The 280238-nt window shown below is 43.4% G+C and overlaps 1 protein-coding gene and 3 pseudogenes across 7 annotated transcripts; 1 reads left to right on the top strand and 3 right to left on the bottom strand.

The window, feature by feature from the left end:
- Window positions 1-31086: 31086 nt before the first annotated feature.
- LOC102904264 (small ribosomal subunit protein eS25 pseudogene) lies at window positions 31087-31520 on the bottom strand (annotated as a pseudogene).
- An 11197-nt stretch (window positions 31521-42717) lies between these two features.
- On the bottom strand, window positions 42718-45477 carry LOC121827489 (ribosomal protein eL22-like 1 pseudogene; annotated as a pseudogene).
- Window positions 45478-47859: 2382 nt separating this feature from the next.
- On the top strand, window positions 47860-48165 carry LOC121827584 (signal peptidase complex subunit 1 pseudogene; annotated as a pseudogene).
- Window positions 48166-83543: 35378 nt separating this feature from the next.
- Window positions 83544-263035, bottom strand: Znf462 (zinc finger protein 462). 7 transcript variants are annotated; one of them, XM_076564229.1, is made up of 13 exons: window positions 262890-263035; window positions 163368-163620; window positions 157278-162898; window positions 156342-156506; window positions 154087-154190; window positions 150925-151043; window positions 147275-147466; window positions 118700-118967; window positions 117148-117284; window positions 107942-108165; window positions 94224-94356; window positions 87774-87897; window positions 83544-86416 (listed from the first exon to the last, which is right to left on the bottom strand). In XM_076564229.1, exons 2-13 carry the CDS (start codon window positions 163585-163587, stop codon window positions 86209-86211), a joined length of 7515 nt encoding a protein of 2504 aa, XP_076420344.1. In that variant the 5' UTR covers window positions 163588-163620; window positions 262890-263035; the 3' UTR covers window positions 83544-86208. The 7 variants fall into 7 exon arrangements, with proteins under 7 accessions (XP_076420344.1, XP_076420343.1, XP_006985328.1 ...); XM_076564228.1 differs by lacking the exon at window positions 262890-263035 and adding an exon at window positions 224266-224353; XM_006985266.3 differs by lacking the exon at window positions 262890-263035 and adding an exon at window positions 221240-223499.
- Window positions 263036-280238: the final 17203 nt, after the last annotated feature.

The raw sequence follows: 280238 nt of genomic DNA, 5'->3' as shown, positions 1-280238 counted from the left end.
ATGATGTGAAATACTTGGCAAGACTGGAAGCTCAGAAAACCAAGGGTTATCTCCATAGCGAAAACCGTGTGGAAGGTCATGGAGAATGGAGCATAACCTCAGCGAGACTGTTTCCCTTGCAGATCTGTACCCATGGGTCTTCCTGACCCTGCCTGTTCAACACTGAGTATTTGTTCTTCTCACACCCTTGCCTCATTTGATGCTCATAGTTCTTGTGTTCTATGGAATTTTGGCTTTGACTTTGGGTTGGATGAATCTGCCTGTGGTTTTTTGGCTTTCCTTTTTGAGACTCTCATAACAAAGTCCAGCCCCGTTTTAGTGGCCATCTTGGCAGCTAGATCAGCACCTAAATTATTACCATGAACTGGCTGCTGTTGGACCACATGCTGGAAAAGGGGATCATGCAGGAGCCATCAGAGAAGCAGGTGTCTTCTGCGGGGCTCAGGCGTCTGACTATTCCTATGATTTATACCTGTGGCATGCTTAGAACATGGAAAGTCCTAAGGTAGATTAAGACAGCCCCAGTAGTCAGGGACAGATTCTAGTGGACACAGATTAAGGGGGAGAGTCATTTCGTGTGACTAATACAAGTTAGCTATTTTAAATCAAGAGGCATAAAGGGAGTCAGCATAAAATTATTAAAAGTGAATATAGATGAACTGTTTATTAGAATATAGAGTAGATACAGAATAAATATTGAGTTAAAAAATTCAAGTTATGGTAAGTGGAGATAATTTGAAGGTTATAGAGATGGTTATAAAAATGGCATGCAGTGTCCTATCAAGGACAAAGATGTTTTCGCCAAAGAAGAGGCAGAAAGTATGAGAGCCAGAGGATGGGGAAGAGTGCCATGAAATGCTGTCCTCTGGACATGAAGTAGCTGCTGAACTTATGAACTCACAGCTGCTGTGGATGCCTTCACAAGACCTGTACAAGACCAAGCCAATCAAAATCCTGTTCTAGGTAGGGTGGATGATCACCAACCCCCACCCTTCCTGAGAATCTACTGGAGATTGATGGTTGCTGGGGGAGGGGGAATCATTCTTTTGGGGGTCTGTGGTCCACTGAGTGATCCAACATATGTGCACAAAGGAGCAGCACTAACTGGACTTAGTGGTCCATTGAGAAAAAAAAAGACATGTGATTGGGGGACACCTGTTGGGGATAGGATGTTAGATGGAGAAAATGGGAAGTAGGTAGTTATAACTATGAACACAAGAAATTCTTATTTTTACTAGAATATAGTCAAACTAGGCCCTGGCCAATAGTCACTGTCAAGTATCTGCCAAATGTCTACATTTAAATCAAATAATCTCCATCTTAACTACTATGGGTTATAGAGCATTTGTCCTATTTATTCAACTGTACTGTTATAACACCGAAACAGCCACAGACAACCCATAAGTGAACAAGCACAGTTTGGCTCTGATAAAACTTTATTATTTATGGACATTGAAATTTGAATTTTATATAATTCACATGTGTCATAATTCTTCTGAGGGTTTTTTGGTTTTTGTTTTGTATTTTTGTTGTTGTTGTTTTGTTTTTTGTTTTTGTTTTTCCAAGACAAGGTAGAGCCCTAGCTATCCTGGAACTCACTCTGTAGACCAGGCTGGCCTCTAACTCAGAGATCTGCTTGCCTCTGCTCCCTGATTCCTAGGATTAAAGGTATGCACCAACATCCAGCTTCTTCTGAGGTTTTTAATCCTTTAAAAATGTAAACGTGGGCACTGGAGAGATGGCTCAGTGGTTAAAAGCACTGAGTGCTCTAACAGAGGACCCAGGTTCAATTCCCTGTACCCCATGGCAACTCAACTATCTGCAACTCCACTTCCAGGGGACCTGGTACCTTCACACAGACATAAATGCAAGCAAAACACCAATGCACAGAAAAATAAGTATTTTTAAAGATGTGAACATGGGGGCCGGAGAGATGGCTTGGCTGTTAAGAGCACTTGATGGACCTGAGGACCCAGGTGTGATCCCCAGCACCCACATTGCAGCTCACAAACTGAATATAATGCCAAGTCTTGGGGATCTGGTGCACTCTTCTGGCCTCTGTAGGTGCCAATCATGGATGTAATACACATACTATATACAGTACATACAGACAAATGACTCCACACATAAAAAATGAATACATTTTAAAAACGTAGCCGGGCGGTGGTGGCGCACGCCTTTAATCCCAGCACTCGGGAGGCAGAGCCAGGCGGATCTCTGTGAGTTCGAGGCCAGCCTGGGCTACCAAGTGAGTTCCAGGAAAGGCACAAAGCTACACAGAGAAACCCTGTCTCGAAAAACCAAAAAAAAAAAAAAAAAAAAAAAAAAAAAAAAAAAAAAAACGTACAAGTGACTGGGTGTGTTTGTCACACCCCTTTAATCCCAGCATGTGGGAGGCAGAGATAGGCATCTTTGAGTCTGTGGAAAGCATTGTCTACATAGCAAGTTTGGGCTAGTCGAGGCTACTTAGTTAGCAAGAGCCTGTTCCCCCGCCCCCTCCCCCCCCCCAAAAAAAAAACAGAAGTAAAAGCAGGAGCTGGAGAGAGGGTTCTGATTTAAGAGCACATATTACTCTTTCAGACAAACTGAATTTGTTTCCCAGCACTTAGGTTGGGTGGCTCACAACGGCCTTTAACTCCAGGTCCAGAGGATCTAGTGCCCTCTTCTGGTCTCCATGGGTTGCTACACTCACTCATGCACATGCTCACCTAATACATACATATACACTTAATTTAAAATGAAATGAAATAAAATAGAAATGCAAAAGCCTCTCTGACTTTCAGACCATGTAAGAGCAGAGGTGATTGGATTTGGTCAGCCCTTGGTCATCAGCATTAAAGAAGAGAAAGAGGACATTCAGTTAAGTGGGCCCTTTGGAAGAACTGTTGGCAGTGGTAAAATTTCTCTTAGCCCCTTCTCACTGAAATTAGAATAGAGCTTCAAAGCTAGGTTTCATTGCTGTCCTTTGCTTTCTAGTTTCTTCCGACATCAGTCTCTTCTGGATCATGTGGGTTTGTGCAATATGAGTAAGCCAAAGTGACCAATAAGAAGGATGGGTTAAATGGTCATTTGTTCACTCATATAATATGAGCAAGAACAACTTCCTGTCCCCAATGATCCTACAAGTTTACTGTATGAACATCCCTGGGAAGTGATTATAACATGCTTGCTATTAGAATATAAAGAAGCATGGCTCAGAAGAAGCATGGGTATAAGGAGTGTGTGTGTGTTTCACTCTAAGTGTTCTTTTAAGTTATGAATTCAATTCTGTTTAGAATAACAAGGACAAAATGTCACAATGTCCCTAAGTGTAGCTGAGTGTCACTAAGTGTCTCTAAATTACATGCTTGAGGTAAAAACATAGACTAGATAGTGAGTCAGTTCCTTGGCTTTCTCATTTGGGTCTATGGGGCCAAAAGAAGCAACTGCAGTTCAGAGGAGGGAAAGGCACCTGCGTCCAGCACAGTAGTCTCAAGCAAGAGGCAGGAGTTGAGTCTTCATAGCCAAAGCAGGAGTCTGCAAGCCTGCTTGAGCTGTAGCCAGAAGCCTTTGTTGCTCAAAGCTTGTAGTTTTTAATAACCATGCCTAGCAAGAGTGTGTTGGGTGTCTCTTGGTAGTTTCTTTTTGCCAGTGTCTGGGGGTCTTTACCACCACAACAGAAGGCTCGGAACAAGGAACTGGCCAGTGCAACAGCCTTGCTGGACAATGCATTGTTTGTTGTTCTTGAGAAGTAGTCTTGATAAGTCATCCAGGTTAGCCTAGCACTCCCATCCCTCCTTACTAACTCCAAAATACTGGGATAATTACTCTATGATCTTGATTCAGTGGCCCCATTTCCGGATTTCAATTCACTTCTAAGGAGAAGGAGAGCACGGGGCAGTCTCAGGTGCAATGGTAAATACACGTTGTAAGCAGATAAAAGGCGGTGCTGGGATTGGCGCCTGTCAAGCCATGAAGACTGGTTACTCAATGTCCAGGAATTTGAGAGCCAGTTTGAAACATTTTGGTTGCTTTAAATCAGCCCTGGTGGGAGTGATTAACAAAGCTGATGAATGCTGTGGATCACGTTCCCACTTCCGTTCAGTGCCACCAATCCTGAGAACTAGTAATCACACCATCAGCACTGTAGCACTTTGTGTATGACACTTCAATGTGGGTCTACATTCCTGACAGGCACTGCTAATCATTCCCAGGAGTCTTGTCCAGTCCAGCTGAATACAAGTACACACTCACGCCCACACTTGTACACACAAATAACTAGGTTAAGTATTTATTTGTTAAAATGAAACTTGGAATAAGTGTTGAGGCTGTAGCTTAGTCAGTAGAGTACTTTGTCTAGAACACACAAAACCTTGGATCAAATCCTAAGCACTACATAAACTAGGGGCAGTGGCAAATGCCTGAAATCTCAGCACCTGGAAGCAGAGGTGGGAGGATTGTAAGTTCAAGGTTCATCAGCTACATAATGAGTTCTAAGCCAGCTCAGGCTAATTAGACCCAGTCCTTTTTTTTTTTTTTTTTTTTTTTTTTTTTTTTTTTTTTTTTTTTTTGGTTTTTTTCGAGACAGGGTTTCTCTGTGTAGCTTTGCGCCTTTCCTGGAGCTCACTTGGTAGCCCAGGCTGGCCTCGAACTCACAGAGATCCGCCTGCCTCTGCCTCCCAAGTGCTGGGATTAAAGGCGTGCGCCACTACGCCCGGCTAGACCCAGTCTTAAAACAACAGAAGATGTGCTCTCAGAGACGTTCTAGTGTTAAATATCTCCATCTGTGATAGACATGAGAGCTCAAGGTAAGATACATCTCAGTGTGCTGAGCACTCTGCAATAGGTAAGGGCTGCGAACAGGATTTGTAGCACTACACTCATTTAAATGCACTTTCAGATGGGGCTAGTAATGCTTCCCATGAGGGTTTGTCACAAACATCCCCAAGGGACTCCAGTCAAGTCACCTTTGCTTAGGCAATACTTGCATCAGTCAAATGAGGGAATTGAGTCGCATTCTGGGACAAGCAATGTAAAAGTTTTCTTAATTGCACCAGATCAGCTTATGACACCAGTCTATTATGGAGACTCTATCACTAGGACCAGCCAATGTTTTGAGTTCTGTTTTGCAAAAGAAAATGGGGGAATGAAGGTGGTTTGTGGCAGTTGTGGAACTGTGTGAGTATGTTTAATGCCCGTGAGCTTGAACCTGGAAGTGGCCAAGCTGCTAAGTTTTATATTAAATATATTTTACTACAATTGCATATAATAATTTTTTCATGGTAAGTTAGTTTTCCTAAGGAACTACCAGTTCTTTTTCAAGGGCTTTGAAGTTTCTAGGGTCTCTCTGTTAGAGAGTGGAGAGGAGCTGTCTGCTGAGGCACTCATCTGCTGGACAAGAGGGCTGCAGAGCTGTCGTGAGCTGGGAAGATGTGCTGAAACACCCTGCTTCAGCACTGGGGAATGTGACCTTATTTAAAAGCAGCGTGCTTGCAGTCATGACCGGATAAAATGAGGCCATACTAGGTGAGGGTAGCCTTACAATGTAAGTGGTGTCCTTACAGAAGAGATGCAGAGAAAGGAGACAAGTGGAAATGACACCAGGTTTTCCTTTCATTTCCAGTTGTTGTGATAAAATACTTGACCAAAGCAATCTTGGGGGAAATGGGTTTATTTCAGTTCATAGTTCTGGATTACAGACATCATAGTGTAGAAATCAAGTGTTTGGGAGAGCTGGTCACCTCACATCAATAATTAGAAAGAAAGGACAATGAATACATGCATGATTGTACTCACTTGTCTTATCTACTCTTATACAGTTTAGGATCTCCTATCTAGGGAATGTTGCCACCCAGAGTGGGTGGGTTTTCCCACCTCAGTTAATGTGATCAAGTTAATCCCCTAATCTAGGTTATCCCCCAATGAGACTCTTCCCAGGTAATTCTAGATTGTGTCAACTTGACAATTAAGACTAACCATCATATACACAAGTCAACAAACTTGAGAGGCTTCAGGAAACCACCAGAAGCAACAAAAAGGCGGAGCATGCAGCCGAGGATGGCTATGAGGGCAGCCCAATACAAAATCATAAGCTCACTTAAAACAATATGAGATTTCGTTTGTAACTCAAGTTTCTTAAGCATGAACTTTGTAGACAACAATGATAGCATCATGCCATAATGTCAAAACTTTGGACTGCCTGCCTTTGAGGGAGCATATTACCACCTGAACTGAGCTCCTAAAATGTGAGGGGATAAATTTCTGTTGTTTCAGATCACCTAGTTTGTGGTAGTCTGTCATACTAGCCCAAGAAATTAACATTGGTGCCTGTGAGGAGGGGGATTCCCTTCTGTTGCTTCCTAGGATGCAAATGTATTTGTTTAGCTAAAGGGATAGGCATTCCTACCACACAGAGTCCCCATGAAGATGTATTTATGCATGTGTATGCATTTGTGTGTACACAGAGGGATGTTGCCCTTGTGGCCCACAGTCATTCTATGTTGAGTGGCAGGAGTAGAATTAAAGGCTACCTATATGACAACAAGCAGTGGAGAACCTGTTTCAGCTTCAAGTGGACATCCTACATTGGAGTGGTTTGCTCCTTTAATAGAAAGGAGCCATTTGCAACAGCAGGCTTGAATGTAGATGGATGAGACTTGGTTCCATGCTTTAGTTTTGGAAAGGTAATAAGATACCAATAATTAAATCAATTAGCAGACAGAACAATTCTATGCCATCAAAGAGGTAGAAAATACCCCAAGAGTATGTGTGATGATAACTCTCTGAGAGGCTCTCCAGGAAAGAAGAGCTCTTCAGTGAATCTCTAAGAACACAGAGGGGCAGAAACGGTCATTCGGTCATGAGGGGGAGTGAATCAAGTGCATGTGGCGGATGTGTATCAAGGCTCAGAAGAGTCAATGAACTCATTCTGAGGGCAGGAGGCATTGGGGTCCTGCTAAAGCCTCGGGTTTATGACCAGACTCAGGAAGAAGGCAGCCCTCTGCAAGCTAAGAACAGAGGCCTGAGAAGCAACCAACCTGGCAAAGACTGCAATCTTGGGCTTCCAGCCTAGAACCAGAGAGACATAAGTTTCTTTTGTGTAACTCCTCTCCTCTGTGGCATTTTGTTATGGCAACTCTAGCATATTAATATGCTTGAGATATGATTGTAATACAATTAACATGATATGATTCAAGGGGGAAAATCTCAGGTGTTAGGTAGGTCTTAAAGGTATTGAAGCAGGAAGAGCATCAGAGCTGGGCATTAGGTAAAGATCACAGTGGCTGGGCTCAGTATGAATTGTGAGCGCTGAGAGCAAAAGGCAGAGTCCTAGGAAAGCAGCTCTCTTTTCTAGGGTAGCAGCTTGCTGTGTGCCATTTTGTTCTTGGGAGATTTACCTTTTCACATGGAATTTAGAGTGCACACAAAAGCTCCTAGAGCAATCATAGCCCTTAGAAATGGAATTGGAGTTGGATGTGGCAGTGCCTCCTGTAATCCCAGCGCTTTGAAGAGAGAAGCAGAAGGCTTGGGGTATGTGCTCACTTTCAGCCCCATAGCAAGTTTGAGGCCAGCCTGGGCTCCTTAGACCCCATCTCCATAACAACAACAAAAATGGAGTTGAAAACAAAAAGGAAACCCTTGCTATCTGCTTTCTTTTGCTTTTATTTTCTGCAGGAGTTATCAGGAACTGGCAGGGAAGTGGCATGTCATAGTTAACAAAATGTCACAACATTGGTTCCGAGGCATTTTGTCATCAGCCCTTGATTTCTAGCTACTGTACAGAATTGCCATAAGTTAATTAAGATACACTGGGTACACACCACCTACAAAATCCACTGAAGACCTCAGTCTCAAGGTTCCAAAGAACTTAAGATCCTCAGTAATAATAAATTTCTTTTTCTTTCTTTCTTCCTTTCTTCCTTCCTTCCTTCCTTCCTTCCTTCCTTCCTTCCTTTCTTTCTTTCTTTCTTTCTTTCTTTTTTTTGGTTTTTTGAGACAGGGTTTCTCTGTGTAGCTTTGTGCCTTTCCTGGGACTCACTTGGTGGCCCAGGCTGGCCTCAAACTCACAGAGATCCGCCTGCCTCTGCCTCCTGAGTGGTGGGATTAAAGGCATGCGCTGCCGCCGCCGCCGCCGCCGCCGCCGCCGCCACCACCACCACCACCACCACCCAGCTGATAAATTTCTATTTTGCACTAGACTCCATTGACCAAAAATGACTTGTAAAATTTCCAATCAGTCAAAATAAAAAGAAAAGTAGCCCAATTGATTCCCATGGGGAAATACATAATCTAATGACACATTGCCTGTGACAATAAATCTGAGTGTTATTTTAAGAATTGTTTTCTATACATATTGTAGAAATTGCAGCAAAGAAGCAGTGTTCTGACTTAATATTAAACTAGGTCAAAGATGCTATGAATGATCACAATGACCACACAAGGAAGATCCTGTGTGTGCACTTTTCTGGCCAAGGACTGCTTGTGACTAGTCTGGATAAAGGCTTTAATCACCCACCTGGACTTGCAGAGGGGTGAACTGTCTTGCCTGCAGTCAATGTTGAATGCTAACACCGCTCATCCATTGGGAACCTGAGCAGCCAGTGCTTTCCCACAGTTTGGTTTGTTTGTGTTTCCTTTTTCTTTTTTTCTTTAAGATTTATTTGTTTATTATGTATACAGTGTTCTGCCTACATGTGTCACTGCAGTCTAGAAGACTGTCCAGGTCTCACTATAGGTGGTTGAGAGCCACCATGTGGTTACTGGGAATTGAACTCAGGACCTCTGGAAGAGCAGCTGGTGCTCTTAACCACTGAGCCATCTCTCCAGACCTTGTCTGTGTTTTCTACTTATACTCTATAACAGATCTTAGTCCTGAGCTACACAGGAAGGAATGGGGCTTCAGTTTAGTTGGGTTCACCTTCTAAAACTACTGTGCCACTCACATTTCAAGCCCGTAGACTGGAGTCCCTGTCATGGCTGGCTTAGTTACATGAGAATTTAACTACCTATCAGCCCTTCCTTGCCCTCTCTCTGACCAGCTCTCAGCCCCAGAGAATGAACTGATTACAACAGCATTTGTGAACAATGTGGTCGTCACTAAAAACAGCATGAGAAACACAGAGCAAAAGGATCGCCCCGTTGTTCATTCTCAGCTTGAGTGGCAAGTTCCAACTTCGTTCTCAGCCTCTGTCCCATTACCCAACCACAAGGTATCCTTTTCTATCCTCTGCACCAATAGGAAGGTCACTCTTCCCCTTTCTCACAGTCCAGTCTCTTCTAGCTGCTACTTGCAGAACACCTGCTTCAGCTTAGTAAGCAAGAAGCTGGACCAGCACCTTAGAAAGTCCACAAGGATCTCCTTTTGCACTTGAACATGTCTTTTGAGCTCGTTCACCGCGTTTCCCTACAAATTATAGAAATGTTCGATGGCAAATAATTCCTATTCCCTGATCATTGTAGGGGTGATTTACGAGCAAAACAGATGCTGCCCAAGATACACTGTAGACAAAAGCATGTGAATGTGCTCAAGCAGGAAGGAGAGTCAGCAAAGTCTTTGGCTGGGCTTCTGTGTGCGCCTCCGTGTCACGGTTGGCTGTTTAATTAAGACCATCTGGCTCATTCAGCAGTAGCTAACACAAGGAAATGCTTTAAAGGACTGGGTTTCTGATATTAAATATGACTTTTGAAACCCAAATAGTTTCTTATTATTAAGCCTCAGATCAAAGGACAGTGTAATTAGTATTTGGAACAGAACTGTAAATAGAAAAAAGCATTCATCAATGAGTATGTTATCCCTCCTTTAGATCAGCTTACACATCATGGATATGTACAAGATGATGGAAAAATAGAATGTATTTGTGTAGGGGGGGCAGAAATAATGTCACAACATTTTCTGGGGCTTTACTTGGTGTGAATGTAATATACAGTATACATTTATGTGTATGAGTAGACTTTTTTCATAACAGTATGTTATATTTTTCTATCTTTCTTACTGTTAATTATTTTGAATATTGTGGCTTCAATCATTTTTCCTAAAAATGTTCTCACCATTAGACATTCAGGGGGAAAAAAGGCCTCACAGATCTCTTGGTAAATTAATACCACTATATGACAACTTAAATCCTCTAATAATTCTTTGGATAATTCCTAAATTACTCGAGGAACTGTATCCTTGGCAATAAATCTTAAGAACAAAATGAACATGGTTTTGTGGGAAGGCCTAGCTGAAGAAAATAGGCATCTAAAATGAGGCAGAAAAATGGCAAGAGCTTTTAGACGACCATTAGCTGTCCTCATGGAGAAATAGATTAAAACGTCTGAAAGAAATAGAAATGTTAAATGCTCTAATTTTGCATCAAGGATGTAATTTCTTTTTTTGTTGTTGTTGTTTTGTTTTATTTTACATTCAACCAGTTGGAACCTGCAAAATAATACAGCACAGATTTCTTTTTATTGGTCCTATAATACTTCCCCCTGAACAATTATGTGTATGATTCAGGGGACTGTCACAGCCAAACTGATGTCTTCCCTTGGGATCAGGAGGAACAATTGCCCTTCCCCATGGGGTAGCTCTAAAAGCTGAGACTAAAAGCACAGCCCATTGATGGATGGCAGGAGCTCTATGGAGTGTGCCTCCCTTTGTGACTGGGCCAGGGAAGCTGCAGATATGGGCCAAAATACTTCCTTGCAAATGGCCAGCCCATACATGGGGCCTGCTGCAAAGCTCTCTAACCGAAGACGAGACATGATGTCACAGCTTTTTAGCCGTTTGTGTGAAATTGCCCAAGGGTTTTATTTTTACTGTGTTAATGGTCCCCAGTTTGTTTCAGTACGCCACGTTTTCATGTCATTAAATGAACAAAGCAAACCAAGAAACACAGGTGTACCTTCAGACCAATAATGTGTGGAAAAGAAATCTTTCACTGATTTAACTGTCCCCCAAATATGCACTTTGCCCTCTCCTCTGAATCACCCGTTCACCTCCCAATCTTCTCATGCTCATAGGCCTGAAAGGCTCATAGGCCTGAAAAGTTGTGGGAAATTAATCTATTTTGTCAGCAACAAGGGTCAAGCTTGAGTCCCTGGGGGAAGTGCCTGAAATGTCCTCGTGGGCTACTAAGTCTGTGCCTGGCATCTTCTCTGTGAAACAGGACCAGGTGAGCTCTTGGGGTACTTATGACGATTGAATGATAGAAGATGACATTCAGTCCTGGGAATGACATAAAAGTTAGAAATCTGAGGCTCAGGAGCCAGCAGCCTGGGTTCAGCACACACTTGGGTACTATCTGCCACAAAGTCCTTCATACCTTACTTTTTGTATAAAGTAAGGAGTTGGGAGAGACAGGCTGGACGTGAACTTTCTTTGTAGCCAAATATGTTGAGCTCCCAATGTTTCTGCCTCTACTTCCTGAGTGCTGGGAATACAGACGTTTGCTACTATATCTGGTATATGCAGTGTAAGGAAGCTCAGGGCTTTATGTACTCCAGGCAAGTGCTCTACCCATGAGGCCACACCCCTAGCCCTCTATGCCTTACTTCTCTCATATTCAGACTCAGAGCAGCACATAGTTTAGGCTCATTGCTGGGAGGCTCAAATGACTTCATACATGTGAGGTGCTTGGATATTGCCTGTGCAGAGTCATCCCTTGACCAATACTTGTCAATGTTAAACAGAACTAACTCCTGAATTGCTAGCTATTATGTTAGTAGAGTATCACTCCTTCTACCCCTCTAGAGGGAATGTGTCCAGTACAAAAATTTAGTTTCTTTCACAAGCAGAGAGAGCCTGTGATGTTCTGTTATGAGTTGATGTGTTTGGGGAGAGGGCTAGCTGGGAGGTTCACCCAGGTAATGGCTAGATAGATTTATGTCTCACAAGGTCTTGGAGCACAGGGTTGATGTGGCTGACACTCACCCAGGGGAAGGCAGCATCGCAAAACTAAGTGAAACCTCTCTCAAAATGGGCCAGTTTGTCCCAGCCAGCCTGTAGGTCTGCTCTCAGGGCCTTCTCCAGGAGAGCTTGCAGCTGTAAGTCTCACCCATGCTGTGATCCCAGGTTGTGACCTAAGGGACACATGGAGGGGAAGTGGTGCTGTGCCGAGTGTGGGGGCCGCACAATGAACACCATTCACAGGAAAGACACTTGGACCCTTGTAGGAAGGAAGCAAGTGGCCCTGGAAGTCACCGTGATGAAGTGAAATAGTTGATTATCATGCAATCCGACTAGGGGAACTGCCCCAGGAGAACAGCCTACCACAGATGCGTCTGCCGAGCAGAAGCTGAGGGCGATCCTGCAGAAGGATCGAACACACAGGACAGCTGTCTCATCCAGGGAACCCGAGGGCCCATGCAAAGCTCCACTTGTGGTGTTTCGTGGGACTTTGGCATTCCCATTTGTTTATGGCTTTCCCAGTGAGCTACTTTCAGAATTTGCTGTCAACTGGGAGAGTGCCACTGGGAAATCGACATGCTAAAAACACTCTTCTCCTGTCATCTGGGTGATGCTGAGTGGCACACTGGGTACAGTGATTAGTTAAGACCTGTGTAGTCAGTAGAAGCTTGCCCTGCTTCAGCAAATAGCTCCTGTGGTCATGTAAGTAACCTGAAGAATACAGAACAACAAAGGCGTGGAAGGAGAATGGATGGAGCTTGGTGGGGGAAAAGAAGGGGTTCAGAAGGAGTGGGCTGGTGATCAGAGAGAGTAATGAGAGAAAAATTACCAAAACACAGTGTGTGTGTGTGTGTGTGTGTGTGTGTGTGTGTGTGAGAGAGAGAGAGAGAGAGAGAGAGAGAGAGGTAAAAATGGAAAATAATAATAATAAACACAGTTGAAAATGCATTGAATGCATCTACTCTACCAAACAGCATCATAGCTTAACAATGCAGAACACTGTAGAGGAAGGGTTGTTTGGGTTCATTGCCTGATCACGTGTCCGACGGAACTGAGGTTCAGCCACCCAGCTCAGCATAAAGAGAGGATTGTGTCATATAACCTTAGCTCAGGAAACCATCAAAATCCAAAGTGTGGCTTCTACTGACTATATCATTTTTACACAACTGCAAATTTGCAAGATTTGGGCTGGAGAAATGGCTCAGTGACTAAGAACACTTGCTGCTCTTCCAGAGGACCTGGGTCCAGTTCCCAGCACCTACATGGTGACTCACAGCCATCTGTAACTCTAGTTCCAAGGGATCTGATGCCCCCTTCTGACTTCCACAAGCATTAGGCACTCATGTGGTACATATACATGCATGCAGGCAAACACCCATACACATAAGCTAAAAATAAATAAATCTGTTCTTTAATTGCAAAATTGCAAGTGAAGCCAAGGCTGTAGTATGAAGGAGATAGGGACTTAGTGTAATCTTGGCCAGGCTTAACTCTCCCAGCTCACATGCCTGCTTTACTAGATCTCCAAAGCTGAGGCAGTGGTGACAGAGAGCCTGGGGTGACTGGTAGTCCTTGCAGCCACCTCTTAAACTGTACCTCATCTTAAAGAGAGGACCTCAAAATAGGTCACTAAGTGCTTAATCCAGAAATTCTCCTTTACAGATGTCATGTAATACATCTGCCTACCCCAGAACCCTTTATTTCTGAACACTAAACATGACAGTTAGCCATTATGTTCTCTTAGCAGATAAAAAGAAGGCTTCTTTCTACAGTAGAGAATAACTAGTTCTCTACAGGTCAGCAGAGTGGCAGGCATGGATGATAATGTGCTGTATTTACAGCATTATGTAGAGTCCACTCTATTTATATTCTCAACCGCAATTCTCCACTCAGGGCACCCATCACAAATTTGACATTCAAGGTTAAAAATGTGAGGGTCTGGTCTAGAAGACCCTTACAGACCTAGCTACCTGTTGGAATATCTCATCTGACACAGTTGGCCGTTGACAGGAATGGGGTAGATTATTCTGGGACAACTGTAGATAGTTCTGTTATGGGAGTACAGAGCCAAAGCCCTTGCTCTGAGAATCCAGACACACTTGGCTTTGGTCATGAGTCTCAGTGCACCAATTAAAGAGATGATCAAGAGTTGCCAGCTGCAGCTCAATAATAGAGCATTTGGGTGACATACATGAGGTCTCCGGTTCAATATCTAGTACCACAAACCAAAGAAAAGAAAACAAAGAGATGGTTATTGGGAAAAGAAGATTTAAGTGGCATGGCCACCTTGAGAAGAGATTCAGTGACTCCAAGTCCATCTCTCCAGGACTGACCTGAACTTAAAGCTTTGATAGAAGAATTGGGCTGGGTAAAGAGGCATGTATAATTAAACAGTCTTATCAAGGTGTGGTCAGGTTCATCATTATCTCAGGTCTGGTTCTGCAAGGGTGCCTCAAAGAGATCTTAATTGCTAGAGGGGACAATACAATTAGCTGGGCTCTAAGGTTCAGCCTCAAGATTGTTGGTAATTTCCCTCATTTACGTGTGTGTGTGTGTGTGTGTGTGTGTGTGTGTGTGTGTGTGTGTGTGTATGGGAGGGATCATTGTGGCTTATAGATGGTTTGAGCAGTCATGTAATTAGTCTTCCTGTTCCTGGAACTCAAGGTGATTGGTTGAAGATTTCAGACTGTGACTGGATACTGAGCTTTTGAGAGAGGCAGAGCTATCACAATGAGCACTGGACGTTTAAGTGACTAATTCCATCTCCTTGTCACAAGGTGGAAATGGACTGGATCTTCCCCCAGCTCTAGAAACCATTTCCTCCTTCAGAAATTGTTTAAGAATGTAGAGCCAGCATGAGAGTGGTGAATTATGACATCTACCATCTGAGCCAACAGTCAGGTTCACTGTGGCTTTCCTGCAAAGCAGAGGAAAGTTCAGTGGGCAGAAAGGTGGGCGTGGCCACACAGAGGTGAGAGCAAGTCATTCCTGAGAGGTCCCCACTGAGTCAAAACAAGCCTTGAAAGCAGGTCCCCATTTAACCCGTGCAGACATTTGGAAAAGCCTGTCATTATTTCTATGATTCAGCTAGTCATATGCCTCCATTCATTCCAGAAAGCCTCCTTCTGATTCAGTTGCCTATTTTATTCCCAGACATTACCATCTTAGTTTGGGCCGATCTCTCAGGGAGGAGATATCCTGCTTTCATTGTTAGGGGTGATTCCATCAGCCTTTGCCCTCTTTGTTTTGCTATCTGTAGAGTGCTGGAACACTGACCTGGCCGAGCTTCCTTCCTCTTTCAGCCAGGCTTGGATTAGCTCCAGAGTGATTTGAGACCTGCTTTGGAAGTAAGTATGGGAGATGGGCTGATGTGGAAGTAAAGGTAAGGTAGATAAGGACAGCCACTGGGAGACCCAGGTAGAACAGGATCTGCAGATCCACAGCAGGTGTTCTTCAGGGCATCTGCGCCACTGCTTCCATGTGACCCTTGCATTGTCCTCAGAAGTGATAAGGAAAGCTGTCTCCTAGGAGTGTCCTGCTAAATCCAAGGGCCCTGGTTACTGCAGAAAGACAGGAGACATTATAGAGTCCTTAGCTCTGTCTCTCTCCAGCAATTCTGTGCTTGGGAAAGACATAGGTTTGGAATGGATTTGGGGGGTGGTAACTGCCTGGATGTTGCTTTGCTGGCTCAGATGACTCAACTGTCCATGCTGGGTGACAGCTAATTGTGCCTTTATAGAACATGAGTAAGATCCTGTTGCTTCTGTTTCGCCCTTTGGTGGCTCACCAGGAATTACAGAGCTAGATCTGGAGCTTCACTCATCATTTTTGCTGTCCCTTTCCAGTGGGCCATGACTGTTCATCTTTTGTGGCAAAGGCTTGCAAACTCCAGGCTACTACCCACATTTGGCCCTCCAAAAACCACAGCTAAGAATGAATGGCTCTGATGTCTGTAGGTAGTTTCATGCTAGGTGATTAAACAAGGTACCAACATGGCTGTCTTTGATTTCACCTCTTAACTTAAAAGCCTAAAATATTTTCTATCTGGTCCTTTCCTGAGAAAGTTTCCTCTCCCCTTTATGATACCATGACACCCTTTGCTGTTAGTTTTTGTATCCTAGTTTTATCACGCACAGTGGCTTTGCACAAACTGTCTCCCCTCCTTAAAGCTATCTCATGCTCCCCCCAGAGTCTCATGTATTCCAGGCTGGTGTTGAACTCCCTGTGTAGCCAAGGAGGAGCTTGAATTCTTGGGCCTCCTTAGTACTGAGATTCCAGGTCTGTGCCATTATGCCCAGTTTATTTTTATGTGTATGTGGTTCTGGGAATGGAATCCAGGGCACTATGCTAGACAAGCATTCTACCAAATAAGCTACAGCCCAGGTCTGGATTGCCTCTGTTCTGTAGTCCCCCAGCTTTACTGTGTCAGATGCCTGGGATACAAATGGAGTGAGTCACTGTTTCCCTAAGACTACAGTTCAGCAGGAAAGACACAATTACAACTCTGAGTGGAGAAGCATGGTTAGGGATCATTTGGGTTAAACACAGGGTGCCCTGGGGCCATTGCTATCAGAATGAGGTATCAGCAAGGGTTTTCTGAAAACAATGGTGTTGAACTGAATTTTTAAGAGCAGGAGTTTGCAAGGCCAGAGGGGGACTCCATTAAAGGTATTGCATGAAAAGAGAAATATGTGAAGCCAGGGTTGTCAAGAACTTTGTATCAAGAGAAAGCCATGGAAGGTCTCAGAAGGACCTTTAACAGAGATAGCCCAAGGCTCATTTGCTCTATTGAAGGGTGGTATGAATACAATGTAAAGAATGAGGTAAAACTTGGGGCTGGGAGACTACATAAAGGGGCTTTACTCACCCAGTAAAAAAAACCTTGACATGTAAGTTCTGAGATTTGAGAGCATTTAGTGAATCCTTGGTGTGATGCAGATAAGGGACAGATAAGTCTTGTTTTTATAGTTGCCAAGCTCTAGGCATTAAGTAAATTGATGATGGAGCCACTGGCTATGTAGGGGATGCCTCAGAAAGCCAGGTGGTGTTGTGTAGGAAGACTGTGTTTGGGGACTGCCTGTCATTCAAATGAGAATGCCTTTAGAGTCACTGCTGAGATAAGACTATGTCCTGCCCAATTAATTAATGTCCTGCTAAATTACTCCATCATATGCCCAAGTGCGATTGTTTAGAGTGTGCCTTGCCTTGAGAGACATTATTTTTAACAAGAGGCTTTTGATTTTATTTTGAGGATGGAGGAAAACTGAACCTGGTTGGACATGTGAACAACATCATCTGTCTGGAACCACAAAGACACAGATAACTTTGGATAACTCTTTCCCAAAAGTAGAACTGGTGCTACCCTGTAAATTTATCAGAGTAAATTTTGGTTCATTAAAACCTTATCAGCATGGAAACTTATCAGACACACCAGACCGATGAGAAGGTGCAAGAAGACTTCTAATACAGCCATGGTAATGGCCCCAGTGACTTGTCATCTGACCATGGGAGTGTGCTTCCAGGGACCAACGGGGAGAGAACTCCAAATTGTCCCAGGGGCTCCAGCATGGCTCAATTCCCATTGTTGACTCTGCCTCCTAGAATTGCTGCCCATTCATCCACCCACTTATTCATCTGGGAATGCCACCCCTCAGTCCATCCTCTGCTCATGTCGACCTGGTCTTGTCCTTCTCTTCTCCAGCTTCCACCATACCTCACTTCTGCAGCTCAACTTGGACACTGGAGCTCGGTTCTAAGGCAGCAGCTGCATTTCCAGCAACCCTCCAGCCTAGTTTGTGACTTCACCCTCACAGACGCTGCATCCTCGTCAGCTTCTGCCTCTCAGGCCCCCTGGTAACCACTCTGTAACTTACCTATATATAGAGATAGAGATATGGAAATAGATAGAGATATAGATACAGATAGAGATAGCCAATGAGAGAGGAGGATTTATAATGTGATGTGCAATGTATGATCTGAGAGTTAATGTTGGTAATTAAAATAGAAACTTGTATTTACCTTGACCAGCACTATCAAGGGAAGGGAAGGGTTCTGCTACACAAATTTCTGCCAGTGAAACCATTGTACCTTGTGAGTTAATTGTCACTCAGTGAAGTCTGGCAGGGTGGAAAACTAGAACGTGTTTGCCTCTGCTATGTTTCTGACCCATCACAGTGACAGTCACTTTCTGCAAGAGGCCCTCAGCCTGGGCTGAGATCCTTCTCAGGTGGCTCATTGATTTGTCTGATTGGAACACTGGCCAAGTAGCATTTAAATAATCTGTTATTTTCTGTTTTCTCCTTCAGTTAGATGAGGTAAACTCGTTCAAAGTTGATGTTGTGTCTACCAAACAGCCACACTATCAGAGTCCAGCAGTGTCCAGTACTAAATCAGGCATGGCTGAGCTGACCTGAAATGGGGGTGTGCTGAGGTTGGCTGAGCAACAGCCTTGTTCCCCCAAAAGACCTATGTTAGAATCCTGCTGCTAACTACCTGAGTAAGCTTTGTCCATTCACTTCTTAGGAAGAAAATCTACCTTTCCCCCCTATTTTCAGGATCACTCTAGGAAGAAATGGAGACAGCTGATATGAATAAGGGGACAAGGAGGTGCATTGGAAGTCAGAAGGCCTGGATCCTTCCTGGCTGTGTCACTGGTGCTGAAACTTTGAGTGGACTGTTCCTACCATTGTGATGTTAACATCTCCTCTTTGTAAAGGGGAGGGTTTGAATTAGATCACCGTCTTCTTTGTCGAGCGTTCTGTTATGATTTATGAGACCAGACAATAGATGTGGCATGTCGTGCAAATGATAGATTCAGAAACAAATGTTACGGGGACTCATGTTTCAGCATCCAAGAGAAGCTTCAGCTGTAAATGATATATGCATAAACTATACCCTGGTTGGAGTGTGACAAGTCTCCTGGCTCCCCTTCAGAACTGAGGTGCTTCTCCCCTCCTCAGCTGGGGGGAGTACTGTCTGCTTACTGCTTAACTACAGAAATATGCTGGGCTGAAGAGAATGGCTCTCTCCAGTAGCCTGTCTCGGGGGACAGCCCTTGTCCAGTCACTAGATGCTGTGAGAGTGAGAGCCAAGACCTCTCATTTCCTTTCTGAAAATCTTTAAAGAACTTCCCTAGCCCAGAGCTCCCCCAGAATCCACTGGAACTGCACCCAACTTCTACCTCCCCTTCACCTCTACTTAGCCCTGCCCTCTTCATTTCTCACTTTTTAAAAAAATTTCAAGTGCGTAGGTGTTTTGTCTACATGTACATCTGCATACTGTGTGTGTGTAATGCCCACAGAGACCAGAAGGGGGAGTTAAATCTCCTGGAGAAAGAGTTACAGATGGTTGTGAGTTGTGAGTCAGTCCTGGGTCCTCTGGAAGAGCAAGCAGGCTCTCCAGCCCCTCTTTCCACTACTTTGGGTGTTTCCAAGCCCGCCTCCACCCAAATTAGAGTGTCCCCAGGGAATCTGACCTCTTATCCACTGCCTTTTTGGATAGGGAACTCTGTCAGTAGGGCAAGGTAGAAGTCAGCCAAGCCTTCCGTGGCCCTTAATAATGACTGAAATGCAGGTTGAGGTCTTCTGTGCTAGAGTGCTAAAGATGACTTCTTCATGTCTTCTCTCAGACACAAAATCTGTCTATCTACACACACACACACACACACACACACACCCCACATGAAAGTAGAAAGGGATTTTCTAGGGGCAAAGGGTGCCAGTGAGGCATGGTGACAGAGATAAGAGAGGCTAACAAGGATGGACAAAGGGAGAACAAGATAAACTAGTACATCTGTATGAAAATATCATAATGAAACCCATTACTTCGTATACTAACTAAAAAGATTAATAAGAGATACTGTAGACCAAACCAACAAAGACTGATTGCTGCTTAAAAAAAAAAGTAACAAAGATGGCTTTACCTATACATCCCATTGCACTTCAAAATGGCAAACATGGTTTCTTCTATTCTACTATCCTGAACCACAGGAAGTAGGAAACTGGGACTGGGTTGGCCAGCCCCTTCCACATGACACTAGAAAAACTCCCCCAGGAGTCCTGGGGAGATGGCTCAGTGGGTAAGAGCACTTACTCAGAAGCATGTGGACTTGAATTCAAATTCCCAGCCTCCATGTAAAAAGCCAGCATGGATGCATTCACACCTGAACCCCCAATGCTGCTGGGGCAGACAGAAGATCACTGGGGCTTGCTGGCTGCCAGCCTAGCTCTGGGTTCTGCAAGAGACCCTGTCTCAAAGGATTAAGGCAGAGAAGATAGATCAGGGCACCTGACATCCTCCTCTGGACTCTGTGAGCACACCCACACTTACATATGTACATACCCCTACCCCTCACATGAAAACCCCCTCCACATGACACCATGAAAAGCCTCTCCAAATGGCACTATACAGCCCCTCTCCAAATGATACTATAAAAACAGCAACAAAAACCCTAGAAAACTCCATCTCACTTAATAAATCATAACTATGTTCTGCATCCAGAAACCAGGGAACCGCAACCAGTTGCCCGGGCTTCACCATTTGAGGAGACACTTCAGCCACAGGTTTTACATCCAACATCCTCTCTGCAGGATGAAGAAGTTACAGCCCTGTTCTGTCGCCCAAGTTCAGTCACCACAAAGAGGCCGTGGGAGATAGCGGAAAGGAGAGAGACAAATGATTAGTTATCATCCCGTGAATAGCTAGATAAATATTGACTAAGAGTGCCCAGGAAAAGCGGCGTTCGGAGCTGCCTGCAAAAATTAGCTTCCCTCCTCCCTGCCTCCCGCTCCCGCTCAGCAGCTTTGCAGTGAGAATCTGGCTGCTTTATTTCTCGCGGTGGGAGCTGCCATTTTAATGACTCAGCGCAGCACGGCTTCAGCGGGCGGTCCTGCCTCAGGTGGCAGATCAGGCCTGGGAGAATTGAGGTCTCATTTAAACGAAGCCAGAAATTTCCCAACTTGTTTTAAAATGAAATAGATTTGTAAAAATAACAATAATAATTATTTGACAGTCCTATTATGGCTCCCAGATCGAAATTTAACCTTTAAAGTAGAATCCATCGTTTCCTTTTTCCAGGGAAATGCGCTTTCTTGGCTCCTGGGTCAGGCATTTCCCACCTGAGCTAAAAAGTTTCCTGGCTCAAATAAGTCTCCTGAAGTGAGTAAACAGTCCCAGAGGAGCCCAGTTCTTCACGAGGTGAGCCTGGTTGCAATGTTTGATGTTGTTCACAATTAGCTATTTTCAGTTTTACATGTAATTTTCTTCATACTTCTAGCCTTTAAAGACGTGTCTAGGCCTACAATCCTGTGTGTGTATATATAATATCAAAGTAGAGGTGTCTAGGGGACAAAGGGGACTCAGGTGAGGGGAAGAGGAACATATGCATGTCTGGAAACAAATGGAAACAAAATTTAAGAATGTGTATCGAACCCTGGAGAATGGTTATTTCTCCAGGCAACATGTCGTTTTTCAAATAGATAAGCTTACAGGCAACAGAATGCACCAGTCATCACCCAGTTCACCAGCTTTCTCAGTCCAAGGTACCTGGTTCTCTATCTGTCACATGCAGATCCGCTGTGGCCCAGGTGTAAGATGGCAGGCCTGTGCTGGGGTATTAGGGTTAAGTGAGATGCTGCTTATGCTCAGGTCTTCTGATTTGCCTCCTCCACCAGCATCCTGACTGAAGACCCTGGGGCCTCTGGTCCCACTGCATCTTCCAACTCTAGTGTTTGGAACCCACTTCCCTCCGTGTGTGGTGAAACTATGATCTTAGGTGGCATCGAGGCCAGGGTGAAGAAGTATTAGGTCCTGAGGGTGGAGCCCTTAGGGATGGGATTTGGGCCGTTAGAGGAAGAAGCCAGAGAACTGTGCTCTACAACTCAAAAGACAGTTCCCACAGACTCGCCAACACGGGCATTCTGGTCTTGGATTTCTCAGCCACGGTGACTGGAAGGCATGCGTTTCTGTGGCTTGTTCTGGTGTCTGAACTTTAGGGTGCACTGAACCAGTACTCTGTGGGGCTGTGATGTGCTCAACCTCTGACACCTTCTACCTCAGGACCCTCCTACCTCTCCAGCCATCTGCTCAGAGTCTCCTCCAACTGTGTCCCCCCCCCCCCCCCCCCCCCCCCCCCCCCCCCCCCCCGCCTACACTTTTTCAAACTCTAGCATATCTCTAACCAACCTTATGGCACTTCCCTTCCATCTTGGAGGAATGTTTTTTTGTGCCTTGTTCACAGACTTCGCCTCCCACGTGTCTGTCAACTTCCTCAAAGACTTGGTATCTGCAAGGATGAGCTCACCAAGCAGTTCCCTTATTTATTCTTAAGCTTGTCCCACCAGCTGGTCTCTTTGATTGCCAGGTCTACCCAGGACCCTAAGCATGTGGCGTTTCCTGGTTGGCCTCTCAGCCCTCAGGCCTGTTCCTATGTGCCAACTTGTGAGGTTCCCTCAAGCAGCCTCTCTGGAGGTCAGCTGACATTTGACCATCCTCACCTTGCCTTCCATGATTTTCCACGAATGTGACAGAGATGTCAAGTGCTGTTGCCGCCTTTCTGATTTGCCACCATGTGCTGTGATAGCTGGATTCTCACTCAGTGTGTCCTGACTGTGACCTTCACACCCACGTCATGGTGACCTGACTAAATATTCATCAAGCTCACCGGTACCTGTTCCGTCTTCTCCAGTAGTGTGGTATTTCCTACAGTAAGTGCAATCGTATGAGTGGGCATACTAGTTTTCTTCTATTGCCGTGATAAGACATTATGACCATGACAACTTATAAAAGTACGTGTTTCATTGGGCTTCGGGTTCCAGAGGGTTAGAGTCCAGGATGGCAGAGCAAAGGCATGAACAGCTGGGAGCTCATATCTTGATCCAGATGTTGGATGGAGAGAGAGCTGATCCAAAATGGTGCGAGTCCTTTGAAACCTTAAAACCTGCTACCAATGACATCTAAAACACCTATCAACTGGGGGCCATTTTCACTCAAACCACCAGAGTGGGGGTGAAGCTTGTCCCACCTCTAACTCCTCCTGCTCTGCTCCTCTCACTTCAGATGGAGATGGCACAGCCTGCCACCTGTAATCATTGGCTGGAACAGGAGTCTCTGTCTCCCTCTCCCCTTTATCTACTCCCAATTTGTGAAGAACACCCACACTGGGTATGAATGAAAAAATGACCTTTTAAAGTGATCACTCTGAAATCTCTGAGCTTCTTTAAAAAATAAATCTTAAAATGTTTTTTTTTTTTTTCACTCTGGAGAAGTTCATACAGGTAGCCAAGGAAATATGATCTTATCTATCCCTTTTCCATTTCCTTCCTCCAACTTTCCCTGTATCTGCCCATTAGGTTCCACTCCCAACTCCATGTCTTTTTCCTTTAAATAACCCAATAAGTTTAATTGGTGCTGCTCACAAGTTCATGGGTGTGAGGCCACCCACGGGAACATGGGAAGCCCACCAGTGGGAGCACCCTCAAAAAACAATGATTCTCCCTCCCCAGCAATAACAACAGGAGTGGGTCCTAGAGAGCGCCTCCCCTGTCTATGCCAGAATTTTGACTGGCTTGACTTTGTATGGGTACCACAGGTGCTGTGAGGCCATGGGTGTGACAGCCCTGTGCCATCTGGAGGACAGCATTTTACAACACTCCTTTCTGTCCATTCTGTCTGCCCCCTCTTTTACAGTCTTCCCTGAGCCTTGGCAGGGAGGAGAAGATGCCTACTTAGGGATAACCACTGTGGCTCTTGTTTTCAACATTTTGACCAGTTCTGCATCTCTTCATTACTGTTGCCCACTATGAAAAGAAGTTTCTCAGAGCCTGTTTGTTACAGCAATTATTTTCATCCTAACAAATTCAAACGCATGAGGAGAGAAACTTACAGTGGATTTGTCTTAGGTAGGTTTTCTATCACTGTGAAGAGACATGATGACCCTGGCAACTCTTATAAAGAAAAAACATTTAACTAGGGTGGCTTACATTATCAGAAGTTTAGTCCATTATCATCGTAGTACAACATGGTGGTGTATAGGCAGACATGGTGCTGGAGAAGAAGCTGAGGGTCCTACATCGTGACCTTCAGGCAACAGGGAATGGTCTGGAACACTGGGTGTAACTTGAGCATAGGAGATCTCAACGTCCACCCCCACAGTGACACACTCCCTCCAACAAGGCCACACTTCATAATAGTACCACTCCCTATGAGCTTATGGAGGTCAATCACATTCAAACTACCTCAAATCAAAACCAGAATCCCCAGGGACCAAAAAGGGGGTGTACTCATAGTGAAGTGGGGCATAATCTTTAGAAGGGACAGAGAATTAAAGAACAATATGTTTTGTGTATGAATAATTTTCTTTGTTTCTCTCTCTCTCTCTCTCTCTCTCTCTCTCTCTCTCTCTCTCTCTCTCTCCAAGGAATTGTCATATAGCCCTGGTTGGCCAAGAACTTGTGGCAACCCTCTTGCCTCAGCCCACTGTGTGCTGAGATTACAGACATTTACCCCATGCTCAGCTCTGTGTGAATAACATTTAATGATTCTGCTCATGGAACTGGGAACCTGCCTCTATGTATGCCAGGTAGAAAGGAAGCAGTGATTCAGAGGAAAGGAAGAACAAAGCAGGGTGCAGAAAATCTAGCCCAACCCCACCCTGTCAAGAGACAGTGCATGTGCCGTGGAATCCTTCTGCACATGGTGACTATGTGTTACTGTCCTTGGCTAATAAAAAGCTGACAGGCTGGTAGCCAGGCAGGAAGTACGGCGGGGGGAGGGGGGGGACGACAGCTATATACAGAGGACTCTGGGAAGAAGAACAGCAGAGTCACAAGAGTTGCCAGGACATGCAGAGGGCGGGAGACATGCTGGAGGACAGGTAAAGCCACGAGCCGTGTGGCAGGACATAGATTAATAGAAATGAGTTAATTTCAGTTGTGAGAGTTAGTTAATAAGACTCCTGAGCTATCAGCCAAGCATTTGTAATTAATATAAGCTTCAGTGTGTGTTGCACAAATCCTAATTGGTCTTAATAAAAACCCGGAGCCGGATATCAGGGTGAAAGTTGAAAGATCAGAGAAGCAGAGCAAGCTGCCTCTTAACTCACCAACTCCTCAGCCTGCAAGAGCCTGAAAAGACCTGAGTTCCTGTCTCCTCCCGCCTTATATTCCTTTCCCTGCCCAGCCATATCACTTCTTGCCTCCACCTTCCTAGTGCTGGGATGAAGGGTGTGTGATCCCAAGTGCTGGAGTTCAAGGTGTGTGCCACCACTAGTGTGTTTATTTGGGAGCTGCTGGTAGGACAGAAACTTCTGCCTATGAAGATGTTTTTATGGGTGTAATCACAGGGAACCGTTAGCATCAGCAAGCAGCAGGCTGGGAATTTGAAATTGGAGACCTTCCCCCTCTATCACGGCTAGCAACCTACATCAGGTAGGGAGGTGGGACATCAGATGGGTTCAAGAGAACACCAGAAGAGGCTCCAGAGTCCTGGCCTTCTCTTTGAGGAGAGAGGCTCAGCACATGACTCAGATGGGCAGGAGAGCATCATCAGGTAGTGGGGTGTGGGATGTGGAGACGGGAAGTAGGAGTAGTACTTTAATCCCAGTACTCAGAGGCAAAGGCAGGCAGATCTCTATGAGTTCAAGGCCATCCTGGTCTACATAGTGATTTCTTCCAGGATGGCCAGAGTTATATAGTGAGACCCTGTCTCAAAGAAAAATAAAACCAAATAAACAAATAGTTACTTATTTTGTGTCTTTACTAGGCTTGAGTTTCTTAAAGATATTATGGTCTTCCATGTCTTTGTCCCAGTTCCTAGCACTGTACCTGCTTTGTGATAGTCACTCTGGAAATGTTTATAGAATGAATATTCGGGGGGGAAAATGAGTATACAATGTTGAAGCTTCCAAGACTTTTCTGTTGTTATTTTTCAAGTTGGAGAGGCATGAAAGTTGTTAGAGTTCCCTTCCAGTAGTGATATTGGGAAGATGGGTCCCTATAAGAGAAGGAATTATTTTTTCCACTAGGAAAATGCAGAAGCCATTGAAATTAGAGTATACACCTGAACTCATAGCAGCCTGAAGAGCTCAACTTCAAATGGGCTTCTTCCCTGAGTAGTTAGAATAGACACATAATCTCTGAATTATATTTGTCTGTGCAGCAAAAATCGATGGAGCATAACCAATGCGTCAGGCTCTGCTCTGGGGACACAGTAGCCAACATAGTCATGGTCCACAAGTGGTTTGTAATGTCTATCCTTGGAGCACCACTTCTGCTGACAGAAATACTCTTTGTTTTTCCTTAGGAAAAATACCTACATTGTATAGGTACACTGTCTATTTCCTAAATAGTGCACACGTACACTGTGTGTTAGATGGGAAGGATTTCCACTTCTTGACTTTAAATTTGGGCTCATGGCAAGGTGTGACCATCCACTCACTGTATTGCATCTTCTCTGTCCATGGTGACTGCTGGAGGGTTGATCATATGGCCGAAAGTGGAGAGATGAATGTTAGTCACAGGAATTTTTCTGGAAATAGTGTGTGTGTGGGGGGGGGAGGGGTGATTGAAGCTTTATTGCCGAGGGAGCTTCCCATTAGACAATGAAACCAATACAAAGGAAGGAAGAGCCAAACTTTGAAGAGAGGAAGAGTATGTGGATGGCAAATTTTAGGTCTAGAAACATCCATAGTGAAGACAGCAGAAAGCCTGGATTTCCCATCTAGGCAAGCCAATACATTCCCTTCTCTCTGCAGCATTTTCAAAGCAGACTTCTTTCATTTTCAATTAAGTCCTAAATAATAATAACTTTTGTAGCATGAATCTTAAGGAGTCTTATTAATAAAAACAAACCCGGAGCTGGGTATTGAGGTGAATACTGGAAGATCAGAGAAGCAGAACAAGCCATAGCTTCCTCGCCTCGACAGTTCCTCAGCTGATCCTGTTTCCTCAGATTGGAAGCCTCTGACTCCTCATTCAGAATGAATCTCAGCTGAACTGCTGCTAAAAGCCTAAAAGCTTAACCAGGCCAAAAGCTTCTAGTTTCTGGTCTTCACGCCTTATATACCTTTCTGCCCTCACTTCCTGGGATTAAAGGCTCTTGTTACATGCCTAGCTGTTTCCAGTATGGCCTTGAACTCACAGAAATCCAGATGGATCTCTGCCTCCAAGTGATAGGACTAAAGGCATGTGTGCCACTGTTTTCTGGCCTCTATGTCTATCTAGTGGCTGTTCTGTTCTTTGACCCCAGATAAGTTTATTAGGGTGCACGATATTTTGGGGAACACAATACCACTACAAACTTTATCTTATGGGAATAGGGTTTTGTCCATAACATCTGCAAATGTGTAGCACAGGGGCTACACAGAACAAAGATTTCCACTTCTTACTGGCTGGATAGTCAGAAAACACTCACGTCTAAGATGACAGATGTTGCATACAGTATTTTCAGGCTCAAGCCGTGTCCTGAAGAAGGAGGACAGTGATGTTAGAGAAGACCGTTCATTTCTTATGGCCATTGGTGATGTGCTGTGAGACTGAAGTGAGCTGCATGGGAATAAAAAAGATTTTCTCTCAGAAAAGCCCATCCTGTATTAGCCAACAGTCCAGGTCACCAAGAAGAGCCACATGAGCTGTAAAAGCCCAATTCTCCACACCAAGTTACACTTACCATAAATGATGTTTAAAGAAAACTAGAAACACAGGAGGAAAGCTTGGAACCTAGAAGCAGATTCCCCATCACCTTCCAAACCCTCCCTCTTCTACTGCATCAAAAGCTGTTCTCAGGGTGCAGGGGAAATAGCTTTTCATCTTACCTCTTTGCCCTACTATATGGTGAACATGCAAAACAGAATACAGAAGACCTGTTGCCAAGGGAAAGAAGACTTCAGACAACCATGCAGATCCAAGGTCCTGCTGTCATGACTTTGGGTTTGATTCAACATCTTATCAACCAAGATCTCATTAATGTTCAAGAAAACCATGATTGTGTCTTGGTTAGGTTTTACTGTCAACTTGATACATTCTAGAACCACCTGGGAAGAAGGAGCCTTGACTGAATTGTATTGATTAAGTTAGCCTGTGGTCAAGTGTATGAGAAATTATCTTGATTATTGACTAACTGGGGGACGGGCATTAGCCCACTGTGGGCAGCACCACCCCTAGGGAGGTGGGCCTGAGCTGGATAAGAAGATTACCAAGAGCACTCTAGAGAGGGAGCTAGTAAGAAGTGTTCCTCCAGGGTTTCTGCCCCAGGTTCCTGCCCTGCTTTTTCTCAGTGATAGACTATGACCTGGAAGTGAAAACTGAAACAAACCATTTCCTCCCCAGATTGTTTTGGCCAAAATGTTTTATCATAGCAACAAAAAGCAAACCAGAACAATCTGCAGTGGTCAGCCACTGGGACCATCCCAGGCTGGTGAACTCGAAGGGAAACTGAGAAGCTCTGAGAAGGGAAAGTTTCTCATTGTGTCTCTTAATATTGACCACAGCATCCAGAAATGAGAGTTCCCACTGAAGAACAGACCCAGAGGAAGCCAGGCTGGCCACAGAGGACGTCAGAGCTGAGGTGTCCTTGTTGTCCCCATCGTCTGTGCTGTGTTCCTGGTGGTGTGTGCTCTACACTAGTCATTGAAATGCTTGTCTCCATCATCTGTGCTGTGTTCCCGGTGGTGTGTGCTCTACACTAGTCATTGAAATGCTTGTCTCCATCATCTGTGCTGTGTTCCTTCTGGTGTGTGCTCTACACTAGTCATTGAAATGCTTTGCTTTCCTGTCTTCCTTTTCCAAGAGGGAACTTTTACTGCATTTATTTTTTTCTTTCTCTATGGTTGTGTAGATATGTGTAAGGGAAGAAGTGGGAGAAGGTTATTTAACCATGAATTTCTAGATCCAAGGACTGGAACTATCTATATCAAACCTGAAATTTAATAACAGAAAACCTGTCCTTGGAGACAACAGAAGTAGAAGAAACTGAGGCAACACAGGAATTAAAAGCTGTGGCTCTGGAGTCATATTGCTGATTCTACTGTCTACTTAGCAGTTGAGTGACTTTGGGCAATTTATACCTCTTCTCTGTTCCTCGGTTTCTATATACATACATGCACACATATGTGTATCTATTAGGAGTGGGGATAAAAGTAGCAGCCGGGCAGTGGTGGCGCACGCCTTTAATCCCAGCACTCGGGAGGCAGAGCCAGGCGGATCTCTGTGAGTTCGAGGCCAGCCTGGGCTACCAAGTGAGTTCCAGGAAAGGCGCAAAGCTACACAGAGAAACCCTGTCTCGAAAAACCAAAAAAAAAAAAAAAAAAAAAAAAATAGCAATACCTAACTTATCATATAGGATTATGCAATCTTATAGAATTGCATAAATTGATACAAGTAAACAATTATCATGACTGGCATAAATTAAGTTTTAACAAAGGCCATTCATTTCATGATTCTCCCCTCTGGAATATATATGAATGTGTGCTTAGTGTTAGATGTTTTTACTACATTTGGTGGGAGTTCTATGTATTTATGCTGGACCATGGAAAAGATGGAACTATGTTCTTTTTCTGGTAACAGAATACTTCTTTTTTTTTCTTTACAGAATTATTACTTCTCATGTATGTGGGTTGAATAGGGATGACCCTACCATCACCTTTGGGGTCCTCCAGCATGGGGCTGGTGACATATTGCACAGACTTGTAATATTAAGTGTGATAGTGTAATAAGGTACCAACAATGCTGAACACATTATAATGGATCCAAAGTCTCAGGACTCCCCATTGCTGCTGCTTCTGTCACTGAACCTGGAATTCAACAATGGTAAGAGAACCAAGAGTCAGGGATATATTGTCCCACATCATATACTCCTTGACCCCTGCCTGACCTTTTATTTCCCAGGACAGCTGGCCCCGGTAAATGTTCTAAAGCACACTTTAAATTCTGGTGTGGGGAGCGGGTAAAGACTGAGAGTTAAGTGGGTCGCTCTGAAGCTAACATAGTCTAATTGCCCACATTCCGGTCTTTTCATTATTTCTACCATGTTCTCCTTCTTTCCTCTGGGCCTTTGTTCAATCTGTGCCACCGCCCACAAGCCCCTCCCTCCTCTTCTTCCTCTATTCAGGGCTTAATTAATTTGAAGCTGCAAAACCAGCTCTTCCCTCTCTCCTCTTCGACCTTCTTCACCCCACTTTATCATTTCAAATGTACAAATTGTTCTTCCCTCATATCTCTATAATCAGAATTAGCTGACTATAACCCATTTGGGAAAATCCCGCCTTTCCAACATGCTTTTGTAAACAAATAAAGTTTTATTGGAATGCAGCCATGCCTGCATGAGAGTGGCTGTGTTCAGGCTTTAGGAGCAGAGTTGAGTAATCACAGCAGTGATCTCATGGTCTACATTGCCTAAATGTTTACTACCTGGTCCTGCACAGAGGATGTTTGCCAGCTCCTACTGAAGAATGTTGGCACTGCTTAGGACATCGCTCAAAATACAGAGGCTTGGGTCACCTCAGGCCCTAGAATCAGGCTCGGTGGTTTAACAGTCTCAGGTGGCTTCCTGTGCTTCTCTGATTTTTTGCTTAGGGCAAGCAAGGAACCCTGAGTCAGTGCCCAGTGTGGGGTGTAAGTGAGGAAGTTCTCTGACAGGAGCTGACTGAAAGTGATGAGGAAAGCCATTGCCTCCATAGTGTTTCTCAGAGTGTGGTCCCCAGACCCCACTGCATCTACATCTCAAAGGCCCACCATATTAGTGACCTTTGCAAAGCTGTTACCAAACACCTAACCCAAACTCCTTAGGGAAGAAAGCATTGGTTTTGGCTCATGGTTTCAGAGGGTCCAATCCGTAGTTACTTAGTCCCCTGTTCTGGAACAGGACTCCATGGCAGCAGGAGCCTGTGGCAGAGGGCAACCGTCCATATCACAAAACCAGGAAGCAGAAGCAAGCTCAGAAGCAGTGGAAGAAAATACGTCCTTTAGGACCTGCTTCCTCTAGGGAGGCCCCATCTCCAAGCTGTCACAATGGCTAGGGACCAAGTGTCCAAACAAGGAATCTGTGGGGCACATTTCAGATTCAAACCATAGAAAGCAACTGCTAGAAACGTTGTCATGTGCTCAGCCATTGGCGCTTTAATGAGCCCTTCAGGTGACTCAAACGCAGGTGGGATACAGGCGTCCCACACTCAAAGGTTCTTTACTTTGTTTTAGGATAAGGGCCTAGTTATCAGCATGTAGACATTTTTTTTTTTGATTTAATAAAGTTTTATGTTTCCAAATGTACAGCTGATTGAACCTGTTCAAGCATCTTCGACAGCAGCTGGGGCGTCTCCACCTTTTGTGTTTCTGGTGTAAATTGCTTGGGCTCTGTGCTTTGAAACCAGCTTGATAAGTCCTTTACTAAGTAGCTCCTGAAGGGCTGCCCTGGCCAAAGAACCACAAATCTTCAGTCTCTCGGAGACCACAGCTGGAGTGATGAGCTTGTAGTTGGGAACCTCCTTACAGAGTTTGTCGTATGTAGCTTTGTCAAACAGGACCAGATTGTTGAGCTTGTCCCAAACTTTGCATTTGGACCACTTCTTCTTTTTGGCCTTGCCACCAGGCTTATTTACTGGGTCTTTGTCTTTTTTGGCCGACTTTCCGGCATCTTTCTTCTTGTCATTCTTGGGCGGCATGATGAAGCTCGGAGAGTGGCGACAACCACTGCAGCCTCCCTAAGATGTCAGAAAAAAAAAAAGCAGCATGTAGACATTTTAATCCTCCATTTCTAGCCAGGATCTGTTTTCAATCCTCTAAATTCAATGAGTGCTCACTGAGTGCACAATAGACCTAGGCACAGAGCTAGGTCTACTGCCACGGCTCCCTTGATAGTTACACAAATAAGACAAGGTCTCTGCTTCTGAAATGACCACCAGCTGATAGAGTAGCCATAGTGTGAATCAATGAACTCCAGGCAGGCTAATATCTGGTGTGATGGTAGTAGCCTGGAGCCCAAAGGAAGGTGGTAGAGTCATTGAGGAGCACAGGTAGAATGCCAGAAGGAAGAACTAGTTGAGCTAAGTCTTTGTTTTTGTGTGCATGTGTTTTTTTGTATGTGTACAAATGTGAGCAGGTGTGTGTATGCACGTGCTTGCAGAGACCAGAGGTTGGTGCCAGGTGTGTTCTTCAATCACTCTTTACATTGTTTTAACTTTTGCACGTTTAGAGATTTATTTTGTTTTATGTAAATGAGTGTTTTGCCTGCATGCGTGTCTGTTTACCGCATGCATCCCTAGTGCCTGCCGAGGTCCGATGCGAGCGTTAGAGGACCGGCTCCTCTGGAACTGGAGTTATGGACAGTTGTGAGTGCCGTGTGGGTGCTGGGACTCGAACCTGGGACAAAACAAGTGCTCTTAACCACTGAGCCATTTCTCCAGCTCCCACACTGTTTTTTGAGACAGAGTCTCTCATTGGCTTGGAACTCACGGATTTGGCTAGACTGGTTGACCATCAAGGCCAGGGGTCCTCCTTGCGGTGCCTTCCTAGCACTGGGCTACACTCATGACACTACACCCAGCTGCTACATGGGTGCTGGTGACTGAACTTGGGTCCTTCTGCTTATACAAGCAAACTCTTTACCAAGAGCCATCTCCCTGATCTTTTTTTTTTTTTTTTTTTTTTAAAATAAAACCTTTGGTCGTATCTCTAGGTGGCCAGGAATTCACTATGTAGACCAGGCTGTGTTTGAGCTTGTTGCAATGTTCCTGCCTCCCAAGGCCTGGGATTACAGCTGTGTGCCACCCCTACTGAGTGAGCTGAGTCTTGAAGATAAGGAAAATGTTCTGGGGAGGGGGGCATTTCAGGCAGAGAAATTAGCATGCACAAAGGTACTGGGTCAAAGGGCAGACCCAAATGAAACTACTTCATTGGGAAATTCCAAGATGCTTCATGTAGATGAAGTATCAGAATTGAAATGATGAGTGTGGAATCTGAAACTGGGCAGGTAGCCCCTGGAGATGCCTAGCTCACAGGAAAGGCCTCAAAATGTGTACCTGATGTTTAGTGCACCGAGTCTTTGTGATAAGATGGCTCAGTATCTAGACTTGTCTTCAAACCTAGCAGCCAGATGCAAACACCACTCTGGCCAAAGGAAGAGAAGAACTACTTGGCAGAAATTCATGGAAGCACGGAGCTTCCAAGGTCTGTGAAGGGAAGACAAGACTGCATCAACCTGACCATAGAAACGCCACACCCACAGTACACAGACAACTCGATGTCCCCCATCCCCCTCAAAGTAAGCGGCACTACCCACCCCACCTTGCCGAGAGGCTTCTGCCTCTGTGCTCCTCACAGCCGGACGACGTTGGCAGAGCCGCTCTGTCTTGCCGCCGGGAGCCGGCACACAGCTGCCGAGTTTCTTCCCCCCCTCACGTTAAGCTGGAACATTCTGCACTTTTTTTCTCCAACTCTTTCAAAGCAAGTCATTTTCCTCCTTTGGAAGGACGCCCATTGTTCCTGTGACATTAAAGATAGGTCTTCAGTGTTTTCTTTTAAGGCAGCAATTGGTGGAGTTAAGCTGTATTATGGGGACTAGTCAGGAGGATACAACATTATACAAAGAAATGACGTGAGACAAAAATTGCTCTCTTCAGCCTTCCCAACCTCTCCCGCATGCAGATTTCAAGGCAGTGTGCTGCCGTGGCGGGACTGGGCTAGGGGAGGAATTGGAAGGGAGGGGTGGTGTGGGGGGGCCTCTTCGAAGCACCCTTCCAGGCGCTGGGGAAGCTGCGTGGTTCTGGAATTGGTGATGGACGGTGTGTCAAAGGGAGGGAAGCCTGGGTGGCAGGAGACGAGAGAGGAATGGCTTTCTTGCTTTGTTTTTCTTAGGAATTTCTTAGGAAGAGTTACTCCTCACTGGGAATTGTGGGGTGATGTCTGGCTAAAGAACTCAAGGCCTCTCCTTTCCCAGGGAGATCCACACATTCATTTCCCAGAGACTTTTCCTGACAATGGCATGGTTCAATGTTACTATTGAAATGGGGCCCTATCTAAATTCTGACTCTAGACATTGCTTATGGAAGACATCATTTCTTCTCTCATTCATTAGTTCAATTTGGCTATGGCCTCTGGTCCCCACTCTTACTAAGTGAGTGAGCTCGGGAAAATCATTTAAATTACTTCATGCCTCCATTTCCTCTTCTGCAAAATGGGAATATGTGTTGGATGCAGGAATGTGTGACCTTTTGATGTTGGACATGATGCTGTCATCTACATAGTCCATGTTTGAGAGTCACACAAATGAGTTATAACATAAATTACAAAAATATCTCGGAATGGCTCAATGGGTCACGAGCTTGCCTGATGAGTTTGATCCCTGGAACCTATGTGAACGTAGAAGGAGGGAACTGACTCCACAAAGTTGTTTTTTGGTCTCTCCATAGAAATTGTGGCATGTGTATGCCCCCCCCATCATGCACACACATACATACACAATGATAGTAAATAAAATGTTTAAGTCTCACAACTACTAAATATTCGTGTGTGTGTGTGTGTGTGTGTGTGTGTGTGTGTGTGTGTGTGTTGGTACATACACATTAGTGCTTTGTCAGCAGAGGTCAAAAGAAGGAGTCCTCTTTCCTAGAGCTGGAGTTACAGGGTCCTTCAGAAAACCACCAAGCAATCTTAACCATTGCGCCATCTCTCCAGCCCCGAATCTCATAATATTTTAAGGAAATTTACAGATTTGTTTTGGGCTGCATTCGTAGCTTACAGGTATCATGTCACCGCTTGGTACGTGCTAAAGTAGAGTTTCCTTACACGGCTCTTGCATGTGTTAAATAATACAATGCTTACACTAACTGTGGTTCTCGGCAGCTTACACTCTTTCTAAACGTTGGTGTATGCTGCTGATTTCACCGTCGGCAGTCTATGGACATTCACTAAACACCGCTGCTACTCTTCTGGCCTCTGAAGAGAGGATGAGGAACGGAACAGGAATCTCCCAGTGATCTGTGGAGGAGCTGAGCAGGCTGTGACAGATTGCTGTTGGGAATGAAAGCTGGAAAGGGATGAGCACTGGCTACCAAGCAGATGAAGGAGGAACAGCCAGGCAAAGCCAGTGAGCAGAGGCGAGGCGATTCCTCTGCTGACTTGGTGGATGAACCCTGCACAATAAGATGGTGTTGAGTCCCCAAGTCAGCCAGGGGACTTTTTTTTTTTTTTTTTGAGACAGGGTTTCTCTATGTAGCTTTGCGCCTTTCCTGGAACTCACTTGGTAGCCCAGGCTGGCCTCGAACTCACAGAGATCCACCTGCCTCTGCCTCCCAAGTGCTGGGATTAAAGGCGTGCGCCACCACCGCCCGGCATGGGGGACTTTTTTTTGCCAGAGGAATGAACCTGTGCCAAGATATCGAAAGCATGAGGCCAGGGGCAGGGGGTGTGGGGAGGGCTATGCAGTGGGGAGATGTAGAGGGTGGGGCTGGAAGTTCCAGCTAGCCCTTGGGGTGTGTTTCAGAGGTAGATGAACGGCTATGCAAGGTGAACTTTTGTAGAGTTAGCTTCCCAAGGAAATGCTGATTTGTTGGTTTGCTTGTTTTGAAATGATGCCATATAGTCCAGGCTGGCCTCTAATCCACTATTTGAACCAATGATGAGCTTGAAGGTCTGATGCCCTTCTCTCCCCATCTTGAGGGCTGCAATGGTTGGCATGCGCCCCTCCCAGCATGCCAAGTTTATTTGTTTATGTAGTACCCAGGGTTTTGTGCAAGCTGGATAAGTATGCTACAAACTCAGCTGCATATCCAGCCCTTGTTTTTGGTTGTTTGAAAACTCATCTCGGGCTGTGTTTCAGTCTTCCAGGCTGGCTTTGAACTTGGAGTGATCCTCCTGCCTCAGCTTCTTGGGTACTAGGTTTTAAAGGGAGTCCTTAGACATTTTCCTGACTCTAGGGGCTATCTCCGTTAGAAAACTTTCCTCTCCCATAGGAAGGCTATGATAAACAAATCAAGGAGTTGACTGACAGGCAGGTGGTGGGGGATATCCAAAGGGACCAATGGCACAGGCTGTGTCCCTTCTCAGTCCTTTAACTATGGCCTTTGCGGGTCTAAGTCAGCTAACTCCTCTGTCTCCCTCGTTTTCACCAGACCCTGATTGGTTCCTGCAGAACTTTGCAGATGAAGGCCCTCGGCCCTGCTTGACGAATGAACGACTAACAGATTTCTTCATCTCTCTGTGGCTTTCTTCACTCATTTCCCAGAAGGAGTTGTGAGTTGCTTTCTCATCTCCCAGGTGTCATTTTTGCCTTGGGAGACCAGCTTCAGTTTCTGCAGTTTACGATGATAGAAAACACGAAGGAGGGAGGAAGAAGAAAAGGAGGAAGCTGTCTTCTCCTCTCCATGCTCACCTGGTCCGATTCTTGACTGCCCAGAGCAGAGGCTGTGTTCTACTCTGCCCAGCCAAGATGGCCCTCTCTCTACCAAACAGGAGGAAAGCTGGGTCCATGCCTAGGCCTCGAGGTCTCTCCCTTTAGTTTCATTCAGTTCTTTTGACCTCTTGGCTTTTAATATGCAGATTCAAAAGAAGAGCCTCAGGAACAAAAATCTCTCCAGTACCATGTAGATTATTCTGGAATTAGGCCACTGCTGTCAGTTTTATTTGGTGATTCCAGTTGGGTCTCCAAACTATACCTGTAATTTGGTGCACTCCGTGTATCTCAGGCTGTCAGAGAAATGCTGTAATTATTTTTCTAGGTGACAAAAAATTTTAAGGAATAGCTAAATAAATGGAGCTAAATTTAGAGTTCTGCCTCTGTACAATGGAATGTGGCAAGAGGCAGGGAAGAGATCTGTGGCTGGAAGAGAGAGAGTCTCACTTGTATCCAAAAGGTGGCAGCAGAAATTACCTCAATTAACTGAACAAGAGGCCAGGCCTCCTCTGCCAGCTCGCCAGGAACCCTGGCACACACCTTTTCCCTTTTCTGCCAGAATTCCAGGCCACTCTCCCCAAGCTGTCCCCAGCTCCATCTGCTGCTCCCGTCTGAGACTGATCCCCAGGCCCTCATCACCTCTTGCCTCCTCCTCCTCCAGCTCAGCATTCCAGAAGGAGCAGGGTCAGGAGTTCACAAAGCAAAGAAAGCTCAGCCCAGAGCCACCTACCAGGGAGCTCAGAGGGAAGAGGCCAGGGCCCGTGTCAGGCCCCCACCCACTCCAGGGACAACGGGGAAGGCTTTCCGCAAACTCACCGTCAGATCTCTGGTGAACATAAGATCCAATGCCTACAAGCTCTTCATCCAAGTTTTGTTTTTCATTTCATTTCATTTATTATTATAAGGCCTCATTGTGTAGCCCACACTACCCTGAACTCACCAAGTAGTCCAGGGTGACCTCATATTTACAATCCTCCTGCCTCAGCCTTCTATGTGCTGAGACTATGGGTGTATGCCTTTTTTTTCCCCCTAGCCTTTTTTTTTTTAAATGTATTTAGTTAGTTTTGATTTTCCTTGGCTTTTCGTTTCATTTCATTTTTTCTGTTTGTTTGTTTGCTTTGAGATGGTGTCTCACTGTGTAACCCTGTCTAACATAGTCTCTCCATGTAGTACTGTCTGACTCACGCTCCTGGCAACCTTCCTGAGTGCCGGGATCATGGACATGCGCCACCGTGCCCAGCTTCATCCTAGCTTTTGAATGCTGAGAGTGCTCTGTGCTGGATGTCTGTAAGTGGCGTGGGTAACGTAGTGCTCACCGGGGGCTCTAACTTTCTAGGTTTTGGTTTCACTGCCGTGAGCAGGAGACAAGCCCTGGCTGAATTCTGCTAACCTCCTCATGGAGATAAACATGATAAATGGCCGACAAATCTGCCTGGTTGGATGGGGAGGCATGGAGGAAGATCGGGCACGGTAAAGTACCCGAGTGACAGAAGAGGCTGTCCCAGCTTCCAGGAGGGCAGCCAGGGCCAGTCTGGCTGAGGAAAACATCGGAGTCAGCACCTGAAGGAGCCGAGCCAACAGCCCTGGCCTGTGGAGTAGGGTTGGACTGAGGCAGGAGGATACGTGAGTGAAAAGCCCCGGAAATGGGAAATGCTAAGCGGGCTCTCATAGACACAGGGTGAATCCTGGAGGAGTGTCACAAGAAGGGAGACACGTTTAAAAAAATAATTACCGTTTTAATTTCACTGTGGTTGTTTAGACTGGGGATAAGCAAGCTCTATGTGTTTATATTATAGTCACGAGCTAGGCGTAGTTTTTATGTTTTTAAGTGGTTAGGGGGAAAAAAATCAAAGAAGTCTATTTTGTGACATGTGAAAACTAAATGAAATTCAAATTTCCCAAGTGCTAAATAAAGTTTTATTGGAACAAAGCCATGCTCATTCATTTATATCATTTCTGTGGCTCCTTTTGTGCTATCATGGAGGAGCTGAATAGTCAGGATAGAGACCATATGGCTGTGAAGACTAAACTATTTACATTTTGGCATTCGACAGAAAATACTTATTAATTCCTGGTTTTTGCACTATAAGGAGGGTGACTATGCCTTAGTTTTGAGGTCAGGAATCCCTTTGGATGAGTGGGATGTTCCCCATTTCTAGGGGAGAGGCAGAAGTACCAACCCCCTTCAGAGACTTAGGAGATGTAATGAAATAAAGACTTGGTGACACATAGTGAGTGTTGGGTATTTGCAGCTCCCATAACGATTACATCTAGGAAAGTATGAAGGTAGGTGGAAGAATGCAACAGACTGGGGGATGCTGGTGTCCCCTGGGAAGTCATATGCTGTGGTGGTATCGGAGCCTTTAGGACCTAATTAGATGTAGATAAGGGTGGAGGTCTTAGAGTATGTGACCTTAAAAAAAAAAGACACTGAAGTGTACCCCTCTCCCCCAATCAAATGAGGATGAAAGAATTGACAGCCAGGCAGTCATCTGCAAACTAGGAAGTCAGTCCTCACCAGAACCCCACTGACATCTTCATCCTGGACCTTCATCTTCCGGCACTGTGAGAATCGGGTGTCCGTTGTTTAAATCCCTAAGCTATGCTAAGCTGTTACTGCACTCTGAGCTGACTAATACAAGAAAAGAACAATTGTCTTTTCCCGGGAAGTCAGAGAAGTGGTCACTTTTAGAGGAGAAATCAACATTTCCCAGGTGAAAAGACAGAACTCAATGCTCCCGCCCAGCACTGGTGGTGTGAGTGGGCATGTGGTGATTCAGAACGGAAGGGGGTTCTTGTCAGAGTAGGGATGGAGGCTGGAGAGGAAGGAAGCATTCAGTACCACTGAGACTGGAAATGCATGTAGTGAAAGGCCAGGTACCTAGGTCTCAAAGTGACCTCATGCGTTGAGTCTTGCCCATTTGATCTTTGAAGTGTTCCATTTTCTATCCCCCAAAGTCATTTCAGAGGGTGAAAAGCCAGCAAATGAGGACACCTGCTATTCTTTCGTGGTCACAGGCTAGCTAGCTAGTTCCCAAGCCCCTTCTCCATGGCCGGCAACCTGCTGATCGTGGAGACAGTGGAGAAGAGGAAAGATGTGGCCGGTGATAGCAGGCTGTGAAGAGTGTTATGCAAAAGAAGGAAATGTCTTTTCAAAGAAGAACACAAGGCCCGAGAAGACAGTACACTCTGACCTAATAAAGGCTCAGTGGCTTTATGCTGCAGACATTGGAAAGGTTTTGAAGGGCTCTAAATATGACAGCAATGTTCTCAGACTTGCCTTTAAAAGGATGCCTCTGCCTCCTGCGGTTTGGAGGGAGCTGGATTAGAAGAGGCCGCCACAGTGGTTCATGGAGGACGCAGTAGTAGCTTAGACCAAAAAAGTGATTTTGGAAATGAAGAATTGGACTGAGTGAGAAACAGAGTAGAAAGATGAAGGTATGGGAGTCAGGAGCCAGATCCCAGTGTGGAGTTTGAAGATGGTAGAGGTAACAGGCAGATTAATTTGTGACATTGTATGGATCCTGAGGCTGTTTACTGCCATGGGCAAGAAGAGAGGGCACAGGTTAGGGAGAGGACCAGTGGGTACACAGAACAGGATGAGGGATGCTGAGCTAGGGGTAGTTTTGAGGGATCCAACTAAGTAGCCTAAAGTTCCAACTGGAGCTAGAAGTCAGGGAGTCATTAGTAAGTGGGTGGCAGCATCAAGACAGATCGTTTTGCCCACATGCTGGCCATGTTCATGGGATGAAAGTATGTGTCCTACTCAGGGTTTCTATTGCTGTGATGAAACACCATGACCAAAAAGCAAGTTGGGGAGGAAAGGGTTTATTTGACTTATACTTCTGCATTGTAGCCTGTCACTGAAGAAGTCGGGACAGGAACTCAAATAGTGCAGGAAACTGGAGGCAGGAGCTGATGGAGGCCAGGAGGGAGCTGCTTACTGGCTTGCTCCTCATGGCTTGCTCAGACTGTCTTCTCATAGAACCAGGACCACTAGCCCAGGGAAGGCACCATCCACATTAATTAAGGAAATACCTTATAGGCAGGTCTTTTGCAGGGGAGTGTTTTGAGACAGAGTTTTTCTGTGTAACAGCTTTAGCTGTGCTGGAACTCAATTTGTAGTACAGGCTGGCTCAAACTCATAGAGATCTGCCTGCCTCTGCTTCCTGAGTGCTGGGATTAAAGGAGTGCACCACAACTTTAAGATCTTACGGAAGTATTTTCTCAATTAAGGTCCCCTCCTTTCAGACAACTCTAGTCTGTGTGTCAAGCTGACATAAGACTAGCCAGCACAGTGTGCATAGTATTCTCCCTTTAAAGCACACACACACACACACACACACACACACACACACACACACACACACACACACACACACACACACACGAGCACACAAGTGCTTTAACCCCCTATGACTGGCATGCGTCCTTCCCTGATTGTGCAGTTTTATAGGAAGTTGCCAACACAACGAACCATCTGAAGCCTCTAATGAAGCAATTATAGCATGTGGAAGAAATGATCAATCAACTGTAAACGCCACAGTGAGAACTGTGCAGAGATAGAGGGTGGATAACGGGCTTACTGCAGTTAAGTCAATGCAACTTGATTCCTTAGTGGAAGCTGCCTGCCCCTTCCACCAGCATGCACAAAGACAAAAAATGCCTCTTGCAGACTACCACTGCCCACCCACCAATCAGCTCTGGTCTCAGAAGCATCATTCTTCAATCATGAGGGAAATGTTCACATTGGGGAAGTTATTCATGAAGACCTTTTGACCGCAGTGGGGTCTGCCCAGGTAATAGAATTCAGTACTCCTTTCCTTTGGTTCTTGAGACTGAACAGCTCTGCTCACGAGATGTTCAGCCTCCGGCAGTGATGACTGCGTTAAGACTTCCGTTGTGCTGTGGCAGCCCTATGCATGTCGTGCCTGTAACTCTCACAACAAGCTTGCCCAAGCGGGTATTGTTTAGGTTCAACATATAATAAGGGAAGGGAGACACAATCTAAGTCATCTGGTGGGTACCAAAGAACGCTGATGTGGCACAGCTGCTTCAAGCCGGATCTGTCTGACATCGCAGTCATCCAAGTGCATCTACCAATGTGCCACCTTTGTCTGAACTCCCCGAGTCCCTCTACATCAGCCTTGATCTTTCTGTATTCTCTTTCTTTATATTCTCTTCATCTTTGGGCTCTCAGAAGATCCTCACTGATGCCACCATTCACTGTCCCGGGCTCACACTCTGAACTTAAATTTTTTTTCTTTTAAATGTTATTTAAATAACATTTTTTTTTTATTTTTTTTTTGGTTTTTCGAGACAGGGTTTCTCTGTGTAGCTTTGTGCCTTTCCTGGGACTCACTTGGTAGCCCAGGCTGGCCTCGAACTCACAGAGATCCGCCTGGCTCTGCCTCCCGAGTGCTGGGATTAAAGGCGTGCGCCACCACCGCCCGGCTATTTAAATAACATTTTTGTTTGTTTGCTTGTTTGTTTTTCGAGACAGGGTTTCTCTGTATAGCTTTGCACCTTTCCTGGAACTCACTCTGTAGCCCAGGCTGGCCTCGAACTCACAAAAATCTACCTGCCTCTGCCTCCCGAGTGCTGGGATTAAAGGTGTGCGCCACCACCGCCCGGCTTAAATTTTTCATTTATTTTACATATGGACTGCAGTTTCCCCTCTCTCCTCTCCTACCCCTCACTCTCCACCCCTACCTCCACTCCCGCCACTTCCCATCTACCCTCTCCCCATCCACTAATCCTCCATCTCTGGAGTAACTTATACCAGACCTTGAAGAGAATGGCACTTGAGAGTGACTGTACTGTCTTCTTTAGTCTCCCCTCTGCGGTACTCCTTCCTGTTTCTCTAGCCTATGCCAGGGTGACACCCTGACAGCCACCTCTCTTCCCTCGAAGCGTTTTCACTTCTTTAAAAGCTCCTGAGGGCTCCAGTTTCCTGACCACACTCAGAGCAGGGTTGTTTTGAAACCACTTGGATCTGATCACCAGACACCAGCATGGTGCTACACAGAGAAGTTAGTAACGGATGCCTAATATTATTTTATTGCTATTAATGAAGGTAGAAACTGCTGCTCACTGATTTGATTCCCTTCGGGGCAGTGTGAGGCATGAGGGTCTCACAGCCATTAGCATCCCAGTGTTCATACCTATGTACAATGCTTCCCTGTTCTCCACCTGAAACCAGAAGACTTGGGCTGTGTACAGGTTCCTCATGGAGCCTTCACTTGTCTTGTTGGGAAAAGTGTTTTCCCAATCACTTAAAAACAGGAAATCTCATATTTAAGAAAAATAATTAGATGTATTACTTAGCCCCCTTTTTAAGACACAGTCATAGGAAGTACAGGGGCAATTTATTTTTGAAGAGTTTTCATTTGCTGACAAACTGAAGTCCGTCTCTGGACTTCTTTCTCAAGCATACTCCAGTTTATTAAAAAGTGAAGACTGACTAGGCCTTAAGATTCTGACCCATCTTTATATTGACTCATCTGGAAATAACAAAGTTCCTGAGTCTCTTTGTCTGATGCAACCATACAAAGCCAATCATAGAGATTCTTCTTCTTAAGGGATTTCTTGGTAAGATATTTCACATGCCTTTTAGAGCACTGTTTCTCAGAAATGCCTGATTGCATTCTTCAAGTGTTCAATATGAACGGCATTCTTGACTTCCAGTAACTTAGCTTTCTCCAGTAGAAATGACTTAAACTTTCCAAAATCAAAATTCCCTCTCCTCTCAGATGAGTGAAGTCCAAATGAAGCCTCTAGGTTGTTCTCTCAGGCTTAACTTTCTGCATCAGCACCTTGACCCAGTGCCTATGGAAAGATCTAAGGATAGGGTAAGAAGAAAAATGTTTTGTGCACATTTCCCACTCTCCATGCTGGTGCCTTCTCCAGTCCGAACTTACGAAGGTCTCATGAATGCTGCCATCTCTGTGAGTTCTATACATGCACATCACCCCTGTTGTGTCTGGAGAACACTGTCTCCCTGCAGTTGTCTGCCATGTCTGGCTCTTACACTCTTTCTGTCCCCTCTTCCACATAGATCACAGTTCTGGGAGGAGTGGGAGAAGGGAAAGATTTTTTTTTTTTTTTTACCAAAATACATTGTATGAATTTTTTTTTTGGGGGGGGGCGGTTGTTTTGAGACAGGGTTTCTCTGTGTAGCTTTGGTGCCTGTCCTGGATCTCACTCTGTAGACCAGGCTGGCCTCGAACTCACAGAGATCCTCCTGGCTCTGCCTCCCCAGTGCTGGGATTAAAGGCGTGCATCACCACTGCCCGGCATATGAAAATTTATATTCCAGAAATGGACACAAAAGTAGGCTGGGTCCCAGGTATGAAGAGCTTTGGAATATCTGCTTTGATAAAAGGAAGAAGTTGGTAGTGCTTTGAAACATGAGCATTCGGATATCCTTTGCTTGCTTGTTCATTTCTGACAGGGTCTCTGATAGATCAGCCTGGTCTCAAACAAAACTGGTCTTGAACTCTTGACCCTCCTGTTTCCCCCTCCCAGGTTCTAGGAGAACAGCAGAAGTAAGGCTGTGAGGGAGGAGGAGTGGAGAGGGTGAACAAGAAAGAGTAACTGGGAGAGAGAAACTTACATACTTTCTCTCTTATGCAGAATCTAGCTATAAAACACCCGTGTGTGTGTGTGTGTGTGTGTGTGTGTGTGTGTGTGTGTGTGTGTGTGTGTGTGTGTGTTTAAAATATGAAAGCAGAAGAGAGACAATCTGGGTGGCCAAAAGGGGACCAGTGAACAGTGGGTAGAGAGGAGGAGCAGGATAGAATACTGGGTGTAGTGACTATGAGCAATGTATAATAATACCTATGCATAAAATTGTCAGAATGAAACCTATTATTTTGTGCTAAAATTAATTTTTAAAAAGAAAATATTTTAAAAGAGTTTATAATTCTCAAAGCACTGAAAGTTCTAGAAATCATGTAGCTTATAATTCCATATGGGAATTCTCTCTCTCCCCTGTCCCTTCCTCCTCCCATAAGCATGAATATGTACACACAGTATGCTCATGCATTTCTATACGTACACACATTTCTTGTGTGCTGAGTTTGCTGTCCCCTCCTGGTTCCATTATCCCCTCCTCCAAAACACAGGAAATGCCTGCTTCTCAAGTCCTTTATGACGGGCCTCTGGAGTCAAGATTGGGGTCCATTTCTTGGCTTCAGTGGGGACACCAATCCCCTTTCTCTTAGCACCCTAACACATGCTTTCACAGAGAGATGCCCTTTGATCTTTTTTTGGCCATGTCCTGTCTTTTGCATCTGTCACTGAGGACAGTAAGATGGTGTGAGCCAGCTGGTAAATCCTGACCATGAGACTTCCTTGGAGAACACCGTGATGGGGCTGGGGAATCCCCACCCCACCCCACCCCCGACAATGGGACAAAGCACAGATTTTGTCACCTTTTAACAATCCTGAGGATTTTTATTTCTCCCTCTCCTGCAGGCCCAGAAACTTCTGAACCTCTCTTCTGCTGTTTGCCACATTTTATTGTATTTTGTTTCACAGGCCTCACTTCTTGTTACTTCTCCACCCAAGACAGTGGATTTCCAGGTTTCAGAAATAATGTCACATCTCCTTTTGTGTCCCTTGTGCCTGGCATAAAGACCCAGTCATTGTGGATGGAATAAACAAATGAAAGGGAATATATAAAAGAACCCAGAATGGAGTACTTCATTTCTTCAAACATCAAATAGTAGAGTGCACTGACTTAAAACCTTTTAGGATAAGCTCCAAGATGTTTAATTCTCATCCTTTCCCGAATTCTCTCTAATGAAAGTAACCAACCACATGAGAATGAGAGATCTGCCACAGCACCAGGCACTTGGTTTCAAACTAGAAGCCCTAGGCAGGTTCTCTGGAATGCAATTAGTCAGGTGGCGTGTAGACAAGTTAATCCTAACGGCTCATCTTGATGCCTGCACTGTCCCTAGATTCAGACAAAGGTGTTCTTCCCTTTAATCCTCTGTGGCAGGACAGATGGTACTTACAACCCAACTCAGCATCTGGGAGATGTTTTCCATGCCAAAAATTAAGATGCATGTCCTCCTCTGTGGCCCTCACTTGCAGCTGTGGGACTTGGGCAGTCTTGCCAGGAGCTTGTTCATCGGATGGCCCTCTTGTTCATCAAGGCTGTTACTACAGAGGTAGAAAGCGTGCAAAAGCAGGAAGTAGAGCTGCAGCTGAGCTGGAAACATCCTGGTGTGCTGATGGGATTCCCTCCTGTCTATGAAGGTTTGAGGTTTTTATTTGGAGACACAGCCATGTATACTAGGCTGTCCTCAACTTGAAATGTAGCTTAGGTTGGCCTTGAACTCAAGATTCCCCCTCCTGACTGCTCAATGCTGAGATCATAGGCATGCAGCACTGTGCCTATTCTTCTTAGTTTTTTATCTAGCTGGCAATTGCTGTGAACCTACTGTGTGCCAATAGATGCTGGAGGAGAACTAGATGATCAGCCTCTGCCCTTGAACAACTCACAGTCTGAGAGTAAGCAAGCAATTCAAATTTGCCATGGAAGCGCCCGAAGGAGGGATACTCAGACCCTGATGAGTGCAGAGAGGAGATGGCTCACTAGTTTAGAAGGAGGCCAAAGTAAAACTCAGTTTTAGAGAGGCCACAGAGTGACCCTCTAGATTAGTATAAAATAGTAACCTTAGCAGGGCTCAGAACTATGAAGTCAGATCCAGGGCTTATTTGAACGGATTGTGTTTGGGTGGGGCTTTTAGCTACAAGCAGAAGTTATTAACAACAACAAAATGAAACAAAATGCCTTGGAGCACTGGGTTTAGGACGATTTTAGCCAAGAACTCCACTGCTAGCATGGGTCCAGCCGTTACCCCAGAAGGGTAAAATGTAGCCCTCCATTGACACTGACCATAAGCCTTGTGCTGCTGGCTGGACTACAGTCCTGAATACTTCTGAAACCCAGCAGAGGTCTGCAGATGCAGCTTAGCTAAGTGCTTGCCTACTGTGTACAATACCCTGGGCTTGATCCACAGCACCACATCAAACTGAGTGCGGTGCCTGTAATCCCAGTACTGAGAGGTAGGGGCAGAAGGATTAGAAGTCGAAGGTCAACACTCAACTAACTAATGGGTTCAAGGCAAGTTTGAGCTACATAAGACCCTCTTTCTCCAGATCAACAAGGAATGTTTTTTTAGAAACAAAAACAAGTCAAATGGAGTTTCCCAGATCATCAGAAGGAAGATTCTTAGATTCTCACTCATCTTGCCTCTTGTCTTAACATCTGTTGGAGTCTGGAGTTTGTGCAATGATGAACTAAATCTCCATCAGATCCTTAAATGCTGGAAGAGAAAGTCCCTAGCATCCTCAGTTGTGTTTCTGGTCCTTGGGTCCAACTTCACAAATGTGGTGTCTCAGGAGTGAGAAGATGGAAAAGCCAGAGAACCTTTACCTCCTCCTGCATTATGACTCAGAAGAGCTGATTTCCCTAACAAAGCCACAATTCACTCTCCTTGCTCAGTTTCTCTTTGTTGGAACTCTCCTGAACCCAGCACAAACACTCAAAACCACTTACCACCCACCCCTGCATTGTGCAGCCTGACTTCAGCTTTATTCTCACCATCATTTGAGAAACAACTTAATTATTGACCAAACTCACTCACTGAGGTTTGTGGTTCAACCTTTTGCCTCAGATAACAGGCCAGCCTAGCTCTAGGGATTGGTCACACTGGTCCAGAGATTCTCACTCCTGACCACTGGTTGGGAAAGAGAGCCCTTACCCATCTGTGTGGTGAAAAATGGCTTCCTCCACTGATGCGGGGCAGATGCTGGCTATATTCTGAAAAGGGGCTGTGTAGAGAGCAACTTCCTGTATTGGGTCTGTGGTGCTTTTAGGTCAGTGGTTTTCAAGGTGAGGTCCCCTGAGCAGTACCTGAGGGCTCACCCTGAAGATAGTGAAACAGATATCCTGGGAGGAGAGCACACCCAACTGTTTTAACAAGTCTTCTGTGGAATTTGGAGGCTGGTAAAAAGCTTAGGAGTAAGGTTGGCCCAGGCTACATGTTGGGGAATATTATTTTAAGGTGTGTTAGTTATGCTGCATTTGTTTAACTCTGTGAAGCTGTGTTACTTTGCCTGTCTAAAACACCTAATGGTCTAATAAAGAGCTGAATGGCCAAGAGCAAGGCAGGAGAAAAGATAGGTGGGGCTGGCAGGCAGAGAGAATTAATAGGAGATACTGAGAGGAGAAAAAGAAAGAGCAAGAGATAAAGGAGTGAGGAAAGAAGGGGCCAGCACCCAGCTACATAACCAGCAACAGAATAAGAAAGAAAGGTATACAAAAATAGAGAAAGGTTAAAGTCCAGAGGCAAAAGACAGACAGGTTAATTTAAAGTTAAGTAAAGCTGGCAAGAAACAAGCCAAGTGAAGGCTGGACATTTATAATTAAGAAATAAGCCTCTGTGTATGATTTATTTGGGAGCTGGGTGGCAGGCTCCCAAAGAAACAAAGAGTAAGAAAAAACCAACAACAGCTATGTTTGGTGTGACACCCCATAAGCCATACTCCTTAAGAATCGGCTACCCCCATTTTACTGTCGATCTTCTCTGCCAATTATGCTGGAACATCTGAGTTCCTGCCCACTCAGATGGAATACAAGGGGCAGAAGATAACTGAACAGATGTTTTGGGAAATTATTATTTTTTTTTTGGCAATAATTGGGTTTACATACAGGTACATGGCTAACAGTTTGGGTGGATGTCTACAGAGTTATAGCTGCCTTTGCTTTCTCGTATTTGCTGACACTTTCTCTGTGGCCTATATATCAACATCCCCTGAAGTGGTCACCTGTTCAAGACTCAGGCACAGAAGGCAAGAAATCAGGGACAGAAAAAATGAAGAGACATGCTAAAAATAATTGATCGGTGCGTTCACAATTCAGCACTTGCTTTTGTTTCCTGTAAGATGAACTGGATTGCTTTCATAACCAAAACATGAGCTTAAACCATCGATGTACTGACGACGCAGCTGCGTAGAGATCTAGCTGTCCTTGTTTCGTTTCTAATCCAGTCGTATCTTAACTTATAACTGTTTTATACCATCTCTTCATAATCTTGTTATGGAGAACAGGAGTATAAGTATGCAATGCTTCTTTCGGGTATACATGATGAATAAACACCCCATAACTGCTAGTGTTTCTTTTTTCTTTGTAATATAGTTTTACAATAGGTTCTCACTGTGTATACTAGGTTGCCTCCAAGCTCAAATTCCTCCTTCTTCAGCCTCCCAAACTGCTGGGATTACAGGAATAAGCTATCACACCCAGTTTGATAGTCCAATTTGTAACAATCAGATTTTCACAATTCAGTATGGATCACTGAACTGTTTTAATTGTGGGTTTTGGTGGTGGTGGTGGTAGTGGTAGTTTTTGTTCATTTGTTTGTTTTGTTTTGTTTTTTTGAGATAAGGTCTGTTTACATAGCCCCGGCTGTCCTAGAACTTGCTGTGTAGACCGGGCTGGCCTTGAACTCATAGAGTTTCACCTGCCTTTGACTCTGGAGTACTGGTATTAAAGGCATGCCCTTCACACCTAGCCCAAATAGTTTTAATTAAAACTCATTATGAAAAAAAAAAAAAAAGCTTAGGATCTAGAAAAAGGAGTTATTTTTGACATAGTACCAAGTTTTTCATCCTTCATGGATTCAACCACCTTCCAGTGTTCACTGATTATAGATAGGAGCTGGGGGAAACTTTATTTAAAACAATGAGCTTACCTAAATCATTTTAACCAACTCTCCTTTTCAAAAAACACATCCCAAAGAAAGCTATGCCAATTGGACACACCAACAACCTCTACACCAATTCACATCTATTGTCACACTCTACCCATACTGCAGCCTTGAAAGGAAAGTCATTGCCACAATAAAACAGACTCTGGAGAGTTAATTTATCTGCCCAGGCCCACATAACTAGGAGCTCATGACTAAGCTCCAACAGGACAATGGCACAAGTGGGCAGAATCTAGCAAGAAATCTCCTGTGACTTATCCATAATCATTATATCTCAAAGATTATTATTTCTCATAGGATATCTGCTTCAACTAATCATATCTCTTGCTAAGGATGTGTCTTTTTGACTTGGTGAAATTTTTAAGGATTGTTCTTTCTTGAGTAGTCTTTTTATTAATAAATATAACTTCATATAAATCTTCTATTATCCTTGATGGCTTTGTAATGAATATGACCCAAAATGGGTGTACAAGCTTGGTAGCCCATCCTAGGTGCAGAAGGTAGAAAGTTTGTATCGAGAAGCTGCCCGACCGCCCTTGTCAAGTTCAAACACAAATGAAGCCATTGACCTTCACCAGTTTTTATGAAATAAGTGGCTATTTTTCAGCTGCTGCTAAGCCTTCTCTTTACATTTGTCATATTGCTTCTGATCCCACATACATTTTGTTCCTATTAAATCACTCCCTACTTTTTTCTACCTTCCTGACTTAGCTTGATAGCATGGCTATTTTGTCCCTCAATCCCCAAGACCCACACATATATAAACTCTACTCTTGCCCTGGGTAAATCCACTATTCTCTTTCCTTCTCTTCAGCTGCTGAACCACATTACCCCCAAATTAAAGTGCACAGCAGTGCTATGGACTAGCTTTATCTCAAATCCATGCCTTCACCAGTGCAGGCCCCTGACCCTCCCTATCAAGGTGTTCACACCATACTAATTCTTTCCGTGACTCCTCTCTGTGCTCCAAAACTTACACACACACACACACACACACACACACACACACACACACACACACACACACACACACACCAACCACTGCTCTCAGGTCCTACTCATCTCATGTCACTTATGTTCCATGTCACATTGAAAAGAATGACCTCCAGTCATTTCTCCACCCCTGCTGTTGGTATCCTGAGTGCTTGTCCAGCTTGCCTTTCTTCCTCCCACAGAGCAAGAGAGGGTCTTTTCTTTATGCCATGGATAGTCTTTCTAGATCAGCTTAAGACTTTCCTTAAGTGTGTTCAAGGCTTTGTCTCCTCCTCAAAGTTTTGTCTTCTTAATTCTTGCTCAGTTAAACTCCTTCCTGTTTTATCAACAGCCTCTGTGTCCTTGCGATTTCCTTTGTTGTGCCGGTGTCCCGAGGCACACCCCCCCCCAAGCAAGACCACCACAGAGCCAGGACAAGCCTTTGTGTCATATGATTGGGTGAGGGTGTGTAACCTTTGAATTTACTGGTTGGGGTTTACAGTATCATTTTTTGGGCAGGCCTGGACAAGTCCCAGGCTTTGTCCTTGAGCTGCCATGGAGACTGGCTGGCCTCGCACGTTCACATTGACCCATGCACATAGCTCTAAGTTGGTGAGGGTTCCCAGACAGTAACAATTGACTGAACCTTAAACAGTCAGAGTACGTGCAGAAAGGGAGCTACTGCAAGGACTATGTCATAGCCCTTCCAGAAACTGCTTGCTCAAGACTCAGGAAACTGAAATTGAGGCCTGATCTCTGAGAGAAGGCTGAGCAGCCTGTTATGATGTCTGCTTGGTCCTTTCACCTTAACCTCAAAGTAGAAACATGATCAAGTTCCTCATGTATAAACCTTTCTTGTTGGGAGGGGACCACAGTGGTTGAGTACCTGCCTAGCATGCACAGGGCCCTGGGTTCACTCCCCAGCAACACAAAAACAACAAGAAAAACAAAGTCCCTTCCTCTTCCATTGTCTGCTCCACCTCTAAGGAATCATCCATGGCCACAGATTCCACTTCTTCTTTTCACTTGAACACAGCTTTCTGGTTCTTTCTTCCATCACTCCTCTGTAACCATTGACTTTCTACAGGCAAAACCATTGGCTTATCCAGAACCTTCCTAATTTACTTCTTTGCCACATCGGATCTTTTGGAATCTCTTCTTTTCAACTCTCTCCTTTGATATTCCTCATACTGGTCTCTCTCAACTCTTATATCTTCCTGTCAAAGCTGGTGTCTTCCATGGCACCCTTTCTATGTGTTGTTCTTACACTAACTTTTTCGGACAGAACTTCACCACACCCAGATGGTGATGTGGAAGGGAGGCTTTGCTACCAGAGAGTACAACAGAGGGTCCACTCAACAGAAAAGCCCTAGATAGTCTTCATTAGCTTAAAAGAGCTGCTACTTTCTCGTATCTATTTCTCAACTCTACATCCAAAAACCTGAAAAAGCAAGTTTATCTCTTTTAATGTGAACTTGCATAAATTGAGTTTAAAATGATACTTTTAAAAATAATAATTTATTATTTGTAATATGTAGATATTAAAAAGTTATGTGTTTTATCTTGGGTAAATCATTGAGAGTGGGATGTCTGGGCCATTGATTAAGTTTGTATTTAGCTTTATAAAAAACTGTTAACTGTTTTCCAAGTGATGGAGTCATTTACATTTTCACCATCAGGATACGAGAATTCTGATTCCATATCTGTCTTAGTTAGGGTCACTAATGCTATGATGGAACACCATGACCAAAAGCAAAATGGGGAAGAAAGGGTTTATTTTGCTTATACTTCCACAGCAATGTTCACCATCAAAGGAAGTCAGGACAGAAACTCAAGCAGGGCAAGAACCTGGAGGCAGGAACCTGGAAGCAGGAGCTGATGCTGAGGCCATGGAGGGGTGCCTCTTACTGGCTTGCTCCCCGTGGCTTGCCCAGTTTGCCTTCTTATAGAACCCAGAATCACCATTTCAGGGATAGCATCACACACAATGGGCTGAGCCCTCCCCATCCATCACTAATTAAGAAAATACCCTACAGCCAGATCTTAGGGAGCATTTTCTCAGTTGAAGTTCGAAACCTTTCAGATAACTAGCTTGAGTCCAGTTGGCATAAAACTAGCCAGGACAACTGACCCCTCATCACACAAACACATCCCTGTTAAGCCCATCCCTTTCCTTTATTGCTCATCTCCAAGCACACAGTCACATCAACATCACAATATAAAACATTCTACAAACTTAAAAGTCCCAAAGTCTTTACAAATTCCAACGCTAAAATCCAGTCTCTATTAAAATCTAAAATCTCTTTAAAAAATTCAGTCTCTTAATCTCCCTCCTGTAACCAGGCAAGACTTCCAGTGGAGGGACTGGGACGCCACCCCAGCCACATAACCTTTGACCTACAGTTTGTCCTGCCTGCAAGATGTGCTGGGGTAAGGGTGGTGCAGAGATTTTGAGAGTGACCAACCAATGACTGGTCCAGCCTGAGACCCATACCATGAGAGGAAGCTCATCCCTGACACTGCCTGGAGGACCAGAACCCAGAGGTGGGATAGCCCAGAGATCTAGAATAGAACCAAACATGATAGGCAAAAAAAAAAAAAAAAAAAAAGAAAGAAAGAAAAACAAAAACAAAAACAAAAGCAAAACCTCAATGAAATGACTCCTAATGATATTCTGCTATACTCATAGATTAGTGTCTAGCCCACTGGTCATTGGAGAGGCTTCACCCAGCAGCTGATGGAAACCGATGCAGAGAACCACAGTCAAACATAAGGCATTCAGGAAATCCTGCAAGAGAGGGGGAGGAAGAATTGTAGGAGCCAGAGGGGGTCAAGGACATCACAAGCAAACTCACAGAATCAACTAACCTGGGCTCATAGGGGCTCACAGAGACTGAACTGACAGCCAGGGAGCCTGCATGGGGCTGACCTAAGCCCTCTGCATATGTGTTACAGTTGTGTAGCTTGGTCTCCTTGTGGGACTCCTAACAGTGGGAGCAGGAGCTGTCTCTGACTCTGTTGCCTGCTTTTGTGATCCTTTCCTTTTACTGGGTTGCCTTGTCCAGGCTTAATACAAGAGGAGGTGCCTAGTTTCACTGTAACTTGATAAAACATGGCTGGTTGATTACCATGGGAGGCCTGCCTTTTTCTGAGGAGAAATGGAGGAGGAGTGGATGGAGGGAGGGGTGGTTGGGGAGGTGGGGGTGGAGCTGGGAGGAGAAGAGGGAGGGGAAACTTTGGTCTGGATTTAAAAACAAACAAACAAATAAAAATTCAGTCTCTTAACTGTGGGTTCTATAAAAATAAATTAATTAATTAATAAGTAGGTAAAATACATTCTTACTTCAAGAGGGAAGAATCAGAGCACAGTTACAATCAAATCAAAGCAAAATCAAACTCCAAAAATGTAAATAAGTCAATGTCAGAGGTCTGGGAGTCACTCAACATCTAGGCTCCTCCAATTGCCTTGGGTCACTTCTCCAGCTCCGTCCTCTGCAACACACACAGCATGTCTTCTAGGATCCAGCTGACTCCATTCCACTGATGCTGCTGTTCTGTTCTCAGTGGTCGACTCCTGGTACTGGCATCTCTAAAATGCTGGGGTCTTCTGTTGCAACTGGGCCGTGCTTTCACCAATAGCCTTTTCTAGGCTTTCTTCATGGTGCCAATCCTCACTTTCTCTGTATGAGTTCTCCAATCCTGGGTCTTCAACTGCCATTGAGGCTGTACCTTTGCCAATGGCCTTTCCCGGCTTTTTATAGTGCCGAGCCTCAGCTGTTCTCCATGACCTTGTGCCTTTAAAACCAGTACCACCTGGGTAACGCATTACCAAGTCCATCTGCCAGTGTAAGGTACAACCTTGGCCTCCTCTGGAACACAGCTTCTGTTTGCTGACTCTCAGGAAACACTTCCGGAAGATTTCACTTCAATGATGCTGGTTTCTTCTTAATCACTGCTAATTTCTCAGGTCCAGCTGACCAGCATCAAGTATTCCAGTAAAGCAAAGGTTTCACTTTAGCAGTTCTGATATCTTGTTAATCATAGCTGGTTCTTCAGCACCAGCTAACCAGAACTACCGATTCTTCACGCAAAAACCCCAGTAGAGTCTTCGCTTCCTTCTGAAACGTCACAAGTCAGGCCCCCATTGTCTGCACTGCTCTCAACATTCTTACCTTCCAAGCTCCTACAGAAGAGCTTACTGAGCTCTCAATACTCAATGAATCTTCTAGCCCAAAGTTTCAAAGTCCTTCCACAATCCTTCCCAAAACATGGTCAGGTCTGTCACAGCAATACCCCACTCCTGGTACCAGCTTGTCTTAGTTAGAGTAACTATTACTGTGATGAAACAGCATGACCAAAAGCAACATGGGCTTTCTTATGCCAAGTTGACATGAAACTAGCCAAGACAATATCCACTGGGTCATATCAGTTGTATGAATTTTAATTATTTTAGTGAATGTGAAATATTATGTTATTAGGAATTTAAATTTCTGTGATGATTAGAGTTATTGAATATATCATTTTTGTATTTGTTAGTTATATTTGTCTATCTCCTTACTATCCCTAATCTTAAAATAACTGGAAAAAAATCCATTGGCCAAGGATTGGTGTGTCCATTCTATGAACAACAGTCAGCCATGGGAAGGAACAATGACCAGGTTACAGAGCAGCAAATAACGTCCACAGACAGTAGGGTGAGGGAATGAAGCCAGATGTAAAACAGCATAGACTGAATATATTCGTTTCCATGGAGTTCAAGGATAGTCAAAACTAACTCATGGAGTAAGAAATCCAGCAAACGTTGCTCTGAGGGTGACTGGATTGTTAAGGAAGGAGCACAAAAGAACCTTTTCTGGGCCTCATGTGACAGGTTAGTTGGTAAAGCAGTTGCCTTACAAGTGTGAGAACTTGAGTTTGATCCTCCAGAACCCGTGTTCAAAAACAACCAAAAGGCTGGGGCTTATGTTGCAAAATTGTAATTCCAGTTGTAGGGCAACAGAGGCAGGCAGAGGTTCACTGGCTACCCAGCCTAGCCTGCTTAGTGACTTCCAGCTTAGATGAAACATTATCTCAAAAAAAAAGTAAGGAAAAACAATTAAAAAAAAAAAAAGCCCAAAGTGTTTTTCATCTGAGGAACAATAGCTGAGGTTTGTCCTCTGGCTTAACACACATCTATACCTCTATAAACCTACATGTACATGAACACACACACACACACACACACACACACACACACACACACACACACAAATCTTCTGGTTTATGAAGATCTTTAATACTTTTATTATAGCTTTTTATTATATTATATTATATAAAAAGGCACACTCCTTTTTATCAGAATCCATCTAAATTAAGATCTAAGAATGTTCTATAAGTTGTACCTTTTAACATACAACAATAAAATTATTTTAGAGTTTTTCTTTTCTTTTTTTTTTCTAACTAGTGTCTCTGCCTCTGTAGTCAGCATTACATGGCAAGGCAGGAACTGGGGGCTCATGGAAAGGTTGGGAGCTTGTTAAGTGAGCCTGCAATTAGCACAGAGGGCATAAGGTGACATGCATGTTTAATGGAGTATACTGAGCTAGCTGTGGTGAATTCATCTCTTAATTGGGAGGGCCTGCCCTGAAGGCTTGAAGTCTGTAAGCTACAACCTCTTTTTGTCATCTAAAGTATCATAGACCATTTTAAACAAAATCTACTAGCTTAAAAGGGAAAATGTTGCTTTGTGTCTCACAAGTCTACAAAGTTGGTGGTCTTAGCTGTACAATTCTCTTCCTGGTCTTGCTAGAGACAACCCTGGAGGCTCCATAGAGTTGTTTTGTCAGAGAGGGCTGAGGGCATGTGAATGCTGGGATGGCCGGGTCCTTCTTTTCCCTATCAGGGCTTCTCTTTGCACATGCCTTCCCACGATGACTCTCCAGAAGTGCGCCCAGATTCCTAACATGGAGGCCAGGGCTCCTCAGAATTAGAAGCCACTAAGTCTAAGTTTTGTGCCGAGAATGGCTTGCTGTTACTTCTTGTACAGTCTCATACTGAAAGAATAGCTCAGCACCAGTCTAGACTAGAGGGAAATGTCCTGGGTTCATTTCTGTTGCTGTGATAAAATACCCTGACAGAAAACAACAGGGGTTATTTCAGCTTTCAATTCGAGGTTACAGTTCACCATTACGGGAAGTCGAAGCAGAAAATTCAAACTGGTCACATCACATCCACAGTCAGTAGCAGAGAGAAATGAAAGCATGCATGCTGCTTGCTCGCTGGTGCTCAGTTCAGTCCCTCTACCTTTGTAAAGTCAGGACTCCAGGCCTAGGGAATGGTACCACCCATTAATGGGCTGGTCTTCCCACACCAGCTAACTTAGTTAAGATAATCCCCCACAAAGATGCCACAAGCCAATCTAACATAGACAATCTCTCCCTGCATTTCTCTTCCCAGGTGATTGTAGGTTGTGTCTTGTTGGCAATTAAAGCTAACCATCACAGGATGTTTGGTTGATTAAAAGCCAGCACTATAACAGAGTACTAGGTATTTTGTACACATTGATGTTTACAACAGGGAAGAAGTTTCTTCCCATCTGTTTCTCAGACTCTTTTCTTGATATTGCTGGATATTATTTTATTTCTATCTCCACTATCTAGCTGAATAATGTATTCACTGATATATAACAAAACCCTATCTCCCCCTCCTTACCCCAGTATTTGTGATTTAACCGAAACCATCCCATATGCTAAGCAAGTGGTCAACTCATGAAATATATCCCATTCCTCTTTCCAAGTTTTCCTTTGCATTTGCAGTGTGTGTGTGTGTGTCGGGGGGGGAGCGCCTCACTAAGTTTCTGGTGTCCACCTCACACTGTTGCCCAGGCAGACCTTGACCTTGAAATCTTCCTGCCTCAGCTTTCAGACTGGTGAGATTTACAGGCCGATTTACTTTTCAGAGTGCTAATCTCTCTCTCATTCAGATGAATTTGCATATTTCTCCCAGGAGAATATTAATTTCCAAGTTCTTGATGTAACATCTTTTAGCTTTCAGGTGTTGGCAATTAAGATTTTCAGCTGGGTGGTGGCACACGCTTTTAATCCCAGCATTCTGGAGGCAGAGGCAGGTGGATCTCTGTGAGTTCGAGGCCAGCCTGGGCTACAGAGTGAGTTCCAGGAAAAGGCACAAAGCTACACAGAGAAACCCTGTATCGAAAAACCAACAACAACTATAACAAAAAACAAACAACAACAACAGAAATAAAGATTTTGGAGTTTTCCCCCTTGCTGTATCCTTGCCTTCCATGAATGGGTTTCAAAACCAGGACAGATGTAAATTCCAGTTGTTCTCATTGGTGCTTTGACAATTACAGATATCTGCAAGAAAGCTATGGTAAGACTGACTTATAGAGCTGGGGGTGGAGTCCAGAGGTAGAACATTTGCCTAGTACCTGGGAAGCCCAGTGCATCTCAGGGCCATATAAATACAGTGTGGTAGCAAATGCTTCCGATCCCTGCACTAGTAGGGTGGAGTCAGAAGGGTAAGAAGTTCAAGATCACTCTTTGCTGTAGCAAGTTTGAGGCCATCTGGGGCTACATGAGATCATGCTTTTAAAGAAAAAAAAGACTTTGAGATAATACAAGCTTTTTCTTCGGTCCTCTCACAGCGACCTCCACCTTCATGCACTGTAAGAATCCTCCACTTATTGCAGGCAGCCCTCAGTGTTCCAAGCTCATTGTCTCAGGAAGGAAGGCCACAGACAGACACAGGAGAACAAAGGCATCCATTCTCATCCTTGAGTCTCAAAGGCACTTTTTCAAGGGCCAGCGAAGGAATACAGGTTGTTATAAAAAGTTTCTTTCAAAAGCTTTGCTTTTTTTTGTATGTGTCCAAAGATTAGGAGACACTGAGTAATGCTATAGGAAAGCCAATGTTTACTCTCGTTTCAAGGACTAGGCTGGGGGAGGGGCTAAGGGAAATCAAGAGAGTTGTAGTAAGTATTTCTGAGTAGGGGTCCAGAACACCATTCAGATTTTCAGGTGGTATTGCAGGCTGGGGTCTCTATGAGTCCATTCTGAAATGATGTTGGGGTGAAAATGCTGACTAGCAGTTAATGCTCCAGAAGGGAAGCAGAAGCAAGCAGACCTGGGCAGGGGGAGAGGCCAAACTGTGACTGGAGCCTAAGTGTTGGGAGAAGAGTAAGCATGACTCATCAGAATTGTTCTGTCTTGAACAGAATGACTGGATCCCCATAACCTCACCTCACTCATCCTTGGACATAAGTTGCCCTACGGAGGGCATTAAGAGGTTTTCTATAATGCAATAATAGGTTCCTCTGCCAACACAGTAAGCCAGATCAAGCCGAGTTGAAAAAATAAAAGAACGGGTTTATTTGAGCAAAGCAGCTCCTGAGTGAGTCCTCCAGCCCCAGAGACTGGGGCCAGAAAGTCACATGGATGAACTAAAGCAGGGAGCTTACTATTCCCTGTAGACAAGGGGTGATGGTGTGTCCTCCACAAGCTGGGTTTGTGCCCAAGTATGGTCAAAAACTGATCACCTTAAGCAGGGTCTTGGGCTGCTGGCAACTTCAGGGGAGGAGCTGCTGCAGCCGTCAAGAATGCGGAACTGGGCTTTTTGGAGCCTTTTCTTTGTTGGAGATTCTCTGAGGGGGTGGGGTTTGGAGAGAGAGGAATAGGGCTTTCCGGATCAAGCAGGAGTGAGCTAGAGGTTCCAGGGGAAACAGACATGGCCTTGGGAATTGCCATTTTCTGCATCTGGAAAGACTGACAGCTGCGGACCATCTGCTGTTTGTCCTCTTCTCTGCAGCTGGACAACATCTGCGTGCATAAGGACGAAGTTGAACAGTGTGCCTCCAGCTCTGCCTCTCTACTTCTCCTCTCACTGTGCAGGGAGAGGTAGCACTCCTCAGTCTGGAAGATAACAGAACACTTAGCCAGATATTGGGAGCCTGAAGCAAGGGCCTGTGCTGAACTTCTTAAGGGTAGTGAAGGGGAAGCACCCAGTGCTGAAGTAGAGAGGGATAGGGGCAAGGTACACAAAAGGCCCGAACTAGGAGACCATCATAGGAGAGTCTGCAAGTTTCCTGTGATGCCAAGAGGGACCAGGAATAGTAGCCAGAGAATAGAACAAGGGCTATGTCTTAGGGTTTCTAGTGCCATGAAGAGACAACATGACCATGGGAACTCTTATGAAGGAAAACATTTAATTGGGTGGCTCCCTTACAGTTTCAGAGGTTCAGTCCATTATCACCATGGTGGGGAGCATGGAGGCATGCAGGCAGACATGGTGCTGGAGAAAGAGCTGACAGTTCTGCATCTTTTAGGCAACAGGAAGTTGACTGAGACACTGGGCAGTATCCTGAGCATAGGAAACCTCAAATCCCACCCCTACAGTGACACACTTCCTCCAACAATGTCATATCCTCTTTAACAAAGCCACACCTCCATAGGCTATTTGGAGTAATTGGTCCCTGGGTTTGATGGTAGGGCAGAGGCCATGTTAGCTTATAAAAGAGGGACTAATAAAAAAGAAGACTTCCAGGAGCCAAGTTCTTAGGTTCCAACTAGAAGAGATGATGGTGTAGAAACAGGTCCGCTTTTTTGGTTCAAGGCTAAGTTAATCAGGTTATGCTGAGGCACACTGCCTCTATCAGTTGAAAACTAGTCTTCCTGAGCAAAGGAAAGGGACTGGAAAACCCAAACCGACTGGGTTTAATCTTAAAATGACAGAGAAAACTCTAAGTAACTGATTCATCAAGAATTTCATAGATTTGGGCTAGTGAGATGGTTCAGCAGGTAAACATGATTTCCAAGCAAACCTAATGTGCTGGGTTTGGTCTCTGGATCCTACAATGAAAGGAGAAATCAACCCCTAACAGATGTCAAGCTTTCACATGTACACTGTGACACACACACACACACACACACACACACACACACACACACACACACCATTAAAAGTAAAAAAGTATGCTAGAATCATGAATATTTGAGTTTTCAATCATTAAGCAACATAGAGGCTCTGGATGAATACTAAGTGAAGTTATGAGAAAAGTATTTTGAAAGTGATGTTTTTATTCATTTGCACCATAGATTGAAAATTCATGCTAGAATATAAATATGAAATGATCAAAGGCGTAATTGTGACTTCAGTTGGTAAGAGGAAAAGCTGTGAACCAACCAAAGCACCCAAGCTTGCTCTAGGCCATGCATGCAGCTTCTGAGAATGCTGTCTTCAACGACCCACTCCAGACAGGACAGGTCCAGCAAATGGACACAGGTACCTGCATGACCAGGAACCCAGGGTTGTTTATTTACACTTTTTTTTACAATTGTGCTTTCATGTGTCAGGCCTGAAAACATTGACAAGCTACTACTCTGGCTGCAAAAAGTAGAGAGAGTGAAAAGCAGGGGGCAGAAATGGTCTTAAAAAATCTTGGACAAGAAATACTGGCCTCTTGCACTTTGGGAGACGGCAATGGAAATGGACACCTTCCATGTAAACCTTACAATCTGTACACCTTCACAATAGTCCAGATCCACCTGGAATGATATGGGGAAGGCTAGCAAAGACTTGGCACTGGATAAAATATGCATGAGAAATAAGGAAGGGGATGACCTCTAAATTGTGTTTTAAGCAGCAGGGCAGATGATGGTAGCATTTATTCATATGGGAAAGCTTGCTGAGGGCTAGTGAGGAAAGGAGAGAAAGCAAGTAGTGTGTGTGTGTGTGTGTGTGTGTGTGTGTATGTGTTGAACGTTTGATAGTATTACACAATCTCCGTGCTCTGGCTTTGTCTCTTTGACATCCAGGCTGGAGTCTGCTGGTGAGGACATGGCAGGAGAAACTTGTTTGAGAATCATGAGCATAAGCTTAGCATTCAGAGCCAAGGACTAGGTAAGATCAGTTGTGGAGTTACTTTATATAGCTGTAAGCGAGTCCAGTGGAGGGCGGATTAGGTTATCGCAGGTGGTTGTTCCTTTCTTTACTGCCTATATTTTCCAAGGTGTTCACAGTGTAGTGTGAGTATATTACTTTTATAATCAGAAAACAAATAAAACCTTAATAAATCTGCTGGTACTCAGAAACGCATCTCAGCAACTTTCCTGCTCCTTTTCTCAGGAAAAAAAAAAGAGCCATTTCACCTGGAATGAGCCTTAAAAATATTAATGCCCTTATTTAATTGAGCATCTTTGAGGCCCTGCTTGCATGCAAATCAGCAGACCCTTCTCTTCTGCAGTGCAAATGAGCCACTCACAACCTAACTCGAGTCTTGCTGCTGATTGAACCTGTGCCTAATTAGGTGCTGCTGCTTGAGTTCTGGAGTGTGTAATAACGCTGTTTATTTGTCAGGATTGACAGCGATGACTAAGTTCTTCCTCCCCCTCCCCGCTCAAGGGAAGAAGGAGAGGAAGTGACTCTGCCTGCCATGCCACCAGCCCGGCCGGGGTGGGGTGACACAATTGTCCCTATTTAGTAAAAAGTATGACAGGAGCCCACACATCTCAGGGATATTTTCTCAGAAACCCTAGAGAAAGAGTTTCTGTAACTTACCTGGGATGACTTTCAGGCAGTGCTAAAGAGCTTCCTGGCATGGACATGTCTTCATTCAACCAGAATTCACTGGGTCCCTTTGATGTTCCTGAGCCTACACTGGGCAGAGACACAGGTTAATATGACCTTGGATGTATTCTCAAGGAATGCGCAGTCTAGCAAATCATTTTGGATTCAGTTTGTTAAGCAGTGGGATAAGAAAAGTGGGAGGGGGTATTATACAAACACAGAACCATGGAAGGGAGTTTGGTTCAAGATCAAGGCTCCCTGGAATAGCTAACAATGGCTATTGAACTGCTAGGCACAGATCTGCATGTGGATAAACTTATTTCTTCCAACAACCCATGGAGTAGGTACTATTATTCTTGGTTTATGGGAGGAAAACCCAGGTTCAAAACCGTTACATGTGAGATATTTAAAGGCAATGAAGGGCTCAGGCTGTAGTCCAGCTGGCAGAATGCTTTCTTAGCAAGTATTCCCAGCACCTCATAAACTATGGATGGTGTTAAACATCCATAATCCCAGCTCTTAGGAGGTAGAGACAGGAAGATCAGAGGTTCAAGGCCACCCTCAACTACACAGAGAGTTTGAAGCCAGCCTGAGTCAGAGACCTTGTCTCAAAAAAAAATAAAATAAAATAAAATAAAATAAAATAAAATAAAAATAAAAATAAAAGCAAAAGGGAATTAGCTAGGATTGGGGTGGAGGAAGTGTTCCAAGCAGTTAGAACAAGATGTGGAAGGCAGAGAAAATGGATAGAGGTGAAGAGTAGTAGCTGGGGGAACACAGGCCATGGGTGTTGGCATTGAGTGGCAATTTGTTTCAGTGGGAATCTGGGGAGAGGACCTAGGGAGTGATGTTGGCGAGGGTCTTGAGATGTTGTGAGTCAGAGAACGGTGCCATGTAGGCTGTTGTGTGTGGTCTGGTTGACTGGAGGAGACAGAGAGGCAGTGATCAGAGAGGCTTTGATACACGGAGTAAAGCCACAGCATGGAGTGAGTGTGGATACAGGCTGACGGACGTGAGGAGGATCTTGTGAACAGGTGGACCTATTAGAGGTGAGAGGCTAGTGTGAGGGAGGAATCAGTCAAGGCTGAAATCTCTCCTTGGTAACTGGATTAATGGTGGTGTTTCCCTGGGACTTCTAGTCCCTGGGGAGGAGTCAGCCTGGTACGGGCAGATGGTACATGGGGTTTGTTTTTTTCAGTGTCTTGAGACTAAGTCTCTAGGGAACAAGGGAAAACAATGGCCAAGCAAACCGACAGAAAGAGAAGAATATCACAAACAGAGGAACCAACCAAGCAGTCAACCAAACAGCAAGCACCTCTTATCCTGCCCCTCCCCCACCAACAGTCTGGAGCCTCAGCATGATTTATTGAAAACGTAAGGGGGCGGAGACCTTGAAGATGTTCTTATGAAAACAGGATGAGTAAATAGAAACTAATCGAATAGCACCAGCCCACCATGTAATAAATGAACAACATTTTGTGTCTCTCTTTATCTTAGGAAAAAAAAAAAGGAGTGGAGAGATGGCTCAGTGGTCAGGAGTGCTTGCTGTTCTTGCCAAGGACCAGGGTTTGATTCCCAGCATCTGGATCAGGTAGCTCACAAACACCTATAACCCCAGCTCTAGAGGACCCAACCCCTTTTCTGGCCTCTGCAGCTACTTACCCACTCACACACTCATGCACCTTTGCCCATGTGGACACACACACACACACACACACACACACACACACACACACACACGTAAAGTAAATCTATAAAAAATAAACAAAACCCCTAAAGCATGCATTCCAGAGATCTTCCACACATTTATTGCTGATGTGGCCTCATCCACCCCTTTGCTCTATGGAAGGGTTTGTACTGGTTACAGCTCTCATGGGTGTGGCCAAGTAGCTAGCAAAAGCAACTTAAGAAGGGAAGGATTTGATGTGGTTCAGAGTGTGAAGCTGTGATCCATCGCAGTGTGGAAGGCACAGCGGCAATATGAGGCAGACAGTCACATCACACCTGGTTCAGAAGCAGAGAAATGGGTTCTGACACTCAGGTTGCCTTCTTCTATTTATTCAGTCTGCGATCTCAGCCCATGGAGCAATGCCACCCACGTTTAGGGTGGATCTTCCTGACTCCATTCTTCTAATCTCGAAACTCTTTGTAGTCATGCAAGGTTTGTCTCCTCAAGATTCTAGAACCTTTCAAGTTGATCATTACTACTAACCATTGCAGACTGTAATTCTCCACACCCATGTGCTCATTTTCTAAGGACCAGGGGAAGATTTCCGAAGCCCATTCTTTGAGGAAGGATAGGTAGTGCTTTACCTATGACTACCCTATTTTACAGAACAGAAAGAATGAGCCACAGCATCAGATGTCTTCACAGCTCCATTTCAAGTCAACAGTGGAGCTGGTGTCCAAAGAAGACTCAGAAAAATCCCAAGGGCCCCTATTTTCATCACAACTCGGAGAAACAGGGTGGATACAGGTTAGGGACCACTACAAGGGCACGAAACACAAACCCTGGGCCCTTAACATCCTTAGAGATGCTTTCTACTGTCCTATCCTTATGTTTTTTCAATGACTTTATCAAAATAAAATAAAAACAGGTTAGATCATAAGATAAGAATGTTTACACAGGACAGTATGACCTTGTGACTAAACCAAGCTAAGGCTAGTGGAGCTGGAGATGGCCACACAAATGAGCTCTCACAACAGAATGCTCACCCAGCATGCAGGAAGCACAGCACAAAACCTCCTGTGGTGGGACACTCCTGTGAGGAGAACAGAGCAAGAAGAGTAGTTCAGGGTCATCCTCAGCTGTATAGCAAGTTCAAGGTCAGCCAGAGCTACACGAGACTGTCTCAACAAGCAGCAACAACCAGAACTAAGTCCAAATCTTCTTCCATAAGATGTCCATGGTAAGGCTCTGGGATCAGCTCAGATATCAGACAGGCCATAACTCTTGATCTTTGCTGATTTAAAAGCCTGAAACTTTTGGAATCACACAGCTGGGCAATACATTAGTAGTTTCCCATGGGCTTGGCTAAAGATGAGACCTCTGCTGTGTGGGTTTTGACAACAGTTGCCTAGTTACTTAGTAGAAACTTAAAAGGTGCTTCTGCTGAGAACATGGGCTCTTCTTCGGGACCTGTGGGAGAGCAATGGATGCCTGGAATAGAGGAAAGGGCTTGTTGTCTCTATCTTCACATTCTATCTGTCTCCCTTTGCTGCCTTAATCTTTGCATCAGATTCCACTTGATTTTTCATGAAGGCAAATTGATTCCTTTTTAAAAAATGTTTTGTCCAGGCTACAGAGATGGCTCTCTGGGTAAAGATGCTTGCTACCATGCCTGATGGCCTGTTTGATACCTGGAACCCACATGGAAGAAAGAGATGATTTCTACATGTTGTCCTCTGGAGGAAGTGGCTTATCTATCTATCTATCTATCTATCTATCTATCTATCTATCTATCTATCTATCTATCTATGGATTTAGACAAGGTCTTACTATGCAGACCAGGCTGGCCTGCTTCTGCCTCCTGAATGCTGGATTAAAGGCATGTGCTATCACTGCCTGGCTTTCACGTTGTCATCTACCTCTCTGCTAATACCATAGCACACACGCACACACAAACATACATAAATAAATACAAGACAAAGTTTGCCCAAGACTATGACAGAGGATTAACTTAGCCTGTGACCTGTACGCGCCGATACCTTTTCTCTGCCGACCTTTGTGCTTTTTCAGAAGCTGTACCACCAGAGGCCTCTCAGCTTTCTCACAGTGTGCAAAGCAAGTCAGAGGGCAGAGGCAGCCCTGTAAGATGTGGAGACGTCTGTGTAAGATGGGGAGACGTCTGTGTAAGATGTGGAGACGTCTGTGTAAGATGTGGAGACGTCTGTGTAAGATGGGGAGACGTCTGTGTAAGATTCGGAGGCATCTGTGCAAGATGTGGAGGCATCTGTGTAAGATGTGGAGACATCTGTGTAGAATACAGAGGCATCTGTGTAAAATACAGAAACATCTGTGTAAGATGCAAAGACATCTGTGTAAAATACAGAGACATCTGTGTAAGATGCAGAGTCATCTGTGTAGAATACAGAAACATCTGTGTAAAATACAGAGACACCTGTGTCAGATGCTGAAACATCTGTGTAAGCCATCAGGAGGAACTCAGCAGTGTGTAGACTGCTCAGTGGATCTACGACTTTCATAAGGAAGAAAAGCTTCTTCCTAATCCATGGCCAACAGAAATGTACCAAACTTCAGTCTGCCCTGAAAGTAACAAGTGTGTCCACTCCCTTCGGAGAATAGCTTATGGTCCTTCTCTAGATTAACTTGGGGTGAAACCTCCCCACAAGCCTGTTCCTGTACGTTCTTTACATTTGATTTAGTCTCATTTCTATTATCTCCATGCCACACAACTCCATGTGAAATATTAAGGTAAGACAGACCTTGGAAAAGACATGAGGTTCCTTCATTTTCTTTCTACACAGTCACTTCAGATTCTTAAAAAGAATGAAGTGTTAGGGCTTGGTTTAGTTCATAAGACAAGAGCAACAGACCTATTAAGCAACATCCTATACAGCCAGGAAATGTTCTAGAAGAGATTCAGTGTTGTAAAAAAAAGCTCTAGAAATGTTTTTGCTGGGCAGGACAGGTTTGACTCTGAGCAACAGTAACTGAGAGAAGGTGAAGATGGGAAATGGCCTTATTCTGCTGAAATGGAGGACACGTGTGGTCATCTGAAAGCAAATGGCCCCTATAGGGAGTGGCACTATTAGGAGGTGTGGCCTTGTTGAAGTAGGTGTGGCCTTGCCGGAGGAAGTGTGCCACTGTGGGGGCGGGCTTTGAGGTTTCCTTTGCCCAAGCTTCACTCAATGTGACATATAGTTTACTTCTGTTGCCTGAAAGTTGTAGGACCCTCAGCTCCTCCTCCAGCACCATGTCTGCCTGCACACCACCATGTGCCACCATGATAACAATGGACTAAACCTCTATATTGTAGGCGAGTCACTGTTCTCCTTTACAAGAGTTGCCATGGTCCTGGTGTTTCTTCACAGCAGTAAAAACCTAAACTAAGACAAAAAGCTACTGAAGTGGAGGACATCCTAATGCATAGGAAGGCACTCTGCATCCCTCACTTATCTACTTCCAACATCACAAGAATTCCCAGGCATGTCAAGCAGTGCTCTCAATTTATAATATTCCTTCACCAAATGATGATTAAGCACCTCTATAAGGCTAACTCTAATTGCCTAATTAGCAGCTAGTATTGCCCTTTTTCTTAATTTTTTTTTATTACTTTCTTATTTATTTTGTGTGTACAGTGTGTTTATGTGCATGATTTTGAGTGTGCCACTGACAGAGGACAACCTGGAGCAGTTGGTTCTGTCTCTCTACCAGGTGAGCCCAGGAGATTAAACTCAGATTATTGGGCTTGGTGACAAGTGCTTTTCCTCTCTGAGCCATCTGTCTCATGGGCCAGCTCCTTCTTAACTGAACCTAGTTTTTGCCCCCTATGCCATTTCTATTCCAGACAGAAATCCCAACTCACAGGAGACAAGCAGATGATGGTCAGGAGTGCTAGGCACTGTACCTATAGACTGATCTAAACTGGCAGAAGCAGATTTCAGGGAAGGTACAATAGAGTCTTCTTGGCAGATAGGCATTTTCTCTCTTTTAATGTGAACAGCAAAGTAACTAGGGATTCTGCTAAGACATCAAGGGAAATCAGCTTTAGGGTGCAGGTGACATTACTAGTGACCAGAGAAAAAGATCAGCAGGATCCAAGCTATGGATGACTTCATGAATCACTGACCTTTTTATATAGCGTCATAGACTCTATTACTCAAAAAATTACATTTAGATTGTAGCACCAGAAACCGGACAGCAGCCTCCTCCCCTGCTCCCTCGCCAACCATCCCCTGTGGCACCAGTGACTACCAGAACCTCCCCCTCCCCACACACACACAGATTGGGAAAAGGTAAGCCCTGATCTCCCCACTGGATAGCCTAATTCTCTAGCCCCTAAGCCCCGGAGGCAGATTCCTCTCCCCCAGCCATTGCAGCCCCAGAGATGGGATCTTCCTCCTGCTCCCTCACCAACCATCCCCTGGAGGCATCAGCGACCACCAGAGCCATATGACCCCCCTGCACTGATTGGAAAATGAGGGACCCAGAGCTCCATCTATACAAATTAAAGGAAGAAATTGGTAGATGGCAGTGCAAGAATACATTCAGCAACATAAAAAGCTATACAGTACCACCAGAACCTAGTGATCCTACAACAGCAAGACCTGAACATTTCAACCTAGATGATCCAGAAGAAAACGACCTTAAAAACTTTATGAAGATGCTAGGGTCTCCAAAAGAGGAAATGAAAAACTCTCTTAAAAAATGGAGGGGGGGGGTAGAAAAGAAATAAAGGAAAAGACAAAGAAAATTGGAGGAAATCAATAATTCCTTTAAAGAAAGTCAAGAAACTCAAGAAAAAAAACAATTGATCAGGTGAAGGAAACAATTCAAGACTTGAAAGTTGAAATAGAGACAATAAAGAAAACACAAACTGAGGGAATTTAGAAAAAGGAAAATCTGAGTAAACGAACAGAAACTATAGAGGCAAGCATAACCAACAGAATACAAGAAATGGAAGAAAGAATTGAGGATGAGATAGAGGAAATAGATTCACCAGTCAAAGAAAATGATAAATCCAGTTAATTTTTTAAAGCAAAACATCCAGGAAATCTGGGATACCATGAAAAGTTCAAACCTAAGAATAATAGGATAGAAGAAGGAGAAGAATTTCAGCTCAAAGGCACAGAAAATATTTTCAACAAAACCATTGAATAAAACTTATCCAACCTAAAGAAAGGCATGCCTATGAAGATACAAGAAGCATGCAGAACACCAAATAAACAGGACCACACAAAAAAAGTTCCTTTGCCACATAATAGTCAAAACACTAAACCTACAGAATAAATAAAGAATATTAAGAGCAGCAAAGAAAAAAGGTCAAGTAACATATAAAGGCAGACCTATCAGAATTACGCCAACTTCTCAATGGCAACTCTGAAAGCCAGAAGGTCAGATAGACCTTCTGCAGATACTAACAGACCACAGATGCCAGGCCCGACTACTATACCCAGCAAAGCTTTCAATCCCCATAGATGGATAAAACAAGATATTGCATGACAAAACCAGATTTAAACATTACATATCCACAAATCCAGCCCTACAGAAAGTACTAGATGGAAAAACTCCAACCCAAGGAAGTTAACTGCAACCACCAAAACACAGGCAATAAATAACTTCACACCAGCAAACCCCAAAGAAGAAACACACACACACACACACGCACACGCACACGCACACGCACACGCACATGCACACGCACACGCACACGCACACACACACACACACACACACACACAACCAACAATAACAACAAAACCAAAAATAACAAGAATTAGCAGTCACTGGTCATCAATATCTCTTAATATCAATGGACTCATTTCACCTATAAAAAGACACAGACTAGCTGGGTGGTGGTAGCACACACCTTTAATCCCAGCACTTGGGAGGCAGAGACAGGTGGATCTCTGTGAGTTTGAGGCAGGCTTAGTCTACAGAGCAAGTTCCAAGACAGACTCCAAAGCTACAGAGAAACCCTGTGTTAAAAAAAAAAAAAGACACAGACTAACAGAATGGATAGGAAAACAGGGTCCATCCTTCTGCTTCATACAAGAAACACACAAAGACAGACATTACCTCAGAGTAAAGGGTTGGGAAATGATTTTCCAATCAAATGGACTTAAGAAACAAGCTGGTGTAGCTATCCTAATATCTAACAAAATAGACTTTAAACTAAAATTAATAAAAAGACATGGAGAAGGACATCTCATATTCATCATAGGAAAAATCCATCAAGATGAAATCTCAGTTTTGGACATTTATGCTCCAAATACAAGAGCAACAACATTTGTAAAAGAAAAAATTACTAAAGCTTAAATCACACATCAAACCCCACATATTAATAGTGGGAGACTTCGACACCCAACTCTTACCACTGGACAGATCTGCCAAACAGAAAAATAAGGCAACTAACAAATGTTATGACTCAAATGGACCTAACAGACATCTATAGAACATTTCACCCAAACACAAAAGGATATGCATTCTTCTCAACACCTCATGGACCCTTCTCCAAAATTGACCACATACTCGGTAACAAAACAAATCTCAACAGATATAAAAAAATTGGAATGACCTCATATATTTATTGGACCACTATGGCTTAAAGCTAGAATTCAACACAAAATGTCAAAAGCTTACGAAGTCATGGAAACTGAACAATGCTCAACTGAATCATCACTGGGTCAAGGAAGAAATACAGAAAGAAATCAAAGACTTCCTATTCACTGAAAATGAATGCACAACATACCCAAACTTATGGGACACTATGAAAGCAGTGCTAAGAGGAAAGTTCATAGCTGTAGGTGCCTACATAAAGAAAGTGGAGAAATCTCACACTAGCGACTTAACAGCACACCTGAAAGCTCTAGAACAAAAAGAAGCAAACTCACCTAGGAGGAATAGACTCCAGGAAATAATCAAATTGAGGGCTGAAATCAATAAAATAGAAATAAAGAGAATTATACAAAGAATCAATGAAACAAAGAGTTGGTTCTTTGAGACAGTCAACAAGATAGACAAACCCTTATCCAAACTAAACTAACCAAAAAACAGAGAGAGAATATCCAAATTAACAAAATCAGAAATGAAAATGGTGGTATCATAACAGACTTCATAGAATCATACTTCAAACACCTGTACTCCACAAAATTGGAAAATGTGAAAGAAATAGACAATTTTCTGGCTAAGTACCACACAACAACATTTAATCAAGATCAGATAAGCAATTTAAATAGACCTAAAACTCCTAAGGAAATAGAAGCAGTCATCAAAAGTCTCCCAACCAAAAAAAAGAAAAAAAAAAAAGTCCAGGGCTAGATGGTTTCAGTGCAGAATTCTACCAGAATTTCAAAGACGAGCTAATACCAATACTCCTGAAATTGTTCTGAACAATAGAAACAGAAGAAACACTGCCAATTTTTTTTACAAGGCTACAATTACCCTTATACCCAAACCACACAAACATGTAACAAAGGAGAATTACAGACCAATCTATCACATGAACATTGATGAAAAACATACTCAATAAAATACTAGCAAACCAAATCCAAGAACACATAAAAAAATAATCCACCATGATCAAGTAGATTTCATCCCAGAGATGTAGGAATGGCTCAACATATGAAAATCTATAAATGTAATCCATCATATAAACAAACTAAAAGAAAAAAAATCACATGATCACCTCATTAGATGCTGAAAAAGCCTTTGACAAAATTCAACACCCCTTCATAATAAAGGCAATATACAATAAGCCAACAGCCAACATCAAACTAAATGATGAGAAACTCAAAGTGAAACTACTAAAATCAGGAACATGACAAGGATGTCCGCTCTCTCCATACCTATTCAATATAGTACTTGAAGTTCTAGCTGGAGCAATAAGACAACAAAAGGAGATCAAGGAGATACAAATTGGAAAGGAAGAGGTCAAACTTTCACTATTTTCAGATGATATGATAGTATACATAAGTGACCCCAAAAATTCTGCCAGGGAACATCTATAGCTGATAAACACTTTCAGTAATGTGGCAGGATACAAGATTAACTAAAAAAAAAAAAAATCAGTAGCCCTCCTATATACAAATGATGAACAGGTTGAGGAAGAAATTAGAGAAACATCACCCTTTACCATAGCCACAAATAACATAAAATATTTTGGGGGTAACTCTAACCAAACAAGTGAAAGACCTGTATGATAAGAACTTTAAGTCTTTGAAGAAAGAAATTGAAGAAGATATTAGAAAATGGAAAGATCTTCTATGCTCATGGATAGGTAGGATTAACATAGTAAAAATGGCAATCTTACCAAAAGCAATCTACAAATGCAGTACAATCTCCATCAGAATCCCAAAGAAATTCTATATGGACCTTGAAAGAACAATACTCAACTTCATATGGAAAAACAAAACTCCTGGGACAGCCAAAACAATCCTATACAATAAAGGAACTTCTGGAGGCGTCACCATCCTTGACTTCAAGCTCCATTATAGAGCTATAGCAATAAAAATAGCTTGGTACTGGCATAAAAACCAACATGTGGGCCAATGGAATTGAATTGAAGACCCTGACATTAATCCACACACCTACAAATACCTGATTTTTGACATAGAAACCCAAATTATACAATGGAAAAACGAAAGCATCTTCAACAAATGATGGTAGTATAACTAGAAGTCTGCATGCAGAAGAATGCAAATAGATCCATATCTAGCGCCAAGCATAAAACTCAAATCCAAATGGATCAAAGACCTCAACATAAATCCAGTTACACTGAGCCTCATAGAAAAGAAAGTGGGAAGTAGCCTTGAACGCATTGGCACAGGAGACCTCTTCCTAAATATAACACCAGTAACACAGTCACTGAGAGCAACAATCAATAAATGGGACCTCCTGAAACTGAGAGGCTTCTGTAAGGTGAAGGACACTGTTAATAAGACAAAATGGCAGCCTACTGAATGGGAAAAGATCTTTACCAACCCCACATCTGACAGAGGGCTGATCTCAAAAATATATAAAGAACTCAAGAAACTAGACATCAAAATACCAAAAAATCTAATTTAAAAAATGGAGTGCAGATCTAAATAGAGAATTCTCCACAGAAGAATCTCAAATGGCCAAAAGACATTTAAGGAAGTGTTCAGCATCCTTAGCAATCAGGGAAATGCAAATCAAAATGACTCTGAGATACCATCTACACCTGCCAAAATGGCTAAGATCAAAAACACTGATGACAGCTTATATTGGAGAGGATGTGGAGAAAGGGGAACACTCCTCCACTGCTGGTTGGAATGCAATTCTGTACAGCTACTCTGGAAATCACTGTATCTCAAAAAATTGTGAGTCAACCTATCTCAAGATCCAGCAATACTACTCTTGGGCATATACCCCAAAATGCTCAAACACACCACAAGGACATAGCCTCAACTATGTTCATAGCAGCATTATTTGTAATAGCCAAAACCTGGAAACAACCTGGATGCCCCTCAACCAAAGAATGGATTAAAAAAAAATGTGGTGCATGTACACAGTGGTAAAAAACAATGTCATCATGAAATTTATAGGCAAATGGATGGAACTAGAAAATATCATCCTGAGTGAGGTAACCCAGACCCCGAAAGACAAACACAACATGTACTCACTCATAAGTTAATATTAGACAAAAAGCAAAAGATAACTAGGCTACAATCCACAACCCCAGAGAAGCTAGGTAAAGAGGAGGACACTAAGAGAGATATGCATGGATTGCCCCAGGAAGGGGAGAGGGTTAAGATCTCCTGAGAAAACTGGGAGAGGGGAATAGAGGGGAGAGGATGGGAGGTGGGGACATGAGGTTTCAAGATGGCCAAGTTGGGAGAGGGATGGAGAAGGAGAGCAATGAAAGAGATATCTTAACACAGTGAACCATTAAGGGGTTAGGGGGAATCTGGAACTAGGGAAATCCCTAGGAACTCACAAGGATGTCCCCAGCTAAGTCTCATAGCAATGGTGGACAGGGTGCTTGAACTAGCCTTCCTCTGTACTCAGATTGGTGTCTACCCTAGTTGTCATCATAGAACCTACATCCAGTGACTGATGGAAGCAGATACAGAGACCCAAAGCCAAGCACTTGGCCAAGATCCTGGAGTTCAGTTGAAGAGAGGGAGGAGGGGTTATAGGAGCAAGGAGGGTCAGAATCATGATGGCAAAAACCACAGAGATAGGTGATCCAAGGTATTGGGAGCTCATGGACTCAGGACTGACAGCTGGGGAGCCTGCATGAGACCGAACTAGGCTCTCTGAATGTGGGTGACAGTTGTGTGGCTTGATGTGTTTGTGGGTCCCCTGGCAATGAGACCAGTCCTCATCCCAGGTACATGAACTGGCTTTTTAGAGCCCATTCCCTATGGTGCAGTGCCTTACTCAGCCGTGATGCAGGAGGGAAGGGGTCTGGTCCTGCCCCAACTTGGTCTTCCAGCCTGTGTTGACTACCCAAGGTAGGCCTTATCCACTATGAGGAGGGGGTAGGGGTGGGATGGGGGAGAGGTGTGGGGGAGTGGGAGAAGGGGAGAGAGGGGGAACGGGTTGGTATGTAAAATGAAAAAGTTTTAAATAAAAAAGATACAAAAATTACATTTATGTATTTATTATCATTGGGGGGCACACAGCATGTTGTGCTTATGAAAGTCAGAGGACAACTTGGGGGAGTCTGTTCTCTTTTTTTTGCTATGTGTATCCAGGAATATCAGGCTTCACAAGTTCCCATTCCTTGAAATTATGCATTGCCTCATTCTTTAAGCCACACTGAGTTGGGATTCTCTATACTGCAGGGCATAGCATCTTAGACACATTGGTGAGTCCCTTTGCCAGGCACAGTGACAGGCTTGGGACATGTCAGTGAGACACAGTCTTTGCTTCTGGTTGGGTAGGAGAGGCACACTGGTTAGCAGAACATAGAGTTCCAAGAAATCAGGCCAAGGATTTCAGTAAGCCCTGAAGGTTATGGGGGCATCAGGGAGGGAGGGAGGCCTCATCCAGTCACAGGGTGGAAGCACACTTCCTGGAGGAGACGGTACATAAGCTTAACCCTGAATGATCAATGGTGATTTGCTGGAGACGAATTTGCTTGAGCCTGAGAAAGACAGGCTCATATTTAAATTTCAGAATGATTCTTCTTGTAGACTGTGGCATAGAGAATGTCTTACTCTCAAATGCTCATACATATTGGTACCCTGAGGAATTAGGGTCAGATACCTATAATCAATCCCAGCACTTGAGAGGCTCAGACAGCAGGATTGTATGTTCAAGGTTAGCCTAATCCATAGTCAATGTCTAGACAACCTGAGATATAGAGCTAGATTCTGTCTCAAAAATAATAACAATGGGGGGGGGTGGCAGAGAGAGAGACAGAAAGACAGCTAGAGACAGGGAGACAAAGTTCTCCACGGATAGAGAAACAAGTGCTACCAGTCATCAAGGAACAAATCACGAAGGCGATGGGGTGGAAGATCAATTGAATCAACTGAGCATACTTTGGGAAAGGTGTTATGGCAAAGGTGCTGTGGGAATGGTACTATGCTAAATGCCTCACATTTAATTTGTTATATAACATGCACACTTGTCCCTCAATATCTGTTGGGAATTGGTTCTAAGACATCCCATGGATGCTCCAGTGTCCCATACAAACAGGCCTTGTCTATTTGCCACCCACGCATACATCTCTGTCCAGACATAAGTCCTCTGTCTGTCAGTTGCTTGCAATCCCCAAATGCTAAGTGACTAGCTTGACCGTGTTATTAAGGGCCTAGTGACAAGCACAAAGTGTCTGTGCATGTTCAGCACAGATGCACATTTCTGTTAAGTGAATGTTTTTCCTCCCTGTGGTTGGTTGAATGTATAGCTGCAGAAGCTACATGGAAAGAAAGCTGACTGTATACGACTCTGTACTGCTGTGCCAATAATACAGATGGAGCAATTGGGATAAGGAGAAGATCAAGTTAATTGCCCAAAGGCATAGAGTAAGTGGAATAGTAAGGATCTGAGTATTATTCACAGTTCACAGTCGTGACATGGTTTCAAAATTCAGCCATCTTAAGTTCCTGCTTACATTCCTTTTCTCCTATCCCGTGGTGTCCAAACACCTGGATTATCATCCAAAGGCCCATCTGAGTTGGAGAGCTGGCTTAGTGATTTAGAACATGTACTGCTTTGAAAGAGGACCTGAGTTAATTTCCCAGCCCTGACTTCTGGTGGCTTACAACTGCCTCCAGCTCCAGGGTATCTGTCACCCTCTTCTGGCCTCCTCTGGAAATGCACCCATGTGCATAAACCCCACACAGACACAAACATGTTAAAAAGAAAAAAGTAAAACCTCTAAAAGACTCCTCAGAGTAGAGCCCCTTCCTTCCCTGGGCCAGTGACTGCAGCCTGGAACCCAGTCACCACCCTAGGGAAAGTTTTTGTTTTTTTCTGATACTTGTGCCTTGATTGCCTCTATACTAATTGCTTTTCTCATTGCTGTGGCAAAATACCTGGCTGTGTTCTCAACAGTCCAAGAGCTCAGCCCATAGAACAGTGCTGCCCACTTTTCAAGGTGGGTTTCCTTACCTCAACTAACCAAATCAGGAAAACCCCTCACAGACACACCCAGAGGTTTGTTCTATATGATTCTAGATCAAGTTGACAATCTGTATTAATTACCACAACCCCTGTCCTTCTTCGGTCCCCAGCAGTACTCTCCTTTCTAAAACACCCAGCAGCCTCTAGGCTGATGCTAGACCTGAAAAGGACAGACAAGAGGCAGGGCCACCAACAGCCCGAGGAATGGGGGCCATGAATGAGCTTGGGCCTGTAACTGTAGTCTGTTCACACAGCCTCCTGGAGTGGGCCCTTTCAGCTCCAGGGAAAGGTCAGAACTTCAATCTGATGTTTTCACACATATTAAATGGATTTCAGAAGTACTGTTGCTGCCTGGCTCCTGTCTTTAAACAATGTGGTTAAGCTGCTGTTGCTGTGAGAGGCTGCATTCCTTCTGCATTGTGATGTGGTTTTTGGAAGTCATGCATGCAGTCAGCTAAACCAAACTTAGCTGTTTTGTTAATGAGAGCAAGCTCAAGAGAGAAATGATGAATAGAGAGTTAGCTTTCCAAGTCTAATTCAAAAAACCAAATAATTAATTAAGTTGGAGGGGAAAGGAAGTGTCCCTTCAGACTCCTGGGATGACTCCGTCCTTTCTTCATTCAGTGGGTGGGTGGGGGGGTAGTGGTGGTGTGTAGAAGGATGGGGTGCAAGGGTAGTTCCCCCATCCCCTCCGACTAACAAAAATACCTTCTGAGTGCTGTTCATGTTCACATTAAGCATGCTGACACAGTCCATTTTGTGTCTACACCCCTGTGGCAGCTAATTCTGGCTCCTGCCACCCTTCACTTCCAGTCAGTCATCACTGAAGGCCTTACTCTGTCCAAGCTCTGTCCATCTCTGAGAAGAAAAGGATTGGTTAAGGAGCCCGTAAGCAGGCGTGCTGGAGTTCAGTGTTCTGGTGTTTTCTTAGGGAGAGCCTGGAATTGCAGACAAAGACATTTTTCATCTACCGAGCTGCATATTTTTACTTAGATATTTAAAAAAGCAATATCAAGCTCGGAGAGTAAATGTAACATTGATGCCAAATCAGATGAGAACTAACACTTGGTATCAACAGGAATATATTTGAATTTAAAAAGGCTAGCTGCATCTGACAGCAATGTGTCTCTGCTTCTGAAAGTCTGGGTTGAGTGGGGGGAGGGGAGAGCAGAGCGTTCCATCATCCGTCCATCCATCCTTTTCTCCCCGAGACGTTATTGAGTTCTGATACGGGGCCAGGTTCTGTGGATGGCAGCTGAGAGACAGACACAAATGAGACAAGAGACGTGGTGGAACCGTAGTGGGAAAAGTACTTGGGCTGCTTGTAAACCCTGTGTGAGCTGTGACTCGTCAGCAGCTACTGAACCCTTCACTGAGGACCCTAACCTACGAAAACACGCTAATAATAGCAGTCACCTCAGATGTTAAGCTCAGGTTGGGCTGGATAGTGATCTGCCCATCCTAAAGATACATTCATCTGGGATCCACATGATTCATTTGGAAAAGGAGTGCTTTCGGGGTGTTGGGAGGGATCTTGGGATGATGTCATTCCCGATTGGGATGGGTTCTGAATCCAATAACTTGTGTTTTTAGAAGAGAAAAAGAAGCTCTGGTAATGTAACACTTGCCTTAGCATGCCCACTGCCCTGGGTTCCCATTTCTAAGATCATAATAGCAGGAGAGAGAGAGAGAGAGAGAGAGAGAGAGAGAGAGAGAGAGAGAGAGAGAGAGAGAGGAGAGAGAGAATGAACATAGAAGGAGTGATGTGAAGAAAGAAGCAGAGGCTAGAGTCATACATCCATCAATTAAAAAACACATCTCTGCCACCAGAAGCTAAGAGGGGCACGGAGCAGAGTCTCCCCAAAAGTCTACAAGAGAACACCTGGACTTTGGATTTCTGGCCTTCCCAACAATAAGAATATTTATACGTGTGTCAACATTGCTATTGCTTTTACCCACCAAGCTTGTGGTCATCTGTGACAGCGTTGCTGAGAAAAATGCATACAAGGTCTATGAATGACAGAATTCTTGAAGCTTGGAGATCTACTCCTGGAACATGACCAGTCTTCGTGGAGTGTTTATTAAAACAGGGAAGAGGTGAACGTGAGGGCGAGGCTCTATGCCCTGGGACGTGTAAGGAGATAGGGAAGGCTTCGTATCTGAAGTGACATTTAGACTAAGTGTTAAAGAGCAGGTGATTCCAGGAGAAGAAAGGAGTTGGCACCAAAGCCACGTGCAGTGTGAGCTGCCTGACATTTTCAGAGAGTGATGACTACAATTCTTAGAGGTATCATATGAACTCCGATTGAATGGTGCTCTCTACATACTCTAAGCATATGAGACTATGACATATATATCTTGTGCCTGTCTTTTGTGCACCTGAGGTCAGTAGACAAGGAGTAGGGTGGCAAAGAGGTTCTGTGTGTTTCCCTACAAGTAGGCCCTGTCATATCTCTTGGTGAGCTCTGACCTTTGGTCAGAGTGACCACTAGGTTGAAGTCTCTGTTCCAAAGGGCTGCAAGAACCCACCAACTCAGCCTCAACCAACACAGAGAATGGAGTCTTCCATTTTAACTCAGCTTTGGGATCTTTTTACTCGTAGGGCTCAGGTAACTAAGTGAAAGTGAACTTGCCTTGGCTTCAGCTAGATATCACTTTGCAGCAGTTAGAACGGCTTCTGTCTAGAAATATCAAACCATACTAAATGCCAATAGCTTAAATACACATCCTTTGACTCCCCAGCACCACCCCCAGCATACCCACAATACATTTGTGGACCAGCCTCCTTCCATTTACTGACCCATTGAGCACCACTGAGTGGAAACAAATCACTCATGCTCATGTGGTCTCATGATTGCTGCTGCCATCTATACCAGGAGAAATTCCAGAAAGAAGGAAAAAAGTAAACAAGTAAAAAGGAGTAGGAGTAAATAAAATAATCTGGAGAAAGAGATGGAACCCATAGCCAGAGAGGAAAATATTCTTAGAAAATTTCAAGAGTCCCTTCTCTTACATTTTTCTGGTCAGAATTGTGATTGCCGTGGGCTGTCCTTCTGTACACTAAATGTATGTTGCTCTCATTGGTTGATAATAAAAGCTGCTTTGGCCTATAGCCAGGCAGAATAAGGCTGGGTGGAAAATCCAAATGAAGATACAGGGAGAAGGAGGGCAGAGTCAGGACAGACACCCCAAGACACCCAATAAACAGGATGCTGGAGGACCAGTAAGCCACAGATCATGTGGCAATAAATAGATTAATAGGAATGGATAAATTTAAATGTAAGAGCTACTTAATAACAAGCCTGAGCCATTGGCCAAACATTTATAATTAATATAAGCCTCTGTGTGATCATTTGGGAAGTGGCTGCTGGGTATTGGGGAGTTGCTGGCGGGACAGAAACTTCTGCTTACATGTGATGCTTGTTACACATATCTGCAAAAGAAGCTGAAGAAGCCAGGAGTGGTGGTGCACACATTTAATCCCAGCACTTGAGACACAGAGACAGTGAGAGCTCCGTGGATTCAAGGCCAGCCTGGTCTACAAAACAAGTTTCCGACCAGTCACGGGCTATGAAAACAAAACAAAGCAAGACCAAGAAAGAGAGAAAAGCTGAAAAATATGTTTTCAAAAGCTGGGCATGTCAGGCATGGTTGCTAAACACCTTGAATTCCAGCTCTTAGGAGGCAAAGGAAGCCAGATCTTTGAGTTCAAGGCTAGCCTAGTCTACATAGTGAGTTCCAGGCCAGTTGAAGCAACATATTAAACCTCTGTCTCAAACAAACAAACAACAACAGGAAAGTGGAGCACTTAGCCACTCCATGCTGAATGGAAAATGATGAGGCATAGGTACTTTAGATTAATTTGACAAACATACTTTTTCTTAAACTTAAACCTGTCAATACCTTGGTTAAACTTCCTTACCGGGTTTACAGTTTCTATCAGCATCTCTACTTCTTCATATTAAAAATTCCCAGCATGATATTCAAAGCTTTGATGAGTTAATTCCATGGCCAACTGGCTTTGGGACTCCTTGAGTGGGTCACCCAACACTACTTGTCACTCAGAATAACAGAAAGAATTTTGTCCCTTTGTCTGCCTTCAATGTCCCCTCTGATCCCTCCTCCCCTTCTTCCTAGTATGTATCCCACACCCATCATTTAAATCCTTATCAGGGGTTCAACCTCTTTCCAAAGTTCTTCACCCCTGATCCCTGAGGTTTTCCTCTGTATTTATCTTTTCAAATATTTTATTTATCTGTTTATTATTGTGGGGGCACATGTTGGGTGTCAGAGGGCAACTTGTGGTGTGAGTTCAATCCTTCTATCTTTTATGTGGGTTCCAGGATCAAACTCAGGTCATCCGGCTTGGATGACAAGTATGTACCTGCTGAGTCATGTCACTGACTCCCTTCTTCCTCCTTTCTGAATCATTCTGTTATGCATTGCTTTGCAGGCTTTGGTAACAGGGTTTTCAGTTTGCTCCTGAACACTATAGAATGGGCAAGAATTCTTCCCTTTCTGATGAAGTAGACTTGTGTTGAAGACTCAACTTCTTAGAGACAGATGAATTTGACAGTCTAGCCTTTTTGTTATGAATAAATTCTCTGGGTTGAACTATGTAGAAAATTTAAAAGATCAATAAAAGCAAGCAAAATGCTTGTTAAATCCTACATGTTCATCTTAGAAATAAAGCTAGGAAGCTGGGGGTGGGGTGGGATTTGGAGGTGTATGGCTCACGCCTTTAATGCCAGCACTTGGGAAGCAGAGGCAGGCAAATCTCAGTGAGTTTCAAGGCCAGCCTGGTCTACAAAGCAAGTTTCAGGACAGCCAGGACTGTTGCACAGAGAAACCCTGTCTCAAAAAAACCAAACCAATAATAATAATAATAATAATAATAATAATAATAATAATAATAATATAGCAAGGTACATGGGTTTAAGTGCGGGTGACCTGAGTTTAAATCCAGTCCTGACAAGTAATCTCTGCTTTGTATATGCATGGCCTGTACTTCAGTTCCTGCCCTGACTTCCTCCATGATGGACTGTGGTGTGAAAGTGTAAGTAAAACTAGCCCTTTCTTCCCCAACTTGTTTATGGTTGCGATCTTTTGTCGCAGCCATGGAAACTCTAATCAAGACAACTCTAACTTTCAAATTGGGCAGGCGAGGAAGCTGCTGACAAAATGGTAAGCGCATCATGATGTGAAATGTAAAAACTAGTAAGCTTGAATGTGCAATAACTCCTAGGAACTACAGATCATGCTTACCCATTCCTATCATCTAGTATGCTAGGCGGTCCGAAAAGTTTCAAATTTTGATGACTGTGCAGAAACACGAAAATTATTTACACCATGAAGTGAAAAGAATTTTTATAAAACTATTCATCATATTTGTTTATTTGTTGATTTATTTTTATTTATTTATTTATTTTGAGACTGGCTTTCTCTGTGTAGCCCTGGGTGTCTTGGAACTCACTCTGTAGACCAGGCTGGCCTTGAACTCAGAGATCTGCCTGCTTCTGCCTCCCTAGTGGTGGGATTAAAGGTGTGAGCTGCCACCACCGGCTGTTCATCATATTTGAACCGTGGAAGGAGAGACGGACCATCAAAGGGCTAGAAAACATTCCAGGATATGAGTGTGGGAGGGACGGAAGTGACTTTAGTATCCCCTCCCAGCTGACATTTCTTTAAGAACTATAAAATTGATTCATTTATTTATTTATCTATTTATTTATTTATTTTGAGACAAAGTATCATTATATATCCCTGACCAGGCTAGAACTCAACAGATCTACCTGTCTGTGCTTCCTGAGTGCTGGGGATTAAACATCCACATCACCACACCTAGCTAAAAAGAAATTCTTAAGGTTTTACTAATGCTTAAAGCCCAATTTTTTCCCCCCAGCTCATGTGTACAAGGCAGGAGGTGCTTAATTTTGTTAACTTTATTCCAAAGAGTGATGATCTAACAGTGGGCAAAATGAGCAAATGGGGGGTGGAGGCAAGACATATCGTACAGCACCTTTTGCTTAAGCGCAGGACTGAAGGCTCACACCCAAGGCACTCCCTAAGGTGGAAAGAAGAAAACATATTCACTCTCAAGATCAGTATGTAAAGGGCTAGCTACATCAACACAGAGGCCCAAAGCTTCCTAAGATGAAATGCAGGCTCTGGCAGAACCCAGCACCTTTGATGGAAGCTCCCTTTCCAAATTTCACATATCCACCCACCTCATTTGTAAGCTGTCGAAAGACCTGAGCCACATCCAGCACCAACTCCCTGCTCAGAAATGTTGTGCTGGCACTTGACTGATGGGACCAGTATCTATGTTTGTGAAGAAGACAAGGTGTCCGTGTATTCTGTTGTTTTGTTTTTCACTGTGGTAGAAGCTCATAGCTCACATTCTTTCTGGACTCAGTGGTAGCCTGGACCAGATGCTTTCCAGCCCCTATGTGGATAGTTGGAGCTGTGACCAGGTCTAGCCCATGACGTGTGTGCTATCACCTGGGCTCAGTGCTGTTAAGCTCTCATATCGACCCTTGTTTTATGTGCCGTGCTAAAGCATCATCATGTCATCATGTGAAAAAAGCTAGGGCTACAAGAGTGAAGACCACTCCACAGACCTGAAGCCAGAGGGGTCAGACTTGGCCTTGTGGCCCCAACCACAGCCAAGGAATCTGCATATCCCATCCCCTCTATCTAAAACAGCAGAAGCATAGGTTAGACATAAACTCAGTTAAAGATCCTGTTCATAATTATTGATGGAAGCCACTGGAGAACAGCAGCTTTGCATCAAGGAGGCCAATTGAATGAGAAACTTAATGAGACGTCCTACAAAATCCCGAGGACTCCTGAGAACTTTTAAAAAATATTCTTATTGATTGATCCTTGTTTTGTATTGTCTACCGAGCAAGCTCAGACCCAGGCACCTGGTGGAGTAGTCTATAGTTTCACAAAATGTATTTTTGTCAACTCACAGCTACCATCCCTTGGCATCCTTACCTGGTTTCATTTCCATCACACATACAGCCTTGTGACGTCTGATTATCTCATTTCCTAACTCTCCATTGGTGAAGGGCATATAAAGGATTAAGGAAGGGTGAAGCAACCAGGGTGTTAGTGTGACTAATTCCTCCTTTGGCTTACAACAGGGTAACTCAGAAAACATTAAGAGAATGGCGATAATGTGTGCCTGATACACAGTAAGGTAACGCGTGGCAGCGTGGCACAGGGTTTGAAGAGGTAAGGGTGACAATCAGGACATTCCAGGGGCTGTGACTATCATGGGCTCAGAGTTCCTGGATGATGTTTCAGGATTGACATTTGTTCCCGAAGCTTCACTTTGAGCCACAATTTTTTTTTGCAGGGGGTTGGGCACAGGGGTAGGGGTGGGATTATTGTAGTAATCCTGCATCAGCCTCACAAATGCTGAGATTTCAGGTGTGAGCGACCACAACCAATTGATTCTCATTTTGGGTGGAAAACATTCCCCCCAATAAAATTTTCATTGGTGTTGCACATCCTGATGCAGGGATGCTGATATTTGAAAACTGCAGCTCACAGCTCACCCTGCTCATCTCTGTTTTTCTCATCTGTGTAGATTCAGTACGTAGATTGAAAAGTGGTTTTGTCATTCACTGCCAGCCTCCCTGTCTATAATCACACCCATAAATGACTTACAACAGATGCACATAGACACATGTGAAAAAAATTCTTTATTAATTTCTCACATTTCATTACAAAATGTATGTTGCAAACAACTTGAATAACCTACTTGTGGTTTTTATTTTTATTTTTTTTTTATTATTTTTTTGTGTTTAAACCCTTGGCTTCAAGGAGTCAGGATCCCTCTGTCTTTCATCAAGTTTCAGGAAACACTGATTATTGGAGTCAATAGGTTATCATTTTGCTATTTATTTTCTTCTCTCAAGCTCTGAAAAAAAATGTCCTCTGTATAAATTAAACAACAAAAAAATGTTGTAAATTCTATGTCATTACAGTCAACAGAAACAGAATGCATCCAAAATGTGCGGCCACAAAATATCAGGTATATGTTCAAAAAAGAAAAAAAATTGACATTCTAGCCTTGTTAAAAGGATAATGGTCCCATATTTTTATTAACAGGTTAGGAAAACAAAATCCAACAGATGACAATATTTACATGTTATTTGAAAAATAAAGTAGTGATAAAAGCATGTCACAATTATATTCTTTTTGTCTTTTTCTTTTTTCCTTTTGTTGTTTTGTTTTTGTTGTTGTTGTTTTTTTGGTAACCATCATAAACATCCAATCCAGGTATGAAACTGTTCAGAACATTTGAAATGAGGCCAATCAAAAGCAAATAAGGACACAAAAGAATCTTTGTCTAGATATTTCACACTTTCCCCTTTTTTCTGCTTTCATATGATGGCCCCCCCATTCCTACAAAAAAATTAAATTAGCATCCTACAAATAAAAATTCTTAATAGCAAAAAATAAAAAATAAAAATAAAAACAAAACAAAACCAAGAACATGCTTTTCAAGTAAGTACTTCACAAATTCGACATCTTTCCATGGATTTTATTTGAAGCTGTGTGGGACACTGTCATCTCAGTAATCCCTCTTCCCTTCTGGCCCGCCCTCCCAACCCATCAACCCTTCCAAGTTAAAAAAAAAAAAACCAACAAAAAACCACCAACAACAAAACAAAACAAAAGAGACATGATAACCAAAGGACTTACATTCATCCACACACATTCATCGCACATGTGTACATATGCACACGTACACACACACACACACACACACACACTTCTAAAACTTAAGCTTCAGGAAAACTCTTCTCTACTTTTTGGAACGAAAACCCCTTGTTCACAATCAGAACATACTATAAATGTAGACTTACGTTTAGTCTAAGCTGCTCTCGCAAAAAAAAAAAAAAAAAAGAAAAGAAAAGAAAAGACAAAATGCTAATGCGGGGAAACAGAACAGCTAGATGGAAAGAAAAAACCACTTCTCCAGGCTCCCTGTAGGATATGCTACCTCTTGCCCACGCTCACGAAAGGGATGAGAAAGCCTCATCATACACAAGGCCAACAAAATACAGAGTTCACATCACACATGAAAGCCAGTCCAATCGAACAGAAACTGTTGGTGTGAGATGGATGACGTGTTCGCTTGAGAAGAAAGGAAAGGGTGAGAGGACCTCTTTGTCTGGCCCACACGCTGCATAGCTGTGCCGGGAGTTTGGTTCTTTCGTTAAATTAAAAACAACAACAAAAAGGGCAGCTAACCTCTTCGTTATTTCCATGTCTAAAATTATAAAAATTCCTATACACACACACACACACACACACACACACACACACCCTTTTACTCTCCCTTGATCTGAAATGAAAACAACAAACACACAAAGAAGAACGTATATGGAAAAGGACCAACTGAATTTTGTGCTGTGTTTGGAACACTCCAATCGAGAGAAAATAAACATGTGGCCAACAAAACCCCACAATCACCTTAAAATTAGTTCACATGAACCTACCAAATTCTAAATTATAGCTGAACACTAATAAACAGCTTACCTGGAGTACAGGGTGACAATTCACACACAGTTATCTAGTAATTAAAGTCTGTTTCTTTTTTTTTTGTTTTGTTTTTTACTAAAATAATTAAAAAAATCACAGTATTTTAAGAAATAAAACCCACGTGGGGATTTTAAGCACAATTTGTGTTCCTTCTTTAAAACTCTTTTTTTCCCCCTCCATTCACCATCCTGTCCAGCAGCTCTCTCTACATTTAACCACAAGGGCGACAGGTAGTACAGACAAATGCAGAGATATCCCTTGGTTAAGTCTGAGGTACTAGGAAACAGGTGACTGTTTTATGCAAAGCAGTTTTTTTTTCTGTTCTGTTATTATTATTATTTTTTCTCCCAAAGCGGCTGCAGTTAGGTCTTGAAAAAGCTTAAGGTATTAAAACTAGAAAAACGCACTGAAAGTCGTGCGCCCAAAAAGTTGTTCCCCTAGGAGAAGTCTTCTACTGTCCCCGAGCTTCGGTTTCCACACACTGTCCGAGAGGGTCGCGGAGGAGAGCGCCATGCCCGTGGAAGGTACTTCCCAAACCGCAGCAGATGACAACTTCCGTGGTGAAGATCCGGAAGGATGTAGCGACGGGAAAGGAGCCACATATTCCAACCATTTAAATAACTTTAATTTACATACTCACTCACACAGGTACCAGTGCTTTGAAAATAGATTGTTCAGTCCTAAAAGCAGCTTTGTTCTGTCTTCTCTTCTCTGTCCCCTCCCTTCTCAGCCCACGCCGGCCCTCCCACATTTTCATCACGGTTCAAGTAAGGTTTGATAAGAATTTCACCAAACTCTTATTCGTTTTTGGCCTCTGCATTCTCCAGGAGAGATTTGTCGGCAGCTACTACACAGATGGCTACTGTTTCACTCTTTAGGGAAAAGTCTATCCCGATTGGCTCATCGTCTTCCTTGGCCTCTATGGAGGGCAGCTGCAAGCTATCCTCTGCCATCTCTTTTGTATGGACTTCGTCTCTGCTCACTTGGTTTGTATCATGCAATGCCCTGGAAAAGCAAAACAAACAACAAAAACATTCATAAGCCAGATGCGGTGGCACATGTCTCTAATTCCAGCACTTAAGTAGTGGAGCCGCGTGCACGGGCTTCTGGAGGCCAGGCTCGAGTTCAAGGATCATTCCCCAGGCATCATCATCTTTTTGTTTTTGTTTTGAGACAGGGTATTCTCACTGGCTAGGCCAGATACAGTAGTTTGGCCAGCTAGTAAGCACAAGGGATCCTTCTGTCTCTGCGCCCCCAGAGCTGGCATTATAAACACACACCACCATGCCCATTTGCTTTGGTTTTTGGAGACAGGCTTTCTCTGTGTAACAGCCCTGGCTGTCCTGGAACCCGCTCTGTAGACCAGGCTGGCCTCGACCTCGGAGATCCTCCTGCCTCCGCCTCCTCCTAGCAGTGCAAGGATAAAAGGCGTGCTCCACTATGCCCTGCCACGTCCAACTTTTAACCTGGATTCTGAGCCTAGAGCTGAGATCTTCAAGCATTTTCCGAGCAATTGCTTCAGCCGAGCAATCTCCCTGGCCCCTCCCATGCTTTTCCTAACTAAATTAATAAACTCTATCCTTACTTCTCTGATTCTGAAAAAAGCATTGGAATTCTATGTGTATATAACTGAATTACCAGTAATTTTCAATTTCTCATGTAGACCTTTCTTTCTAACAATTTGGATCCTTAAAAATCTTCAGTGTTGTACTGTGCTTTGATTATGCCATGTTTTGTTTCCGAATTAATATAATGTTTTGATATCATCTCCTTCCCTCAGCTATAATGGAAAAATAGCAAGAACAGCCTCATGCTCAAACTCGTTAGCTGAACTCCGCAGCTTAGGTACTGGCCAATAACGATGAAGACAAAAAATCTAAAAACTTTACAGGCCACTCACACAAATCACTACCTACTTCTCTGTCTGGTGGACTAAGGGTTCCTTGCAAAGAGAACAATTTTATGTTCAAAGAGGTTCTTGGTGAGAACCTGACAGAGATGTTCTCATTTGCCTGGGAGGCAGGTGGAATGGAGCTGCATCTCTGAGGTAAGTCAGGGGCACGATCAAGGCCCCTCATGGAACGAGCAACAGGGAAGCCAGAAACTCAGACCCAGGCTCACATTCTCTCAGAGAATGCCCTGTAAATGCCAACTACAGGGACACACTACCCTTGAGTCTGGGGGATTTCCTTCATCTGATTTGTGTTGGAGCGGCCTTTTAAAAAATAAGAGGAGGAGTCTGGCTCCTCTGTCATCACTCCCTGTCCTCCGTGCCTGTAAGGTGGCATGGGGCAGTCTATGTAGTATCAACCTCCCTCCCACTCTCTCCTTGGGTCAATGGTCTTCTCAGGGCCTCACTTACATGCCATGTCTCAACACATGTCTTTCCCACTCAGAGCCCTGTGAGAACGACCGTCCACAGAATTCACACGGAAATCGCTTCTCAGTGTTCACACCAGTCCCTCGGTCAGAAAATCTCATCAGCTCTGCAAACAGAAGGAAAGGGCTAGCGTTACCCGTGTGCTTCCAGAATCAACACACCCTGGGGAATGGCTCCTGACTTACCTGGGAAGCTACACTGCGGGCCGTCACCAGACTCCTCACTGGCTCAGGGTTTCTCTTAAGCACATTTCCTGAAAAGCTTTCATGAACTGTCCTGAGTTCCAGTCACCAAGGCTCCCCATTTCTCACTTACACAATAGCTTCCATCATCAACAACTTTCCTGTCAGAAAAGGCTCCCCAGCCTGCTCTAAGATCCCATAGCATTTATTTTCTAATTAACCCATCCCTTCTGCATGCTCTGGGTGAGGGCTTGGCAGCTTGGCAGCAACTCAGTGTCTCTCGGAAACAGGTTTATCTTTTCACTCAGAAGAAAATAGAGCACAGAAAGTACCTGACCTGGTTGTGCGGTATAGACCAAAGAACTTTCTACTCATCCCAAGTGAGGCCGATGCTTAGGAGCCCTGCAAAGAACCTCCCATGAACAGGGTTCTAGACAACTGTGAGGTGGGGGTGGGGCCTGTATAAAAGCATGTCTGGGACACCGAGATGGCTCGGTGGATTAATGCTGCTTGCCACCAGGCTTGATGATCGGAGTTTGTCCCTAGAGCCCACATAATGTGAGGAGAAAACCAGCAACTCTTCCAAGTTGTCCTGAGACCTCCGCATGTGCCACACTCTCTCCCACACGCAATAAATAAATACATGGAATAATTTAAAAAAACAAAACAAAACAAAACAAAACAAAACAAAACAAAACAAAACAAAACAAAACAAAACAAAACAAAACAAAAAACCATGTCCCCAGCCAATGACGGATCCTGGTCAGCTGCCCAACATTTATTCCTTAACCAGTGGTATTCACAAATGCAGGGATACACAGACATTTCTGAATGGGTCTGGTGTACACATCTAATATTGACCTAGCTGTTTTATGTACTCCTGTGTTGCTGGCACATGTTAGGGGTCTGATAAATGTGGATTGTTTAGCTAATTGTTTTTAAGCCACACCTCCTGGCAAGCTCAAAGATGAGGGCTCGCACTGCCTTTGTGCTGTCCTGAGTCCTCAGCCCATATGTCTTTCATTCGTCCACCGAGAGCCAAGTCCTCGCATTGGTGAGCCAGTCTGCAGAAAGGGTGGAGTTTGGGGAAATTGAATCGTCTTCATCCCTGATCACTGGGTCCCACGGACTAGATGTCACAGGAAGACATCTCCTAGCTGAAATGCCCCATATTTCATGAAATCTTCAGGACATTAACTGGGGCTCTGTGATGCCTTCATCCTCTTCACAAAAAGCTATGTGAACAAGGCCAGTTTTCACAAAAGACGAGACATTTTCTCACAAATTAAGAAGATCACCACACAAGCCATTAAAAATAATTGCACAGACTATCTTCCTTGATTCTTTTCACTGGAAATGAGACAGCACCATCTGCTCTGCACATTAATTCCTTAGCAGGGATTATCTTGGGCAAGAAATCAACAGAATGCCTTCCTGACTCCTCCCCGATGCATAATGAGAGGGGGCAGGGTGGGCAGTGTTCCGCTTGGGTTCCTTTCAATTTCTTCATGCGTGGCTTCTCTCTGAAATTCCCTCTGAGCTTCCCAGGCCGATCTTGCCGAGTGTCTGTGTGGAGTACACTCCCCAGTTCTCTTGTTTGGAAAGGAACTGGGTAGCAGGAAGGCTGTGGATCCCCCACAACGGAAGGCGTCTATATGAAAGCCCAAATTATTCACAAGGAGAATCTTGCTCCTTTGCCCTCAGGAAACATGAAGCCAGTCATCTATTGTCTCAGGGGCACATGTTAAGCTTCATCCTCAAAGAAGAGGACATTCTACCTGTCACATCTCAGATCACTCTCCCTCAGCTTGAGAGCTGAGCTAATACCCCCTCCTGCCCTCTGCCAGAAACCAGGATGTCTGGCAAAAACACCCCAGGCTATTGTTGGCTCTGTCTTCTTGGCAAGGATCCACTGAGATGGTGGAAGATTGATTCTAGATTGTTTCAAAGGAGATGGGACAAAGGAAGCCGTTCTTGCAAGGATGGTGGCAGGGAAGGGACCGTTTCGGCTTGCAATTCCCAAGGCACTCAGGTCAGTCTCCCCTACCAACTTGTCCACCCGAGAAGGACTTTTGCTTCATGTGGTTAGGTCTTGTGGATGCAGACACAACAATTTCCAATGAGAAGCAGAAACCCCCCTTCCCCATTCTCTCTAGTTACTAGAGGTCTCATGCTGAGAGCCCATAAGTAAAGGGGGGGGGGCAAGCTGGACGAGCATGGAGATGCACTTGCCACCCCACACATCTCACCAGTTGTGTTTCCTCATGGCCTAGGCTTGTTTTTTTATCTATTTTGGGGGAACATCATTGGGGAAACGGAGGACTCTGGCATGCTGATAGTCTCAGAAATAGCTCGTGCTCAGCCTTAGACATGAAGTCATAATACCCAACAAGAAATCTTTTATCACCTAAAGAGGGGCAGCAAGGCCACGGAGTACCAGGAAGAAGAAGGAGCCTTTGTGCCCTTCAGTGAGAAGCACCTCTCCCTCCCTCTCCCTGAGGACATTCAAACAGTGCAGAGATGTTAAGGATTCGCCGTGAAGAACATATTTGTGAAAAGGGTTTTAAAAAAGAAGAGAAAAACGCCACACTTCTGGGATCACAAGCATTTCCCTTAGAAGACATGGCAAGACCCACAGGTGAGGCAGTTCCGTTTGTGTAGTCTTTTTAGGCTGGCCACAGGCAAGCAGCTTTGGACTAGTTAGCACACCTTGGCTGTCAGACTGCTATCTTTGTTGATTGGAGACTCAAAGGCCAAACTAGATCCCTTGGTTATCACAGTGGAAGGGCTTGGGTGAGAAGCACGCCAAAGAAGAAAACGGAAGACACCTGCTCAGGCCAGCCAGGTGTTCTGCCATGGACCCTTAGAGTCTAGCCCTAAGGTCGACTCACCCCCAGATCTCATGACTAGGTTCTTGTTTGGAAACATATGCAGTGTGAGAGATCTGCCCTAGAGCCAGAAGATTGAGATTCAATGCCCACTGGGTTTATAATTTAGCTATCTACTTTACTTTAGATAGGTCATAAGTTTGTCAGACCTATTGTTTATAGGTCCATGCCTTGGTGGTCATGTCATTTAATTACTATTTTTGGCAGTGATGAGGGGGTAATCCAAGGCCTCTTACACTATAGCCGAATACTCTATCAGCAAGTTACATCTTTAGGCCTCACTTACCTTTATATCAAGGTAAGCACAAAGACCCCAAAGAGCCACAAGAATCTAGAGTGAAGAGGATAAAAAGTTCAAAGCCAGGCAGTGGTAGTACATGCCTTTAATCCTAACATTCAGGAGGCAGAGTCAGGTGGATCTCTGTGAGTTCAAGGCCAGCCTGGTCTACAGAGCAAGTTCCAGGACAACCAGAGCTACACAGAGAAACCCTGTCTCGAACAACAACAACAATAACAACAACAACAACAGCACTACATTCTGTGACTTTAAGATATATTGCAAAACTAAGGTAATTAAAACTGCATGATACCAACCTAAAATCACATGCACGGACCAATGGAACAGAGCAGAGAGTCCAGAAGTAAATCACACAGTCACAGTCAATTCATTTTGGAGCAAGTTGCCAATATCACATAATGGAGGAAAAGAGAGTCCTGTAAATAATTACTGGGACAATTGGGCATCCAAGGCAGAAGAAAGAAACTAGATCTGATCTCCCAGCAAGTAAAAAAAAAACCACTCAGAATAAGTAAGAGATTGAAATATAAGCCCTAACACCATAAACCCTGCTGGAAGGAAACACAGGGAAATAATCTTCATGACACTGGTCTGAAAATGATTTTTGTAATTTTTTTTTACATGACCTCCAAAGCACAAGCAAAAAAAAAAGAAAAGAAAAGAAAAAGAAAGAAAGAAAGAAAGAAAGAAAGAAAGAAAGAAAAAAAGAAAAAGAAAATAATAAACAAACGGGAGCTAAATCAAGCTGAAAAGTTTCTGAGCCTCGGAGACATCAGAATGAAAAGGCAACCCACAGAAGGGGTGGTGACATCTGCAGACTACACATCTGACACAGGGTCAACATCCCTGATATATGCGGAATTCAAACAACTCAGTCAATACTTGAGTGAACAGTTTCCCCAATTAAGAAACAGACAAAGGTTCTGTGTAAGCATTTCTCAGAAGATATGCAAAGAGACACCAGCTATATAAAGGCACGAATAGGAGGGAAGTGCAAATTCAAACCTTAGGTACCGCTCCATAGCAGTTAGAGTGTCTATTACCAAAAGAGGGAAAGCTAACACATGTTGGCGAAGCTAAGAAAAGAACAACACTGTAGACTAGTAGTAAAGTAGGAATATAAATTAGGGTAGCCATTATGGGACACCGCAAGTTCCTCAGCAGTCTCACTATGGAGTTGACACACAAAGAAAAGGAAGCGAGTGTACCAGAGATGTCTGCCCTCCGTCACTACTCACAACAGCAAAGACACAGAGTCCACCTCAGTGGCCATTTGTGTATGAAGGGACATAGAAAATGTGACGCACACACCCTTCGGTATACCGTTTATATTATTTCACTCTAAGACAGGAAATCCTGTCATTTGAGACGACATGGATGAGGACTGCACGTTAAAGGAAGTAAACCTTTAGGCACAAAGGCAAATACTAAATAGTTCCACTCCGTGTGAAACCCCAGTCAAATTCAGTGATGCAGAGAGTGGAATGGATATTTCCAAAGCCCAGGGGTGGGGAGCTGGGGACACATTGGTCAAGATACCAAATTTCAGGTAGGCAGGAAGAATGAGTTTAGGAGATCAATTGCATAGCATGATGACTATAATTAATAATACTATTGCAGTTTGAAATTGCTCAGTTGATGAAGTTCTTACTTCCCAAGATAAGCATGTGAGGGAAAACTATGTTAACTAATCCATTTAGCCATTCCACGATGTATACCTGTTTTAAAACACCATACATACATTGTTTTTTACTTGCCAACTAAAACCAAAGAAAATACCAAAGTTCAAAATCTGAAGTTTTTAAGTTAAAAAAATTCTCTATATTGACCACCTTAGGAGAGAAACACTATTATTATCACTGTCACCATCATTATTATTTGACAGCTGGTGATCTCACAAAGACATAAAGCAAAGTCCTATAGACTGGGGGCCAAGATCTGATGGGGGAACTGTAGAACCCTTCATGCTACAGGAGACTAACGAAGCGCAGTAATGGACACTAACAGGATTTTCCCATCACTGCAATGTGTAGCTACAATGTTTTTCCCTCATATTTACAATATCCACGCATGAACTTTTGCTCAGTCTGTAGTAACTCAAGTGACACAACCCAACCTATGTTCTCTCTTACTAATTTTGAGTTTGTGTGTAGGTATGTGCACATGAGTGCTGGTACCCACAGAGGCCAGAAGGAGTCTGATCCCATGAAGCTGGAGTTACAGGTGGCTGTGAGCTGCCAGAAATGGGTGCTAGGAACTTAGGTTCCTTCAAGAATAGCAAGCATTCTTAGCTGCTGAGCCCTCCTTCCCCCATCCCAACACACACACACACACACACACACACACACACACACACACACACACACACACACACATACACACACACACACACACTATTCGATGTTCAACCAGTAGACAAGGACAACTCTCCAGAACTACTCCTAAACATGTTATCTGCCCCTAAACACATTTGAGTTTTTTTATCTTAGAATAATGGCAGATTGGTGGGGGTTGGAAAAATAGTTCAAAACTCCCACAAAACCTTTGCTGGTGTTTTCTACATATACAGGGAAGGGTGAGAGACACTGTTTCTCCCTCTTGACAGAGTGGAAATAGAGAAAGGTCCTGCAGGGGACACTTAGAGAGTTCAAGTTCATTGCACCCTCTCACTATGACCCTAGCAGCGATCATTCTAAAGGAGCGTGCAATTTCAAGTTCACTCCTGTTCCTCGATAGCCCTACAGCGTCCTTCAGCTTGCTCTTTGGCCATCTTCATTTTGAAGGCTCCTCAGAACAGTTTTCCCTGCTAAGAACCATATTTTCTCCCTCTAGCAAACATATATCTATAATTAGGCAGAAAATGTCTGTTTTCCTTGGAGTTTCTTTAGCTGGTAATAGTTTGTAAAGACAGGGCCCCCGATGGCGCCTAAGCCAGTCTGTTCTGCTACTTAACCAAGAGGGATCATTCCTTCTGTTCTTCCCACAGCAGCCTCCTGCCTCCCGTCTGTCTCGATGTGGACGTTCTGGGTGCCATCTGGGACTCAGAGGGCAGGGTGAGACTAACCTCTGTCTTCAGCCTTGCTGCTCACTTCGTCGTCCTTGTCCTCATCATCGCTGCTGGAACTCTCCATCTTCTCCTTCATCTGTTCCAGCTGATCCAAGTTAACCCGTCCAACCAGCTCAAAGTTACGGCTGACCTGAAAAAGGGCCAAGCAGATGATGGAATAATGAACCACAGACTGCTCGGGCTCGCTCTGGAGGAGATGGTTCCAGCATAATTCCCCCCTCTGTCAGTGTTTGCATCCAAGACCAAGCGAGCTAGGAGCCTGAGAGGTCCTTTTCTTCACCCTGGCTCTCAGCAGCAGATCTGTCCTGGACTCTCCATTCCACAGGGAACAAACCTGGAGCTCCTTACCAAACTTGTGAGACACAGGTACAGAAAACAAAGCCCGAAGCATCACAAAACCTACAGCACAGAGTCAACACTGTGTTAAGAGATATGACTATCTTTAACTAGCCAAGCTTCCAAAAGTTCTGCATGCAAAGAGGCTCTTACAGGTCTCCTGACCACCAGCAGTGAGAATCAGAACTTTCTTCCATGATCCTGTCAACCCGTGGTTCCAGCCAGGACCACAAGACTTTTGACTCTTAGCTCTAGTTTAAATGGAAGAGTCTACTACTGCTACTAGTTTAGCTGCATGTTTGAAACTGACCATAGCCTATTTATGAGACTAGGGTTACCTGCAAAAAACCATGGCCAACTAAGCTTAAGAGCTCACTAAATGTGTTAACTATGGTTCAGTGGGAAACAGCCTTACTGCTCAAATATGAGGACCTGAGTTCTGATCCCCAGCACCCATGTGAAAGCCTGGATGAGAAGGTCCAGGTTCAGGAGACCCATCTCAAAGTGGAGAGCATGCACACACACAGTGGCTAGTTTTTATTTACCTAAAATGTCGTTAGAATAAACCGGGACCTGAGCTCAAAGTATCACTCAAAGGAAGCAATAATCCAGACTATAAAGTCTAATGAGTTCTGGTTGCCAGGTCAACAGTAGCACAAAATTTGCCTTCTCTGTTCATCTCATCGACCTTTGGCAGCTGCACACAGGGAGCTGTAAGGGATGACAGGGAAGGCCGCGAGAACAAGCCAGAGATTACGGCTCTGTAGGAGGTGGGTGCTCCGATCTCCTTGTTGAAGGCCAAGGGAGGGGGATGCCAAGACAAACATGACTCTGTTCCTGCCTCCAGAGGCTCACAGTAGAGTTGACGGATGAAGGCAGACGTCATTAATTAGGTAGGCTGACTCCACAGCTGCCATGGTAGACAGTGTGACGAGGGCACAGGAGAGGAAAGAGGGCTTACAAGACAATTCCAAATAGTCTCTGGGGCCAGGCTGGGACAAAGATTTGCTGAGCACCACCAATTCCATATGCCTGGCAGATGGGATCGTCATCATTTGCTGTGACAAATGTGAGGGAACTTGACTCAGTACCAGGGCCAACTCAGGGCTGTGATAAGATTTAATACTGCCCTGGCAACTGGGTGTGGAAGATAGGTACATCTGAGGGGAGGCAGGAAACACTTTCATGATAATACACTGGTCTACCTAGGAAAACGGAACCCGGGAAATCAGTTGATTTTACTCTCTCCTTGCCAGGCCTGGGGTTCCCCCTCGAAGCCCCTAGTTCTCACGAAGCTCATGGCAACAGAAGGAGATCTGTCATTAAACCAAATGCTCTTTTGTCCCTCTCCTGTTTTCATGGATTTCTGATGAACTAGGCTGGTGTATTTTCCCTCCCTAGAAAACTGTTCACGTTTTGGATTCTGCACAGTTTTAAAACAGTATGTGGCATTTCCATGGTAGACGTTCATCCCGGGACAACCCGGGATTTATCTGTCCTGAAGACGGCTATAATCTTCGCAAGGCAATTAAGACTTAAAACTATTTTTTTTTTGCGATGTAATGAGAAGATTTCTAAAATTAAAAAATCTTTATAGTGCAGGGTTATTCTAACATTTAAAATCCCCAAACTAGCCATCTAAATGCTAATCTGAACACAGAAGGAAGATGCCTTTCTCCTGTCCTGCTTAGTCCGCCATTACATCTGTCTGGATCACTGTAAGCCCCATTCCAAAATTGGTTCTGCAGCATCCATTCTCCCCTCTTCCTGTATCTGTTCCCTGGTGTGGTCACAGTCATCTTTAAGGAAATGGTAGGAGGCTGGAGAGACAGCTAAGTCAGTAAAAGCTTCCTGTACAAGAGTGAGGAGCAAAGTTTGGGTCCCCAGGACCCATACAAAAAGTTGGGCGTGGCGGTGCACTCTTCAGTGCTAGCTCTGAGGACCTGGAGACAGGAAGGTCTGCCAAGTCTGACTGGCCAGCCAATGAAGCTGAATGGGGGAGCTCGAGAATTGGTAAGAGTTCCTATGGAGAGCGATTGAGGAAGACACTCAGTGGCCACCTCTGGCCTCCATACATGAGCGTACATAAGAGCCATCTACATACACACATATGTCACAGACACACACACAGAAGATATTAATCTTCGCCCTGAGGACAAAATTCAATTTTTTTTGCTGTGGTTTACACACCTTCCCCAAGCTGCCCTTGTTCCCATCACCTTACTTACCAAGCTTCCCAGCACATCCCTTTTCCTAACCCTGTACTCCCGAGCCTCCTGTATCCCTCATACACAGTATCTCCGTCACCCAGCCCAGCCCCATCCCTTCGCCAAGGAAGCCTTCTTGTCATTGACTCTGCTGGTTCTCCCTATCACAGCACCCACACTGGCTCACCTCCTAGGCAGATGTCCCATTCCCTAAACAATCCCCCTGCCTCTCCCCCACCGAGCTGCAAACCCTGAGGATAGATTTTCTGTCCTCTTAGTGCTCCATCTCCCGCGTCAGCAGAGTCTACTTCAGAGTGGGCACTACTCATATCGCCTGGCTACTGGCTAGCTTCATTTTAATGTCTCCAATGTCTTCTGCCCTGCATGACATAGTGTTCTGTGAGTGAATGTCATCTGTAATCACCTTATCATATTTCATCAAGGGGATATGATCTTCCATTTCCCCTATGTATTTATCTGGGGTTATGTTATTCCTGGCTCTCGCTCTAGTGTAGCAATAAACCTTATTGTATATAAGCCTTTCTTTCATGTGAAGTTTTCATTTCACAACTGAAATTTCCAGATGTGAAGTTAAAGGGTCCAAGTCAAAGGGGGTAGACTTGATTAAGGTTCCAGTGTGTTTCTCAGTTAGCTTCTGAGAGGATCAGAGGTCCTCCCTGGACCTGGTGATTGGTGGGTAGCTCACTAATGTCTTGATGCCGAGGGTGAATTGAGGGCAATTCACCTCCCCATGCCCCCGGTCCAGAAGCAACTTATGACCACCTTATTTCCATAAAAGGTGACAGCTAGGGGAGAAAGGGCAGGCCCAGGGGCTTTGCATTTAGAACTTGGGTTCTTCCTAGCTTTTTGAAGGTAAAAGAAGTCACATGTGTTCCTTAAACACGCGTTGTTTAGATTATAAAACCGTATGCTGACCCACAGGTCCTGTGAAAGCCACAGGTGAGTGTCCCAAAACCAAAGTCTCTAGTGCCTTAGTGCCTAGAGAATGCAGCTGTGCATGGGAAACGTGAGACTTGAGGTGCATGAACTGATTGGCAAACACTGACTCCTGAGCTCTGAAACGATGACCCCATGAAATCCCTTCCCCAGCCAATGGCAACTTTCACAGCCTTTATCTTTCCTTTTTTTGTTTGTTTGTTTGTTTGTTTTGTTTTTTGAGACAGGATTTCTGTATATAACAGCCCTGGCTGTCCTGGAACTCATTCTGTAGACCAGGCTGGCCTCGAACTCACAGAGATCTGTCTGCCTCTGTCTCCAGAGTGCTGGAATTAAAGTTGTGCACTACCACACCCAGCTACAGTCTTTCTTATTTGTTGGTTTTAAACCATTCAGGAGTTGGGGGAGAGGAGGAGAAAGAGATTTACATCTGTCCTTAGCATGTATCCCCCCCCTCCCACCAGATTGATTTAATTATGCAACTTATTAAAATTACCAAGTTGAACACGCATTTTCATACTGAGCCCAGATGGGAGGAGCCCAGCCTTAGAGAAAAGACTGATTCAGACATGCTTACTGGAGACAGAAAGGAACTTGTCACCCTCATCTTCAGGTGACATCACAGACATCAAGCAGGGAGACTGTCTTATAAAGCAAGTCCACCTTACATTTCCAGAGCTTCAGGGGCAGAGCTCAGCCTCTTGTCTGCTGCACGTATTTATCCTCACCTGAGACACCCAACCGGGATGCATGTCTTACCTACAATTTGCTATCACCATCCGAACAGCCAGAGGGAACTTTCCATTTTAGAAAAAGTAACAGTAGAGAACAAGGAACCATGGCCCGTTGCTTACGTCAGTAATGCCTGGTGGTCGCTAGCCAAGACTGTGGTATTGAGTATGACATACACACAGGCTGAGAAATTTGTTCTGCAAAGGGCCGTGTAAGTGACTCTTGTAAGCTTTCTGGACCACAGGGCCTCTGCCACAGTGACTCAACTGCTCAAAAGCCACCAGGAACACTATGTGAAGATGCATGCAGCTGTATGCAAACAAACACCTCATTACGACAATGAAATAGGAAATCTGTACTGTTTCACTGGCTACAAAATATGCTTTTGAGTTGTTCAACTATTTAAAAATTTCAAACACTTTCTTGGGTGATGGGCTATGCAAACTCAAGTGGTGTGCTGGAGTTAGCCTATGGGCCACCCTTTGCTAATCCCTGACTTAGGCACAGTTGCAAGCAGATGGGGATACAGGAAGGGTAAAAAAACAAAATATTATCTGTATGATTGCCCACAGGATGATGGTCAGGGATGTAGATTAAAAATGCTGCTGAAGGATCTGAAGGGATGGCTCAGCAGTTAAGAACACAGGCTGCTCTTTCATAGGACCCAGTTTTAATTCCCAGCACCGCAAGGTGGCTCACAGCATCTGTTACTCCAATCTCAGGGGATGTAACACCCTCTTCTGACTTCTGTGGGCACCAGGCGTTCATTTGGTGCACAGCTGCACATGCAGCCAAAACACCAGTTTACATAAAAATAAATAAGATAATAATTTATTAAAAAGTATGTTGCATTCTCAGATAGCAGTACCTCTGCTAAGAGTTAAAGTAAATGCTTAAAGAGAGGACATTCAGTGTTCATCCAGGTTGTCCTGAATGGCAGGGTTCCTTTCCTTTTTCTGGCTGAATAATATTTCATTGGCGTACACACCACAATTTTCTTCATTTATTCACATACCAGTGGATACTTATGTGGTTTCTATGTAAAGAATATAATGAATCAGGAGCTTCAGGGTCTCAAGGGGATACTATATCTTCTTCACTTACATATTCAAAAGAGGAACTGTTGGATCATGCAATGGTCCAATGACTTCATTCAGTATGCCTGGCAAGTCTCCCAATAAGCTATATCTCCAGTTCTTTTACTGTTTTCTACTTTCCCTATATGAGACAAGGTCTTACTATCATACTAAGCTACCCAGGCTGACCTTGAACTTTCAGGCATCCTGCTCCAACATTCGGAATAGCTGGGGTCACAGGTCTGAGTCACCAGGTCAGGCTCAATTTTTATCTTCTTGAGGAACCTCCTGATTGTTTTCTACAGTGGCTAGACCAATTTATATTCTTGCCAACAGTGCACAAAGATGCTCTTTCCTCCACGTGGTCCACAGCACCACACTGTGAACCTCAACAATAGACCACTTTAGTTGTCAGACATGCCTCAACTAAGTTGGAAGAAAAATGAAACATCCCAGCCAAGAGAAGCAGCTGAGTGGTCTGAAAGTTCTTCAGAGACCAGCTGTGAGCTGGGTTGTGCCCTCTGACTTTATGGCTGCTTCTATCAAGCACGAAGCGTGCTGGTTTGTGACTCTCAGTTTAAGGTAAGTCCTATCTGCTTAGAAATCGTCTAGGGTAGCAAACATGTCTTACTTTGCTGTGCATGGCCAGTGTGGACTGTTTGGTCAGGCACATTGTTCACATTCAATGAGTGTTATTTAAATTTATTGGTGATGAGATCACAATGTATGAAGAATTCGTAACATTCGTATCCCATAAATTTGCTTGCTGGTGCGAGAATAAAATTGGACACTTTCTAAGAAATTAAAAAAATACTAGTAAATATCTGTTGTACACTATAAATGTATGTGGTAGTTTTGACATGCATCCCTTTATCCTTAGATTGCTGTGTACAGAATGGTACATACAGTCGTCTTTCACATCAGAAGATGAGGCTACAACAGAAAACAAGCACTACTTGTCATGATGTGGGCTCTTTTCTCTTCAGGAGTCATAGCTCAGGCTTTTTCTTCTTTAACAAGCCACCTGTGAAAGCGCAAAAGCACTCACAGGATGCAGGGAAAAAATGCCCACTAATCCAGGCCAAAAAAAAAAAAAGTATAGATAACCATGTTGTGTTGCAAACTCTGATGGGCAAGTGGCATGCCTTGAGATGTTTTCTTCAAAACACAAGTTTTGTTAAGAACAGTACAGACAACAGATGATCCTGAAATAGTTAGAGGGGTATGGGGCACAGAAGAGAAGAGCCAGGTCCACTTTCTTGAAACACCTTGTGTTTTTGACCGACTTAACTTGACCAAAGTCCAGATGAAGTCTACTTCCTGGAAATCTTGGTATCTAACTCCAGACACGAGTTCTGAAGAAAGCCAGGAGAAGGACGGCATCAGTAGGCTCTGATCTGGCCAGCTGAGCTGTTGCCAATCTTCTGGACCCAAAACACAAAGGCAAAAGACGCTGGCAAGGCCACCAAGTTTTGATAAGTTGAACAGACAGGCTTCTTCAAATTTCATCTTTGAAAAGTGATTTCACAGATTCCTTTAGTGGGGTATCTATTGCAGGAGAGGTGCTGGTAAATTGTGGAAGGAAATACAGGAATGTGTCTGAAGAGAAGCAAGCTGAAGTGAGAGCATTAGGTTTTTGACTGGGGAAGACAGTGGATACTTTCAAAGGTTATGAGTAAATAATGTCTTCGTTTAATGTTGACACGATAAATATTGTCCAAGGCTCTTGGAGGCACACACCTCTAGAAAACAGTCACATTTCTTCCTTGTCTGATTCTGGTTTCTCTGTCTTCTCAACCCCATGAAAGAGACAGATGTCCAGCTGACACACCATAAAGCCAACAGGAGGGAGAGCAGTGTTGAGATCAAGCAAGCCTCCAGAGAGGCCTAGAGCCTGTGGATGTCTTCAGAAGCCATGGGACTGTTCACTGGTAGTTAGTTTAGAAATTAAATACAATAAAAAATGTGGCTAATGGTATGTCTGATGGCTTGGAATGAGGGAAGATCTATGGAACTGAGATTCCTTTTTTCATTTTATTAAAGAATAAAGCTCAGGGATAAATATTATGAAGTAAATCTGAGAGATCCACAGAGTGAGAGACACGATCCTGCCCCTCTCCACTTCTTGGATCAAAAAGGCCACACAACCCCTCGGCCCCTCCTGTTCCTCCTCAATGTGTCCTTCTATCTCCCTCTCAGTCGGACAGGAAACTCTTTGGTCCACTTGGGCCAGCTGAATGTGAACTCAGCTCTCTGAACTGGTCTCTTGGTGGTCTTGGAGCAATCAACACAAACAGATCTCCCCCAACACTATAGTGTAAACTTAAACTCAATTTCTGAAACTTTCACTACTGTGTATTTCATGAATTCAGAAAGCTGAATTAAGAGCCTAGAGCTTGTTGCTGCTTGCTTCTGTTTCTCAGAAACTGGCACGCACACACACACACACACACACACACACACACACACACACACATACAGTCAAAAACACACATTTCTTAGAGTTCAGTTGCTTGAGGCTCCATTTGTATAAAAAATTAAAACAACTTCAAAGTAAATTCAATTAGTAAATGTATAATGCCTCAATAGACTATCCTAAATGTAATATACTGAGCATGATAATTTTATGAGAAAACCAAGTTAGAAATAATATATTTTTATGTTTCTTTAAGTAGAAAAAAGACTTCAGAATCATAAAGAACATTAACAAGGTACTGTATATATTTAAAATTTCTTTTAAAAAGTGTGCTTTTTCTTTTTATAAATGTGAGAAGTGTAAGTTTTTTTTTTTTAGCAAGACTTAAAGGTTTCTAGAAGTGTTAAGTGTGTTTCATGGGAACTGTGCGAAGTAGCATCACTGACTAATACTTCATTGTGTATGTGGGCGGGGCGGCGGGGGGTGGGGATGAAGGAGGAGAAAATGACAGAGAATAAAATGGGGCCTTCTAGAGGACCTAGGAAGATGAGAAAAAGACAGGGAGTGAACAGCTGATAAAAATGAAACAGCTGCACTATTTACTTTAGACCCCAGGAGATTACACGTGATTCCTTGCTTGCTGACAGAGAAAGGTCTAGAAGGACAGGATTCTGTTAGTCACCTCTAAAATGAGGGTCCTGATTGTCACCTTTTCTCCTCTGCACTCTGGCTTCTGAGGATAAACATGGCAGCCTACATCAAGTGCACTTGACATTTTGGTTCTCAAATGCAATGATGTATTTGACTTTAAAGACCCTTTCTGTTATTAGCAGCTTTTTGTCCATCCGACACATGATACCAGTATCTTTAAAGATCCTCCTCAGGTTTACAGCCTTGGCAGTGAGAACTCAGATGTCCAAGGTGGGAATGCCCAGCTTTGTTTAATAAAATCCTTTGAAGGAAAAGCACATCCTATAGTGCCTTATAGTTTCTTTTAGGTTTTCTCCTCCATAAAACATCCCTCAAAGTGATTTGTGACCGAATATAAAAACAACACACTCAATAGTGTCTTATTGAAAACATGGCAGCAATCCCCAACTCAGATTTTATTGTTGACAGCTTATGCATTAATCTGGTTCTATTGGTCCAACAAGCAATTTGGTAGGAAATAGTACAGAAGTTTAGTAACTACTGAGGACTTACCCTGTGCTTGAGTTTGGGGATTGGAGTATAACTCACTGACCATCTAATTTATCTATTTTAACTAACAATTCAAATTTTTTAAAAAGTAGATTTACTGTTTGTACAACCCTCACCCAAATCAGCTTAGGAATATTTTTTACCTCTGAGACAATTCTTCATATCCTTTATAATCAAACCTTACTTCCAAGATTCAGCCCCAGACAACTTCTGAGTTACTATCCTGGTGCTACAGTTATGCATTTTCTAGAAACTCACATAAAACAGAAGTCTGGCTTCTGTCCATTTAACATGATCTGAGATCCATCCATGCTATTAAATGTTAGTAATGCATTCTTTACTCATGAGTAGTTTTCCACTGGACAGACGGTCTGTATTTTATTTATCCATCTGCTTGAAGCCAGTGTGGTGGTTTGAATAAGAATGGCCCCCACAGGCTCATAGACTTAAATGCTTGGTCATTTGGAATGATGCTAATTGACAGGGATTAGGAGGTGTCCTCTTGTTGGAATAGGTGTGGTCTTGTTGAATAGGTGTGGTCTTGTTGAAGGAAGTATGTCACTGTGGGTGGGCTTTGAGGTTTTAAGGTCCCAAGCCAGGCCCAGGATCTCTCTTCCTGATGCCTGCAGATTCAGATGTAGACCTCTCAGCTACATCTCCAGCACCATATCTACCTGTGGACTGTCATGTTTCTGAACATGACAATAATGGACTAAACCTCTGATTGTAAGCAAGCTCCAATTAAATGCTTTCTTTATAAGAGTGGTTATGGTGTCTCTTCACAGTAATAGAAAATTTAGTAAGAGAGCCAGAGTTGGATTGCTGGGTCTGATGGTAACACGATACTTAACATTTCAATAGCCTGCCAAACTGCTCCAAAGTGGCCATATACTTTTACACTCCTACCAGCACCCCATGATATTTTTCACTTTCTCCATCCTCAACAACATCTTAGTATTGACAGCTTAGTATTGACAGTCTGGTATCGACCACCTCGGTAGATAGTGAAAACTTAATGTTTCTTTAATCTCTACTTTGCTAGTGGTAGATTGTGTCAAGCATCTTTGAATGGACTCATTTACCCATTTGTTTTATAATTTTTAGAAAAGTATCTATTCAAATCATTAAGTTGAATTGAAACAGTTCTTCGTATGTACTGGTTCCATGGCCTGGTACATAAAAACTTGGGCAAATATCTGCTTCAGGTCTGTTTCTTGGCCTCTTTTCTTAATGCCATCTTTTAAAGAGCAAACATCTAATTTTGATGACATTCAGCTCATATTGTTTTTTCTCTTTATGTCCACAGCTTTGGTGCCTTATCTAAGTATTATTCTGCCACCCAATGTCTCAGAATTTTCTATTTCACTAATGTTTACAGGTTAGCACTAATATTATGATCAATTTTAACTGATTTTTATATAGAGTTATCTAAGGACCAAGGGTTGAAATTTGTATGTGCAAATCCAATTGTTTCAGAAATACCTTTGAAAGAACACCATCTCTCTATTGTATTGACATGCTTGGTGGAAATCAATTGACCATATCCACATGACAGTCTATTGTTGAGCTTTTTCTTCTGCTTCTTTAATCTGTATCTGTTCCTGTGCCAATGCCACACTCTCTTAATTACTGTAGATTCACTTTAAGTTTTGGAAGCAAGAAGAGTTGAGTCCCCCAACTTCACTGTTTCTCTTCACCATTTAGACTAACTCAGTAGTTCTCAACCTCTTAATGCTATGACCCTTTAATACAGTTCCTCATGTTGTGGTGATCTCAACAATAAAATTATTTCAATACTACTTCATATCGGTAATTTTGCTCTTGTTATGAACCATAACATAAATATCTGATAAACAGGATATCTGATATGTGATCCCTGTGAAAAGGTCATTCATTCCCCAAAGGGGTCACAAGCCACAGATTGAGAACTACTGGCCTAATCTGCAGTCATTTACATCACCACAAAAATTTTAGGTTCAGTTTATCAATTTCTATAAAAAAATATTTCCCAAAAGTTTGGACAGAGATTATATTACATCCATAGATCAGTTTGGGAAGAAATGATCAATGCTGAACTTATTGCCTATTTCATGAACATGGTATGTATTACAATAATGTAGGTCTTTCGGTTTCTCAGTGGGACTTGTGCTAGCTCTCAGTAACTAGGGCTTATAGCTCTTAGGTTAATTTCATCCCAAATTAGATTTTATTCCTTTTGATGTTAATTCATGTAATTAATCTTTTACAATTTTTGTTTTTAGCATTTAGGAATTTATTTTTGTGTGCCTGTCTTATACCCTGCTACCTCAATAATCTCCTGAGTATTCTAGTAGCTTTTTTTTTTTTTTTTTTTTTTTTTTTTGTAGTTTCATCAGGATTTTGTAGCTACTAAGGTTTGCGAATACAAGTTATATTTCTAATTCTCTCAGGCCTTTGATTCCTTGTTTTTGTCTTACAGTCACTGACTTTTACATCGGAATCATCAGCGAATCTCTTGAGCACACTTATAGCCCCATTCCTTTTCCATGAATTCTGACACTTGTATACCATTCACCTTGATGAACAACCACACTTTCCTAGTGCACAGCACCAATGCCCATCATCGGAAAATCATCATTTAGGAGGGGGAAATGAATAGAAAATGGGAAAAAGAAAGCGCTGCTATCTAACATGAATCTCATGAACTTAGAGACAAAGATGAACACCACTGGGCATGCTCTCAAAGTGGCAACTCCTCAGCCTTAGGCAGGTACTCATTAGACTTAACACACTTGTCAACCATAAGAAAGGGCAAAATTTAACAACATACCACGGTACGGTAAAAATATAACAAGAATTATCTAAAACACAAGATTTCATTACTGAAATTTTTTTTAGTTCAGGCCTTTTGTACTTCATTTTGTACCTCAGGCCTTTTGAGAGCAGGGTTGCCTTGATGCTCCATACAATTCTTGCTATACAGGAGCATAATTCAGTTCACAAAGAGTCTATGGAATATAGACTGAGTGTCAACATTCAGGGAGTACAAGGACTTCATCTCCTCTTACTAGGCTTCTGAGCATGTATAATCATCCCCATGGTTAAACTGGAAAACGACCTTAATATCAAAGCAGCTTCCTAATGCATACACAACAAAGCAATGGAGCAAAAGTAATCACTCAGGTTTCTTTGTTCTAACGTTCTAAAATCGGCCCCTCTTTCTGGAGAACCCCACTTCCCAGCCCACATCCCCCAGCTCCAGCCTTGAACACACTGCTCAGGAAGCGTCTGGCTCCATTATTTGGTTCAGTTTCTAACATCCCCTGGATATCCTAGTAGCTTAGAAGCCACTGCAACAACTAGGGAAGAATTTCTCTTTCTGACTTGCTCTGTTCCCAGATACCAGCCTGAAGGCTTGAACGCTATAATAAAAAGACGACTGTGCATAAATGATGCGTCTATGAATGACTACGAGAAGCTTGATCTGAAATACAATTGCCCCCGAGTTAGGATGAGAAATGCCTAGAAGACAGAAGAAGCTTTAAAGGATATGAAAATTTCCAGGAAGGTAACCTTGGCTTTCGTTCTCAGCTTTTACTTCAGGGGCAGTCATGGGCAACCGGAAGTTGCCATCAACCATGAAATTGTGGACCTGAGACAAAGCTCAGGAGCCAGCAGAAAAATTTTAGTTCTTACCAAGAAATGATTCAGACTGAAAAATCTATCACTTGGGTTTGGAAGCATAAGAAAGAGTGGCTGAGTTTCTGCTGAAGAGGTCACAGAATGAGAAAAATGGAAACAGCATCAAAAGTGCTTTTCATTATGTCTTGAGGAAATGCTTAATAGATGTTTTGCATCAGCTAATTAGAAAGGATTTCAATAGGCTATTTCCAAAAGCAAATACTAATCATAACTCCTCCTGTGCTTGGGGCCATATGCAAAACCTGGGTAATCACCTAGAGCCACAGTAAGCCAAATAAACCCTACACTGAGTAAGATAGCCATTATGTATGGCTCTAATTCTCAGCAAACCCACAGAAGAGAATTTACCCCACAAGTCTCTATCACGTGTCCTTCCTACTCCATTAAAAAAATCAGTTTCCTACATTGTTCAGATACACATAGTGATGCCTTTGAAAGTCTGTGTAACTAGCAAAACCCTAGGAAGAACTTACATGACTGAGAGTCAATGGGTTGGCAACTAAGAGCCCACAGCCTGGCACCTTTTGTTGGATAAAGTTTTATTCAAACACTTCTGTGTTCATTCACTGATGCACTGTCTGTGGTTGCTTTCTTGTTATAGTAATTGTGGGTTTGAGCAAATTGCCACTGAAATCATAGACGGCCCACAAAGCCCAAACAGAGCTACTGACTGCCCTTTACAGGAAGTCTGCCAACACTGTGATAACATGTTTAAAATAGGACAGAAAAATTTTGTTCAGGATAAAAAACAAAACAAAACAAAAAAACAGGATACGATATTTTATATATAGTACAAACAAAATCAGATAAAACAAATGAAAGCAAGTATAGAAAAGATGCCCCAAAGTTTTGGATGGTGGAGGTATGAGTGACTCCTTCACTCCACCTATTTTTTTTAACAAGTCCTACAATGATCATGTATTTCTTTTATTCTAAGAAAATGAAGGTTTACTGTAATCATTAATTGAATTCATCTCCCTATCTTGCACACAGTAGGTATGACTACAGTGACCTATCTTCCGAACCACATGCCGACCTGTCTCCCCACTGGGGCCCTCCCCACAGGAGTGTTGAGGTGGTGGGGGGAGGCAGGAAGTCCTGGGTGAGTACCTTATGCTCATCCCGAAGGTGAGTGTCCAGTTCCTCCGTATGCTTGGTCTCATAGTAGCAGAGCTGGCATTTGTAGGGTTTCAGTTCACTGTGCTTTTCTATGTGTTGCTGGAGGCTCTCGTCACTGGAGCAGGTGAAGGTACACTTATCACAGCGGAAAACTACTCCCTGCAAGTATTTTGACAGTTTGGAACGGCACACTTCAATGGGGACAACTCGCTCTTCTGTGGAAACAAATCGAATGGAGAGATGGGCGTTTTTACTGACGGAAAGCAGATGTTCCTTCTTTGGGATATAAGAAATGGACCCATTCAATTCTGATACTTCTGGTGGGTCTTGGTCTGTGAACAACACACACATGCACACTGTCCCTCCCTGCCTTCCCCACACGGCACATAAGCCTCTGGCACAACTGGGTACTTTGAAGACCAGATGCTTCTGTGTACTCAATATCAGGAGTGATGTATAAGCAGACGTGGGGCAGGTGGAAAGGTGTTAGATAACTTCTGAATGGAGGTGATGAAGGCAGGTTGGGCATGGAAGTGGCTGCCATCTTTACCAACATTAATAACCACTGACAAAAACCATTATAATGTCCTTGAACAAGTGCAATGCTAGCTGGATGCCTGGTGTCTCTGAGGGAAGGAAATGGATATTAACTGGGCACCTAAGTACCACCACTGTGGTTCGTCTTCTAATGGCATCATGGCTGGAGTTACTCCCATTTTCAGAATAAATAAAAGTATGAAATAGCCCCCTACTTACATACTTGATATCAAAGCCAGGGTCTCAAGACATGCTAGGCATGTGCTCTATCACTGAGGTACATCTCCAGTGAGAAACAAACTTTAAAAATGTCCTAAAGTTCGCAGTCACTGCAACCGACAGAGCTGAGATGTGAACCCAGGTTGGCCTCACTGCTACTTCTATTCCTGTGTCCCCTTGAAGATGCTCTTAAAGATGCCCTTCTCTGGTCCTGAAGGCAAGGGGATCTCAAATAGAACAGCAAATCTAGCAACCAACCAACCCGTACATTTAGCTTACAAGTGAAATGGCTGTGGGCAGCACTGAGGGGAGGGGGTGACCCCTTGGGAACCACTGAAGATTTGTGCCACTCTAGAAAAATCTGTAATCCAATTGCCACAAGAGGAAGAAAACTCAGAGCAGGGAAGAGAGGATGTGAGTGCCTTTCCCACTCACATACCAAATGTTGTAGGGCTGGAAATGCATGCGCTTGTGTATTTTGCTCTCTCTCACCCTTGTGTTTAACTGCTCAAATTAAATTTCACACCAGTCTGCCCAGAGTATTGGCACACGTGCCAGATATCCATAACTGGGATAAAATTAAAATCTGTGCTATATATGCAAGAATCAAATATAGCATGTGTTTTCATGCTGAGTCTGGATTTCAGAAGACTCTGGAAGTTTACAAATGGACGCACACAACATATACTTATATTATTTAGAAACAGCAATGTATTATTAAATCAGAAAAGCATGATTTTATTCCCAGAGACTCTGAGTAGCTAGTCTTTTGCACGCCGATGCAACTGCCTCCTCCAGCTTCCCCTTCGTTACCGGCTGCGTTCGGACCCGAGGGAATTTCCCCCACCCAACATCATGTCTCCATCTCAACCACAACATTTTAACTGTGGGGCACTCACTGCCTTGGAGCCCTGGAATGTAGCGCCTCATCGGCCAGCAAAATGCTGGGCAGAGGAAGTGTGGAGGGTGGTGTCTACAACATACTCCCCAGAGATCTAATGCATATGTTATTTTCCCTATACAAAGAATCAGTTGCTTATTTAGAAATATAAATATTTTTAAACTAAAGTATAGCAGACAGCTAAGAAACACATGATTATAAAGTAATCCACACATTTTCTTAGAATAGCAAATGTGTAACAGTCTTCTAAGCCATTCAGCTCCACGGTTTGGTGTAAACGGAGGAGGGAAATGTCTTGGCATAAACTAGTTGGCCTGAAGAAGTCCATGCTAGTATCTTCTACTCCTGGGTTCCTTAAGAGAAGCCTAGCTGACATCTGCGGGCTAGACAGTTCTCTGTTGTGAGGCACTGTCCCATGGATTGTAGTACTTAGCAACTTCTATGGTCTTCATCCACCAGATTCTTCTAGTATTCATTCCTGTGACACCCCAAAACGTCTGCAGGGTCGTGCACCTTTGGGAGGCTGGAAGGATTGGCTGAGAGCCACTGCCTTGAGCACTACCAAGCATGAACTACTGTGGCTCCATGTAATGTGGACCTGACTAAGACCCTAAACTGCAGTGTAGGGACTGAGGAGCAGCAGCCGCACAGAGACTAACAGGCACACTGAGGGTGCAATTCACGCAAAGGGCTGCCACGACCATTTTTGGCACTTCCTTGAGGCTACAGCCCTCCTGTTCCCTCTCTACTTGTTCCTGATTTATCTTGTCATCTTTACGGCTTCCTCTTCTATTCTTTGGCTCCAGCCTGGCCCATCTGCCCTAGATCTGTCAACCTCCATGGAGATGAAGAACAGCTGGGCACACTTTTCCATGTAACAATGCCTCCAATGCCACGGCGACAGCTATTTGGTCACTCAACAGTCTGTTTCCCACAGTCAATTATTGGTTCTCCCAAACCCCATTCTGATGGATCCCCTTTCAGTTCCTCTCCACCTGGGTTAGCGTTCCTTGTAGTTTCTAATTTCACAATGTATCATTAAGAATTTTATCCAAAGGTCGAAGCATTCAAAGTCATGCCCTGGAGTTCAAATGCTAATAATAATAATAACTAATACATGACTTCACAATTGATTAAAAGCCTGCTATGAGGCAAGCTCTATTAGGTGTTAGTGTTGTATATGGAAATATCAGTTGTTATTAGTGTTATCATTCGAAGATGTCTGCACAATCCCCCCAACAATAAACAAATAAGTAAATGTAATTTTAAAAATTACAAAACTTCCCATTTCCAAACTAAGCTATAAGTTAAAATGGACCAAATCCCTTACTTATATAAATGTGTATTTTCATTACCTGCCAAGCTAGACTAGAATGTTCCAGGTATGGACTGGATCCTGCCTTGGCTACAGGAGCTCATATTTCTATGAGAACTCATGCTTCTTTCTTGACTTCACTCCCCTCAAAATTACCCTGGGTAAGAAATGGCCTGAATTGTACCCATTGTGACTCAGCTCCCTCCCAGTGATGGTTACAAAAAACACAATGATGTCACCAGTTCACCACAAGATGGATGGTCAATTTCATCTCCTCCTATCCAACTGGCACTTACTGCTGCAGTGAGACCTGAAACTGGACAGTCTGGCCTCCAGAGTGATGAGACAGCAAAACACCTGTGTCCTGAGGAGCAGCAGCAGCAGCAGCAGCAGTAGAGCTGAGCATGATGCCATGCTGCCAAGGAGCCCAGCAGAAAGGCTGCAGAAATGCAACCACCAAGGGCCATTTCTTAGAAAGAAGCCGCAGGACTGTGGGGCCCAGAGTCACAAGAACTCTTCTGGAAAGAGTTCTACAACACTCTCGAGTTCCCTTCCAAAAACACCCCAAGTCCTAAATGAGGCAGCGAAAACCTGGAATTTCTTTACACCCACAAACTTTGTGGGCAAGGCATCAATCCAGAAGACTGAGACCAAAGGTCCACTCACTACTTGTTGTTAAGCAATGAGAGACAAAGGCCGAAGACAGGAAAAAACCATTGAGAAAACAGGCCAATGTCAGTGCACTTGGGAGATGGAGGCAGGAGAGTTTGGAGCTTGCCTGGGTAAGGTACTAAGTTTCAGGTCAGGTTGGGCTCTCTAAGACCCTATTTCAAAGGGTCGTGAGAGGGGTGATAAGGAAGAGGGGAAGGAGGAAGGAATGTGAGAAGTTGGAGGGATAGGAAGAAAAGAAGGAAAAGAAAAAGACATCATTATTTTTTTTAAAATATTCTAAAATAAAGCCACAAATAGATATAGAAGCACAAGTAAGCAGCTCCTGGTAAGAGCTATTAGGTTTTGACATTAGCACGTTTCTAGAGAGAGCTGGGAACAGTTAATACCTCTATCACGTAAGGATACTGATGGGAGGGAACATACAATTTCACTAAATCAAAATAATATTGGCCGTCTGATTGATTTTCTCTCCTAAAACCAGTGACCTAACCAGTTAGGGGAGATGACTTCCATTCAGCATGGCCACCTTCAAGGCTTAGCTTCAGTCAGCATTCACTTATAAAGCAGGAAACAGAACCTTGAAGTTAACAACTTAAGAGCAACCCCCGCAATCACACAGCCACATAATCAAAACATAAATATTTGTGAAAATGATTTCAGCCCTACAAATTCAAATCTGTGCCCCAATTTTCAGGCTTGCTATAAAGGTACATGGGACAGCTGGGCAAGCTGTGTATGGGCACCATACTTCCAATGGTCGTACACTCACAGCCATGCAATCATGAAGTTTCACTCACCCGTTTACTATGTCTCTTTCCACTAAAGCTCAACTTCCCTCAGGGAACAAATGTTGCCTGGCTCTTCATGGCTGAATTGCCCTATTTCTTAAAACACCAGTAGGTATGCTACAAATCCACCACTCAAATGAAAATCACCCAGAGTCCTACCAAATGAGTTCATGAAACAAACTTCCAAGTTAAACTTAACAAATCTCACCAGATGTTGACTGATATAAATCCATAGCTCTTAATGAAAGGGATAGGTCCAATGATTCCTTGCTTCAACCTTGCCTAAATTCTTATTTAACAGGTATCTAACTGGCAATCTGATTTAAAAAGACCTCTCCTGGCTCCCTATCTGTCTACTAAACAGAGGTCAAACTTCTGTATTTGCCTCTAAAGCCTCCAGAACACATTTTCTTCAAGGCCTCTTATTCTCTTCAGGTACCTGGAATAGCCTGATGCCATGCTGCAGATAGATCTTGCTTCCAGTGGCTTCAGTGGTTTATTAATAAATCACCCCCCCCCCCAAGCAGCGGTTGACAGTGTCCCCAAAGTTTATGTCCACTTGGAACCATAGAATATGACTATTGGGATAGAGTTTTGGGATGTAATTAACATGAGCATGGTCATATTAGATTAGGGCTGGCCTAAAATCCAATGCCTGATGTCTTTATATGAGAAATCACAGAAAGAAACACACTGGGAATGAGGCCCTGAGAAGAAGGAGGCAGAAGCTGGATGGATGCCACTGTAAGATAAGGATACCAAAGAATGCCAAAGAGCTAGGGCATGACAAGGAATCAAAGCCAGAGTCTCACCCAGGATAGGAAAGAGATCTATCACTGACTTGTAGCCCCCTTATCCCATCAAGGATGGTTTTCGTCAAGTTTTACATGATGCACAGTCCTGCTGATAATTCTAGCCTCTGTAACTAGGAGAGAACACTTATTTAAAGCCACCAAATTGGTATCCATATATCTCAATGCAGCCCAAGTCTTCCCTGTGAAATGCGACCATGGCTCAATTCGAAAGCCACCTTTGTCCATGACCTATCTCTTTCCTGGGCATAAATAGGACTCCTAGACAACCATTATTCACTGTCTTGGATATGCTCTGAATGTGTTCATCTGGAGGAGGCCAAGGATGGCTTTTCTATTCTGCATCATCCACCAACAGCCACACAGAGTGCAGCAAGTAACCAGCAAACAATGAGTGTTTACTGAACTCATGAATCAGTAGGATGCTCCCTTTTCTGCGGCCAGCCCACATCCTTGATTAGCTCTCATCCAGACTTCCATGGGATGGATTCCTCTCCCCTCCTCTCTTACTTAAATGCATCACTCTGTCCCAACAAAAAGTGACAGCAACAATCCTCGTCAGTAGCAAGTCTGTCTCAGGGCCAGTTCAGAAGTTGTTTTTCTTGCCTTTCATCCCAAGGTTTTTAATTAACTGAGGCCTCAGAAACATCTCATGCTGTGGACCCAAGAGACCAAAGATGTTTATTCATCCGGAGCAGGCAGTGCACAGGTGCAGAAGCCTCATCTTATTACTCTGGGATCAGCCCCAGTGTTGATCTGCAAGGCAGACATCTGACCGCATCGCTGAGATGCCAAGACCAGGTTCTCTCTGATCTGCCTTCAAGGGGAGATGGACACCAGAGCCAGAAGTCAGCAGGTAGAGCTGTCTTGGGGCCCTCTGCCACATGTGGATTGGGGTCCTCACCTTTGACCTCCGGCCCTACAAAGAGCTCTGTCCTTAGACCAGTTTTCCCAGCCTCTAGAACACTGAACAGGTGATATGAGCTTCCCAAGGGTAAGAGTGATACCTGGGAGTTAAAGCAAGTGCTGTGGGTCTTTCACACCTGGGTTCCAATCCCAGCCTGTTACCCAAGAGTCCTTGGGCCGTAGGGAAGTTATCCCGCTTTTCTGTACCTGTTTTTGTTGTTTGTCATCAGGGAAACAGTCATATCGACCATGCTGGGGTTGGTGAGTTGACTGTCAAGCACTCTGCAGGGTGCCCATGGCTGAGTAAACACTCACTAACAGCAGCCACAGGCTCTTGTCCTCACTACTGATCCTTAGCTGCACCTATCGGGACCACATTCCCACCTTGGTGAGGACAATATTCACATATCCAGAAACTCTCTCCCTAGACAAACAGAAGAGACAGTGCCACCAATGATGGGGAATGGCGTGAGACCCAAGAACAGAAGATTGGGGCTGATTCCCTGCCTGCTGGCCGAGTGACCCTGGCTCAGTTACTTTAGCTTTCTACGACCCTACGGGATAAAGTGAGTCACCCGAAATCCAAAACTTTGCCAGCACCAACTGGATAAAGGCCATTCAACTGACATCCTATGTAAATATTCCAAAATCTGAATACTCCAGAACTCAGAAACACTTCTGGTCTCTAGCATCTCATACTGTGGAGCATTCAACGTGCACTGTATGTCTGGGCCCAGTACACACTGTTGCACCCGTGTCTGCTCACTGCAGAGATTCCTTCCAGACTTTGGTGTCTAGATTGTGGGAAACTGTTTGATAAACACCCCAAAGCCAACTTTCTTTCCTTCCCTTTCTTTGTAGGCAAAGATCGCAAGGCCAAATCTGCAGGCGTGGCCAACGAGAGATGGGGCTCTTGCACACGCAGGCTTCTCCAGACTGCGGCTGAGGTCATCCCTACTGTCAGCTGCACTTCGTATTGGCCTCACTTTCTTTCACAATTGCCTTCATTTCTTCACTTGTTTTTAATGCAACAGCTCAGCGGGAATGACTCTGGGCTACTCTAAATCCTCTGCAAAATGAAGCACAGCTCCAATAAATACACCGAATTAAAAAAGCAGAAAGGGTAGAGACCAGCAAAACCCCCCACAGACTTCCTCAGCTTTGAGCTTCGAATCTGCCACACAGGAGGCCATGTGATGCCGCTGCTGCCTATAGTGCTGCTGATGAGGCAACTGGGTGCCGGGAGCTCTTTGTCAAGCATTCCTGGCCTCCTCACAGAAGCACTCTGCCTCTGTCTTCCTTAACTCTGTGCTCAGCCAAGGAAAGTCATTGAGCTTGTCAGCCACCAAAGCTCTGATCCCACCGTGCAGCAATATGGGAAATGATTGCAGCCAGTGAGGATTCACCGCAGCCAGCAAGGACTCACTGTTGATGTGCTCTGGGCACTGGTTCTACTGATGGCCTCCACCCAAGCCAGGATGGGGCACACAGCTACCAAAACACATGGGCCCGGGGACCGGAAGCCAGGTGACTGAGGCAAAACACCAGGCAGACCGCTGAGGGCCAAGAATCCCTGCCTAAATACTGCTGCGCTGCTTTTGCCTGCCTCACAGGTGGTTGGCCCAGCCAGCTACCATCTCTCATCTCATTAGAATGCAATGGAAGGAAGAAACACACAGCGCACTGTAGGTGTTGTGTCTTCTACGAGACGTTGGCAGATATAAGCACATCACAAGCATGCAGCCTAAAGGTGGTGGCTCTGGAGAAATGGAAGCTACTTTATAAATGTCTCCACCCTGGCAGCTGAGGGACACCAGGGCAGGAAAGTGGGTGACACGTGCTGCTCTGGGCATGTGTGGCAGATACTGGAAAGCTTTTCAAGGTTAGAGGCAAAAGAAAAATGATGAGGAAGGAAGGGTGGGAAGCAAGGGATGTGAAGGTGAGTAGACTGCAGAACAGACAAGATTGGCAATGGGGCCTCCTCTTTCTACCCTCCCACAGGAGGATCTTTTGGCCAAAATGCATTATCAACGTGTTTCCTTCCAATACTAAGGACTCCCATTGGCTAATGGTATGTTTGTTTGTTTGTTTGTTTGTTCGTTTTGAGACAGGGCTTCTCTGTGTAGCTTTGTGCCTTTCCTGGAGATCAGGCTGGCCCCGAACTCACAGAGATCCGCCTGCCTCTGCCTCCCAAGCGCTGGGATTAAAGGTGTGCATCACCACTGCCCGGCTTGGTTAATGATGTTTTAATTGGCCAAGAGCAAACTTTAAAAAAAAAAAAAGTCTAAGCGGGCCAGTCCATGTCTGTTTATAATCCCAGCAACTCCCGGAAGTTGCTGAGGCAGGTGGATTTCAGCTGGGCTCCACAGAGAGATCCTGTTTCAGAAGTGCAAAACAAAGAGTGGAATGACCCAGCCCAGCGCTCTCAGAAGGATCCCTGCTGATCAGCGGGAATGCACACTCAAGTACCCCCCCCACACACTGTGCAGCCACGAGGGAACCCCGCCAGCTACTGTCTCACAGAATGATCATGGCTCACAGAGAAGCCACACAGAGTACGATCCAAACCAGGATGATCCAGCGTTCAATCCATGGCTTTGCTGCCCAGCAGCCCACTTTTGGGCTTTGGAACTCTTTCTCCCTGTCCATTTCAGAGAAAATTTCACTTTGTGCTTGGGAAAGCATCATTTTTGTCTTTGTTTCTCACGCTTTCCTTCCCCAGGCTCGCTTCACACATAGCTAGAATCCCTTGATAGCAAAGGATTCAGAATGGGAAATTCCTGACCCCCAGAACCCTGATGGAAAGAATCCTGAGACCCCCCCCTTCCCCCCCCCCCAGCCCCCTTCTCCCTCCAGGAAGGAATTCTACTGACAGGAATGTGTCTTTTCCATGGATATCAGTGGTTGTCACAGTGACTCTTCCTGGGAGGAGCAAAGCTCAGGGAAGAGAGCAATACTGCTGTGGTACCCAGGGAACATCCTCAAAATGCTGCAGGATTACCGCCCACCCAGGACCCGAGAGAGAACTGAGCCCATCTGAAGGTTACCTCGGTGCAGCACTATGTGGTCGATCATGTTGCGTTTGTATTTGGTGTGATAGAGGCAGAGAGGACAGCGGAGGTCTTTGGGGCCTTCCTCTGGGACCGCTGAATGCCCAGCTTCCACGTGCATAGTAAAAGCAGATCTAAGAGAGAAGGGACAGAGACCATGACAAACAGTCACTGATGTGTCTCCTGCGGGCACACCTCTCACAGGTGTCCACATCAGGCTCTGCTGCTTGAGAAGCCTCAACTGAAGCTGTTATGTTTGCTGACCACAATCCCCTTGGCCAGTTAACCAACCCATCAATGAACAGAAATACAGTGGCAGCTACTCAGAACCTTTGCTACTTGGCTGGGATCAAGGTTTCGTGTAAAAAGAAATAAATACCCTACATACTTCAGTCTTGAAAATTAGAAATTGCCTGTTATGCCAAGTCTGGTGGAGCGTGTCTATAAACGGCAGCTGCTCAAAGGGCTGAGGTTGAATGATCTCCTCATTGAGGCTAATGTGGGCTAAATAATGAGTTCAAGGCCAGCCTGGATAACTTACTGAGAACCTGGATAGATCACCCAGCACCACACAGACACACAGATACAAAAACAAAATCCCTCAGAGGACCAACTCTGTCTCCCATCGGGTATTGGAAGGGCTGTTGGAAATCTTGGCTGACTCATCAGCTGCCTTCATGAATCTTCACATCTTCACACGTAAAGCATGATGAGAACAGGTTGTTCAGGCGTCTGTCATGGTGACTGCGACTAGGTCCCCTCAACTCAGAAGTGCAGGCCCTGCTGCCTCTCCCTCCCTCCGCCCATCTGACATCTTTGAACTTGACAAAACCTTGAATGCCTCATTACAAGTGCACGATGGGCAGATAGGATTGCTCAGTGGTCAAGCCTGCTGTCAGGTCTGATGATCTGAGTTCAACCCCCAAGACCCACATGATGTTAGGAGAGAACTGACCCCCACAAATGTGGGACCTCCCGTGTCCTCCTGCAGCTCCACATGTGCATGGTGACATGGGTGTGTACACACACGGATGAACGGATCAATAAATGGTAAGAGTTCCTCATAAGGAAGGGAGTGGGCGTTCCCCTTTGGCAATCTTTCTCTAATGAGTTCTTTCTCACATTTCCTTAATAGATCTACATTTGCTTCAAAAAAACAAAAAATGAGGGCTAGAGTTTAAAACACACACACACACACACACACACACACACACCAAAAGAGGATGTTCTCTGAAAGAAAAAACATGTTCCATTCCATTCCTGGTCCTGCAGCGGACCAGAGCAGTCCTTTGATCCAATCCCACATTGTTTAGAAGCCCATAGGCTCTGACCACTTGTTCTTAGGTAACTCTTGTCCCCCTTCCTCAGGTCCCAAGCAGTCTTTCTGAAACTAGCTTCCTTCTGTGAAGACTGAACCCAACCTTCATCTCACACACTGGCAGAACCTTCCTGGAGCTGCAGGCGGGGAGGTGAAAGGGAAGAGTGTGGTGAGGGCTGGAGCAGGGGCAGCCACTTGAGGTTTGCACACCGGTTCTTCCCCGCCACTTACTTAAAGCCCGTGTAAAAGGAGCAGTCTTTGCACTTGAACAGTTTCTTCCCTCCGTGCTTGTCCCGGTAATGGCGCCTGATGCTCTGGATGTAGCCAGAGGAGAATTCACAGAATTCACAGTGAAGAACAGCTTCCGCCTTCTGGTCCGTGCCGGCAGCGGTCCCGGAAGAGGGCACGGGGCTCACACGGCTGTTGTTTCTTGCCAGGGCAGCTGACTGGTAGTGATTCAACTGCTGCTGAACATCGGGGGGTTCCGAGTAAGAGGAGTCTGTGGAGAGACAAGGGACAGTGACCTGGGCTGCGGAGGACAGCGTGTGGGGTGGTGCTTGCTTAGAAGCCCTTCACCTCAGGGTCTCCCCCACCCCACCCCGCCACCACCTCTGTTAAGACATGATCCACAAAATAGGGCACACCTATTGGGGCTGGCACGGTTGGCATGAGTGTCATGCCAGCACCTTCACACAGCATAGCAGACCTGTCATCCCAGCACCCGGCAAGCGAGGCAGGAGGGTACCTGGGAGCTACTGGCCAGCTAGTCTAACCACACCCTACCTCAAAAAAATCAAGGTAGACAGCCATTGAGGAAGACAAGAGATGTCGGCCACTATCCTACACATGGTGCACACACACTTACACACACAGCTCACACCACGAAACTATTACCACAATTAAGTCCATCAGCTCACCGCCTTCCTCCCGTGGCTAGCATTCTCTGGTGTGTGGTGGGCACACTTTAGACTTTAGATGATAAGAGGCATCTTCCGGCATTAACTATGGCACCTGCTGTGCACAGACAGGCCCCTCACGCAGCTGTCTACCTTTCACCTGAAAGTCTCTTCTGGCCAGCATCACCTGGTCAGTCCTGAACAGTTCTTTCGGGGGAGTAACAACTCTGATCTTCACTACACTATTCGACCCAGAGCTGGGAAGCACATGTAGAATGACAGATACTTCTTCTGAGTCTGACTTGGAGGGCTCGTGGCATTTAAAAATAAAATTCTGAGGTTAAAAGTTTCAAAGAGAAGGAAGAAAGTTGATTTATTTTATTTTATTTTTTAAGGAAACTGGAGTGTGACAACTGGCTACCACAGAACGCCCATCCTCATTGGTGGGAGAAACGAACCAGCACAGTGTACACAGCCTCCGACACGGAAAGAGACTAGACCATTCAACAGCCCCCCACGCCCCGCCCCCGTCCCCTGCAGCCCAGAGTTCTTCACACCATCCAAATCAGTCTTTAACAGGAGTGCTCAGGCACATGGCACTCCCACAAATACAAAAGTGTTTTATGGCTTTGGAGTCAAGAGATTTAAAATTTAAAATATAAAAATCCGATAGTGTTCTCCTGGAAGAGCCGTTTAAAGCTTAGTCAGCATTAAGATGGAGATTTATTCACAAATCCCATTAAAATGAAATTCCAAACAAGTTTCTCTGAAAGGTATTTTTAAGTTTGCAGCTCTGAGGGAAAATGATGGCAGGAACCTTAGCCCAAGGAGCTTTAATGGCAAGTCCTCGTGAAATGGGCCGGGCAGGGGTAGGAGGGACACCTTTTCCCAGAACACTCCTTGGGACTCGGTGGTCCCAATTCAAGGACACTGCCTCACACAACCTGCAGCTGCCTGTGAAGACTTGGAGGAAGCCTGTGGGGACCACCCTGAAGAACGGTATGGAAACAAAGAACTCTCTCTTCTTTGTAAGCAAAGCCTTGTATACAAGCCTTCTCCCCATCCGATGGACACCTCATTCTACAAAGTTCCCCCAGGTGGGAAATGGACCAGTCTTGTGAAATCTCCTATTTGATCAAACCAAGATCAGCTATGGTCCCATTGGCCTCTTGGCCAACCTGGAGGGAGCCACCTCCCTGACTCCAGGGCGGCACACCGCAGCCCCCCACCCCTATCAAGACGCTAAGATGCCTTTCACTTCTTGTTGCCTTGTCTCTCCTCCAGTGTACATTCCTTAAGATAGAGAGAAACCCTTTTGTAAACAAATCCGCCGGGCACAAAACCTGAAACAAAAGGGGAGCCGAGCAATCTACAAGCCTCCCCGGGTTCACCAGCCGGAGTACATGGGAGACAAAGGAAGAAAGGAAGGACATAACCCGTGCATTGTCTCAGTTCCTTTATCTCCACTCCTTTATCCTTCTACCTGCTGCTGATGAACCCACCCAGGGCCACAATAATGGACTGACTGGCAACTCCCATTCTCTCCTTCAGTAGCAGGGTCGTCATTTACCATTTCTCAGATTGTGTCTCTGTTTAAGCCCCAAGACCCAGGTATATCGCAGCTCAGTGAAGCTCCAAACACTCCACTCCCCTGTGTTCCAGCGTGGGCTGAGCACAAGCAGCCAGTGTCCCCAGAAGTCCTAGCCCTCTTGATAGAGACAGCCTTCCTCTGTCTCCTCAGCACTACAGCATAGCTTTCTGAAAGCAACAGGTCACAGCCCATTCTTACTGAAGGAGGTCTGTTCCCCAATGACAAATCCACCCAGAGAATAAGGAAATGTCCTAAGGAAAGGTCCGTTTCTTACAAAGTGGTGGAAACTTCCTCAAGAAAGGGCACACAGCTAGGGAATCTCCCAGGTTAGTATTCACGCAGAGCACATCTCAGATAGCAGGTACCTGACAGCTTAAATCCCTTCCCAGCAAAGCTATAAAGAAATAAATGGATGGCTCCTAGTCAGGCATTAAGGCAGGCTAACCCCTTTCCTCACCTGCCTCTCACTCAAGCAGACTCATGTACCTATCGCTTAGGTCCTCCCCTGGAAGGGAGGCAGTCTCCTTTTAGTAAACACACTTCGTTGTGGCTGTTTCTCGACTCTATTGCACATGACACCATCCATCATAAAACAAAAGCAAAACAAGAGCAACAAAAGCCGCTCAGATTCTAAAATGCAAATTCATATATTACATGAAAGTCAAAGAAAAAGATGCAAGAACTCTTGGTGTAACATTTCAAGAAATGAGACTCAACAATGCAAAAGAAACAGCTGCCACTGACCATGCTCTGAGTGCCTTTTCCTCCCCCCTGCTTAAACCCAGGACTGGTAAACTCACACATGCAAAAGCAAATCCCAGTAGCTACGACACATGTGTAACAGTTCCCAGGGCGGCAACGCACTTTGGGGGACCTTTCAGAGCCTGGCTTTCTCCCAGGTGCCGGCACCCACCCCTTTGTTTGTAAATAACCTGACACTCCCAGCACTGATGTCAAACGCCTGAATTTGTACGACTCCACTGATCTTGAAAAGGCCAGCTTGTTATGCAGTAGAAGGGTCCAGTTTGCTCATGAATTGCAGCCCTGAGGCCCAGAGGAGGCTTGTATGTTGGAAGCAGGGACAGGCGGACCTCAGAGTTCAAGACTAGCCTGGTTTATCTACATAATAAGTTCCAGGCTAGCCAAGGCTAGGTCATGAGATTCTGTCTTATAACAATAATGAGATGCTAGAAAGACTGTTCTCACACATCACTCTAAAATTCCTCATGCTGAGAGGAGGCTGGAGAGGTACACATTTGCAAATGGTGGGTTAGCATTTGGGAGGAGGCAGGATTCTAGGACAGCTGGAAATTTCAAAGCAGAAAAAGACTGCATTCCAGAGGCACCTCCCCAGCCCTCTCTGGTTTACTGTGCTCCTTAGAGGGCTACTTGGAGATTTCTTGCTAATTCTAGAACTCCTTGAGTGGCTAGCCAGAGCTAGGTGTTAATCCTCTCGCTTTTAGTTTTTCTCCATCCTCCAAACATTAGCTATTGCAGAAACAACCACAAGAAATTTGCCTTCACAAGAGCAAAGGCAGAAAGGTGAACTTTGCAAGAACGGTGTGCCTGGAAGAAGGAGCCTTTTGACAGATCCACAGTGCTGAACACACATTTGCTAGCACTGTCCTGGGGCCAGGGTATGTTCCTGGCTCTGGGGACTCAAGGCCAAAGAAGTCATGAATGGTATCTTCTAGCAACTCAGATCTGTTACTAAGTGGTTGCAGCACCCTAAAGAAATGGCTCAGGGGAGGGAGCTGGTGGTTGACTGTTAGGAAAATTCAGGCCCTCTTCACATCTTCAAAACTCATTCCACTCACTGAAGCAATAAAGGAGGCAAAGAAAACAAATAGGCAGTCTCAGAGAGCTTGTCCACTTGAGAGATGGAGGCCAGAAGAGTAGGAATCAGTGTAAGGGTGCAAACTCCTCTTGCCTGCTGAGTGATACAGAATGGTCAAGTCTCAATTTTCTGCAGCTTCAAAAAGAAGTTGGGAGAAAGAGACAAGGGTAGCCAGCAGCCACACTCAATTGTATGTGAACTAAGCTTTTAAGACAGACTTGGGAGACAGGCACAATGATTAGTAGGAATCAAATACCAGGAAAAATAAAGACAAAAGAATCTTAGGTAAGTCCATTTCTGAGGTGGACAGAAGGCAAAGGATTATTCATCAGCAAATATTTACTGACCATCGAGTAAACAGGAGACCTGTTCCGGGACAGTAAGACTTGATCCTTGTCTTCAAGCAACTCATTGTCTCAGAAAGACATAGAAGTGATTGATTACAATATAAAGCAAACAACTGGACATTTTACAGAGACATCTGCACAAAGAAGGGAGAGGAAGAGGGACAATCAGCATCATTTAGTGACTGATCGTGGGAGTGAGGGAGATGAAGCAGGGCTGTCGAGAGAATCCTGAGTGTCCATTAATAAATATGTCTGGTATTAATTACTGTGCTAATTAATGAGATCAACCTAAGACCTGCAGATACTGAATGTTTCATGCACCGCAGCTCTAGTTTACATCATACATTTAGAGATGAGTGAAGAGAAATTTAAACAACTTCATTCTTACGATGGAAAAAAAGGATGATGGGCATGAGAGATGGCTCGGCAGCAAGGATCGTATCTTGGCTATAATCTGCTACAGCAGAGGACCCAAGCTGGTTCTCAGGACCCACATCTGGTAGCTCAAAAACTCCTATATTTCTAGCTCCAGGAAATCCAACACCCTCTTTTGGCCTCCTAAGGTACCTGCACTCAATTGCACATAACCACACACACACACACACACACACACACACACGGACACGGACACGGACACGGACACGGACACACAGAAGGGGGTTAATTAAAAATAAAAACAAGGGCTTGAGAGGCAGCTCAGCAGTCAAGAGCCCTTGCTGTTGTTGTAGAGGATCAGGGTTCATGTCTCAGGACCCACACTGGTAGATGGGTAGCTCACAACCTCCTGTAACTCAAGCTCCAGGGGATCTGGCCCTCTCTTCTGACCTCTGTGGGCACTCAAGCACATATATACATTTAGATACATGAAGACACAAACATATACAAATAAAATGAAATATTAAAAATGAGTCTTTTTTAAAATTAAGATGGGAACAAGGAGAGTGAATGTAACAGAAAAGCAATAGAAAAAACAATAGAAAGGAGGTGGTATAGATTATGTAAACAAACCTTTCAAATCTCAAAGTTCAACAACAGTACAAAAACATCAAAGCAGATAAGCATGCTGATGTGCCCTTGTAATCCCACCATCGCTCCAGAGGCAGAATCATGAGGGTCATGACAAGGTCAAGACCAACCTTGTCTACATGCTAAGTTCCAGGCCAGCCAGGATCATATAGCAAGACCTCATTCTAAAAAACCAAAAGGAAGGTTTAATAATACTACGTGGATTATAATTCTCTTCAGAAAAGCAGATAATTCATCAGCTAAAGGTTGGTTAATGTAAACATGTGGAGATATCCAAAACAGAATGAGGGATAAAAGGGTAAAACTGAGATAAATAGGAACATGGTCACTACCTCTAGCCAAGAAATGATGAAAATGGAGAAAGACTCACTGATCATGGAAGGAGAAGAGCTAGAGATGTACTGTAGTTGACAGCAGGGAGCTTCTGGCATGGTATACAGCTTGTATGATATAACCACTTAGAAACTTTGACAAAAGACCAAAGCAGTCTGAGTATTTATGTGTATGTCAACAATATCCTAGGAATCTGGAGGGAAAAGAATTCTGTTGCACTGGGAAATGCCCCATTGGGATGATAACACCAGTCCTTCATCTACAGCTCAGAAAGGGGCTCAGGGGATGCCTCAAGACCACTCAATATGCTAGAAACCAGCTATCTCAAATTCTTCCTCTTGCATTTGAAATGTTAGTGCATGGCTCCTGTATTCACTCACATTAGAGGTGTAACCATGTGCTAGACAAAGATCTCACCACCCCCCATCATTGCTGCTCTTCCTCTCCACCCCATACCTTTATACCCATTGATCTCTTGGGTCCTCACAATCCACAATTACAACTCAGCATCCTACCTGCTCCTACTTCCTCCAAGATCTAGACTGAGCATCATACACTACTGAATGATTATGGTACAAGGATGTATCTGATGTGCATCTTGAGTCTGGCCCACCCCGTGACTCCAGCCTCACTTTCAGCTAGTTTCTGATTCCTTGAACATGCCAAGTATGTCATTGATCTGGTCCTTGGTCAGGCTAAGTTACTTACTGTTCTACTGCAAATTGCCACCTGGCCTTCAAAACTCTGTTGGAAAGTTACCTCCTTTGTGAAGAATTTCCCACCAAACCAATGAAGTTTTTGTTCAAGTCAACACATACACATCTGCAATTCTCTCCATTACCTCATTATACCTTGTGCTACATTAAATCCTCTTAAGCACTGCCAACATACTAGGCCAGACCAAGGCTGCAGACAGCAAAAAATCTGCTACAGCCCCATCTTATGGAGGCATTTTCTCAATTGAGGTTTCCACCTTTCAGATAACCAAGTTTGTATTAAGTTGACAAAAAACTAACCAGCCCATTCATGCAATACATAAAAGGCCTAGAGATTTACTGCATGGCAACATGTAATGTAGCCAATATGATGCTTAGTATTTAAAATTTGGTAAGAAGGTATAAGTTTTGTGTCATGTTGTTCATTTTTTTTTTTTTCCAAGACAGGGTTTCTCTGTGTAGCCCTGACTGTCCTGGAACTCACTCTATAGACCAAGCTGGACTCAAACTCAGAGATCTGATTGCCTCTGCCTCTGGAGTGCTGGGATTAAAGGCGTGCACCACCACCACCTGGCCCATGCTGTTGTTTTTACAGTAATGTTTCAGTGTGTTTGGACAAGATCATCTGTTAAGTTTACTTAATTATGGTACTTAAGAAAATATTTGTTGGGTTGATTTTTGTGGACAACTATGGCTATTCAGGCAAATAGGTATTGCTTATGCTGAACTACAATGTGATATAAGCTCCACAGGGACAAGGTTTCTTGGTTGGCCCTGGCTTCCCAGGAAGAATTTCAAGAAATGCCTGGAAAAGTACATAAGAAAATGTTTGATAGGCTGAGTTTGTGAAGAAAATATGTATAAATGTGTATGTGTATATATATGTGTGTTACTGAGTGTGATGGTTGCATAGGAATGGCCCCCACAGGCTCATACATTTGAATGCTGGGTCATTAGGGAGTGTGTTTCTTGACAGGGATTAGGAGGTGTTGCCTTGTTAGAGGAAGTGTGTCACTGGGGGTTAGTTTCCGGGTTTCAAATGCTCAAGCTCATGCTGATGGTGTCTCACAGCAATAGAACACTGGCTAAGATACTGAGTATGTAGCACAAAGCTGTCAAGAGGATTCATGGACTTCAATAAATCTAAGTATTTAAAAATATTTCTTGCACTCTATATGAGTTCCTTTGTACCTCAATTCTACTCTCCTTCTCAGGATCCTTCCTGCTCAAGAAAACTGGCATGCAAAATTATAATAATAACTACAGGTGGTTACTATAACCTTCTAGTTACTTCTCCTAAGCTGTCCTGTTTCTATAGACTATTGCAAAAGTGTGTATGAAATGAAGCTTTCAAACACATGCCATCTTAATTCTGGATAGTGTCTGTGGAGGACCTTGAATCTCTAGAGACAGTTACATTATTTTATTTCCTCCTTTTGATTATGTCTTGAGACTCTCCAGGCCAGGGACCCTGGCACCTCCCTGTCTTCTCTCATCAGTGGAGTTCTCTGGCCTGGGTGCAAAAGATTATGATACAATGGCCAAGGGAACAATGGATGCTAGATGACTATATATAGGAATTCTAGGCTTGGTTGTCATGGAAACGAACGGAAAAACAAACACCTAATCCTCAAAATAAAGTCTGAGGCTACACTTGAAGGAAACAGACTTTGAAAACTTCCTGTCATTCTGATGAGTAAAAACAAAACCTTGAAATATGATCAGGGAGTAGATGAAGTGGGGAAAATCACAAACAATATAAAATCTCCTAGTCCTCAAAACTACAGAAGAAGCCAAAACATGGGCATCCTCTCTCTTTGAGATTTATTTGCCATTACATTTCAGGTCTCTGAAAGGGTCTCTCAGAGGCCTAGCTCTGCAGGAACTTCAGGCTGTCACTTTTGGAATCTGGACCCATCTGAGCTAAGTCATCTGATCGTACTAAAAAGTCTACTCGTCTTTCTGTATCTTTCCATCCAATGGCATCAGCAACCACCAAGTCAATGAGATCAGATAAACCTGATCAATTCATTTTCCTCTTTCTGTCTAGCATAAGCCAACCATCTGGAAAGCTCTTTGCAGTCTACTCATGAATCCACTATTGCTGCTCATTCATGTTCAGGCCATCATGGTTGTTCACTTCAAGCATTCCTCACAGACCTATATTCTACTGCTTTCCCCCTTTGGAGTCCTTTTTATTATAAGACCCAAGTGTAATCATGACATCTACCCCCTTACAAGAAAAAGAAAACATCCTCACCCCAGATCTACATGTATGTAACACCAAACACAAAAGCTTCTCAGGTATTTCAACATGAAATACTCAATCAAACAGAACGCAATTCAAATTTGCTATCACCAAGAAGATTCTCCTAGATACATACTCACTGGATTCTCTTATGGGTTTCTTCTACTAGTACTCCTGATGCCATATCAAGATTAAATTATTTAGCCTACACACTCTTTCTTCCTTCCTTCCTTTTTTGTTTTGGTTTTTTGTTTGTTTGTTTGTTTGAGACAGGGTTTCTCTGTGTAGCCCTGGCTGTCCTGGAACTCTCTATGTAGACCAGGCTGGTCTTCTTCTCAGAGATCTGACTGTCTCTGCCTGCCAAGTGCTGGGATCAAAGGCATTCACCATCACCACTGAACTCTAGTCCACACTTTCAAAGTATCCTATGCATCAGGGCATCAATCTCTCTACTACTTCCTAATTTTTTGTAAGTTGACTTCCCTTGGAACTTTGCTCAGGGATTATATTAAAACAAGAGCCCAGCAAACCTGCTGTAAATATCCAGAGTTCAAACTGAAAACATGGCTCTGCAAAACTGAGATTTAAAAGCAAAATCCAATTGGCCAAATGCCACTCTCATTTTGGATGCCAGTTTAATAGAGCCTTCCCACTGAAACACTGACCTACTTTCACTGAAACAAGCTTAGATCTTAATTACAAGGACAATGGTTTCTATACACTGGAATTTGAACGGAAAGGAATTCAGAATCCACAGCCATTCTAAGGAGCCAAAGGCACTCATTTTTGGCTGTGCCTCTGAATCAGCTGTAAGACACCACTGTGAAATAGAGGGTGCAGGAACATCTGGAAGCCATGTGCAGCATTCTCATCTTCCTTTTACGCAGCCATTGGTAGACACAGATGTTTGTGCGATGCTCAGCTGTATATAAGCAATGCATACCCATTGAATGCACCACGACTTTAATACAGTCAACCAAGGCCACTCGTGTAACAATAGAGCACTTTGCAACCAATGACAAAGTATCCCGGATTGCCTTCAGGCATTTTCATCTGCAGAATATTTTCCACCACCAGGAATGTGCTTTCACTCTAGATAGGTAATATTCACGTTGTTCAACTTACATAAGGGCTTATGGTGGCTCAGAAAAGCTGAGATGGCTTCATGTTAGGCAGACAGTCCATGGAGAAACAGCAGCCTAACCTGGGGCGCCTGTGTGGCCCAGTTTTTAAAAAGTGTCTTTCCTCCCCCCCTCGCCCCCCCAGCTCCTGCCACAGTCATTAAGATACATTCTTCACTAGATGTTTTTCATAACTCAAAGACTATTCTTTAAAATCCTCCTTGAAACAGGCTGGAAATTGCAGGGAAGCCAATGAATGCAAGGGGAAGGGGCCTTTTCCTAAGATTTTTTTTCTTTCTTTAAGGAAACTCTGGGTGGCATCTGCCATTGTTAATTGAGAGGTTCTTACAATACCAAATGCATAATTCACCTGTGACTCTTTTGAATTGTGTGATGAGGAAGTAATGTTTCCTGCTGCTCCCTTAGATCCTATAGATGTCTTTATCACACCGAACTAGCCAACACAAAGCACAGAGTACAAAGCCTCCTTTCTAGAAATGACTTGTCCTCCTCCACAGAGAGCTCCTGAGTAACCTCAGAAGGTATTTAGAGCTCACAGGCCATGGGTGAAACCATGGTGCTTCCTCAAGACCTGCCTTGAGGGGAGATGCCCACAGACTTCAAGGAGCTGGTCACAGTGTATGGAGAGCTGGCTACAGGCCGAGCTGTGTGAGCCAGACAGGAAACCAATGTGGAGATCGCTTAAAAGATTAATCAGGAAGAAAAGCGCATCTGGCCTAAGCACATATATTTAGAGACATGTAGTGCTCTGAGGGATGGTATGGAAATCAGGTGAGAAGGGTGATGCCTGATCAAGAACAGGAATGAGCAGCCACACTTCAAAGCACAAAGCTATTCTAAAACCGGCCCCAAGCTGGAGTCTCTGAAGCAGCAAACCCAGTGGGTTTCTTACCCTTTATTCCTTTATTTCCACATGTTCTCACTCAGTGGAAGAAAACCCTCGCTCTGGGTTAAGCTATATTTTTAATCACTGTTAAGGCAGTAGGTTCTTCCGCTAGGGTAGCTCCCCCACCCACTTCAGACTCACTCAGAGGAGCACTGCTCAGAGAAGCTGCCTGGAGGGGGTGGGAGGTAACGCAAGTCTCCCTGATGCTGGAGGGTTCAGCTAGCAAGACAGAGATTCACTCAGTACTGGCTTTATGTTTAGTGGCTCTGTCTGGTATGTGTGATAGTCTTTTACGAATCTTCACCATGACTTTATAGAATTATTGCTTCCCATTTTATAGATGAGAAAATTGAGGGGAGAATAAGAACCAGGTCACATTCCCTCTTTAGAACATGCTTTTTGAAAGTCTCTCATAGTCCTGGAGAAACTCTCAACCAAGCAGACTTCGGGCTGCCCATTTGTCATAGGGAGATAGATGCTAATGCCCAACTTGATGTGGCAACTGTGTGTGAGGGACAGGGCCTGTTACACAGGTAATGCTTCCAAGACTTCTCAGGTCCGTATCAATTAAAGCCCACATCACACACACTTTGCATTGAAGCAGCGTACCCCGCCATTGTTTTTCATGAGTGAGAGAATCCCATCACCTTAAATGGACTCTAGGGTTGAATGGAGTGGCAACCTCTCACACTGTCATGATGACGGGACAGGACAGTCACTCCATCTCCACATCCAAAGTTGATGCTCACAGCTCCCTTTGGCTGCTTGTCTCTGAGCAAAGCTAAATTCATGGCTGCTGCCAGCTGGATCGATATGTTGGAAGTAGGTATGGTTCAAGTGGGGAGGGGGTCCACTGTGGGACCTGGATCTAGATCAGAGGCAGGGTTCACCCTAAGTAAGACAGACAGGATGGTCACCCTCATTTTGTTAGGTAACAGTGCACCCAGAATGGACACCTATCAGCTTGCTACAAAGGGCTGGTTGGAGCAAATTTAATTCCCAAATTGCAGTGATTTTCCTGGCAAATAGTCTGGGATTCATTTCCTTCTGCTTTTTTCAGACTGGCTTGCCCTTTGAGCAAGGTTCTTGATGTCCCGTTTACAGGTGTGGCCTGTCATCCCGTAGGTGGATTCCCAGCCACTTTTGCTTACTTTCCTGTGACAGCATCTCCTGCTCCACCATTCTGAATGCCAGCTTCTCCCTGACGTCTATGAGGGACAGTGTCAGGATGTCTAGGCCTGGATGACTTTGGACTTTGGGTTTTACTGTATGACTGAGGAGGACATCTTGGATTCCTTAGGAACCTGGCTTAGCCTGCCCCGCTTCCGAGGACTGTCAGTCCGTCTAATCTTCTTCCAACTGTAGGTCCATAAAACAAGTGGAAGGCAAGCAAGTCCAGAAGGCCATACAGAAAGAACATGGTCACGGGCTAGAATGTGAGACCTGAATCAAATAGACAAATCATAGGCAGTCTGTAGCTCAGTGTGCAAGAATGAAGATATGATGGGGAGTGACCCAGAGGGAAAGTGGGGGCCACAGAAGAACTTTCCACACTGATTTGGAACTTATTTTGAAAACAAAGATTACAGTCACTGAAGGGCTTGAAACGGGGCAGCCTTATATTTTAACCATTTCCAAGGCTAGAGGTTTTACCATAGCGCTGCCCAAACCAATGAGGAAGGCAGCTTGCTTTAAATGGACTCCCCTTCCCTACTGATGACATAAGTCCCACCACAACCCAACTCCATGCTCTGTTAAGTAGAAAACACTACTGTTTCTCATCTGGATTTTACTAATATATTGGAACTGTTCATCTGAAACTCAGTCCCTACTGTTTCTGCCACACACATCTGGAATGGATTACAGGTCTACCCAGGGAGAAGAAAGAAGGCAACTCAGGGGTCTGCCTTTCCTGCTCCCCACGTACCCTTCATGTGCAAACAATGAGCACAGGCAGCTCTGTGGTATATTGGCACCCTACAAACAGCGTGTGCTCGGCGGCATCCTAGTGGGCAGTTAATAGCCTGGAATCTTTGGAACATTTCTAGATCACTGAGTCCCAGTAACATCCAAAAGGACCCAAAGCTGCATTTTACTCTTTAATGTTAACATCCATGTGACAACTCAAGGACACTTAATACCCATGTCCTGGTTTCATTTTTAATTTCACCGAGTGGTCAAAATGTTATTTTGTCAACTAATACCATATTCTTCCGGGTTAATTAGGTCTTTAGAAATGGTTTGCTGATTCATAACAAATAAAAAATTATTCTATATTAGTAATTTTAAAGGATGAATTTTCTTTAATTATGTGTATGAGTGTGTATCCATATGAGTGCAGGTGCCCAAGGAGACCAGAAGAGGATGTTGGAATCCCCTGGAGCTAGAGTTAAGGACTGTTGTGAGCTGTCAGAAATGGTTGCTGGGAACAGAAATCAGGTCTTCTGCAAGATCTGTTCACACTGTTAATGGATGAGACATCTTTCCAGTCCCTACATTAACAACTGATAGAGAAAAAACTAACCAGACATCATTTTCCAAGAACTCTTGGGTTAGCAGGGGGATCAGTATACCACATGAGCAGTAAGAATGAAATGAACAATCTGAGGTTGTTACCTGCTTAGGTGAAAAAGTGTGGAGCTCTGGAGATTCACGCACGTGTACACACACACACACACACACACACACACACACACACACACACGAGAGTTTTTAGATCGTGATTCAGTGCTTTAAACTTCTGGAATGTGGGACACAAATAGCTTTTATTTTGCATTTACAGGACATCTCCTTCAGAAAGAGGTGGTCTTATGCCAGGTGTTTAGAACAGGAAGATGACAAAACCTTTGCCACCAATGAGTTCCCCTCAGGTAATATAATGGGGATAGCAGAACAGGCTACAAGGAAGGGCTAAGGAAAGGCACAGCACCATGGGATTGGGGAGGAAGAGAATGGACTCCTATCTGAGGCAATCACAGAAGGGCAGGGATGTCAATGTAGCTTTGAAGGATAAGTGGGGTCTGGAGATGGAGAGAAGGATGAAAGGAGGAAGCACAGACAACTGCAAAAGGGCAGCGGGAATGATGCTCCTTCCAATTTGGTGGAAGCAGGAGAATGAACAGTCACCAGAAGAAAGAAGGCTGGAGATGGAGTGGGTTTGGAGAGCCCGGAGTCCAACAGCTTTTAAACAGGCCATTGAGAGCTGTGAAAGGTTTCTGGATAGAGAATGATAGCAGTCCGTCTTGCTGAGAATATACTGAATGGAGGTGGGATGGCGACAGATGGGTAAGAGATGAAATAGGAAGCGATAGGACAAGGTAGGCAACCAGTTGTCAGGCAGCCAGATCCCAGAGCTCTCTTTCCTTTAAAGAAAATAAAGGACCAAGCTGGGCAGTGGTGATGCACGCCTTTAATCCCAGCACTCGGGAGGCAGAGGCAGGCGGATCTTTGTGAGTTCGAGGCCAGCCTGGTCTACAGAGCGAGATCCAGGAAAGGCGCAAAGCTACACAGAGAAACCCTGTCTCGAAAAAACAAAAAAAAACAAAAAAAACAAAAAAAAACAAAAAAAAAAAAAGAAAGAAAGAAAAGAAAAGAAAAGAAAGAAAATAAAGGACCAATACAATGGGTCCTACATGGTCAGATGATGAAGAGAATTCTTGATGAGTCCCAGAAGTTCAGGAGCAGTTTGGGAAGTGACTGATGTGCTTCATGGTTGAATTTTTGAGGTGAAGCTGAGTGAATCCTGCAGATGGAGAAAGAGAGGAACAAACAGCAGAACCTGGGGCTCACTCTGATTGGTCAGAGCCGTCTAGACAGTGCTGGCAGGGTGAGAGTTAAGTGCATTGATTGTGAAGGGCAAGGGCAGAGGAGAACACAGATGCCAGGCCAAGGTGTAAGTTATGGCAGCAGAAGTAGTTGTGAAAACAAAGTCAAGAGAAGCCATTATCCGAGAGGCCAGAGGAGGCCTAAGATGGACATCAGGACCAAAACCAGGAAGGAGGATTCGCCTGGAAGAAAGATCAGCAGTTTTAAATACCATAGACCAAAAAAAAAAGAACAAGGCAAGAGCAGAGACCATAGACTTGTTTGTTGGGATGAGTGTGCAAGCCTCTGAAGGAGAGGAAGGAGCAGCAGATGTTTAACGCAAGAACTCAGGGCTATTTCCAGAGAGAATGGTGCTGGAGGCGGGCCATAGGAGAGCAGTTCAGAAGAGCGGTTCGATAAAAGGCTGGAAGGAGAACCCAGACTCTAGCAGTTTTAGGCAAGGAAGACTGAGTGGCAAGGAAGCAAGGGAGGCAGTAGGGGTCCCTTAGAGAGATACGGGCGTGGCAGACACCACAATTGCAAGAAAAGACTTCTAGAAGGTCCTATTAAAAAAATGGCTTTAGTATCTCAAACACCAAGTGCTTTCCTGGGGCTCCTAGCAGTAGCTTTCCTAGATTCTTTAGGGAAAACTGGCACATCAACAAATGAGGTTCAAGGGAGACACATGGCAGGGCATAGCGAGCGGTAGATGCTTTTAATTCCAGCACTTGGGACCTGGTCAAAAAAGTTCCCGTTTCAAGGGACTGCTGTATAGAAAAGCAATTCCTACTGCCAGTATGAAGATAATAGATAACAGTTATTAATCAAATTATGCACTGATAGTTGACCATAATACTGGGAATAGGAAGGTCAGTCAAAGTTTGGGACTTAACATCCCATTGGCCAATTAGAATGCTAAAGAGTTTCTCATAGAGCTGGTTTCCATCAAGGCCCAGAGCTCATGTTTATATTACTTGGGTCGTGGCATCAGGACCACCTTCCAAACACTGAGTTATTCTAGATTAGAAGAAAGCAAAGTAAAGAAACTTTATTTCAGATCCCAAGGCAAGACATGGGTTTCAGGGGATTCCCCCCTTTTTGATAATCACTATTCTTTGACTGGTGGTAAATTATCATGAATTGCTTACATATTTACCTCTACTGTACATCCTTAATACTATCTAATAATGATTTTGGATATTAGAGCACATCCACTTGATCCCTGGAATGACCTTAGGAAGTGGGCATCATTACTTTAGATATTTTAGGAAAGAAAAGACCCAGAAGAGGATTTAAGGATAATAATGTGTGATATGGAGCTTGGCAGGCCACCCACCTCAGAGCACACATTTCATTACGTTGTGAATGGTATTTCCTGGACCTGAGCCTGCAGCAGCCCTCCACATTCCTCCAACTCAGTTATCTAAAGACTAAGTCAACGTGAACTACATGGAGAACTCATCTCAAAGTGATCAGTTGTCTCGTTTTCAGTAGCTCTAGTGGAGTGAAAATGATCCTTGCTGGCATTGGCTCAATCAAAAATGAATCCAGTGACACCCAGCAAGCAGTATATCCCACACCAATACTGCTGCATCCCTCCAGAATTCCCCTGAAAAGTAACTGTTACGAGATGGGGCAGAGGACCCATGGAACATTTGGGCGCTTTCCCCGAGAATGCCTGATTGGCATCACAGACACCAAGAACGAATGTCTGGGATGGAACAGGCTGATGGAATAATCAGATGTCACAAATCTGTTGCTGTCGATAACCTTCACCTCCCTTCTAGATCCAGGAAGCTCAGGGGTACGATGCAAGCTGCTCCCCACAGTCTACAAGTCGGCTCTGGGGCACAGCTGGTCTGAACAGTTGCTTTATGTGACATGACAACCCCAGCAGTCACCTCCCAAGACTAAGATGACCGAGGGCAAAAGTAACGACCAAAGCTTCTTTCCTATGTTCTTGTACCTTCTCTGATTTTCAAAAATGATACATAAATAAAGAATCATGCTGACCTTGCATAGGATCACTACTTTTCTGGCCAACAGTTTGCAGTCTTCTTTCCTAATAGGTAATACATATGTCCTCAGCACACCCCCTAGGTATAGGGGGGCTCAGAGTATACTCCCGGAAATCAAAGAATACAGGAGTAGAGCCGTGGAATAATGAAGCTCTTCAAAAATAATAGCAAAAAAGCTATTTTAAAAGAGAAAAAAAATCTTTTATTTTGACTATTGAACTTAATCTCTTAAATAATTAATGTTTTCTACCTGCACGTGATGACTCACATCTGTAATCCTAGCACTTGTGAGGTGGAGATAAGATTGTCATGAGATTGAGACCAGTACAAATGGGATATGTGTGTGTGTGTTATATGTAAACACACACACACACACACACACACACACACACACACTATATATATATATATATTTAAACAGTTCAAGGATGATCTTGGCTATAGAATGAAAATCTATCTCAAAAATTAAAAAAAAATCATTAAGACTAACAACAACGACAAAAAGCTATTCTTTTCAGGGATATATTATGGAGGTTATAAACCAAGACGCAAAAAAGAATCCTGCAGATGAATTAGGAAAAACTATCTTATTTTGTTGCCATAACAACATATAGAATTCACTAATTTTAATGTGTCTGTAGGGAATTTCATTTACAATTCAACTGTCTGCCTGTGGTTTAGTTATAGTCAACATGCTTCTTCTTGTAGACGTGTTGGTGGCATTAGTCTAGCTTGTACACAAGGTAGACGAGAATTCCTTCATCTTTCTTTCTCCGAATTCCTAATTAAAAATGTACCCATGGGCAAAATTTTAAAACACTGTAAAATCATAATAATAATAAAATCACAACTTACAAGTACAATAATTTGTGATTGCCATAGCTATTAACTATACAGCTGCTCACTCCATTTTCTCTGGGACAAGAAAGATAGGCAGCAGCTATTTACAGCTTCATTCACTCTACTCCCTTCTCCCTTCCAGAAATTACTGTGGCATACTCATGTATACACTGACATTGTATAGAGATGAATCTGAAGAATCTCACATTTATTTTTAAAAGTAAATCGGATTTGTGATTAACAAAGATAACCTGGTAAAACAGATTGGAAAAGATTGAGGTTAGAGCCAGAAAGATGGGCTAACATCAGAGGATGATGTCAGCATTGGAAGGGGTCATTCAGGGTTGAGATTTAGCAACTGTACTTGCTAGTTTTATGTCAACTTGACATAAGCTAAAGTCATCAGAGAGAAGGGAGCCTCAGCTGTGAAAATTCCTCTAGAAGATCTATAAGATCAGGCTGTGGACAAGCCTGTAGAGCATTTTCTTAATTAATGATTGATGGGGCAGGGCCCAGCCCACTGTGGGTGGTGCCATTCTTGGGCTAGCAGTCCTGGGTTCTATAAGAAAGCAGGCTGAGGAAGTCATGAGGAGCAAGCCAGTAAGCAGCACCCTCCATGGCCTCTGCATCAGCTCCTGCCTCCAAGTTCCAGCCATGCTTGAGTTCCTGTCCTGCCTTCCTTTCCTTGACAAGTTTCTTTGGATATGGTGTTTCATCACAGCAATAGTGAACCTGACCAAGGCAGCAGGTCTGAATCTGGAGGAAGACAAGGGAGCCAGAGAAGCCAGTATGCTGGAAAAGGTTTCTCTGAATGGCTGGCCTTAGGGTCTGCATCTGGTTTGGGGTGTGTGGTAAAGAAAAGCTCCAAGCAGTAGCTACAGAGAATTGGAGTTTATGATGCTGGATGTGGATGGAGTGTTATGGCAAATCCAGCTACAGATGGGCAAGTGGACATAGGCAGGGGAAGGTAACTCTCCTGACCTGGGGAGGCCAGGTTTTGGTTAAGTTACTCCCTGACTCTGATCTATTGGCATTCCAGAGTTTGATGGACACAGCTGGATGAGAAAGGAAGGCTGCGAGCCTAGCACCAAGTTCACAGAGGAAGATAAAAGATAAACACGCTGGAACATAAGAAAAAATACAAATAAAAAGGGAATACCAAACAAAGAGGCACAAATATTCTTGAGCAAAAAATAAGAGGAATTAAGTCACCGGAGTTACAGAAAGTGGAAGAGTAGACAGAGAGAGGTGGCTGAGCGGGTAAAAGCACTTGCCATGGAAGCCTGAGTTCAATCCCCGGGGTCTACACAATGAAGGAGAAAACTCACTCTTGCAAGTTTTCCTCTAACGTGCAGTGCACTGTCACACACACACACAGACACACACACACACACACAGACACAGACACACACACAGACACACACACATACACACATGCTCGCACGCATGTGCATGAGAACTGAAACATGTATGGTGGTGCCAGTGGGGGCAGAAGTTGTAGAAGTTCATTACCATGGAGGAAGGTGATTGGAAGGATGTTCAGCACTGAAAACCAGCACATCCTGGGATACACACAGCCAGATCTGACCAGTGCTTCCAAATCCTACCCTGTTCATGGTAGGTAGCTTCTGAACACTCCGCTGAACTTGTGAAACTCCCCAGGCCTTTTCAGAAGAGAGCTGTTGCTTCATTGGCTTTCTTTGTCTGTGATTCTTTTTGTAGCTCTAATTCAAGCCAATTTAAGAAATATTTATTGAATGAACTGCCAAGTGCTAGGCCTCTGGAAAAAATAGGAAGCAGTCCTTGACCTCAGATAGCACACTGTTTGTAGTCAGAGACAGATATGGTAGCTGATAATTAGAGATATTTGGCAAGTAAAGCAATGGAAGTGACTACAGGGGTCAAAAGCTATCAAACATACTCTGTATTTATCCCCCTAGCAAAATTTCACTTTCATCCCATTACTCTCAACAGTCTAGACAGTCTGTAATCTTGATTTTGTCACTTAACTTATAGACCATTTTGCTAGGCTTTAAAATGCATCAAGTTTCAAGAAAATATCAGAGAGATTGGCCCTACTGAAGTATTGGGGGAGGGGTGAATGAGCAACCCCCAAAATGAAATTAACTTTTGACTAGCAAACTTCAAAGGTCTTGTATGATTCTGAGAATTCTGTTATATATATATATATATATATATATATATATATATATATATATGTATACCACAGATGTAAAAACAATATTTCTTGTTGGGAAAGGATGCTTTTGGCTTGCTTCTCTTTAGAAGTGGATTCTCCTATTTCAAATGTCTATGTGTATGTCTCATCAAATGATGGAACACATCAAGTGAGCACAAATTTCAAAGGGGAAAATTAATTTGCTATGTATGGTTCTGGTTCTTTAAAACGTGATTAAAATAATAAGTTGTTTTTTTGTTCTGTTCTTTTGCCTATTCACAGTACAAATGTGGAGAAGGCTCCACAGTGAGCTTATATGCTGGGTAGGGAGGGGCTAGTTCATAGGTGACCCCAACATTTCATGCCATGTGTGACCATGAAACTGGTCTCTAATCATGAGTAGGTGAAAATGTTGCAAACAGAAGGGGGAAATTTTATGTAGCTAAATCAAAAGGATGATGATGACCCATAACTATTTCTCTTAAGATGAACTTTTTAAAATTGTATATGTGGGCATCTGTGTGCACATATAAGCACATGTATGCTGTGCCCATAGAGGCCAGAAAAGGGTATGAGATCCCTTGGGGCTGATGTTACATGTGGTTGTGAACTGTCTGATATGGGTATTGGAATCTGAACTCTGGTCCTCTAGAGGAGGAACAGAGTGATCCTAACCACTGAGCCATCTCTCCAGCCCCCTCCTGACTATTTTTAATGCATTCTCATTCCTGAAGAGCCAGAGACAGTCTTAGCACAAGCTCCATCTCTTCCATCATGTCCTCTGTGGGCCAATTCCTTCCCCCTCCCAAAGCTACGAGCCATTAAAAGCTTGAAATACAACTTCTCATGTCCTATTTCTTAGTGCTATCTGCATGTCTAGTCACTTAAGCTCTAAATTTCAATGAATAATGATACCACACCTCTGGTCTCCTTCGGAAGATTCCAAAACCCCCAAACATGCAAGAAGAGGTGTGCTATACTAGTTAGTCCATAGCACCGCCTACATGTGTAGTTTTGCTGTTAGACCTTGGCGAGGCAAAAAGGTAAAGACAACCACATCTAGGTTTTGTGATTTTTTTTTTAACTCATCATCTCAGCCCTCAGGACTTCAGTTTCCTTCTTATAAAATCAAATTAATCATCTGTACCTCACATTCGTGAGACATATTAAGGCAGATGATCAATTTAAGGCAATCAGCAGAGTCAAGTCAATAAAAAATGATTATTTTTAATCACTTAGAAAGCAAACCAGGAGACATGCAGGGTCCTTGTAGAAACCACAATGGATGACTTTCCCTCTGGCGCAAGGGGGAAAATCACCAGCAATGCGAAAAACTAAGAACTAGATTAAGGGTTTGGAAGGGCTGACGTCTTAGTGGCTTTCGCTGCCGTTGTGGTGGAGAACTTGCAGTGCGTGAAAATAAGAGATGATGTAAGGGGACTGGCTTGCGAGAGTCATCTAAGAATATTGTGTGTCTCCAAGGAAGCTGGAGAACCCTGAGGTGGAGCAGACTCCCCGGGAGCAGTGTGCTGGGACAGGAAACTTAAGCTGGGCCCTGCACTTTGCCAAACACCTCCCTGGGCGGAGCCTCCAACAGGATTAGAGCCCTGAGGCCAGAACTGCTTCCTTCCTGGGCCTCAGCAGCAGGGGACAGAGCCCTGTGGAAAATAAAGACATCTTCTACCTGAAACCTCACTTCTCAGGCCACCTTTCCTTTTTCTTATCTCTCTATCTTTGTTGAACCATCACCATCATCACTGGGATTTTTCTTCAGGGTATGATAAAGGATTCTGAATGACTTAAGAAAATGTACATGTTACTACAATATGCTTTCCTAGTCACACCATTAAAACTTAGATAACTGCAAAAAAAATTAGCAGTGGTTTCCAGAACTATTTTTGGTATCTTGTCAATTGTGCACTTAAAAAAAATTCTTTTCACAAGCTAGTCTTTCTCAGGACATATCCTTCGCCCCAGCAATGCTGGCCCATATCTTTCCCCCTGAATCACAGTTTATTCCTACTGTTCTTCCCAGATTCCATACCCTTTCTGAGGCTTGAGTAAAATTCTCTCATAAACAGTCGTATTTGAAATACAGGGGGAGGGACTTCTGGGTCATGTAAGTGTCAGGACAACTTGAAGGGCTTTTGATTAAATACAATCAAAATAAAACATCAAGTTTTAGCTCCCATGACAGAAAACTCAAGGTAGGCAATAATATGAAAAGGGATTTTTTCCCTTCCAAAAAAGAATAAATATTATTCCAGATGATTGGAGTAATAACTGAATGTATTTTCTACCTAATTTTTTAAAAAAAAGGTTTCTTTTATACCATTGGTTCTCAACCTGTGGGTCATGACCCTTTCAGGGGGTGGGGAGTGTCCAATGACTCTTTCACAGTGGTCGCCCAAGACCATCAGAAAACATAGATGTTTACATTATGACTCATAACAGTAGCAAAATTACAGTTATGAAGTAGCCATGAAGATAATTCTATGATTGGGGGTCACCACAACATGAGGAACTGTATTGAAGGGTCACAGAGTTAGGAAGGTTGAGGACCACCGTACACAGCCATTTCCCCTGGGACTCTCCAGAGAAACTTCCAAGTCTCTATCAGAAGATAGTCTCCAACCAAGACTACCAAAGACAGATGTGGAATTATGTAGCAAATTCCAGAAAACTTCAGTGTGGCTTGGAACTAGTCATGAGTGTGTTTGGTAACAAGTGATTTTTATATTTCTGATGACCAAATGTCTCTGTTGGCTTGCGGAGAAGGGGATGGGCTAGCTGACTCGGTTCTTAGGACATGGAAAGTCTACATTTGAAATCTTATCTAATTCTTCACACAAACAAATGTGGCTGGCTCAAATGTATGTAAATGTATGAAACTGTCCAACAGTTAAAGAACATTTAAAATCCCAAACCCCAGGCAGGTGGGTTTCCTTGGAAGGGTCTATCACACGATCAAGTTCAAGATGAGCATCAAGATGGAGGTTCTGTATGTGCCACTCATGCCAATGCTTGGAACTTATCCTCTGGGGACCGTGGAGTACAAACTGGAGTCTTGGATGCCACTTTGTTTCTCGGGAGCCAATGACTTTGAAGACTTTACACTAGAACTGTCCTTCTTTATAATAAGCATAAAATAAACTCCAGACTGCAGTTTATGAAGAAACTCTAATGTCAAAGAGGGAAGGTTAGTAATGTCTGGTCAGATAATTCTGAGACCAGCTGAACCTATTAAAAATTATAGTCAAGCCATTAAAATTACGTCTTATATTCCATGTGCTATAAACGATGTAAATCTTTGTATCTTACAGTCATTCACTCAAGAGCCTCCATTTCATAACTGTCATTTTTTAGAGAAACCACCACATTTTTTTGCCACCCCCAAGAGAAATCTGATTGCAATTGGAACCTGTGTGGAAGGTCTGACGGCCTAGCAACTAATTGGATCCTCTCAAAGGTTGAATTTTATGTCTGACCTATTTAGAGATCTGAAAAGCTTCTCCTCAGAAAGCAGGCATCCCAGATCTCAGTTTTTAGGTGTCAAGTATCACTGCGGTCAAGGTTAAATGAGTTGATAGTTTAGAGATAGAATCAACACCATTCTCCTTTTGTGCTTATTCACATGTAACGCACACACCAGTGTTTAAGGCTTTCCCCCGTGTCTTGCATTTGACACCTTGGAATATTCCATACATTAACCAAATTGACACAAATAAGTATTTTATAGCCATTACATTGTTTCATATTAGCAGCCTGGTGGGACAATCTTTCGAGGAGAATTAAAAGTTCTATTCACCAACAAATTTTTTTTAGGCTGCTTCATTCTACACAGAATCTTTGAGTCTGGATTTCATTTTTCCCCAAAACAATGTATGGTCAGAAACACAGAAAATAAACCGTCCACTGGAGGGACAACCGTATACAATGACTCCAAGAGGCATCTCCATAACCTGGCAACCTTCTAGCAATACCCATCTCTCTCCAGCTCTAGCACACTTCTAGTTTCTTGACATACCCCATCTCAATGTTCAGTTTCCCTCCTACACAGATGGTCTCATGTAGGGAAAAATGACAATATTTCAAATACTGCACAAAGGCAAATCTGCTAACTATGGCAGGATAGTTGCATCAGAAACTCTCTGTGAGAACTGTCCCCAAGGCTTCATCTTCAAATTGTTGCCTTTTGAACATCTCTCTTAAATGGATATAAACTTAACACTGTGTCACTTAGCTCTATGGAGTTTAGGTAAGTCTGGGGTCTCAGTACAGTGGACTGAACTGAAAATTAGGAAGCTTCCAAGAAACCAGTTACAGGAATACTGTATTTCCCAGATACCTACCTGACTGTCCCATTTAGAATAGGGACAGAACCAGGGGATATCTACAAGTGCAAATACAGCCTTCAGGTAAGGGACAGAAGCGATACAAATCAGGGCAGGGCCCAGAGAGATTAAAAAACATGCTTCACAGGAAGGAAAAGTCATAAACTCAGAGAAAGAAGCAATCAAGGAGAGAATCCTTCAGCACGCCCTGCGAAGCTCATTCAACAGGTGCAGGCAGGGAGGAAGCTGTGAGCAGCTACAGAGACGGGAGGAGACATCAGGATTGGTTAATGAAGGCATTCTATAGCGGAGGAAGAATGACTGAAGTCAGCTTTGAATGAACGCAGAGCACTGTGATTTTCAGATATGAGGTGCCCGTGGTTCCTCAGGAAGACATGCTTGGTTTAAAAAAAATGTGTTTGTCAAATGCTCTATAACCCCCAGTTTTAAAAAGGCAACTAAAAAAGTTATGATAACAACAACAAAGTCACAGAACAGCAGGAACAGTAGCAGATGCCCGTGGTTCCAGTACTCTGGAAGCTGAGGCAGTCAGATATCTGTAAGTTTGAGGACAGCCTGAGCTACATAGTGGGTTCAAGACCAGCCCGTCTTAAAAAACAAACAAGACAAAACAAAAAAATCACATTGGTCCTTACATTTTCTTGTTACCTCAAAAATGACCAAAATCTAAAAAATTCACATTGCTCATTCTATTTTTCACTAATAATTCACAAAATCAAAGACTCCTCCGTTGGAGGGCTATTGTGACTAAGAGTTCTTTGTGGTTTTTCTCAGAGCTGCTACCTAGGTGTCGGGTCGAAGAGCTCACCTCTCTCTCCTCCCTTTCTCTCTCTCTCTAGTTCATTTTACACTTAGTCTTAGTGACTACTTTTTGATTTAACAGTCTCATGGTAGCTAATTCCTAAAGCAAGCAACGTCATACGGCAGAACTGGATAGGCAGAAGAAATCATTTGTTTGCTTGGTTGGTTAGTTTTGGCCAGGGGAAATTCAAGGAGTAAAAAGGCAGGACATGGCTGAATTTCCAATTACATATCCACTGCTCATGTCTTGTGCAGCTTCTCAGGCCTAAACAAACCCCATGGCTAACCTCCATTGGTCTACTTTCTTTGTTATTGTATAGCTGTGCCTGTACGCATTTCTCTGGCCTGAAAGCGGAGACTTGGAAACAGCCTGATAAAAGCCAGTCCTATATTTTATATGGCAGGAGAAGGAACACAGTAAACACATCCCTGCGGAACACTTCCCTTTGTTGACAACCTCACTGCCTCCCCTTAATGCATTGTTTTGAATAGCAAGTGAGTGCCATTTCCCATCATCCAACGCACAAAACCAATACCACACAGCCGTCGCTTTTCTTCCCAACAACTGATCATGCAAAGTATTTAGAGGAGTCGTGAGACATGTCAAGACTGACAGCTCAGAGCCCAAGAGCCCTGTGGAAGCTCAGAACAGGTGTGTGGCCAGGCAGCTGGGGTTGAGAGCTGCCCTCTACCTCCCAGCTTCACTGTCTCAGCTCCCCCCCCCCCCCGCCCCCTCCCTTCACTACTTCCCTCTGGGTTAGGATTGAGAAGAGCCTAGACAGAACCTCCCCTCTGGACCGTTTCCCTGTGCCAGAAAGAACTGGCTTGCTCTCAAGATAGCAAGCGCTTGCCCACTGCAAAACAGCAGTGAGCATGTCAACTCATTTTACTGTCATTGTGCACGGGGGATTTAGATAGCCAAGGACATACTGGCCATTTCCCTGGGTTTATGGATCTCCACTCCCCTAGGCCTGCAACACATTTTTGGTTCATGTGTTCACAGTGTCCTGGCATCTGCAAGTGTGGGAAACCCTAAGTGAGAGCCAATCGCCCCACAGCTTCTCCCTGTTAAAATGTGCAATTGGATTTCACATGTGTGTTTCAAACACCATTCAAAGCATGATTTACAGGCTACTGTCTAGCCCCACAGCTGTTTTTCCATCCTCCAGACTGAGCTGTTTCTAGGAATCCACCACGAGCTCCCTGGCAAATAGTCCTCCCAGCGTGGGCCTCCTAAGTCATTCCTGGCCGCGCTAAACAATGTGAGGTCTAACGCGGGGCTTTAGGAGAACACTTATCGAATGCATAAACTATTAATTACTCTTTCCACGCAATTATTCCTTCACAAGAGCAGCCTATTTGATGCCTCCTTTCTGTTCACCCCACGTCCTAATCAACTTTTTTTTTGTCATCACATTAAACTAATCGTGGCTGGCCCTTGGATATGGGTTATTTATATACGTTAAAAACAGTACAGGTCCAAGGAGTTTTGTGTGGGTCTCAGCAAATGGTTACCACCTAGAGCTTTTCAGAGCAAATGTGTCCTTTCTCCAGACAGAAAACAAAAAGCACCACTGCATATAGGAAATTATCTTCCTGCAGCTGTGTGCTCCAGTCACTCAATGTCAGACCGCCTTGTTGTTGAGACGCCCACCCCTCTCCACAATCCAGCTTCTAAGACTCTGACACCTCCTCTCCCCCCAAAAAATAAATAAATAAAATGTTAGGCTTCAGGCTTGGGGCTGGAGTAAGCTCAGATGTACATGCTGATGTGTTCTAAGCATTTCATTTTCTGGTGCCTGAGGGCCAGAACAGCCTTGTGTTTATTTAGGGCTTGTCTGTGCCTAGACCAGCTTATAGCCAGCACAGGTTCAGAGAGTTGGCAGAGCCCAGCTCTTTTTAGCCTAGGTAGAAAAGAGTGAGTAAGTGGTCTACAGGATCCCCTTATCCTGGGACTGAGACCCGGCTCACCAGGGAGACAAAGGAAGGTTTGATATTTCGTGAAATGTCCCAGGAAAAAGCTTTACTGGGAATAGTATGTAAGTGGATCGGTTTCACCCAAATGGCTGCAGGAGTATAGCTTCCATTTCAGATTAAAAAGAAAAACACTTAATTAAAATTCACATTAATAAAAACCTTACAATTTAGGTCAAATTTGAGTTTGCCCTCTGGTCACAATATACTGCAACCTCCACAGGGCCAGGGAACAGACTCTGAGGGTGAGAAGGGTAATCTCTCTAGTCCTCCACGTGTACTCTCAACCACTGTGGTTTAGAGACTCTTACTGCAGCCACACAGAGCACCGACTTCCTTCTGCAGTGTAAGCTACAGTTGTGTGGCTTGTGTGCTCAGTCCACACACAGAGGAGGCAGAAGAAGCCTCCTTGTTAGTCAGAAGCCCTTAGTTCTCGGTCCTGTCTACACTCAGGGCTTTTTAGTTTCTTTGAATTTTGGTCTCAGGGCTTACCTCTCTGTTCTCTCCTACTCACAGACTTCATGAATAAAGATCCTTAATTACTGTTTTGATAACCTGAGAATTAGTCTATGTTGACAAGTTGGACTATCAGAGTCTCGGGTCACCCTGACCTCTCCATTTAAGCCCTCACATGAATAAGCCCAAATCCACACTTGCCGTAAATGGTCTCAAAGACCACAACTATGATCAAAAGATGAAAATCACAAAAATAAAATGGCCACTCACCGACACTTCCTGTGTGTCAGACATTATAGCAGCCATTTTACATGTGCACCTTGTCTCATTAATCTCTCCAGACTAACAGCTGAGGCTTACATATGTCATTATTCAACCTCACATACAGGAATAGAAAATAGGACTGCCTGGGGAAACATGACTGCCAGAGGGAGACGGCTGAAATGCAGGCCTTTGTTCCACTTTCTGTATGCCCAGCTCCTCCCAAGGATGGAATGGTAGATCCTGGGAGAAAGGCCTCCCGAAGCCAGGAGAACCGTAGACCACAGCGGATACTGGCTCAGACACACTGCAGGAGGTATCACGCGTCAGAGCAGGAGGGAGAAGCTTCAAGCTCTCCCCCACTCTCATTTCTCCACTAAGCATCCCGTCCTACAGACATTCTTGGAAAGCTGATTGGTCCATCCAGGTCTCATCAAAACAAGAAGCTGCCCCTTCACTCCCAATGCCATGCCAACTGATTGGCCCCAAGTCAAGACTGCCGCTTTGGCCACAATGCCAGTGAGCGGGCACATCTCTCTACATCTTCCTGCCTGCCTTTTGAAGCTCTGACACACAAGAAGGCAGTTCTAACCCATTTGCCGATTAATGCTTCCTCGACAAACTTCAGTTCTAAGAAAACACTGTCGCCCCTAATATATCAGGTGACCCACTCCGATATGAGTGCCCCATTCATTCGCTTTTCCCTTCTGTTCTGAGCTTCGGTTAGCTTACACAACTGACACTCCATACACCTCCCAGAACATTTTCCTACAGGACAAAATAGTCATAAAAACAACACACAGTCCATCTTGTATTCCATTCCTATCTCACTAGAATCCACCATGGAAGAAGCCAGCACTGGTGGACCCTACCAGCATGATGCTTTATTGGTATCCATGGACATTATTACCAGGGAGGGCACCATGCAAATGCAGAGTTTGCACCTCTTCCTACTCCAGTCTCTAGAATTTTTGTATCTTTTCCTTCATTTGAACCATCATATTTTCACGTAAGAATTTCCTCTAGGGAAAAAAAAAATTAATCCCAGCTCACCCCATGCGACATGGTTGATTCCATCTTAAGAGCCCATTCTTACCATTCGAGTCTTCCACTTCTTCGGCTGGGGTAGCCTTTTGAGAGGCGTGGTGGGCGTGTGAGGAGAGCAGACTGACAATCCGAGGCCGGGGAAGGGTCAGGGCTTTGCCGTGGACCTTGAGGGAGTGTTCCTTCAACTGGCTGATTGTCATGGTGGAAAAGGAGCACCAAGAACACTTGTAGGCGTGTTCACCTAGAAGGAGATGGTGGTGAGGTAGAGAGGAAAGGTGGGAGTCAGGAGGAAGAGGGCTAGAAAGCAAAACCACACTGTTAATTGGCTCCCTCGAGAGATGCGTTCTAAGGGTGCTCGGGCTAGAAACCCTCCGGGGCCAACTCCCTGCCCATTCTCACACCCACAGGTCCTACGTTAGAAGCCCTGACAAGCTCCATGGTAAAGCCACTTGTCCCGTGTGTGTCTCCTGTTCTGCCTGTAACAGGGCAGCTTTGGGATGGTTCCCACCCTCTGTGCCACCTAATTCAGAAAGGGAGCACTATGGTGTTAATTCTCAATGCTCAATTCTGCTGAAGCACATACCTCCTCATCTGACACATTGGTAGCCATTTTCTCACCACATATAGTTGGGGCTGAGGGTAAGCTCATCATGAAACCCCATTTCTATCTAACCAACAGTATAGGAATGGAACATTGCTTTAGGAGGGAGAATTGTATGTGTGAAGCATAAGTGACAAGGGGCCTGTGGATACTGCTTTCAGCATTCAATAAGTAATACATTTAAACTGAAACACAGCACAGAAAGCCATGATCAAATTAAGACAAGAGTGTGGCTTACCTTTGCTGTAAACCAACTTTCAAGTTCATTACATTTTAAGAATGAAGGTTGTCGGTGAGTTTGTCTGATATCGGACAGATATACACTAGTCTGATCAATCCGGAAATCAATCTCATTTAGAGTAACAACAAAGCAGTTTGGTCCCCAGTCTAATAACCCTACCCCTGAGAGTCTCTATTAAGAAAATAGCTTACAAGCCATAACCCTAGCGTTTGAGCTAAAGCAGGAAGGTCGTGAGTTTGAATACAGCCTGGCTGCAATAGCAAGATACTGTCACAAACCCCCAATGAGCAAGGAAGGGAGACAAGGAGAAAGGGAGGGAGGAAAGGAGAAAGGAGGGAGGGAGGGATACACCCTTAATACAGAGAAAACTTGATTTGAAGATTAGTATTATTTATAAATTGGCAAGGTGGATCAATGGGTAAGGCAGGTGAGGGCAGGGCTCACGACCCAAGTTACAATCCTGGATCCCACATGGTTGAAAGACCTGACTCCTACAAGAAGTCTTCTGATTTATACTTACACTTACACACACACACACACACACACACACACACACACACACACACACACACGAAATGGCATACACACAGAAAATATAAATAAACAAACTGAAAAAAAATTACTATTTATGCTGGAAAGATATGGAACAACCTAGACTTTGAAACAAAAGAAAACAATTAGACAAATGTAGGTATATCATCTTGATGAACCACCATTAAAATAGATTCTTGAGAACTTGTAATAAAACAGAAAATTAGGGATGAATTGAAACATAAAACATATGTGACACACATTATAATCACAACTGTGGAAAATGATTATAGAGAAAACAGTCAACAGTATCAGATATTAATAGTAGCCTTTATAGAATAGCGTTATGGATGACTGAAGAGAGTCCTTTTGTTTTCACATTTCCTCCAATAAATATGTACTTTTAAGATGTATTTCCTTAAAGGTGGTATGTTGCTGTGTTCCTGAAGCTTGGCTCAAACTCCTTGACTCGGGGGTCCCCTGCTTCAGTTGCCCAAATACAAGAACTATAAATGTGTCCCACTGTTCCTGGCTACTTCAAAGCTTATTTTTAAGATTAAATGCAAAAACCAGGAGACATTACTGTTCTCATTAATTTTTTTAAAGGTTTATTTGCTTATTCTTACTTATATGTCTATGTGTGTGCCTACATGCATTTATGTGTACCACATGTAAGTGCCCAGTGAGGCCAGAGGGTGTTGGATTCCCTAGAATTGGAATTACAAGTGTATGTGAGCCTTGCTGTGGTTACTGAGAACCCAGCTCAGGTCCTCTTGAAGAGCAATAAGTGTTCTTAACCACAAAGCCATCTCACTAGTTCCTCATAGTAATGTGAGTTTGGTTACATGACTCTTGCTAGGTAGCTATGAGTCCATCTCACAACCTAAGAGTCAAATCCAGTTTATCTGCTTGGTCCATCGTACCATTTAGCTCTAAAGCACAACAGAGTGCCAGGCATGAAACACACGCTTGTTATCCCAGGACTCGTGGCTGAGGAAATAGGGCGATTGCAAGTTTGAGACCAGCCTGGGCTAGAGAGTGAGTTTAAGGCCAGCCTGAGCTATATAGCAAGACCCTATATATAGACAGCAATAAAAATAAAACAATAAATGGAGAATAGACAAATTGAGAGACATATAGCAAACATACTGCTTTCTCCAAGCCAAGGATCTCTCAGTGGCTCAGAGCCACATCAGTGCCCAAGCTCCCACAGTGTACTGATAGCAGAATTATATTGCTTTTTATTTTCTTCTGGGTATTTCTTCTGGCAAATTATTGAGCACAAGGAGGCTAGCCAGCTTAATCAGCTCTAAGAACATGCACTCAGCTTAGTGCTTTGAAGTTGCAGTATCTGGATTGTTCAGAGACCTTCACCTGGGCCAAAGCATTCACCTAGCCCCCAACTGGTAAAAATGCTTTTTGACAAGGCAGAAGTCAATGAGCAAAGCTCGCCAGGAGTCTGTCCCTGCTGAATAATTTACAATCTACATTGAGTATTAAAAAGTAAGATGAACTCTGAAGTTACTTATTCCTTGGACTTTAGAAGTTTCCCAGAGACATAAGAATACTATCAGAAACAAACCTACAGGATCTCCTTGCTCCAGCTCTGATCCCCACTGGGGGATAGGGGTAGTTGTGTGGCTTAAGCAGTTTCATGGCACTAAAACAGCTCAACAGGTCCAATGCTCATGAAGCAGAGAAAGATACTGGTTATGAGTGGGTGGTAACAGTGAAGAAGCAGGCTCTGGGCAGCTTCTGTAAGACTGTTCAGAGTAAAGTGAGACAAAAGGCGGACAGGGAATCACACACACCTACCCTTTTGGAATGCTGTAGGAATGACTACAAGGATGGCTGTCATAGCTTAGTGCCCAGCCTGGGACAAATGCCATGCAGTAATAGAAACAGTACCGCTCCTGGACACTTGTGACTCAAGTGAAAAATCATGGCTTCCCTAAGGGTATCTCCTGGGAAACCTCATGCTTCCTGAGTTTTCTGTTACATTCTATCTCAGCTGTTAGTAAGAGTTTTTTGTTGTTGTTGTTGTTGTTGTTGTTGTTGTTTTTATAATTCTGTGATCAAGCTAAGATAATTCAGAAATTTCTTTTAAAAACAAAAACAGCATACTCTAAGCTAGTGGTGGCATGAGCCGAACAAAACATTGGTGATTACTTTGGTTTTATGAATAAAATTCAATTTTGCATTCTCTTTAAAAGTGAACATGCAACTACCCCAAGAATAAATTACGTTCATTCGAGTAGACTTTAAGTTTCACTCAAGGCCATGAGATAGCCAACTCAAGAGAGGCAGAGCACAAACACCAACTCACCAGCATGGGCTTTAAGGATGTGTGTCTTCAGCCGGCTGTTGTAGGAGGACTTGAAAGAGCACAGTTTGCAGCGGAACGGTTTGTGGTGTCCGTGATGGGTCTGCATGTGGCGATCCAAGCTGGAGATGAAAGAAAAGGAAACCAGGATTAACAACCGCAAACCTTTTCCCACTGCCCCTCTAAGCATCAGACTTCTAAGCTGTTTCAAGTCTTCCCTGTTGTTTTCTAAGGACGATACACACCATTACCAAAAAATAAATAAAGAGGCCAAGTTCTGAGAGGAATCATAGCAGGAGGAGAATCTGGAGGAAGTGATTAAAGGATGTTTTTAGAAGTCCAATGTGGTTGCACGTAGTTATAATCCTAGTACTTGGAAGGTAGAAGCAGGAGTATCAGGAGTTCAAAACCAGCCTTGGCTATATGGCAAGTTCTAGGATAGCTGCATGAAACTAGAGGGGCGGGGGGAGACGGAGAGAGAGACAGAGACAGAGACAGGTCATTTTGGATTGAGAGATTGGGTTCATAATAACAGGCATAGCAGATCATGTTTTTTCTCTTCTCATAGCACGGATCCCTGGAAGATGGTAATCCAAATACAGAAGGTTTTTCTGCCCTGCTAGTGAGAGTGCCTATCTAATTCAGAGAGACAGGCGGAGGGGGAGGGGAGGTAGGGGATAGAGGGAGGTTAGAGGTTAGAGAAATCTAGCAAGGGTTTTCTTTTCTCACATCATTAATTCCACTTTCATCAGGAGCAGGAGGGACAGGAGAGTTCCAAGTGCATGACCTGCTCACACGAGCTGCCTCGTTCCCAGGATCTACACCAATGCGGAGCACAGTGCAAGTGTTTCGAGGAGGCAGGAGTCCAAGGAAGGGGTGGACTTTCTCATAAGTACAACCACAGTTGCCACACATCACTCTTCCAGAAGCAGTTTATGAGGACACGACTTCATTAGAATGAACCCCTAGTCCTTCTTAATAATTATCAGTCTGAAAAATAATAAATCTAACCAACAAGGTGTGGGATGTTCTCATTTATACCGTACCCTAGAGATCCACATTCCATTCTCGATGACTCACGTGGAACTGTTACTGCTTACCACTGAAACACGTAATGTTCTCCTGAGCTCCACAGCTGCACTACCAATTGCCTCCGGACAGCTCCCTCTGGATGTCCCTTAGCTAGCCTGCACTCAAGCCGCGTTGCATCACATACAATCCCAGCACACGTCCCCACAAAACCGACTCTCCTCATTTCTGCAAGTGGCCCTGCCATTCTCTCAGCCAACCAGACCCCAATCTGGATGCCACTTCTACTTTGCTGTTTGGCCTTTACTGATTCATTCCTGAAACCAATCCCCTAACTCCTTAAATGAGCTCCTATTATTTCTTTTAAATTGATCTCCCTGGCTGAGCTACACAGTCAGACCGCCTGAGACAGAATCCTAGCTATTTACTTATGAGCTTGTAGCCTCAGGAAAACTATTTCATCTCTTTAGGCCTCACTTTCCCCATCTATAATATGGAGATAATAATGGGGCCATAGCTCATAAGGCTGTTTTGTAAATATAAAGAGGTAATAATTGAAGATACTTAAGATAGAGCCTGCTATATCAGCAGGTGCAATAATTATTAGTAATTATGAATATGTTACTCCTTCCAGACTCTTCCTTTTGCCAGTACTGTAATTATAATGCACTAATTCCTGGCATCTAAAGACATCCTAGTAGGGTGTCTATTTAGGTAGCCAGGAGGTAACTTCTACTATTCCTTTCACATAAGTTAAGGCTTATTTAAACCAGCAGCTTGGCCTCAGTGAGGTTGACAACTTCTTTACTTTGAGCTGTCTATTTCTCTCTACCCTGACTCTTCAAACTACACCGATTCCACCTTCCCATGGTAAGACTTGACTCAAAGTCCATAATCTATAAAACCCTCCTAACTCTCCCAAGCAGAGGGTGCATTGTCCTTCGTTAAATTTCACTGAAATCTCTTTTTAAAAAGTGTACCTTATTTTGCCGAGTCACTTTTTTTTTTTTTTGGTTATTCTTTTTTATAAGCCAATTATATCCTGCTCATCTTCATATTTTCCCAAAACATAATGCCAGGTATAAGTTATTTTTTTATTCAAAATAACTTACAGGGGGCCTCTGTGTATTATGCAGTGTGGTTTAATACTCAAGGAACTGAAAAGAATAGCAGTTTTAATGCGACAGTATAGATTAGATGTTAGACTCTAGATCAGAATAAAAAGTATGTCATCTGTTCTACTCTCCAGAGAAACATGGCTTCCTCCTGCCTGCGGTAGTTCCGTCTGTACTTTGTCTCCTTGAAACAAGCAAACCTCACTCATTTTCAGTCACAACAGAAATAAACAGTAAGATAGCTACCTTCAATATTCTGCCAGTCTTAAGGGGAAGAATATTTATGGGACAAAAAGTTGACTCTTCTCAGAACTACCCAGCCCCTGCTTCTCATCACTCCAAGTTCCTACTTTCAAAGCTGTGGTGAGTGATGGGACATGGGACATTGCTGCTTCTTAGCCTCCCCATATTTTTAGCAATTTGTAAAAGAGAGAGAGAGAGAGAGAGAGAGAGAGAGAGAGAGAGAGAGAGAGAGAGAGAGAGAGAAACAGACAGACCCAGGAACTGAACTCAGGTTGCCAGGCTTGGCCAGAGATGCTTTCCCCCACCCCTCCACCTTGCTGGTCTCCAAGCAACTCCTCAGCATCCATAGCCTCGTTACCTTCCAATGACTTTTTAGTCGTGCCGGTTAACAGGACTCATTTGCCCACTTTAACGACTCAGTTTTCCAAACAGAACTTGACTTCTTCAAATGATACTTAATTTTTGGCTAAATATTTGGTGGATCTAGCAGTAAAAACATCTTCCCTTGGGTAAACCATAACAATTCCACAATTTCTCAATTTTTAAATGCCAACATTGGCCATCTAATGTCATCTCATCACTACGGCTGTTAGTCCCATTTTATAGATGACAAGAGTGAGGGTCAAGGTCTCCCTATATTTGGGGACACCTTAGTGCAGGTGGAAGCCATGAGCTGAGCTTTCAGACTCATCGAGTGTCTGTCTCCTGCTGTAGTTTATCTGTCTTCCCTAAAATATCTTCTCCCAATACCAAGGACGAACGACCCAGTGACACTTACTTGTGTCTGAAAGCAGAAACAAAGGAGCAATACTGGCAGCTGTACTTGTCCTCGCGGGTGAACATGGCCAGGGCCAGGTGGCTCCTCTCGTGAGAACGCAGCCCCTGCATGGACATCAGGACTCGGTCACATTGACTGCAATGGTATCCCCCCGGCCGGGTTTCATCCGCCAACATTCCATCAAGCAAGCAGTGTCCACCATCCACCCGGCCCACCAGGCTGCCACTGTCGTCTCTGGCTGCTTCCACTCCATCCAGGAACAAGTGGGAAGGGTCTTCAGCCTCCTGCTAAGAGAACCACACACACACACATGCCCCACCAACAAAATAAATATCCATGGTTACAACCCCAGCTTTCTTCTCTTCCCTTCATGCTCCCAAGCTCGTCAGCATTTCCTGTCAGTGTTCTCTCCCCTGCCTCTCCGGCCACCGTAGAGGAAGGACAAGCTTGGGTGTCATTTCCTTCACAGTAGTGTTGGTTTGGGGATGACATAATTTGGGAATGGAGAGCCTGAGACATGCGGCATGGGCTTTCCCAGCCTGAAGACAGTTCATTCATTACCAGTCTAGAAAGAAAATTGAAATTGTGATCTCATCTATTCCAAAATAAAGTTGGATTAGGATTATCGCTCTGATAGAAGGAAGTGGGGAAACTGGAGGGAGACAGGTGGGGAGGGGAAGGGAAGGGAGGGGAAAAGCAAGGTCTAGCTGTGGTGGTTTGAATGAGAAGGGCCTCCGTAGGTTCATATATTTGCATTCTTAGTCCTAATTCATGAACTGTTTGAGAAGGATCAGGAGGTGTGTCCTTGTTAGAGGAGGTGAGTTGCTAGGGATGGGCTTTGATGTTTCAAAAGCTCATGTCTGGCCTAGTGTCTCTCTCTCTCTCTCTCTCTCTCTCTCTCTCTCTCTCTCTCTCTCTCTCTCTCTCTCTCTCTCTCTCTCTCTCCCACCTATGAATCAGGATATAAATCTCTGAGCTACTTCTCCAGCACCATGCCTGACGGTGCTCCATTACACTCCCCACACCCACCATGATAATGGACTAACCCTATGAAACTAGGAGCAAGTCGCCAGTTAAATGTTTTCATGTATAAAAGTCGCTTTGGTGACAGTGTAGGACAGTAACTAGGACAATAGCCATCGAAGAACTTTGGGCCATTTGGAAATGAAGCTGAGCAGAGATCCTTGCTCCCTGCCTCGATCTTGCAGATAAAAATGCCACCTCCAAATGAAGGTTAATGTGTGATTAATTCCAAAAGTTAAAGAGCAGTCTGAGTCTGACGTTATCAGTTTTTATTTAAGTAGCTCTTTGGCTAGGAAGCAAGCCTGGGACACTGCAGTAAGTAAAAACTATGTCCCTTGTCCCTGGGTTGCCAGTGTTCTCATCAAAGACAACGGTTCAGTGTTCAAGAAAAGATAAGCTTTACCTTCAGAGTAAACAGGACACAAAGGTCAAGAAAGAGCAAATAATAAAAATATATTCCAATATCCAGATGGAAAGGGCAGAAACCTGAATTCATTTCTGTGTTCAGAAGTGGGAGGTACCTAACTGCATTCTAGATGGAATGGTGGAGAATTAGCAATTGACACAGCAGCTGCTATTTGGATTATGATATTCAAAACAGATAGTCAAGTAAAGGTGGAGGCAGAAGACACTGGCTTGTATCATATGGAAAGAAGTGTACAGCAGACAAACCAGGTCTTAAACACTTTGAGTTTTATATTTGATCAATGCCCCTTGCACGCCTCGAAGAACCTGGAAAGAAGAAAACAGCTGATTCTCCAGGACTGTCACATGCCTAGGCAGATGACAGCAGGGGTGAGGCAGTGGGGGGGGGGGGGCAGACGATGGGGGCAGAGCCCACTCAACTCCTCCCACGAGCTCTGACAATTCAGAATGACGAGGTAGTGACAATCAGCATGAACAATGTGACCCCAAGCCTCCTACGTGAGAACGTAGGACCATCTTTGTCCACTAAACTGTCCCCCAGAATCAGAAACCAGAGCAAAACCAAACCTTTCCCTGAACAGAATGATGCGGGAGGTCCAACCTGCAAGGAAATCAAAACAAGCCAAAGCAAGCCAAGCATAACTCAAGAATGCCCGCATCCCAAGCCACACTCTGCCCAGTGCTTCAAGTAATGGGTTAATAAATAACTCAGATATGTGCATTCGCATTCACACGCACACGTACACGCACGCACGTACGCACGCACGCGCGCACACACACAGGCACCTGGACCTTCCCCTTCTCACCTTCACGGCAGCCGACACAGACGAGACGTTGCCATACTGGACGTGCTTCCGGAGGTGGTTGCAGATGGCTCGAAGCGTTGGGTGCACTTCCACGCAGAATTTACACTTGTAGCCCACCACTTTCCTCTCCTTGATCTTTGGCACCTCTTCTAAGTGACCAAAAGGCTGGTAAAATACAGTAGTAGCCATCAGTATACCACACCCTCCCTCAGAGGCAGGCATTTTACTCTCACAGTTTACTGGATGTTGTATTTTAGAGAGGATTAGCCAGTTAAAAACCAAAGAAGACAGAGGCAAATACTTATATATATATATCAACTTCATCAGTCACGACACATGGCCTAGTAGACGCAGTCTGTGGAACCCAGTTAGGCTCCGGCTGGTGAGGAGAGATTTCTGTGAAGCCCATAGTCACTGCTACTAAGTTATCTGGCTTTCAAGACTAGTTTTGACTACGCAAGTGGAATGTTGCACAGCTATTCTTTTAATGAACTTCTTGATTTAAAAAAAAAATCTATTCCTTGAGGTGTTAAGGTTCCTGAAGCGAACACTGGAGACCGAGCCACAGCTGAGACGGGCTAAGGATACCAAGAAACAGCCCACAAATGCCTTAGGAAAATCAAGCATCGTCGTCTAACTAGGCTTCAGTATACACTCCTTGGCAAGAAGACATACATAGAAACCACCCCAAACCTCCCCTGGGGAGCCATGGGAGGGAGGAGTCAGAGGGAGAAGGGGAGGGGAACAGGACCATGGAGTGGGGTGAGTATAGAATGGGAGATAATCAAGCTCGAAATGTTTAATTGACTTATTGAGCTCTCTGGCAAGCTAAGTCACTAGGAAGCCTGCAGCAGTTTGGCTGGCAACGAAGGAGTGCGTGTGGGCACCAGTGATGAGAGGCCTCCTGGGGGAAGGGAAATCAAAACATATCCTTACCCTCTCTTGTTTGAAATCTGCAAAAGCACCATCTGCATATTTCTGCTTGCTCAAAAGCTGTTTCCTCCTCTCCTGACGTTTGGCACGCTTCTGGAATTCCTCATTGTGAATGTTCAAGTGTGAGGTCAGCTCGGCTGTGCTTTGCAATTTACTATCACAGTGCTTACACTGGAAGGTGGAGTTCTGGAAGCGGGGGCCGCTGCCGAGAATGATGAAGTCCCTCTTGAGGTCCCGGCTGTGGTGGTCTGTGTAATGCATGCACAGCAACTCTGCCGTGCTGAAGGACAGCTTGAAGCATTTGATGCAGCGGAATGGGAGCCACTCCATGTCCTGAGCTTCGCCCTCCACCTCGGCTCTCTCAAAGTTGCTTCTCTCTTCTTCTTCCATCAATGGGGGCTTCTCATGTTCGTCTGCATAGACAGCTGTGAAGTAGCCCCCCAACTTGCTCGCATGTTGCTTCTTTGGGAACACCCCTGGGTGGCGCTTCATATAATGGGACACGATGCCTTTCTTGCTGAAAGATTGGAAAGAACATAAGGAGCACTTTTTCTTCTCCACAGCCCGCCGTAGTTCCTCGCTCAGCTGAGGGGAGTCATCTTTGGGTGGGGATGGGATGATCACCTTGTTGGGTTTGTCACTGATGGTCCTGGAGGCTGCAAGGCAGTGGGTGTAATAGGCGTCAATGTCGTGGCGCTTCTGGTAGTGGGCTGCCAGTCCCTTGCGAATGGGGTTGGTGTAGGCACACAGGGCACACTTGAAGAGATTGTTCTTGCCCTCGGGTTGGGCACGGACGTTATTGTGCTTGATCCGGTAGTGTCTGGCAATGCCCTTCCTCGTGGAACAGAAGTACTTGCAGAGCTGGCACCGGAACACAGTGTGGGAGACCAGATGCGAGGTAGAGAAGTGAGAAGTAGACATGGGATCCTCTCCCACCTCCTCCTCGGTCACTGAGACCTGGGAGGGGCTCACTTCAGTGGTTATCTCAGGTTCGAGGGTGACTGGCAGCTTCGGGGGAGATGGGGAAAAGACATCAAACTCGGGCTGGTTGTGGTACTTCTCATAGTGGATTTTGAGTTTCTCCAGAGTGCCATGTGTATATGGACACAGCTTGCACCGGTAGGCACCATACCCTTGTTTGAAAATCCTGCTTGTCTCCTCCACGTCATTCTGGGATATGTCAGCAGACTGCTCCACATCATGCACAAAGTCCTCAGCGGTCACCTTGATGGCCGGGTGTCGCTTCTGGTAGTGTGTCAGGACGCCATGGATGCGAGTGTTGATGTATGGACAATGCCTGCATTTGTAGACGGCGCCCGGGTTGATGTCAATATCCTGTGCAAAGTCAGCAGCCTTCACTTTCATGCCAGGATGCTTCTTCCCGTAATGGGTGAGGAGGCCATGCAAGTTGTTGTACTCAGACTGGCACACTGTGCATTGGTATGGGGTGGAAGATATAGCAGGGTTAGCTGAAGCCAGATGAATGCTTTTCTCTGGGGAAAGTCTTACATCCTCTGGGCACTCAGCTTCCTGCTCAGGGAGGGGGGTGGGCATACTGTTTTCACAATTCACAGGGCCTATCAACTCTTCAGGCGCAAGGATGGCCTTGTCTACACCATCTTTCTCCTTGATGATATCCAGCAACACAGACTCATCACCATTCATGGCCCAGGGGTGGAATGCTTGGTAATGATTGGTGATGTCCCAGATGGAGACGGCTTCAAAAACACAGTCCCTACATCGGTATGTTTTGGCTTCAGCTGGCATGGTGAGAGTGGGAGAGGATGGGTCTGGCCCAGCCCAGAGCTTGGTAGCCATGTAGGTATAATCTACATAATGCTCAGGGTGCCTCCTTTGATAATGCAGGAGCAAACCACTGGGCTCCATGTGGGAGTAGATGCACCACTCACAGTGGTAGCCAGCTTCTATTAAGCCATCCAGAAACGCCCAGCGCATGATGGACGTGACCGTGGCCTTCAGGGCAGGGTGGTCTTTCTTGATATGCTTCCTCAGTGCATAGAAATAAGGAGAGGTGTACGAGCACTGCCTGCACTTAAGCGCTCGAAGTTTCGTTTTGTCCCGTTCCATCCCAGAAGCGGGGAGAAGCACACAGCCGGCGGGCTTCTGGTTTCGGTCACAGAGGCTTCTGATGGTGGCTGTGTGCTGCCTGATGACATCCGCATTGGCCTTGAAGTCCCGGTGCTTCTTCTGATAATGGATGAGGACCCCTTTGACCGTCCGGTTCCCGTAATCACAGTGCTGGCAGAAGAACATCTCGGTCTCCGCCGGAGGGCAATCTGTCTCCGAGCTGCTCCGGTTCAGCGGCAGGGGGGCAGGAGGCCGAGGGGACTCTTGGAGCCCTTCTGTCCCTCGCATCATGGCAGCTGTGGGAGGAGCCTGTCTGATATATTTGGCAGTGACCTTTATTTCTGGGTGTCTTTTCTGGTAGTGAACAAGCACCCCCACAACTGACCGATTGCTGTAGGAGCAGTGTTTGCAGTAGTAAAGCTCAATACTGAGGTCTGGTGGCGGGGGCTGTGGGGGGGGTGGGGAACCCATGTTGGACATTTTGGGAGACAATGGAGCACCCACCTCAAATGATAATTGGGAAAGGGCAGAGCCTCTGTCCACAGACACCATGCGCATGGTTTTCTGGATCCTAAAGTACGAGGCCTTTTCTTCAGGGTGTTTCTTCTGATAGTGAACCAAGACAGAGTGCATGTTGGGGCTTGCAAACGAGCAAACATCACAATCATAAACGACCACGGTGTTGACTGAAGGGTCCTTCTGGTTTTCACATTCTGGAGTAAAGGTCTTGGGAGGCGTATTTTTGTTAAACGTAGCGGGCATACCACCACCACGAGCCACGGGCGTGGATGTCGCCATACTCTTGGGAGCCGAATTCAGAATCTCCCGCAGGGTCTGGGACTCAGCATTCAGCCCTTCCTGCTGCTCTACAACATAGCTTGAAAATATCATGGCGTTGTTGATTTTCACCGTGGGATGCATTCTTTGGTAATGTGGCATCAGGCTTCTGACATTTGGACTTGTGTAGGAACAAAACCGACATCGGTAGATCAGGTCTGAATGGTCAAAGTTGAGTACATTCATGGCCTCTGGGTGATGTTCACCGTAATGCTGTTGGAGGTCTTCAAAGTTGGTGTAGTCGATGTAGCATTCCAGGCACCTGTACACTGCGCTATGGTCATTGGGGTCCAAGATATACCTAAAGCTGAACTTAATGTATGGGTGCATTCGCTGATAGTGTGTGCTAACACTCCGGGCAGACTTATTATTAAAGTCACAGTGTTTACAATAGTAAAGCCTTCCAGAGTCACCGAAATCTGTATTTTCATTATTATGTTCCGTCCCATAGATAGGGGGTTGGGTGTTTAGCAGAGCCGCATTGGACACTTGATGATCTTTCATGCTTGTTGAAGAGCCATAGTAATCCTCTTCATCTTCAGAAAGCGTGAGTTCAATCTCAGCCCCATTGGTGGCATTGTAATCGTGGGTGATACTTCTGTAGGTGGGCTCTTTCTGGGACTCACTGGTGTCTCTGGCCCAAATCTGTTGGGCTGCAAAGGAAGTGGGAACCTCCATGATGGATTCTGTTGTCTCTTCTTCCCTGTCCAGCTCCACCTCTATCTCTACTTCATTGTCATCCTCTTCTTCCTCATCATCCTCAACATTGATGATCGCATCTTCCTGCAGTTTGGTTTGGTTGATTTTGCTCTGCAAATTGCTCGCGATCTCGTCAATCCTTGTTCGCTTCTTCACAGGCGATAAATCAAGAGGAAAGTCATTAGCAAGCTTCCTAGAGGCCTTAGCTACAAAGTTATTCTTGGAGGACAACCCAAGAATTGAGGTCTGACTTTTCTTCACAGTGTTGCTGGAAGAGGGGTGGCTCTCTGTCTCGTTTTCCAGTGGTAGGCTTGAGGGCGGCCCCTCGAATTTTGGCAAGTTGTCGCAGAACGAGTGCTTGTGCTGCTGATGGACTCTTAGCCCTTTGAGAGTCATGGTGGAGTAACTACACATGGTGCACTTGTAAGGGTGCAAGGGTGGGACCTGGGTGGGCGGCTGGGGCTGCTGCGTTGGTGGTGGCTGCGGCTGGGGTGGCACCTGGTGTGGTGACTGCAGCTGCGGCGGCGGTGGCGGCGGCTGCTGCAGTGGCTGCGATGGTGGCGGTGGCGGCGGTGGTGGTGGAGGTGGCTGTGGTGGCTGCTGCTGCTGCAAGGAATCCAACATGACTCCCGACTTCCTGCCATTGATGCTGGAGCTCTCGTAAGATACCATACCTTCATTCAAAGAGGAAGAGAGGCTTTCGCTCTGAGAGTTCACAGCATCCCAATCTGACGTACCCGTGTGACACTGTTTATGAGCCCCAAGTTTTAAGGAGCTCTTGCAAGTAAATGGACACTCGTCACATTTGTAGACAGCTGTCTTTCCAGATAAGTGGATGTTTTCTATGTGGCGGGAAATGCTGCGCCGATGCATGGTGAGGAAAGGACAAAAGGGACACTGGAACCTATTCATGAACCTTCTAAATGGAATCCCCTTGGTCTCTAACAGTTTGTTGCCATCAGAGCCCATCAGCTGCTCTGCAGACAGGCCTGATGCCTGGTGATCCATAACACTTAAACCGTTCTCACTGTCTATCTCATTTAACTCCTCGTCAGAACTAGAGTCATTCAGCATGCTGTTAGTGTCCAGGTCAGCAGACGAATTAGTCATGTCAGACATTCCATAACGGGACCTTTCTGTCAAGTTCACAAGGCCAGAATTATGAGGTGACTTCGGCTTCATCTGAGGGTAAGACATAGAAGAAAACTTGGAAGCTGAAGAAGAATTGGGTCTCATGATGGAGTTGCCGACGGAGCCCCTGAAATTGGAGACGTTAGTGTTGGGCATCTCCCGGCTTGCAGCATTCATGGACAGGTAGGGGGAGGTGGACGTGGGGCTGGGTTCATTATTGTTCTGCACTTCCGGCACATTAGTCCCTTCTTGCTGCTGCCTGATGCTGGAAAGGATCTTGACCATACTTCGGTGTTTCTTCATCATGTGATCGCACCAGCGTTCTCGGCGGGGGGTCTGGTAGCTGCACCACTCACAACAGAAGTTGCCTCGAGACTTGGTCAAAGGCTTGACCATGGATTCCAAGATGCTGCGCTCCACAACCTCTGCTGGTAGTTCCTTGCAGGGGTCCTGCAAGGACACGGGTGGAACCACAGGGTCTGGCAGTGGGGCAGGAGCAGGTGGTGGCGCGGTGGTCTCCTTCAAACTGTTTTTGTGGTACATCTTCTGATGTTTAATTATCCTTGCCCTCCGAGGTGATTTGTATGTGCAAAACTGGCAAGAAAAGACCTTTCCAAATCCTTCGTGCATCATGATATTATAATTTAAGGATCCTGGGACAGGAGGTCCTGCTGAACTCCCTTCAGCTTGAGCTCCATGGACCTTCCTAGAATGTTCTATGAGGAGATTTTTTGACCTGAAGTAGCGTACGCAGAACTTGCACTGAAAAAATTTGTTGGTTGGTTTGGGATTAGGGGCAATATGCTGACCGTAATATCCTGGACTGTGGCCATAGTAACTTCCGCTCCCCAATGCAGCTGCACTTTGACCTAAAGAGAAGATTTAAGAAGAGTAAAATGAGAAAAAGTAGAGCCAAAGAGAATATAAAATGCATCCACACAAATCAGCACAATTGCAGTTATTCTTCACTAATAAGCATCACATTCAACAGGCACGATGACTCAGGATGCAGTCCGGAAGACTATCCACAGAGCACTAATAATGAAGATGTCATAGATAGCTTTAGGTATAGAATCAAGACAACTTTCATCTACTGTAGGATTTATTCCAGAGCTTTCCAAGATACTTTGTTTTCAAAATTAAAAGTAGGACACACAGGGATGCTAAAAGGATCATCACCTAAGATGACTAAGAGAAAAATGATATTTAAACAGTAAAAATGACTTGCAGGGAGTAAGAAAAGTACAGAAGCCACACATAAGAACTATGGTAAAAGTAATAATAACAACGAAAGAGCAATTAAGCTTTACCCGACACGTAAGTTTAGTGTAGAATTACCTGATAAATCTTCCGCAATCACAAACTCATCCTTTATAGTAGAAAACTCCACCTCTGTCTGATTACTTGCATTCATGGACCCGGATGGTGGTTCCTCATCATTGTCCTCTGCAACATCAGTGGGCTGCAAGAATGCCGTGTGGACATCCTGGATGTGCGCCTTGAGATCTTCATAAGATGGGGCTCGGAAGTCACAGCCATCACACTGAAGCACCTCCATGATCAGGCGCTACTCCTCTCTCACATCAGGAACCTGAGGCAGAAGTCAGAAGGAAGCTCGTGAGGAATGCACTCACCACAAACCTTGAGTGGCTACAGCCGCTAATGGAATAAACCCCAACATCAGTACATTTCTCCCGCTCCTCTTTGCCAACTCGAACACTGGCCAAAGAAAGGCAATCAGATATAACAGAGACAAAGTCCTTGACTTCCTAACTTCAAAGGAAAGAAAATCTAGATAAATGTTTTCTGGTTTGCTAGATCTTCAAATGCCACTTGTCAAGGAAACATTAATACTTCAAAAGTTTGTGCAGATATTTGCGTTTCTCCACCACATTCAGAATTCTAGGTAACTTAAAGTTGATTCTGATTTCCCCTTGGACCTTTTCTTTTTGAACTAGAATCTTCTCAGAAAGAAAGAGGACATACCCAGAGAAGGGCAAGGAAATTTCCATTTCTTTTATCCACTTCCATATTGTTGCATTAGTGTGTTTTAACACCAAATGGTAATAGGATTGATTCTTAGAAATGGCTGTGGCTTTTAGTATCGCTTTTATTATCTTAATAACTGTATTGATACTGGGGTTCACATCTTTCTTCTTTTCCCCAAACAGTGTGGCTCTCCCCCATGAGGTAAGTGGTTATTTGCTCTTTTACTACCTACCAATTAAAACCTAACAGCTTCACCAGTCTAATTAGGTCATAAACTATTTCTCATGAGATTTCCAAGCAGCCAACTTTAGATGACAATCGAGTCTGGTTTAAGAGTGTACTTTGGTACTTTGGTTTGCATTAAGACCTCAGAAAAACTAGCAGTTCTGAAGAGGGGCTTCTGGGGTCAGGGCTTTCCTTTTCCACTCCTTCTCATTTACAAACAGGAAGTGTATACTTGGATAAAAAACAACAACAACAAAATCAACCTGTGAGCCTGGTGTGGAATAAGGCAAAGCATGGTCCCTTTGCCTTATTCTGTAATTCACCATGTGACTGAAATCTATGGAAAGCTTCACGCTACCTCCATGGAGAGTCCCACCATGAAGAAGTCAGCATATTGGGAAGGTGTAGTTAGTTCTTCCTATATTAGTATATATTCCTGCGAGGAGATACCCAATTAATGTCTAAATGAATTGGTTAGTTCATGAAGTGCATCACAAACCCAACTAAGTCACTGTAATCTAGAACCAAGTGTCTTAAGAATTCCAGCTGCAGCCAAATCCTTTTATGATACAATTTTCTATACCTCTTATAAAAGTCATGTGATTTCTGCTGGAGGAACAAAGTCCAGTAATAATATGTCAGTGGAGTGCAAGGAGCCATGGCATGAGATTTTCTATGAAAGAATGCTTCAGCCAGTAGCCTGCTAAAATAAGTTCTGGTGAAGTCCAGCTCTGGACAGAGCTTTGCAGAGTGAGACCGAGATATTTTACCTCCTCTTCTTTCACCCAGCAATTTATCCTGTTTCAATAAACATTGAACTGGGCACCAGAGTCCTTTCGGCTAACTAAGTCTCAATATTCCAGATACACAAGCTTTTATGTCTGAGCACCAGCCTAAATTGTGTGGAAGAGGTTGCTATCAGCTCTGGATCAAATTACAGCAGTCACCGAGGCCCCACCCCACTTCTCCTTTCGCACAGTCCATTAGACCTGAAAACAAATTTTTCCATGGTGCAGACGACTCCTGCATTTAGAACACTTCACAGAAAAAAAGCAGATCATCCAATGCGCACTCCCCATCCCCCAAGCTTAGTCCTTTCATCTCAGCCAAGCCAGCCACAGCTCTGCTGAATGTGTTTATCACACTTGCAGGAGATAGGGGCTCCTGCGTCACTGAAGCTCTAAGACTCACTAAGCTGCCCTAGTCCTCTGAGCTGGAGGAGCAGCCATTTTAGCTCAGAGCCTCTCCTCCGTGCACAACATGGCTTCTCTTGGATTCTGCTAGGCTGACAATCACAAGTGAAACGCTACAAGGGCAGGCTGGGCTCCTCCGAAGCTCTACTCTTCCCAACAAAGAATTAACTGTTTTCATTTCTTCCCGAAAAGCAGCACCTTTCTCCTCCTCAGATGTCATTCACCAAGATCTCCAAAGGTTCTTTTATTCCATGATTGATAGGCTGGTCCGTTAGTCCCAGCAGAATACTGGTTAGATCAGGACGTCCCTGGACCAGATTTAGGGGTGTCCTGGAGAGGGGACCTCCAGAACGCCTTGGTTTCTTGGGAGTCGTCTTTCCACACACAGAAGACATACCATCCGAGGCTGCTAGCCAGATTCCAAAGTCGAATGACCTTTGTTAATCACCAGCCAGTCTGTCTGCATCAGCAGACCCTGCCAAAAGACACACCCTTCAACACAAAGGCTGTAGCTATTCCTTTTCAAAGAGGTTCTGTGAAGGCTCCATTGTGCAGCTCAGAGGAAAACAAAATCCCTTCCCTTCCAAACTTCAAGCCTTTAGAAATAACGCAACAAAGGGCTTTCTGCTGTGTCTCTTTTGGAGACTTTGAGCCTGGTTTGCGGGAAAACATCCACAAAAATGGCCCCTGCTTGCACCAGGAGAGCAGAGCACCTTCAGCATGGAGGCAGTCCAACCTACAGATGAAGTTCGTCTCTCCACACACTCCTCTAATATCTTCGTGTCTTCTGAAGCTGTTATCTATCAAGGATGCTAACCTCATTGGATGCAAACACTAACAGTCTCCTTGTTCTGCTACAAAGGAGATTAAAGGGTTATGAGATCAGAAGGAAAAAAAAAAGAGCCACTGATTTGGAAAAAAGAAGAGATGATGAAAGTGATTTTCTAATGGGTTCTAGCTTTAATGTTGTTGCAGTCTTGACCTCAAAAATAGCTCAGAGCCTTAGAAGAGGTTAATCTCCAGGCAGCTCCTACAACCACCAGCAGGTAGAGCTGAGTGGCCTTCCATCTGCTGTCTGCATCAGTACTGAAATGAGGATGTAGCCTCCTTTGAAAGCCATTTTGTCTTTGTGTACACGGCTCTCCTGAAGATGCTGACAGAAGAAGAAAACAGAAACCGCTGCTGTGGCCCAAAACAATCCAAGTAATTTGATGTATTTATGAGACTGGAGAAGTACACACAGGCAAAAAAGCATGAACGGGAGAAGTAGGAAAGGCTAGTCACCAAGCAAGCTGGACCTGGGGAGGACCCATCCATCCATCCATCAAGATGTATGTTTCGGGAGCAGAGCGTAACCCTCTAAGAAGCCAACAACACAGAACAAAAAAGATGATGCCTTAAAGCCTGTCTATCGACTGTTTCATCAACTCAGAAGAGCAACAGCTGATAGAGACTAACCTAGGTGTCTGCTATAAAACGGTGATTTAAAGTGAAAAGCCTTGATCTCGTATTTACCTCATTTAATAACACCTGTGATTATGAGATGAACAATCTTTTTCTCACTTATCAAATCAGCACAATCAAGAGGAGAAGTGGAAGTTTCTGAACTAACTGAAAAGAAATGCTATTTTTAAAGGTCAGGAGGCCAATATATGAACCAAACAGACATCCCCACCTCCCACTACCTACCCCTTCCAGGGCCATATCTCCTCCAGGCCCCTCAAGGCCAAATACACTTCCTTCAGATAACTCCATCTCTCTCTTTCTCTCTCTCTCTCTCTCTCTCTCTCTCTCTCTCTCTCTCTCTCTCTCTCTCTCTCTCTCTCTCCCTTTTCTTGGTTTTTCAAGACAGGGTTTCTCTGCATATCTTTGGCTATCCTGGAACTCACGCTGTAGACCAGGCTGGCCCCGAACTCACAGAGCCTGTCTCTGCTTCCCTAGTGCTGGGATTAAAGGTGTGCACCACCGAGCCTGGCTTGATAGCTCCACTTCTAATGCCTTGGGTGATAACCCCTGTGAAGTGAGTCGACTTCATTCTAAAATAGCCTCCACCTTCAGTGACCAGTTCTCGGTACAGGAAACCTTAAGCCACCCGAACTCTTCTTCCTCAAACTAGTTTTAACGAATGGCTTCTTCACTCCATACTAAAAGTCTGAGTTCAAAGTGTGATGTTTGGATGAGAAACTCCCAGGTCTATTGTCTATGTTTAGCAACGGCTTGAAGACATACCTGAGAGTGTTCACAGCATGCTAGAGATCTGGAAAACACACATTGGAATGAGGGAAAGGGTGGTGGGGACACATTCTGCACTTTCTCTATCTCGACACTAATCTGCATTGATCCCATTGCCCACCCACTGGTGCTGAGGACTTCAGGGTCCACTGTGCCCCAGGTTTCCTCCTGGGGACGAGAAAGCAGTCAAACCACAGTGTCCCTATGTATCCTTCCAAGCTCACGTGTCACTGGAGACGGGAGGTGTCCTTGCCGCTTCACAGAGGCTGACACTTTCAACCCTTGTCCAGGTCAGCTTGGTAAACACTACTCTTCTAGCTTGATAGCCAAGAGTATAATAAGGTGGTCCTCAAGTCAAGGTCCAACTGTCTCCAGGAAGTGACCAAATGAATACACCCAGGCCCTTCCTATCTAATCCTCTCTCTGACCACAGGACTGCAGATCAGAAATGAAGCTGTGTAGCCCCACGGCCATGTGATTAAGTAGCAACTAATTATAACCTTCAAAGCCTTGGAGAACCAGATCCAGATATACCAGAAGGTGCTTTTCCTCTGTCCACTCCAGAAACCTACTTTCATTTATAAGACACTGAACTCCCCAGATCTCCTCAGCGACAATTCTAATGATGGGCTTGAGTTAATACATGCTATTTCTCCTTGCTTTTCTTACTTTCCTCTGGGTGGAAATGTGAGTTATCCAAGGAGAAGATGGGTAATAGAATGAATGCATAAATGTTACAACAGCTGGACCAGAAATACAGAAAAATCAGCAACCTACCCACCACCCTGAAAAACTGTCTATTTCCAGGTCAGAGGTTATTCATACAATGAGGTCAAGAGGATAGGAGATGTATTAGGCTGATATTGCTAGTAACAAGCTCAGAACCAAAGAATAAAACAGAGAAGTCAAATACTAACTGACAAACTTGTAAATTCAGAGTTGTTATTCTTGGCAATGAGAGCTGTTTTGTATTGTTATTAATCATGCGCTCCTGCTGTGGCCAAAGTGAAAGTTCTACTTCTTTAAAAACCATTTAGAGACTCTTTACAACAGTACTTAAATGGGAATATGAGGTGGTATCTCCTTCAGAACAGTAGCGAGAGAATGCAGTTACAAATATAGATATAAACTATCCCATTATAAAAACACATATTTTATATGTATATTATATATATGAGTATGCATTTGTGAACTAGCTCATTCTGTTGGTTTAACTTGATCTCTGTTAGCAAGACCTAGGACAGTCCTGAATCAGTACAACTGGTGTGTATGCCATTCCCGTGTTAGTTAAGAAAACGACAACAAAGGATTCCAACACCAGGCTCCTTTCATTGATCCCACAGCATTTGGTAGTAGTATAGATCGGGGCTCAGCATGTGGTGTCTTCAAATGTCCTATCAAATGTTTATACGGTTTGCTACATGATCTAAGCAGTTCTGTGTGCTCTTGGCAATTCACCACATTAACGAAAGGTTTAACTTATCAGGGAGGATAAATAATTAAGGAATTCAGAAGGGAGACACAGCTGTTCTTCAAAAACAAATTTTCAGAAGAGAAAAGACTAATTCACAGTCACATATATAACCCCAAATATGATACTGAATACCAACAGTAGCAGGAAATACCATGAGGCCAAATCATGCCAATGCATGCAGCCTCTGTGGTACATGACCAATCTTGTCCATCTGCAGGACCTTGTACACAAACACGTCTAAAGCAAGCAATCTGCAGATTAATAACCCAGTCATCTTCTGGACAAGGATGCCAGTCTCCAAGTTATCTCTTATTTTAGGATTGCTTTGCTGAATAAAGTTTTCAGCATTATAGAGTATGCCGGAGGAATATTTCACAGTAAGTACCCGTGGAGGTCATCATTAGAATGAGATGAGCAAATCAGGAGAAGTAATTTAAGTAGCTAAAAAATGTCAGCTATGTAAGTAAGAAGTGATTCTGGCTGAGCAACCTGTTACGAAAGCAGGTAGTGAGTGTCTTGTACAGAGAGCTACTACAGACCTTGTGGAGAACTCACGAATTCCTTTGCAATGATAGAAGGCTAATTGAGGCCAACTAGCCAATAGGCAGTCTGCCAACACTCCTGATCTTAGAAAAGGAAGCCTGTGATTTGAACAAGATGATAAAAAGAGAGAAAAGACAAGAAAAGAAAGGAAGGAAACTGGGTGGTGTCTCAGCAGCTTTAGACTTCATTGTCTATGGAGGCAAAACTGCAGTTCACCAGGTAACTCTCAATTTTGAGAAATGTCCGGGCCATTTTCTTGAGATGTGGCTTAGAAACAAAATGAAGATGCCTCTCCCACACTGAAATTCTCAAAATGCAACCAGGAAAGAAAAAAAAAAAAACAAAAACCAGAGCCTGGCTCATCATGTTCTTTCAAATAATGGGAAAATGTGCTTAGTGTCAAATAAATAAGTTAGAAGTGATAAGGCCAGAAGGATTCCCTGAAATGCCACGGGCTCACAGGGAAGTTCTTTGAAAACTTTGAAGCTATTCTCACCCCCAAATTTCAAACAAGAGAGAACGGATTTCTCTTTTCCAGAGCCAAATCTCACCCAAATGGCAGAGACAGGAAGTCACAGTGTCCTTTATAGACACTTCAGAATGCTGGCTGGGTTTTCTGCAGGCACTTTCCACACGACAAGGACTCTCATTATAGAAATTGTAAAATTAAAGGGAAGTTGCAGACACGCTGCTGGGTCTCCATTACAGCACTGATTAAGACACAAAGTAAGCAGAACCTACAGTGAAAGCTATCTTCTACATTAGGAAAGACCCAAAATGAGGATTTCCTCTTTCCTCGTGGTCTCGCCAGTCCAACTGGCATTGGACATTGGATGTGTCTTCACAGCCAAACTACTCCTGGCTCCTAAGACCCAGCCACACACACTGACATTAACTCTCCATTCGGTTCTCAATGAATGAACCAGAAACCATTCTAATGTGTATCGATCATAACTCAAAGACAACTATGGGGAATGGTTGCTGAGTTGTGGAGTATTTAAAAAAGATTTGTCTGAGGAACATCTTTTTTTCTGGTGAAGGCCCACACTCCCAACCTAATCTCTTGGGAGATTTGTTCTCTTGCTGTTTTTTGCACACACGCCAGTTGTACTGATTCAGGACTGTCCTAGGTCTTGCTAAACTATCAGAGATCCGGTTAAACCAACAAAATGAGCTATTTCACAAATGCATACTTACATATATAATTTACGCATGTGTGTGTGTGTGTGTATGTAAAAGAATTTGAACAAACTCATGTGTGATGTGGATGGAACAGAAGACTACAAATGATAAAGATCACACTTTCTCTTATATGTGGAAACTAAAGTTCATTACAAAGAGACAGAGCCTGAGAAGGGTATTGGGGCATGGAAGTGGAGAGAGGATGGTGAATGTGTTAAATAGAGTTGCAAAGATAAAACTTATTTTTCCTAGTGCTAAGGATCAAACATAGGCTCTCATACATGCTCAACATGTTTGAGCTAATTCCAGGCCATGGGTGGAATGAATTCTAATCTTCATATAGCACCGTGGGATAACTTTAGCTGACAATCGTTAATCAAAGATTCTCCAATAACTAATAGGGAGGATTCCGAATGTTTCCACACAAAGAAATGGCACAGGTGAAGCAACAGATATGCCATTGACCCCAATTGGATCATCACGAACGTACTGAAGAATCACACTACACACCCAATAATATGTACAATCACTATGTGTCAATGAAAAACGTTAATTTCTTAATTACAAGAGAAACTATTGAAATTAGTTCCTCTCTTTACATGAGAACTGACCTGAACCTACCTGAAAAGGTTAGGCCATGGCACAATTACTCTTTCAGACGGGTTTCTTTTCCCAAACAACACTAAGCATGACAAACCATGGCTGCTCAGAGATGTAGGGATGAAAGTGCTAAGCAGCATGCTTTCTGGAAAGGCAAGCCATGGCTGTGTCTACAGGGCCCTCACACAAGGTTCTGCCCTTATTTATAAGGCATTCTAAGGTGGGAATGTCTGTTTGATTTAAATATTGATCTTCTCTTGGCTTCTACCATACTGAGCCCTTCAGTAGATTGTGTTTCTTCCTTATCAGATTAACAGCACTCCCCAAAACCTCACACACAACATACTGTATATTTACATAGGAGACGAATAGGTACCTAAAAATTGGGGTTTGAAAATTTTTGTCCTGTGGGTTTGTTTGTTTCTTTTCTTTTCTTTTCTTTTCTTTTCTTTTCTTTTCTTTTTTTTTTTTTTTTTTTTTTTTTTTTTTTTTTTTTTTTTTTTTGAGGAGTCTCAGGCTGGTCTTAAACTCTCTACAGAGCTGAGGATGAATTTGAACTTTTGACTCTCCTGCCTCCACTTCTCCAGTGCTAGGATTATGCTTGTGTACCACCATGTTTGGTTTATAGAACCCAGGACTTTGTGTATGGCAAACAAGCACTCTAACAACTCAGCCATCAGGAGATGGTTTTTGACAGCTAAGGAATATTTATTCTCTTACAATTCTCAATACACTTTCACCAAGTCCATCTGTCCTGAAAGACTGCTGCCCACCAAGAACTACAGAGAAACATAGACGTTTGCCTGCCAATGCAACTGTATGGACTTTATGGCCCTGTGGAAACACTACTGTGCTTAGTTACTTGGCCAAGCCCCACATTCCAAAAAACTTTAATGATAAACCCCACTTCTGTCCAAAGAACTTAGATATGCTGTCTTAGTCACTATTGAGTCATTGAAAAGAAAGAAGAAAGAAAGAAAGCGGGTGAGTGAGTGAGCCTGCAGAAATGCCTGTCCCACCAATTAAAGAATCTGTTCTCAGGTCGCTAAAACCAAAAAGTGACAGGAGTGTGATGTCTCTGCTGCCATCTTTACCTTGAGCAAGTCTTTTGAGGCTCTTACTTTGATTATGTTGCTAAATGAAGAGATTAGATCATGATATTCAACCTTTTTATATAAGAGACCATTTTACAAGATTTTTTTCTCATATTTGAAAAGCCACTTTGCTGATTGAGTTCATTTGGTTACTTTTTATCATCTTCCTGTGGCTGTCTTTCCATCACTCAAAGATTCTGTCTTCCAAGTGTCGTTTCCTGACAACCCCATCTAACATTAGGAACCACCTTCCCCTGTGAGATGCCCTTCACACATGCTCAGTTTCTCTCACGCTTCCTTATTTCTTTCATTTCTGCCTTGATCCCCATCTTTCTGCCTCACTAGAACACACACTTGGAACAGAATATTTCAGATGGCTTTCTCCTTAATCAATGAACAAACCGAGAACAGGTCTAAGTCTATTTTGTACATCTGTCTTGTTCACATAGTTATCATCAGTCCTGGGACAGAGTTACTTAGTACAACCAACAGATACACAGCAAGTATAAGTTGAACTGAAATAATGGAATGAAGAAATGAATCAGAGCTTCCAAAAGACAGGAGTCTAACATACCAGAAACAAGACTGGCCATTAGAGTTAGAGTCTGCAAACTCATGTCACCAGCAGTGATCCCAACCAGAGGTGGATCTGCCCCCATCATCTCCAACTTAGGGTATCTGACAGCATCTGCACATTATTTTAATTACCACAACTCATGGGGGTGCTGCTACTGGCATCTGGTGGGCAGAGTTCAAGGATGCTGTTAACACACGGCAATTTACAAGACAGCACCCAAAAGAAAGAATGGTCTGATTCTCATTGTCAATGTTGAGAGTGGAAACCATTCCACAAGTTATTTCCAGGTTATTTTTAGTATCCCTGTTCAAGCCCTTTCTGGGGTCATGGCTGGTTAGTTTCGGGGCCAAGTAGCTAACAATTTCTGTCCCTGTTTTAAGAAGTATGTCTCCATGACTCTAACTGATCTTAGCAGTTCTTATGCTAAATGTTGTCAAATTTAGTTTTTTTTTTTTTTTTTTTTTTTTTATTTTGGTAATTTCACTGAAAATCTTCCAAGAAAAATCCAAGATGAAGGTACCCTTCAGTAGTGTTAAGATCCATGCACTGTTGATGATCTGGTTTTGGTAAGGGCAATTACTGGGCAAATTCTACACTAAGTAACTTTATGGTCTTCAACCACGATTCTACGGAAAACACCATACAGATTTTCTTCTGTTTGGTGTGTAAACCACCCTTCCCAGGTGATAGGGCACCAGGCTACTCAAAAATCCTTCTTCAAAGGACAAATAATTTGTTCCTTTTTGTTCTTATATCCCCAGGGCCCTAGCACAGGTCTGGCTCTGGTTAGTGTGAATGAGTGACTGTATATACGCCTACTCTCCAGGAGAAAAGTAATGAGTAGTACAAACTCAAACTAAGGCCACTATGAATGAAGGAATGAAGCTAACGAGTGCCATAGGACACTCCCCACCCCAGCTGAGAAGGCTAATGAAGCCACATGACAGCCATGTGACACATGACTACTGACATACTAAGAATTCTGAGGCTTCTTCATGGAGAAGAAATCTCCAGTAGCATTGTTCCATCCATGCAAACATCACACTGCTAAGCTGCCTGAACTGACAGACACCTGTAGCCACTCTGGAGACCATGCGGTCACCTTTCCTCCAGAAAACTACTTTATGCTTATCTACAAAGCCGTCTCTGGAAGCCCGAGTAGCATTTCTCCCCCTTACAAATGGAAACTGTGTTTTCAGCAGAGGAAAGTAGAGCACATTTATGTAGGGACAGTTTCTCCTCCTTAGCTAAAGCAATGTACGATTTGAGCCTTCCTGAAGAATCAACTCTAAAAGCTGATCATCTGTAGACTTGCCACATTTACTAGATGAGAACTCTTAAAAGATTAGCTAGTCCAATCTGAGCCAACATCTTCCTCTTTCAGACAATAAACTGGTTTTAAGAAAAATAGCCTATCCAAGACTTCTTGGGACTTTTGAAAATCCATAATTTGAGAAATGAAGTCAGCAGTAAAGACATACATGTTATTCAGTTTAGTAACAACTATTCCTACTTCACGTCCATGTTTGTGCCTTTCCAGGTATTCTCAGTAGTAGGATGAGTTTCTTCACCATTACTCTAGTGTCTCCTCTGCTCTGAATTCAGACTCAGGGGAAGAACAGGAAAGGTACAAAAGCTGTTGAGTATTCAAAGGACGTCTTAGGCATGCAAGAGGCGTGTTCATACTTCTGGAAAGCACACTGGGGAGGCTGAAAGTTGCTGACAAAGGTAAGAAGTGAGGAAGGAATGCTGTGGCACTGAATTATCTTTCTTCAGACTCCAAGTTCACGGAATAAGAGCAAGGTTATGGAGGAGCTTGATGCCTGCCAAATCCATCCTGTGAGAAACATCGTTTTGTTTCTTACGGAAAATGTGCTCTGTCAACAAAGTCACTGGTGAGCTTGGCTGAAAGAGCCTTAGGGACAACTGGAAATATTAGGGTCAGATCCATGTAAGGTAGAAACAGGAGAGCAGTCAGAAACACCTGGCAAGGAAGGCAGCCTCCCAGGGGTTTAGCCACTGAGAAATTGAGACCAATAACACCAAAGCATTGTTGCCAAATCTTGCAAAGTCAAAGTACATATTTTCATCTCAAACTCACTGCAACATGGAGTTCTTTTTCCTTCCTTCCTTCCTTCCTTCCTTCCTTCCTTCCTTCCTTCCTTCCTTCCTTCCTTCCTTTCTTTTGTTTTGTTTTTTGAGACTGGTTTCTCTGTGTAGCCCTGGATGTCCTGGAACTAGCTCTGTAGACCAGGCTGGCCTCAAACTCAGAGATCTGCTTGCCTCTGCCTCCTGAGTGCTGGGATTAAGGTGTGCACCACCACTGCCAGGCAGAATTATTTGTCTATATTGACTAACATATTAACTTATTTTTATCCTTCTTTTTAGTTTAAGTTTTTGTTGTTACTGTGACAGGGTCTGGCTATATGGAGCTCTGAGTGTCCTGGTACTCACTACATAGCCCACACTGACCTCAAACTAATAGAAATGATTATTCTGTTACAGTCTCCCAGGTGCTGGGATTGCAAGTGTATCACCAGCCCCTCTTACCATTATCCTTTATTCCTTGATTAATATTGATAATATTAATTATTAGGGGATAATATTTTTCAGATTTTTTAAAAAGTTAAATACCTCCAGAAATCTAGGAATGATCTTAAACTACAAAAATAGTTTTCCACTGAGTGGTTGTGGCTCAAGGCCTTTAATCCCAGCACTCAGGAGGCCATGGCAGGCAGTGGATCTCTGTTCAAGGCCAGCCTAGTCTACCAAACAAGTTCCAGGACAGCCAGGGCTACACAAAGAAACCCTGTCTCGAAAAACAAAACAACAACAATTCCAAAACGTCTTTTACAAAAAGGTCCAGTATCAATGATGAGAAGATGCTGAGAAGCCACGCCTGCTCATGTTTTGCCTCTACACAGAATATTTTCACTGGCATTTTGAGGTCCTAAGTAATTCCCAACCTTCAAGGCAATGGTTCTCAAAGGCTGGTCTCAGGAGTGCCTGCAGGGACTGAACTAGTTTGGAATTCAAATTCTCAGGTTGCAACCTAGGCTTGAACCAGAAACTCTGTAGGTGAAGATCAACTTCTTACAACTTCAGAGACACTATAAAGCCCAGTTTTAAGAATAAATTCCATTTTTCTCTGCAGTGTGAGGCCCTGAGACCACCAACTAAGACCCCAGCAACTCCCTTTCCTGTTGCACAGCAATACTGCTTTAGATGCATTTCTGGCATTCCTAGTCCCTCCAGGCATAACATGACCTTGCTATCAAGTAGAGACTTGGGGGCGGGGTGACCTGCAGGAACACCTTGGGCCAGGGAAATCCCTACCCCCAGGCTACTTATGTTCCCCATCACAATAAATTTAGCAAGACAATATAGCAACAGCTGAGTCTATAGAAAAGGTTAACATTCCCACCTGGGAAGGGGATTAGATCAGACCCTTCCCAGAAGACCCCACCTGCCATTTCCCTGTGACCTCAAGCTTCACAGGGTCTTAGGAGGTGCTACAAAGGAGGGAGAAGCTTGGCTGAGGGTGCCATTCCAGTGATTCAGGAGACTGAGTCACTCAAGTTTTTGTCAATATCCTTCAGTAAACACATTGGTTCACCCAGCTGGACTTCTCACTTTGGTTGGTCAATGTCTTTCCATCTGGAGCAAACAGATATTTCTTTACATTATCCCAAGACAGTCACAAGCCAAATGCAATTGAAATGAATATTAATTGTACAGTTTTAAAGATCAGGTAAGAGGATGAATGTTGGCGACTATTTCACACTTCTTTGCAGATCCAGCATCATAAGGGTCAATGAAGCATCTTTTAAGAACAATTCTTATCCTTAAAAAGAATGAATGATATGATGGATGCAGTTCATGGTCTTTACAAACTTCAGAATGGTTCATGACATGATATCCTTGGCATTTCTAAAGTAGAACATGACGACCCTTGTGGGGGAGGGGTCAGAGTATTTCTAAGAGTTGACTAAAGCCTCAGGACACTAGATTCTTCCACAAGGGAAGCTTTTGTGATGAATAGGCTATCTCCAGAAGATAAGTGGGTTGATTGTTTTACTAAAACTGCAATGCAAAGCTAAACTGTCAATAAGAAACTCCAGAAAACACCAAGGTGTTCAGAAATTCTTCAGAAGAAAGGTCTATGCTTTAATCCAGCCAAGAACTTCCGGGGGAGAGGGGTGTTGCTGCCAACAAAAGCTTGGCTAAGGGCTGAAACTTTAAAATCCGAGTTCAGGGACAAATCATTAGCCATGCCCTGTCTGAGAACACAACCGAGATCCCTTAGACTGCTGAAGGACTCCAACAGAAAACAAACCGTCCAGCCCCAAACTCACACTTACCTGAGAACCGAGCTGGGCTAAAGGAGATTTGACAACCCAGAAGATTTAGGGGTGGGAGAGGAACCCCAAAAAAAGTTCTAATGGTTATATCTCAATCAACAAGTTAGGGGGAAATACACTAAGGAGGGTGCAAGGAAGAATTGGCATGGAAAAGACCAACGAACAATCTCTTCGGAAAGAACAGGACGCAGAAGAAAATTATATACAGCAATTAACAGAAAGTCGATGGAGGATGAGATCAAAGATGAAGTGATAAGACTTGGGGATGAGATGAAAGGGAGCTGGCAACTGAAGAAAGAAGCTGATGACACCAATAATACCACTGTAGAACTAATAAATATGTTATAGTTAGAAGAGGAACAGTCCGCAAACCAAAAACAAAGTTGATGATATGGAAAACAGTCTTCAAAACACTGCAGGAAAGGGACAAGCAGATGAAAGCAGGTGGGGAAGATGACAGATAAGGGCTGAACACAGAGACCCAACAACATACAGATGAAAGTATTCGAGAAGTTGACAGCACAGCGAAACAAGACATGCTCAGATCTGGGATAGAAAATAGTTAAAATGACAGAGTGGCTGATGTTCCTGGAAAAAGTAATACAGACTCGTCACCACTGAGACACATTGTGATCAGGATTTCAAAGTGTAAACAAGGAACTCTAATAACTTTGGGACATACAGGGAAAATGCTCAGTGGCCTTTGTGGTTTTCACTGAGGCGTTTAGCAATGGCCAACAGTGAGTCCGTGTCCACACAGGCTTGAGAAAAAAAAATTAGGACCCGCGCAGTCAGTTCCCAACTAAAGTTCCCACCATGTATAAAAGCATCAAAAATTAAAACAGAAAACAAGAGGATACTCATTAATAACTCTTTTTCAATGTGCTACTCAGGAGACTGGAGAGATGGCTCAGAGGTGAACAAGAGTGTACCTCTTACTCTTGCAAGGGCCAGACCTGGATTCCCAGCACCCACACTGGGCTGCACACAACCACATGCAACTCGGGGACCTGATACCTCTGACCTCCTCAGACACCTGCACTCATGTGCACATACCCACACACAGACATACAATTAGAAATGAAAAATTTAAAAAGTACTCAATGATAAAAGGTACGCCCAACCAAAAGAAAGTTCAAATCTCAAGATCTCAAGAGGGAATTGTCAAATTAGTAGAGGGTGTGTGCAATGAATCCACTTACACTTTCAACTACAATTAAATGATTTATAATACTTGCAAACAAAATATGACCTTTTAACTGAATGATTATAATAATAAATGACTCCATTGTGGTCCCCAAAGTGTATACAAGGTTAAAAAAATAATAAATCCTCAAATATTTTAACAAAATGGCAAGGAGGAGTGAAGAGGGTAACTACATTTAGGTAAATATTCATAACCCACACAGAGTATTATGTAAGTAGCGTATAGTGATGTTAATAAAACTCCCAAAAGGGGCAGGGCTGTGGCTCGGTTGGTAGAGTACTTGCCTGGCACACATGAAACCTTAGGTTTGGTTCCCCACACTGCAAAAAATTATGTAGTGGCACATTCCTATAACCTCAGTGCTCAAGAATTGGAAACAAGAGAATCAGAAGTTCAAGTTCATTATCCACTATGTAGCAAGTTTGAGGTCAGCCTAGGATAATGAGGCCCTGGCATTTAAAAAAGTAAGTAAAACAAATAAATACACATTTACATGAAACTTCAAATAAAAGTATAAGTGCACTAATTAAAGTTAATGTTCAATTAATAATAAAATAAAAACAATTACATAACTTTCAATTACTTGAGGGAGGAAATCAAAGACAACATAAATGGTGTTGTAAATGCATAAGACAAATAAGATCCAGTGGAAATATAAACAAGAATGTAGACGATTAATCAAGTTCAAGTGTATGTGTTCTATCAAAATGTGTGAATTGGATCACCTCTCCTCTGGAAAATATCCCAGAGCAGATGAAAAACTAAAATTCTAATTGTGTTTTGCTTATAGAAGATATAGACAAATGACATAACGTTTGAGAGTGATGGTATGTATCAAGAAGATACCAAGCAAAATAAAATAAATAGAGCTTCTCATCAGTATTATTCATGGCTAAGTTTTCTGAACAGAAGTTTTCTGGGTGAGAAAGACAAGTTCTTCATAATGTAAGAGCACAATCTACAATGAAGATTTATAATGAATATTTGTGCCCACCTAACAGCACCAAGTAGACACCAAAATAATGGCAACAGATACAAGAAATAGGCATAAGCATTTAATAGACTAAATGGAGAAAGACAACTAAGGATATAATTAATATCATTAACAAAATTGAGTTAAAAGATACGTTTCAAATTTTAGATCCTAGAAATGGAAAACATACTTTTGTGTTTTTCGAGGATCTGTGGGATATTTGCAGAGGTTTTCAAGTGCCCATGGAGGCTTCTGAAAGTCCTTAATGCCCAAATTGAGAGATAATAAATTACAAATCGAGAAGAGAGTCTATCATTTCTATTTGCAATGCAATAAAGCTAGAGGGAAAAGGAGGCAGATTTCCAAGCACTTGGGGAATTTTTTTTAATATTCTACTGAATAATTTCTCAGATAATCACAAAATCTGAACAGCAGACTATAACTTTTGGAAGGGCACATATCTAAATGTAGAATTTGGGGGGAAAAAAGAGTTACCTAGAGGACTTTTTGTAGTTATATCAAAATTATAATCCGATAAATAACAGGGCTGGGGGTGCCACTCAGTTGATAGAGTACATGCCTAGGATGTGTGAAGCCCTGGGTTCAACCCCTCATACCACATAAATGGATTTGGTGGCCTCCACCTGCGCTCCCAGCACCTAGAAAGTAGAGGCAGAAAAATCGGGACTTCAAGATCATCCTTGGCTACATTAAAACCCTGTCTCAAAACATGTCATGAAGAGCCGGGCGTTGGTGGCGCACGCCTTTAATCCCAGCACTCAGGAGGCAGAGCCAGGCGGATCTCTGTGAGTTCGAGGCCAGCCTGGGCTACCAAGTGAGCTCCAGGAACGGCACAAAGCTACACAGAGAAACCCTGTCTCGAAAAACAAAAAAACAAACAAACAAACAAAAAAAAAAAAACATGTCATGAATAAATAAGTAAGGAAAACAGAAAGAAAAAAAAATTCTTAAAGTAAAACCTATTCAATGATCCATATACTTAGCACGTAAAGGAAAGTGGGAAAATCAGGAGTCGAAATAATAACCGGGCATGGTGGTGTATACCTTTAATCCCTGCACTTGGGTGGCAGAGGCAGGTGAATCTCTGCAAGATAGAGGCCAGCCAGGGCTACAGAGTGAGACCCTATCTGGAAAGCAAAACAAAACAACAAAAAACAAACACTAACAGGACACAGTAAGTACGTTACTTAAACACAGATATGCACATATAAAGCTATATAAAATTTAATTAAACCAAAGAATAGCCTAATTAACAATAAAAGGGGGTAGAGCAAAACACAAATACAGAAGAGTAAGTACAGATAGAAAAGGAAGCACATTGTTGCAAGTTGCAGTGTTTAACTTATGGCAATTGGTTAATGAATATAATAAATAATCGTCTAGAAATTCAGAGATTATCTAAATTAATTGACAAAGGGACACCCCCCTGCCCATCTCCCCGCCCCAATGGAAGACTAGTTGAAAACCTTGTCCAACAGGTTTAAGAAGTTTACAGGAAAGTTACAGGAAGCAGTAAAGCAAATTCTTCTCAAACTGTCTTGCCTACTGCACAGGATCCTTACCAAAACCAGGGTAACAGAGCCCTCAAAACTCAGCTTCAAGTGACAATGACAGCTTGATTAGGACTAGGTGAGGTGGCCCCAGGCCAGTAATCCTAGCACTCAGGAGCCAGAGGTAGGCAGATCTTAGGGGGCTTGAGCCTAGACTCATCCACACAGTAAATTTCAGGCCGCCAGGGCTATATCATCTCAAAAAAACAAAACAAAAAGACTGCCACTGTCTCTTCCAAATAATATCTGGGTACCCATTAAAGGACTGCCAGTCCATGAACGGGTGCGGGGCTGCCATAAAGAGGCTAGCGTTTCAATGCAACGAGTCTATCAGTGCTGTTTGAAATCAAAAGACAAAAACCAATTTGTTCAATACAGAAAAGGCTGAGGACACTTGATACATTTTAAGGTAAACTCAGCATCATAATTAATAATTAAAATAGAAAAACTCTGAGCTTAAGAATAAAAGTTGAAAAATTCAGGCCAAACCCAAACAAGTCCAGGCTATGGTGGCCTATGGCTATAATCCCAGAACTAAGGAAGCAGAAGCAGGAGGACAGGGGGTTCAAGGTCAGGCTCTTGCTAAACACTGATTTTTGAGGTTATTCAGGGCTCCAGGAGATCCATTCTGCAGTAAACAAAAGTAGATGAAAGAAACCGGGTAAGAATGCACACTGTGTGCTGTGGACATACTGAGCAATACATTTGTACTAGATAACAGACAGAAAGCTGAGGAGTGGGGGGAAAGATTATCTAGGTTCAGTCCCAGGAAATGAGACTTCCATTCTATGAAAGGAGCTGAGGGATTTACTCTTACAATAGGTAAAATACATTTACAATCCAGGGTCATTTGGTGAGCAGACTGGCCATCTGGGAATTTCAACTCCTTCTTTCCAGTCTCTCCTCCAGACACCTCGCATTCCTTTGCTTCCTGGGCCTCCCAGTCTCTAATGACTTCATTATCTCAGATAATCTGTACTGAGATTTTACAACTTTAGCCTTCAGGTCACAGAGATGATTTTCAGTTGATACCTGTTTAACCCGAGTCTCAGTCAACAGGGTGCTACAGCCCATTTAAAGGCCTTTGGCTTCCACGCAAAGAACAGCTACATTCTAGCTCCCTCTTAAAGGGAGTTACGAAGGTGGAAGGAAAACTGGCCAAAGTTCACAGCCCGTTGTCTAGAACAATGTAAATGAGAATTCTTCTTCAAATTCTCTTTTCATAGCCTCAAATTGGTGTCTCTGAAAACTCACCAAGCAACCCAGATGTTTGCAGAGCTAAGACTGTCTTCCACTCCACACTGCCTGGTTTTGAAAGAGCTGTCTATTTTTCACGGGTCTTTGTCTGAACCTCCAGACACTCCACCTCTCCCTTGGCTACTTCCTGCCATAATGGAAGGTACACTCCCATTTCCCATCTAAGAGTGATTACCGGACTTGGGCTCCTGTTCCATTACTGCTTCTTCTGGAGTTCCTGATAGTAGAGTTAAAAATCTTGGCTTAGATCTCAATTCCATAGCTTATAAACTATTACAAACTTGAAATTCTCCAAACCTCTACTTCTTTACTTATGGGAAGTGACCCTTGTATCATGGGGCTGTTGTATGAAATGATCTAGATAACGAACATAAAGCTTTTCACATCATTGTCTGGCATAAGCAAAGGCTTAATTATAATTGCCATAATTACTATTATTTTTTTTCTTTTTAAAACAAACTGCTTTGTGTTCCTTGGATTCCAATTCTCTACAGCTGGCTTTTCTAACTGCCAAGATCAGGAACAACCTTCTTAGGAAGAATGAGAGGCTAGTTTAACTTCAAGCCCTTGCTAAACCACTGTTTACACAGTATGTGCCATGGAAGCCCAAGTTTCCTTTAAAGAATTCCCTTCCCTGGACACCTGTAACTCTCCACTCTCCATACTTAGCAGTCCCCCAGCACCATCAGTTTGCATGTATCCTTCAGACTCAATTTAGAGTGTAGCTTCTCAACCTCAGCACTCCCTTGACAGCAGAAGCCAGATCACTTCTTTGGAGGGTTCCCAGGGCACTGAGGACATTTAGCATCATTCCAGAGGCTATCTAACCAAGCATTGATATCTGAATCAGGAATAATAAGCATCATTACTTCTACTGGTCTCCCCAAAGACACCACAAAATGCCCCCTAATAGGGTGAAATAGTTTCCAGTAGAATACCATTTGTTTTTCTACAAAGCCTTTCCTGATACCCCAAAGCTATCGTTTTCCGCACAGCATCATCTGCCTGTCTTCCCCACATGAGCATTATGAGTTCCCTGAAAGCAGGAACTGGAGCTGTTCAACCCCAGCTCTAGCTGCAGCCTAGAGCCTGCATTGTGTTCCTCCACCACATGGAAGTAAATGGAAGCGATAGTTTGATCACAGGTTTAAGGACAAACTTCAAATGAACTTTGGTTTCAAGGAAACTTTTTCTAAAGATGCATAAATGTTGGGCAATGCTCTCTGTGTTTTTGAGTGGTACAGAGTGGGACATGGTGAAGAAGCACTGCTAAGGTCCCATCTGGCCATGAATCACAGGCCTGGTGGCTGCAGGCTATTCCAGGGCAGATCAGCAAAGCCCTTCTGAAGCCTTGTTCCCTGTCCTCAAGGACATGTCATCTCCCTCTCTCATCTCAATGCAACCTTTGTCTTAAGACTTGAGACACATTTGGCAGTGTGGGACTTAATGATTTGTTTCCACCTCTGTCCTCCTTTTCTCTAGCCTTGTGCTCATTACTCTGTTCCTCATACTGCTCCTGCCTCTAGCAATGACATTTCAGACAAAGGGTGTCCTCACAAAATCTAACTTTCACTCATAAAACATGACTGTGTTCCAGGAGACTGGTGTATTTGGAGGATGAGAATCATCAGGGCTGGAAAGAACTAATCCCAGTTTATTTCTGTGGAAATAAACTCAAAATCATGAAGTCCTTAAAAGATTCACATATTAAGAATGAGGTTACTGATAGACAAGGCACAATGCAGAGCAGGCAAGGCTTTAGTCACCAGAGCAGAGGACCCCAAATATCTAGCTCCTACATTCCAAAATCTTTACTTCTCCTTAAGGAATGTGTAAGTTGGAAAATATTACACATAGTCTTTTACAATTTAAAATACAATAATATATGCTAGCATATAAATAATTGGAAGACAGGGGCCCCAATCCCTGAACAGTGAAGTCGTCAGCATGAGTTGCAAAGCACTTTCACTTTGTCTTAATTCCAGCCTCTTTAATGATTGTAGTTTTTTTATTAGTGTGTGGGTTTTACAAGCTGGAAAACGATTTTAAAGTTTAAGTGTTTTCACTAAGAACTAAGAAAACAAGCTAACTCATCTCTCTTTAAAGAAAAAAAACAAAAAACAAAAAACCAACTCCAGGTCCACAAATGGCTAGCCAGCAAGGCAGCCCACATTTCAGAGAATGTGGGTGTGTGTGATCACTTTGGTGCTTAAATACTTTATGAGTTCACACAATAACAAGGTCATGTGACCAAAATGGCACAGCCAAGACTGACCACAGAACACTAACTGTCTATTAGCAGATGGACCAACCTCAATGCTCTGCTAGCAGACTTCATAAACTTCAACCCACATCAGATGGACCTCAGAATAGAGACAGGAGGCTGTAAAAGGAGTCCACATTTGAACTTCCGTTTTAATCAATCAGTGGACTCCAATGATCGACCTTCTATCACACACTCTACTTTGCTCCATCACGCATATGGGAGAGTACAGACTCTTTTCTTCTGGGACCATATTCTTGACCATCTACCTCAAAACTCATAGAAACACCTTAAATGCCTCTCCAGGAAATCTGAGCAGCAATATTACCCTCTGAAGATATGTGGGACAGCAACTATGCTCACCTCATCCCACAAATGAGATCCTGAGATCAAGGTGGAAAATCTGAGATTCAATGAGGTAAAGTCTGGCTTTGAAGCGTCTTGTCATTGCCAAGGTCCACCCCATCTCACATTTAGAAATGGTGAAGAAGGACTCTTTGACCTAGAGGCTCTCTGCCTTCATAAAACAAAACAAAACAAAACAAAACAAAACAAAACAAAACAAAACAAAACAAAACAAAACAAAACAAAACCCCACATTTCTAGTTGAGCCCAAACCAATGATTTATTGATCAGCTACTATATGCCAACACCATTCCCTTATGGAATATTTGTGTGCCTGCCAAAATGATTCTAGGCATAGAAAAATTTTTTTAAAAACACAAGTATGATGAGAGAGACAAAGACTGGTTTAAGGTGTGCCTTTTCTGATACAGAAATTTAAATATAGTGGAGTCAAGACCAACATCTGAAAATTAGCAAATGGAGAATGCTAAGCACTCTAAAATGAAGTATAGGTTATTATGGGTACAGCTTCCTAGTACAAAGGCACAGAGAAAGTTACTGATCTGGGCAACCGGGAAAAGAAACATCAATGACTCATGATAGGAGGGGTGGGTTCGATACCAAATATTCTTGAGCCTGGGTACAATAGTATATACCTATAATACCAGCAACTGAAAGACTGGAGGTAGGAGAATCAAGGCCAACCTGGGAGTTGAAACAAGAGTCTAAAAATAACAACAAAAATAAAAAACCAACACCAGCACCAGCAGAGCGTTCTTAAAAGACAAAGATCCTGCTGGGCAGTGGTGGCACATGCCTTTAATCCCAGCACTGGGCAGGTAGAGGCTGACAGAGATCTGTGAGTTCGAGGCCAGCCTGGTCTGCAAAGAGTTCCAGGACAGCCAGGGCTACACAGAGAAACCCTGTCTTGAAAAACAAAACAACAACAACAAAGACAGAAGATCCTAGCTGGAAGATGAATGGGACCTCATCCTAACTCCACCTACCTACTGTCTTGACCTCAGGCAAGACACAGCACTGCTTCCTCACCTGCAGAACAGGACTGCAGAAGATACCATCTACACAGCCTCAAAAGTCAGTCTCCTCTCCCACCCTGTATTTAGAGAGCAACAGGGAACACTTATCAGGCCTACCTGGGGGAAAGTACTCAATAGAATCTGAGTGCTGGAGATGAAAAGGCAGCCTTCCAGAGGACTTCTGGAAAAAGGGGAAGTGTGGAGACACAAGCAGCCAAGGCACTTGCTGAGATGGGTGTCCAGGGACGAGATAAAGTAGGTCTGGGCTGGGAAGACGCACTGGGGGTGAAGAAGAAGGGTCAAGCCTACAGGATATTTAGAAAGGAGAATGGACAGACGCCAACACTCGATGAACTCCATCTAATAACCGGGTCACCACTCTCTGACCTGTCCAGAGTAACTAATGAGATGTGGCCGAGCTTGGTTCTTCTTCTTTCTTTCTTTTTTTTTTTAAAAAAAAAAAAAACCATATGTCAAGCACAGTATGTTCTTTGTGATAGAAGAAAAATTATGCTTTTAACTGCATTTTAAAAGATAGTTTGAAATAGTTCAGGCAGACAGTCAAAAGTGCAGCAGAAGCCTGTGAAAACTACATTCCCTATGTAATTAGAGAGCAGAAGAATTAACTACACCAGCATTGTAAGGTACACACACACACACACACACACACACACACACACACACACACACTTTTAAAATTTCTAGGAGCCAGAAACAGGTGTAACTATCCAAAAATATTGTTTTATCACTCAATATAAAAACATATAAAATCTATTTTCTTTTCTTAGTAAGTTTCAAAATTCAGTGTATTTCAGGCTTAGAACAAACACATCCACTCAGACCTGGCACATTTCAAGTGTCCAGCAGACAGGTATGGCTCAGGATCACCATAATGGATGTCATAGACTGACAGCCTCGAAGGATCCCATTGAACAAGGTACTTATTCCAGAGTTTTCATGGGTACTCACCTTACAGTAGTCACCTCAGGCAGCTAAACATCTGGAGGGATTTAAAATGCTAATCTAATCACATCAGGTGATAGACTGTCAGCCCTGGAAAACCTTTCCATTCTCCTTAAGGTGATGAGCAATAAGCTACAGATACTTCTATTAAAAAGTGGTATTTTATTTTATGGACATTGAACTATTATTACTTTTATGCATCCTCTCTGTAATCCAAAGGTCTTTTCCAAAGTGCAGTGTGTACTATCATTCCATTGCCTAGCTGGACATTTTGAGAATGTGCCCACCCCATGTCAGTTCAGTTGAAAACAGTCTGTAGCTAACAAAAGCTGCTTGTGGAACTTAGCACCTGGTTTGATTAGCAGCACTCAGTGTGGGAGTCACGAGCACAGGCTGCGAGTCCACCTGCCTGAGTTTGGATCCAGTCTTTCCACATGACAATTGCTTAGACTTGTTATTGCTGTTATTTGGAGGCAGCGACGGGGAAGGGATGAGACAAACTCCCACTATGTAAGCCTAGTCTTTCTCTGCCTCCCAAGTGCTGAGACCACAGGCGTGAGCCTCAATGTCTTGCCTTCCTAAGACAGACAACTGCTGTGTGCTTCCATTTCCTCCCCTCTAAAAAGTGGTAAACAGAGTAGTGTTTCACAGGATTGTCCTAAGGATTAAATGAAGTAATATCTGAAAATTCTTTGGACACACAGTCTCATCAATAATTCTTCACCTTTAATTTCATGGACTTATGAAATCCTCCAGAAATACCAGTGTCACATGTCTCAATCTCAAGCATGTTTCCAGGCAGCTCCGCACCAAGTGCACAAGGGGGCTGGCTTCACACTCCTATTCTGACCCTTAGCACATCCCCAACCGTGTGCAAGCTACTCAACTTGTCTGAGCCTCTGCTTTTCCTCAGGCTCCACAGGAGTAACAGTTCTCATATGCTAGCTAAGAATAACACTACCATTGGGTTACCTGCAAAATATAGGAAAGATTACATTAGGCAACCAGGACGACAGGTAATCTGACCAGTAGAAAGAGTTTCTGAGCGAGGCATGGACGACGTCCCATGTCAGTTATCCCAGCATTCGGGTGACAGAGGCAAGAGAATGGCTGCAGGTTAGAATTAGCCTGCTGGGCTACACAGTGAGACCATGTGTCCAAAAGAAGGAAAGAAAGAAAGTAGGAAGAGAGAGGGAGGGAGGGAGGGAGGGAGGGAGGGAGGGAGGGAGGGAGGGAGGGAGGGAGGGAGGAAAATAGTTCCTATCCTCTCCTAGGTATCAGTACAGAGCAGTAGTTTCTCTTTCATTTCTCCATCTGGGCCCACTTGTTGCTTTAAACACATCAGTTTGGGGGGTGACCTGAAGGATACCCTTCTGAGTGGAATAAAGGGACAGGGAAACAGTTATGACACTCCTGGCTGTTTCAGTGAGTAACTGTTATCTTACCGAACCATTACCAAGTTCTTAATCACCACTGCAATCCACAGAAGCTACAGTAAGCCATGTCAGCTCCCAGCTCCAAGGACTAAGCTGAGGAGCATGGAGATTTCCTCCCATGATGATACATCCTCACAAGGTTAGAGGATGTCCCCTGAATATCCCCAACTTCCTTTAAAAGGTTAGGAAGCATCTGTCATTTGTGGGTGAGTCATCCATGGTGTCCTGGAAAGGACTGGTCAGAAGACAGAGGTTGGGTCTCTGTGCTGGCATTCAACCAGCTATGCGACTTTGGGGAAGTTGTTTGACCCCTGTGGGTCACAGAGAAGCCTTGTTTCATGGGGTTGCTGCCGAGTGTGTATTTACATAACGTGTCTTGAGAGGCCCTGTTCTCATTTACAATGAGACTTGCAAATCAATGTTAGGTGTGGATTCATCTAAACCTCACTCACCTCCTCTCAGGCTTTGGTAGTATATTTTTAGGATCTGGAAGATAGAAAGGAATTCTTGCTTCCTATCACCTGTGTCATCCCCTCTCTTCTCGCCCAGCTCCCAAGTCAGTAACTAGAGACCCAGACCTCTGACTCTGAGCAGGAAGAGGATGAGGCCAAGGCAAGAAGCCTGGGGCCAAGATGACTCATGGCTGTGGAATCCATTAGCAGTGGAATGCTCTCTGCCTTTCTTCTCCATGCTAAGTTTCTGGGTTAGCAAGGTACAGATGACTGATAAATGAAACAAGAACTTTTCTCTGCAGATTCAAATTAGTTTGTATCTACACACGTACACACACATGTCTGTGCCTTCAGATCCACAGAACACATTCGTCTATTAAGCTGTATGAAAACCGAGAGTTGGCTTGTTTGGAAAAGAGGATATGTTTGATAAAGTACAGTATATCGTCCAGTTGTTTTCTCCACTGGAGTTAGGTAAATCAAACCCTACAAATCTTCAAATAGGAGTATAATCTTAAGGAAGGGGAGTCAGAGAAAAGAGGGGACCCTTAGGTGAGCTTCTGAAAGTCTGCAGGATGGTCAAGATATTGGGTTGTAGTGCTAATGGAAGAACACGGGAGCCACGCAGATTGCCTGAGGAGGTCAATGATGCTGGAATGTTTTGTTTAAAAAAAATGGTCAAAAGCCTAAAGCTAATAAGGTTGCATTACATGCTCATATAGAAAACCACTTAATCTTCTGTCTGGGTTGCTCTTTAGTTAAATGGATGCCAGGATTACAGAACAAGAGGAAAGGACCTCAAAGGGGACATTCCAAATACCTTGTGCCTGGATTTTCTCACACTGCGGTTCCTATTAAAATTCTATTAAACCAGCTGCTAATAATTTTCAAATGGCTCATTAGTTCTACCCATGACCTTGGGCCACTACCAATTTCAAACCTTGTCTTCAAGACTTAATCAACAATCTTGGATGGAGCCCTCTTCTCGAAACAGCCAATGCATTGAGGGAAGACTATGGGCTACACAGAGGTTCTTTGTCAGGTGGGGATTTTTCTAATATGGAACTCAACCTAAAAACTCCAATATTCCCAAGAGGGAAATCGGGAGTTCCTTCACTAGAAAAGGGTAAAAAATAAAATAAAAAAAAAAAAAATAAAAAAAAAACTAAATGTTTCTCTCTCTTTCTAAAGGAAAAAATTCTTTTTTCTTTGTTTAACACCGGAGTGTCTAGATGGGTCTTTCAGAACTTTGGAAAATTCTCTTGAATGTGCTTGATCAACAATGGGAATTCATCCAAAGGGAATAGGCAAAAACTTTCCAGGAAAATATACCCTAAACTCCTTCAGAGGAATCTGAGAAAATGTCCGCTTTTCTATAATGAAGGGCGTGGAAGGCTGAAGAGCTCAGCTCACAAAAGTGATTTCATTTTCAGATGTGATTTATTAAAGCAACCAAGACGACGACTCAGGAAGAAATCAATACCATGAGCCGGAGCGCGCCAAGACCAAAAGGAATGTCCTTTAACTTGGGCTTGGAAGAGAAAATATTTTTCTCTCTTGTGACCATCTTAACTTCAAAAGCAGAAGCAAGAAATGCCAATCTACTCGGAGCTTCTCTGGCTCTATGTTTCCATTTTTTTCCACAGAGAAGGGGAAAGGTGGCCCATTGTGTGTCCCCAGCAACAGAAAAAGAAAAGAAAAAAAAAATCACTGTTCCTAAACTTTCAGAGGGCACAGATAACTCAGAGGAAACAAAAACAAGAGATGGTCAGAGATTATTTTGAAATTAAACATTCGATTTTTTTTTTAGATATCAAGAAAATGGGAGAATTCCAGACATGTTCAGAATTTCCAGTGGCAAGAGCAAAGGCCTCGTGGTTTGTGTCTATGGAAAATGCTCTTTTCTGCCTTGACTCCTCTTGTATCTTTCCAGTGTTTTCATTCCAGGAAGAGAGCTCTTCTTCAACATGGTGAAAATATCAATCAATCTTCCCTTTTCTAGAAACCCATCCCCTCACTTCTTCAGCCAAATATATTTTCAGTTCCGCCTTTGACGTCTTCTTAACTCTCACCAAATTAGCTAAAACTCTTGAGTTCTTGCACTAGCTGTATTCTTTATTAAAAAGAAAAAAATTTTTCTTCTCTCAGCTTCAAGGATATACATTCTAAGGATGCCATTTAGTCTTCAAGAACAAAAGTGAGAAAGTTGCTTGGATCGTCTCTTTGTTCACTGTGCTGGCGCGTTTCCAGGCAGGAGAAGGCGGTAATCTCAAGATAATTGAACAACATAGTCCCTTACTCGCTCCCTACCATGCAATATTGTTCAGCGTGACAGCATGACGCAAGTGACATGAGCTTTGGTGCAGAGGACAAAGGCAGGGAGTGACCTCTAGAATCTCTTACCAGAGCATGTGCCCTCTGACCCAGTCACATTTGGCTACCCTAACACCAGAGCTCTGAAGATAAGCCTGAGTCCATCAATTGCGAGTAGGGATCAATTTATTTTTTCTCATCTTAAATGGACTTTAGCTCAACTGCAGAATGTAAATGTAAAAACCTGGAGTCCAGGCATGGTCATTCATGCCTGTAATCTCAGCACTAAGATGGAGGCAGGGGGATTCTCGTGAATTTGAAGCCAACCTGGGCTACAGAGTGAGTTCCAAGCCAGCAAGGGCTTCAGAGGGAAACCATGGCTGAGAAAGAATGGCAGAGAGATGCAAAGATGCTATACCTTACGAATCATTTCATGTGGTAACCTGGTGTATACCCCAAAAGAATTCTAGAAGATATTTTGGAAAACTGCAAGTCAAGAGGCTAGGTCACCAGTATTCTTGGAAAGAGTACTGCAGATATTATTGCATTTATGTTTGGGGATTGTTTTTCCTGTCCACATAAACAGCAAAATTGAAGAGGGTACACAGCCTTGTCAAAGCCAAGGATGCCATTTTTATATCTTTCACTACCAAAAGAGTAACTTCTATCACCATAGTTTATAAACTTTGGGGCAAATAATCATCTAAGAATGCTTGAGTTAATCAATGAGAAAGTCTAACCTGAGAATATTGAGAGCAAATCAGAAAGGTGATGGGAAAATGAGACCAACATGGGAACTCCTTGCAGCCCCAAATATGAATTCTCAAAAAATACGGTCATACCCATTGTTAGTCCAGAGATGCCATAGTGATCCTACATTTTAGTCACCTGAGCCAAACAAGTTTGAAAGGATAGCCAGGATGTCCAAGCAACTTTATTTGGGGGAGTTGATCACCAGCAATTAAAGATGAGCTAGAAGCCAAAGAAAATCTACTGCAACATATAACTTCTATGTGGGCAGTAGGTTACACATGTGGGTGACGGCAGACATAGGGATTAGATTATGGGAGCCTGGAAGGCAGACTGTAGGTTTTTCATTTCTGTAGAGCCAACATTTACCACCAACCTGGAAAGCAGAAAATGCTCAACCACCTTTTGGTGGTTGGGGGTGGGGGGCAGGGTATAGCTCAGTGGCAGAGCATCTGCCTGGCATACATCAGGCCCTAGTTTCCAAGTCTGTCACAGACTAAAACATTAAAAAAAAAAAAAAAAAAATGAAGGAAGGAAAGAAAGGAAGGAAGAAGGAAGGAAGGAAGGAAGGAAGGAAGGAAGGAAGGAAGGAAGGAAGGAAGGAAGGAAGGAAGGAAGGAAGGAAGGAAGGAAGGGAGTAAGAAAGAGAGTGAAAAACAAGTCAGCCTGATGTCTAGCTTTCAGTAACAGGGAAACAGGGTTGCTCTCTTAAACTAACCAAGCAGAAGACAGAAATCTCGACAGCAGACACAAATCAAAGACCAAGGCAGGGCAATACACAGCCCGACAAAGAGAGTTCTCCAGACTAGCTCCTTTTTAACCAGTCTTCCCTGTACATACATCGTATACCGTGTCCCATCCCTAGTGCGACTTTCCAATCCAAAAGACTGCAGCATGGCCAGCCTGAGCTCATTAACGATCCCCACCCTCTGAACTCCCAGGGCACAGGGGAGCAAAAGAGACGCCAGAGTTTTACAAGGTAAATGGGGAGGCAGCAATTTCACAGCCCCCCCCCATTTAAAAGGGGTGGGAAGGAAGGGTGCTTACATGGGGGTTGAGGGGAGGATGTACTGACTTCCACCTTGGTGCCCCATTAGGCCACTATTTTGCAAAACCAGGTGTGTACAATTTGCTTATTAAAGTTCTCACCCTGGGGCAACTGACAGGGCTCATCAGTCCTAGAAGATAAGTGCTGTGACCCCAAGGCAAGTTAAAGCATATCCAGAATATTTTAAGCTAGAAAGAGAATCTTTTTGTTAAAGTGAACAGGAATCATTCCACCGAAAACAACTGACTGAGAGGAAAAAGAATTAAGAGTGGTTTGTTCCAGTGTAGTGTAAAAATTATACCTTAATTTTCCAAAACAGGCTCAGGACTAGAGAGAGGTTTTTAAAGGAATGAGAGAAAAAAATCTGGATTCATGAACCTGCAAGAAATATTTCATCAGAAGACAAAAGCCCTCCAAGGTCTTAGAACTAACATGTTGTTGCTATTTTGGTTTTCTGAAATAAGTTCTGATTCTATAGCCCAGTCTGAACTGGAACTCACTATGTAGCTCAGGGTAACCCTGAACTCATGGTGGTCTTCCCACCTTCGCCTCGGAGTTCTGAGATTGTTGGTGTGAGCCACCACACTTAGCTTGAGCCAAAATGCTTGAAGCACCAAGGTTCTCAGAAATCTGGGTTAACACTCTCTTCCTTGGCTGCATGGAGAATGAGAGACAGGAAGCAGCCAGCGGAAACAGACCACCATGGCACTGCCCAGGACAGTGTTTCTCAACCTTCCTAATGCTGCAGTCCTTTAATACGGTTCCTCGTGCTGTGGCGACCCCCAACCATAAATTATTTTCATTGCTACTTCACAACTGTAATTTTGCTACTGTTGTGAATCATGATGGAAAGACCTGTTTCCTGATGCCCTCGGATGACCCCTGGGAAAGGGTTGTTTGACTCCCAAAGGGGTCTCAACCCACATGTTGAGAAATGCCCGGGAAACGGCCTGATGCTGAAGACATCCAACAAACAAACAAACAAACAAACAAACAAACCAATAGCCCCAGTTTAGTTGGCCAGCCCGCCAAGTGGGACAAATGGATGCACCTCAGTGGGAAACAACAGCCGCTTTTTCTGCTATTATCAGCAGCATTCATCTCAAATTCGACATTAACGGATTGCTCTACCTGTGAAATACAGCTCCTCCCTGCTAAACACTAACCTTATTCAGGCCAAAGTATTATCAGGTAGGACTTAAGAGGATAAGAGTGACAGTTCGGAGGTAGGTGTCCTGGGGGATAAATTCTACATCTCCAAAACAATTATCACATACCTCACATCGTTCTAGAGAACCACAAACCCACGGCATCCCAGATTGCCAGGCACATTGATCCTCTGCATCTGTTCTCACAGCAGCTCTCTTTGGAAGTTGGAAAGGATTCCAAATTTATACTTAACGTCTGAGGGTCCGATTTCAAGAAAATCTCTGACCAAAGACTTTTCCTCATCTAAATTGACCGAATATGGCATCCTGAGGATAGCCCCAAAGGCCTTCTCAATCCTGGTTGCATTACTCTATCTACATACAATTTATAGATGCTAGTATGCTGTACAGCAATTGTCTTCCCTGTGAACTTCTTGATCAACACTTGACTTGTCTCGTTAAAATAAATTAGAAGAAGAGAGAAAGGGAGGAGTGCACAATGTGGGCTTGACTTTGCTCAACATCCTGAGAGGGTTTATGCAATTCAACAATTTAGTCACCTTGGGCAAATCTCTTCAATGTTTCTGGATTCAAATTCTCTGGCTATAAAAGGAGATAAAAATAACCTTCAAGACTCCTTCTGGTTTCAACACCCTGATAACTGGTAGGGAACCCGAGGAAACACCTTGGTGTCTTAGGCAGTGTCCTATTACTGTGAAAAGACACCATGACCCCCACAACTCTTATGAAGGAAACACGTTTCAATGGGGTGGCTTACATTTTCCAAGGTTCAGTCCATTATCATCATGGTGGGGAGCATGGTAGCATGCAGGAAGACATGGTGCTGGCTACAACTTGATATGCAGGCAACAGGAAGTGGACTGTGACACTAGGAGTAGCTTGAGCAGAGGAGGACTCAAAGCCCACCCCCACAGTGACACTACGCCACACCTACTGTAACGAAGCCACGTCTCCTAATACGCCGCTCCCTTTGGAGGCCATTTTCCTTCAAACCACCATGCTTGGTGTAGTGAAGTGATGATGAGGCACCAAGGTCTGAGCTCGGTTATATTTTTCTCTAAAACAGAGGTCCTCAACCTACCTAAGGCTGAGACCCTTTAATACAGTTCCTCATGCTGTGGTGACCCCCAACCATAAAAGTATTTAGTTGCTACCTCATAACTGTAATTTTGCTACTGTTATGAATTATAATGCAAATATCTTTTTATGGAGGATATCTGATATGTGACTCCCCCCCCCCATGGTGGTTATGACCCCCAGGTTGACAAACACTGCTCTAGATGATTCTGATATTTTGAACTGTCTCTCCCTTCCATCTGCAGGAGAGAATTCAATATCTGGCCTATGAGATCACTTGGTTCAGAGTGACTGACAAACTGGACAGGGTGTAAGAATGGTCTCTAAGAAGACGGAAAGGCAACAGGGAGCTGGGGAATCCTTCAGAAGTAATGTACAAAGCGCTCTTCCTGTTAGCTGATAAAGCCCAGGTGAAGGCTATTACTGGTTCAAACTCCTACTTACCACCCATTACTCTGGATAAGTCACAGGGATAAGCTCTTCCCAATACCTTGTCTCTGCTTCCCTGTGAAACATTCGCTTTTTTTCATCTTAAAACATTTGGAAACAGGATGTCTCCAAGAACATCAAATGAGAAGGTGTTTAGCTAGGGAGTAAATCTGATTTTAAAAGGGACAGCAACTGTGGGGGAAGTGCCACCTCCTGTCATTTACCTTCTCCCGCCCACTGCCACATTCTCAGCTTGATCTCCACTCTTTTCCAACAAGCCCAGACAAGGCACAGAATCCTCAAAACGAAGCTCCGGGCAGTCTCCCCCGATCAATCAAAACTGGCATGTGAAAGAGAAGCTATCTGCCAACACAGAGTGGGCTAACTGCAGGGATCACCAAGGCAGGAAGCTGCAATTCCATTTCAGGTTTCCCTAGCTGACTTCCCTGCACCTTGGACTTTGCACCAATCACTTAAGCCTCTCCAGAGCTCTGTGCAAACTGAAGGGGCTGGGTAAGACGACTTCATGGGTCCAATACTGAGTTCACGTTCACTACAGATGAGAGGCACTCCTTCCCTTTGACCCCTCTCTTCCCCTTCTGCTTTTCATAGCTGACACTGCTGTATATTTGGGGACTGAGGTTTAGAATGTGCTCACAGTCTATGTCTGGATCCTCAAGGCTGCATCCTGGCATTTTATTTTTGAAACCAGGATCCAGTATCATTGCCAACATGCAGTGGCTTGAAGCTCGAGAGTTGGGTACCCTTGAGTCATTAGCAACTTTCGAAACGGGCAACGAATTCACACAGCTGAACAGAAACACTTCAAGCTTGAAATTTGGGGATTTACAAAGACAGTGAAGTCAGGAAAGATAAAGTCTAAAGAGAAGAAGCAACCCCAACCACCCTCTGACCTCCCAACTCTCATCTCTTTTTATTAAATCACTAATGTTGAAGCGTTCTTATGCAGCCTGCCAACCTAAGACCAACAAACCCACTTCTTGGCTAGGTATTGGCTATTATTTAATAAAACAAATAATTCAGGTTTGTTATCTTATTCAAAATATGCACCACACAGTTTCTAGGCTACTTTGAGCATACTTTACCTTTTTCTGGGGAACACAAAGCCTCCGTCTATTTAGATGAAGAAAACTTCCAAAGAGCAAATCATTATGAGAACATGCCTCTCTCTGGCACCCTCTCCTCACCAAGTGGTTTACATGAGAACAGGGAGCTGGAGTCCAGGTGGGAACTGGAAGCTCTCAGGCATCGAGTGGACTTCAAAACACCAAGCAATCAACATCAGTCTTATGTGTAGAATGGCCATTTCAAGTTGTCCTGTTCTTAAGTCCCGAGAGTCTCATGGGCTCTGCACCATATGCCTAAGGCGTGACCTCATGCAGATTTCGGCTGGGGAATCTGGAATGGGACAGGATCATTTGCCACAGTGATCTGAGTCACAGCTCAGGAACATGTCAGGGTTAACAAGATCACATGTTCGGCTGCCACTTAAAGCCTTGGAGGCACTTCAACCTCTTAACTTGGGTAAGCATTAGGAGCCTAGTAGGTAGTGTCCAACTCCTCAAAATAACTTTAAACTATACTCCCTTCTTGGAACTTCTAAGCATGCCAAGGACATGAGCATGAGTTCTTGAGCTATGATTACTACCTTTCTGTTACTAAAAATGACTGGTAATCAGATAAATTTCTTCTATAAAGCTCTTCTCAATTGTTTCTCCTCATTCTAAAACAACATTCTTCTCATCCCCTATGAAACTTTGAGCATTAGAGCAGTAAGTAAAGAAGAGTCATTCTTTTGATAACACATAGTCCATGGCCAACTCACTGTAACGTAAGTTTGGTATTTTATCATAGAAGCAGTAATCATTTTAGGGATAGAGAATATGTAGAAAAATAATAATGCCCCTTATTTTCTCAGGAAGCCACTGTCCAGTCTTGTACCTGAGTGATTTCTCTTCGTGTTGAGATGAATACACAGTACATTCTAGGGAAATATGTTGGCTCCACCCACTGCTTTGGAGCAGAATCTTCATCTTCCACAGTTACCTCTTACCCTTTGGGGCAAGGTTTACTGAGCTGGTCCAGTCAAGTCACTCTTTACACTGACCAGCAGGACTGCATATCAGGCATATTACTGGTCCTACACCAGGCTGATCTTGCAGCCAGGGTCACTGATTCACAAATAGGTCAATTAACAGTGGCTTAATGTTAGAGGCAAGAGTTTTAAAGCAGGCCAGGTCTGAAGCTATACGGAGCAAGTCAACAAGTGCATCTCTTTATTAATAAAAAAGAGTTTTTACTTGGGTAAATCAGTAGCCATTTCTTTGTATTTAGATATTAACATAATGACTTCTCTTCGTTTCTGCCAAATGCATTAAAATGAAAACCATGCATCTACTTTAATTGATGAAGGCAGATTTTGCTGACTTTGCCTTCATGGTGGGAGGGATGAAATAGGGCAAAGGAAGAAGATGGAAAAGATGGAGCTTGACAATGAATAGCCTGCCACTACATTTCCCAAATGTAAATCATTCATATTCAGTACCCTTAAGGTGCCCTAAAGGTACTAAATTCCTGGGGAAGAAAATATGTAAGGCTATTATTCCATGGCGCCAACGACTATCAGCTACAGTCCTTTGCCTGCTTTCTGCATGCAGGCCACTCAAACACTGGCTGCATCTCTCTTCCTCACTGCACAGTGACAACTGCAGTCAAGCCAGTGGGACTCTGGCTCCTACCCATCCTCTGCTCTCCAGTGGGACTCTGGCTCCTACCCATCCTCTGCCCCCCGTCTGTACCCAACAAACCTAAAAGCCCAGTTTCAATAAACCTTTCTAGTTCTAAGTTCACAGAATAATTCTGAAGATCAACCAAGCTTAAGGATCACAGTGTCATAGTGACTTTTAAAGGGAGATGCTCACCACACACACACACACACACACACACACACACACACACACACACACACACACACACACACACACAGAGTTCCTCAGACATTTCTTCACCAGTAATGAAGAAAGCAGAATGACTTGTCCACTACTGCTTAGATATCCCCAGTTGGCAGCGTAGGCCCACAGATTCCTCACATTCTGAAGTTCTTAAAACAAACAACTGTGTGTCTGGTGTCAAGTTTGCTCACCAGCCCCCACGACCGCTGAGAGCTCCTCTACCCATCTCAAAGAAACTAGGGCTGCTGGTTCCAGGTACAGTGATGAATAAAAGTCAAAGGAGCCTCAGACTGAGCTCTGGACTCCAGCCAAACTTCAGACAAAAAGATTTACTAATCCCTTGTATACAATATAAAAATAATAACACAAAAACAAAACCACCTGCCATTAGCCAAATCTAATCTAATCCTTCCTTGCAGTTACAATTCTACTCAGAACACTTCAACACTGAACTTGGCCTTGCTTGCACAATAAATGAACTAATGATGCAGGCCTGGGTCCAAGGCGCTCTGGGAAAATGCACCTCCTTGCAGTGAACTGGGATGAAAAGTGAGGATTAAAATCAGAACTAGCAAACAAGACCACGAGGAGGAAAATCTTTTCATTTCTATCCATGCACCATTCTGCCTTCCCCAGCCTGCCATCAATGTGGTCCCCTGCTTCAGAAAGGCTTTGACTTTCTGCGACTACCCTAGTCTCACTTTAACACATACTTTGTATTAGAATGCGTTCCAGGAAGCATATGGCAAGAGAACTAGGTCAACCATTAACCAAATAACAGGAAACTGCTCTGCAGCGCATACCCTTCAAAAGCTTGCTTAATGAGCTGGCTCTTCAGAATATGTCCTTCAGTCAGGTTGGAACTAACAGGATCCATGGGTTTCTTTAATGCAGCAAGGTCACCTAAGTCCTAGACGGCTTCTGCACATACTAGACTTTCAACCATCTACACCATTCCATTGAAATGGTCAGGAACTAAAGTCAAAGGTTCAAAGAAGAATGTTTTCTGAATCCGCTTGACTGGCCGCAAAGAACATCCACTATTATCCCTGCTTCTGTGAGCCATTCTTCTAATTCTGTCAAATTGATAGGAGATGCTACCTACTCATCTCTTCTTTCCAGGACATTTCTCTCTGTGCTGCTTCAGCCATCCATACCGCCATTCACATATGCCACAATCCACTTAGACTTAACAGGTCAAACAAAGTCTTAGTTTCATGACAAACTACAAATGAGTTTCCGCTAGAATCAACTATGGCCTTGAACAATTTCATACTCTTGAGTATGAACTCTTCTGCTCCAGTATTTGTGAATCAATGCTAGAAATATCTAATTTACTAATGAGCTGAAGGGATCATGCTTAGTAACCCATCATCCTTAAATCAGTATCCTTCTTCAGCTACCAACAACCAATCTCTTCTTGGCCTCTTTAACCTATACTACTAAGAACACTTCTGAAATGTTACGTAACACAGATTTGTAGAGTTAGGTGGTTTCCTCTGATGGAGAACTTACATGTCAAGATAAATCTTCACTAACATTTAAAGCTGTCTGTCTAGTGGGATTTATGTCAGCAATCATGACTAAGAAGAGACAAAGAGATACTATTTTGTTCCAGAAATCTAGTTCTCTTCTGAAATGCTTGGTTTGGTTTACTGACCCAACATACACAGTTTGAATACATCTGTTCTAGACACCAAGGAAAACAACAGGGATACATCAGAGGTGACCCTGGGAGACCTCCAACCTGCCTTCCAGTAACTTCTAGTCCAGACCTTTCAGCAAGTGATATGAATCACAATTTAATTGCTGGCCATCAAAGTTTATTTTGTCAAATGTTAACTAACTAATGTACTTTTCTTTAAAAAGAGTCATGGAGCCTTCAAGGAACACGATCCCAAGGAACGGTACACTGGGCTAGAGGGAGAAAGGGAGATCCTAAGAGACAATAAGGTTGTTAAGTCTTTTGGACCCTGGATGACCACATCTCCCACGTCTATGCTATTCTTGGCCAGTTTCAAGTTTGTATTTTTTTTATTTTATTTTATAATACCATTCAGTTCTACATATCAGCCACGGGTTCCCCTATTCTCCCCCCTCCCACACTCTCCCCTTACCCCTAGCCTATCCCCCATTCCCACCTCCTCCAGGGCAAATCCTCCCCCGAGGACTGCAATCAACCTGGTAGACTCAGTCCAGGCAGGTCCAGTCCCTTCCTCCCAGACTGAGCCAAGTGTCCCTGTATAAGCTCCAGGTTTCAAACAGCCAACTCATGCAATGAGCACAGGACTTGGTCCCACTGCCTAGTTGCCTCCCAAACTGATCAAGGCATTCAACTGTCAAGTTTTATTTAAAGGTATAAGTAGCACATGTAGTAACAGTTAAAAATACAGAAGCCAATCTAAGGAATTTAATAAATAACCTCTAACAGAATGTTTAAGATAATGGAAGCAGAGGTTAAGTTACTATTCTTTCTCTTTCTAGATTTCTCAAGAGTGCACGGGCTATGAAGTTACTCCAGAATAAAAGGCATTGCTCAGCCCTGAAGCCAAGAAGTTAATGTTGATCAATCCCACCACTGCAGGCTTCAAGGAGCCCCCTGAAGGGGACTTCATGGGCAACTCAAGGGCATTCTACCCCCAAAGCAGACAGGCACTGTTTAACCTGCTCTGCCTACCATTTTATGAAAATTTAAGGAGAGGAAAGGCAATTGCTGTTTTTTTATATGCCCACTATATGTCAAGCTCTGCAGTAGAGATTTATATTCATGATCTCATTTCTTTCGCCCATAAGAACCTTACAGAGTAGATTTTCTTTTTCCAGATAAGGAAACTGGGGAACAGACACTGAATCATTCACTCAAGGTCAGTCCACTCCTGGCTGCCACCAAGGCCTAAGATCTTCTCTGTACTGCCCTGCTGCCAAGGTCTTCACAGGGCTCCAGAGGCTGAGAGCAAAGGATTCCCTTCTATGTGGCCTTCCTCATGAGAAGTAGTCAAAGGTTCCTCCCTCAAAAGTATTTCTCAGAGTACCAAACACGGCTGATGTTGGGTACTGACGGTACAAGGTCTGAACTGTTCCTGAGATATGAAACAAGACGAAGCCAGTGGGTCCTCCTGCCAATGGCCGTCTTTACTCATCAGCTGGAACATGCCAAGACCTGCCTAGAATGACGCAGGAAAGGTCACCATGGGTGATTCCTTACTCCTCCAGATTGCCACAAAATAACAGCTCAGTGCTGAGACAGGCTGATCCTTGGAAAGCTGCCAACCTTGTTTCATAGGAATCAAAATTCTTCAACTACTTGCATCCATCAACCTGAGTCAAGCTCAAGAGGTGCAGGAAGAAGCTGAGGGTCTAAAGGTTAAAGGACCAAGAATCTGTGGACCCAGTCTACCAGGAAGACCTCATCTTCACTCTGGCCTCTGGGCATTCCACTGCAACTGCTAAGGAAACAGAATGCTTTCTTTCCCTCATTAGCCTGAAGTTCTGGCTGCAGACATTTAAACTGAGAAATTCTGATGAGGCTTACAGTTATAAAAGATCTAACTTATGCCATTATTAAAAACAGACCATGACAGGCACACAGCTCCATGGATAGATACCAGAATGGCAGGGCTGCTGAAACGTAGAGCTACCGAACAAACAAACGCCAAGTGCGTACTTGGGTTGGGAGATGTGGCTAATTTTAGAGACCGATGTTTGACATCAGAAGGGACAGAGCCGGAACTCCTCATTGGCTTCACGCAACCTTCACACCTATGTCTAGCCAGCCCCACCTCAATGTCTTCTTACCTATGTCAGCGAGTGACCAAGTAGCTGAAAGGAAGACTTGGTTCTGATGTTGAGGTTCCCCACAAACTATCCAGTCTGCTCTAGTCTCTGAGCCAAAAGCGCCCCATCATTAGTTAACGGACAAAGATGTTCTCATGTAGGAGTCTAGGACAATAGCTTTTGCAATACTTCTACAATGAATATCTGAGGCAGACATTTATTCCAAAGGGCTGTGAAAATCCTTCTGAGCAGGCAACGGAAGTTGAGAGTGCTCCTGATTACAGACAAGTCCGTCAGCCCCATTCCTAGGGAAGCTCTAGACTGGTTCATGCCTGGAATGCACACAAAACACAGTGTTGGACATTATAGGGCTTGCGGATCAGATAGCATGGTGAATCCACTATTCCAAGAGTCAGTAAGTTACTCTCTCCCCATCCCAGACAACTGTGCAGTCCACTCACTGTCTGGCAGTGTGTACTCATTCAATGTCGAGGTTTCAGGCTGGATGGCCTGATGTCCTTGCTTATCAGCTTTTAAGTTTAACGGGGAGGGGGGGGGGAAACAATCTACCCCTCAAATTGTAGAAGCTTTCTTTCCAGAAAAACTAGACAGTCCTGATGGCTCTCTCCAGCTACATAGCAATTATGTAATTGCTATGCTTCTGCAGAATCACAGGAACCATTCCGCAGCCTTCTTACGGACTACAGCTGCAGCACAATGTTCAAAGATGATTGCAGCCTTTGAATGGATGGCCAGTCTCAAAGCGGAGCACAAAGGGACCTACAATGGAATCCCATCTCAAGCACAAAGATGCTCCTGTCTAATGAAGCCCTCTCTCCTCCTCCCAGTCTGTGCAGCAAACTCTCCCCTCTGCCCGCCCTCCACGAGTGTGGACTGTGGCTGACTGTTGATGCTGACAGGTTCCAAAAGAGGCAGAGACACCAGCTGAGGTCTTGTCATGGACCATCCACAAGATAATCATTGAACTCGGAATGTGAAAGCTCCAGAAGAGGACAAGAAGCAAAGGGGGCGGGAAGCATCTCTCTAGGCCTCCTGCACTGGCATGAAATGACTGCTTCCTTTCCTTCTGCCAGCTCCAATCCTTCATGTTGACATTACACATCCTGTACTGGAGATCCACCCCCATGCTGCCGCTTGCCCGGCTGAATTATCTCCTGCGTCACAGCGGTGGTAACAGAACTGCTGGCTCGGCAGACCTGAGAGCACCATTTCAGTGCTTAATGCATTCAGCAACTGGACACATTACCAGGGCAGTCCGGGCGGCTGGTCTGTGCTCCTCTCAGCAGCCATGCAGTACTTGACCTAACCTTCTGCTAACCAGATGGTCTGTTTGCCTCTTGGGACCAAACCATTAAACTTTACTTTATTAAATTCCATCCAAATGTGGGGACAGTTTACAGCAGCGTGTCTGGTTCATCTCCAACAGGGTTGCTAAGATGAAAATGACCTAAAAATAACTGGAAACTCTACTTCACACCAACAGAGAACAAGATCGTTTGGAGTAAATATTTAAATGATCTGCCAGATTAGGAACCACAGCAGCGCTGACTACATAGTTAGTAAATTGTGTTGTACACACACACACACACACACACACACATAGAGAGAGAGAGAGAGAGAGAGAGAGAGAGAGAGAGAGATAAAGAAATGAATGAATCCATAGTAGAAGAATCCACTACCCATAACCTTAGTCACCCTGCACCATGCCCCAGGCTCCAGGCTGTTTTAATGTGTCTGAAGACACCATGTCCATCATAACCTCTCAATCACCAAAAAAAGCTAAACACAACTCTGCTAGAGAGATCCCATATTCCCTGAGCTTGACCATCTAGGCACACTGCAGGTGGGCCTGGTACTCAAAAAAGGCTCAAAAAAGGGAGGGTGGGTTATGAATGAGTATATGAGTAGGCATACATTTCTTTAAATGTAACAACTTCCAACGTAACACATCTCATTGCAATGAAGACATTAAATTCTTTCCAACTCCATCATCAACCCACATTGAGGCATGTAAACCAGGCCTCGGATGAATGTCAAGGAGTAAGTCGTCTGCACCAGAGTCATTGGGTGGCCACTAATTCATCATTGCAAATGACCTGCACAAGTGGCCACTTACTGGGCACCTGGCAGGGTGCTAGGTGCTTTACATATGTTATACCTTTTAGCTTTCACCAGAGAGAATGGAATTCTCCAAAGATAAGAAACAAACAAGGAGACTAGGAGCCATTAAGATACTGACCTATGTTTACAAAGCTAGAAAGTAAGTGATAGATAAGGATGTGAATTTAATTCTTCGTTCAAAGCCAAATGCTTTTCTCTATAGTCACAGGTAAGCAAGAATCCTGTAACAGGTAGTTAGCTGAATACACGGGAAGACAGTGGCCCTATCCTAAAGACCAAGGCAAGTAGGAAGCCTTTCCATGCTTAGCCTCTTAGGTATGAGAAGTATTTTGAGTTTGAGCACCTACCTTTCCCTCCCGTATTTCTCAGGGAATTGAGGGCAACTACATTAACTACTACCACACCCATGACTATATCTCCACTCTCAGGTTTCAGTCCACTCTCCAAGACTAACAATCTTTCATCTGGGGCTGGCCAGATGGCTCAGTGAGTATAGGTACTTGCTGCAAAGCATAATGACCAAGTTTGATCTCCAGACCCACACCGTGGAAGAAGAGAACTAAGGGTACATACATACACACACAACATTGATACATATAAAATGAACAAATCTAAACAAAGTTTTTAAGAAAAAGACAATTCCCCCAAGGTGTGCCCTGATCTATCTTTAAACACACACACACACACACACATACACACACACACACACCACACCCAAAAATGAATGAATGAATGTAAAGAAAAAAATTTTAGTCTCACATTTACAAGAATCTTGGAGCTCTCAAATATCAATAACTAAGAACATGACCATTTTCTCAAGTTGCTCTGGACACAATGTTTAATGGCAACTATAAAGTTTTTAAATATGTTTTTATAACTAAAAAAAAATTCCACTGACATTTGTCTTTCTGGAAAACCCCAAAATGTAAAAAAAAAAAAAAAAGAAAAGAAAAAAAGAAAAAAGAACTTTATAAGTAATTTCCTTAAAAAAAAAAAAAACCAAAACAAAACAAAACAAAAAACTGGGTCTCACATAGCCCAGACTGGCCTTTAACTCCTGATTCCCCTGTCATGATTTCCTGCACCCTGAGATTATGGGCATGTACTACAACACCTGTGTTGGAAGATTTGCTTTTAAGTGTCAAAAATCACTATGCAGTTTTACCAAAGAAACATTTAGACATTAGTCATTCTTTATCTTTGTCACCAACATTTCCCACCATCACCACCTTGCCCTCAATGAATGTTCTATAACCAAAGCAAAGCAGTTAAGGGAAGCGCTACAGAGCCCAACCAACACCTACCAGTGTTCCCCACATTTTGAAACCTACCAATAAGATTCTCTAAAATTAGCCTCCTTGTGGTTGACATCTCAAAGCATCTGATGTTACAGTACGGGGAGACCAGGTAGACCTAGGCTGCTAGAATAAACATTTGCACACAGTAAAGACAAGGCATCTCTAACCAAGGTTTTAGGGCAGCGCTCAAACTGGGTTACATGGGCAATACAACAAAGAGGCAACCAACGTTTACATAAAACAGCAAGACTAGTATTCCCCTTGCAGTAAGTACCATCTTCATCCAGGGCAAGACATATTTGTCAGAATGTATCAAATAGGAAGGGTAATAACATCTCAGAAGTTCAAAGAACTTCACATTTACAAGCACTGTACCCTTATACCTCTCCAGGAAAAAACTCTACGAGGTGTGAGAGGCAGCCTCTCTACCCTGCAGATTCACTCTTGCCAAGAGGAAATGGCATTATTGTTGGTCAGTTTACGCCTTCCTACTGAGGCAGGGTTTGTTTGGTAGCTAATGTCTATTAATTTCAGCATTTAGGAGGCTGAGGCAGGGAAGACTGCCCTGAGTTCTAGGCCAGCTTAGGCTACTCAGTGAGAGACCCCATCCAAAACAACAACAACACCGTACCAACTGGACACTTTCACAAGACCTAGAACTGCTGCTGGGTTTCAGAGTAGCAGACCACACCACAGCTGAGTCTCCCTCTGAATAGATGCCAGCAATGCCCAGCAAGGAAGACCCAGCAAGAAACAGGCAAGCTCAGAAATGGATGCGGAGGCCAAAGACTAGACATGGAGAATAGAGAGGAATGTGGCAGATCCCTGGTAGGTCACCACCTTGGTTTCTCCATCAGTGAGAAGTAATTATCATCTGTCAGTGCTTGCCATAATCCGGCACTCAGGGATGGGAGAGAAGACTCTCTTAAGAACACTGGATGCTCTTGCAGAGGACCTGAGTTCAGTTTCCAGCACCCATATGAGGGGGCTCATGACTACCTCTAATTCCAGTTCCAGAGGATCCAGTCTTGTCTTTTGGCCTCCACAGGCACCAAGCAGGCATACATTCAGGCACTCACACATACACATAAAAATAAATAAACAAATAAATAACTAAGTCTTTAAAGAGGGAGAAAGCTTGGAGAAGAGTTCTGCCCTTCTCAAAATAAATAAATAAATAAATAAATAAATAAATAAATAAATAAATAAATAAAATTAAATAAGTAAACCAAGACTCTCCTACGTATATTTTGGGAGCCCTCATGTCAGTTTGACCATTCACAGCACCCTGGGTAGGAGACCATGGGACAGAGACGGGTAGTGACTTAGGCAAGAAGCTACAAGGAAGGGGCAAATGTCAGCCAGTACTTACAGTCCAATATGCTTGACACACTACACACCCCTTGCTTCATGGAGACCCCTGCACAGAGAAGGGAATTCTTACTAGAGAACTTTGTAATGCTGATGTTATAGAAATAAATAGTGACAGGTATTCAAGTTCTCTCTCTCTCTCTCTCTCTCTCTCTCTCTCTGTCTGTGTCTGTGTGTCTCCAAACATACACGCGCACGCACACACCAGCCCAGTTGCCCGCGGTCATTCTTCAGACAGATGAACTAAGGTCTAGCCATGGTGTACAAATTTCAAGTGTATTGCTTTTCCGAATAACTGCACATCCAGAGAGAAAGGCTGCCAAAAGGCCAATCTGGCCCAATGATTCAGTTTCACAGACATACCCACTCCTGATAAAGGTTGTTGTTGGTATTCCTAGAAATCATTGCCTCTGTTTAGGAGATTAAACAGCAAGTAAACCTGGGCCTGGGGCCCACGTGTGTAATCCCAACACTCAGGAGGTGGAGGCAGAAGGAACAAATGTTCAAAGTCATCCTTGACTATAGAGTTTAAGGCCAACCAGGGTTACAGGAGACCATGTTTAAAAAAACCAAACCAAAACACGGCATACAGCAAATAATAGCCATAGCAACGAAGCCATGAGTTCTTGTTCTCTCTGTCTCTGTCCCACTATATAAGAGACATACATGTACACATACATATGCATGTCTCTTATGTAGCTCAGGCTGACCTCAAACTCTCTATGTAGCTGAGGATGACCTTGATCCTTGATCTTCCTGCTTCTCCTTCCTCAGTGCAGGGATTTCCAACCAGGGCCACCACACCCAGTTTATACAGTGTAAGTTGGGATCAAACCCACAGCATTGTGTGTAATGGGCAAGCACTGTCCTGACTGAGTCCCACCCCTAGCCTGATGTTCTCCTTATACTACAAATACATTGACAATAAGTTTCACAAATTTGGGGGAAAGGGAGGAGTAGCTAAAAGGTCTAGTGTTCCTCAGACCTTAATGTTGACATGGCATTATTTACAAACAAATGATGCTCTCACTTTTACATTCTCCCTTATCAAGCACACCATCCCATCAGATGAAGCACATTAAATCTACTGACAGACTAATAGGCTAAGGAAAAAATCATCTAGCCAATTTTTAAAATTTTTACACTTCAAGAATCTCACCTGCTGGTGTATTTGTGGCTTTCTGTCTCATTTGATGCTTAAAATCTTAAGAATATACTTTTCTGTAGAAGCCCACACAAGTTAAATAGTGTGTGCAGTTGCAGACAAAATAATTACTGTCACAGGCCTTTCTACCGAGGAAGGGAAGCGATCATGGGAAGCTCACAGTGGGGAGACATCAGGGATTCACCACCCAGCGCTGCTCCAGGTAAGATCACAAAGCACTTACCTGTGCTGGGGTCAGTTCTGATAATTGTAGTTGACGTCTAGAAATGGGGTTATGAATATAATTATCGTGAAGCAGCAATTGGGCAATCACAACCTAATTAAGCCCACTGACTAGATTATCTTGTTTTCCCCCTAATAATCACATAACGTTTAACACTTGCTAATTTCTGGACCTATGGGTGATGTTCATTCATGACTAACAAGACCAGCCACTGGTCAGAAAAGGAACACACCAGAACACAGGGCACCAAGTCAAGCACAGAGCAGAGATGGATTTCATGTCAGCCCACATCTGCTCTTGAACACCTCTTTATTCCCCAACCCCATCAAATTACTAATTGGAGGCATGGAGCTAAGGGACTGACTGAACTTTCAAGAGGCTGGAATGATAGAACTCTTGCTTTCTTGAAAGCACACTGGCTCATGTAATCTACACGGTCTGCTTTTTATTTTTTAATGATACAGTTGATTCTGTCTTTGAAAATGTAATTTTATTTTATTTTCCTTGCAAATTAGTGGCTGATTCCTCTGCCAGGCCTGCATACATAAACTTTATCCTTTTACCCCCCTCACACATGTCTCAAGGCCTCCTCTCTCTTGCAGTACCTCTCATATTGAGCATGCTGACAAATTGAACATCTTATGCCCAATTGCCACAGTACCCAGAGATACATTGACCCAATTCACCTTGCTGTCTTCAAAAGCAGTTCCTGAAGGCAGCCTGGGTGGGCACCTCTCCAAGGAATTAAGAAGATAAAAGAAATAGGTTTATTGAAGACTGGTCTTTGAGGTAGGCTGGTGTGGGGAACATGGTTTATACTGTGGCTAAGTGAGTTCCAATCCCTGTGAATTAGTAATTCTGTTCAAGGAATCACATGTTTTGGGGCTGGAGAGATGGCTCACCGGTTAAGAGCACTGGCTGTTCTTCCAAAGGACCTGGGTTCAATTCCCAGAAACCACATGGCAGCTTACAACTGTCTGTAACTAAAGTTCCAGAGGATCTGATACCTTCACACCAATGCACATAAAATAAAGTTAAGTAAACTTTAAAAAAAATATTACACACTTTGCTGTAGCATGAATCTTAGAGGTCTTATTAATAAAATCAAACCTGAAGCCAGGTACTGGGGTGAACACTGGAAGATCAGAGAAGCAGAAAAAGCCACAGCCACCTCACCTTGCCAATTCCTCAGCTGATCCTGTTTCCTCAAACTGGAAGCCTCTGTGTCCTCATTTGAATAGATCTCAGCTGAACTGCTGCTCAAAAGCCTAAAAACTTAACCAGCTCTAGTTCCTGGTCCTCATGCCTTACATAGCTTTCTGCCATCACTTCCTGGGATTAAAGACTCTTGTAACCACGCCTGGCTGTTTCCAGTATGACCTTGAACTCACAGAGATCCAGGCGAATCTCTGCCTCTGGAATGCTAGGATTAAAGGCGTGTGTGCCACCATTTTCTGGCCTCTATATCTAGTGGCTGTTCTGTTCTCTGACCCCAGACAAGTGTATTAGGGTACACAATACTTTGGCGAACATAATATCACAACACTTTGCTCTAGTTTACTCTCTTCCATGAATACCTCTTACATCCCCATGTTCTTTCCTTTTTTTCTTTTTTGAGACATAGCCCTGGCTGTCCTGGAACTCACTATGTAGACCAGCCTGACCTTAAACTCATAGAGATCCACTTGCCTCTGCATCTCAAAGTTCTTTATCCAAGCAAACAGTAATTTTAGGGTTGGGAATGTAGCTCTGTGGTAAAGTTCTCTACCATGTGTAAGACTCAACATAGCTTAATGGTTTGGGTGAATCTGATAGGTAATTATCCTAATGAGGTGAAAATGGCCTTCTCTTGTGCACTTTAGAAGCAGGGTGTACGCTTCTCCTTCTACAAAAGTTTTGGCTATGTATCTGTCTAGGTACCAGAGTTCAGAGGAACAGAGCTGCAGTGACAATGGGGGCCGCTGAGACTGCTCAGCCATCAGCATCCAATGGCTCACCTCACAGAACAGCCATGGTCCTGTACACCTAGCAGTGTACAGACCTCCTCTATCTCCATGAGGACAGCCACTCACTCTGTGAAGGATATCTGCGGTCACCTATAAACAGCGCGTCTTTATTGTACGAGAACAGTCCACAAAGAGGCGAAGGAGACCAGAACCTTCCTGTGTCTCTATGGTCTAAGCAGAAGGCATGGCGACCACGGAGCGGTGCTGGGAGCCGTAGTGCCCACTTTAAGAGAATCGGCCCCACTTTTCACAAGTGATCATTCACTAACTTTTAAATGTCTGTCTGTGTAGCTACTGAAAACATTCTTCAGCCTCCGGTCACTAAAGCCAGTACAGGGCATCAAAATTTCAAAAAGAGAGGAACACAGCATGTCTGCCAGTTCAGATCAGTGCTTTTTTTTTTGAAACTCAGCCTGCAAGCCAGGCAGTGGTGGTGCACACCTTTAATCCTGGCACTCAGGAGGCTGAGGCAGGTGGATCTCTGTGAGCTACAAAGTAAGTTCCAGAACGGCCAAGGCTACATAGAGAAACCCTGTTTCAGAAACTAAAAGAAACTCTAATGAGTTTGATACAATTTAAAAATATGTACTCCTCCAAGTGACTCCTACAAGGTCTCCTTTGTAACTCAGAAGACGAAGAGGATGCTCTTGGTAAAATACTTTCTCAAGTTATTGGAATGGGCTGTCTCTTTCCTCTTAACCAATACATTACAATCAATCAATTTTCCATTATGTGCGGATTTCCCTTCCACAGCACAAAGACTCCTGGCTACTGGAGGAGACAGACCATCATGAACATAAGCTATTAGCATATAGGTCAGGTTCTATCAGCAGAGAGCCAGGGCTCTGGAGGGAGGCACCTCTCATGTGAACTCTGGCTCCCCTACTTCTTAGCTTATGACCCTGGGCAAATTATCTCCCTAAGCCCTGGTTTCTTCCACCACACGGACAGTCCCTGGTTCATACTAAATGTTAAACAAATGTTACCTGGTATTAATATCAGCTAAGAGCCCATCCAGGAGGGAAATAGCATTTTGAAGCTTTCTGTGGTACTCCTATGCTAAAACGGAGTGAGCAGAACTTTTTGATGAAGCAGTCATATTTACTCTCTATTGTTTTCACTCAATATTAGGACAGGAAACATCCAACTGACAGCAGAAAGGGGGGAAGCTTTCTGAACTCTGACATTCAAATGAAAACCCTCTCTTCAGACTCTCCCCTTCAAGTTACTACTATTAAATACTAATTAACAGTCTTCAGAGACTATTCAAGATGGAAACACAGAAGAGATTCTGGTGGATAAGTGATTATGTGGAAATCTTTACATGATCTCTAGCTGCTGTCTGCCTCAGGGAAGCTTTAGTCTGTAGCCCAGGGTTCATTTTGCCCCAACTGAAGAACCCCTAGCAGAGGCCCACAGTCACCTGAGTTGAATGTCCGTTGTTCAGTTGCAGATTAATTGTTCATAACACAAAGGGATGATGTAACCAGGCATGGGAATGGCTAGAATATCTTGCACCCCAACAGCCTGGTTCTGGATTTTAAAATGCTGGGAGCAGACTGGTCCACCGGCCTATGCTGACCTTTGGTTCAGACAAATGGTTTAACCCTAAACTGGACACCATACGGTGATGTGGTGTCCACTCTCTTCCTCTCTGAAATGAGCAGGTCTTTGTTTTTCATTCCCTCTAATACCCAGCGCGTAGGTTGAGAAGCGCTATGGATAACCTTAGAGAGGACTATCACGTTTTCTGCCCATCAATAATGCAGCTATTTGCTACAGTGCTCTATTCTCTGCATCATCCATTCTCCAGGAAAATCTGCATCAAGCCTACTTAACTAGCTCCCTCAAGTTTCCATCTGTCCTTTATCAAAAAGGCTGCAACTGTAACCCAGAAGTTTCACGAATCACCTTCCAAGTCCAATTCTGGTTTTTCCCAATAGGAGCTTACTAAAGAAAGTGTGTCTTAGCCGTTGCTCTTCATATTTCACACGCAATGGGTAGCAAGTTACAAGGGCTTTCTCTGTTGGCTCTATTGTTTTCTTAAGAGCAATGCCTTCCTTCCCAGTGGACAGACCTCTTCTATTTTGACTTGTCGATTATTCCTCTACCTCACTTCTTTTCCCTTTCCCATCCAAGCGGGCTCTCTCTTTCCCAGCAAATTTTCACCATATAATTACAGTAATGCTTTAGCCTACTTTTCTGTTAGCTTAACAACCCTGTCTATTTTCTACTTGTGCTGATGCTACTGTTTGCTTTTCTGACGGGCTAATCCATGTATCCTTTCAAGGCCTAACTTCCCCTACCATGATAGCAGCTGGAGCTCTAATTCACAGGGGCCTTCCAAAGCTTTTCATTAGCAATAGAAATGAGATGGTTTAGAAGCCCATTTCTTAATCTGCAGGTGAGTAGTGGAACCTTTGTGCAGCAAACATCTTTCAAGTGTCCCACATTGTGCCACTACACAATTATTTTCCAAGTAATAAGGTACAATGTGATAGGCACACTTGCAGTGTTAACAGGGAGAATGTGCCCTCTGAGGTAACCAGCTTCCACCCCCTTGCCTCTGGCATTTCCAAGCTCAAGAGAGAAGCACTCAGCAGACATGAGAAAACCTGAAGAATGGCTTTGCCTTCTTGCACCTGCATAAGGAAGAGAAGAAGGTAAAATCCCAGGGCCTTAGCTTGTGTTCTGGTCCAACTGGCCAGACGAGGGCTTAAGGGGTGAGTTTGGCCTTCTCCAGCTGGGCTCTGTGGCAGATAAGCCTCTCCACAAATCCTGGGCTTAATTACTTCTGACACAGTTGTCCTGCCTGGGCCTCCAGCTCCTTTTATGCTCTAACCAACATGAATCCAAGGTAAGACCCTGCTTTCTGAACCTTGGGCAATGCTCACTTCCCTTCTAAGTGATCCTAAAACATTTAACCAGGACCCACTGGGTCCTGGGAACAGTTTCTCTCTTTTCCTTTCATGGATCCTGTTCAAAGTCTCCTCAACTGCCTAGCCAATAACTTTCTGAATTACATAGTCTTGTCTTTAACCTTCCGCGCCCCCCCCCCCCCAAGATAGGGTTTCTCTGTAGCTTTGGAGCCCTATCCTGGAACTTGCTCTGTAGACTGGCCTCGAACTCACAAAGATCCTCCTGTCTCTTGGGTGCTGGGATTAAAGGCATGTGCCGCCGCCACCACCCGGCTCAAGTATTTTTTTAAAAAAACAAGTAAGAAACCTACCAATCCCTTTCCCCCTTGAGGAGGTTCTACCTTTTAAGTGAAGTTGGGGGTGAGCGTGAATGGGTAGATCATTAAACATCTTACTAATAAACCAGAAGAAAGAGCAGTGATCTGAGTCAGCAAACACACAAAAGCAAGGAAATCAATACCAAAACATCCATGGGCTGCCATGAAAGGGAAGCTTCCCTCCAACCCTCCAAGAACAACTCCAGAAAAAAAAAAAAAAATGTGTTCAGCTAGGAATTAGGAAAGAATGCTTTAAAGACCTGAAGCAAGCTGCTCCCCAGGAGGGAGGTGACAGTAGCAGCACCTTCTCCTACCATGCCTCTCTACCCACCCAAACACCCCAATAATCAACTTGGCGTTGGAGTCACCATCCGAAGACTTCATGAATCTTATGGATGCTCCAACTGCTGAGGACCGTGGTCCTTAGCAAGAAGATCAATTTTATGATGGCATGTCCAAGCAGGAATTGTAAATCCAAGTCACCTCTGTTGGACTTCTCCTTTACCAGTTGTACGGTTCAGGGGACAGAAAATTCAGAAGAGCTTCCTAGTAAGCTGCAGATTCCATCTAGATTCATAAAAACCCGCTTCCCTGTGTTTGGAAAGTTCTCCTGGGTCTTATAAATCCAGGAGATAGTTCAACTCTGATTATCTTCCTTCCAGTGCCCCCCCATCTAATCTTTTTCTTCTTCCTTCAGCCCTGGCATGCAAACCATGCCGCTTTAACTTCTTTCCTGTTCTCCCAGTTCTTCTGGAACATTTTATTTTCGACAGTCAACTCATTTGGAGGAGTGCCACACTGAGGTTCAACTGTTTACAACATTAACTATGTTTCTGCCAGAAGCCCTGTATCCAGCACTACCTTCTCCAGGCTGCCTCGTAGATTAAGAATTTATGCATTTGTTTGGAAGAAGCTTAGAAAATGTGGAAACTTCCAAACATCACTCTTCTTTCTTACAAAATTGCTTGTGCTTGTCCAATAGGAGACAGACATGGAAACTCATCTCACCCTTTCCAAAGTACTCTTCCCAAGTCATTTGAATGATGACTGCCTGTTTACTGGGAGGTGGAAAACAGCCATTGATCTTCAAGAGAGAATTAGGATTCAAAAAGATACATAGAAGACACATGGGTTTTTTGTGGGTTTTTTTTTGTTGTTGTTGTTGTTTTTTTTTTTTTTTGAATGAGTAGCAAATACTAGAAAACCACCAATTAAGACTAGATTTCACCTCTTGACCATTCATCAATGTTACAAAATGGCATGTCTGAAAGCAGCCAATTTGAATTTGCACCATGTTGCAAAACAGATCCTCAGAGTCCAATTGTGGACTCTTTTGCAAGTTGCAATAGACCCAGACAGATTTCCAAAGAAGGGCATTTGAAAAGCACTTCTAAGCCCTGGATGGTAGAACAAGAGAGGAAAACAGAAAACTTAAAAGAAAAATACAGCTACCACCCAGTAGCTAACGGTTCACTAACAAAAATGGGTCTCTACTTCCATGAAGGAAGTATATATAATACCTCAGCCCTGAGTCCCAACGTGTTAAACCCAACTACAAACAACAACAACAACAAAATTCATGTTCCTGTCCTTCAAGGATAGGACTAGAGAGTTTCCCCGAGTTTAGGCCCTGAAGAGGACGGCTGACGAACAGCTACAACTATCAGACACTGCTGAGGAAGTGGAAAGGGCATCAGGCTGCAGTCATCCAACCCGACCCGTGTTCTAGGCCTGGCTTTGTTACAGCTGAACTTTCTGACCTTATGCAAGTCACTTCATGTCTGTGTGCCAGTTTCCTCTTGGGTAAAATGAGGGTAATTAAGGATATTGGAAATATATTACCTCTTTAATGTATAAAAAAAATCTAGCTTTTAAACTGAAAGTTTTGTCTAGTGAATATTAACTCCTTATTATTCTTCACTTATAATGTAAACATTTGTCAATTTTTAGTGACTTGGATGTTAGTTTCTACTTGGGAAATAATGGTTTTGTCTATCATGCCCCCCCCCCCCACACAAACTCTCAGTTTACTCTCCCTACAGTTCTTTCCTATTCCATAAAATGCTTCTTTTCCTTTCTTTCTTATTATTTTAAGCAACCTTCCCCAAACTAAGACTTGTGCTATTAAAAGAGCTTAGAACTTCCCATTTCCTTGCTAGGGCTAAAATTAAACTGTCCATTCCTTAGGGCCCCACATAACATCTGCCAGATGTCTTGGCATATTACACAGGGAGAGGAATATTCTTTTAGCATTATCTATTCTCTTCTCTGTTTTCTCATAATCAATTAATAGGTCACCAACACTCAGATAACGTTTCTCTCAAAGCCATCAACTTCAGAAGCACAGGACTCTCACAAGCTGCTTTCACAAACACACACACACACACACACACACACACATCACCTGGCAAATGTCTTGCTTACTGAATTTCATCCATACCCCCTCCCCTCTTTTCTTTTTCTCTCCCAACCACAAAAGTTCTGGGGATTAAACTTAGGACTCACTCTACCAGTGAGCTACAGCCCCACCTTCCTTTGAGTTTCTGGAGTTTCCATATAGTTACAGACATGCAGTCATATTCATGCACAATCTTCTGCGGTTGGGATTAGCTGCTTATACGCTTCTTAATCTGTGACTGTGGAATTATGAAATAGCACTTCGGCTCTCCAGCACCTCGGCTCTCAACTTAAAATACTCAACCCAGACTCATCAATTCTCTATTGGGTAACATGGTGAACTATAAATCTGAAAGATGCACATACCACAAAGAAGATAAAGGTTACCTTAACTAAAACTCTCAACATCAGGAATAATTAAAGGAAGACGAGGCCCTATTAAACTCCATCACATTTAAAAAACAAGACTCATTCTCAAAGCAACTTCATCTTTCCTTCTTTCAAGAAAACTGACCACAAGTACTCTAAAACCCATTAGGAAAGCTGGAATTCCCACCTTCTACTGTCTTCCGGCAGACACATTAGGAAAAATGGACATAGATTTTTCTTTTCACCTAAAAGTTGTCTCCAACACAGGGTAGGGGTAAGAGTGAGGTAAGGAGGGTCTTCAGGGGGTGAGGTCAATCAATGGATTATAAATAAAATCAGTGAGAGAAATATTAGTGAATATGAAGAACCAACAACTATCTCTTGTATGACAAGAATAAGCAAGGACTTGATGTCTCAAACCAAAAAAAGATCTCTGAGCTTTGATAGCAAAATATAATGTTCAAGCTGACTTTATTATTATTTTTTAATTCCTTTCATGGTGCTTAATCCAAAGTATTTGTGTCAATTCAAGTGTGTAGGTCTAATGCCTTTAAAAATGTTATTGGACTTCCCATATTGATTAAGTACAAATCACATGGAAGTGTCTTTTAGATTATCAGCTAAAATATATTCTCAAACTCAAAAATGTCTATTAGGTACCTCATTTTTCCCCCTCCAGATACCTTCAACTCTAACACTATCTGAGAAGATACCAAATCATTTGATTTCCAAGCAAAAGCTGTAGTGAGTCAAGCTGTTAGAGTGATTGGCAGGTTTTCATCACCCCCAAATCCCCCAACCAACACACTAAAACAAATTAATTACTTGCCCCATATTAACAACCATAAAAAAGATATCATGAAAGTTTGTTTCAAGATCAACATATTTATGTTTACATAAACACACAGTTAATTAGATGCAAAATTATCTGATAATTACTTGCCCAAATAGCTATCTACTGCATTTAAACTTCCAAGCTGAACATGTAGCATCATCCATATATGCATTACCAAACTTAAATATAACACGACAACCTAAAAACCAAAGGGATTCAGTCAAAAGATAACATTGTAAAATGAAAAAAATGAAAGGTCTTATTCCAGGCAAGAATTTTTTTCTAAGTGCTCTTGGAGACTTCTAGGTCTTTATTAAAGGGGCAAAGATCTGAACATTGTATTTTTTAAATGAGCATACACATCCACTGAAAACCATACATCTTCATCTGTACAAACAGGGTTTTACTTCATTGACCATGGACAATTATCAGCTAAAGAGCCATGTATTTCCCTGTCTCCTTTCACACCCCTCAGAAGAACAATAACCCTCAATTAATGACACAACAGTTTGGTTTGAAAAATGTGGCGTTGTCATATACAGCAGTGTGCATTTACTGAGTGACATTGCTACCAGCTACTCAACAGAATATAATTACATCTGGAATCGAAAACCACTTCAATATGCACAAAAACACTGTAGACAGAAGGAACTTTGTGTACAAAAATCTGACACATAACGAGAAGGCAAGGAAAAGGCTGGTGGAAAGTGGCTCACCAATGTGTTCCTTATTTCTGTGGAAGCTGGGACCTTTCTGCATTTCTCCTTGGTTGAGAGCAAGGTCCAATTAGCCCCCTTAGAATCTGTTAATTGGTTCTGAATCTCCTCCAAGTTTTCATCCCACTGTGAAGCCTTCCTCACCTACCTCAATAGTCCATCTAATATTCTTCCAACATCTTCCCTCGTCCTTAAGATGGCTACCTGACCTAATGGAAAAGCAACATCTTCATGGTTGGCTTTTGTAAATTTCTAAGGCATCTCAGAATTCAGTCCTTTCCTTGGGTCAGTTACACACAATCTCTAGAACTAATCTGTGAAGGGCTCCATAGCAGTGTGTGTGTATGTGTGTGTGTGTGTGTGTGTGTGTGTGTGTGTGTACTGAGGTAGGACTGGCTCCTGCTTTCAAGCTATCCTCACAAAATGTCTTCCTACAAGATTAATAAATTCCTCCAATTAAAAAGGTTAAGATACCTGGACATAAGGTTTCCTCAACTGACATCATTTGTTTCCATAGTGACATTGTTAAGAAGACAGAGTGATAGGATTTCTGAAGACTTACAGTGCTGGAGAACAGAGGAGGAAAAACAGCAGAAGGCAAGGGGGGAGACAAAGGAACTAGGAAGGCCTAACACACAAATGGAGCAGCCTGAAGAGACGTGGAGAACCCGGAGAAACAGCCAGTCTGAAAGGGTTCCTCTGAGATCTGGAAGGAACAGATTCCATTCTTTCTGGCAGAAATCACCCAAAACCAGACAATAAACTCTTGCAATGCATCAAACTGATGATAACCAAGCCTTCAGAACTCCAAAGAGAAAAGAAAAGAAAGAAAGGGGGAAAAAAAAACAAATCTCAGCCTAGGGCCACCAAGCCCCCTCACAATGAGGGGGTAACATTTCCTGGAGACATTCAGGGGACCTGGAACAGCTGAAAGTAGTGAGAAGATCTCAGTGGAAATGTTTTAGGTTTTGCCTTGCCTTTCCTGAAGGAGATCACAAACCCTTCAGGTCCACTCCAAAGGAGAAAAAAATTCCAAAAGTTTACTTTAAAATGGAAACAAACATCTCAGTAACTTGTGAAAGCGCTCCTTGGGTAGGAGAAAAATCTGAGGAACCCTTTAGAGCTCTCATCCCCTTGCTTAATGAATAGATAGTGAGGAGCCACCACAAGGTCTCCCTCTGGAGAGGGAGAAGGAGTAGGCAGGCATGCCTCTTCCTCCAGCCATCACCAACAGAGCTTCAAAATGGAGACATCCATAATTTTATAAACACTTCTCATCCCAGCTTTGTCTCCTGGAAGCCCGCTCTCCTCCATTTTCTGGTGGAGTTACAGCATGACAAGGCTTAAGGCTTACCTGACTCAGTTCCCAGCTCTCAACCCAACTAGTCACTTCCTACCCAAACCTGCAAGCAACCTCCAGAAACAAAACCAAACCACGCCAAACAACCAACCCAGACAGGGAGACACAAGCCCCGGGAGCCCCTGGAGAAAGCCCCAACTGGTTGGTCTTTTCCCATCCCAGGCGCGTGCTTAAAAATGAAACTTTTTTCTTTTCTTTCTCTCTTCTTTTTTTTTTTTCTTTTTCTTTTTTTTAAGGTTGGGGAGGAATATAAAAGGAACTCCAGGCAACCTCTTCCCCTCCCTCTCTGTAGGTTAGGAGCCACAATGAAAAGAAAACCAGGGTTCCTTCAGGAATGGTGAACAGCCTGGAGAATGAACGTGAGAAGGAGCTTTGTGTTTTGGAGTCTGGACTGGAACCAAAGCAGACAGCTTGCAAATGGAGGACAGGGAGATAAAGAAAGGGAAAGAGAGGGGCTGCTCCAATGGGGGGCGGCTGCGGCTTCCCCCCGTGCCTGGAGGGAGGGCAGACCCCTGGGAACCGCACCAGGAGTAAGACGCCCCCCCTCCAGGCCCCTGCCTTCCTTTCTCCCAGCCTCAGAGGAGAGCCAAGCGTGTGTAATGGCTTCTCCTCTCCAGAAACCGTTGTCCTCCTCCAACCAGATGCTTCTGAACCTTCAGCCTGGAGACAGCTCCTCAGCTGTCCCTCAACCTGCGCCCCCACCCGGCCCGCAGCCCCCCGCTCGTCGCCTCTCTCCTCCCCAGCAGCGGCGGCGGCGGCGGCAGCCACCCCCTCGACACATCCCGACCCCGCATCCCAACTTCGGAGAGAGAGGAAAGAGAGAGAGAGAGAGGAGAGCCAAATACCTGAGGAAGAGGGGGGTGCCAATCCGCACGGCTTTGCCATCGGGCGGGGGACAGGCAGACAGAGGAGGGGAAAGGAAGCAGGGGACAGAGAAAGAAAGAGGTCAACCCGCTCAGGTCGGGGCCGCTCGCTCCGAGCGCTCCCTCCTCTGACCCCTCGCTCGCTCCCTCTGGCTCGGGCTCAGGTCTCTCCTGGCCTTCAGCCCTCCGCCCCCCTCCTCTGTCCCTACTCTTGTCCCCACACTCGGAGCATCCGTCCTAAGCCTCCAGGTCTCTCCACTCACACTCATCTCATTTTTTTTTTCCTCTCTCTCTCTCTCTTCTCTTCACAGAACTACACGAAATTAATTAAGCCACAGGGCTCATCCCCCCCCCAAGCAGAAGGCAGAAGGAGCAGCCAGCAGGAAAAGCACAGCCACCTCCACAGCTACCACCACCACCTTCTCCTCTTCCTCCTCCTCTTCCTCCCTAGCTTCTTCTCCTCCTCTTCCTCCTCCCCCTGCTGCTCTCCCTCCTCCCCCCTCCTCCTCCTTCTCCTCCTCCTCCTCCTCCTCGGTCTCTCCTCTCTTTAGCTTCTTCTCCTCTCTCCCCATAGCCAGCCCAGGCAGGGGACTTCCTCTCCTCCCCGCGCCGCCAGCCCTCCTTGGCCGAATGAATGAGCGCGTTTGTGCCTCCGCCGCCCCGCGCTCTCCTCCCCGGAGCACTCAGACCACCCCGGAGGTGCTGGTTAATTGCAGTAACTTACAGAAGAAGCGTCCCGGCGCCGGGAGGTGCTTCGGGTTCTCCAGCCCCACCGCCTCCTTATCCTCTTTCTCTTTCTCCTCTTCCTGCTCGGGTTATTGTTGTGGAAGTTGTTTGGGAGTCTCATGTGCTTCTGCCGGGTCTCAGCAATGGAGGATCGCCATCTTCCTGCCTTCCTCGGCTCCTCAGACTCGCTGCAGCTGCAGATGACCTGAGATATCCGTCTCTCTCCCCTCTCCCTCCCTCCCTCTCCTCTCACTCTCTCTCTCTCTCTCCCCTCTCTCTGCTCTTCTCTCTCCTCTCCTCCCTCTCCCTCGCGCGCGCTCTCTCTCTCTCTCCCTCCCTCTGTGTCTCTCTCTGAATAATGAGCAACCAGAGGGAGAGAGAAAGCAAGACAGAAAGAGAGAAGACAATCTTCTCCTGCCACACAAAACGCCGGAGCACCAGGGGGTGCGCGAAGCCTTTCTAATAACAACAACGTGCGGGAGAGAGGAAGGAAAAGAAAGAAAGAAATGAGAAAAGGGCTGGGGGGGAATAGGAAGAATTATCCAAGAGCTGGAGAAGCGCAGGAGAAGCTGGAGGAGATGCTGAAGCTGCTGCCCGCCCCCCCTCCCGCGCTGAACCCCAGAAGGAGGCAAGGTGGTTGCAAAGTTAAGGCTGGGACATTGTCTTTGTCACTCTGAACAACACAGAGCCAGGCCAGTGAGATGCAAGAGGAGGAGGTGGCCGTGGAGGAGGAGGAGGAGGTGGTGGTGGAGGAGGAGGAGGAAGAGGAGGAGAAGGAGGCTAAGGAGGAGGAGAAGGGGAAGAGAGAGATGAGATGAATAAAGACCTGCGGAAAAGGCGGCGCGAGGAGCGCGACCGCCGGGCCCCAAGCGTGCGCGCTCGCGTCCCGGAGGCGCCCGACCTCCCTGGCCAGAGGAGCAAGCCCCCAATGAGCAAGCCCCTGCTCCACTCGCACCATCAGCCCTGCCCCAGGCGCCCAGCCTGGGTTCCAGAGGGTCCCTCAAATGTATCCATCTAGAGGCCAATCTTTGCAAAGAACAGAGATGAAGAACTGAAGGTTGCAAGTCTAAACCCAGATCAACCACGTGGGGCTTTTTAATTCCTTTCCAGCTTGCAGTGTATCTCCAGCGAAGGGCTCAAGTTGTCCATTGCTGGCACTTATTTTTAAGTCGTCGCCCTCTAAATAAAGGTTCATTGTGCGTTTTATGTTTCTTCTGATATGGAAAGGAGGAGAAGGAACCCATCATTCTGAACTAGAAGCCACCACTTTCTTTTCCGAACTTGTGAAATGTTTTGACGGCGCACCAAAAAGGGGGGGGGGTGTCGTACTTAAATAACTTTCCACCCTCGCGCCCCACGTTGTTTGCACTTTCCGGCTGATCATCTAAAGGCTTGGAAAGTAACAATCATCGCTCCTAATGATAAGGTGTCATGGTGTTGAAGACAAGAAAGCCGAGCTGCAGCATCACACCTTGAATTTTTATTTAGTGTAATTTCCCCCCCCCCAATCGCTCTGAACTATGTCTTTTTCAAAGAAATGGGTTTCCACCCCCTCTCTCACCAGGTCAAAGATCTCCTAAGGCTTTAATTTGATTTAGGACGGGTGATGGGGAGGAGGGTACAGTACAAAAAAAAAAAAAAAATCAATGCAGCAAGTCAGGAGCAATTGAAGTTCAAGGGCATGGGCTGGTGGTACCATTTCTATTTCTCAGATCCTCTAGTTGGACATCAACAGCCCCAGGAGAGAACAGCACGCAGCGCCGCGCGCGGGGCAGAGACCTTAATTAAAGTTTCTTTTGTCCGCCTCTGAATTAGGGGTTGTTGCTGGATTCCTTCGCATTGAGGAGCGCGCATCCGGTGAAGGCGCGATGCTGAGGATCCTGGGCAAGATTGTCCTCTTTAATACTCGCCTCCTCCCCCCTCCCCCACAGTTGGGGCAGCTAGACCGGTAAACCCATACAATAAAAGCAGAGGAGACGCGCGCGGAGTCGGTTCCCATCGGATAGCGGCATTTCCTAAGCACATCTAAAATCCTCATTTCCCAAGATTTTCCCGATTGTGTATTCCAGGGCAGAATGTCTCACCCTGACGCACGATCTAACCCCCTTCCAGTCAACACTTCCTGCCCTTTTCTCCTCCCACTCACATTGAAAAGCTCGGGAGCCCTAAAAGGGTGTTGATGGCTGGGGGTGATAAATAAATAAATAAATGACACTACGCGTGCGGTGGCGAAGAAAGGAGGGGGAGGAAGGGGGGGGGTCAGGGAGAGGAAAGCGAGGAGAAAGGACTCAGGCGAAAGGGAGCCCGGAGTCAAAGAAAGCAGAGGAAGAAAGGGGAGGAAGATCGGTGAGGCTGCTCCACAGCGAAATCCTCCTGGCTTTGTGCTTCTTTCCAGGTACTAGAGGGACCTAAGCAAGTCTATCTGTCCGGAGCTCTTCCCCACCGGGACCCTAAGGGTGTCTGAGTGCTGACCGCCGCTCCCCATCAATTCCTCGTGGCCACGAGAGGAAGCGCGCCAGGTCTGCGCCGTCCCGACTGATAATTTACCTCTTTGTCTTTAATAAAAAATCTTACTTTTTTTTTTTCTTCTGTCAAAATCTCTGCACCGGGCAAAATAATAATAATAGCAATCGTATTTCAGATTGAAAGCTCCTATCAGCTGCTGGCTTTCCGAGGCTGCGATAAATATCTTCCTCGACGTGAAGGTACCTTGTGGGCTGGCGTGGTTCCGAAGTGCGGGGATGGGGACCGCCCCCCCCCTCCCCCAGGCGAGAGGACCCAGCGGCAGGGAGAGAGGAATGAGCGGAGGTCAGGGGAAACCTGGGGTTTCCAGAGCTTTCGCGGTCGGGGGAAATGAGCCCTGGGGAGGAGCCTTGCGCCAGCGCCAGCGCGCCCCAACACGCCTTCGACCTCGTAAACCCACTTGGCAAAGGCCGGGGAAGCCGCTGGCGGAGCGGCTGCGGTGAACTCCAGAAATGAACCTGCGGCGCGACGCCACGGGCTGCCACCCTGGCCAACACTCACCTCGAGCGACCGACATTGAGAGAGCTCCCGGCGCGGCCGCGGGGGCACCTTGCTCCGCCCTCCCGTCCCAGGAGAAGAGGACAAAAAAAGGGGGGGGGGAGATGGACTTGGAGATGGCCCCGCCCTTCAAACGCTCCAATCCTTGGAAACCAAACCTCCTCTCCAAGCTTCCACGTCTAGAAGGGACAAAGACTGCCAGGAGATCCAGGCGCTGATGGGGAGGTGATGGCTCCTCGCGCTTCTGGGGTGGGTGCTTTTGCAGGGGTAGGTATCGCGGCTAAGTTTCCATCCCAAATGTCACCAAGGGATGATCTCTAGGAGGACAAACTGAGTCTTCTGGTAAAGAAGCAAGCTGACTTTTCAAAGCTGTGAAGCAAACAATTGCAAAACTCCGGCACAGCCCTGCTGTGTTGAAGGTGGAAAACTAAAATTTCTATTCCTGATGCCACAATCCTTTTTAGTTTTTCTACTTTTAGAAGTCCCAAGTTCCCTAACTCCCCAACTAAAATAAATGAAAGACATTAAACCTAAGGGGAGTGGGGGAGGTTTTCGTGTTTTTTTTTTTTTTTTTTTTGAGGGGGTGCTTTCTCAAATGATAGAAAAGCAGTTGGGGAATGAAGGTGAGAGACAGTGAAGGGAAGCGCTGTGGCTGGAGGTTTTGGTGAATACCTTAATAAACTTGGTACGGAAGTAACTGTAATTAGGTTTTGTCATTAGCAGCCAATTTAGATAAGCGGGAGAAAGTTCACACCTCCTGTTATTTCACTCCCTACAAATATTCACAAAGATAACGCAAGCCTGGATTATCTTCTCCTTCAGGAGGTTTGATGCTTGATTTCTTTCTTTTAATACCAAGGGGGGGAGAGCTTAGGTTTTACACACAAGCAACAATGTGAAGAAAGTCTCTGACGGACACATTGACACCCTGAAATTTATTGTTTGATGCTATACCTTATGTCATTATCCCCTGGAGTCAGATGGGATTTCAAGACTTTATTAATGGCCTAGAGCATAAGAATATGTCGAAAGTCTGGACTTTTCTTCTCCTACATCATGAGTGACTGGCACACACACTCTTCATAAAGAGAAATTATGGCTCATCAAAAGAATGACTTTATGAACATTAGTAGAATAATAAATCTTGCAATTTTAGTTCAAGAAGTGGAACTCCTGTAACCAGAGTGACCCATGCAACTAGGACCTACTTACTTGCCTGACACTAGGAGCGTGGGGATAGTCTATAAATCATTTTGCTTACTAAAGACTTGAAAAAGGAAGACACCGAATTCTCTTGAAGAAAGTGTTTATTGAGGGAAAGGAGGCTCATATTAATCCTACAGAGGGTCTGAAGGGAAAAAAAACCAGTTGGGTCACAGGCTTATTAAAAAATTTTCAACAGAAATAATTATTTATAGAAATAATTGTCTAATCTCATCGCTTGAATATATATATATATATATATATATATATATATATATATATATATATATATATATATATAATCCCCCTTGTTTCCAGAATGCCAAAGTGAAAGACAACAAAAACTTCAGTTGCTATCTCCACCCTCCAAATTCCAGCTGGAAAATTGTTCAAGATGATGATTTTAGCAAAACAGAGCAGATGAATAAAGACCATGGCTTTTCAGAAGTCTGAATTACTCAGTCCTTGAACATTTAACCATTTGGTGCATAGTCTCTTAACTTGCTGGCCCTTCCATGTATGTAAGACTTCTAGGTGCTGAGTTAATGATTTCCAACACACTGTTTTTAACTCCTAAGGTCTTTACTCTTGTTGTTTTGAAGACACTCTGAGTCTTCAAAAAGGTTTTCTGAAAACGAATTGGATAATTACGAATCTTCTAAATATTGAGACAATGAAGTCACTAGCACACCTTACTGTTGTAATAGAAAAGGGTGTTTTCATAACCCAGATTTCAAACATGTACCTGGTTAACTGGTGTCCATATCTAGGGACTTAAAGAAGATGATCCCTTAGTCTGAACAGCTCTCAGTGGAAGGGGAATTGTAATAACTTATATTAAACTTACTCTCCATGAATCTCTGTATATATACCTTTAGATACCCAAGAAGATGTTTCAATAGTAATATTCTCAAATGCATAAGGAAGTCTTTCTCACATAGGTAGAAGTTAAATTTACATTTCCATCAAACTTGTTACTATAATATGAAACACCTGCACTATCATTCAATCATTGAATATTTGTTTAGTGTCTACAATGCGTCATAATGGAAGCTGAGTACTAGGACACAAAGATAAATGACAGAAGGTGAGTCAAAATGTTCATAGATGATGTACTTCCTGAACTGACTGCAGAATTACATTTCTTGATCATAGAAATTTTAATCTTTTTTTTCTTTTTTAACATACACAAAAGCAGTATGTGAATTTGGCCAACGAGGAGGATCTGCTTGGTTTAAATTTTTCTACTCCTGCAATGAAGTTATTTGGGAATAATATTTTTGTTAAAATAATTTTCTTGGAGCTCATTTTAAAGACTGTATAATCAACAACATGAAATTCTTACTTAGATCTTTCTGAGAAGAAAGCAGTCAGGAGGTCTAGCTCTGTGGAAGAACCCTTGCCTAGTATGTATGAGGTATGGGGTTAATCCCCAGCATTGGAAACAAAAATGGAAAAGGGAAAGAGAATGATTTAATATCAATTATTGTTGGGTTAACCAAAATTCTGAAGGAAAGACTCAGCGGAAGAAAATGCCCATTTGTGGAGGCACACCTTCTCACAGAAAGACCAGCCTTTTCACAGCTCTATTTGGACTCAAACTCGAGTACTGAGAGGGGAAGTGACTTGGTCAGAACACAGAATTAACTGCTCAAAGCCAGTCAGACCCAGAGTCTCTGCAGCACTATTTAAAGTGGTTCTCATACGACCTCGAAGATTTATTTATTTTTTGACATATTTTCATGCTACTTATAAAATATTTTAATCAACTTTTTAAACATTTAAATTCATGTACTAGGGGCTGTGGCTTAGTGCCAAAGTACAATGTGGGTGAGGAGAATTCATTATAAGCAACAATACCCATGAGACCCCAGGTCTCATCTACTGTGTGTATGCACTTTTCATGCAGACCGAAATAAATAGTTACATAGATTGATATGTTGGAAAAATTTTAAGATTTTTTTGGGTCATTTTATAATTCAAACATAGCTTAAGAAAAAAAGGTTATGTGGACTAATAGTAGCTACTTTACAACCAAATTATATTCTTGGTAGGAATTTTAAAATATCGCATTTTTTTTTTGTTTGTTTGTTTGTTTTGTTTTGGACAAGGTCTCACTATAAAGCCCCAGCTAGCATCAAACTTACTGCTAGGCTGGCCCAGAGCTGCCGATCCTCCTTGCCTCTCCTCTCAACTGTGCTGGGCTTACAGATAGGGACCACCACACCCAGCCAATTCGTGAGTCAATGTATACATAAAGTCTTAAAATGCTCACACCTTTGTTTCTCTGGTTCCTCCTCTTAGATTCTACCCTGAAGAAACAGCCAGAAAATAATTATGTAAGAAATGATAAAGGGGGCCAGGCAGTTGTGGTGCACACCTTTAATCCCAACTCTGGAGGCAGAGGCAGAGGCAGAGGCAGGTCGATCTCTGTGAGTTCAAGGCCAGCCTGGTCTACAGACGGAGTTCCAGGACAGCCAAGGCTACACAGAGAAACCTTGTCTTGAAAAACAAACAAACAAGAAAGAAAGAAATGATAAAGGTAAATAAAGTAAAAATAAGTGATTAGCTGGGCGGTGGTGGCGGACACCTTTAATCCCAGCACTCGGGAGGCAGAGGCAGGTGGATCTTTGTGAGTTCGAGGCCAGCCTGATCTCTAAAGCGAGTTCCAGGAAAGGCACAAAGCTATACGGAGAAACCCTGTCTCGAAAAACCAAAATAAATAAATAAATAAATAAATAAATAAATAAATAAATAAATAAATAAATAAATAAATAAATAAAAATAAGTGATTAAGGTGAGTATGGGGGCTGGAGAGATGGCTCAACAGGGAAGAACATTGTTGGAGAGCACTGTATTTAGTTCTCAGCATCCATGCCAGCATCTTGAGCAGACAGCTCACAACTGCTTGTAACTACAGCTCCAGGGTATCCACCTTCCTCTTTTGCCTTCTTCTGGCAAATTGCATCCCTACCCTATACACACATAACTAAATAGGTTTAAAAATAAATAAAAGGAGGTAGACAGGCTTAAGATGCGTTGCATACATTTAAGAAATTGTTAAAAAGTAAATAAAAGGGGTTTTGTTGTTTGTTTGTTTTGGTTTTGGTTTTCAGTTTTGGAGGCAGAGTTTCTCTGTGTAGCTTTGACTGTGCTGGAACTAGCTATGTCGACCAAACTGGCCTACAACTCGCAGAGATTCTTCCTCTGCCTCTTCAGGGTGGGATTAAAGGGGTGTGCCACCAATGCCCGACATAAAAAGTATTCTTAAAAAGTTAAAGTAAATGATTAAGAAATAAAGACTGTTTGCGTAAATAATGCTTCCCCATTATTATATGTTAGGCAACTTCAAATTGATTATGAGAATTTTATAGTTAAAGCAAAAATAGCCTGTTAGTTAAAAGAACCTGGGTATAAAATTATGATCATTTTTTTTCTTTCTACACACCCCCGAAGTCACCTTGAAAGGAAATAAACTAGTGTATTCCTAAATTCACATCATATTTTAAAAAACTTTAGAAAAAGTAGAACTTATATACAAGTTATACAAACTTAATAGTTTTATCATGATACATAAGCCCCATATACTATAGTGTCCAGTGACTTATTTGAACTGAATCACATACAATCTCTTTAAGTACTTAAAAAGTTTTCATATTCAATGTCAGTACCAACTTGCTCATAGTCACAGATGTGTTCCAAGTAGCATGTTAATATGGATAATAAAACAGCAATTCAGTAACTGGTTTTCATATAGATATTTCTACTTGATTCTCACAGGGAAAATAGGACAAAGATTCAAGTGAATATTTTAACTTATTTTATATAAGAAAAAGACATTTAGGATTAAAGAGATGAAATGACTTCAGTAAAGTGTGTTCCAGTTTTAATGGTGGTGAAGACTGAAACCCAGTGCTGGGTATCATGGCACACATCTAGAATCCTAGTCGTTTGGAGGTGGAGGGAGGAACTGGAGTTTCAGATTATTCTTGCTTTGTGGGGAGTTCAAGTCCAGCCTGAGCTACATGAGACCATGTCTCCCTCCACCCTCTCCCCCAAAAAAGAAAAAGAATCAGGGATGTAGCTCTAGTGGCAAGGTGGGGGCCTACTATGCATAAAGCCTTGAGTTCATCCTCAGGACTATATAGACAGGGCACAATGGTGTATGCCTATAATCCAGCACTTGTGAGGCAGAGCCAGAAGGATCAGAAGTTCAAGATCATCCTGAGCTACATAGTAAGGGTAAGGCCAGCCTGGAATACGTGAAAGAAAGAAAGAAAGAAAGAAAGAAAGAAAGAAAGAAAGAAAGAGAGAGAGAGGGAGGGAGGGAGGGAGGGAGGGAGGGAGGGAGGGAGGGAGGGAGGGAGGGAGGGAGGAAGGAAGGAAGAAAGAGAGAGAGGGGATATTCAAGTCTCTTAATTCCTACTCTTATACTTTAAATTCAAATAAAAATTTTAATATTTTATGCAGATGAGTGTTTTGCCTACATGTCTGTATGTGCACCTTGTGAGTGCCTGGTGGCCAAGAAGCCAGAACAGGGTGTCGGATCCCCTGGTACTAGAGTTAATGACAGTTATGAGCTATTGTGAGTGCTGGGAACCTGAACCTAAAGAGGATCCTCTACAAGAGCAGCAAGTTCTCATAACCAGTGAGCCATCTCTCAAGCCCTTACATTTTGAAATTTATTAATCCCAGAAACCCATGTAAAGATAGAAGAAAAAAACTAACTCAACCAAATTGTCCTATAACCTCCACACAGCCTAGACACACACACACACACACACACACACACACACACACACACACACACACACACACGATTAACATTTTAAGTGAATAAAAATATTAACAATTCCATTATAATTTCATAAATGTTACTGAATATTAGTAAAGATAATTACTAATGGCCTATATGTTGGATGGCTTTTTGGTTTTTTGGTTTTTGGTTTTGGAGACAGGGTTTCTCTGTGTTGCCTTGGCTGTCCTGAAACTGACTCTATAGACCAGGAAGGCCTAGAACTCGCAGAGATCCACCTGTCTCTGTCTCCCAAGTGCTGGGATTAAAGGCGTGTGCCACCACCACCACCACCACCACCACCACCACCACCACCACCACCACCACCACCACCACCACCACCAGGCTAGACCCTACAAATTTCTGTTGGTGGGTTCATGGACAGTTTTGATCTTTCTGAATATATTAAAAGTACTTAGCTAGGAATCCAATTTTTAGAAATTAAGGAAATATTTCATCAAAATTTTGAATGCAGGAGATTTTCTATGGTGTCAATGTCAAAGACTAAGTACTTGGTTAAGGAAATTGTGTTCATTTCTAATAGAACATTGTATAGCTATCACGTTATTTAGAGAGAGTTTATCATTTATTTATTTATTTATCTATTTAACTATTTTTGGCTTCTTGAGACTGGGTTTCACATGTCCCAATCTTGAACTCCTAACCCTCCCTCTACTGCATCCATAATGCTTGGATTAGTAGAAAAACTTAAAAGGCCATTGAAGTATTTACACCTTTTTTTTTTTTCAATTAAAAGAGTTTTACTTCCAAGGCAGCCAAGAATGAAAGTGGAAACCCTTGTCTCAAATCTACCTTCCTGAGAATAGGGTTTAGAGATGTTAATGGGATAAAGGACCTGGATAGCCAGGCCAGGTGGAGTGGTTCCTGCCTGTAATCCCTTGAATTTGAAAGTAAAAGCAGGAGAATTAGGAGTTCAAGATCAGCCACAGGGGCTGGAGATACAACTCAGTAGGAAAATGCTTGCCTAGCATGTGCAGCTGGGTTTGAACGTTAGGACCACCAAAACAAAAACCCAGTAGTGTGATTCAGTAGTCTGTGTATGAGTAATCAACCTCCATGGCATGGTTCTCCATAAGACTTGTCAGGAACTAAGGGTAGTATTGTCAAGTCTTCTGACATTAAAAAGTCACTCATGGACACCTGCAGAAGACCAATAAATAAAAAGCCAGTGTTTTCAGCATAAATGACATTCAAGTTTGTTCCAAAGGTTTGAGTCCATACCCCTTAGCTCTGCTAATTCCAAACCTGTGATAAAACAGAGTGTCATGGCAGCAGGAACATCATGGCGGAAATAGAGGATGAATGACATGAAAAAAGCAGATTTCAGCCGGGCGGTGGTGGTGCACGCCTTTAATCCCAGCACTCGGGAGGCAGAGGTAGGTGGATCTCTGTGAGTTCGAGGCCAGCCTGGGCTAACAAGTGAGTTCTAGGAAAGGCGCAAAGCTACACAGAGAAACCCTGTCTCGAAAAACAAACAAACAAACAAACAAAAAAAAAAAAAAAAAAAAAAAGCCGGGCGGTGGTGGCGCACGCCTTTAATCCCAGCACTCGGGAGGCAGAGCCAGGCGGATCTCCGTGAGTTCGAGGCCAGCCTGGGCTACCAAGTGAGCTCCAGGAAAGGCGCAAAGCTACGCAGAGAAACCCTGTCTCGAAAAACCAAAAAAAAAAAAAAAAAAAAAAAAAAAAACCAAAAAAGCAGATTTCAATATAATATATAAAACCCTAAAACTGCATTTGTGACTCTGTGTGTGGCGTGTATATGTGTGTGTATGCATATTTGTGGATGTGGTGAGTATGTATGTGTCTGGGGGGGGTTGTGTATGTGAGTGTGTGTGTATATATATGTGTGTTGGTATGATGTGGTTTGTGTATGTGAGTGTGTATGGTGTGTGTCCAGACATTGGAAAATGATGAAACAATTAGGGGAATGCATTCAGAGTGTTATTAGCAGTTTATAGTTTTCCTAGGTGATGTAATTCTGGGTATAATACATCAAACATTTAAACATTCCTACAATAAATTTAATTGAAGTTAAAAAAAATTAGAACTTCTAGATGGATTTCACCAACACAAAAATTCCAAGAATTACCCCTCTGTAATTTCAGCATATAAGAAGATAAAGGAGGAGGATTGCTTTGAGTTGAAGGTCAGCATGGACTACACAGTGACTTCCAGACAAGCCTGCACTACAGTATAAGAATCTATTCCAAAATAAACAAAACTCAGCAGGTGAAGGCACTCGTTGGCATACCTGACAACTTGAGTTCAATTTCTGGACCCCACATGGTAGAGGGAAAGAGCCAATTCCTTAAAGTCATCCTCTGACCTCAGTGCGCATAACCAAACTAAATAGATGAAAACCAAAACTTCCTCCCATACCACAAAGATTGACTACACCAAAAGTTTTCAGATTTATGAAGAAAGTTTAACTTTGATATTTTATTAGACATTACTTTTAGAAGCACATTGTTGTAGTTATTTTTCTATTGCTGTGATAAAATACCATGACTAAGGCAACTTACATAGGAAAGCATTTAATTGGAATTACTCTTTCAGAGGTTAGAGTCCATATTGGCAGAGCAAAGGCAGGAGTAACTGAGAGTTCAAATCTTGATCCACAAGTAGGAGGCAGAGAGAAAGAAAGAGAGAGAGAGACAGAGAGATAGGGGGGAAGGGGGAGGCAAAGAGAGTGACAAAGAGAGAAAGGGAAGGAGGGAGGGAGAGGGGGGAAGAGGGAGGGAGAGAGAGACAGAGAGGCAGAGAGACGGGAGGGAGGGAGGCAGAGAGAGAGAGAGAGAGAGAGAGAGAGAGAGAGAGAGAGAGAGAGAGAGAGAGAGAGAGAGAACACTCACTGGGGATGGTATAGGTCTTTTGAAACCTTGACGAAGCCTACTCGAAGTGACACACCTCCTCAAACGGCCATACCCACTTCAACCAGGCCACACCTTCCAATTCTTCTCCAACAATGCCACTCACTGGTGACAAAGTGCTCAAACATCTGAGCCTGTGGGGGTCATTCTCATTCAAGCCACCATATAATGCAAAATGCATTTAGTTCAACTTCAAGAATTCCCATATTTTTTCTCCCATAATGCAGCTTGAAAGTTCAAAGCCTTTTCAGAGACTGAGGGAGACTTAAGGCAATCTCTTAATTGTAACTCCCTGTAAACTCAAATACTTCCAATATAAATGACATAGAATATACATTATTATTCCAAAAGGAAGGAATAGGGATATAGTGAGGAAATACCCAACCAAAGAAAGACTGAAACTTAGCAGGACAAAATTCAACCCATATCTTATGTCAAAGGGCTTAGATGGATTCACTCTTTCAGATTTGCTACCTGCAAAATACACTTCTCCCTCAAGCTGGTTCTACTCCCTGTGTGCACCTCTCCTTGGCAGATATATCTCATGGTGCTGGCATCTCTTAACATCTTGGAGTTGCCAAGGCAATCCAGAACTCACTTCACAGCTTCATGTAATGGCCTCTCAGGGTCTCCATGCAAGGGCTCTCTTGCCACATACCTGGCCTCAATGGCTCTCCTTAACTACAAGGGAGATTCCATAATTCCTTTACTTATGTATCCTTTGTGACGCTAAACTCAGAACCAGATGGATTATACTGCCAAGTCTGATTATCAACTTGGGGTGGGGCCTGTCCCCTTTGAATCATGTTTGTAGAATGGTTCCTTTGTTGTTACTTTTTAGGAGCAGAAAATCCCTTAAGACTTTTGTTTTCATAAATTGGAAACTTAGCTCACTGGAGTCTTACCCCAATGCAGATAAGCCATTGCCTTGATCTCTTTATCTCTTTCAGCACAAACTTTGGCTACATTGTATTTCCTACTCTTCTTTTTCTCTTCAAATTGTGTATTTTCTATTTCTTTTTGTCCTGCTTGCCCCTTTTCATTGTAGACCTGCATCAGAGTGATTACTAATAACCATGCAACAGAGTCAATATTAAGCTACCTTGAAATCCCCTCTGCCAAGGAAATTAATGTACTACTTTTCAATTTAGTCTGAGGCAAATTCTTAGGACAGGAGTAGAAAACAACCATATTCTTTGCCAAAAGATCACAAGAGTGGCCTCTAGATCAGTTGCCAGTGTAGTACCCCTCTGAAACCTCTTGAGCTGGGCCTCTGCAGTCCTCATAGCTTTTATCCTACTGTCTCCAGGATCCTACCATGATTACTCATTAAGCTCTGCTTACAGTGTTCAACTACTTTCCCAGTTCAAAGTCCCAAAGTCCTACAAATTCCTCAAAAAACCAGTGTGGTCAGGTCTGTCACAGCCATAACCCATTTCCTGGTACCAGCTTATGTATAGTTGCTTTTCAATTGCTGTGACAAACCACCATGACCAAGAAAACTTATAAAAGAAAGCATTTAATTGGGCTTACAGTTTCAGCAGGTTAGAGTCCACGACGGCAGAGCAAAGCCCTAGCAGAAGGAATAGCTGAATGCTCACATCTTAAACAGTAGACAGGATAGAGTGAGAAAACACTGGAATGGCAGGAGCTTTTTGAAACCTCAAAACCCACAACCAGTGCCATACCTTCACCAACACAGCCAACTCTTAATCTTTCCCGAACAGTTTCATCAACTGGGGACGACTACTCAAATTGTATGAGCCTATGGAAGGCCATTCTCATTCAAATCAACACACACACACACACACACACACACACACACACACACACACACACACACGCGCGCGCGCGAGAGTGAAGGTGTTGTTTATTTGGTAGACTGTTTACCTAGCATACAGGAGGCCCTGGAATTGATTCTCAGCACAGTCTACACCAGATGTAGTAGTGTGTGCTTCTACTCCCAGGTAGAGACAGGAGGCTCGGAAGCTGAAAGTCATCCTTAGCTTCGTAGCAAATTTGAGGCCAACTTGGGCTATATGAAGGCAGGTCAAATAAATAAAAACAGAAAGGGTGCAGGGAAGATGGAGGAAGGAAGGAATGAAGGAGAAAGGCAAGTGGACAGGCACCTTCATACCTTAAATCCTTGTGCCTCTACTGCTTACATTTCCCAAGCTGCTTTGGCTTAGAGTCAACATATCTAGTAGAGGGTAGACTAACACCCAATTGACTTTCCTTTGCAGCCATAAACCAAGAGCTCATAGTTGATGCCTTGTAGATTTCCCATCAGGTGCCCTTTCTCCATGGTGTGGAATATACACATACCCTCTCCTGTGTGCTAGGTTGCAGTTTGGTTTCTCAGCAAGATGTTAGTAACAGCCAGTGTTTTACAAAAGTCCCTGGTTGGTTTTATGTGTCTATGGTGCACAAGAGGTGATTTTTTTTTGCATGTTGACTCTGAACATTGGCTCATTCTAAAAACAGGTTTAAAGTGAGTATTTAGAACACATAGGAACATTTATAGTAAAGACAAAACTCTAGCAATGGATATCTAGTCAGTTTCTAGTTCTTGATTTTGTTAAAATGGTGGCCTTTGACATAGTCTGAATGTATGCTTTAACATCTCCATGCATCACTTTTCTCATCTATGAAAGAGGACTGAATTCAATAACCTACAGAATTGCTATGGGAGAGAGAAGCACAGTCATGCTTGCCTGTTATCCCAGCACTCAGGAGGCAAAGGCATGAAGAGCAGAAGTTCAAAGCCAGCTTCTGCTTCATGGTAAGTAAAGCCAGTCTAGGTTCCACGAGAGTCTCTCAAAACAACACCAACAACACCAATATTGCTATCGAGGTTTTTATAACATAGCCGTTTGACAAGGAACATGAAAGGTTGTTTTTGTTTTTGTTTGTTTATAAATATCTGTGCAGCACAGTGCTTGCCTGGCCTTTGCTTAAGTCCTCCATCTCTCAAAAGCACAGGACTCTTGTGACTGTAAACTAATATGATCTGTGTACTTACATGTCTATGTGGGGTAGTATAGATGAAGTTAGAGCCATAAGTTCGGAGTCAAGAGCAAATTCTCTAGTCCAGGAAATCAAACCCCAGTTATGTATCCATAATTTAAAAACAATCATCATTCTTTAAACAAAAAGATCAACAACCAGGGCTGGAGAGACAGCTCAGTGGTTAAGAGCACTGGTTGCTCTTGTAGAGGATCTGGGTTTAGGTCCTAACACCTATGTGGTGGCTCAAAACTATATATAACTCCAGTTCCAGGGGCTCTCATGCCCTCTATTCACCTCCACAGATACTGGGCATGCATTTGGTACACATATGTAAATGCAGGTGAAATACTCATACACGGAAAATAAATAAATACATGAAATAAAAATGAGAACATTCATGCTAGTGTGGTAGCACACACCTTTAATCTCAGTACAGGAACCAGAAGAGGGTAGCGCTCTCTGAATTCCAGGCCAGCAAGGACTACAGAGCGAACTCCTGCACAAGGCAGGAAGGAGTATTGACAGAGACACACAGAGTGGACCATTTGGAGAGATTGCTCACCTGTCGAGAGTACTTTCTGCTCTCTCCCTGGACTGGAGTTCAATTCCTAGCATCCAAGTCAGGTTGTCCACAGGTGCCTGTAACTCCAGGTCCAGGGGACCTGATGCCCTCTTCTGGCCTCTATAGGCACCTTCACTCATGTGCTTATACTCAAACAGACATACACACAAATAAAATAAAATAAATCTTAAAAAAAAATGATTAACTTGACCTAAGTTCTTCTGTGACTGTTTATTTGCAACTTATTAATTAGCTTTGTCATTTGCTAGCCCTCAGCTGCTAGACATGTAAACAGTAGGGCCCAAGTTTCTTAAAAGAGAACAATGAAAAAAGAAAGAAAGAAAAGAAAAAGTTGTAGTCAGGCGGTGGTGGAGTACGCCTTTCATCCCAGCACTGGGGAGGCAGAGGTCGGTGGATCTCTGTAAGTTTGAGGCCAGCCTGGTCTACAGAGCAAGTTCCAAGACAGGCTCCAAAGCTACACAGAGAAACCCTGTCTTGAAAAAAAATCAAACAAACAAACAAAAAAAAAAGAGAGAAAAATATTACAAAAAAATCAAGAATATTTTCTCAAGAACTTAGAAAAGTTCACAGTATAAAGGAATTGTGAACTTCTTCCTTCTTCTTTTTGTGTACACACATAAATTGTTGTAATTAGTATTACTAAAACACATCAAAGACCAACAATTTATCTCAGCTCAATTCTCTGAATTGTAGACCTATTGTTCATTTATCTAGCTTCGGGAGAGCAGAGTTCTGCTGAAGAAGGTTAGAAACCACTGTTCTATTCAAGATAAAATAAGTTCTCAATGAAAAGTGATTTTCCCTGGGTTACATACCAAGTTTTGGAAGAAGCTCAGATCCAAATTCTCTCTTTTGGCTATTTCTCCTGCAGCCAGCTTGCCTACCTTAGCGTAGCTAATTTCCCTGAGCAGACATTCGCCTTCTCCTCATTTTCGTCTTGTTATGGAAGAGAGATGCTCAACTGGAAGATTGCCTCCATCAGACTGGGCTCTGGGCATGTCTAGGGGCATTTTTTTTTTTTTTTTTTTTTTAACAAAACAAGCAAAAAAAAAAATTGGATGTTTGCTTGAAAGTTTGTGTATCGCATGCATGCAGTACCCTCAGAGACCTGAAGAGGGTGTCAGATTCCCTGGAACTGGAGTTAACAGATGGTTATAAGGCCACACATGGGTGTTGGGAATTGAATCCCAGTCCTCCGGGTAAGCATACAGTGCTCTTAACCGCTAAGCCATCTCTTTAGTCTCTTCTTAATGGTTAATTGATACAGAAGGGTCTGAATCACTGTTGACAATGCCATCCTAGGCAGGTGGACCTGGGCTGTGTAAGAAAGACAGCTGAATAAGCCAGAGGATGCAGTAATCCTCCATTCATCTCTGGACTTTCAGTCCAGACTCTCAGGTTCCTGCCTTTTCTGTAACCCGTGAGCTAAAGAACACCCTTCCCTAAGCCCAAGCAGCTTTATCGACAGAAAGCAAACTAGGTTACCTCTCTTACATTCCATCTCCCTCCTTTGCTTCCTTCGTCCATCCTGTAATTTCCCAGAGAGGAGATCGTGTCCTTACTTGACCCTTGCTAATTAACAACGAACCCAGCCAACAGGTAAGTTATACGTTTTTCACTGAATTATTATTTTAACGACGGGTCAGGAGGTGGCGCGGTGGGTGTAAGTGCTGGCTGTTCAAGTCTGACTCCCTGGCTCTGGTCCCCAGACCCCACAGCTGGAGAAGAAAACAGACTCCTGGAAACTGTCCCCCGACCTCCACATGTGTGCCTTCTCCCACACTCTAGGAGAGATCAATTTTAAATTAAATCCTTATTTTTGATGATTTTCGGATCATTTTATGTTCCTCTCTAACCTCCCAGGGCCACTGGAAAAGCTAGTTGTGTCCTCCATACATCAACATCTTCAGTTCCTTGGGAATGCTTAATATAGCTACCTTCCACGTTTTTCCTCATCCTGTCCTCCAAAGTGATTGCTACAGACAGGATGGGAGGGAAGAAGACAAAGGAGGCATAAGGGTTTTCCAGGGGAAAATGGTAATTGTGCTTTTATTTCACATAGAGATGTAAATGGAGAAACAGAGCCTGTTCTGCATACCAGGACAACATAAAAGAAAACTTGATTCTCCTGGTTCTTCTGCGTTTCCTCAGTGTCGGGGATGCTCACAAAGGAATTACTTCTATTATTGAAAAAGGAGGTCGGTGATGTTCCCCTTTGACTTCCTGTGGAGTACAGCATTTGAAATTAGTCAGGACTCTTTTCATGTCATGAACATGAAATTATAGTATGAGCTTGGTAATTAAATTATGTCCGTGGATACCAGAATTGAATGATAAAGCTTTTGGGAAAAGGCCAATGATGGTGACAGTTATTACAGTGTCATTGACTAGAGCCTGTACCCCAGATCTAGTAAGTAATCCTATTCCAGTCACTGACAAAATGACAAAATTCAACACACCTCCAGCCAATTGTCAGTGGAATGACCCAGGGACATAACCTGTCATCAGACACAGGGACATGGGGTTTGCCAAGAAAGTCCCTGAGTTGGTCTAGCAGCATTTGCTGCAAAGACTGACAATCTAAGTTCCATCCTCAGGACCACAGGATGGAAGGAGAGAACCAGCTGCTGCAAGTGGTCCTCTGACTTCTGTTCGTAAGTCATAGAACACACATGCTCTCCCCATCACACGCACTCATACACTTGTGGGTGCGCATGCGCGCGCACACACATGCACACACTTGCATGCACACCCAATGAATAAGTAAATAACAAGTAAACAAATAAAATATTTTAATGCTCAGAACCTAGCTGGAGGCTAAGAAAAACCCTAATCTACCAGGTCAGTAATAGGAATGTCTGACATCTGTCAATCACCCTACAACTTCTGACGTGGGATTGAACTCTGTTTTATATTCTGTAAAATTCAAATGAAAGCTGTTCATTGTCTTACCTACATATGGTCATTCAACTGGGATTTGAATTCCGAACTTCTTTTCATGTTCTTGTTTTTTTAAGAGAGGTTCTTACTATGTAGACCTGGCTGACATGGAACTCCCATTATAGACCGGGCTGGCCTTGAGTTTGTAGAGATCCTCTTGTCTCTGCCTTCCTACCGTTGGGATGGCAGGCATGTGACAGCATGCCCGGCTGCAGACTTCAGACAATACTACCTTTTCTCACTGTCAAGCATTTAAACACAGCATGATGCATTATTATAGTGATACAGTTTGGGATTTATACAGGTGGCCTTGGTGCTGTTGGTGCTGGTTTTGTTTATGAAAACAAGGTCTCCCTCTGTTTCCCAGGCTATCCTCACACCCACTGTGATATACCTGCCTCAGCTCCTGAGTGCTGGGGTTGCAGTTGTGAATCACCATGCCCACGCCCATCTGCATGGATTTATAGTTATACTTTTAAAGGAATATAAGTGGTCGCAGTACAGTAGTCTTTTTGTTTTGTTCAGTGGTGAGCATCAAACCAAGAGCATTGGGCATGCTTGGCCACCAATGAACCCCTGAGCTTCATTTATAGCCTTAGCTAAATTTGTTTGTTGTTTGTATTAAACTCATTAGCCATTTCTTATGTTTCTACCATGTGTGTAACATTGGAGAAGACTTTAAAAACCCCAATAGAAGGGCTAGAGAAATGGCTTAGCAGTTAAAAACACTTGTCATTCTTCCAGAGGACTCAGGTTTGGATCACAGCACCCACGTCACATGGCTCACAACTCTCAACAACTCCAGCTCTAAGAAATCAAATACCCTCTTTCAGGCATCTACACACAGATAAAGATAAAATATTTTGCTGGATGTGGTAGCACACATCTTTAATCCCAGCACTCAGGAGGCAGAAGCAGGAGAATCTCTGAGTTTGAGGCCAGCCTGGTCTACAGAGTGAGTTCCAGGACAGCCAAGGGTACACAGAGAAACTCGCTCATTTGTTTGTTTGTTTTTCAAGACAGGGGTTCTCGGTGTAGCTCTGGCTGTCCTGAGATTCCTGGTGTAGACTAGGCTGGCTTTGAACTCACAGAGATCCACCTGCCTCTGCCTCCCGAGTGCTAGGATTAAAGATAGGCACCACCACCGCCTGGAGAGAAGCCCTGTTGTAAAAAAAAAAAAAAAAAAAAAAAAATTCTTTTTAAAAGCCCTCCTAGGTGTGGTAGCATATTCCTAGCACTCATGAGACAGAGGCAGATGGATCTCTGTGAGTTCAAGGCCAGCATAGTCTACATAGTGAGGCCAGCCAAGGATACATAGTGAGATCATGTCTCAAAAAAAAAAAAATCTTAATAGGATTATTATTCATCAACTTGGTTTGGGGTTTTCAGTTTCATTTTTCTTTCTTTCTTCCTTTCTTTTGTTCTCTCTCTCTCTCCTTTCTTTTTCTTTCTCTTCACCCTATAGCTCAGGCTGGCCTCAAACTCCTTAACTCTCCCCAAACTCCTCAATTCTCCCAACTCCTCTTGCCTTAGTGTCCCAAGCAGCAGGATGACAGGTATGAGTCACCCCATATCTACCTATAAAGGACTTCTAGAAGTCAGAACATAGTAGCCCATGCCTTTGATCCTAACACTTGGGAGGCCAAAGCAGGCAGAACTCTGTGAGTTCCAGATTAACCTGGTCTACACAGTAAATTCCAGGCCAGCTTGGGCAACACAGTGAGACCCTGCCAAAAAAGGGAAAAATATTTCTAGTTTATCTACCTGAGAAAACTCTATTGTTGGGTTTATTTACTTATGTATAATCAGTTTATTCCATTTATTTATTTATTTATTTATTTGGTTTTTCAAGACAGAGTTTCTCTGTATGTAACTCTGGCTGTCCTGGAGCTCTCTCTGTAGACCAGACTGGCCTTGAATTTAGAGATCTGAGATCTGTTTGCCTCTGCCTCATGCATGCTGGGATTAAAGGCATGTATTGATACCGCCCAGCCAGTTTATTCCTTTTAAATGGAGAGATATAGTAAGCATATTTAGGACTTATGAACTATTTAGCCAGTGTTTTCTGGGTGTGAGTGCGGGCTCTTCTCACAAGCCTCACTTTTTATTCCACTAAGTGGCTCTTGTCACGCCTGAGATTCAGACACCAGTGGGTGGCAAATTCAGGCAGAGCTTTGCCACAGCCCTTTCCTTCTCCTCTTCCTCCTCTTGCTTTTATCTTCTTGAGACAAGCTCTCACACTACAACCCAGGTTGGCCTTCAATGTACTGTTTAGCCCAGGGCAGAATCAAAATCATAGCCATCTTTCTGCCTCAGACTTACATCAGGTTTTTAATTTTTGAAAACATTTTACGTTTATTTAAGGGTTGGGGTGAGGCGACGTGTGGCAGGGCACACGAGAGGTGGTTGGAAGACAACGTGTGGGAATTGGTTCTCTCCTTACTTTAGGTCGGTCCTGAGGACCAAACTCAGGGCATCAGGCTGTGTGCCAAGTGATTTTATCCACCGAGCCATTTCCCGGGACCTGATAAATAATTTTTAAAAATGAGTTCTTCAGTGTCATGACTCAGGTCAAAGACTCAAGTTACTTTTTAGTGAATTCAGAACTGTTAGGGTGTGTTTTCGCCTTTTTCCTGTTCTTTTTTGTGATGTTGTGGCTGCTCTGCCCTTCACCTCTCCCCAGCTCCCTTTTGGCCTTTTCTTTTTCTTTCTTCTTATATTTTGTTTCTCAGGTTTTAAATCATCCTCTGCAGTGGAAGGTCAAGAAAATCTTTCTTCCGCTTCTCTTTTCCTTCTCTTCCCCATTTATCCTTTTTGCCTGTCTTTCGGACAGCTTGGTGAGCTGGCTTTCCAGCCTCTTCCTTGGCCTCACTTACTTTTGCTGCTGGTATCTAAAATGAAGTCCCTTTGGTTTTTGTTTGTATGTTTGTTTGTTATGGAGAAAATCGTGGCATTAAAAAGGCAGATGACCAGAGTAGCCGTTTTGCAGCCTGCTCTGACATTGGGTCGTTGCAACCCGGGAGTGCCGTGGGACTAGTAGGAGGGCCTCTCCGGAGTCCTTAGCTTTTGAGAATGTGTTTGGTTTCTGTCAGCTGTGGAGGTTACTTATGCGAGAAATCTCTTCCACCCCTGCTTCTGTAAGGTGGGTGCAACATCGAAGAGGCCCTGTGAGCGTCTAGGGTACTTCCTTCATCGTTCATATATCTTACCAGAAAATTCTAAGAAAAGCCTTATTCACGAAATGTTAGAAGAATTTCCACTAAGGTCAGAGAATTAGAGGGTGGGAATGCAGTTTAGTGAGAGATCACTTGCCAAGCATGACAGAATGGCTTAGACCCTTGGGGATGTATGCATTGCTGTTCCCAGCAAAATCAGGATTCTGTTAGCAAGATTAAACACCATATACACAAATATATATGTATAAATATGTGTATAAACACACACACACACACACACACACACACACACACACAGAGAGAGAGAGAGAGAGAGAGAGAGAGAGAGAGAGAGCAATAAATAAAAGGGATTTTTTTTTTTTTTGCAGTCTCCTAATAAAAGTAAACATCCCATCGAGTTTCTGGCCTTTGAGATAATTCTGGGGTAACGATAATAAGGGAATGAAGGGTTAGAAAGACAGAGCTCAGGTTCGTTGTGGTGGTGTGAACAGGAAGCCTCCCTCGAAGGCTTGGGTGTGTGAACACTTGGTTCCCGGTTGGCATTGTTCCGGGAGCTTTAGAAGCGTTAGGAGGTTTAGTCTTGTTGGAGGAAGTACATTACTGGGGTGGGCTTTGAGAGTTTATAACCTCACCCCACTTCCAGTGTTTCCTTAGCAGTGGAGGATAAGCGCTCTCAGCTTCCTGTTCCGGCCACCAGCTTGTTGCTGGCTGCCCTGCCTCTACACCGTACAGGACTCTCATCCCTCTGGAACCACAGCCCAAACGAGCTCTCTCTTCCCTAAGTGCCTTTGATCACGCTGTTTCATCGAAGCAACAGAAACGTAACTCAAGCACCCAGTACCATAATTTGCAAACGCAAAGTAAAAATTCTTAAATGGGGCTGGAGAGGTGGCTCAGTGGCTAAGAGCACTTGTTCTCGTGGAGGACCTAGGTTCAGTTCCCAGCACCCACATGGTAGTTCACAACCATCTGTAACTCCAGTTCTAGGGGATCAGAGTCTTTCTTCTGACCCCAAAGGCACCACCAAATAAATGAACAAATCAAAGAAAAATTTTTTAAAAAATTCTTAAACAGCCTTTTAAGAAATGTTAATAGCATTCATTAGACTTCAAAGACATCCGTGCAAGGTAAGCATGCAAAAATTGACAATGTTTACTTAGACCTGGAGGTGCAGACCTGCAATCTTAGCTACTTTGGAGGCTAAGGAAGGAGGATCGCAAGTTTAAGGCCTGCTTAAGTCACATAGTAAAGTCAATGTTAGGCTGGGCAATTAAAAAAAAAAAAAGCAAAACTGTTTTTGAGACTGTCTCTCAATAATAAAAAGAGAACATACCCCTAAACCTAAATCTGGATATGGTGGTGTACAGCTCCCAGCACTTAGGAAGCTAAGGCAGAAGGACAATGCATGGCTCGGTGTCAGTGAGATTGTTTTCCCACCTGCTGGTCAAATCTTCCTAAGTTTGGATGCATTCCATAGCAGTTAGAGAAGCTGAATGAGATTCCACCCTTTTCTTTCAAAGGGCATCTGGGGGATGGCAGTTCACTGAGGCCAGTGACTCCCCTTGCCTTCAAGGACCTCAGGGTTGCGTTTTCCTACCCTAGCCTTATAACTTGTTGACATTTTGTCTACAACCAGACATCATGGCTGCTCATGTCCACCGAAAACAGAAAGAATGGAGCTAGCAGAAAAGGCTTGTCACTGTATCAAAAATTTACCAGAGTTTCTCTTATATTTCATAAAGCTAGGTGACCAGTGTGTCATGAAGAATTCATGTAGCACAAAGGCCCAGGCATTTGGACTGACAGAATGGCTTAGACCCTTGGGAACAGACACACTGATGCTCCCGGCAAAATTAGGATTCTGTTAGCAAGAGACGAGTGTCAGAGGGTCACCTGGCCGATGACTCGAAGGATGTGTTACTCTGTGAAGCAAGTGGAGACACGACATGGACCAAAATATACCATGGGAATAAAAAAGCCAAACATGTGCCAATCAAGAAAATACATAATGTATCTAAAGAGTGAAATGTACAAGGTATGATACTTAAGGATTTTACTGACAGTTTTAAATTTCATTGATTGATTGATTTTGAAACAAGATCTCACTATGTACCCTTGGCTTGCCTGGAACCATTATGTATACTAGGCTGGCCTCAAACATACAAAGACCCACCTGCCTCTGCCTACAAAGTGTTGGGTAGGACTAAAGATTTGTTCCACCATGTATGACCTGAAAGATTTTAGAAGAAACACACACAAAATTGAGACAGGAGCCAGGCGGTGGTGGCGGTACGCCTTTAATCCCAGCACTTGAGAGGCAGAGGTAGGTAGATCTCTGCAAATTTGAGATCAGCCTGGTCTACATAGTGAGTTCCAGGACAGCTAGGGTTACACAGTGAGACCCTGTCTTAAAAACAAAACAAGAAAACAAAAATTGAGACAGGTCGTTTTCCTTTGTGAAAAGTTCCAATGTGGTAATGTGCTGATTTTGTATATTCATAACCTAAAGATCTGTAACAGTCCTATTCAAATTGCAGCTTTCTTGCCTTGAGAACTGATCCTAGGTTTACGGACAGGAGGAAAGGTACAGCTCATGGGCCCATCTGAGACCCTGGTATTGCAAAGAGAGAGTGACAAACACAGTGTGGGAAGTGCAGGACAATAGCATCCTGACAGCAGATCGGAGAATGGTGTGTACCACAGTACAAAAGACCTGGGAGCGGACTTCAGGCCTGTGAGGATGGCTATACGACAGAGACAGTATTTTGAGCCAATCAGAAATGACTGTAGTTTTGTTTTGGTTTTGGAGACACAGTCTCATGCAGTCCACCCTGACCTCAGACTCACTGTTACACAAAGGATGACCATAAGCGTTTGATCCGTCTCTACCTCTGGGGTGCTGAGATTACATGGTTTAAGTAGTGATGGGGACAGATGTAGGCTTTGTGTATGCTAGGCAAGCGCTCAACTACTTAATCTACCTTTATAGCCCCTTAGGTTTTTTTTTTTTGGGGGGTGGGGGGGGAGGAGGCACAGAGTCTCATTCTATAGCCCAGACTGACCTCAAACCGATAGAAATCTTCCTGCTTCATCCTCTCCTCTCATGTGCTGAAATTACAGGTGTGGTCCACAAAGTCCAACCTACAGTTGATTATTTTTTATTTAATTTTGGAAAAAAATGTCCTCCCTTAGGAAGAAATGCCTTTCTTAGTTACACAAAGTTCAAAAATAAATGCCACATAGATTTACATTGTAAACATAGCAAAGTATCAATAGGAGACTATTTTATAGGCTTGAATATGAAAGGAAGATCTAAAACGACATAATATCCCAAGACTGACCACTGAATATACATAATAAGTCCTGTAGGGAAAGGAAGTTCAAAGACGACCGATAGACTCAGAAAACTATGTGTAATATGTATAGTAAAGGAAATTCATTCTTTTACTTGCAAAGAATCCCGATGATTCAATGAGATAAAAGCAATCTGTATTTTAAAATGAGTATAAATGACCCTCAAGCAGTGCAGTGGAAGGCACCCAAACAGTATAACACACACTAAAAAGGTACCGTCACTGGTGTCAGACAGATGGCTCTGTGGCTAAGAGCACTTCCTACTCTTCCAGAGGCCCTGAGTTCACCCGCCAGCATCCCTCTCAGGAGGGAGGTTCCCAGTGGTCTATAACTCCTACTCCAGGGCATTGGATGCCCTCTTCTGGCCTTTCTGGATACCAGTACACATGTGGCGTGCACACACAGACACACACAGAAATAATAAATGCGTATAAAATCAAAACAGACGGTGTTCATGTTTTCTGATTTTAGAAAGACTTAAGCTTGTTCAGTGTCCAATGCAGTGGAGATATGTTAGGACTTAGAGCATATAGCCTCACACTCACTCAAATTTCTGTATTTTCATGAATATTAACTCATTTCTATTGAAGGGAAAAATTGTGAAATATGTCATCAAATAAGAAAAAATTGTCACATGTCTTTTATTTTTTTTTTATTTTTTTTTTTTTTTTTGGTTTTTTCGAGACAGGGTTTCTCTGTGTAGCTTTGCGCCTTTCCTGGAGCTCACTTGGTAGCCCAGGCTGGCCTCGAACTCACAAAGATCCGCCTGCCTCTGCCTCCCGAGTGCTGGGATTAAAGGCGTGCGCCACCACGCCCGGCCTCGTCACATGTCTTTTAAATGCTACATTTTATATTACTTTATTGTACATTTATGTTGTATATTGCTCATATATATATTTAACTTTTAAATTTTACTTATCTATTTATTTATGTATTTGTGTATATGTGCTGGGGTGTACATGCCATGAAGTGCTTGTGGCCGTCACAGACATTTTTTAAGACTTGGTTCTCTCCTTCTACCATGTGGGTCCTGGGATTGAACTCAGGAAATCAGGCTTGGCAGCACCTTTACACACTGAAACATTGAGAAGACCCACATTGTTTGTTTGTATATTTTAACCATATAATAATGTATAGAAGAGTAAAGAGGACCCTAAGAAAGACACAGGGATCGCCCAACAACAGAGAAATAGATGATGAGATCTACATGAGCAAACTGGGGGTGGGAGGGTAATGGAGGGCAAGGGTCAGGGGAAAGAGAGCTTAGGGGAGAGGGAGGTCCCAGCTGGATCAGGAGCAGTGTGGGAGAATGCAGAGGGAGATACCATGATGAATGAAGACCCTAGGGGAACAGGAAGAAGCAGAGTGCTAGAGAGGTCTCCAGAAATCCACAAAGATACCTCCACTGTAGACTACTGGCAATGGTTGAGAGAGTGCCTGAGCTGACCTGCTCTGGTGATCGGATGGCCGAACACCCTGGCTGTCATGATAGAACTCTCATCCAGTGTCTAATAGAAGCAGATGCAGAGACCCATGTCCGAGCCCCAGATGGAGCTCCGGGAGTCCAATCGGCGAGAGAGAGGAGGGATTGTATGAGCAGAGATGTTGAGACCATGGTTGGAGGAAACACAGGGACAAATAGCCAAACTAGTGGAAGCTCTTGAACCGTGAACCAATGGCAGAGGAGCCCCCATGGAATTGGACCAGGCCCTCTGGATAAGTGGGACAGTTGATTAGCTTGAACTGTTTGGGAGGCCCTCAGGCAGTGGAGCCAGGACCTGTCCTTGGTGCATGGGCTGGCTTTTTGGAGCCTGAGGCCTATGCTGAGATGCTTTGCTCAGCCTTGGTGCAGGGAGGAGGGGACTGGACCTGCCTGGGCTGAGTCTACCAGGCTGGGCTGACTCCCCAGGGGAAACCTTGCCTGGGGGAATAGAGGTGGGAATAGAGGGTGGATTGGAGGGGAGGGCTGGGGGTTGGGAGGAGGGAGGATGGGGGAATCCGTGGCTGATATGTGAAATTAAGTTAGTTATAAAATAAAAATATTATAAAAAATATTCCTACCATAGAGTTAGCATCCTAGTTTTTCAGTGAGTATAAATAGCTTGCTGTAATTAATCACAGAGAGGAATTTCTTGAATAGGTTTTCATATAAAAGTTGACAAATATTCTTCACGGAACTTCTTTGTTTATAATAAGAAATTATGAAAGCAAATTGAAGTTATGTGTTGTAAACATACTTAATATGTAATTCACCATACATAATAAAAATCTTAGAGAAGTAGACTGTGGCCAAAAGAAGTCTCTAGTGGCTGCCTAATCTGCTTCCGTGATCTTTCAGCTTTCACTCTTGATATCTGATTCTGGGTTTTTAATGTTAAGACTAATTAGGATTGCACTACATGTTTGTTTGTTTGTAGACAGGGTCTCAGGCTGCCCAGGCTTGTCTAACTTGCTATGTAGCTGATGCTGGCCTTGAACTCCTGACCATTTGGCTTCCACTTCCCAAGTAGTGGGATTACAAGTATATATCACCTTATCTAGCTTTCCACATTTTTCTTTGACAATTAAATGAAATATTAATCCACAGATGTTTTAACAGATTAAGTGAGACTATTATCTGTGAAAGACCTTTGGCTTCTCTAAAATGTCCCACAAATGTGGGTTTCTTAAATGGCTAACTTCAGAGGCAAGAAACTATAAATTTTTTTTGTCTTTTTTTTTTTTTTTTTTTGTGACAAGGTCTCACTGCAGCCCAGGTTGGCCTGAACTTACTAGAAAGTCTTAGCTGGCCTTGAACTTGGGGCCATTCTCCACCTCCTGACTTTAGTCCCTGGATCCTGGGATTATAGGTGTTATGAATCGCCGGTGGCTTATAATCTTTTATCATTTACCTTCCTCCTAGAAGTTGAAAGAAAGAAGGTTAGATTAAATAATTGATCAATTATTTATGATCAAACATTTTTTGTTTTTGTTTTGTTTTGGAGACAGGGTAGATCTCTGTGTAGCTTTGGAACCTGTCCTGGGACTCACTGTGTAGACCAGGCTGGCCTCGAACTCACAGAGATCCACCTACCTCTGCCTCCCGAGTGCTGGGATTAAAGGCATATGCCACCACCACCTGTAGATGTAACCAACCGTCTTATTAAATAAGAAACACAGAAACAATGTAAAAGAGAAAGCCGAGAGGTCAGAGCTCAGAGCTAAAATCTCACCCTTCCTCCTGCTGTCCCAGCTTCGCGAAAAAGAGGGCTACTTCCTGTCTGTACGCCTTTTTTATAGTATTATTGTTCTGCCTTCTCATTGGTTGTAAACCCAAACATGTGACGGCCTCGTCACTGTCTGAATGTACAGCCCCCTAGATCTTAAAGGCATATGTCTCCAATGCTGGCTATATCCCTGAACACACAGAGATCTATGGGATTAAAGGTGTGTGCCACCACCGCCACACTCTTGCTATGGCTCTAATAGCTCTGACCCCTGGACAACTTTTTTATTAACATACAATCAAAATCACATTTCAGTACAATTAGATTACCACCACAACCACCCGGCTCGATCAAACATTTTTACTTGAAATTTTCATTAAAAAATGGCAGATATGGTTCTGTGTTTTCAGACAAGTTAAATATTTAGTTTGTGTATGCAGTGAATAGAGACAGCACTATTCGCCATATGCCAGCCAGTGTGCAAGGGGCATGGAGGTGGGAAGATGAAGGAAAGGTGGTTCCATTTGTTGAGGGTTATTTTGTGAGATAAGTGAAATTCTGGAACTATTTATAAAATCTGAAGACAGAAAAAAAAGTAATGATGAAAAGTCACAAAATCAGAGAATTGTTTTGTTTTAGGGTTTTTTTTTTTTTTTTTTTTTTTTTTAAAGTTTTTTGCTACAGAGCTCTAGTTGGCCCCAAAGCCTCCCAAGTGCTGGGATTATAGGTGTGTGGTACCATACCCAGCTCAAATTCTTAGTATCTTTGGATTAGAATGAACTAAAATATTTTGTCCAACTTCCCATCCAGTGCAAAAACTTGCTTCCGTGATTCTTGGAAGACTCAAATAGTTTCTCCCCGAGTGAAAACTGCAATTTCCTGATGTTGATGATTATTCTTGAAACCTCGCTAGTGATATTTTTTAAAGTTTCAAGTTCAGCATAACACAAAGTTGAAAGCTGGTTACCACCATACAGTTAATAGACAGAAGCAGAGATCGAATGTCTGATGCCACATAGCTAGTTCAAAGGATGGTAATTTTAACCTAGAGCAGCTTCATCCCAGGGTCCATGTTCTCCATCGGAGCCAATGTACACGCTTTGTCTTCGTTTCTGGAAAGTTTCCAATGATAGAAACTCAATGCAGCAAAAGGCACCTGTCTTTCTTATAACGTTCTCCCTTTCCTTCAGGTTTTGTGTTCTGCACAGACTAAACACAAATGCTCTCTGTCTATCCAGTTTGTTTACAGCAGGCCACCTGGCACAAAAGTTGGTGACTTTGGTGACCCAGCTTTAAGTTCTTGGGGGAAACATGAATGACACCACTCCAGTAAGATTTGTTGCCCTTCAGGAGCATTTCCAGCTCTGGCCACTGTGCACCAGAAAAGCTTCCAGAAGCTCCTCAGTAACGTGTGCTTTATTTTCTTGTAACTTGTTCACAAGCAACATTGAGTCATCAGGATCTGGCCACTGCAGTCAGTACCTCTGGTTTTCATCCAGTTCTGCCTAATTTTGACATATCCATCTTATTAGTGCCCATTCAACTTCTTAGCTCTGTTTTTAAATGTAATTAATTTAATAATTAAAGTATTTATTTAATTGTATTTTGAGATAGGCCTCTTGTGTGCTGTCTTGATGAGTCTTGAACAGTTATGTGGCTGATCTTGAACTCCTGGGGCCCTGCTGTCTCCTGTAATCCCAAATGCTGGGATTACAGGCATATGTCCAGTGATTTTTTTTGTTTGTTTTTATTTTTTTTATTTTTGTTTTTCGAGACAGGGTTTCTCTTGTGTAGCTTTGCACCTTTCCTGGGACTCACTGGGTAGCCCAGGCTGGCCTTGAACTCACAGAGATCTGCCTGACTCTGCCTCCCGAGTGCTGGGATTAAAGGCGTGCGCCACCACTGCCCAGCTGTTCAGTGATTTTTTTAAGATATAAAATTGAATTAAAACCAAAACAGACAAAAACAAAAACAGACTTACAGGGGATAAAGACAGGTCAGTGAAAGAATACTTGCTCAATCTACACAAAGCCCTCGATTAGATGCCCAGAACTGGGGAAAAAAATGTGATAGGGCCTCACTCTGGTGCTCAAATTGGCCTCAAAATCCTGGGCTCAGATAATCCTTTTGCTTAGGAGTCACCAAACCTGGCTGGATTTAAACTTTTAAAAAAATCAAGATTTTATCATTTGTCTCTCAAATACAATTCAAAATTGCTTTTGGTTTATCACTCCAGACTGTCAAACCTTTTCGGTTTGATATTGTTTTCCAATTTATTAGATAGCTCTTCAAGTTTTATGAAACCTTCAGTCCCCAGGGCCCGATGCTTCTGTGCTCTCTTTTGAGGGATTGAGGGAAAACGAGGGAGTTTGGAACTGTGATACTAATGACCTCTTCCCAAGTTGGAAGAGGTTCATTAATCAATCCTCTTTTGTTATCATTGATCAATCAACTCTCTTTTGTTGTCATCATTCGATAAGGGATGACTTCACCTATTAAGTTAGCATCCCACCTACGGTATTGTAAGAAACAGAAATGTGTCCCCTTTTTCTTTTCGAAAGACAACCTATTTTTATTATATTTTATATTTATTTGTGTGTGCATGTACGCTCACATTCACACCATGATGTGTGTGTGTGTGTGTGTGTGTGTGTGTGTGTGTGTGTGTGTGTGTGTGTGTAGGTCAGAGAACAACTTTCATGAGTTAGTTCTTTCTTTGCACCATGTATCCATGTGTGTCCCAGGGATCGAACGCAGGTCATCAAGTTTGGCAGTAATCGCCTTGACCCACTGAGTCATCCCACCAGCCTGAAATCATATTCCTGAAACTTCCATTTTCCTGTCCTTGTGAATTTGGCCTGGTTTGTTCTTGCTGAACCCACACTGGATCTGAGAGTCATCCCATTTCCTCCTCTAAGCTCACAAACTCTTTTATCTTCCTGCTTGCCCCCTTTTTGTTATTGTCTAAGAACTTAGGTAAAATTATAAAAAGAAATTCAATTACAAAGGCAGAATTATTCAAATAAATCTCAACAACACACATCCACACAAATGAGTAGAAAAAAATAGCAAGAACACACATAGAATTTGCATTCAGCAATGTGTAACATGGATTTTACATGTGTGTTTGGAGTGGGCCAAATGATTCAAACATATCGTTAATGGCATGGCATGGTGCTCAGATCAACTGAAACCGATTTCTGTGGGTATCTCTAGGTATTTATGCATTTTCCCATTTATCTATATACATTTATTTTACTTTTGTTTTTGAGACAGGGTCTTTCTATGTAGCGTTGGGTGCCTAGAACTAGCTATGTAGATCAGGCTGGCCTTAAACTCAGAGATATGCCTGCTTCTGCCACTCCAGTGCTGGGGTTACAAACGTGCACCATCACACCCAACTTATTTATTTACTTTTTGAGGCAGGATTTTATGTAGCAGAGGCTGGCCTTAAACTATTGAGATATCAGATGATGACCTTGAATTGCTGATCCCTCTCTCCACATCCAGAGTGCTGGGATTGCATGCCTGCATTATCACAGCCAGCTGATTTTTTGTTTGTTTGAAAAAGGACCATAGTAGGGGGTGGTTCAAGAAATAATAAAGAGAAAGAAAGAATGGCATGCATATAATTGTCCTTCTTTTTTTAAAAGGTTTATTTATTTATTATGTATACAGTGTTCTGTTTGCATCTATTCCAGCAGGCCAGAAGAGGGAGCAAGATCTTATTACAGATGGTTGTGAGCCACCACGTGGTTGCTGGGAATTGAACTCAGGACCTCTGGAAGATCAGCCAGTGCTCTTAACCTCTGAGCCATCTCTCCAGCCCCCATCTTTCATTTTTTTCTACATAGAAAACTTGAAGATTTTCCAGAAATTTCTAGGTAGATGTCTTCAAGCAAGATGTTGTAATTTCTAATATTTGTTATATTTTGTTACTCTGAAACCATTATAAATATTACCTAAGAAAAACCCTCACATAGTATATATTTTCTCTAATTTATGAATGCTTTAAAAACATCACCTGATCATTTGCCTAAATGAACTACTAGTTTATAGTCCAGACAGTTTCCAATCAGTGGTGAAGAGCCAATGTCGCTAAAATCAGGTTTACATTACCCTCCATCGTAGATACCTACACTACTGAGCCCATCCCTTGGTTCACCTGGAGCTCTGATGGGAAACTCTGGGGCATGCAGATGCCTTCTCGTCTCAAGGATCTGTGCCCTGGTTAGTTTTTATTGTCAATTTGACACAATCTAGAGTGGAGTGGGAAGAAGGAGTCAACTGAAGAATTGTCTTGATTAGGATGGTCAGTGGCTGTGTCCGTCTTGATTGATAATTGATGTAGAAGGACCCAGTCCACTCAGGGTGGCTGTAGCACAAATCTTAAAAGGTCTTACTAATAGCTGGAAGATCAGAGAAGCAGAATAAGCCACAGCCACCTCACCTTGCCAATTCCTCAGCTGATCCTGTTTCCTCAGACTGGAAGCCTCTGAGTCCTCATCCCAATGGATCTCAGCTGAACTGCTGCTAAAAGCTAAAAGCTTAATCAGTCCCTAGTTCCTGGTTCTCATGCCTTATATACATTTCTTCCTCTTGCCATCACTTCCTGGGATTAAAGGCATGTGTCCCCATGCCTGGCTGTTTCCAGTGTGGCTTTGAACTCACAGAGATCCAGACGGATTTCTGCCTTTGGAATGCTAGAATTAAAGGTGTGTATGCCACCATTTTCTGGCCTCTATATCTAGTGGCTGTTCTGTTCTCTGACCCAAGATAAGTTTATTAGGGTGCACAATATTTTGGGGAACACAATATCACCACAGGTGGCAACATCCCTAGACAGGTACAAGACAGCTAGCAAAGCATGAGCAGGACAGTGGGTCAGAAAGGAGTTCCTCTATGGTCCTGCCTTGAGTCCCTGTCTTGACTTCCCTCAGTGGTAGATTGTGACCTGGAAGTGTAAGCCAAATAAACTCTTCTCCAAGTTACTTTTGGTCATAGTCTTTATCACAGCAATGGAAAGCTAACTAGAGCTCTGTGCATGTTTGTTTTTCTACCTGGGAACTTGTGTTAGCACCACAGAACATGTATAAGGCAGTGCAGAAATGTGATGTGTTTAATGTGCTTGATAGGAAACTGACAACCAAGGAGTCTGTGACTACCTACCCTACTTTGAATCTTCTTTATGTATGCGTATGGATGCATTCATGTGTATGTGTGTGTGCGCGCATGTGTGTGTGTGTGTGTGTGTGTGTGTGTGTGTGTGCGCGCGCGTGTATGGAGGACAGAGGACAACTTTGGATGTTTTTGAGAGCCTCTGTCTGTTTATCTGTCGCTGTTTCTCTGACTTGGAGCTCTCTAGGTAAGCTTGGCTCCATTATCTCTCCCCAGCACAGAGATTACCAGCATGCACTACCATGCTCAGCTTCTTTTCACATGGGTTCTAGAGATCAAACTTAGTTCTTATTTGGTAAATGCTTTACTGACTGAAGTACCTCAGAAGCCCGCCCTCCACCCTTTTGACAGATGTGAAGCAAGTTCTACATGATTTCTCCGAGGACCCTCCAGAAAACCTCAGCGGCCCCGGGAAAGTAATATGCTCAGCAATATGTAGTCTTTCACCCAGTCTCATTTCAGAGTCTACTTTTGGAAAAACACAGTTGGGTATTCTCTTTTACCAACCCTACTAAAATTTCAATGCACTTGGTTAGGAAATGACTGCTTGTAGGAAGTCCTGTCTATGGCTCTGGCAACAGGGTGGTGGAGTAGAGGAAAACTGCTGTTGTCGAAAAGTGTGGAACTGAGTCAAACATCCCAAACTTGAGTTAGGTCTCAATGAATTATTTCAATATGCGCTGCAGTTGACCTGAGAAGCTGAGCTCTTATATTGTGATGAGCTATACAGCCAAGGGTCCTCTGTGGGACACAAAGCATTTTCCTAACTTTAATTGTTGGAGAAATCTAAGTTCACTCTTCAGATTCTTTATCTTGATACCTAATTCATTTTCTACATCATCCTGTCATGTGCTTTTAAGTAACACACCCACAGACACCCCTCCACACCCCCACACACATACGAGAGAGAGAGAGAGAGAGAGAGAGAGAGAGAGAGAGAGAGAGAGAGAGAGAGTCAGTCCAAACCATGCATCTATAACAGTGGTTCATGACTCTTTAGGGGTCAAACCACCCTTTCACAGGGTCACCTAAGACCATTGGAAAACACAGACATTTACATTATGATTCATAATAATATCAAAATTACAGTTATGAAGCAGCAATGAAATAACTTTATGGCTGGGGGTCACCACAACATGAGGAACCGTGTTAAAGGGTCGCAGCATTAGGAAGGTTGAGAACCAGTGATCTGACTCTCCCCTGTGACTTCCATTGCTATTTAGCACCTGTACTTGGATGCCTAATAGGCATCAACTGACCATATCCACACTGGATCCTTGATTTCTTACCCACCCAAGCCCCACCCCTATCTTCTCTGACAGTATGGAATAGCTTCATTTTGTTTTTTAAACCCTCAGCCATCAACATGCCTCACTGTTTCAATATTCAGTCCATCATTAATTCTTCCCCACCCTGACCCTCATTCCCACCCACACTATACACATGTGAAAGTATACCTTTCTTCTAGAAAATCTTTACTTTTGTATGGTTAATCTGGGCCTGGGTACCATCATCTCTTGACGAGTCTGTTCTAATAACTTAATGACTAATGTCTCTACACTTCTACTCTCCATCCCTTACAATTTGTTCTGAGTGACCTTCATAAAAGTATTAGTCAGATGCTGCTGGAGTGTGTAAAGGGTCTGGTCCTGTGGAACAGTAATTGCAGAATCTTCATGACTTGGGGCAACAATAGGATATCTGAGATGAGCTTTGATGAGGGCCCTGTGATGATGGTGTGCCAGAGGCCAGGGCCTTGAATCATATCAACAACTCATTGCAATGAACATTGTGTGGGTCGTGCTGATTAGACAAAAGGTGTATACTTCATGACACACCACAGCTCCTGATGCCCCTTGGATGAATGAGGAGGTGTTGGAAAGATGGAGGAGCAAGATGAGTTTTTTTTTTAATTAATTTTGGGGGGCATACTGCAGGGGTGAGGAGCAGATATGGAGGCACTGGGAGGTGAGCAGAATTGGGGTGCATGATGTGAAATTTCTAAAGAATCAATAAAGAATCATTATGTTTTAAAAATATGAAGTCAGATGAAGTGGCTGATATGCTATGGTAACTCAATAGAAAAATTCCACTGTATGCTGGATGATCTTAGGCTGTAGCATCTTTCTATGACTTTGTTACTACTTCTCTTCTGCTTGTATCTTCTACTCCCTCCGTCTTTTCAGATGGTTGTGATTTCACTGGGTTGCTATGTCTTATGGGATTCCTGCACTTGCTGTCATATATCCTTAGGGACACTCTCTTTATGAAGGTCTCTCTCAACTCAAATATCACTATATTGAGGTGCTTTCCTTTACCTCTATCATATCAGCTTCCCACACAAATACACACTCACATGTGAGCACACATGTGTATTAAGGCCCTGTTCGTGCTGCCTGACATAATTTCTTTCTTTTGGATATTCTCTCTCTCCACCAACCAAAGCATGACTTCTGTGAAATCAGGGACTTTGGTTTATTCTGTATATATGCCCAACACCACACTTTCTGGTATAAATCAAGCACCCAACAAATATGCTATTAATGAGGTAATGAACTAATTCTAAATCAAGGAATTTTGGCCTACCAGATCTTTAATCTGCCTTTCCCTCAAGAACAACATCTTAGTTGACTACAAAAAAGTAAAAAATATGTTATAAGTTGTTTCAAAAAAAGACTGGCCGGGCAGTGGTTGTGCACGCCTTTAATTCCAGCACTTGGGAGGCAGAGCCAGGCAGATCTCTGTGAGTTCAAGGCCAGCCTGGTCTACAGAGTGAGTTCCAAGAAAGGCACAAAGCTACATAGAGAAACCCTGTCTCAACAAAACAAAACAAAACAAAAAGACTTACTCTTTTGTTAAAATTTTAAAAATTAAAATTTTATTTTCAGTTATGTGTATGCATGTGTGTCTGCGTGTGAGTATATCCATGAAAGTGCAAGTATTCACAGAGACCAGAAAAGGGCATTGGATTCCTTGAAGCTGGAGTTACACACTTCTGGGAGCTAGCTGATGTGGGTGCTTGCTACCAATCTCAGATTCTCTGAAAGAGCAACTAGTGCTCTTAACCAATGAGTTGAGAGTTGGGAGTTGGAGTGAGTCATCTCTCCAGCCTGTGTCTTTCACAGTAAATTTTAGTCTTTCAAAGTTGCCTATCAACTCAAATTATTAGTGCATATGTAGGAATGCTTATGTTTAAACATTTTCTTTTTTAGTAAGTTTAATAATACACACTATTTGTACATATTTGTTTAGACCAACTTTATATTTACCTTCTATTTTTTATTTCAATCTTGATGACATTTTACTTGAGTATTCTGCTCTGTTCTTGGTACACTGTGTTCTAATAGGATTTGGATTTAGGAGCAGAAAAGACAGTAAAAGCACCTTTCCATTACCCATCAGAATATCAAGAGAAAAAGAAGGGACAACTAGATACCAATTTTGTATTTGCACAAATAGCCAAGACATGAAGTCCCACCCTTTCATCTTCTCTACTCAATCAATATGTGCTCACTGCAATATACTTTCTTCACTCATCTCAATTAGCCATTGTTTCATTTCCAAGTCAAATTATTTAGCTAATTACAAAATATTTATTTAAAGTTTACAGACACATGGATGTTCCCTTTTAATTCTTTGAAGCTGATATCAAGTTTTTTTCCATGTTTACCAAAGTAATGAGGACTGACATTTCTTTGACATCTGTCCAGTAGAAGACTGATTTAAGCTTTTCAAGCATCTCTCTTCAGCCTCAAGTACAAAACTGTAATTCATGCTCAACTGCTCAACTGTACATCATAGTTGCATTCTTTTCCCTGCAATGATTCTTAGTCATTTCATTTGTAAATCTTTCCAAATTCATAAATGACTCCCCTCTCCCCATTTGATGATATTTGTTTATTTTGGTGGTTCAGAAGTGTTTTATTATTTTCTGACCAACAGAACAACACTGTTTCTTTCTTTTATCAAATATCTCATTGTTAGAATAAAGATATAGTGTATATTACAAGCAAATCAGCTCTGAACAATGATGATTTTAGTGTTTCTATCCTGTGAAAATAGGGGTTGATTTGTTTTTGGGGGGCCCTACCCTCCATCTCCATCTTAGTGTGAATAGCCACCTATGGAGCCTTCTGGAAGGTTTCTGTCATCCTCCAGAATACTTTTTTATCAACAAGATGGAAATGGAAGGGGCAAGTGGAGGAAAGGGTAGACAGTGACAAGAAGATTGGGCTCACTAAGCACTTGTCCTGGGCCAGGAGTGTGCTACAGCTGTACACAAATCCAGCTTCCGGGGCCTGGGGGTCCGGCGGGGTGGAGTGGAAGAGGATGAGGGAGTGGAAAGAGAAGCGAGTCTGCATGGGAACTCTTCCGTTGCTGCTGTGAGAGGTGAGAAGGAGGAAAGAGTCACTGTGGTTGAACACCAGCAGAAGCGATGCCTGCCTCCGTAAGAACATCTGCAAGAAGGAACTTTTTCAGAAAAACCATAATTCCCACAAAAGTAGGCTAGCAGCAGCCTGAAGGAGATGTCTTGAGAGATTACACCATTCAGAGAGGTTATGAAAGGTTTCTTTAGGAAGGACAAGTGAGATCTGAAAAAGTAAAAATAAACAAACAGATAAAAAGCCCTAAGTGAAGAAAGTAGGGTGGGTGTGCAAATGAGAATGGACTCAAGGGGCCAGTGTGCAGAAAATACAGATACATGGTGGCCTGGAGAAGCTAAAGACAGGATGCTGGATTGGAGGGCATGAGGAGGAGAAAGCTGAGAGGTATTTGGAGCCCAACCAGGTGAACTTAAACTTGCATACTGTGTTCAAGAATGGAGAGTGGGCCAGTGAGATGGCTCACTGGGTAAAGCTGCCTGCTGCCAGTCCTGATGACTGGACTTCAATCCCTAGGCCCCACATGTTGGAAGGAGAGAACTGACTTCTGCGAGTTGTCCTCTGACCTCTACACACACATCATGGCACTCACATATGTGTGCGCGCACGCGCGCGCGCGCGCGCGCGCGCGCGCACACACACACACACACACACACACACACACACACACACAATTAACTGAATGAATAAATGTGAAAAAAATTTTTTAAGAGAGTGCAAAGTGAGCCAGGCAGTGGTGGTGCATGCCTTTAATCTCAACACTCAGGAAGCAGAGGCACGCAGATCTCTGAGTGTGAGGCCAGCCTGGTGTACAGAGTTCCAGGACAGCCAGAGCTACACAGAGAAACACTGTCTCAACAAAAAACAAACAAACAAACAAAAAAAAAACAATACAAACAAACCGAACTGTGGAAAATGCTGATGCTATAATGTGGAGTGTCAAGGTCAGAACAGACAAGTTGGAAGGCGTTGCAGCCATGGGCAGGAGATGTTGAAGATACTGTCTCTGGACACGGCAGTATCTGCAGAAACAGGCGATCAAAGCATGTTCAAGACGTGGAGAACACGCTGTTGACCAGAAACATTGCAGAAGAAAACACTGCTGTAAAGAATAGAACTCAGAAGCCATGGGAGCCGAGGCATGGCTTCCTGCCTTAAGTGAACAGAGCAACACAACAGTGGCTCCTTCAGTTCTCGTTCAGAAAAACAAAGTTAAGAGGAGTTATATTAATTTTAATTTTTATGTGAATATCCTAGGGTAATGAAATGATTCTATGCAGTCTTAGATGTGCACCGAATTTAATCTCTGAAAATTGTTGGTGTCAGGACTTATTACCATTCTTTACCTTGTTTGCATAAGTGAGCTATTCAATGTGCCCTAGCAGGAAAATTAACAATCTAATTACTTTAGCAATCTAACATTGTTTAACGGTTCAGTCTCTCCAAACTCTATGTTCTTCCTCCTTTCCTGTCTCCCTTCCTTCCTCCCCACCCCCTTTCTTTCTTTTTGGACACATAGCCCAGTCTGGTCTTGAATGAGCAAGCCTGTCACATAATCTTTGCTATTTCGACATGTATTATTGCTGTTTTGCTGAGGATCAAACCTAAAGTCCTACTCACTCTAGTAGGCACTGTACCATTGAATTACATCCTTGGCATTGCTCACTTTTTAAAAAAATTCATGTCATTTGTTCATTTACAAACACATCTAGTATATTCTCTGAGCTTAACTCATTTTTCAAAGATATTTCACCACTTAAAGTATCCTTCATATTTATTGCATAGCTGAATTAAAGTGTCCTTATTTTTTAAGCACTTGGTGCCTGACAATAAAGAAAGGTATAGTTTATGCAGACCCAAAGTGCAAGGTTTGGGGCTGGAGGGATGGCTCAGTGGTTAAGAACCTGTTCTTCCAGAGGACCCAAGTCTGTTAGGTCATAACCTCCTGTAATTTCAACTGAAGGGGATCTGACACCCATTGCTGGCCTCCTTTGGCACCCGCATACATATGGTACACACTCACACAGACATACACATACATAAAAAATGAAAATTAACCTTAAAAAACAAACAAAAACCAAATTGCGAAGTTATCATGTAGCTTCTACGAGTTTGCCAGTAGAAATGGCAAATTCTTCCTGGCCCGCTCACTAGTGGCTGTGACAGACCACAGACAGAGGTTTGGACACCTCAGATGTTCTCCCCCAAATGGTACTGTTAAAACCTCTGTGAAGGTCACAGACAGAATGGAAAGAATGACCACAACACAACCAAGTCTGATTTGCTCAGTTTTACCTATAGGAGAAAACTTTTTTTTCCCCCTGTGGTTTTAAAAACGTTAGGGAATAATTTTCAAGGAAAATTAAATTAAAATTGAGCTGTGCTTTTGCAACTGTCAGCATGAGTGAAGCATTAATACTTTACCAGTTCACTTATTCTCTACCCCATATTTGAATTTGAGTTTTATAGTAATTTATAAATGTGTCTAGAATGATGACTTAGAAGCAGAGGTTTGTTTGGTTTTTATATATATAGTGACGTGGTTGGTTTTAAGATAGAGTCTTGGGTAGCCCAGGCTGGCCTTGAACTCCCTGTGTAGCTAAGATTGACCTTGAACTTCTGGGATTACAGATGTGTTCCAGTGTACCTGGTTAGTGGGAGTTGAAGATGCCTTCCCGTGTGCTAGGCAAGCACTGGAGCTACAGAACTAAAGTCCCAGCCCCTACTGATACAATTGGTTCTCCTGGAGTTGAGGACGTTCTATGACAAAAAAAAATTCCCTTCACAGATAATTTCAAACTACCACTGTGAAGTTCTGTAATGGACTCTGGAAAAGTGGTTTTGCAACAATGCAGGATTCTAAAATGTCACCTGAGTCATCAGCCTGGTTAAGTTTGACTATCTAAGTATTGTCACAAAGGTTTCAAGTGTCAAACGAACAAAGAATGTTTGAACAATCAGGAAACCTCAATCACCAAGTGTGCCAACCAAATGAAACTCACGTCTTTTTTTTCTACTTAAATTATCATCATGAGAACTCTAGGAGTCTTTGGATAAAAGAAATACTGAAATATTTTCATTCGGTTATTTTCTAACACACCAAATAAAAGCCATCATATGAATTTGGGTTGATTCATCTAGCAAAGAAAAAGTTAAGATTTACATCTGTAACTTTCAGCTCAGTGATATGGTACTTAACTACCACACACAAGGCCCTGGGTATCTCCATCTCTCTCTCCAGTTATCTACAAATGCTCCAGGGCTGATGACTAAACAAAACCCACGCCCCTCACACACTTCCTACTTCTTTATTTCTAGAAGGTCATGAAGAAAGAAAAACCACACTAAGAATGGGGGCTCTTAGGTTGAACTGAGTAACAGCCTACCGAGTTGCGAAGAATATGGTTAGACTGTAAGAGTGCTTTTCTTTTCCTGGAAGTCTGTTGAAATCACAGCCTTCTCTCTCTCTGTCTGAGGTCACTTTGATGTGACTCTGTCATAGGCCTAATGAGCTGCACTCCTTGACCACATGCTTTAGCTTGTCATGACAGATGGGGGCAGGGGTGTCTTAGCTTACTGAGCAATGTGCCAGCCTTGAAACCCAAACATTTACAGCGTCACTGAGCCGATGACTGATTACTTTAGGTAAGGGGACATCACAATCCAGGGAGGGAGGACTCAGGATGAGGGGAGGGCACTGGAAAACTCATCTGCTTGCTTGAAAAGATCAGCTTAACCCTGGCTCAAGATTCTCATTTCCCACTGTGTCCTGTCTTCAAAAATAAAGAAGAAGAAGAAGAAGCCAGTAATGAGCACATGTGTGTCATAAATCACCCTGGCGATTGTTAGGAAAAAATGAGGAAGGGTTCGCAACAGTCTCAAAGGGCCCTCCCCGGCTCATTTCACTCACCTTGAGAAGAACCTCTTGAGGAAGGACACAAAAGCTATTTCCTTCTCGCTTCCTATACCGGTCATCAGCCGTGTTCTCTTTGGACTCCTGGCATCTGGGCCCAGTTGCTGGGTTACAGGCAAATATAATCAAAACAAACACTAAAAGGTACTCTTTTGGCTCTGAACGTGTTGGAAAGGTCTTCTGCCCTGCTGCTTCTGGGCCACCGGTGACTTTCTCATTAGTTGGTGTCCTTTGCTTTCCTTCCTGCCGTATAACTCTTGATTAGGAACTTGTGAGCAGAAGTGGCTTGTCATGAGACCATTAGACCTTCAGACCTCTGCTCCAACTTCCTGCTGAAGAACGGAACATTTAGCCTGCTCCCAGTGACACTCTTTTAACAGAATGTGCCACCCTACCCTCCCATCTTCTGAGAACTGGGTGCTGCAGTATGTCCTTTTCACAGTAGCCTTAACCCCTTGCTCCCATTTTTTTCCACTTACCAAGGACAAATTGCCAAGGAAACAAATGGTATTTTCCATTCAGGACTATGGTGCCAGGTTCAGAGATGCACTTCCTGCCTCTCGGCTCTTGTGGTGTGTTGTTATACTATATTTGAACTTGGACAGGAAAGCTACAGGCATGTTTTGAAGTTTGGGAAATAAGATCTATGACAAAAGTCAATCTATTAGCCAGTTTGTCCAGAGTATTTTATTAAGGTCCACAGGGTGCCAAGCACTTTAATAGAGTCAGGGCATTCCAGAGTGCTCTGCAGAAGTCAAAGAAACCAGGGTGATTTGTCCTGGAGAAGGGCGAGAGGAACTGTCATAAATCCTCCAACATTTAAACAGGTTTTTTCTTGAAAGGGTAGGAAGTGAGTGGACTCCAGCTCTGCAAAGGAAGAAGCGCGAAGAAACACACTTTGAAACACAGGCTTTCTGTTTATTTCCACCAGTGTGAATGTCTAAATACTTTGATGTTGTTCCTAGAAAGATGGTCACATATCCTTTCTGGAAACCCAGCCCGAGCGGCTTGAAACGGTCCACTTCTGCATGGCCCTGTGAGTGTGCATGGGTTATATGAAGTCAGGAGTGGGAATGACTTTTGATGTAGGTGACGTCTAACCATGACTGAACTTTGAAAAGCAAACATTCAGTGTGCTTCTAGAAAGGTCACTGGTAAGTGTTTTTATTCCTGTGTTCTGTAAAATTCGAGCCAAAGATGACAGGATATCTTTTCCAGGATCACCAAAAATAAGAGTGTTAGAACCAAGCACATATTTTTCAAGTGTGTGTTGTATTTTATTAAAAGTGTGCAGGCTCTGAAATGAGTTTTCCCTCGTGGCCTTTCCAAAGCTGGCTTACACTGGGTTTTCTCTTTTTCCTCTGTTCCTTTTCCTTCCATCATTGTAACCGCTACTCATTGACTTCTTGCTGTGCCTAGCTTCATGCTCTGAGTATTAGTATAAATTCGTCTTTCAAGCCTCCCATCAGGTAGGCATTGTTTTCATTTACCTCATGACGACATCGAGATGGAGACAAATTCTGCTGAACCTTGTTCAATCAGAGTTACCAAACTAGGAGGTAATGGAGCCACACCTGAAAGCCCTGTCTCTGGATCCAAGATTCTTTCTCCACCATACTGCTGGTCTACCACAGAGAACCTGACTCAATAGTGCTGAAAGGATTAAACTATCATTAATTAAATGTAATTAATTGCTAAAACATGTGTGATCTGTGTCCACCAGCACACTTGAGAAATGACTTCTGTGGGGACTGGGGAGATGGCTCAGTTGGTAAGGTGCTTGTCTTGTAAATCCAAAGATCCGAGTTCAGTTCCCAGGACCCATGTGAAGAAGCCATGGAAGGAGTTTGGAAATCCAAGCACGGTGGAGGCAGCTGAGGCAGGTGAATTCCTAGAGAGCTTTGCCTGTTCTGTGAGCTCAAGGCCAATGAGAGATCCTGCCTCAAAACAGGGTGGATGGCACCTGAGGAAAAGAGGCCGGCCTCTGGCCCCTGTGCACATACATGAGCGTGCATACCAGAACACTCACACACAATGACCCAAAGCCTGAAAAACACTTAGCAGTGTTCAAAGCAGAAAGCTGGTTTTCTTACTATCATCTTTGCTAAAATGTTTTTTTTTTTTTTTTTCACAGTGACAATATGGATGTAAGATTGAATTCATTCAGGAGGCATTTCATAAAAACACCAGTGTAGTATCAAATTCTGGAAAACTTTACAAATGGTGTTGATATTTTGTCCAACAACTTAATGCTATTTTATAATTGGGCAAGGCATGCCGTTGACTCCTGGCCTCTGGAATGTTCCAAATTCCTTTTAGAGATGCCTCTCTATTTGAACCTCCTCAAGCTGGAGCCATCATATTTTTCCCTCTCGTGATGAGATTTACCGGTGCTGCAGATAGAACAACTATTGATGGAAAGTGCTAGAATCTGGTTTGATGTTAGACAAGGCTTAAAAAAAAGTTATTTTAAATTCTATTTGTGTGTAGAAGAGGAGTGCTGTGCATGTTAGTGTGGGCGCTCACAAAGGCCCCAAGAGGACACCGGATCCCCGAGAGCTGGAGTTACAGATGAAAAGGACGGTAAATGCTCTTAACTACTGAGCCATGTCTTCAGCCCTAAGCCCTTTTTTAAATATCCCAGTTGAGGCTTTTCATCTGCAAGGTGGTAGCAAGGAACCGGAGGGCCCCCGGTTGTTGTGGGGTTTCTTTCAATGAGGAAGTCAATGGAAAAGTAAGAAAGACAACTTGGTGAGGTATGCAACTGGTGGGAGCGTTTGCAGTCCCAGGTGAAAGGGTCTACACCTTGACAGACACTTCCCCCATTAGTGGTGGGGCTGAGAATTAAGTGTGTCGAGGGCAAGCACGCCACTGTTAAGCTACACTCAGTCGCTATCATAATGAAACCTGAATCTAGAAACTTCCAACAGTGAATTCATTAATTGTTTGTGTCGGCCAACCTTCAGATTCTGATCCTCTCTAGAGAGGAGGCTGCTTTGAGGGAAACATGTTTGTCTCTTCGCTTTGAATTTTCTCTGAGCTGGATCATTATAAAAACAAAACTCACTGATTTCTCTGTAAAATGTGTTTCTCTTCCCACCCCTCCTACCCCTATTGATGCTATGAGAATTCACTACTACAACCCCGTCTCTCATATGAAAAATCTTTCTGTCTTTGTCTCACCCCACCCCCGCTCACTTCTCTCCTCTCCACCTGGGCTCAAATTCAGCGGATTGGATCACAGGTGTGTTTCTTAGCTCATCTTCCATTCGTGGTCACCCCAGCCATTGTTCTAGGCAATGCCCGCTTCATCTTTCACCAGGATTATTGAATTATTTTCTTCCAGGAGAAATGGAAACGTGATTTCTATCTAGAGCCACTGCCTGTCAATGAGTCCAAAGGAAAGTCTATCAGCAATAGGCTGCCCTTGTGCTGGGTTTTTCCACTGGGCCGAGTTCCTGTTTTAGGAATTAGGTTGGATGACACTTGGGGAGAAGAGCTGCCCCTGTATGAAGCAGCCAAGCTCCTGCCTCAGGCCTCTTTTTTCTAGGGCTGCTTTTGGTTTTCTTTCTGTCCATCTTCCTGGGGCCTGGGGTAGGTTGGCAGAGGTGAAGGTAAAGCTGAAGTCTGTATTTTCTCAACGACTACACAGACCAAGAAGGAAGGCAGCAGGGTAGGTAATGGAGCAGGGAGGGCCCTTCAATGCTTCTCCACACGAGATCCTTGTGGAGAGTTATTTCTAAATTCTACTCTGTTTCTACCTTTTTTCTTTCCTAGGAAGCGTTAGCTCCTGGAACCATGGTCCAACTCTGAGTTCCTGGACTTCATCTGTTACTAGAGCTTGGCTACCACCAGAAGCAGTGCTGGGGGAAGGAGAGAGAGCTTAGCCTGAAACAGACCCAGGGTGGTGTCATGTTCAAAGCTGTGCTCCACATTAAAAAGAGAGAAAAAAAAGTTAAAAAGTAAAAAAGACTACGATACACAGAATAGAAAGCATTCACATAGATTTTGTAAATGAGGAGAGACCCCATCAGGACACTGCTGTTTGAGTTATTTGTGGGAGTATATGTGCATGTATAGTTTTGTGTGAGCATGCACAACTAACATATGCACTGTAGTTGTTACTGAAGACACCACTAAATCAAAGAGCATGAGCAAGTTCTTCTAGTTTTTCTCTTGTTAACTAATCCTGTATCTCACAAATGGACACATAGACAGTCTTCCTCCAAATCAGGGTAATCATATAATCCCTTCATGAGGAGCTGCACTGTTCGCAGGAATAATTCATGAGCATGGCCTTGAAGGTCACCAGTAATGCAACTCCAGTTTCCTTCTGGTTTCATGGACACTGCACTATACACTCTCCTCTGTGGCTTCCAAACATGCCCTTTCCACTTGTCTTTTTGACTTTATTCTTATATTGCTCTCAGTGCTAAAATGGTGTTTTCAATTCTGTCTACGTTCAAGTGACTTAAAAATTGTTCTAAAACAGTGGTTCTCAACCTCCCTAATGCTGTGACCCTTTAATACAGTTCCTCATGCTGTGGTGACCCCCAACCATAAAATTATTTTTGTTGCTGCTCCATAACTGTAATTTTGCTCATGTTATGAATTGCAATGTAAATATCTGATAGATAATTCCTGTGAAAGGGTTGTTTGACCCCCAAAGAGGTTGCGACCCACAGGTTGAGAACTGCTGTTCTAAAAGAGCTATTCTTCTCTGTTTAAAAATTTGGGATAGTTCAAAATTTAGGAAGGATTCAATAGAATCATATAATCCCTTCACCCAGAAGCAGGGTATCTTTAGATAAACTTTTTTATCTTGGCTTCATAGTACATGTACATTTTATATATAGACATGCATATATATTCAGAGCTCTTATTTCTTACTTAGTATATTATGGAAAATTTGCAAGCCTATTAAATATTTTTAAAAATATAAACACTGTGGTTGGGTGTGTTGACTAGCACTTGGAGGTAGAAATGGGGCTGAGGGATTGAAGACCATCCTCAGCTACATAGTGAGTTCAAGGCCAGGTAGGGCTAGATGAGATCTCAAAAAAAGAAACCCAAAATAAATAAATCTGCATATTCTACTACACACATTTTTATATATGTTTCCTGTACATATTACTATGAAGATATTATTAAACATTTAAATTTATATAAGTCTTTGAGTTTTTCCCCTTAGAATTAAATATTAGATTTGGATTTCTTGGGTAAAATTATAGCACTATTTTTAAAGGACATAATAAATACATATTGCTTGATTTCTCATAAAAACTGCATACAATTCTAATTTGTGTCAATTCTAGGTATTGTTCTTTAAAAATATCTGCTAATCTGATAGATAAAAAAATAAATTTGTCATTTACTTTTTTTTTGTAGGTTTTTTTCTGTGTAACGGTCCTGACTGTTCTAGAACTCACTCTTTAGACCTAGACCAGCCTTGCCTTGAGATCTGCTTGCCTCTGCCTCCAAAGGGTTGGGATTAAAGATGTGCATCACCACAGCCTGGCCTGTAGTTTACTTTTTTTTTTTTTTTGAGGTAGGGTTTTTCTGTGTAGTTTTGGTGCCTGTCCTGGATCTCACTCTGTAGACCAGGCTGGCCTCAAACTCACAGAGATCTGCCTGGCTCTCCCTCCCCAGTGCTGGGATTAAAGGTGTGCGCCACCACCACCCAGCTTGTAGTTTACTTTTTTAATTTGAATGCTTTTCAGTCAGAGCAAGGTGAATATACTATGTTTTAGAAAACTGCCTGCCTATGGCCTTTGTTCAATTTCTTTTCTTTTAATTAGGGGGGTTGTTTCCCCCCTTACTAGATACACTGCTTATTCTTAAAGTGCTAAACATAAAACATCTTCCCTATGGAACTTTCTTTTAGTGTCTTTGCTGAACATTTTCGGTTTTTTCCATCACTATTATTTCTGCCTCTGTTTACAGATCAATTTATTTTGCCATGTTGCTTGTTATCTTCCTCCCTTAATTAGAAGACCCTTGTGGCCAGAAAGCTTTTCTTGTCTCTTTCTGAATCTCTTTCTAGGAAAAGACAAGAATCAGGTATTCAGCGATTATTCATGGTCTTTGCTAAGACATAAAAAGCTTTTCTTTTTAAGGTGAAATGTTTGTTTTTATTTTTACTTACATGTATGTGTGTCTATGTGAGTGTATGTGCACACATGTGCAGATACCTTTACAGGCCAGAAGAGGGTGTTGGAGCCCCTGGAGATCCAACAAGCTGCTGTGATCTTCCTGCTTTGGGTGTTGGGAACCAAACCTGGGTCCTCTGCAAGAGCAGCAAGTGCTCTTAACTGCTGAGCCATCTATCTGGCCCCTTCAGCATGAAATTTGATGTTGGTTTTCTTGTCTGCTTTTAGAATATTCCGTCGGAGGATGCACTCACATTTGTTCAGGAGGATTTGCCAAGCACAGATCGATATCTTCCTGGGGCATGAGGAAGGGGGAGCAAGCATTGCCCTCTCTCGGGTCTGCTTCACTGTGCTTCCTAGATCCACTGAAAGTCATTTCATCAATGAGAGGCTTTGCACTGAGCTGATGCTGTTTTGCCTTTTCCCCTCTTCTCAACACCCAGGTTGTCTGCTTTAATAGATGTACAGGCCATTTGAGACCACTTAAATGACTCTTGTAAATTGGGCAGAGGTTAGAATCATCAAAAGCAGTCGCTAGATGGAACCTCAGAGATTATGAAATCCCAGACCTTTGACTCTCGACCAGTTTCTCCTCTTGAGACTTCCTTCATGTGAGTTGAATTTGGCCTTCCACAGGGAGTAAAACTCAGGCCCAGTTTCAAGATGTAATTCTCCCTTTCACTGTCCATCTGAGAGGTCATTTGTCTGAGCACATCCCCAGGAGGAGAGTATGGCTTTCACTTTTGGAAGCCTGGACCAGTAGCATGCATCTTTCTAGGGTCCCCCAGAGTGATGCTCCTGTCTCCCTCTCCAGGGATGGCATAACCACTGCACACCAGTTTTTGCTGTCAGTTTGTGATTGTTTCATGTTTCCACATCCTTTAAAAATTATTTTTGAGATTATAATATAATTCCAACATTTCTTCCTCCCTCTAAGCCCTCCAAGATACCCTTCCCCACTCTTCTCCAAATCATGGCTTCTTATTTCACAAATTGTTTTAACAGGTTTTCTGAAGAAATTGGCCACCAGCCTCTTGTCTGCCATACTGTTCTAAAACCTTTGCAGAATTTTAAAAAAAAAATCATTATTTCTTCCCATTGTTCTAATTTTGTGTTTGAAGAATTGAGGTTCACCATAGTTAAGCTCTCAGGGTCACAAAGAACTGGAGCCTACATTTCCCCACACCAGGTTTCAATGTCAAGAAGACAATTTGAATCCTTCACACTTTAAATGCTTCCCATGCTTGCTTTCTCCTGCTAAGGCAACCGGCGACTCTTTGGGGTGGAGGGAGGGTTGTTTTAGGATATATCTATTTCAAAAGTTATTTCTGTGAGTTCAGAACGAACATATATAAGAATAGTATGAAAAAATACAAAGAGAGTAGGTAATCAAAGCTATGCATCGGATGAGGGCTGAGGAGGTGACTTAGTCAGTGAATGTGGAGACCTGAGCTTGGATCCCTAGTACCCAAGCAAAAATTCAGGAGCAGGGCCACACACCTTTAATCTTATCACTGGGTCTGCAGAGATGGGTGGATTCCTACAGCTTGTCAGCTAGCTAGTTTAGTTGAACAGCAAGCTCAAGAGTCACTGAGAGCACCTGCCTTAGAAAACAAGATTGGAGAACCTCCCCATGATTGTGCCCACACCTGGGCTTACACATGCAAAACAAAAATTAAAAACTTTATTGAATGACAGAGAAGGATAGAATGAGAGGATTATTTCAATTAAGAATATGTAGGCCAGTGAGGTAGTTCACCTAGTGAAGTCACTTGCTGTCAAGACTGATGACCGGGGTCTACAGGGTGACAGGAAAGACTCAACTCGAAGGAGGGATGCACTTGTACCCCTCACCCCCAAAGAAGTGTAATAAAAAACTTAAAAAAAAAGAATATGGAATCAGGCACAACGGTACACACCTTTAATCCCAGCACTTTGGAGGCAGAGGCTGGCGGATCTCTGTGAGTTCGAGGCCAGTCTGGTCTACATAATGAGTTCCAGGATAACCAGGGCTACATAGCAGAGAGACCCTGTCTCAATAAAAAATAAAGAATATGAGTTGGGTGTCATGGTGCCTGCTTTTAGTGCCAGCACTTGGGAGGCAGAGGCAGGTGGGTTTTTGTAAGTTTGAGACCAGCCTATGTGGTGGTATTGTGTTCCCCAAAATATTGTGTACTCTAATAAATTTATCTGGGGTCAGAGAACAGACAGCCACTAGATACAAAGGCTAGAAAATGGTGGCACTCACACCTTTAATCCTAGCATTCCAGAGATAGAAATCCCTCTGGATCTCTGTGAGTTCAAGGCCACATTGGAAATAGCCAAGCATGGTGACACGCCTTTAATCCCAGAAAGCCAGCCTTTAATCCCAGGGAGTGGTGGTAGAAAGCAAAAAGATATATAAGGTGTGAGGACCAGAAACTAGAAGTATTTGGCTGGTTAAGCATGAGGCTGGTTCAGATTTTGGCTGGTTAAGCATTCAGGCTTTTGAGTAGCAGTTCAGCGGAGAGCCATTGGGATGAGGACACAGAAGGCCTCCAGTCTGAGGAGACAAGACCAGCTGAGGATCTGGCGAGGTGAGATAGCTGTGGCTTGTTCTGTCTCTCTGATCTACCGGCATTGACCCCAATAACTGGCCTCGGGTTTGATTTTATTAATAAGAACTTTTAAGATTCCTGCAACAAGCCTACTCTACATAATAAATTCCAGGCCAACTAGGGCTACACGGTAAGAATATGTCCCAAGGAAAAAGGAAAGAGGAATGTGTTTGACTGATTGAAGAAAGTGAGATTACGAACACAAGATGCCAGGGGACAAAGTCATGTGTTGTGGCACTTCAAATGTTGCTTGCCATATCAGATTTATATTCGTAAAGATGAATTTGTTTATGTGGGTCAGAGTACCATCATACCCAAAGACCTTGGGGTCATTCAAAACTGGATTTAAATCTTAGTTTTGTGGTAAATTCTTCACTTCTCTGTTTTCAAGTTCACTCTATCTGTTATGAGAAGTAATATTCCTTAGATCTTGGGCATTCAACAAGATACCATTTATTCATCTATTCATATTTTTGACAGAAGTATTTTAATATTTACCATTTATGTGATGCTGAGCAGTAGCCTTGAAAGAGCCATATATTATACGCGCTTCCTGCAGTAAGAGAATGCAGCATCTTGCGGTTGAATCTAAAGTGTTTGTCATGGTGTCAGGCACACTCCAAGCAATAAGTGGCAGATGTTGTTATTATTACATTATTATCATTATCAGTGTGCTTTTCTACACCTGCTTGTGATTTTGACATATCTAATATTTGATAATAGGTGGGAGGCCTAGTTAACATTTTCCTGTATTGGCATTTCTAATTAAAGGATAATGTTGTAAGGTAACAAGCAATTACTGTTAACAAAGGAAGTACTGTATAATCAGAACCTTGTTTCAAAAATGGAGGGTTTCTTCTCCACTCCCTACGTGACTGCTGTTCTGCCTTTTCCCACATGAAACACGCAGAACAGGGGCTGGCACCATGAATAACTATTAGCTGAAAAAAGAATGTATGAATGAATGAAGGTTGCACAGACTCTAAACACAGTATTTGACTGGTGCCCACTAAGGAAGATGCTATGGTACGAGATTGCATAAGGCTGGTCTCCGTGGAGCAAGAGCTCTAAAGTCCCTTTTATAAACTCAAGTGTTTTCACTTGGGGGAGAATCTAAGGTGGGAGACTTTATGCAAGAAAGATATTTTTTTTTGTGTCACTAGTAAACAATGGGGAAAGAAAAAGTGCAAATGCTGTGTGTGCAATAATTATCTTCCAAACATTCCTGAGGGGAGAAAATGCTGAAATAGGTATGTTTCCATGTATCTGTACATTTCACAATGAGCGCCATTAAATGTAACAGTTTGTGTTGGTAGTTGATAATAATTTACTGCATTTGGAGGTTCACATGTTAGGATTTAATACCCTCTCAATAGAAATAACTTTTACGTGTACTTAGTGTGTATCCTTGAAAGTATGCAGTAATGGAAAGAGCATGTGGTGTGGCACTTCGAAGGGTTCCTGCCATATCAGGTTCCTGCCATATCACATTCATAAAGATGAATTTGTTTATGTGGGTCAGATTCCATTTCAACAACTATCAGTTTGCAAAAGATGAAAAAGCCCCAGGTAATAATGTATTCATTTCAGATTATAAGGTCTACTCATTTATTATTATGTTCATCTAGTCATGTGAATATTATTTAAGAGGTAGCATAACAAACCCCACATTTTTATTGAATTTCAGATTGTGGAATTTGACCCACATATTATTTAACTCTGATTTAACTGACCAGTTTTCTAGACCGTCTGGAGAGCATTTGTGGCTAGAAGTTTCAATGTTTTCACATATAATTCAAACTCATTACCACCTTAGCAAATGAATGTGATCAGTGTGAGGATATTTTTAATTTTCAAGACATACTCACAGTAACTTTAATATGGAGGCCAAATTCTCCTGATAATGAACTCACAGGGAAGTTAATTTTTCTTTCCATATGCCTACCACCTTCCCTCTCTCAAACATACATCACTGTAGATAAACAATGTAAGTTACAAGTATAAGACTTATTTGCTGACATATTCCAGGAATTAAGATCTGACCCATAAATTCCACTCTACAGCAGCCAACTGTTTTTTTCTCTTCTAAAAGAAATCTGCTTTCATTCTCCATGTGTTGAATGTGAATCAGGGAACCAACGCATCAGGAATGAACAATCTATCCATCCACAAATGCTCATGTATCTCCAGCCATAATTGTATGCATGTGTGTATGATGATCATGTAGTGTGTAAAAACGCTGTTATGGTGGGTGAGCACTTAGGAAAATAGAAATCAGTCAGTACTAGTTTAATCCAGACAGGGTGTGGGTAGGTAATATAAAAGCATATTTTTTTTCTCTAGACCTCCTAAGTTGTCTACAGCATCTCAATTCTGAACTAAAGCCTTCATTACTATTCTAGTCATAGAATTCAAAGATGGAAAACACCTATTAGGTTACTTAGCTTATCCCCTGAGGGCCAGCATTGAAGATCACTCCGATAGCATATTTGATTTCTTCTTCTCTGTCTTCAGCACTTGGTCCATGTTCATTTTAAAATGTCTGTGCTGACGAGGTTTCAGTTTTTTTCCTGAGGTAAGTGTATTTACTTGGACTTCTTTGCATTTCTTCAATATTCAGAAATGTTTTGTAGTCTGCAGAAACTATCGTTTGCCTGTAATCAGGTCTAGGCAGGTGACCTTTCCCTCTTTATAGGATTGATCATGTGGCTACGGATCATAGCATCCAAAGCAACGTAGGGGTAATAATAGCAATAACTGCTGCATTATCTCGCCTTCATGCATATTTATGTATATGCATGTTCATCATTGTCAACAATTTCTTTCTCAGATTGCTCATCAACAGAAACTGGAGAAAAGACAAGCAGATCATTTGAGTTATGTAAAACTCTGCATACTGAACTAGCCACCAACCAGATTGCTCCAGATCTTATTATCAGAGCAAACAGTGTATGGTAAGGAGACCTTGACTCAGCTCAAACCAAGACATCTGGAATTTGAGATCGGGAGTTTCAACTGGCTCCAGCAGAATGAACGGTGAGGGGTTGAAGTTGAGTCTGAAACTTTTCTAAGCCCTCACACATATGAGCCCAATCTTCTGAATAGCGCGCGCGTGTGTGTGTGTGTGTGTGTGTGTGTGTGTGTGTGTGTGTGTGTACACACACACACACACACACACACACACACACACACACACACACACACACACACGCTCTAAAAGACCTTTCCTTTACTGAGAAAACTGAGGCACAAGACCACTTGCTCCTTGCCGCAGGACTGGGGAGGGTTCCAGCAGGCTGACCCCAGAGTGCTAGAACCTCTGTGCTGACTGGAGGGGTGAGAAGGGCTGACTGAATATGTGTTTTGAAGTCAAAGGGGCCTTGTGTAGAATATTGCTTCTGTCACACATATGTACAAGTCAGCTGTACCAGTTCCATTGTCTGGTCGTAGGACTGGTAATAGTTTCCTCTTAGATTTTATGAGGAGTAAGCAATTGTATGTCTAGTTCTTGGAGAGTTTGTGGCACATGGCTGACAGCAAAGGTTGTTTAGTTTCCCTTTCTATTCCCTCCCTTCCTCCCTCCCTCTCTCCCTCCCTCCCTTTCTTTTCTTTCTTTCTAATACATTGTCTCATGTAGGTCCAGACTGGCCTCAAACTGGCTATGCAGTGGAGGATGACTGAGACTCCTCATCCTCCTGTCTCTACATCCTAAGTCTTAGGATTAGAGGCATGTGCCACCATGTCCAGTCATGCTTCCTTTTGAGGAGCTTCTTAATGTCATTGAGGCGGGGCTAGCCCTCTCACTTTCTTCCTGCCTGCCATTTGAAAGTAAAGTATTTCCAAGTGTCTGGTTCTGATTCTGTCCAGGCAGCCATCTGTTTCTGTCATTTCTCACTTTTTTTTGGAGGTCGCTTGCTTACTCTTCCTGTTTACTCGGGTAATATTAATTTCCTTCTCAGGTCTTTGATAGGGTTAAAGACTAGATAGTTACAGTTACAATCCTCTTGTATCCTAGCTAGGGCATGTTAGGTACAAGACTCAGACTCTTCAGGATAGTACAGGTATTGGAATAACCTTTGTAATTTGCCAATTACCTATGGCCTGGACATTTAGAATGTGTTTCTTGCTTGATGTTTTTCTTGTTGGTTGTAGTTTCATTTTTGCTTATGTTATTACCTTTTCTTTCTTCTGCACAATACTTGATAGTTGTTCTTATTATATATAGTTTTAGGATTATTGTATATAGTTAGGATTAGAACCTTCTTAATTAAAAATAAAAGGAAAAATGTTGTGGGAGTTCAATCCGTTCAGCCAATGACTTGGGATGTCTGGGCTGATGGGTGTGGTCTTCTCTGGGTACGTGGCCAGTTAAAACTGAGGAGGGGGCATGCACTTGCTCTCTTGGGTGGCAAGGACCAGGTCAGAGTGGCATGGAGCAGCACTGGGTCAGAAGGACAGGACAGTAGCAGCTGGACCAGCAGAATCAGCAGTGGCGTCTTCCTTTTTCTTGTATCATATTCTATATCAGTGAGTGTATTATCCCCATTTTATACCTTAATACATTGTTGAGATCCTTTAGCAGACTCTTGAGCCATCCCATCTATATAAACATATATATGTACAAATATATATATATATTCAGTATTTAGTAATGCCCATCTCTTTCATTTCATCTTCATGTTTATTATATTCCATTGGTAAATGCTCTGTGAAAACCACCCCTAAAAATAGATTTTTTCCTGAAAGTTTGTTGTAATATAGAACTTGAAATATTTTTTCTTTTAATAGGATGCTATATATGATAGTGAGGTCATTATGGCAGCTCATAAACCTTTTAAATATACATATGTCTAAACTGTCATATATTAGTAGTCTATAGCAAAGAAAATAGTTGATTTGCTCACTATAGATAAATTCTTCTGTTTATCTAGCTTAATTTGTTCAACCTAGAACCAGGGTCTGAGAGGAGACACAACTGGGTACCATAGATTCTATTGGCATCTGATAACTGGAGGAACTACAGAACTACAGCTTTACCAACTGGCTTATGGTTAATCAAATGCTTCCCCTAGAACCAAGAATTCAGTGTCAGCACCATACCATGAAAATACTGGACTCAAGAATGGCTAGAGACAGGGTTTTTATTATGGCCACATTGTATCAGGCAAGAATGACTGAGCTGGCAGGCATCAGAAGGGGACAGGAAGCAGATTTATAGTAAGAAACCACAGGGCTCAGAGTAGCAGCTGGAGTGAACGGGTGCTTCCAGGTCACATGAGGCCTTGTTATATTTTACAGTTGGAACTTGCAAGGTCCTCCTTTTCATATCAATCTGTTCTACTTTGTCTGAACCAGTTTTAATGGGGTTGTTACAGTCAACAGGCTGAAGTTCTTAGAGTAGAGGCCTTCTGAACTCCACTTTTGGCCGTTTCTAGTGATCTAGCTAGGTTGTGATCACATGTGATGGCATTAATGGAGGGAGAGGGGACCCAGGGTTGGGAGTGGAAGACAGTGGCCACCTTGGTCTTGATAGCAGTAGGTTTTTATTAACTCAGTTCGCAGTGTGTCACTATCATCTTCTCTGTGTCTTGCCTGCCACACATCACCACTTTTCTTTTCTTTCTTTCTTTTTCTGATTCACATTGTTCATATCTTGAATGCCCTTTTGTTCCTTTCCGCTTATACAAAGTTTACTTTGCCTTCATTATATCTCAAGATGAGTCATGGAGAGTTATAGAATTTTATGACAGGAAGGAGACAAAGCCATGTAGTTCAAAGGCTCCAAGAGGTTGTCAAGGTCATTCTACCAGAAAGTAACACTGCCCGAGCTTGAACTTAGGTTCTGATTTCAGTATGCTTTCCATAGACAGTGTTTTATCCTCTCCTAGTATGGGAGGGTGACATGTAATTCTGTGTTCTCCTGACATATACTTGGCTCTTGTGTTTGTCTTTAATGGACTACAAGCTTGTTGAAAGTAGAAGTGGTACTTTCTTTTATTGTATTTCTCCTAGCACATCACATGATGTCTGGCTTTACAGTGACCAATAACACCTTTATGAGTTTCTTAGATGTCACATAAAGTAAATAAGGAGATGCAGAAGATTCCAGAATTGTCACATACATAAGCTGACATATGTCCCAAGAATAGACAAGTCCCATCAATTATTTTTTTTTAAACATCTTTTAAAAATTTTATATGCTCTGGTGTTTTTTCACGGTGTTGTGTCCCCTGGAACTGGAGCTACAGTGATTGTGAGCTGCCATGTAGGTGCTGGGAATTGAACTGGGTCCTCTGGAAGAGCATTCAGTGCTCTTAACTGCTGACCCATCACTCCAGCTCCTGGATGATTATTATTATTTTTAAATACCCACTGATGGCAGAGATTTGGTAGTGAGGTGAAAGGTTTGGTGCTTTACATCCTCTGAATGGAAGCTGGATTCCCAAGGCTGGAAGTTGTATTAATTGCTTGGTAGTGGCACTAGCCCGAGAGATGGTGCATTTGTAGCAATGTCCCCATCCAGGGGTGTGGATGGTGTGCTGTGCCCAGTTGGGCTAGGTGAGACCTTCCATAAATTAGCTGTTTCTAGTGATAATCATGTTCCCTTTCCAGCGTTGCGAATGGCCCTTCTCTACGAATTTATTCTCCATAGGCAACATGGATACGAGGCAATGTTAACCTCTACTTTTGCTGGTCTTGAAAGCATCATCTTGACTTTTGATTTTCCTACTGACCAACTATCTTCATGGTCCCAGACGTCATTGTTCATACACCTTGGTCATATGTTTTGGGAGATATGAATATAACATTTAGCTTAAATCATACTAACCAGTAAGTAGTAGTTAAAGCTTTTGGGATCTTAGATTCACAAAGCAAGTCTTCTTCACTAGGGACAGAACTGTTACTTTCCTGTTAGATCGAGTCTCAAAGTGACTGTATCATTCATTTTGAGAAAAACAATTGGGATTCCTGAATTCAAGAGGGATTAACAACTTCCATATGTTCTCAACATTAAAGATAATCTTTACTCTAACTGGGTCAAAGTATCGTTATTAGATCCTACTTGCTCCAAATAGTGAGACAGTGGAAGGCCTGTAATCCTAGCACTCATACCCTGTGGGTCGGCTAACATGCAGTGCTTTACATAGTCCAGACAGTTTGTTTGCCTCATGTTCCGCTTCTGTTGATGAGCAGCCTGAGAAAGAAACTGGTGATGTACAAGGTCCGTATATGCATGTGTATATGCACAGAAGTAACAATTAAAAAGACGTTAATAAAATACTGAGAGGTGACTGGGCTAAGGTGTGCTTTCTCCCCCAGTTTTATAAAATAAGCATTTATTACTTTATAGCCAAAAAAGCAATGAATACTCTTTTTTTCTCCCCCCACAGCATGGTTTCTCTCTTTAGCCCTGGCTGTCCTAGAATTCACTCTGTAGACCAGGCTGGCCTCTAACTCACAGAGATCCACCTGCCTCTGCCTCCTCAGTGCTGGGATTAAAGGCTTGTGGCACTACTGCCCAGCAGCAATGAATACTCTTAATTATTACAAAAATTAACAATCTTGAAATTTAGAAAGTTATCCTCATCCACGCCTTGGATGCACTTTAAATGTTTCTAATTTTTGTTTTGTGATAGAAAGAGAAAGTTTGGGGGCTATGAGCTGAAATGAAGAAATAAAATCTTTCCTCATTTTTGATTTCCTGAGTTATATGCTGTATTCACTGACATCAAAGTAAATATGCTTGTTAATTTCCCCACAACCTTCAGGTTATGAGATGCTTAAGGGGAGATGCTGGCATTCGGAGGGAGAATTGTAGCTGAAATTTGCTACGTGATTTTCAGCAAGACAATAAATCTTTCTGAAGTTCAGTTTTATTTTATTGGAACAGGGTCTCAAATAGCTTAGGCTGGCTTGAACTTGCTATGTATTCCGAGATGACCTTAAGCTTCTGATCCTCTTGCCTCCATCTCTTAAGTGCTTGGGTTACAGACCTGTTTTATAGGGTACTAGGGATCAAATCTTGGGCTCTGTGCTTGCTAGGCAAGCACTCTACCAATTGAACTACTTCAAAAGTCAATTTTCTTATCAGTGTAGCACCAATAACAAAGAGAATTATAAATACCAGATTCAATAATACGTTCAAATTTTCTTTGTTTTGGATGTATAACTCAGTGGTAAAATTCTTGCCTAGAATATGCAAAACCCTGTGTTCAATCCCTAGCAACACAAAATTAAAATAATGAAATATGAGATGCCGATATGTAATGATAGTAATAATTATTCCACCCTGGGTTCACAGGCATCCTTATAAGCCTAACTTCTCAATGTGTAGCACAGGCTGACTATGAATTTCCTTTTATGCAATGCTAAGCTTCACTGGCCATTCCTCTTACCTGTCACCATGACAAGAAATATCACCATGCTGTCTCCATGTTATCACCTCTACCTGAATTCTCTCTGCCCTGTCCCTTCCAACCTCCCTTTCATGGCCTAGCTTAAACGTTCCCATTCCTATGATACCTTCTCTGGTCATCCTTCTGGGAGAATTAGTTGTTCTTCCTCTGAGCTGATTCTTTCTAGAATTTCCTGAAATTAGT

Source organism: Peromyscus maniculatus, chromosome 2, assembly GCF_049852395.1.
Source record: "Peromyscus maniculatus bairdii isolate BWxNUB_F1_BW_parent chromosome 2, HU_Pman_BW_mat_3.1, whole genome shotgun sequence".
NCBI classification, from domain to species: domain Eukaryota; kingdom Metazoa; phylum Chordata; class Mammalia; order Rodentia; family Cricetidae; genus Peromyscus; species Peromyscus maniculatus.
The sequence above is the reverse complement of the archived record's forward strand: the minus strand, read 5'-3'. Positions and strand labels throughout refer to the sequence as shown.

Coding starts and splice junctions, on each gene's coding strand:
- Znf462 (XM_076564229.1), bottom strand. CDS start 163,587: ATGGAGGTGCTTCAGTGTGATGGCTGTGACTTCCGAGCCCCATCTTAT. Junction 94,357..107,941: donor ACCTTCGGGATGAGCATAAG/GTACTCACCCAG, acceptor GCCCTTTTTCAG/GTCAGCCGTAACTTTGAGCT. Junction 87,898..94,223: donor CAGCAAGGCTGAAGACAGAG/GTTAGTCTCACC, acceptor TTCTGTTTGCAG/AGCTGATGAGATTTTCTGAC.